The sequence below is a fragment of the Eptesicus fuscus genome, chromosome 17 (assembly GCF_027574615.1).
Source record: "Eptesicus fuscus isolate TK198812 chromosome 17, DD_ASM_mEF_20220401, whole genome shotgun sequence".
NCBI lineage: Eukaryota > Metazoa > Chordata > Mammalia > Chiroptera > Vespertilionidae > Eptesicus > Eptesicus fuscus.
This window is the reverse complement of record NC_072489.1, coordinates 27479761-27768118: the sequence shown is the minus strand read 5'-3', so window position 1 is coordinate 27768118 and position 288358 is coordinate 27479761. Positions and strand designations below refer to the sequence as shown.

General features: G+C 39.7%; 2 protein-coding genes and 2 pseudogenes across 3 annotated transcripts; 3 read left to right on the top strand and 1 right to left on the bottom strand.

Annotated features, from left to right (window-relative positions):
* Window positions 1-4810: 4810 nt before the first annotated feature.
* LOC103289552 (heterogeneous nuclear ribonucleoprotein C-like) lies at window positions 4811-5927 on the top strand (annotated as a pseudogene).
* Window positions 5928-31280: 25353 nt separating this feature from the next.
* Window positions 31281-32991, top strand: LOC103289623 (tigger transposable element-derived protein 1-like; annotated as a pseudogene).
* Window positions 32992-91554: 58563 nt separating this feature from the next.
* Window positions 91555-127935, top strand: PHYHIPL (phytanoyl-CoA 2-hydroxylase interacting protein like). Of its 2 annotated transcripts, none has more exons than XM_008145483.3 (5): window positions 91555-91855; window positions 118455-118651; window positions 120055-120229; window positions 124682-124799; window positions 126854-127935. In XM_008145483.3, the coding sequence occupies exons 1-5, from the start codon at window positions 91750-91752 to the stop codon at window positions 127386-127388; spliced, it is 1131 nt and encodes a 376-aa protein (XP_008143705.1). In that variant the 5' UTR covers window positions 91555-91749; the 3' UTR covers window positions 127389-127935. The 2 variants fall into 2 exon arrangements, with proteins under 2 accessions (XP_008143705.1, XP_054585167.1); XM_054729192.1 differs by lacking the exon at window positions 91555-91855 and adding an exon at window positions 96956-97029.
* Window positions 115940-250439, bottom strand: FAM13C (family with sequence similarity 13 member C). Its single transcript, XM_008145479.3, has 15 exons — window positions 250378-250439; window positions 243854-243910; window positions 238144-238339; window positions 202506-202624; window positions 182538-182601; window positions 166684-166768; window positions 149993-150203; window positions 148582-148720; window positions 143172-143253; window positions 141503-141708; window positions 135535-135630; window positions 134029-134225; window positions 132449-132550; window positions 129235-129426; window positions 115940-115967 (listed from the first exon to the last, which is right to left on the bottom strand). The coding sequence occupies exons 1-14, from the start codon at window positions 250437-250439 to the stop codon at window positions 129303-129305; spliced, it is 1740 nt and encodes a 579-aa protein (XP_008143701.2). The 3' UTR covers window positions 115940-115967; window positions 129235-129302.
* Between the last annotated feature and the right edge of the window lie 37919 nt (window positions 250440-288358).

Sequence of the window (288358 nt, the reverse complement as noted above, 5' to 3'; positions counted from 1 at the left end):
CACTTTGTTCCCTTGTCTACCCCCCAATGAACAGGACAATATGAAAACTTGAAGACTCTGCTTGCCTTGCCTCTGGAGTGGTCCTCGGTGTGGGCAGAAATGAATATTCCACTTGGCAGAAATACCTCATAAATCAATGTGGGCTGGATACAATGAGCTTCTCTGTAAAGATATAAAAAAAAAGTGCAAGGTTTGTCCTCATTTGAGGTAGTATATCTAGATAATTTCCTTTCTTGCAATTGGACTGCAGCCAGACCTTTTTTTTTCCTCAAAACCCAGAGATCCCACAACTTGATGGGATGATCCATCCCATTGGTCATCAGAGGCCTCAATTAATTGTGCAGTCTGCCACATGCAAAAGGAAAGTTGGCAACCTCTTTAAGTAAAGCTGAAACTTAAACATTTTATTTTTCAGAGATACAGGTGCAACACAAAAGGGTATTCCAGTTATATTTTCAGAATCTACAGTGTATAAGCATCATTTCACTGGGCATCCTACCTAATAAAAGAGTAATATGCAAATTGACTGCACCTTTGCTATGCCCAAGCCACGCCCACCAGCCAATCAGGGTGAGCATGCAAATTAACCCAACCAAGATGGCGGTTAATTTGCATATCAAGACAGCGTAGAAAGAAGCCACGAAGCTGTGGAGAAGCAAGCAGGCAGAGAAGGGAGGCAAGCAGGCGGGGCCGGTGAAGAGCACAGCAGGAAGCCCTATTGCAGGAATACACCACCCACAAGGTACCAGTCCATCGGGCCAGGGAGGGGGGGTAGGGTGGGCAGCACCAGACGCCTCCTGTGGGGTCTGAGTCCATCACCGGCCCCGGGAGGGGCAGTGGCCTGCCTAGCCATGCCTGTGGGGCCCTGGGAACATTGCAGCCCCGGGGAGGAGTGGCTGGGCCTGCTTAGCCGCTTCCATGGGGCTCCAGGAACATCGCAGCCCAGGGGAGGCATGGCCAGCTGGCCTAGCCACTCCCATGAGGCCCCGGGAACATCGCTGCCCAGGGAGGCATGGCTGGCTGGCCTAGCCACTCCCGTGGGTTCCCGGGAACATCATAGCCCAGGGGAGGCATGGCCAGCTGGCCTAGCCGTTCCCATGAGGCTCCGGGAACATCGCAGCCCAGGGAAGGCATGGCTGGCAGCCTAGCCACTCCCGTGGGTCCCCGGGAACATTGCTGCCCAGGGAGGCGCGGCTGGGCCCTGGGAACATCACAGTCATGGGGTTGCTGAGACACAGACCGGGCCTCTGGCCACAGATTCACAGATTTACGGAGACCAAGGGCAGGGATCTGCCTCACTGCAGAGAGAGAGAGGTTCTGCAGTGGCCCCCAAACGTGGGTGGGCCAGGCCAGGGATCAAGGGGCATGGAAGGTAGCCCAGGGGGAAGGGCAAGGACCTGCAGCTCTGAGGCAGGGGTTGAGGGGCAGTGCCACCTCAGTGGAGGGGTGCTGCACTGCAGGGTACTGGACTGACTGATGTGATTCAGACAAGCTCCCAGTGCTAACTGGCCTTGCCCAGGCGGCCTTCGCACTTCAGAGGCGATGACTCCTGCTCCCGCCTTGACCCAAAAGCAAGCTCACGCCACCCTGCCCCACGGCAGAGCATACCTTGGCGGTGAGTGCGAAGCCTTCTACCTGCTCCAGAGACCCAGGGGCGGGGGGTTACTGAGTCAAGTTCCACAGCCAACTGGAATTGGCCTCAGTGTCCTGGTCTGTAAAATGGATTAAGCGTGTCCCAGTGCCTTCACTGAGCTTTGATGGCCAATTGAGATACTATATGAGGAAAGTGATGAAGAAGTGAGAAAGAAAAGGAAAGGCGAACAACACAAAAGAAAGAGTGGAAGGAACCTGTAAACCCATTGTCACTTAAATAGGGAATATAGTCAATAGTGTTGTAATGATGGTATGATGCCAGGTGGGTACTGGAAATATCGGGGAACACTTTGTAAAGTATATGATTGTCTAACCACTATTCTGTAACTAATATAAAACCTGAAACCAATACAAAATAATGTTGAATGTAAAGAAATGAAAATTGGAGTGAAATTTTTATAAATTTCCAAGTTTAAATAAAGGCTGTAAAGGAAGGAAGGGGGAGAATGAAAAATAGTGTTTTTCATTTTACCACTTTATTGTCTTTACAGTACATGAAAAAGACAGTTGTCATTATATGGTGCTTTTATACTTTTCTAAGTCATTATCTCATTTTAATTTCAGGGCAACTTAAAGACAAGATAATTATTCCCTCCACTATTCAAAGAAAGGAAATCTTGGTGTCTGGATCCAATGATTCAATTGTCAAGCCCTTATTGTAAAGCAGGGTTAGTAAAATTTTCTGTGAAGGATCATATCTATAACTAATAAAAACCTTGGGGGTGATCAGGCCAGCAGGAGAGAGTAGTTGGGGGCAATCAGGCTGGCAGAGGAGCAGTTAGGGGCCAATCAGGCAGGCAGGTGAGTGGTTAGAAGCCAGTGGTCCCAGATTGTGAGAGGGACATTCGACTTCATGAAGTCGGACATCCACCAAGGGGTCCCAGATTGGAGAGGGTGCAGACTGGGCTGAGGGACACCCTCCCCAGTGCACAAATTTCGTGCACCAGGCCTCTAGTGTAGAATAATTCACTAAGGGTTCTACCATAGCAGCTGGTTCATATTGTGAAATTGAAGTAAAAAAGAATTTCAGAAATAAGAAGGTGCAGTGTAATAGGAACTGGTGGGTGGGATCTGAGGTCCTAAATGTTGTTCTTGAGTATGTCGTGGATCTGATGGTTCCTTAGGAATGCCCTGGCCCCCACCATTAGCATCTGTTTCCAGATGAAACCAGGCTACAATAAGGGTCCAGGGCAAATCCTAAAGGCAAATAATTTCCCCAGTGTCATCTGAGAAGTGTAGAAGGAGATAAGGCAGCAGCATACCATGTTTTGGTGGTCACAGGCAGAGAGCCTTCTTAGCATTATCTGAAGCTCTAGGCAGCCCAAGTGTGTGGTTTGTGAAATGCACCTAATATCCTATCTCCAGGGGAAGCTCTTAGTACCAGTCAACCTTACTGGGAAAGCACTTTGGCCAACTGTCTAAAGTGAGAAAAAACACTGCCTTTGTGAATCTAAACTCTCCAGCTCCAAGAGGGAAATAGAGTCCTAAACCCAGATGTGTTGTCCCCAGTGTTAAACAGTGAGATGTTGGGAAACAGCTATCTCTTGGATCGATTTGTCTCCCCTAATTTTTAATCCAGATGTGTGCTAACACTAAGATCCATCTGGGAAATCTGATTGCAATCCCTCTTCTTCTCATAACTACTCTGCAAATACTGGCAGTGAAGTAAAGCTATGGGGATGGCAAGCCACAGCACTAAGGTGCTTTGAAAAATTGAAACAGGCCACGGATCACCTCTGGTCTGCCACGTGACACCTTATAGGAGAGAAAAGGCCTGGGATGCCTGACTCCACTGAGCTTTCTTACTAGAGTCAGTAGCTGTTTGGAACATTTAATCTCAACCACAAGATTTCTGAGACACAGCAACCTAGAAGCTCTTGATAAAAACACATATTCCTGGTTCCTGCCCTTAATATATGGAATCAGAAATTCTGGGTAGGGAATCTGCATTTTAAACAACTTCCTGGTATGATTCTTATGTACGCCAAAGTTTGAGGACTTCTGAATGCTCACAAGTTTAGGTACTATGTTCCAAGCACTGTTCCACTCAACTGCTTGACCATCATAATATTTTTTAAGTCAGAAAATAGCTCCCAAGTCACTCAGTAGGCTCTCCATTCTGCCAGCTCTTGCCCCTAAATTCCAATCTGCTATTGCTGATTCTCATTCACATGTTATTCCTTGGTTCTTGTCCAACCTTCTTAACTGGTATGCTGGCTCTGCTTTTCATGAACATAAAATCTTAGAATATCAGAGCCAGAAAGGGCTTTAGAGATCACTTCTGACACCCACAATTCATGGAGGTTTGGCTTTGGTGGTCCCATTGAACCTTCTCTTGAGAGAAAATACTATTTAGGGAAAAATCAGTGTGTTCTCAATAAAACACATATTTCTCTAATTTGACAGATAGGTAGTGAAGATCTTGCCTTGTCTTAAAAGGGATATATTGTCCTCTTTTTCTGTGCTTCCATTTGTGAATAGTTCTCCCTGGTGCAGGTTTTACTATCAGCATTATATTCACCATAGGCCAGCATATTGTAGGCTCCTGTCAAATATCTGTTTAATCATGGAAAGAAGAGCAAGAAGGAAAGGAGGAATTCTTCTCTAAAACAGAAATTAGAACTGCTCTTGATCAAGAGCTATCATCAATAGTGGTAAAGATTGCTCGTATTCATTAATATTCATGTTTTCTTTTTTTAAAGGTATATTTTTATTGATTTCAGAGAAGGGAGAGGGAGAGAGAAATAGAAACATCAATGATGAGAATAATTGATCAGCTGCCTCCTACTGGGGATTGAGCCTGCAACCTGGGCATGTGCCCTTGACTGGAATCGAAACCAGGACCCTTCAGTCTGCAGGCCGACACTCTATCCACTGAGGTAACCTGGCTAGGGCTCATGTTCTTTTCTTCATGGGCACAGAGCTATGCTTTTTAGTCTCCTCTGTGGCTAGATGTGTTCATCTAAGTGAGTTTCAGCCAAAGGAATGTGAGTAAAAGTGTGACCACTTCCAGGCTTGGCCCATGAAGACCTCCTACACAGGATTCTTGCTCTTTTTCTCCATCTACCAACTAAATGGAGTCAACTGTAAGGCTCTGAAGCAGTGATTTTCAGTGTGCCGCAAGAATTTTTAAAACACCATTTTGTGAAGAGACAAAGGCTGAGCGGTTGCAGCCGCGTTGCTGACCTCGAGCAGTAGTTGGCTTCTCCACGTAGAACCCGGGAGTAGGAGATTCAGAATCGAATCTCTTCTCTCTTTCCCTCCAGTGAGATTTTTTTGATCTTCAGCTACATTTTGGCTTTGTGAGGAACCGTAATCATCAAAGATAATGGCCAGCAATGTTACCAACGAGACAGATCCTCACTCCATGAACTCCCGTGTATTCATTGGGAATCTCAATATTCTTGTGATGAAGAAATCTGATGTGGAGGCTATCTTCTCAAAGTATGGCAAAATTGTGGGTTGCTCTGTTCATAAGGGCTTTGCCTTCGTTCAATATGTTAATGAGAGAAATGCCTGGGCTGGGGTGGCAGGAGAAGATGGCAGAATGGTTGCTGGACAGGTTTTAGATATTAATCTGGCTGCAGAGCCAAAAGTGAACCGAGGAAAAGCAGGTGTGAAACGATGTGCAGCGGAGATGTACGGGTCAGTACCAGAACACCCTTCTCCGTCCCCTCTACTCAGCTCCTCTTTTGACTTGGACTATGACTTTCAACGGGATTATTACGACAGGATGTACAGTTACCCAGCACGTGTTCCTCCTCCTCCTCCTATTGCTCGGGCTGTAGTGCCTCAAAACGCCAACGTGTATCAGGAAACACATCACGAAGGGGCAAAAAGTGGCTTCAATTCTAAGAGTGGACAGCGAGGATCTCCTTCCAAGTCTGCAAAGTTGAAAGGAGATGACCTTCAGGCCATTAAGAAGGAATTGACCCAGATAAAACAGAAAGTGGATTATCTACTGGAAAGCCTGGAAAAAAGTGGAAAGGAACAGAGCAAACAAGCAGACTTGTCCTTCTCATCCCCAGTAGAGATGAAGAATAAGACAGAAGAGGAGCAGACCACCAGCTCCCTGAAGAAAGATGAGACTAATGTGAAGATGGAGTCCGAGGGGGGTGCAGAGGACTCTGCTGAGGAGGGGGATCTACTGGATGATGATGATAATGAAGATCGGGGGGGATGACCAGCAGGAGTTGATCAACGATGATGAAAAAGAGGCTGAGGAAGGAGAGGATGACAGAGACAGTGCCAATGGCGACGATGACTCTTAAGCACATAGTAAGGTTTAGAAATGTTGTCCCATTATTTCTTTATCTAGGCGCTTGTCTAAGATCAAAATTTTCACCAGATCCTCTCCCTAGTACCTTCAGCACATGCTCACTGTTCTCCCTATCTTGCCCCTCTCATGTTCATTAATTCATATTGCTCTGCGCCTAGTCCCATTTTCACTTCCTTTGATGCTCCTAGTAGTTAAGTCTTACCCTGTAATTTTAATTTTGATACCTCTTTATGACTTAACAATAAAAAGGATGTATGGTTTTTATCAACTGTCTCCAAAATAATCTCTTGTTATGTAGGGAGTACAGTTCTTTTCATTCATATATGAGTTCAGTAGTTGCTTCCCTAACTGCAAAGGCAATCACATTAGTTGAGTAGCACCTGAGAGCAGCTTTGAGTTAGAGGTATGTGTTATACCCCATATAAGAGTGCTATGTGGGGCTGTTCAACACAAATGTAACAATGTATTTTTGTGAATGAGAGTTGGCATGACAAATGCATCCTCTAGGTAAATAATTAGTGTAATAGTCTTAAGATTTGTTTTCTAAAGTTGATACTGTGGGTTATTTTTGTGAACAGCCTGATGTTTGGGACCGTTTTTCCTCAAAATAAACACATCCTTATTAAACCAGGATTTTGGAGGGGGGGAAAAAAAGAATTTTTAAAACATACAATACCTCTGATCTCTTTTCCCTTAGATTGTCAAAAAATAAAAACAAAAACAAATGACAACAGCCAACACAACAATAGCCATCCAGTGTGAATGAATTAAAAGCATACCTACTTTGTCAGATAGGCAAAATATATATTTTGGTGTGCCACAGAATTTTAGTAATTAGTTTATGTGTGCCATGAGATGAAAATCGTTTTTCTAAAGTAAGGTTGATCAACAAGACTGAAGGGTCTTTGGTCTCTATGTGGAACCAAAGCTTCACAGGTCTTCCCTGGACTATGATATGAGCAAGAAACTTCTGTTGCTTCTGCACCCATTGAAATTTTGCTCGTTTGTTGCATCATTTAGCTCATTCAACTAATCATGCCTGGAAACAATGATCCTTATTCTCACAGCATTTGCCACTTGCTATGAAATTTCATTAGTGAGGGGTCATTGAAATCATGTTTCTCTGAGTCTTAAGTTTCCAGGTTCCAGGGAGTCTGTACTTAACAGGTCTATGTTCATCAGCCAAAAAGCCTATTATTTTCCTATCTTTCAACGTGTATTTATAGGTGAATAATTCAAGCGAGGATCTGGACTAAATAGAGGAAAGTAATACTTAGGACAAGTTTCACCATTACCAAAGTGATCCAGGATCAGGGCCAACTTCATGAGCACGTGCTTAAATGTTTACCTGTTGCCACCTTGAAATTCTTAACAATTTGTGAACAAGGGTCCTTACCATTTCATTTTGCACTGAGCCCCCCAAATCACTTAACCAGTCCTGTTCCTCATACTTAAGGGAAACAAGGAGTTGCCCTTTGGCCCATCTTGGAATTCTACCTCCTGGATGAATGAAGACTTTTTGAACTATAGAAGTGTGGGCTTCAAGACTAGATCTGGCCAGGAGTTGTCTATGTACACAACCTCATCTATCTGCTCTGCAACATGGACTCCTCTTTAAACTCTGACCTTGCCTTTATTTCTGGAGGGTGCATGGGTGGTGGAGGTGATGACATAGTTCAGTGCAACTTCCCAGCAAGAAAATAGAAGCCCTCCTTTATAAAAACTGGGCATAAGTTACACCACCATTTTAAGGGCTTTTTGTTTCTTGATTTGCCTTGATATAACTTTGTCATCATCTTTAAAGTTTGAATTATCTCCTATCCTTGTAATGCTCCTGGTTTCTGATTCCTGGCCTAGAGACTAACCTGATTTCTCATTACTGATTAGCAGCTCAAGTACCTGCTTCTTCAGATATTTCAGATTCTCCTCTCTGCGGCAATGTACTTATCCATCTTCAGCTAGCTTCTTATAGATGTTCCACTGAACCTTCTAACCTGCCTTTCATTCAGGTCCTAATATATGCCTTCCAGTTCTGTTTTGACTTTCAGTCCTTGATATAGGTTTTTTGACTCAAGTCCCACCTCAGTTCTGCCATTACTACTAGAGGTATCCCTCCCTTTTTAAATGGCCTTAACTAGTGGTGCTGCTGAATGTTTAACAACCAGCTCTTTGGGGAGATGGGTGATAAAAGCCTGATTGGTAGTATTTAATGATTACTATGGTGTAAATACTCCCACCATGGCCAATTTCAAGCTACTAATGTGGTGTCATTGAACTCAGAGTTAGGAAGAGATGTGTGCATTTGATCGGACGTTCACAAGCTTTGTGAGGCACCTCCAGCACACCACTGGCTTAAAATTTAAATCTGCCTTTTTTCTGAAGAGCAATTATAAGTCACCCAGGTGCCCAAGTCAAAATCATCTTGTCGTCCAAAGTTCCCTTGAGGATGAACAAGTCATTTTACATAAGGGAAAATAAGGATTATACAAAGATATTAAATTTGATGGAGGGGTGAAAGTTTAACTTCTCTTTCTCCTCATCCTTATATTAATTGCTCACTAAATCATATATATCTTATTTCCTTAATATCTGATAAATTCACACCATCTTCTCCGTTTCTTCTAACACTGCCATTTTTGGCTACATTATTTTTCACCTGGGTTGCACAGTTGGCACTTTTGACTCTAGTCTTGTGTCCTTTCTAATCTCTTCTCTATATTACTTTCTAAAATGCACTGTGATCATATTATAACCTGAGTTAAAATCCTCTAATAGTATTTCATTGCCTATAGAAAAAAAATCATACATGGTATTCTGTGAACTGGTTCAAATTCACATCTTCATTCTCCATCTCTTAACTTATGCTCCAGCTAGGCTGAAAGATTAAAGTTCCCCCATAATGTACTTACCTTCTCATTTGTGAGTCTTTACATATAGTACTCCTCTCCTGAAATGTTCTTTCCCTGCTTTTTAAAAATTGCTAACTCTCATCAATTTCAGGTAGTCCTTTATATACTGCATCCTCCAAAAAGTTTCCATGACATCCTTCAGGATAGTTTTACTTTATTTTTTTAATGTTTTCATTTATTTCAGAGAAAGGAAGGGAGACGGGGAGAGGGATAGAAACATCAATGATGAGAAAAAATCATTGATTGAATGCTTCCTGCATGCCCCCAACTGGGGATGGATCCTGAAACCCGGGCATATGCCCTGACTGGGAATTGAACCCTGACCTCCTGGTTCATGGGTTGACGCTCAACCACTAAGCAACACCAGCTGGGCAGTCTAGTTTTATTTTTTGTTCTTTCTCTGATCTCATAGTACCTTGCTATCTACACTAATAAGGACATATGTTTATCAGGGTCTCATAGAAAACAGATGCCATATATCAGCTGCGCAGTTTGACAAGAGTTTAATAAAACAAAAGTATAAGCAGAGTTTGGAGGAAGCAACAAATGTGCTAGCGGCATCAGAAAGTGTTATCACTCTAAGTCTGATAAAGGATAGGGAAGGGTCAGTTACCACAACTTTGAGGGAGAAAACTTGATGAAGGTACTTCACCCTATGAAGGCTGTGTGTAGAAATAGCCATAGCAACTCCACATGGAGGGAGCTCAGGAAATACCCCAACCTCACACCCTTCATGCCCTCCAATCTATTGCCAATGACTATATTGGCTAAATCCAACCAAAGGCAAAGAACAAGTAGAGGAAGATGTAATTTGTATGTATAATTTATAAAGGTCAGCTTTCTAGTTCATAGAAACAGGTTGATAGAAGTTTATATCCAGAGATACAAACATAAGTTATCTAGCACAGCCAATGCCCACTTACTGAACACTGACTTTACTTGATAAATGGTATTTACAGTTCATAAAAGTGCCCTTCATTATATAGACAGTTGTCTCCGTTTTACAAGTGACAAACAGGTTCAGCTGGTTAGGCTAGCCAACAGGTAGCAGGGTAAGGATTCAAATGCAGTTCTGTCTGGGTCTAAAGGCTGTTTTTCCACTTTCCCATACTTCCATTGTTGTAATATTTTGCCTCATCCACTAGACTAAGGTCTATTTGACTATAAAGTTAGCCATAAGGTCTATTTGACTATAAAGTTTGACTATAAAGTTTATATCACCAGTGCCTTCCACAATGGCTTGCCCATAGGAGAGAATAGATATTTGTGGAGTTGATTAACAAAATTCCCAGAATGATTTAATAGTTTAAGTGAGTGGGGAATGGGGAGTGGGAACATGCCAGGGGATGTTAGTGAATTATATCTGGCACGAAGGCACCTCTTTGTAATTGTCCTTTATAAATAATTGCCCTCCTCTTAGCATCATAGGGAGGAAGGAAGTTTATCTGATTCCTTAACCATAATGGTGTATAACAAAAACTGACAATAAGTGAGTTCTTTTTATGCTGATCATTTCCACCTTCCCCCTGACTTGGCTAAGAGCTGTGGTTAACAAACAATGGATTTGCTCTCCCCAGTCCTTCCTCTATGACTTTTCTTCTGAGCTGCCATGTCCCTAATGGTTCACTTAACTTGGCTTTTCCTTTCACTTAACTTGGCTTTTATATATCTGTCTGTCACTGACTCTCTACCAGCTAGGATGGCTGGGCATTTAAAAAAAACACTTTCAAAGGAAGCTGCCTGCCCTGAATGTGTGATGCTAGAGAGTGGGTTTTGGTAAGTCCTTAAGAACAGTTGTTTATGTTCCTTCAACAGTCGGCAAGTAATAAATAGTTGTTTGAAAGTGAAGGGTGAAGTGGTATTTCATCACGCTGTTCTCTGTGGTTCTTGTGATGGCTCAAATCGTAAAACAGTCTGTTTCAACCTTCATAGGGAAAGCTCATCAGCTTAGCACTACTGAGTGGGCAGAGAGACTCGCTTTCCTACTCAGTGCCCAGAACACTACTCAATCCCAGCCCAGCTGGAACTCTGTGGGTAGGACCTTTGAAACTCTGAGGCTGATTGAAGCTTGTGAGCCAACAAAAGAGTCAAAGGGCCTTTGTACTTCGGCAAGGAAATGTTCCAGTGCTTTTGCACTTTCCTAATGAAGGCTGGCCCAGCAGCCCTGATGTCCCTGGCGCACAGAGGGGGGGTGTAAGAAATAAAGACAACTTGACTCTTTGGGGTCACTCCTCTCTTCCCAGGGACTTTCATGGCAGGCCTCCCAGCTGTTGAGGGGTTTGCTCCTCATTCGGACTTCACAGCTTTGGATCTGAGTGGGGGGAAAAAGAGCTATCTTGTGTATGCTGAATTTCACCAAACATACCCATGTGTGAACTTTCACTCATGTCTTGTCTCATTTCCATTAATCCCCACCTAGCTTCATTCATTTAGGTCACCTGACCAACGTGTAGGGATTTCAGTTTGCCGTCCTGAATTTAATTTGTAAATTACAGGCCTATGAAGGTATCAATTATTTGCTGCTGTTGCTATTGCTGGATTAAGTTAAAGTACTCCACAGTATGGATTCAGATCTTAACCCAGCACCACATAGTGCCTCCAAGTGGGGTGAGTAAAGAGAGTCTTTCCTCCTGACATAACTCTAGAAAATGTGAGATTTTAGAAAGCTGAGGACCCAAATTCCAAATTCCATTGTGACCTGGTGTATTATATAGCTGGATATGGAAATTGAGGAAGTAGAATTGCAAACAGCATGCCTGAAAGGAGCTTTAGAATTTGATCCCCAATCCTTGATTTTATAAATAAGCTATGTGAGACCCAGAGTGATTATTGGATGTGAGTTACTGTGTAGGATGATAATGGTGTCCTACTGCTCATCAATCAGAAATCTTCAACTTTGTAGAACCCATTAGATTAATTATGATATAGCATCTGAACTTACAATGAAAGAATACAATGTAAAAGATGGTTCCAATACAACTTAGAAACATTTGGCCTTAATCAAATTCCAATTTTAGACCTATTCCTACCTAAAGTTTCCTATAATTTCTTACATTGGAAGACTCAGAGTTATTTTTATGCAGAGAAAATTGGACTCAAGTAAAAGTTATTTTCATCACTTCATCTAATTATAAAGCTGAGCACAGAACTATGACTATTCAAACATATTGCAATATAACAAAGAGAGTGAAATAACAATGAAGGATGGTTTTGAGTAGCTGTCAGGGTAAGAAAAGGTGGGAGACATGACTCTCATGATTGGAGAGGAAAGTAAGGAAGCAGTAATTTCTTTTCAGAATGTTTACACACTCTGTTTTGTATTTAAAGGTTTTATGCTAAATACGATAGTGATTATTCCTTAGTAGCATGTAGCTTTTCCCAGCAATAAAGGGTGTTTTTACTGCAACTGATTTCAAGTGCTATGGTCTCCCATTGAGAAAAAGGGATAGACTTATGGCCTGGCCAGGGAATGTGAATTTGAACTAACATTGTCTAGATTTGGGATAACACAAAACCACATCAACATTAAAGAGAGAAAATTTAGGCAAAAACAATACCTTGAGTTTAAAAGTGAAGCAAAAGAGAACTTAGCATGAGGCAGAAGAGCTCTTAAGTCAGTCAACTATTTTGAATTCTTTAAAAAAGCAAAGAACCCTATTTGGCCTAGAATAAAAACTTGTAACTTCCTCTCAACTTTCAATTACCTCTGGGGAGATTAACTACATTAACTTATCTAGTTTCCTTCTAATACACTGCTGCTGAGAAACAGTTGGTGTACAAGTCCAAGAAATCCGGAATTAATTTCAAACCATGTATGCAGTTCACAGAACCAAATCATAATCTCTCTAAACCTCAACTTCCTTATCTGTTAAATAGTATAAATAATAGCAATTTTTAGGGTAGGCCTGAGAGGTAAGTGCAAAAAGATAAACCTCAATAGTTTTTAATTTCTGATGAACAGATTGTTGTCTAAGACACAGCACTGTCAGTATATTTCCATTGTCTCTGGAAGTGACTGGAAGTTATTCTCTTATTCATTTAGTTATTCTTGCTGCCCAGAAACCAAACAATTTAGAAAAAAAAAGTATTCCTACTCAAGGTGAGAGTTGGTATTGGTCCAAGATATATTACCTCCCAGAAAATGGAAGAGGTTGAAAAGAGGTGGAGAGAGTCATTTTCAGGCTCCTGTGAGCTAAAAATGTATTGTGCTTGCAGTCTGGCAAATTCCCAGAGCAGGCACATATATCAATATATTGTAATGCCAACATAAATGCCAGTGTGTGAGGAGTGAAAGGAATCATTTCAAGAGCATGGACTTTTTTTTTTTTTTAAATTGATTTCAGAGAAGAAGGGAGAGATAGAGAGAGATAGAAACATCAATGATGAGAGAGAATCATTGGTCGTCTGCCTCCTGCACACCCACCATTGGGGATTGAGCCCACAACCTGAGCATGTGCCCTTGACTGGAATCGAACCTGGGACCCTTCAGTCTGCAGGCTGTTGCTCTATCCACTGAGCAAAACCAGCTATGGCTGGACATTTTATTTTGCTTTAAATTCTTATCTTCTATATATTCAACACACACATAGTGTTTAGGTGCTTTATATATGCCATTTCACTTTATTCTCACCATTATTCTATGGAAAAATATTATTCTCATCCTGTACTTGAGGGAACTAACAGAGAGGTTAACCTGGATGAGTAAGGTGTATATTGTAAAGCAGAAGTAGGAAGGACAGTTAGGACTCTTTTGCAGTAATCTAATTGAAAGGAATTTTTGGTCAGTGAGAATAGAGAGAAGTAAACCTTTTGAACAGATTTTATGATGTTGTTTTTGCCCCAATGGCTTATTACAGAAATCAATTACAGTTGACCTTTGAACAACACAGGGGCTAGGGCACTGACCTCTGAGTAGTGGAATATCCACGTATAACTTTTGATTCCTACAAAACATAACTACCAAGAGCCTACTGTTGAATGGAAGCTTTACCAAAAACAGTCGATTAACACATATTTTGTATGTTATCTGTATTATATACTGTGTTCTTACAATAAACTAAGCTAGAGAAAAGAAAATGTTATTGAGAATTATAAGGAAAATAAAATACATTTACAGGATTTATTGAGAAAAATCCATGTATAAGTGGACTCATGTAATTCAATCCCATGTAGTTCAAGAGTCATCTGTAATTCAGTTGTAGCAGCTAAGTGTTCAAACATGTTCTTATGACTCTTCTGGATCATATCTTATACTTTCTCTTTAATAAATGTGATTTATAAATAAATTAAATGCACTTGAATTTAGAGACAATGTCCAAATCCCCATCTAGTCTCTATTTTAAAGATCTTTAGATAGTAAGGTTGAGAAATCTCCCTTGTGAAGTGTTCACAGTCCTGATGGCCAGGATCTACTTTCGGGAATCTGACCAATAAAACTGAGCCTATGGTGGCCCTGAAATAATTCCTGTATTCTCAATAATTTACCCTTTATCATGAACCTATCAAATGAAAATAGCCAATATAGTTTTGTTTTATTTAGCTGTTACTTTTACATTGCCTCTTCCTTCTCCATGATGAACCATATGTACACACAGCTATAAATAAAAAATACCTTTACAAATATTTTTATGAACTGCACTTTGGATAAATACATGACTTATCTGTGACCAGATAAGTTGTATGTTTGGTGACTGAAAACATTTTCTCCACTAACCTGATGCTAAAGTCTTATATTTTATCATCAGAGAAACTTTTCATATCAAAATACTAATTACTTTAGATCAGGGTTTCTCAAACTTGACAGTCGAATTAACATTTTGGAACAGATAATTATTTGCTGTGGGGAGCTGTCCTGTGCACTGTAGGATGTCTAGCAATATCTCTGGTCTCTCCCCACTAACTGCCACTGGCAATGCCCTCTCCCTTTTTCACAAATTGTGATAATCAAAATGTCTCTAGACATTTTGTCAAATGAGGAGGCAAAATAGCCTCCAATTGAGAATCACAGCCCCCGAGACAAGATTATATTACTCTACTTCCAGTCATAGACAAAATGATTTTGTTTGCTTTTCCACATGGACAATTTATAAGAATAAGCCTCAATAGAATTTTGTCATCATCATTATTAAAATAAATTTATCATTTTTAAAGAAAATAATATATGTTCATTGCAGATAAAAGCAGAAAATAATATTTAATCACTCTTATTCCATATTTCAGGGACAACTTATATTGTTATTTATGTATTAACCCTTTGCACTCGCTTGCTTTTTTCTCGATTCCTTTATTCTACTCGGGATTTAATTTTTTAAATACCCCAGATTTTACAAAGCACGGCAGTAGAATAAAAAACTGGAGTTTCTTTTCATACAAACTTATTTATTTGGATTTTTTTATATTTCAAATTATTGATACATTCAAAGAGTAATTTTAATCTTGACATCCGAGTGCAAAAGGTTAACCTTGATCACACTCTTTAAAATGAGATTACACTGTACATACTGCTTAGTAACCTAATTATCTTTAAATTGATAATATAGAAAAAATAATTATCTATTTATAGCATAATTTTAAATAGAATAGCATACCATCATATGGTTTTATGACTTTACAGTTGTGAGTCATTCACTCATTTAATAAACATAGTACACTAAGTGCTAGGGATAAAACAGTGAAGAAGACAAATGGGCAAGAAACTGCTCTCATGAAGTTGGAAAGACCAACAAAGAAAATAAATGCAGCAAGAAAGAATAGGCAATGGCCTAAAATCCTCTAGAAAGACAGGTCTTGGCAGCCAGGGGAGGTTGCTCAAGATAGATGAGGATAGAAAAATAAAGAGTACCTAGCGTTGAAGACAAGCTGTTGTCCCATTGAGCTATGTTTCCCTCCACACATTTATCATTAAATGCTTAATAAATGATTGAAGAATTTAAATTTGTACATTAACTTGAACATCCTCAATCATTTCTCCTCCTTGTTGGTAAACTGTTATTCTTTCTCTCTCTCCAATTCCCAAAGATGTGAGGCAAATGTTTGACGTCTTATGGTTGTGTTCTTAATAGGTATGGAAACTCTGACCCTAGTGGAAGCACTCAATATGTAAAAATGATTTTTTTAAAATTATTAGAACTCAAATAGATATGATTTTCTAGACTAAAAGCCTTTTTTTTTTACAGTGTTTCTTCTAAGTGTAACAATAGCCCTATCCCTCCTGATTCATATAAATATCCCTACCAGGATAGTCATTTTTCCTTTTGCCAGCTTGTCCCTTGATAGAAGGAACTTTGGAAGAAAAGTCTGATGGGACTTTTGCCATTCCCCCTGCAGAACCCAGAGGTGTGGGAATGGTAAATAAAACTTTCCTGAGTAGGTCACTAGAAGTGATGGGAAACAGGTTATCTGTGCCTTTCCTATTTCTATTTCTTGGTACCTGGACCCATGTATTTTACCAATTGAAGATACAGCACTGTATAATAGTCATTTAGAGCAGGGGTGGGGAACGTTCAGACTGTGAGCCATATAAGGCATGCAAAATCATTTGTTCTGGCCTTGCCGAGGCATTGGGGGTGAGCTAATTAAATGTTTGATCAAATATAGCAGGATAATTTTTAAGTTGACAATTTTGTATGGCCCGCAAATCCTATATAATAAAAGGGTAATATGCAAATCAACCGAACGGTGGAAAGACCGGTTGCTATGATGCATATTGACCACCAGGGGGCAGATGCTCAACACAGGAGCTGCCCCCTGGTGGTCAGTGTGCCCCACAGGAGCTGGGCTCATGGCTGGTGAGTGCAGCAGTGGTGGCAGGAGCCTCTCATGCCTTTGTTGCAGCACTAAGGATGTCCCACAGGGGGAGCAGGCCTAAGCCATTAGTTGGACATCCCCCAAGAGCTCCTGGACTGCGAGAGGGTGCATGCTGGGCTGAGGGACTCCTCCCACCCCCGAGTGCATGAATCTCGTGCACCGGGCCTCTAGTAATGTTATAAATATCAAAATGGTCCTTGGCAGAAAAAAGGTTCACCACCCCTGATTAAGAGTATATACTGAGTTATACTTATCCTTGTTGGGTATCATTTCCAAGCTGGTACCATAACAGCTATTCATCACTCTTTCAGGCTGGCAGCTTCACAGGTGGTACAGTATGAGACAGGACTAGTAATGTGCCTACTGCTGCACTTCCTTTGCTTTAAAATAGTCCCTTGCTCTGTGCAATGTTATGTGGTCAATAGATCAAACAATCTTAAGCCTCTAGACAGTGGTGCTGATTGAGGAACTAAAGACAAGAAATACTCATACCAAGAAAAATAGTCAACTCTCATCAAAATGAAAAATATTACTCATATTCAACATTGTACTGTAGATTCCAATCAATGCAATATGACAAGACAAAGAAATAAAGGCATTTAAATTAAGATGGAAGAAATAAAACTACTTGCAGAAGACATTCTTATCTATGTAAAAAATGCTAAAGAATCTACAAAAACCCCTATGAGAAACAAGAAGTAAATTTTAAAGGCCATAGAATGTGTATATAAACATTTACAAATTAAATACAAATTATAATAAAAATTAACAGCATTGTTTTATTTTATTTTTAATATATTTTTATTGATTTCAGGGAGGAAGGGAGAGAAAGAGAGAAATAGAAACATCAATGATGAGAGAGAATCATTGATGCCCTACTGGGGATTGAGCCCACAACCTAGGCATATGCCCTGAACGAGAATCGAACTGTGACCTCCTAGTTCATAGGTTGACACTCAACCACTGAGCAACACTGGCTGGACAACAGCATCATTTTAGTGTAATGAGTTCTTTTCTCGGTTTTAACATAAATATGAGATCCACTATAACAATCTACATTGTTTTGGATGAGCATGCTTAACATGATCTTATTTCATGGAATAACTCAAAATTATTCTTCCACTCTTTCTATTTCAACTATTTTTACAGTCTTTTAAAATCAATTTGTATTTTAATTGGCTTGAATGCTTCACTTTATTTGTTAGCTCTTGATAAGTAAGCACAAGTAAAAGTGATAAAACTTGGACTTCACACAATCATAATTACAACTACCAATATAAACTTTAACACTGAACTATTGTGGCAAGATTCAGTTATACGGTATCACCAAAATCATATAGGAAAATAATTTTTAAGTATTTTTACAAAAATTATATAGGGATCCTCCATAATAGTACATCTGTGGACTATAATGAGATTTATGGAACCCAGTTCTGAGAAACATTGGTGAACACCACTCATTTGGCAGTAAGCCCTATAAAGTCTAGTATGTCTTGTATTGTGTCCTATACATTAAGGCTAAGAATTTTTCAAGCTTTTATAATACAGAGAGTATACTCAGTGAGGGTTTAGATCTTTACTAACACAAAGTGGGTACTCATCTGATACTTATGGATTAAATTATACCCAAACTCCTCTTCAGTGGACAGAACGCCTTTGAGGTATATAAAATTCCAAGCTTCAAATTTTCTTTCTGCTTGTAGAAATGAGGACATTTCATATGTGCCATCTAGTTTAAGGAGATAATCAAATTAATATTTCTTAAATACAGTACAATGCACTGAATGTTTTTGTCTCACTGGAATACAAGTTTTATCTCCTTAGATCCTAGGTAGCCCTATAGAGAAGATTGTTGTTATTCCCACTAAACAATACTTAGGAAAGCACAAAGCCCTGAGGCAAAGAGAGGGTCAACAATTTGCCTAACATCTCCTGTTTACTAAGCATCAGAGCTGAGGTTTAAACTCAGGCAGATTTGATTTTTAACCAGAGTACTAGACCCCCATGATCTATGCTCAGTGATTCCTGAAAACTTCTTGGATATCCTTGATCACATTTGCCTCCTGAGTTCTACAGTTTGCCTTCCAGCTGATTAAGTTGCTTGGAATGCTGGTTATACTAAAAGAAGAAATCTCATCTTTGGTACATGAAAATCCATAAGGAAAAGATTTTATTTCTCAATGGAGGTTTAGTAGGTTTATTTAAATTCTGGAGTTTTATGCATCTATTTTTTAATGATTTGATTGGGCAGCTGTGGCATACTACTAATGTGCTAGGAGCACTAACATACTTATGTTAGGAACCTGGCATTTTTAGTAAAGAAAGAGATGATTCTGATTTTTTAAATAATCAAAACTTATCACTCCCCATTAAAATACCCATCTGGATATAATTAAATAGTGCACTGTGTGAATATGTTGGTGGTTGCATTGCTGAGGGGAATTCGCTTTAATGGAGAGAACAATAGATTTGGAGTCAGGAATTCTGGTTTCTTTCTTTCTGGCTTCTGTCACTTACTATCTTCTCACTCTATGTTTTTCTTTTAGCAAAAGAAAAGAATATCTCTTCTGCTACCTCACTGGGTTTGTGATTAATACTAAGTCATTTAGAAATCACTGAAGAATGCAGAAGAATCATTCAAAAAGCATAAATCACTGAAGAATGCAGAAGATTCTTTTGTTTTATTATAATAGTACAGAATTTAAACATTGGTCGTGTGTGTGTGTGTGTGTGTGTGTGTGTGTTTACAACTTTTAAGATCATACAATAACTAACACTCTTTCTCACTTGTGACTCCTTGATTGGATCAAAGATGGGGAGCATGGCATTGTAAAGCTCTAATTTGGAGTCTAGTATTCCTGTATCATTTTCCTCAGCCATAGATGCTCTCTATCATGCAATTAGAGTTTGCCTTTATTTGCAAACTTCCCCTTCCCTTTTGATTTCCTTCAGGTTTCAGAAGTTGAAATATTCATGCATGTTTGCAGGAATTCATAGTTGTTATTGATTCTATACTGGGCTGAGGATTACAAAACAGTCTGCATGAGAGAGAAATAATATCCATAGAGCTTGCAATTAGCCAGCTGTGGTGGGGGCTGAGGGGGGTGGGAGACACCCGTTTCTCTTAGGGGAAACTCCATCTGGATTAAATAATAGCAGTGTGCAGGTCCCCGAGTCTGGCCCCAGTTTGGAAGTATAGTAACTCTGCACAGAGTTTACATTTAATAAATGTATTTGTGGCCATTCTTATTTCATGGCCAAATATTTGGATATTTGGGATTAGGAGTGTATACTTAAAAAATGTCAACTGTTCATTAAGCAGCTCTCAGTAGGAGGTGTAGAAAGATTTTGTTTTTCTACTTATATTAGACACTCAGCACCGGTCTTGCTCCTTTGGGAAGTCAGAGGAAAACAGACCAAAGGAAAACAAACAAATAAAAAACAAGTGTAAAAAACCAGCACATGAGCACTGAAAAACCAGAAGTATCAATTATTTTTCCCCCCTAAGCCCACTCTTCCAGGAAACAATCTGATTTAGTAGCTGGAAAGCATATTTTCATTAGTTTTCTTTCCCAGCATCAAACTTTAATTTTATATTTGAAAATTAAAAAAAAAAAGATTTTAAAAAATTATTACAAAGATGATATGTATTCTCTGTAGAAAAGCTTTATATCTATTGAGAAACAAAAATAAAATGAAATGGGTAAAAAAGCAATCAACTTGGTCAACTCATGGGGTTAATTACTATCCTTGCTGAATCAATGAAAATTCAATCAGGTAAGTGATGTGACTGCCCTTCAAAAGGGTCCAGTTGAATACAGAATAGTAAGAGCTAGCCCTCACTGAGAGCTTACTGTGTGCCAGACACTATTCTGACCCCTGTGCCAGTGCTCTCTCAACAATCCCAGGGAGGTACTTTTACCCCCGTTATAGAGATTAAAAAACAACAAGCAAACAAACAAAAAAACAAAATAAAACAAAAACTAGATTCTACAGGCCAGTGACTAATCAGATCAGCATCAACATGTGTTTATCAAGCCCTGCTTTGAGAACTATAAAACAGATATGAGAAAGATAATGTCTCAATTTTTAAGAAGCGTACAACCTTGCTGTATCAAAGTTTATTCTCTTCACCAAAGGGTTTCTGGAAAGTACATAATGCACTGTTTAAAGCAGACCCTTCCCAGTTATTCCACTCTATGGGGACTCAAGTCTTTCATTACCTTTGAACTATTTTACAACACTGTAAATTATAGATAACTAGTAGCAGTACAAAAGAATTCTTATCTATAGATATGCAAATAAATATGTCCAGTGGAAGTTCAAAGACTTCCCTCCTCCATTGTAGAAGCAGCCAGTTTTGTGTCCATTTGCAAATTCATTTAGACATTCCTGATCTACAATCATGTCTGCTCTTTGGATACTCCTTTGAACTGGTTATAACATTACCAGTTCTCTCATTATTTAATGAGTTGAATAAAATCGCTAACATGTATTCATTTTATGTTTGTTAAAAAATTATCCTATAGCATGACCCTAGGTTCTGGAGTCAGCCAGGCATAGATCCCAATCCTAGTTTGGCTATTTACCAGCTGTGTAATATCAGGTAAATCTTAGCTTCTCTATTAATAGTACCTTCCTCATTGAATTTTTGTGAGATTATGTGACATGATATTTCTATTCTGAAACTTAGAAGCACTCAACACTTTTTTACCTTTTTTTTTTTTTTTTTAAGAACCAGCAGAAACAATGTATGGAGTGGCTAATACGTAACAGCAATAAAGTGGTCCCATTCAATCAACAGCCAAGAAGTACAATCAATGTGACTTTTTTTTTTTTTACACCTCTAAAGTTCCCGATTTAAGTCTTATGACTCAACTACCTATAGTAGGTCAAAATATTTTTCAAAGCCATGTAAATGAAACAGACTCATGACTTTCAAATTCCAGTTAGGCATATTTAATATGCAAAGGTTAATCAGTGAGTAATCTTTGCAATCATGTTTGTACAGGAAGACACCCATAATAGTCAATTTCACACATTTTCTCTCTAAATATGTTTTCCTGAATTTCTTCCTTTCAAATGCAATTCTTATCTAGTGCACATTAACTATGAATTCTTTTTTAGTGGATTAAGTACACAGGCTGTCCTCAAAAGATTAGTAATCCTTAACCTTAATTCCAGCTAAATCATGAATATTATTAATTCATCCTACAATTACACTTTGCCTTTTACATTTTAAAATATTTTTAAAAGCCCCTTTTTCTGAAATTGGAATAAATCATTAAATACTTTTTTAAGTGGTGAAGAGCCAGTTGACAAAACTGAACATATTCCTGTATGATATTACATGCCATTTATGAAAACAGCCATTAATTCCATTTTAAAGTCCCTTTCAAAATCCTTCAGAGATTAAGAAGATCTCTGGATTTTAGAAGCTTTATTACCAATCTTCTTAACTTCTGGAACAAACTTATTCCACCCACCCCTTTTTAATATTCCCCACGGACCTAGTCATTTCTATACTTACATATATACAAGTAGTATTTCCTACATAAGAAATATGAGAGTCTCAATAAGTTCTCGGTAAAAGTAACTTTGGGATATTGTATACAATATCCCTCTCAGAGGTTCATGAAATTAGATTGCTCAAGATTCTGAAAAGGCCTAGAGCAAAGAAACCTGTTTCATTTTTTTAAAATCCAGTGCCTTTTTGGAGTCTTCCTAGGTCACTCAGAAGGGACAAACTTCCCCATAAGTAGCTGGGCAAAGCTCTAGTGGCCAGAACCCCTGTCTAGCAGCCTGCAGCCTCCTTTTATTTATTTATTTTCAGGTAGCATTGAAATTAGTCCTTGTGCTGATCTTGGTAAGAACCAGTATAATGTCATCTCCACTCATTTCAACACGGTTTCTTTGCTATTGGACTGCAAGTTTTATGTAGAAAAAAACTACCATTGAAATTAATGTACATTTTTGTCTCCTTTCAGGAGTATCTTTTTTTTACAGGGAGTTTGAGAGATCTGGACTTTCATTTCTGAGAATCATACCTTTGCTACACTTTAGTCAAAAGAAACTCATTAACTTTCCCTAGTGGAAAAGTTAGAGGCATGACATACTTATTAGAAGCCAAAGTTTTATTCTAACAGAGGACCCTGTACATCATATGCTGTTTGACTTAAGATCCTTTTTTGGGGGGTCTGACTGAACACTGACCCCAATTACTGGCATTTTTGAGTGCTTCAGTGCTGGTGTTTCAGAATACAAACCAATAATATAGCCCTGCAGAGAAGCTTTATGATATGATCTCCCCCAGTGAGTCTGCAGCTCATTTTCTCTTTTTCATGGTCACTGAATTGATTTTTCCTTGTTGGTTGTACATGGCATTCAATTATAGTGAATTGCCAGAAACAGATGACAATCAGCTATCAGAGAAACTTTAGAGCTTGAGGAGAAAATCCACATCTTTAAACCTTCTTCGTTAAAAACATCCCAACCTTTGGCTTTCTCATCAGGAGAACTTGCCAACATATTTAGGTTGTTCTATCAAGTAGTTTTGACTTTACCTTTTATGAGAACACTAGAGGCCCGGTGCACGAAATTCGTGCACGGAGGGGGTTTGTCCCTCAGCCCAGCCTGTACCCTCTCCAATCTGGGACCCCTCAAGGGATGTCTGACTGCCCGTTTAGGCCCGATCCCTGGGGTCGGGCCTAAACGGGCAGTCGGACATCCCTCTCACAATCCAGGACTGCTGGCTCCCAACTGCTTGCCTGCCTGCCTTCCTGATTGCCCCTAACCGCTTCTGCCTGCCAGCCTGATCACCCCCTAACCACTCTGCTACCAGCCTGTTTGCCCCCAACTTCCCTCTTCTGCCGGCCTGGTCACCCCTAACTGCCCTCTCCTGCAGGGTTGATCACCTCCAACTGCCCTCCCTTGCAGGCTTGGTCCCTCTCAACTGCCCTCCCTTGCAGGCCAGGTGCCTCCCAACTGCCCTCTCCTGCTGGCCATCTTGTGGTGGCCATCCTGTGTCCAAATGGGGGCAGGATCTTTGACCACATGGGGGCAGCTATATTGTGTGTTGCAGTGATGATCAATCTGCATAGTACTCTTTTATTAGATAGGATAGAGGCCTGGTACAGGGGTTGAAGGCCAGCTGGTTTGCCCTGAAGGGTGTCCCTGATCAGGGTGGGGTACCCTGGGGGCGTGGGGCGGCCTGAGCGAGGGGCCTGTAGTGGTTTGCAGGCCGGCCACGCCCCCTGGCAACGCAAGTGGAGGCCCTGGTATCTGGAATTTATTTTCCTTCTACAATTGAAACTTTGTAGCCTGGAGCAGAGCCAAGCCTGGGCTCCCTCCGAGGCCCGAAGCCATTTGTGTTGGGGTTATAATTGAAACTTTGTTTCCTTAAGCAGGTGGGCCCGGCCAGGGTGTGTGGAAAGCTTTGCTTCCCCTGTTGCCGGCGGCAACCCTGGCCTGCTCTCTCAAGCTCCATTCTGCCGCCATTTGTTTGAATTTGTTTACCTTCTATAATTGAAACTTTATAGCTTGAGTGGAGGCTTAGGCCTACAACAGCTGGCAGAAAGCTTGCCTTCCTCTGTTACCTAGGAAACCTTGCTCTCTGTGGCTGTAGCCATCTTGGTTTGGGTTAATTTGCATACTCGCTCTGATTGGATGGTGGGCGTGGCTTGTGGGTGTGTCGGAGGTATGGTCAATTTGCATATTTGTCTATTATTAGATTAGATATCAGTTGCCAATATTAAGGGTAATGTATAAATTGGTTTAATTTTCTATTTAGGGATACCTCTAAAATATAAATGGAGTAATTGCTTTTATCAGAGGTCCTTTGAAATTTATCTTAAAATCACACCCTTAAAAATGAGTTAGCCTTCACCAAAAACAACAACAACATAATAATAACACAAAAAGAAGCATGGGCCCTGGTTACAGGATCCAACACAAGGGAATGGCTAAGGTTATCCTCTTCCATTCCCCTGCATTGGATCCTGTAATCTTCTAGAAAACCAGTTCAAACTGAAAGAGGAGCCCCAAATTAACTCTAGAAAGAAAGTTGCTAGAAAAAATGGAAATGAAAAATTACCTGACCATTTCTATTCGTGAGCAATTGAAATGCTGACTGCCAAAGGATATAGAAAGATGTAAGTGTAAATAGGGAAAAAGCCAAATCAATTCTTTTAAAAGTTGCAATGAATAACTCTTGGGAAAAAAAAAACAACAAAAAACTATGTTCAGTGACAGAAATGAAATTATGTGCATTACCTGACCCACTAGTGAGTTAGATTTACATCTGCACTAATAAAAGAGAAACATGCAAATTAACCATCACTCTGCTACACCCACCAGCCAATCAGGAGTGAGTATGCAAATTAACCCAACAAAAATGGTGGCAGCCATGGAGCTGGAGTGAGCAGGAGGCTTGGGTTGCCCTCGGCAAGGCAATGGAGGAAGCTAAGCTTCCAGCCGCCCTGGCCGGCTCTGGCCTCCACTCAAGGCTACAAAGTTTCAATTATAGAAGAAAAGCAAATCCCAGATACTTGCTTCCAGCCGGCCCTGGGCTCCGCTCAAGGAGGCGCTGGAAAAAAAAAAAAGCAAAAAAGGAAGGGCTGGGCCCTAACTGGTTTGGCTCAGTGGATAGAGCATCGGCCTGTGGACTCAAGGGTCCCAGGTTCGATTCCGGTCAAGGGCATGTACCTTGGTTGCGGGTACATCCCCAGTAGGTGGTGTGCAAGAGGCAGCTGATCGATATTTATCTCTCATCGATGTTTCTAACTCTCTATCCCCCTCCCTTCCTCTCTGTAAAAAATCAATAAATTATATTTAAAAAAAAAAAAAAAGGAAGGGCTGGGAGCTTGGGTCGCTAGGGGGCATGGCCAGCCTGAAAACAGCCATCAGCTCCTCACCCAGGCTGGCCACACCTCCATAGGGTGAGGGTTCCTGCTGGGGGGCTTGACTAGTCTGCAAACAGCCATCAGCCCCTCACCCAGGCTGGCCAGTTACCCCAGTGGGGACCCCCACCCTGAAGGGGGTGTGGGCAGCCTGAAAATCGCCCTCAGCCCTTCACCCAGGCTGGCCAGGCAACCCAGTGGAACCCCCACCCTGATCTGGGACACCCTTCAGGGCACCAGGCCCTCACCCATGCACCAGGCCTCTATCTATACTAATAAAAGGGTAATATGCTAATTAGACTGGGAGACCTTCCAGGAGAAGGTCTGGACAAAGCCATGGTGGTAGGGCCAAGGTAGAGGCGGTTAGAGGCCAAGAGGGGAGGGCAGTTGTGGGTTATCAGGCTGGTGGGGGGCGGGGCCGTTGGGGGCAAGCAGACCAGCAGGGGAGCCAGTTGGGGGTGAGCAGGCCATCAGTGGGGGTCAGTTGGAGGTGATCAGGACAGCATGGTGGGCAGTTTGGAGTGAGCAGGCCAGCAGGTGGAAGTTGGGGGCGAGCAGGCCAGTGAGGAGGGAAGGTGGGAGCGAGCAGGCCAGCAGAGGGCACAGTTGGGGGTGAGCACACTGGCACGGGGGGCAGCTGGGGGCAAGATCACGGGCATGGGGGCAGTTGGGGGTGATCAGGCTGGTGGGGGGGCACTTGGGGGTGAGCAGGCCGGCAGCAGGGGGCAGTTGGGGTGAGCAGGCCAGCAGGCAGAGTGGTTAGGGGCAAATTAGGCAGGCAGGCAGGCAGGCGAGCGGGTAGGAGCCAGCAGTCCCAGATTGCGAGAGGGATGTCCAACTGCCGGTTTAGGCCCAATCCCTGTAAATCGGCAGTAGGACATTCTTCGAGGGGTCTCAGATTGGAGAGGGTGCAGGCCAGGCTGTGGGACACCCCTCCCCCCAATACGAATTTCGTGCACCCCGCCACTAATAGTTAAATAGATTTAATCCTTGAAAACATGGAGATAAATATATGAAGAACAGATATTTGAAAGTAGTTGCCTTTGGAGAATGTGATTAATGTGGTGGGGAGAAGATGTCTTGCTTAATGTAAGCTACTTAGCACTATTTGACTTCTAAAAAGTATAACATTTAACATTATACCTGTAAAATTTTAATAAAAATAAATTGTAAATACTTAAAAATACAGGTTTGTATTTCTAGCTATTTTTAGCATAAGCACAAGCTTGACATGCCTTTCCCAATATTTTTGTGGAGCAATGCTAAAGGGGAGATGGCTTTGGTGGGATTGATAGAAAGAAGGAAGAGCCTTAGGATTGGGGTCTGTCTGAAAGGCCTCTGGTCAAATCTTGTTAATGACCTCTATGGGCATTGATCCAGCCATAATGAATAAGTTGGGGGAGTTTGATAAACCTCAGAAGATTGAGTTCTGTGTACTCATTTGGGCTGCTGAGTTTCTCCTTACCATTGTTGACTATTGTCCCAAACGTATTTTTCCTTTTAAAAGATCTTCCTCTGGTCTGCTTTGGGCTTGTATTTAAATCCTTGATATATCCTTTCCATGAATATGAAAAGAAGAGACTGAGGACTCAGAATACATGTTGAAAAAATGGTCTAAGATTTACCTTGAACAGAAATGCTCTTCCCTTCTTACTCGTCTTCAGAGCAAAATTTAAAAATAAGTCTGGGTTAATAATTATGGTTTTTTTTATTTGAATAAGTTTCAAAAATCTTACATCAGCTGGCTTTTGTAACATGGCTGATTATATGCAGGACTAAATGTTCTGTCATGCCTTACTCATTCAAACATAGCAAAAATGTTTCTGAGACTAGCACCTGGTCATTTGAATTGAGGTATGTGATTTTCTCCAATTGTAAAAATGTGGAATTCTTTACACTCAGGTTAAGAATTAAGAGAGAAACATATTCTAGTTTGGGCTTAGATTAAGAAGGAACATAGTATGTTTGGGGAAAGGAAACTAACATTAGTTAAGTATCTACTATTTACTGGGCACTTTACAATTCATTCTTTCCTGAATCCCTACCAGAAACCCTGCATTATTCTTATTTTTATAGATGAGATACATAGGTCATACGACTCTTTAAAGGACTTTTAGCCAGTAAGTTGTAAAATTGGAATTTTCAATTATAGTTTACATATTAGTTTTAGATGTATAACTCAGTGATTAGATGTTATTAACCTACTAAGTGATCATCCCAATAAAACTCATATCCATCTGACACCATACATAGTTATTAGAACATTATTGACTATGTTTCCTATGCTGTATTTTACATTGCCATGACTATTTTGTAACTACCAATTTGTAGTTCTTAATCCCTTCACCTTTTCCACACCAACCCCCAAATCTGGAAACTGTCAAAATATTCTCTACAACTATGAGTCTGTTTCTGTTCTGCTTGTTCATTTATTTTGTTTTTTAGGTTCAATTGTTGATAGATAAGTATTTATTGACATTTTATCTTTCTTTTTCTTACTGGTGTGTTGTTGATGAACTCCTTTAGCTTTTTCTTGTTTGGAAAGCTCTTTTCATGTCCTCCAAGGAGTTTGCCAGGCTCTGCCTGTGTTTCCCCTCAGTGGAGAGGCCTAGAAACTCTCTCAAAGTAACAAGTTTTAACAATCACAGGGTTTCCTCATTTGTTTGCCAACTCTTAGAAATCATTGTCCTCCACTGCCTGATATCCCATATCCTGAAAATTGTTTCCTCATTTGATTTTTTTTTATTGTTTCAGCTAAGAGGATAAATTCAATTCCTGTTACATCTTCTTAAACAAAATCAGAAGTCTTCTTCATTTTTTTTTAACCTGAAAATGCTAAATAGAAGTGAGGGTAAGAGCACAGAAACCACTTGGGGAAAAACTTCTACAGCATTTTGGGAAAATAACCCTAATGAGTCAGATTAAACAAATGTTTGTTTCAATATATTAATAAAAGAAGTTACTATAAGCTTTTAATCCATTTTTCAAAAAGTTTTAAGAGTGTCTTCAAGAAACATATAATTTACAATCATACTTTTTAAGTTCCTTCTCAATGTCATTATCTACATATATAAAAGCCTAATATGCAAAGTGTCCCCTCTGGAGTTCAACCGACTGGGAGTTTGATTGCTCGCTATGACGTATGCTGACCACCAAGGGGTGGTGTGGAAGGAAGGCAGGCCCCGGCCAGCAGCCAGAAGCCAAGGAAGGAAGGCCCTGGCCAGCAGCTGCTAGGGACCGTACCCGTGCATGAATTTTTGTGCACTGGGACCCTAGTTTTTATATATTCTCAATGCAAAATATCATTTCAGTCATAAAACTGTGCAGTTTTAAATATGTGACTATTTCTCTGCCTCAATGTGGCTGTGCTGATTTATTTACTATGCATTTGATAACTTGTATCCAAGGACACTGCACAAGGCAATCAGGTTTTGAATGCTTGTATATGATACCCAAGTCTCATCTGTGCAGTATGGCGCAAGTGGTCATTACTTCTGATGAATTTTAAATAGAATAATCATTTTGATTGCTCTATAACACAACTCAAAACATTTTCCCCATCATCCAGACCCCAACAAATATCAAATTTCTGCCATTTTACTGAAAAATGTCCAGGGTTTTACATAGTATTGCCAGGTCAATGTGACCCATTTTTCTTTGTCTATGGCCATTAAATGGAAAGGGAAAATAGAGTACTAGAGAATAAAGTTAAGGTGATTAAAATAAAACCTCAAATTTCAGAGTTGACTCTCACACTTACTCTTTTTTTACATTTTACTCTTGTTTTCCCATCTCTTTTGTGTGTTTTTTTTATTTTTATTTTTTAGCTTTTAAAAGTTATTTGTTGTGCATCAAATTCTTTTGGAAAGGAATGGGCAATAATGCATTTCGTACATGTAACCAGCAATCTAATTGGTTATGGTACGTGGCTGATCTGCTCGGAGGGCAAACACTTCACATCTTCAGTAAGTAGAGAATCAGCTAAAGTCTGATGTGATGCTAGAACTGGAAAGACCTTAGCAATTGTCTGGTCCAGGGATGGCAAGCAGCTATCACGAGGGGCATTAGTCCTCTATTCCAAACATACAGTTAATTTATTACAAAACACTTCCATTGCATCAAGTTTTAGTTCAACTATCTCAACTCAATACCAAAGGCAGCCACTACCAATCACTCAAAGTAGGACTGTAAGATCAATCCTATTTGCAATTCAGCATCTAGTCCATTCCCTTATTTTTGCAGATATGGGAACTAATTAGTGGCAGGGCTCAAATTGGGGCCAGGCTCCTAAAAGAGTACAGTCATTCCAGAATGTTTCCATAGCCCTAGAGAACCAAACATTTTTGTGTGAATACATGTTGATAAAGCAGATGTCATGACAGAGCTGACTTGGAAATAAAGATTAAGAGACTTTCAACCTGTTCGGCTTATTGTCAGACTAAGCCCAGGTAGGAAATGGAAACTTTTACCCAAAGAACAAAAATATTTTCCACTGATTTAGAAACTAATCCTGTTTGTCAAGCAACCCCAGAGGTCAATGGGGAAAAAAGGAGACATATGTAAGATTTTCAACAATAAAGATTTTTTTTTAAATAACAGCAGGAGATTTTTGTTTGTTTGTTTGTTTTTTGTTTTTGCCTATTCAGCTTATATAGAGCCAGAGAAGAAGAATATCCTATAAAGTAATTTCAGAGTCATTAGAAGTCTCTACCTACTTCAAAACCCATCTCCCATATCAGTTTCTGATAGTGTAAAGTTCCTTTACTAAATATATAGCCAGCTTATCAGTACCCACTGAATGATTATACTAAAAAATAAATTCCTATAGAAATAAAGAAATCTTGATTAAGGTGTCAACAAGTATCAACAGATGATTTTGTAGTAAAGAGAGGAGGAAAAAAGAAAGCACATAGCAAGAGAAAGGATGTGGAAAAAGGAGTCTGGGGGCAACAACTGGTATTTTATTTTTAACAATATTGAGGATAAGTGAGAATTAATTGAGTTGCTCAAGGTCTTTCAGGTGAAATCAAATTTTGACCCTAAATCCCCTGACCTAATTTACATTACACTCTACTGCACTTCACCCATCTCTGGTCATTCCTCAGAGGCCCTGTCCAAAACCAAAAATTACCTAATAAAGTTCTAGAGAATTGCTGATGTGACCACCCTGCATCACGTAATTCTGTCAGTGCCATTTTTCCAACAGCATTATGTTTCTGTGTCACATTGTTGTAATTCTCACAATATTTCAAACGTTTTCACTATTATATTTGTTATGGAGATCTATGATTCATGATCTTTGATGTTATTACTATAATTGTTTTAGAGTGCCATGAACTACATCCATATGACATCAAAGTTAATCAATAAATATGTGTGTTCTAACTGCTCCACTGCTGGTTGTTCCTCCATCTGTCTCCCTCTCCTTAGGCCTCCCTATTCCCTGAGAAACTGGAATATTAACATTAGGCCAATTGCCTGGCTGGTGTGGCTCAGTATTTGAGCTTCAACCCATGAACCAAGAGGCCTCTGGTTCGATTTCCAATTCCCAGTCAGGGCATATGCCTGGGTTGCAGGCTTGATCCCTAGTATGGGGTGTGCAGGAGGCAGCCAATCAATGATGTTTCTTTCTCATTGATGTTTCTATCTCTCTATCCCTCTCCCTTCCTCTCTCTGTCTAAAAATCAATAAAAACATACTTTAAAAAATTAGGCCAATTAAAAACCCTCTATAATCTCTAAGTGTTCAAGTGAAAGGAAGAGTCTCACATCTCTTTAAAACAAAAGCTAGAAATGATTAAGCTTAGTGAGGAAGGCATGTCAGAAGGTGAGACAGCCTGAAAACTAGGTTTCTTATACCAAACAGTTAGCCAAGTTGTAAATGCAAATAAAAGTTCTTGAGGAAATTAAAAGTACTACTCCAGTGAACACATGAATGATAAGAAAGCAAAACAGCCTTATTGCTGATATGGAGTGATTTTTAGTGGCCTGGATAGAAGATCACATCAACTACAATATTCCTTTGAGTCAAAGCCTAATTCAGAGCAAGACCCTAACTCTCCTTAATTCTCTGAAGACTGAGAGAGGTGAGGAAGCTGAAGAAGAAAAGTTGGAAGCTAGCAGAGATCAGTTTGTGAGGTTAAGGAAAGAAGCCATCTCCATAGCATAAAAGTGCAAGGTGAAGCAAGTGCTGATAGAAAATTTGCAGCAAGTTACCCAGATCTAGCCAGAATAACTAATGAAGGTGGCGACACTAAACAACAGATTTTCAATGTAGACAAAAAAAAAAGCCTTACATAAGAAGAAGATGCCATCTATGACTTTCATAGCTAGAGAGAAGTCAATTCCTGGCTTCAAAGGACAGGCTAATTCTCTTGTTGGAGGTTAATGCAGTTGGTGACTTTAAGTTGAAGCCAATGCTCATTTGCCATTCTGAAAATCCTAGGGCTCTTTGGAATTATGCTAAGTCTACCCTGGCTGTGCTCTATAAATGGAACAACACAGCCTGTATGACAGCACACCTGTTTACAACAAGGTTTACTGAATATTTTAAGCCCACTGTTAAGACCTACTGCTCAGAACAAAAACAAAACACCAAAAGTGGATTCCTTTCAAAATATTGACAACATACCTGGTCACCCCAGAGCTCTGTTGGAGATATACAATGAGATTAATGTTTTCATGCCTGTTAACACAACATCCATTCTGCAGCCCATGGATCAAGGAGCAATTCCCACTTTCAAGTCTTATTATTTAAGAAATACATTTCATAAGGCTATAGTTGTCATTGACAGTGATTCTTCTGATGGATCTGGGCAAAGAACTGAAAACCTCCAGAAAGAATTCACCCATTCTAGTTGTCATCAAGAACATTAATGATTCATGGGAAGAGGACAAAATATCAACATTAACAGGAGTTTGGATAAAGTTGATTTCAATCCTCATGGATGACTTTGAAACTTCAGTGGAGAAAGTAACTGCAAATTTGGTAGAAATAGCAAGAGAACTATATTTAGTAGTGGATCCTGAAGATGTGACTTACTTGCTGCAATCTCATGATAAAACTATCATGGATGAGCAGTTGTTCTTTACAGAGGAGCAAAGAAAGTGGTTTCTTGAGATGGGATTTACTCCTGGTAAAGATGCTGTGAAAACAGTTGAAATGACAACAAAGGATTTAGAAAATTAAATGAACTTAGCTGATAAAGTAGCTGCAGGGTCTGAGAGGACTGACTCCAATTTTACAGCAAGTTCTACTGTGAATAAAATGCTATCAAACAGCATTGCATGATACAGAGAAATTGTTTGTGAAAGGAAGAGTCAATTGATGTGTCAAACTTCAATGTTGTCATATTTTAAGAAATTGCCACAGCCACCAACCTTCAGCAACCACCCTGATCAGTCAGTAGCAAGACCCTCCACCAGCAAAAAAGTTAATGACTTGTTGAAGTTTCAGATGATGATTAGTGGGTGGGGTTTTTTTTGTTGTTGTTTTTTACCAATAAAACATTTTTAATTACAGTATGTACATTGCTTTTTAGACATAATGATGCCGCACATTTAACCGACTACAGTGCAGTGTAAACATAACTCTTATATGCACTGGGAAACAAAAAAAAAATGTGACTTGCTTTACTACAATATTCCCTTTATTACAGTAGTCTGGAACCAAACCCACAATATTTCTGAGGTATGCCTGTATACTTACTGCTTCTCATATGTATTAACCTAACTTAGTTCTCATAAAAAAACTGAAAAATAAATCATTTTTATTTTGTTCACTTTATGCATAAGAAAAATGAGTCTTACAGAAAGTAAGCAATTTGCCTAGGGACTTTTGGCTAGAAAGTGACAGAGAAGAGATTTAAAGCAAAGTCTATCTGATTGCTAGTCAAAGTTCTAATCACTACACTAATGTACTCCTAGTTTTGCTAGAACCTAATAGAAATATCTTAGCCTTGCTTTGTATGTTCCTAAGAATTAAGAATACAATTATGGAACAATCCTACATAATAAAAAGGCCAGCAACCATAATCGCGTAACGACCAGAGTGACTGACTGACCAGTCGCTATGGGGCGCACTGACCACCTCTCGGTCCCTTCCCCCAGCCCACAGACTCTGATCACTGGATGGCAAACAGGTAACCATGGGGAACCGGGGTGGGTGTCGGCGGCGGGGCAGGACTGGGACTGGCGGTGGGTGGAATGGCCGACCTCTTGGACCCTCCCCCTGGCCTGGTCTGCAGGCTCCGATAGATTGCCAGATTGCAAACAAGGAACTGGTGTGGCTGTCAGCCGCAGGGCTGGTGAACTGGCAGAAGATGGCCCTGATTGCAGGCTAGGCCTAGGGACCCTACCCGTGCATGATTTTGTGCGCTGGGCCTCTACTATATTATAATTCTAAGGAGTCTATATTATTTCTCCACTTTTGTTAAAAATCACCAAAAAATTTAAAAGGCCATCTGATGTAAGATTGTGAGACACCTAACTGTAGAACTAATGTCCTTGATTAAAATTATGACTTTTTATACTTAAAAATTCTCTGCTCAATGATACAGTTTAATATTAAATATATTTGTTACAAATCTCAATCTCATATCTGTTTACACACATATCTATTCACACACACAAGTATAGTTCCAAAAATAGCCCAAAGGTCTCCTCACGGAATTGCTGGGAGCCTCTTTCTGGCTAATTGAATGGGCAGAGTTCAGCCTGGGAGCTTTCAAAGGCTGAGGACAACATGCACCTAAATGTTTCATTGAGGCTAAAGTCTTTGGAATACGAGTGGTGGTTTTCTCTAAATGGAAATTCTCAGCAGGTCAGTTGTTAGAAGCCAGAGGAAGTTGGAAGAACCTAAGTGAAATGAAAAGCAGTATTTGGAAATGAGGAGCTGGAACCTGGGACTCTACTGTTACAAGAATTAGTGTTCTTTTCACTTGTCTGAAGGAAAGGTCAACAATTTCTTAATCTGAGTAATTATCAATAAAGGAAAGCTTTTGAGAAATGTGCCCATTTCTCTGCCCTCATGACATAATCACTTTCCACAGGCTCTAGCTTCAAATCATCACATTGGAGATTAGGATTTCAAAATTTGAACTTTAGGGGGATACAATATTCAGTCTATAGCAGTCCCTAAGCCTTCTAGCACTGCATTGTCTGGGAAGGCAAGAGAGAATATCCATCAAAGGTTTAGGCAGAGGACATGTCTGTTCCTCTGTTCTGGGCAGTGCTCTGAGGAGGATGAAGTCACATGGGATAGGGAGTGAGGTTACCACCCGATAAGGTGTTACTGAGTAACTCTGAAAATTGGTAAGGGCTATTCTTGTGTCTGGGAGTAATATTAAAACCCTAAATCTCTACTTTCACAGAAATATAAACAGATAAGTTGAATGATCCAAGTCTCTGTTAATTAAAATAACTTAATATTAATATCTTGATCATTTGTCCCAAGATACTAATGCTGATATAAGACTTCAAGTTCCTTGCAAGATTATTCAAAACAGTGATGGAAAATGCATGGAATTAGATAATGGTGATAATGAATATACCACAAGTATACACTTTAAAATAATTAAAATGGTGAATTTTACATAAGTGAATTTTATCTTGAAAAAAAGTTCCCTCAAAATATTTTCAGAATTCCTAAAACTATATTTCACAAATGCCTACAAAACCAGTCCAAGACTCCTACTCACTTCTGGCTCCTACTACATGCCACTGCTTTTAAATTTTTTTTTAAAAAAGTATATATATAGTAAAATATTTTAAACATGCAGAAAAATGCACAGAATACAATATCCACAATTCAAAATCATATCACCACCAAGAATCAACAAATATTAACAATTTGCCATATTCAGACTTTCACGAGATTTTTTTCATTATAAATGAAATGTAACACACAGTTAAAGACTTTTTCCATCTCATTTGTCTCTCTCTCCAAGGACAACTCTTCAGAAGCTGTTTTGCTTCCTTTCTGTTAACACATTTAACAATATTTATCACTCATATTTTTTCATATATTGTACACAATATTATTTCACAAGTTTAAATGATAAATAAATGATATCTTATAGTACACAAAATTTTATTCCATACTGTTTTCAAGATTTTTATTGAAACATGTAAATGTGTTTAATTCACTTTAACTACTGTGTACTATTCTATCATATGTGTATACTACAATTATTTCTCCATCCCTTATTGATGGACATGTAGAGTGTTTCCTGATATTTGTTGTTTCAAACAAGATAGCACTCATCATCATTGTTCATATCACCATATACATATTTCTATGAGTTTCTCAAATATATATATATATGAAATAAAATTTATATATTACCAAACTCCTCTCCAAAGAGGTTGCTATTTTCTCACATCCCCCCCCTACATTTGCACTCATTTTGTTTCCCACATGGATAAGAAATAGCATACATTTCATTAATTATTAGTGAGTTCAGCCATTTTTTTTCTTAAGGTCTTTAGCCATTTGTGTTTCTTGATCTGCAAATTTATAGTTCATAACTTTTGCCAGTTTTCTGTCTGTTGTTTGTCTCTCTTATGAATTTGTGAAAGTTCTTTATATAGCCTGAATTCCACTTCTCTATTAATTATACATCTCTAAGTTTGAAATTATAATAAAAAGATTAAATGTACATAATCAAGTTTATCAATCTCTATCGTTTCAACCTTTGCATCTGTTTGAAATTCTTTCCTACTTTGTCACAAAGACACTATTCTATATTTTATTAAGAACTTTACTTTTTTGCTTTTAACATTTAGGCATTTGTTCCTCGCGCTATTTTTTTTTTTTTTTTGGCAATTGACATAGTGTTTTTCTCATGTAAATAGACAATTTTCAGAGCAAGTGTTACAAAATAGTGCATATTTTTTTCAATTTAACATGTCATTTTTCACATACACCAAGTTCTGTTTCTGCATTCTTTTTCTGCTTCATGTATCTATTCATTTATCCTGAAGTCAGTACTACATTATCTTAAGTACTATAGCTTTATTATAAATAGGTTTTGATATCTGAAAGAGAAAGTCCTCAGTCATGGGTTGGATTCCCAAGGGAGAAGAAAACCCTGAGACAGACATGAGCATGCATGGAGGTTCATTGAGGATTCCTCTTGGGATTAAAATATGTGGAAGAGAAAAGAAGGACGTGGAAGTGGGCAGACGGAGAAGTTGAGCTGTGATGCAGTCCCTGTGAAGGTCAAAGCCAACCTCACTGGGACCTCTGGAGCTGAGATCACCTTTCAGAATTGTCCCAAAAGGGGATTAAGGGCTGGGCCTTAAACCCCAACACTGATCAGTAAACTACTCTGGACAAGGGACATGGTCTTGGGTTGGATGGCAATCCCAAGGCAGTTGACAACTAAGTGTCTATCAGCAGCCCTCTCAGCATATGGGGGCATTGATTCCTTCTTTCCCAGAGAGGGATCTGTATGGCACATCATATCCTCCCATTTTTTTCTAATTCAAAATTATTTCAACCATTCTTGGTTCTTCACTGTCAATATAAATTTTACAATCTTCTCATAAAATTACGCAAAAATAAAACAACACCTGTTGGGGTATGTTTGGAATTCAGAATGCTTAAATTATTTGTGAGGAGATGACATTTATAATACCGAGTTCCCCATTCAATGACACATAATCTTTCTATTTATTTGTCTTCTTTTATACCCTACAAGAGTATTTTATAATATTTTTATAATGGTCTTATGTATCATTTATTAAATGTATTCCTAAGTATATCAATGTTTTTGTTGCTATTTCAAATGTGATTGTTTTTATTACATTTTAAAAACTGTTTGAAGTGGTGCATAAGAATTCAACTAATTCTTCTATCTTGAACTCAAAGCCTGGCAACCTGAATAACCCGTTATTATTTCTGTTTGTCTGTAAATGTTCCCTGGGAATTTTTATGTAGAAAAAATACCATCAGTGCTATTTCTTTTTTCTTAGATAGCTATTGAAAGGAATTTGAGAGATAAAATAGGCAGGTTTAGGGAATAAAGAAGGAACGCAATGTGAAGGACAGAGGGATCTCTAGCCTGAGTAATTAAAGCAATTATAAGGTAGATCAAAAGCAGTCCTGACCTGAGCAGCTTGGAGATGCCAAAATGCTTATCTTACTTGTACAAAGGATAGAGGAACATTTAAAGATAAGGGGAGAGAAACATGGAGGCACCATGTGGGCTTTGGCCTTTGAAACTGATACTATGCAACAAAATAACCCATGAGGAGAGCATGGGGGTCCTAAATTAATGAAAGGTTCAATTAGAAATGGTCAGGTTCAAACAAAAAACTGCAGCATATATAAACCAGAGACAAAGGGACACGAGGCAGGATTTTTTTAATTTATTTTTTCCATGAGAGAGAGAGAGAGAGGGAGAAAGCAGGCTTTTCCCATTTGGGGGTCCCTCCCCAGGAGGTCTCCTTTGGTGACACCTCTGCCCAGATGAAGTTTGTATATGCTTCCAATAAACTTCTACATTTTTATTAAAGAACTCCAATAGTCCATGAATTTACTCTTCATCTTCGTTGGACAAGAACCCACGAGAAGTCTGTACCCCAAACCCAGCGTTTCACTATGACTATCAAGTGCAACTCTGAATGAATGCAGTAATACTTGTCATTCTTATTCTGTTCTTGACTTTAAAGAGAATGCTAAGTAACCTTAATGAGGTTAAGTTCCCCTTAAATCCTAACTTCTTTCCTAAAATGATTTTTAAAATCAATGTACTAAACATTTTAGAGATATTAGTAAGTTAATACTGATGATGCATGTACTATTATCTAATTTTACCAATGATAAAATTGAAGTAATTAACTTGTCCAAGATCACACAGCTAGTAAATGGTAGAGCTGGGATTTGAACACAGATGTCTGTTTTCAGAGTACATGTTCTTAAATGGGACACTTACTGCCTCTCTCGAGTTCTCTAGCAAGCTCACCCAACTTCCTTGACATTATTTCATAGTACTTTATTTCTACCTTAATGTTCTTCCCCAACTTTCTTTTTTACCCAGAGTCCCACACCAATGATAAGATGCCTTGCCACTTCCATATTCAATTTGATAGAAGGGGCAACCATTTTGACATCCTACCTTTGAGATTTGTGAAAGAATCTGTTCCAGCTCTCAGCTTTTGACAGGGGCAAGGATACATTTATGGCCTTTGCCTGGGTACTAAAACCCAGCTTCCCAGCCATTAGGATTATATTGGGGAAAAATACCTCACTGGTCAGTAGTTATAGCACTAGCTTATGTTTACTATCCTGTTTTCATGTGTTTTTCTTTTCATTTTTAACTTGTAATATTTTTCTCTTTTATTGCATTTCACATACTTTTTTGTTTTATCCAGAATTTCTATGTATTTGAAACCATGGAGCTGAGAGGGTCTCTCTCAGTGTCATCTCAGTCTCAATGCTACTGGAATTCCCACTGCCTTTTTTTTTCATTAAAATATATATATTCTTTTTGTTAATACTCATCCAATTATATTTTTCCACTGATTTTTAGGGAGAATGGAAGAAAGGGAAAGACAGAGAGAAATATCGATGTGACAGAAACACATCAACCGATTGCCTCCTGCACAAGCCCAGACCAGGGAGGAGCCTGCAACCTAAGTACATACCCTTGACTAGAATTGAACCTGGGACCCTTCGGTCTGCAGACTGGCGCTCTAACCACTGTGCAAAACTGGCTAGGGCTTAAATATATTTTTTTATTGTTAATAGTATTACAGATATCTCCCATTTCCTCCCTCCTCCCAGTCCCTACTTACCTTTCCCAGGTCTTTACTACCCTAATGTCCAAATTCATGGGCTCAGCATATCCTATATAATAAAAAGCCAATATGCAAATAGACCAAATGGAGGAATGACCAGTCGCTATGACATGCACTGACCACCAGGGGGCAGACACTCAACGCAGTAGTCAGTGTGATGGGACACTCAACGCAGTAGTCAGTAGTCAGTGTGGGAAGCTGGGCTCAAGGCTGATGAGCGCAGCAGCAGTGGCAGGAGCCTCTCCTGCCTCCGCTGCAGTGCTAAGCCATCAGTCAGACATCCCCCCAGGGGTCCCAGACTGCGAGAGGATGCATGCAGGGCTGAGCACCCCAAGTGCATGAATTTCGTGCACCGGTCCTCTAGTAAATATATATGTTCTTTGGTTTATCTCTTCTCTTCCCTCACTGCTTCTTTAGTCTCTTCTAAGCTCTTAGTATTTCCTGGGGCTCTACCTCCAGTCACTTTGTTAACCTGGCTCAATCACTCCCATTTACTTAATGATACTCAGTTTTGCAGTTACTTGTGAAGCCAGAGGGAGATTCTCTCCTCTGTGTGACACTGAGGTGCTGGTAGAAGGACAAAGCAGATCTCTAGGCTTAAATATGGCTCTTTCAGGGTGTTCCTCATTGGAGTAGGCTTCAGCTACTACTCTGTACTCCATCCCACTGCTCCTCTCTTTGCAGATTTTTTCTATCTAATGATGAATTGGATATTAGTGGTACTGTCATCTCTTCCACCCATGCTTCTGCTGGCACCTGACCCTCCCACATCCAGAAGACTCAATAGATGCTAATAGGTACTTGAACAGGAACAGGGGTGAGATGGAGAGGGCTGCCACTTCACTTTGCATTGTGGACTTGTCCAATTTCATCTCTGGCCCACCAAGGTCTGCTACATACTAAAAACAAAACTAACATGCGGTGTGAATTTTAATATAAGAGAATAAGTTAAAACTTTTCTTTCCTATGAAGCTGCTTTCTTTGCAGCAATGAGATTTCCCATCAGTTCTTCCTTCATAAAAAGAAGTAGGATGACTACAAAAATGCTGATTCTAGGTCCCACCTTTATAAGTCTTTAAGTCAGCATTTCAAGACAGAAATGGTAAGCCTAAATAAGGTGTGAATATCCACAATTAAGGAGTTTATCTGAGTGGGGACCAGTTCTACTGATTTGGTAAAGACAAACTTCTTCAATACTTATTTATTTATAATTTGCATTCCTTAAACTCACCTATTTTTTGAGGAGTATATGGTTCTGAGTTTTAATACCAGCCTAGATTCATGTAGCCATGATCACAAGCAGGACAGTTCTATCACTCCCCAATTTCCCTTGTGCTGCCTCTTGCAGTCATACCCTTCCCTGAACTATAATCCCCCAGCAACCACTGATCTGTTTGTGTGTGTTTTTTGTCACTATAGTTTTGCCTTTTCCAGAATGTCATATAAAACAATCATATAAATGTCATATAAAACAGTATGTAATTTTTTGAGGCTAGTTTGTTTCACTTAGCGGATTGCATCTGAAATCCATTCATGGGTCAATAGCTTGCTCCTGTTTAATGCTGAGTAATATTTCATTGTATGGGTTTACTATAGTTTATTTAGCATTCACCTGTTGAAGGAAGTTTGTTTTTCTGTGTGTGTATAAATGTAAAGGTTCATTTATCCAGGGAAAATCCAGGAGTGGGATTGCTGGGTCATGTAGTAAGTGTATGTTTAACTTCAAAAGAAACTGTCAAACCATAATCTAGAGTAGCTATGCAAAAACACTATATGAAAGTTCCTGTGATTCCACATTTTTTTTTTTGCCAGAAGTATTAATATTTGTGGGTTTTTTTGTTATTATTTTTAAAACTTAGACATTACATAATAGGCATATAGCAGTATAGATAGCAAATAAGCACACAAAAGGATGCTGAACATAGTTAATCATTAAGAAAATGCAAATGAAGCTCTTTAAAAATGTTATGAAAGGGGTATTAGGTTTCATAATAAAGAGATAAAAAATATTTCCTTCTGGGAGGTATACAGTGCAGCAATGTTAGCAATAAGACTCTCAGTTAGATATAGCCTATGGGTGGAGGAAGAAAAAAAAAGAGTCTCAATAAAGATTCTGGAAGAATGCCTGGTCCCAAAATAAGAAAAGTCCACAGTGTCCTAAAAGTGCAGCGGGTATCTCTAATCTGTTGGAAATTGGTTGTAGAATTGATTTTCTAATAATGGATTTTTGACAGTTGTTTTTTTTAATAAAAGGTATTACATTTGCAGTTGAAAAGTGCAATTCTTCAGTGCTGTCTGTAAACTCAATGGTCCCTTCAGTACGGAAACAATGTATTATAACAGATAGAGGGAAACTAAGTTATTGGACATCAGTTCCACCAATGGATTTCATAAACTTGAGACCCTTCAGTGGTTTGTATAGTGCTAGAAACTTGAGGTGAAATTATAGCCATAGATTTAAACTCCTGCTAGAAGCCCTTGCCCCTTATAAGTTATCTTCTCTAGAAAGTTCCAAGAGCCTCTGTTCCCTTGGCCTTCTCTAGTTTCCCCTCAGCACGATGGAATTCTGGACCTTTCTTTCCTACTTCCTTCTTCCTAAGACTTGAAGGACTCCCAAGTCCACGCCTCCTGGTCTGTTGCGTCTCAACTTGCCTCCTACTCTCATCAAAACTCAGCCCCAGGCTTCTAGCCAGAGACATCTCACTCTTTTAGCCAGGCAGGCTTCTCAGGGTTGCAGGGGCATTTTCTCTGTGGTTCCTCCGAAGGCTCCCACAAAGTCCTCCAATTTTGCCTTCCTACACTGATGATCTCTTCTCTCTTTTTTTTTTTTTTTGTCAGCTCAAATGACATGTTTCTCTATTCTGAGCTTTGGCCTCACTGTTCACTAAACTCCACAACATATTTGAGTCTTGAGTTACCTTTCTTTTATTTCAGATCAGAGGCCCGGTGCATGAAATTCATGCATGGGGGGGGTGTCCCCCTCAGCCCAGCCTGCACCCTCTTCAATCTGGGACCCCTTGGGGGATGTCCGACTGCTGGTTTAGGCCCAATCCTGGGGTTCAGGCCTAAACCAACAGTCAGACATCCCTCTCACAATTCGGGACCACTGGCTCCTAATTGCTTGCCTGCCTGCCTGGTTGGCCCTAACTGCACCCCTGCTGGCCTGGGCACCCCCAACTGCCTCCCTGCCACCGGCCTGGTCACCCCTTACTGCCCCCGCTGGTCTGGTCACCCCCAACTGCCCCCCCCCCCCGCCAGCCTGGTCACCCCCAACTTCCCCCACAGCTGGCCTGGTCACCCCTCACTGCCCTGCTCTGCCGGCCTGGACGCCCCCAACTGCCCCCCCTGCAGGCCTGGTCGCTCCACGCAGCCTGCTGCTCGGCCGTTTGGTTGCCCCTCACTAACCCCCCTGCTGGCTTGGTCGCCCCACGCAGCCTGTTCGGTTGTCCGTTCGGTTGCAATGGTCGCTTAGGCATATGTATATATATATATATATATATATATATATATATATATGTATATATATATATATATACACACATATATATATGTATATGTATATGTAGTACATGTTATGTATAGATTGCAGTTAAGTTTCCAATTAATTTCTTTCTAACCTATTTGAACCTTCTCATCAGCTCTATGACCACCTTGGTGCCCATACACACTGTCGATTAATTATTTAAAGTTATTTAAGTCCAATCCTAAATCAAGGTCCCACTGTTGAATGAATGATTAGCGCTTTAAGAATGCTTATGTTTTTCATTTGCTTTGTTATAGGGCCATTTCTATGGTACACTATATCAGGAAGGTACTTTGGAGTCAATTATTTTGATCTATTCATTCTGGAAATAAGAGATAATATTCTTTGAGAGGAAGTATGGCCTGAGAGAATTTATGACAAGAGCTTGGCACTTCAGGCACAAATCCTAGTCCTTATTCTATTTTGACCCATGATAAACCCTCAAGAAAGCCATTTAGAAGCATACTTGTCTGTTAAGTGAGGATAAACCACCTCACAGGTTTCAGATGAGGAAAACATTGCTAAATCACTTTCCTAATGCATAGTGTTCTGCAGCTCATCCATTGCCAAGGACCTGAGCCAAGAAGTAGGAAAATGGCTCTCCAGATATCATCACATATCCCTCCCTCATAGATGAGTCAATTCTTTTGGGCAACAGAACTCAAGCACAGAACCTAGAACAAATTTTTCCTAAATCACAAATGAGTCAATACTTTCAAGCAACTATAACTTGGTGTGTGCAGACAGACACAGATTTTCAGATGAGTTTAATCTAATTTTTAGTGAGATGGAAGGTTCCTTTTCCTTTTGTGTGTGTGTGTTTAAGTCTTCTAAGTGGAATTTATTTAATGGCCTACAAATGTTGAACTTGAGGTCTAAAAACATAAAAGGCTATATTTACATGGAAAATTACATTGGAGGTAAATTGGGTTAGGTCCACAGAATTAATCATCAGTGAAAAATGTCTACTTCTATCAACTTGGCCTCTCCCCTCAATCATGTTTGTGGAAGCACCTAACTTTTTCTAACTTGTACTTGAGTATATGCAATAAGTTCAATCTCTGCTTGCCTCCAGGGTTTTCTTGGTATGTGCCACTGGAACTACAAAGGATTCCAACTGTATCTGTTTATCTCCTCTGGGCACAGCTGAGGCTCTGCTGGAGGTTGATCATTAAGCCCCAGGATCAGACTGCACCTGTTTTAATGTCATTGCTATAGTAGTCACTGACTTGGCAGGTCAGGAAATAACCTCTTTGGTGGTAATCTGCCATGGAAATCCCATATCAAAGCAGAATCCTCACTTTGTTGAGCACTGGTCTCCAGGACACTCTCTCACCTCCCTCAAATGCCTTTAGCAAGTTGCTATGTGTCCCTCTGCCAGCCATCATCCCTTTCATCTTAATAATCTTAATAATAAGTTTTAATAATGCTTCCAACTCTCTAGTCTAAATATAATCCATAATTTAAAGTTAAAAAATACTCAACACTGCTTCAGATCATAACCTCAGACTCTTGTACATGAGGAAGTGTCATTCTTGTTGAGATGGAAGACATGAGTAAAATCAGAGAGGCAAAGGAAGAGTTGAGAGAGTGGAATACAACTGTCTAAAGGACCAACAATGAAAGAGAGTCTAGTTCTTTTAAGGAGCTGAAAGACATGCAACATAGCAGGGTAAAGATGAGGGAGTAGAATCAAGAGTTTAAAGAGGTAGATAGTGCAGGGAATTGGGAACCTTGGAAGCCACATTAAGGTATTTGGACTTTATTTCAAAGCTATTGAAGGATTTCAGCAGGGTTGTAACAAGATAAAATTTTTGATTTTGGGATCATCAATCTGACTCACATGCAGAATAGAGATTTGAGGGGGATAAAATATGTAGTCAAGGGACCTGTAGGTGTATGTTGTAGAAATCTGGAAAAGACGTGATGTTGGCCAGAAGAGAAATGGACAAATTGAGGAGGATTTCAGGAGAGAGAATTGGCAAGTTTGGGTGATAAGTAGAATCACAGGATGAAAGGAGAAGAATTTGATAAGACTGCTTCCCAAATATGTAGGTTTAGGCAACTGGATGGTGGAGAAAAGTGGTTAATTTTATTTTAGAGAAGTTTGAGGCACTGTCAGGAATCCAAGTAGACATTTAAATAGCTATGTCTGCCCATTATAGAAGAAAGATTTAGGTTAGAAATGTAGATCCAGAATTTCTCTGTAAATAGATAATATTTGAAACTAGGGGAGCAGATGAGATTACTAATGGAAGGAAGGAGAGGGAGTAAAGGAGAGAGGGAGAGAAGAAAAGAAAGAGGGAAGGAGGGGGAGAGAGAAAGGAGACAGAGGAGGAGGAGGAAGAGGAAGAGGAGGAGGAGGAGGGAAAAGTGGATGAGGAAGAGAAAGAAAAAAAAGAGAAGGGGAAGGAAGAGGAGGAGGAAGAGGAGGAGGAAGAGGAGGAGGAGGAGGAGGAGGAGGAGGAGGAGGAGGAGGAGGAGGAGGAGGAGGAGGAGGAGGATGCTTATATCTTAGCCTCAGGCAGGAGCTTCTGAGCTACTACTTTGTTAGGGTGCACAACCCAATGGAAGCTGGAGTTGAAAGGAAATGAGTCAAGGATGAAAGAAGGTCAAATAGGAGTTTGCTTTACCCAGCAGGCTCCTGCTTAGTATCAATGGGACTACTTTTCCAGAGACCTTAGCTCAGCACTGTATGGGAGAGGGATCAAAAGGGAAGAAGAATATATAAATCATGGCTCCTATTTCCCATGAATTGGTTTGCCCAGTGACGTTAACTTTCATGCATTTCCTTCATTTCTGGGTTGCTCCTTGGATAGGTGACCAGTAAGATCTTCATGATATCTTATGAGTCATTAGCCATAAGAAAGCCTCAAATTAGAAGACAAGAGGCACATAATAGGCATAAGGCAAGGCACTGCAGGTTGGACCCATGTTCAGTAGGGCAGCAACTGGTAAAGTCCACCCAAGGTTGGTTACTATAGCTGTGGCAGGGCTGAAAAAAAGTAGGCAAGAACTTCAGACAAAGGTGAAGCCAAGAAGGCTTAAGTTGGTTCATAAAAATTGTCTATTCACTCTAGAACAGAAATGCAGCCAACACTAATACTTAGGGGATAGGCAGAGGAAACAAAGTGGTAAAGGAGAGTGAAATGACTGAAATGAACTGTTCGAAAGGTGGAGTGTGGGAGGGGTTGAAGGTGGGGAGTGGCAAGTAAATAGATACTAGTAGGTATGCTACATTCCAGCAAAATGAATGATTCTGCAAGTCCTTCCCTCTTTGTACCATTGCTAATGACATTCCCTCCTTTTAAAGCATTTTCCCCCCTCAATCTCACTGCTGTCCAGTCTAACCTTGTAATTTTTCCCATCTGGCAGGTAATGAATTACTTTTGCACTAAAAAGTATTTTATTCATCTTTATCCATCTAAACCAGAGGTCATTTCCCTGCCTCAGCCCACTTATGGCCCTTACAATATCTTCCTTTTTGGTCCTAGCCTGTTTGGCTCAGTGGATAGAGCATCGGCCTACAGACTGAAGGGTCCCAGGTTCGATTCCAGTCAAGGGCACATGGTTGGGTTTTGAGCTCGATCCCCAGTGGGGGGTGTGCAGGAGGCAGCCAATCTCCTCTCCCTCTTTCTCCCTTCCTCTCTGAAATCAATAATAATATATATATATATATATCCTGGTTATCTTCTTCCTTGCTTTGTCAGTCATAAAGGACCTAGGATACTTGCTGATTGTAAATGATCTAAAGGATAAAATCATTATTGAAAAGCTATACTCAGAGGTGAATAATGTAGTTAATATTTCAAAGAACTGAACTTAAAAATGAAAATTCTCAGAAGCCCAGATTCTGAGTATTTTCTGGGCCAGGAAATGAGAATCAACTGGGCTTCATCCCTTCATCTTCCTCTAAGTCATTTCTATCTTTCTTCTTTTGCTTCCTGCTCTACACTTTCCCCACATACTTAGTTATTTCCCATCATTCTTTTTCTTCATTCTTCTTGACTATCTCTTATTCTCTTCATTTCCTTTTCAGCCCATCTGTCATTTCTCCTTCCCCCTTACGCTCCCCCTTTTTAAAGGTTATTAAACACGTTATTATGTATAAGGCACTTAAAAAGAATCAAATTACTTTACCTCAAAGAAAAGAAAATCTAATTAGGTAAACGGAACACACACATCTTAATACAATCCTTCAGTCTGGAATGTGCCTTCCTATTCTTACTATTTTTGCTTCTCCTTCTCACTTGCATTACTACCCTTATTCTTTTTGTTTTTTTTAAATCCTCACTCAAGGTTATGTTTTTATTGCTTTTTAGAGAGAGAGGGAGGGAAAGAGAGAGAGAGAAAAAAAAATTGATGTGAGAGAGAAACACCAACTGTTTGCCTCCCATATGAGCCCTGACTGGGGATCAAACCTGAAACCTAGGTATATGACCTGACTGGGAATCAAACTCACAACCTTTTTGTGTATAGGAGGACATTCCAACCAACTGAACTACCTGGCCAAGGCACCACCTTATGCTTGCATGAAATACCTAACAACAGCAGCTCGTTTTCAACTAGTCATTGAAGTATAGTATAGCTTTGGGTTTGTGACTTTAGGCTTTCATCCACAAGCAGGCCTTCGTAGAAGACCAGCTGTACCACTTGCCAGTTGGTTAACTGTGGACCAATTAATTAGGCCTCAGAATCCTCATCAGAAAAGTGAAAATAATAATAGTGTTTCTTTCTTAGCATTATGGTTAGACTTAGAGATAATGTTTGTAAAGCACATGGAGTATCTGATACAGAGATACTGCTATGGTAATAATAATCATCATAATATATTAAGTATTATTGAATCACATTCTGCATTTTATGTTTAAAAACTGGATGTGAAATTAACCCTTTATAGCTATTGAAAATAATACACATGTAAACGAAGTTGCTTATATATCAAATGGCTTTTGATAGGGATAACAGTATGTAGAAGGGTTACCTCACTCTGTGGGAACCAGCATAGAAGCATTTTGCCTGAACATTAAGTGAGAGGCAAGATTCCATCTTTCATCCCCTAACCTCACACCTTCCCCTTCCAATGACTAGATAAAGTATGCCTTCTCAAGTGAAAAGTAATAATGTTTTCTTTATGTTTAAATTTAGTTCCATGCTTTAAAGTTCTTACTCTATCCAGGGAAATGGGATGCTTTCTATTAAGGAATGGGGGATGTCCAGCCTGTGGGGCATATAAGGCTGGAGAAATCATTTGGTCTGGCCCTGTCAAGGCATTAGGGGTGAGTTAATTAAATGTTTGACCAAATGTAGCAGGCTAATATTTAACTTGATAATTTTGTAAGGCATCCCAGACTGGAGAGGGTGCAGGCCAGGCTGAGGGACACCCCCTACCCCCCATGCACGAATTTTGTGCACCAGGCCATTAGTGATGATATAAATATACAAATGGCCCTTGGCAGAAAAATGGTTCCCCACTCCTGTTAAGAAGATCCCATGAAAGGGTCAGGCTAATGTGTGTGTGTGTGTGTGTGTGTGTGTGTGTGTGTGTGTGTGTGTTTTCCAGAATTGTGATTTTGGTATGCTGTTGGCACTGACAGTCCCTATGGTTACACACACTGTTAGCTAGAGCACTTCCTGCAAGCAAGCAGAGGAGTAGGGACCAGAATGGAGGAGGCAGCAGGCAAATGCTCAGCAAGCAATCTTGTTAGGGGAAAGTAATGGGGTAGGAATGATAGATTGAAAAGAATGGCTTGTGAAACAGAGGCAAGCAAAGGCAGGAGAAATAATAACCAGTCTGAAAAGGACTCTGGATATAAAGGAAAAAAAAGAAAGAAAGAAAAAAAGAATTTACAGCAGAAGAACATAGGGATAAAAAGATAGTAATTATTACTAGAAAGACAGATCACAATGAACTTCTCTTTAAGTTCCTAAATTATTATGTGGAGAAGAAAGAATATTTATTTTGTTAATTTAAAGAATTTAGAATTATTTTATAGCTTCAAATAGTTTTTGCATTAAACTTCAGAAGTCAAAGTTATTTGATGATACCAATTCTTCCCCCCTCCCCCCACCCCAGATCCAGAGAAATGGTTCTTCAGCTTTTTGGAATCAAGAGATACTTTTATAAAAATACTAGAGGCCTGGTGCATGGATTTGTGCACTGGTGGGGTCCCTTGGCCTGACCTGTGGACATCCCCTGAGGGGTCCCGGATTGTGAGAGGGCGGTTCTCAGGTGACGCACCCCAGAATCAGACTCCCTCCTCTCTTAGTTCCTGATGCATCACCCGAGAACCACAGCTGCCAAGTCACCACAGCTTGACAGCTCCTGAGTTAAGCGTCTTCCCCATGGTGGTCATTGTGTGTCATAGCTACTGGTCAGACAAAGGGTTGGATGGTAACTTAGGCTTTTATATATTCAGATAGCATGCATAATTCTATTAATGCAGGGACATGCTAAAGCCTTAATTCTATTAAGTCATGGGCTCCAATATTCTCTGATAAAATGACTGACATAAAATCTTTTACCCTCATTTAAGTAATGCCTTAATTAAATGAAATCATATTTTCAGAAAAGAATCATGAGATTCTCAAATGGTAAAAAATGAGGAAGACAGAAAGTTATTATGTGGTCCTAAATTCTAAGAAAATATTAAAACCTTCACCCTGCTTATGTTACAATACAAATTAAATATAACATTAACAAAGCTGTCAGATTGATTTGACACCCTCCGCTTATGTGTTTTCTCTAAGGGCCAGAATTATGTAAAAGAAAGTAAAAATTGTACATTTCAGCTGATTTACTTTAGTAGTTTGCTTGTCCTGTCAGAGGCAAGGGGTCTTCAGAAATAAAAAAAGGAAGGGGGCCAAAGAGGGACGGTGAACTGTGGAGAGATTTACAAACCTATTCTGTACGGGGAAACGAATGATGAATGCACAAGATCAGAGAATTAAAATCAGGAAATGGCCAAAACATACAATTGACATGATATAAGGGCTCTGTAGAGCATAAATATTAAGACTCAAAAGTGAAATTTAAGAAACTATCAACTGCTAAATGTGATGTAGAATCCTAGGTTGGAACCTAGAAAAAAAATAGTTCATCAGTGGAAAAGCTGGGGAAATTTGAATAATGTCTATGGTTTACTGGCAGGTATTATAATAATGTTAATTTCTTAATTTCCATAAATACTATGGTTCTGTATAAGATTGAGATTGGGGGGAGCTGAGTACTATCTTTGTAACACTTTCATAAATCTAAAATTATTCCAAAATAAAAAAGTTAAAACAATTTTTAAAGAATCCTGAATAGAGAAAATAAAACACCTTGAAAATATCAAATGTGATTTTAGAAACCTAAGTGCTGAGCCATCCTACTTTGAAAGAAAGATTCTACCCAGATTCTCAGTAAATCTACCCTCTTATTTCAACATCCATACTTTCAGTCCTGCTTTTTATTTACCTTGGTCCCTCTGACTAGGCTTCTTTTCATTCACGAGGAAAGGAAAATGCCATTTGACCATGCTTAGCCTGTCATATTCTTTAATTAGCTCTTCCATTTCCTGGAGCAAAAGGATTCCTCTTTAGCCTTTCCCATAGACAAAAGTAACCCAGCAATTAATCATTTCCATACTGCTCAAATTTGCTTGAAAATTCAGATCCTCTTAAGATCCTATCTAATTCATACTCAGTTTAATTAGGTGGGAAAATATCTATTGTGTTCTATTAAGTGGATGCCTTGGCGTGTGAGCAATAAGGGAAGAAAATACTGTTTTTCCAATGTTTAAGCAATATTGGCTGGCTTAATAAAAACAGATCCGCTGAACATTTTTTATGTAATCCAATACAACAAATGTTAATTGAGAGCCTTTTATGAGCCATGTGCTGTGCTAAATGATGGAAAAAGAAGGTTAAGATTAAATCCCTCACTGTAAAAAGATTCCATTTCTGGAAGGACACAAACAGGGAAAGAGGTAATTTCAGTGCATTAAGTGGTATTAGAGAAGTATGTATAGGGTCTTATAGGATTGTATGAGAAAGGCATTGGGACTACGGCCAAATGCATATTTAATCATTCTTTTGCCCAATGTTTACCACCTATAAAACAGACTAAAATGGTGTCTTTCCCATGGCTTAAAAAACCCAAACCAGATGCTTTTCCCCTTCACACAAAGGATCTTTAGATTGTCCTACTCTAGACACAATACATCTATGCCATGACATTTTCTATGAAACACACTTGCATTTTGTTTAACACGCTGTTTTCCCAATGGCTCTATTTATCATCTGCTCTATGTTTCTCTAATGAACAAAAAGTGTGAGGCGACAAAATAAACTTCAGTGTAACAATGAAAAGGCAACCATGCATCATCGATTTAGCAGGGGTAAAAAAGGAACAAATGAAAAGAGCATAGAGACTCAGTTGCTTCTGAATACCAGGAAAAGGCATCTGTGTTTCTGAATAAGTTAATAGCACCAACTGTGCCAACTAGTTGGAATCACTGAGAAAAAAGTCATAGACAAAGCTAGCCAGGATTTTAATTCCAAAATAAACCCAACAACTATTCAGCTGTAATGAGGTATTTCAACAGTATTCAGTCAAGCAAGAAGCCAACAAAGCAGCTATAAGATTTCACATGTCCACACACAGTAATTTCTCTTACCACCACCACAAATTCAACAAAGAGAAATATACCAACATCTAGAACTGCTCATGCACCCAAAGTATGTTGTTACGGCCACTCGGCTCCCATAACAAAATAGCACAGACTAGGAGGCTTAAACAGAAATTTATTTCTCACAGTTACAGAGGCTGGGAAGTCCAAGATCAAAGTACCAGCAAGGGGGGTTTCGTTCTGAGGCCTCTTATCTTGGCTTGCAGGTGACTGCCATCTTACTGTGTGCTCATATGGCCCCTTCTTTGTGAATTGGGGTGGGGAGGCAGCCTCTCTGGTATTTCTTCTTATAATGACACTAATCCTATCAGATCAGGGCCTTACCCTTATAAACTCATTTAACTTTAATTATTTCCTTATAGACTCATCTCCAAATAGACACACACTGGAGGTTAGGGTTTCAACATGTGAATTTTGGGGGCACAAACGTTCAGTCCATAACAACTCACACACAAAAAAGAGAGGTGGACTGGGGAGTGAAGAATGCAAACCATCAGTTGAAAACTATAAAATTACAGGTTAAAAAGCTAGTCCATGGAAACACATCTTCTAAAAGCAATGTCAACTACAGGAGCGTTTTTAGAGATGTCAGAGCCTTAGGCATACCTTTCCTAATTGTCAGGATGAATGAAATGTCCTTGGAAACTATCATATCCCCCATGATAGGAAGTAATGTAGTGGTTGGATTAGGGCTAGAAAAAAAGGTGATGGATGAAAACATGGTACCTAGTAGGTGAATAATATTCTGCAGGAAAGTATATTTAAAAAATTGAGAAACAGTAACTTTCTAAACTTGTATTGAATTAAAATAATATGTTGGTGAAAGTAGCTCTGAAAGTATGTTTAAATGTTTTGGAAGCATCGGAAGAGAAACTGTGTGTGTGTGTGTGTGTGTGTGTGTGTGTGTGTGTGTGTGTGTGTGTGTTCCCCAGTTCTATCCTCAATGTGTCGAGTGCCGTCAGGTAGAACATTTTACCTTCTCTGTCTAATTCTCCATATTTATTCTATAGAATATTACTGCCAAATATTTTCTCATAACTTATATTAAGACAGAGTAACTTTTTTTTAATTTGGGGAAAGGGATTCTTAGCACACCCACAAACAAATACAGCTCATACATTTGAACAGTGCACTGAGCATCACTAATCATTAGATTCCTCAATTATAAAACAAGGACATTAAAATAAAATCTGATCTAAGATTCCTGTGAATTTTAAGACTATGTTTTTATATGATCTAACTTACAAGTGTAAAAACATGACAGGAGATCTTTATTCTTAGATAAAACTTTACACCTATTTTCTTATGATTTTACTTAAAAATACCATTTTTCCTTTGTGTATATTATAGGCTTTATAAATCATTTCCTCTAATTTTATATTTTTTCTCACTATAACCTGTAAGAAGGAATTCAATTTCCATTTTTCAAACAAGGTAATAGTCCAGAGAGGTGAAATGAGTTGCTAAAAGTTATATAACTAGTAAATGGCAGAGATTCAATTCATCCCTTTGACTCTAAATCCAGTATGCTTTCTACTCTCCCTGTTTGTAATAAATTTTACTTTTTAGGCAACATAAATAACATTTTCAAGTGGAAAATGAAAAATTATTCCTCAGTCAACTATATTATTGCATAAATATTCCATTTATTAAATACTTACCATGTACTTGTGCTGGGCTTTGCGGATATATGAATTAAATCAGAGCCCTTGCAGGATCCTTCTCAACAAAGCAAATATGAATCTAGAGACATGTTTGTAAAATTGAAGTTTCCACCAGTTTAATATTCTCCACTTACCCATCTCACTAATTTTTAGTCTTCCTAAATTCTACCCCTTCCATATGCTATATAAGATATCATCTTTGACATTATTTAGTATACAAATGTGCCTTGACTTAAAGATATGGCAAGAGGTAAATACAGAAGGAGGGGGTAGTCTTACACACTTATTTTCTTTGTGGGTGCTTCTTGGCTCTTAAACCTGGGAACTGGCTGCTTTGTGCTATTAGACTAATGTAAAATGATGGAGGATAAATATAAACTCTTTGTTGCATTGGCAGCTATTCAAATAAGAGTTCTAATGATGGTGGAAATTATAAGAATTGGGATGAAATGGGGCAGTTTCACAAATAAGAATAATTTACTAAAGGAAATTCCATACATTACACTGTCTTGAGGTGATAGAAAGATCTACTGATCTTTGCATGTTAGAGCCCTCAAGGTTGAACATGCAGTATGCTAGTATAATTACTATACAGGATTTCTGTTGTCTAAGCTACCAGCAGCTGGGAAAATTTAGAAAGGCAGATCTTAAATGATATTTCTCTATATTATTAATAGACAACTGAAAACATAGGGACTTTGAGAAAACAGCTTGGTAGTTAAGAGCTCTAATAATAGACACAAAGATATTCTGAATGATGGGCTGAGAGTGGAGTTGGATTTGGAAGTGGAGGACTTGTTAAATTGTAGAGAAAGTTAACAAGCTGAGGTGTATGGACACTCTCTAGGGTCTGGACTAGGCTGTGGCTGTAGGGTTGACAGGAAGGGATAGCCTAGACCTGAGATAGAGGTCACCAATGAGGCTATATAACTGGGAATTCTCATATCTCCTCAATTAATAACTCATTAACATTTACTGAGATGGGCACATTCTGTTCAAATATCTCCACATATCCAAAAGAAGCTTTCCAGGAGCACTTCAGGTAAGACAATTACATTCTTATGTCAAATTGGCAAAAGAAGTCAGAGGAATGGTTGCTTGGGAGTCTTGAGGTCAAGGAATATTTCTAAAAAAGTATTTCACTTCTGGCCCAAGGGATCCTTAACATTAAAATGAACTACTTGGTTTCATTTGTACATAAAGATCACATTTACATTGCTGAACCAGAGCTGAGAAGCATTTCTGTCAAATAATTCTTAGGCATGAAAGAAAATATATGAAAAGTGCCTTCATTGAAAGGTAAGGGTTACTTTATTAGTATTCATTCTTTGTAATCATTGATTCACGGCAAAACTAGAAAGAAAAAATGAGGCAAGGGAAAAGAAACTGCTAGTGGCTATTGTGTTTGTTTTACAACACTGTACACATACTACACATCTGTAACTATCCTATTTAATAAAAGAGTAATATGCAAATTAACTGTCACTCCGCAATAAAAATGGTGGCGCCCATAGTGGCCGGGGCAGGATGCTGGCGGCAGCACCCCAGCAACGCAAGCCCAGCATCCACTCCTCAGCCGTGCGGAGGGTGGGGTGGAGCCTCTGGCCAGAGGCCGGGGCGAGGGACGCTGGCGTTGTTGCAGGCTGGGCTGAGGGACCCCTGTCCTGTGCACAAATATCGTGCACTGGGCCTCTAGTCTAAATATATAAAAGCCTAAGCGACCGTTACAAACAGTCGACCAAATGACCAGTCAACTGGTCACTATGACACACACTGACCACCAGGGGGCAGATGCTCAATACAGGAACTTCGCCCTGATGGTCAGTGTGCTCCCACAGCCAACTTCCCATGGCTGGACAACCTCCTGCAGTCCCTCCCCCCAGCTGGCCAACCTCCTGCAGTCCCTTCCCCTGGCCGCCCAGGTGGTCAGTGTGCTCCCACAGCCAACCTCCCATGGCCGGCCTACCTCCTGCAGTCCCTCCCCCCAGCCAGCCAACCTCCCATGGTCTCTCCCCTTGGCCAGCCAGCCCCGATCAGGACTGGGCGAGACAGCCCCAATCGGCCCTGATCGCCAGCCAGGCTGAGGGACCCCACCCATGCATGAATTCGTGCACCAGGCCTCTAGTACCTACATAACAAAGACCTTATGTAATTTTTAGCCAGGTTATATAGTCTTATGTTTACCATGGAAAGATCTATATTCTTTTCCTAAGGCTATGAAATGCTATTTTATGCCTTGAAGGAAGCAAGTAATGAATAGGCTAGAAATAAAATTTAATTTTCTTAGAATTCATAATTGATGATTTGTTGGATGTCCTCAAACTTCTTTGATAAAAGAAACAGTCTGATTAAGGTAACTCCACCCACATACTAAAAGACATTTGTTTCCTCTCTAAAGAAACATTTAAATTTTTTTCTAGTGTGATTAGCATAAATATAAATGATCCTTTTTTAATTTCAGTATATTTATAATTAAACTTTTTGGTTATTAATTGGATTTAGCAGAAACTTAAGATTTTTTTGTGCTTATTTGGATTTGTTTTACTGTTTGGACTTACATTTGAAAATATCAAAAGCAATATGTATTTTGATTTTGCTCTTTACTATATGTACTTTACTTTGTAAATGTTGAGCTCTTACTTTAAAACTTGGTAAAATAACCAAGAGTGATATTAATATTTAATTAAGCCATTCTTAGGGAAAGATCCTAAGAATTAGTTACGTAAATTCTGGAGTAGTCCCTGGAGATAATAAACTAAACTGTTAATGCCATGACCCAGGAAATCTAGCCAAACCTGTGAAGGTGAGCTGTGACCATAGCTTAGTCAGATATTACTAGGTGTACCAGTTAATAATGCAGATTTTTTTCAATAGATGGAGTTGCACATATGTTGATATATATGCAATTTGATATGTATGCTATTTTGTTGTATTGACCGCAAGCTTCAAAACTTCGTATGTCAAATTTGCTGAAGGTGTTAACATCATAGATATTTTTACGCTTAAAAATGTCAAATGTCGTGCCAAAAAAAGAGCATTTGCGGGAAGTTTTAATTCATTACTTTATTTTGAAGAAAAAGTTATCATATACTTTGGGAAGCTTATGGTGAACATGCTCCATCTCAAGATACTTGTGAACGCTGGTTTAAATGCTTTAAAAGTGATGATTTCGATGTGAAAGACAAAGAACGTTCAGGTCAACCAAAAAAGTTTGAAGACCAACAATTACAAGCATTATTGGATGAAGATGCGTGTCAAACTCAAAAACAACTTGCAGAAAGACTAAACGTTGCTCAGCAAACAATTTCTGATCGTTTACAAGCAATGGGAAAGATTTTAAAGGAAGGAATATGGGTGCCACATCAACTAAATGAAAGACAAATGGAAAACCGAAAAGTCATCAGTAAAATGTTGCTTCAACGGCACCAAAGAAAGTCTTTTTTGCATCGAATTGTGACTGGCAATGAAAAGTGGATTTATTTTGAGAATCCCAAATGCACAAAATCATGGGTTGATCCAGGTAAACCATTAACATCAACTGCAAGGCCAAATCGCTTTGGAAAGACAATGCTCTGCATTTGGTGGGATCAGGAAGGTGTGGTGTATTATGAGCTTCTAAAACCAGGTGAAACCGTTAATACTGATCGCTACTGACAACAAATAATCAATTTGAACCATGCTTTGATCGTGAAACGACCAGAATGTGCCAGAAGACATGGCAAAGTAATTTTGCTTCATGATAACACACCATCACACACTTCAAAACCAGTTAAAGACATGTTAAAAGATCTTGCCTGTGAAGTATTAATCTACCCGCTATATTCACCAGACCTAACTCCTTACCACTTGTTCCGATCGATGGCACATGTACTTTCTGAGCAGCACTTAAAAACATACGAAAAAGTGGAAAATTGGGTCTCTGAATGGTTTGCTTCAAAACAAGAAAAGTTCTATTGGGACGGTATCCACAAATTACATGAAAGATGAGGGAAATGTGTATCTAGCAGTGGTCATTACTTTGAATAAAGCACTTTTGATATTTCTCTTGAAATTACTGTGTTTTCTTTGCTTACAAAATCTGCCATTAACCGGTACACCTAGTAACTGTGGAAGGGTGAATAGGCTCTAGCGTTTATAGGATACTAGAGGCCCGATGCACGAAATTCGTGCAAGCGGCTCAGCCCTCGTAGCCCCAGCTGCCTCGGCTGGCCCTCATAGCCCCTCACAACCTCGGCCGGCCCTCGCAGCCCCGGCTTCATCCAGAAGGTTGTCTGGATGGCTGTTCTGCTGTTCAGTCTAATTAGCACATTAGCTCTTTACTATATAGGATTTTCTAGGCATGAAAAGCAAAATCATGGGTGAATCTCATCTAATTTTTTAGTTCAACTAATGGAACTTGGGTCTTTCAGTGTTAAAAATAAGAAAGTCCTAAGCAAACCAGGTGGAGTTAGAAGCCCCACCAATTGTCCTTCCCTTTTCTCCTACCTGGAAAATGAATATAATATACAGAGGTATAACTTTCATTTTGAGACTATATGGACAAAAGCTTTATGCCGATAGAAGTACAAAGAGATAGGGAAAAACCTATCCTCCTAATGCCCTATCTGAGCTGCTATATCAGTTTTGAATTGCTCTACATTTCATATTAGATAAGAAAACTTACCTGGTTTTGTTCAAATCACTGTAGTAGTATTTCCTGCTAAATGCAGCCAAATGCATTTTGAACTCATGGACACATCCAGTTGAATACAGAGATTCAGAGATGCTTTTTAGAAAATATAATGACTAAGCTGAGTCATGATCAATATATAAAAATTAACAAGGTAAAAAAAAAAGGCTTTTAGCTTGAAGTAAAGCCACAGCATACACTTCATGGTCTAACTAAATTCCAATAGGAAACCAGTGGTCTCTCTGACATGAAGACCAGAGGACAAAGTCCAGGACAGCCACAGGTATTTGTGTGAGGGAGGAGGAGTACATAATTCAACAAAAGAGAAAGCCAGAAAACATTAAAGTCAGCCACAGGAAAATGGCCTAAAAGCACAGGGAAGCAATGATTGAATGACTACTCACTCCTCCTCAGAAACAATGGAGACTAGAAGATAGTGTAACAAAACTTTTAAAGTGCTGAAAGAAAAAAAAACCCACTAACCCAAATGCTATACTAAGTGAAAATATCCTTCAAAAAAAAAAGGTAAAATAAAGACATTTTCAGATAAGAGAAGATAATTCACTGTCAGAAGATCTACAAGAAATTCTCAAGGAAGCTCTCAGAGTGATGAAAAATGGTATTAGATGGCAGCTCAGAACTTGAAGAAATAGAATCTAAAATTGTAAATATATTGGTAAATATAAAAGACTATATCTTCTCTTATTTATTAAAATAACAGTGTTTTAAAAATATTATACCATTGTGTTGTAGGGCTTAATTCTGTACATGTAATAGTCAGAGAAAGATAAATATCACATGATCTCACTCATTTGTGGAATATAATGAACAACATAAACTGATGAACAAAAACAGATACAGAGACAAAGAAGCACCGATCAGACTGTCAAACCTCAGAGGGAGGGCAGGGAAGGGTGGGGAGGAGGGGGAGAGATCAACCAAAGGACTATAAGCATAACCAATGGACACAGACACTAGGGGAGTGAGGGCATGTGCAGGTAGGGATGGGGGGATAAGGACACATATATAATACCTTAATCAATAAAGAAAAAGTAATAAAAAGAATGACTACAGTATAAAGCATAGAGAGTTGCAATAAATGGGTCTCTACACGTACAAGGTTTTTACATTTTATATTAAACTAGGGGCCTGGTGCATGAAGATTTGTGCACGGGGGTGGGTCCCTCAGCCCAACCTGCACCCTCTCCAATCCAGGAGTTTTTGTCTATCTTTGCAATCATATGAGCGAATTGTCTGAGACACCAACCGAGTTTGGTTTGGTGCTCACAGAATAATAGAGTTCTATTTTTTTTTTCTTTGCTCCATTGGTGGAGATTTCCTAGAAGTTAAAGGATATCTTCCCTTTAATTTTTCCTCAACAGTGTGACTTTACTTATGTCTCTCACCTTTGCTTTCCCTCCATCCCCCACCCACAACAGTAATTTGCTCCAGGCTCACTTTGCTCTAGTGTCTAGCAGATCCCACAACGCATCTGCCACCAGAACTACGATTCCCAGCATTCCTGGTGCTCCCCATGCTTTTAGTTTCCACTTAAGGTCCAGGGGCTGCACAAATGAAAAGGACTGCAAATTCCAGCCACCCCAACTCTGGGGAACCCAGAGTGCATCATTTCAACTCTTTGTATTTTAGTTTCCCGTTTATTCTTATCAATGTTCATCTAGGCTCCGAGCCGGGGATGACAGGACCGAACACTCCAGTGGCGTCCCCGGGACCCCGGCCACTCGGCACTGGTGCTCGCACGCTGGCCACAGGCTCGAAGTGGGTGGGATCCCGGGTACGCCTGCCCTGCCACCAGCTGCTCGGCGCCTGCAAGCGTGCGCACTGCCCACGGGCTCACCATCTTTGTTGGGTTAATTTGCATACTCACTCCTGATTGGCTGTGGGCATCACAAAGGTATGGTCAATTTACATATTTGTCTATTATTAGTATAGAGATAATGCTAACTCTAAGCATGTTGTTGTGTACTGTGTCTATTTAGAGATATAGCTAAATATCAATAGATACACTAAAATGGAATTCTTAAAAATCCAAAAGAAAATAGGGGGAACAAAGAGAAACAGAATGGGGGGGGGGAGCAAAAGTCAAATAAAATATGAAATCTAAATCGAACCATATAAACAATTATAATAAACTAGAGGTCTGGTGCACGGAATTCATGCATTTGCAGGGGGAGATCCTCAGCCTGGCCTGTGCAGTGCACGAAATTCATGCATTTGGAAGGGTGGTCCGCAGCTTGGTCTGTGCCCTCTCGCAGTCTGGGACCCCTCAGGGATGTCCACCTGCCGACTTAGGCCCGATCCCTATTGGGCCTAAGCTGGCAGACAGACATCCCTCTTGCAGTCTGGGGCTCTCAGTCCTGGACCCCTCACTCCTTACCATCCACTGCACTCGCCAGCCTTGAGCCCAGCTTCTGGCTGAGCAGCGCACTGTGGGAGCGCACTGACCACCAGGGGGCATCTCCTGCATTGAGCGTCTGCCCCCTGGTGGTTAATGCGCATCATAGTGACCGGTCATTCCGTCGTTCAGTTGATTTGCATATTAGGGTTTTATTATATAGGATGTTAGTCAACTAAACGCTCCAATTAAAAATCAGAGATAATCATAAAGGATTGACCAAAAAAGACCCAAATATATGCTACCTATAAGAATAATCTTTAAAATACAGATACAAATAGGTTGAAAGTAAATTGATAGAAAAGATATATTATGCAAAAAATAAATATAAGAAAGTGGGGAACTCAATAACAGATAAAATAAGACTCAAGACAACCAGAGATAAAAAGGAACATTTCATAAAGATAAAGTTTAACTCATAAGAGAGAAATAACAGTCATAAATATGTATATGCCTAATAATCTGGTTTCAAAATATAGGAAACAAAAATTGAAAGATTTAAAGGAAGATGTAGACAATTTCATTATCATAGTTTGAGATATCAACACCTATGTCTCAGCATTTGATAGATGATATAGGCAAAATTCAGTAAAGACAAATGATGTGACTGGCACTATACACGATCTGGTCTTAAATGATATTCCCAATAACTACAGAAAACACATTATTTTCAAGGGTACATGGCATGTTCACCAACAAAGGACATTATTCATAAAAAGTATGTTTTCTTACCACAGTGCAACTAAAAAAAAAAAATCTAAGGATTTTCTAAATAGAGATCAGAAATGGACTGAAAAGATAGTAGTATTGAAATGTATGATTAAACACTGTCACATAGAATTATTATTTATCAAAATAATATAAAACAAAAGAATTATTTTAAAAGCCCAAACTTCAAGTTTGGGATAATAACCAAAGCCTGCAAAGGATATCTAAGTTTGAAGGCTTTAAAATTAAAAGTGGAAGGAAAAGAAACAAACTATTAAACAGATTAAATAGCACTTAGGATAAAAATAAACATTTCTAGGACAGGTCAACAGTGGCCATTTCATTCAGAAACCCTTGCAGGGTGTCTATATTGAGTAAAAGGAGTTTTACAACTCTGGTTCCTGTTCAATTTGGGGAACCCGGAGTGCATGAATTCAACTCTTTGTATTTTTGTTTCCTGTTTATTCTTATCCAACTTGGCCACGGCTCTTAGGAGAATTAACGAATTAACAATCTGAAACCATTTGGGGTTATTTGAGAAGATGGTGTTCATTTAGGTTTAATGTCCTTAGAGTAGAAGTGCTACTGGATGTTTAGTGGTTATACTGTAAGCTTTTCTTCCAGAGCAGAAGTTTGTGAATACAATTCTTATCTGATCACAGTCCCTTCTATTTGGTGGTGCATAAAGCTAACATTTATTTTGAGAAGTCTAAAAGAGGAAACCCTAAGGATTAAAGACTTGGACTTTAATTATCTCCTGGCTTACAGACTCAGTTATATTTTTGTAGCTGGGCAAGTGGTAGTTAAATTATCATGTCTAGAATGGGTTCCATCCTACCCTGGCCCTATCTCTTCAAGAATCCTTGTTAGCTAGTCCTTGACCAAAGGCTAGAGAGCATAGAATCCTGATCCAATAAATGATGACATTATAGAGACACACAGTGCTGTGCATAGAAATAAAGCCAAGTTTCCGTTTCTCCCTCGGAAAACTTATTTAATTACAAAAATGTAAGAGTGTTTCGAAAATGCTTATTGATTCCTTAATGTACAACCATATTTGGGTGAAATATATTTATAAGACAGATTTAAGCAAGTTAACTATGCAGTTTGTCTAAAAACTTGTAATCAGAATTACCTGACTAGATCAATTCTTTTTTTTCAATGTTTTCATAGTACCATGTTCCTTGAATTTGTTGCAGATTTACAGTTGCTTTTATGATTATTTTAATAATATTTTTATCCTCTACCAGACCATAAGTTATATCTTTTTGCCCTTTCTCTATAATAGAAGGGCAGATAATATGTTTGTTTTGTGAACTATATTTCTAGCACTTAGGATAGTGACTGGCATGCAGTGTACATTCAGTAACTATTTTTCATAGAAAAATAATGATCAAGTTACAATCTTTCAACCCCATCCATATTTCTTCATCCATATAATATAGATAATAAAATACCATTAGCTGGTATTAAAAAGATTAGATAACATATATTAACGTTCCTTATAAACAGCAAATTGCTTTGCAAATCTTATATTTTACTAGTGGCCCGGTGCAAGAAATTCGTGTATATTAAAAGGGAATTAATTAGAGGAAATATTTTAATATTGCTATTTTCCCTTTCTCTATAATAGAAGTGTCAGAGATGAAAGAAAATTAGTAAATGTATATGAAAATCTCCCTCCTGTCAGACTCCAGGGCGTGCTGCGGGACCCAGAGTCAAGTCCCCGCCCACCCGCATGCGCCTCAAAATCGTGCAAGACCCAGACCCAGCTGGCCCCACCTCTGCCAAGCCCTGCAGGGTGGCGGGCGCAGCCTCAGATCCCCCAACCCCGGTGCCGAGGTAGGGGGGGGGGGGCCGCAGCCTCAGGTTCTCTGGCCCCAGTGTGAGGGTGCAAGGGCATGACAACCATTTGCATATTAGCTCTTTATGATATAGGATTGCTTTTATGATCCTTAGTCCCCATACCCTTCTGTCTTACCAAGAGTTTTTATCATTTCATTCCTTTCTCTACCTCCTCTCTTCTTCCTTTGTCATGTCCTCCTCTCTGTATCTCTTTTCACTTACTCTAAAGTAATAATTCCTAAAAACATGAACATATTTATGAGTAAAAAATTAAGTTAACAAAGGACACTAGAACTTGATACATAGAAATATTAATTATAAAATAGAATTACCAATATAATTATTAAATATCTTTTACATTTTTTTCTCTGTCTTAAGGCTATAACTCCTTGCAATGTACATACAAATTACTGAGTTTTATAGATATTTGAAAGATTTATTTTCTGTGTGACTAAGCTACCAACTTGATATCTAATTAGTCTTATTTGTTTTTAATTTTTAAGAGAAACTTGTTTTTCAGATTACTTTTATCAAGGTTGATTATACACACACACACACACACACACACACAGTTTACATGGTTATCTTTTTAAAACAACTTTGAGATATTCACATACCATATAATTCACCTATTTAAAGTGTACAATACAATGCATCTTAGTGTATTCAGTGTTGTCCAACCACCACCATAATCTAAGTTTACCTAGAAGAGAAATATACATCTTTAAAAAGTACCTTTTATTATCTCTAATAAAAGGGTAATATGCTAATTAGACCAGACATCTTCTGGACGTCCTTCCTGACAAAGCCAGGCCCAGGACAAGCTGCCCACCCCATGGTCCCAGGCGCCAGCAGCTGCAGCTGTGACCCGGGAGAGTGACAAGCTGCCGGCCCTGCGGTCCCAGGTGCCAGTGCCTGTGGCTGTGGCCCGGGAGAGGCCGAAGTCGCCTGCCCCTGGTCCCCTGTGGCTGCAGCCAGCCCGGGGAAGTCGGCCCGGGTCCTGAGTGCCTGCGGCTGGCCAGAGGGACGGAAGCCCGGGTCCCGGGTGCCTGCAGCTGGCCTTAGGAGGGAATCCTGGGTCCTGGGTGTGGGGCGGAGGTGGTAAGGGGTGATTAGGCAGGCAGAGGTGGTTAGGGGCGATCAGGCAGGCAGGCAGAGGGGTCAGGGCTGATCAGGCAGGCAGGCAGGCAGGCGAGTGGTTAGGAGCCAGCGGTACCAGATTGCAAGAGGCACATCCGACTGCCAATAGTCGGACATCCCCCAAGGGGTCTCAGATTGGAGAGGGTGCAGGCCGGACTGAGGGACCCCAACTCCCGTGCATGAATTTCATGCACCGGGCCTCTAGTTATTAAAGAAAGTAGTAGTGATGCTATCATTTGTCATGCTTTACAAGATCTAATACTAAGGAAAAAATATCTTACGGAAGTTGTCCCCTCTTTTTCTTATTTAGTAGGTGTCCACATCTACCTCAACTCAGATTTTTGACACAATTTAGCTTTCTACCCACAGCCCAGAAACACTTTTCATGGATAAAATCATTTGTATATCTTCCTCCTGATTGACCCAAAGTATCAAAGGGTACTTACTAAAATATGTAGACAAAATGAAGAATCACATTGTGGAAAAGGTATGTGGTTGAAAAATCAAAGATCTGGGTTCACACCATAATTCTGCAACTCAGTAACAATGTTACCAAGAATAAATTACTTAACTCTGTGCCTGAGTTCCTTCTCTATAAAAAGAAGACAAATTAACAACACAGACCTTGTTAATCTTGTAAGGTTAAATTTAAATGTCTTGGGTAGTATGGACATTTTAATGATGTTGATTCTACCAATCCATGAGCACGGTATGTTCTTCCATCTGTTTATGTCTTCCTCTATCTCTTTTTTCAGTGTCCTGTAAATGTTATAAAGAGTATAGCAGGATGCTTCACAACATATGTTCTATGTACCTATGAAAAATGTTAGTCATAATTATTTTAATTGTATAATTTCAGTTTAAGAGTAAGTAATATTAAGATTTTGTGAAAGGAGTTTAGTAACTACATTGAATTCTTAATCTCCAGGCTATATAATTTATTATCACCAATTCAAGAGAGGTTTAGAACTGGCATGGTAGTGGGTTGTAACACTGGTTGCCTTGACAAGTTATTGTGGGAAAGTTGTAAATATTCTGCTTTCAATGATTTGGTTTTCTTCCTTTCACATACCATTAATAAAAAAACTTGGAAGATTTGAGGGGACTGATGAGAAGGTGTCCTTAAAAATGACTATAGATAAGACTCAAGGAATTTGGCTCCTGCCCAGTGTTTCCTATTAGTTAAATGTAAATACCTCTATTCAGCTTTCTCCATTGTGACTTAAATCTCTTCTAGTAATAGCATCTTCTATGCCTATTATCCTTAGGAGAAAAAAAAATTAATTTTACTTGGTTAAGTTCCTATTAGCAGCATAATAGGTCCAGGTATTCAATCACTCAATCTAAGTCAGTTGGTCATGACCTAGCCGCATTTGTTTCAAATTATAATTATGTTTGCCAAGTTAAGTTTATTCATAAATCTTCCCAGGTGTCCAAAGGTCTACATGATGCTCATGTAAATTTGTTAAGAATTAAAATGCAAATTTAAGCTTAGCATCCTTTTAGATTTTATTTTCATTTATTTCAGATAACATTGTGCATTGCAGAACTGGCAATAAGCCAAAGTATCTTCCATAATCCTTATAAAATCATTATGTTTTACAAATTTGCTCTCTAGCTGGACTTCCTTGTTTGATAATGGAATAAAAAAATTTTAAATAAAATTTATTCTATAACAATAAACTTTTCAGAGACCTTATCATCATTATCCTATATAATAAAGAGGTAATATGCAAATTGACCATCACTCCAACACACAAGATGGCCACCCCCATGTGGTCAAAGAGGGCCACCCCTATGTGGACACAAGATGGCCGCCACAAGATGGCCGGCAGGGGAGGGCAGTTGTGGGCGATCAGGCCAGCAGGGTAGGGCAGTTAGGGGTAACCAGGCCAGCAAAGGAGGGCAGTTGGTGGCAACCAGGCCTGCAGGGGAGGACAATTGGGGGGGACCACCCTGCAGGGGAGGGCAGTTGGGGGCAATTGGACCAGCAGGGGAGCAGTTAGGCATTGATCAGGCTGGCAGGGGAGTGTTAGGGGGTGATCAAGCTGGCAGGGAAGTGGTTAGGGGGTGATCAGGTTGGCAGGCAGGCAGGCAGGCAAGCAGCTTGGAGCCAGCAGTCCCCAATCTCCCACTGGTGGGATCGGGCCTCAATGGGCAGTTGGACATCCCTCGAGGGGTCCCAGATTGGAGAGGGTGCAGGCTGGGCTGAGGGACACACACACAACACCGTGCACGAATTATGTGCACCAGGCCTCTAATTGTTTTCATAATAAAAAAATGTAAAACAATCTGTAATGCCTTGTAACTGGTCCATTGACAGAATTATTGTTTATCTCTTAAAATAAAATTCCTCATGTAAGATAATAACATTTGGCAAAGTCAAAATGCATAATAGGTTTTTTGAGGTATAATCAAAATTTTATTCATTTTGACATGTATATGTAGCCCATGAAACCATCAATACAATCAAAATAATAATTGTTTCCAATAGTTTTCTCATGCTCCTCCCTTCCACTCCTCTCCCACTCTCCCACTGCTGCCTCATCCCTTGGCCATCACTGATTTGCTTTCTGTCCCTGTAAATTTGATTATAAATGTATTATAACAATAAAATTAAAAAGTACTCTTTTTTGTCTATTTTCTGTTACTCCATATAATTATTTTGAAATTCACCCACATTATTATATATCACAATTTCTTTATCTTTTAGTCTATTCGTAAATATTTGGGTTATTTTCAGTTTAGACTATTGCAAATAATGTTGCTGTGAACATTTGTCATAGGTCTTTGTATGGTCACATCCTTTTGTTTCCCTTAGGAGGAGTAGAGTGACTGAATCATATGGTATGTGAATGCTTAACTTAAAAAACAACAACCAGCTGTTTTTCAAAATGCTTGTACCATTTTACATTCCTAGTGGCAGTGTATCAGAGTTCTAGTACATCCACATACTTTTTAAAAAAATTAGTTTGTTTTGCCGAAACCAGTTTGGCTCAGTGGATAGAGTGTCGGCCTGCGGACTGAAAGGTCCCAGGTTCCATTCCAGTCAAGGGCATGTTCCTTGGTTGTGGGCACATCCCCAGTAGGGGGTGTGCAAGAGGCAGCTGATCGATGTCTCTCTCTCACCCATGTTTCTAGCTCTCTATCCCTCTCTCTTCCTCTCTGTAAAAAATCAATAAAATATATATATTTTTTTAATTAGTTTTTTTTTTTTTTTAATTTTAGCCATTCTCACAGTGGTTTGAATTTGCATTTCCCTAATTCATAATGTTGAGCATCTTTTTAAGTGCTTATTTGACATCTGTATATCATTACTATGTTTTTTGTTTCCTCAGTATTGAGTTTTGCGAGTTATTTATATGTGCTGGATACAAGTTGTGCATTTTAAGTATTTTCCCCCAGTCTGTGGCTTTCTTTTCATTTGCCTAAGAGTGCCTTTTGAAGAACTGCTGTTTTTTCATTTTGATAAAGCTCAATTTTTATGGATTGTATCTTTGGTGTCATGTTGAAGAAATATTTGCCTAACATGAGATCACAAAGATTTTCTTTTAAAAGTTTTATAGTTTTAGGAAAACCAAGATGGCGGCACAGGTAAACACCTAAACTGCTGCCTCACACAACAGTTTCAAAACTACAACACAAAAGACAAAACGGACATCATCCAGAACCACAGGAAAGCTAGCTGAGTGGAAATTCTACAACTAGAAAAAAAGAGAAAAGCACACGGAGAATCAGAGGAGCTGCAAAAGGCTGAGGTACGGAGACACACGTGCGGAGAGGACGGGCGGCTGAGTGCCTGGCTGGCTTTCTCTAGCGGGAGGGAGACGGAAGCTCCCGACTGCACTGAACCCCAGTTCTGACTGCACTGAACCCCAGTTCCGGGCGAGACCCTGGGGACTCAGGCTCATACGGGGGGAATCTGGACTGTCAGGAAAAGAGAAAAGCACACGGAAACTCAGGGGAGCCGCGAAAGGCAGAGGTCTGGAGGCACGTGCGCATGTGTGCAGAGAGGACTGACTGCTGAGTGTGCTGCTGACTTTCTCTAGCAGGAGGGAGACGGAAGCTCCCGACTGTGCTAAACTCCAGTTCCGGGCGAGAATCTGGGAATCCAGATTCATTGGGGGAGAAACTGGACTGTCTAGCAGTGGGTGAAACTTGAGGGCAGCTTTCTCTCAGAGGTGCTTGCAGCGATTACCAAGAGACACTGAGACCCAGGGGCCTCATAGGGCAGGGCTGATGGGAAGCCAAGGCGGTCTGCTCAGCCCTGAGACTCCGCCCCATCCAAGCTGAGCACAGAGGCTTCTGCAATTTTGCAAGTCTTGTCTCATAAGGCTGTCTCCAGCACAGAAGTTCTCCTGGTGTAGACACAGCTGATCCTCACAGCCAATTGGCCTGGAGGTCAATTCCTCCCAGTGATACCAATAACAATCAAGACTTAACTACAACAAGGCTGTACACACAGTCCACAAAGGGGTGCACCAAGAGTGTCCACCTCAGGTAACTGGGGAGGCTGAGCCACTGGGCCATATAGGACACCTAGCACACAAAGCTACTCTGCCAACTCAGGGAAACAGCAAAAATGAGGAGACAAAGAAACAGATCACAAATGAAAGAAATGGAGGAAAGCAAACAACTGGATATAGAGTTCAAAACCATGGTTATAAGATTTTTCAAGAATTTTCTAGAAAAGGCTGATAAATTTAGCGAGATCCTCGATGATATGAAAAAGGACCTACTAGAAATTAAACATACACTGACTGAAATAAAAAATATTATACAGAGACTCAACAGCAGACTAGAGGAATGCAAGAATCAAGTCAAAGATTTGAAATACAAAGAAGCAAAATGCACTCAACTGGAAAAGAAAAAGAAAAAGAATCCAAAAATTTGAAGATAGTGTAAGGACCCTCTGGGACAACTTCAAGAGTACCAACATCAGAATTATGGGGGTGCCAGAAGAAGAGCGAGAGCAAGATACTGAAAACCTATTTGAAGAAATAGTCACTGACAGTGGGGAGACTGGGCTGCTGTTCCCAAAGCCATTGGATGTCCCTTTTCCAAGAGCAAAAGGTCTAGGCTACAGGGATGGCGAGATTGGCTCCTGTGAGTCAGGCTCTGGTTGGGGCCTGGGCCCTGGGATTGGGAAAAGGGGATGGGGCAGACTTTGTAAGCATATGCTAGGTGTCTGATAGTCCTGTAGAATTTAGTAAAGAAACCTTATACAGTTTTTAATTTTTATATAAACTAACTCAGACCCAAGTTACAAGGTTGGAATTTTGGTTGTTGGTGTTTTTTTTTTGTTTAAGTACCCCGCCTGTATAATTGCATCAGAATTCCCTCCTCCTCCCTCCCCTGTGTTTGTATTTTGGGTTGGTTTACACTTGCACATATTCAATTTTCAGTTTTTCCCCTTTACAGTCTTCTCCCCTCACCTCCAGGACCCACCCCCTTTTAAAAAAAATAAATCACTGACAAGTGTGAAAAAAAAAGAAAAGAAATAATGACTGAAAACTTCCCCCACCTGGTGAAAGAAATAGACTTACAAGTCTAGGAAGTGCACAGAACCCCAAACAAAAGGAATCCAAAGAGAACCACACCAAGACACATCATAATTAAGATGCCAAGAGCAAAAGACAAAGAGAGAATATTAAAAGCAGCAAGAGAAAAACAGTTAATTACCTACAAGGGAGCACCCATACGGTTGTCAGCTGATTTCTCAACAGAAACTATGCAGGCCAGATGGGAGTGGTAAGAAATATTCAAAGTGAAGAATAGCAAGAACCTACAATCAAGATTACTCTACCCAGCAAGGCTATCATTCAGAATTGAAGGTCAGATAAAGAGCTTCACAGATAAGAAAAAGCTAAAGGAGTTCTTCAACACCAAACCAGTATTATATGAAATGCTGAAAGGTATTCTTTAAGAAGAGGAAGAAGAAAAAGGTAAAGATAAAAATTATGAACAACAAATACATATCTATCAAGTGAATCTAAAAATCAAGTGAATTAAAAATCTGATAAAGAGAATAAACTGGCCAAAACCGGTTTGGCTCAGTGGATAGAGCATCGGTCTGTGGACTGAAAGGTCCCAGGTTCGATTCCAGTCAAGGGCATGTACCTTGGTTGCGGGCACATCCCCAGTAGGGGGTGTGCAGGAGGCGGCTGGTCGATGTTTCTCTCTCATCGATGTTTCTGGCTCTCTATCCCTCTCTCTTCCTCTCTGTGAAAAATCAATAAAATATATTTAAAAAAAAAAAAAAAAAAAAAAAAAGAGAATAAACTGGTGAATATAATAAAATCAGGGACATAGAAAGGGAGTGGACTGACAATTCTCAGGGGGAAAGGGGTGTGGTGGGTGCGGGAAGAGACTGGACAAAAATCATACACCTATGGACGAGGACAGTGCGAGGGAGATAAGGGCAGAGGGTGGGTGGGAACCAGGTGGAAGGGCGGTATGGGGGGGTGGGGGGGGAAGAGGAACAATTGTAATAATCTGAACAATAAATATTTATTAAATTAAAAAAATAAAATAAAAAGTTTTATAGTTTTAGGTCTTACATTTAAATTTACAACCCTTTTTAAATTTTTATCGAATTTAGAGAGGGAGGGAGGGAGGAAGAGAAAAAAAACAACATTGACTTGTTGTTCCACTTATTTATGCATTCATTGGTTGCTTCTCGTATGTGTCCTGACTGGAGATTGAATCCACAATTTTGGCATACTGGAAAGATAGTCTAACCAACTCAGCTACCTTGGCAGGACCTGACTTAATTTTTGTATATAGTGCAAGGTACAGATTGAAGTTCCTTTGGAGGAATGGATATAAACTTGTAATTGTCCAGTTCCATTTGTTAAAAAGACTTTCTCCACTGAATTACCTTTGAACCATTATCTAAAAGCAGTTTTCCCAATGCATGTGTCTCACTTTCTGTTGGAAAAATGAGACAGTTGCTTCCAGTCAATCTTTTAGCTCATACATTTTCTGATTTCCCACTTGGTCCTCTTATCCCTAGGTAAACACAGAAGTTTATTTTGATTGCTGTCCCTTATCATGATACAACAATGGATATTTTTCCTGGCTGGGAGTGAGAAGAATGAGGAAGCAGCAGCAATTTATTTATTGTGGACTCTAATTCTGTCCCCTTTTAGTACTGTTTGTTATTTTATTTTATTATTTGTCTGTATGCAACAATTTGGTGATTCTTGCCCTTATGTGTATGATTATAGCTAGATGCATCATCCTGTCAGTGAGATATGGACTGAGCCTTCAAAAGCCCTTTTGCACACAGATGACATCTCTTCAGAAAAATCAGACTGATATGGCAGGAAGGCACACATTTCACACACTCTTTTACATGTCTGCTTCCTGAACCAGCCATGTAGGTAAGTCCTCCCAGACAGGACAGGACAAACACATGCACAGAATTAAAAGTCTGCAGACAGAGAAATAGGAAAGGAGTTGCAAAAAATAAAAGGCATAGATAGGAAGAGGGCAAAATAGGAATGTGCCTATTCCTAGAGCATGTGGTTCTATAGATTGTCTCCTAGAGAATCAGCAATCCCTGACATCATATTAACATAGTCAACCTTTCACAAGACAATAACAAGATCATGGGTTATTGTAAGACACCACTCAGAGTACTCCTGTGGGTATGTGCACATGTGTGCACACACACACCAGAGTTTCTGAAACAACCCTTTAGCTTTAACTCACAAGAAAGCTGTTGAGTCACCTAATATTAAAATTGTAATAATGACATTAAATTGATAGTTAGCTGTTGTTGTTTTTTCAGGGCCTTTGCCATATCCCTATACAGTATTCATATTTGAAAAAGATTTCTCCCTACATTTAAATGCCTAGTTGATGAAGAATAAAGAAATAATTAGAGAACTCTACAAGTGAAACAAATTAAATAATTTATTTAATTCTGATTATGTCTCCGAAATGTCTGGTAGAAGAGAAGAGCCTCCATATAAATAATATAACTACCACCTCCTAAGTCATCCACATGTGCACATGAGTCATACTGGCTGTACTTATAAATCAACCCCCAAATCATTGACTAAGTCTAGTTTTCCTTATCTATGTTTTTCATCATCCAGGTATTTTTGCTCCTTATCACAAAAAGTTGAGAGTTGGTATCAGAATAAAAAATCTTGTATTATCATTACAAAACAATAATGATAATGAGTTGGCCTACTATTTTCATACCTAACCTTGGTCAGGTGATAGTTATATGATTGGAATAACAATGTATGAGATTTGTGTTTAGTACAACTTAGTTCAAAAGTGTCTATAATTTCCTCCTATGGAAACATATCACCCAGGAAGCCAGATATACTCAAGATAAGCTAATGATCATAATCTCTAAATAAGAAGAGAATAAAAACAAATTTTAGTTGCAGCTAATGGGTTTCTTAATAGCCTAGAACAAAAGTAAATAGTACATTTGCCATTGTCATTAAGTATTTCATGAAACACCACTAAATTGTCCTTTGCTTTATGTTTTGGTTACATATAAAACCTCAAATCAAATTATTCTCACCCATAATTACTTTTCAGTCACTAGATAGTAGAGAAATGTGAAAGAATAAGGACAACTCCATTGGGATCTTGTATACTTAATTATACAATAAGTATTAAAGAAGGATTCACAGTTCTTTAATTATATTTTTAAATATTAGCATTATACGCCTTAGGACAAGTCAATTGTCTCTTTTGGGTCACCCCAAGGGCTTTGTCTACATATGGCCAAACAACCACCTGCTCACACCAGGATGTCATTTAGTTGGCTCTCTTAAACGATCCAAGTAGGTCACTGCACAACTGATTTGTAGGCAGCACATTCAGATAGATTAAGTATATTGGCCAGTTCCATTATGCTTGCCCATCTTCCAACTACAACAGCTTATGTAATGTGTGAGTAATTAAAACTTGAGGAATAGTTTGGGACACACTTGCTCCAAGTTTAAATTTTTCTATAGAATGAATATATGAACTATCTTAGATATTATTAACTAAACAGAGTCTTGACTGAAAGTGTTTAAGAAATGACAGGCCCACCTTCCTGTTGTTTTTGGGGTAGAAAACCATCCTTTGTACGTAAAGAGAAAATAGCTATAAATACGTACATTATACCTACCATGTACCAGGTAATTATCCGCATGTTTACATTCATTACATTTATTATTGCACAACTATAAGAAATGGATTCAATTATTATCCTCATTTTATAGAGATGAAAACTAAATCAGAGAGAGGTTATGTAACTTGTCAAAGTCTCACAGTAGTAATTGGCTGAGATGTAATTGGGATTCCAGGAGTATGACTTCAGAGCCTGTGCCCTGAACCATTAGGCAACAATGCCCATCCTTTCTTTTGACTCCTTCTTATAGTTTTCCTCCTGGAAAGTTTAAACTTCCCTCTGATTTCCAAAGAGACTTTTCACCATAGTTATCCTTTTATCAATGTGGCCTCTTGCACATAGGTTGGGGTGGGGGATAGACTAGAAAATAGTTGAGTTGAAAAGAAATGAGCTCAGTGATCAAAAACAATTTTATGAATTAATGTAAAGAGATAAATTCAGAGTAGGAATAACAAAAGTTTTGGTAAGTCAAAAATGGAAGTTGATGATTAGTTTCTCCAAACAAGAGGAAACATTATCTTTCTGGATTTGAAAGAAAATAAAATGGGGCAATATAATGACCTATCTGAAATGGCACAGAAGGCCTAATTAAGCAATGTGGATCTCTAATAATGCCAACTGCTGGCAAATCATGTTTTAAATATATTTCTGAAATGCTACAAATGGCAATTCAAGTGATAGTATTAAGGCAAGGATCAGCATTGTGGTAGTCTGATGTGCTGATATCAGTGATGTGCTGATAAAGGTTTAACAGCCAGCTAGGAGGGAGGAGAAGGTGCCTGATATGTAGGGTTAACTGATATCTGTGGAATAAATGCTCCCACTTCAACCAATTTCAACCTGCAACTCGATGTTACTGAAAACAAAATTTAGAGGAGATGTGTAACAGCTTTCTGTTCTTTGGTGATTCCTCAATATAAATAAAATAAATGTCAATAACCTCAAGAACATAGATAGTAGTAAATATGTAGCAAAATGATGTGTTTTCATAATTCTTATATATATTTGCATGTTTATATAATTTAATTTTTGTTGTTAATTAAATTTATTGGGGTGATACTGGTTAATAAAATTATATAGGTATCAAGAGTACAATTCTATGATACATCGTCTGTATATTGTATTGTGTGTTCCAAGTCTTCCTTCCATCCTCACCCCTCTTTCCCTCTTGTGAGCTGATATGAACTACAATACTCTGCCACCAAAAAATGTTTAAATTACTTTGTAGGCTATACTGTCAAAAAACAAAAGTCCAAATTTCTCAGGCCTGATATAAAGTAACTAAATATATGACATATAACCCTTCTACTTGAGTTCTAAATCCATCTGTGTTCCCCTTAGTCTTCCAGTTTTCCTACTCAAACCTCCAAGTCACTAAAACTATGTTCTAGGTTTCTTCTGGTTCCCTCAATCCTGCTATATAAATCTGTCTCTGAGGAGAACAGTTGGTAAGTTTCACGTATCTTGACAAGTTTACTGATACATTTTAGGTGCTTAAGCCAGGAAGGGAGCACACATTCCAAATGACAATTCAATTTTAGGCCCATAGATTCATACCATACTCCACATTTCATTAAGTAGTTACATACTACCCTATTTTTCTCTTCCTCCAAGAAGTGGTAACTTGATTCCAAACACCTGTTATTGACCATGTTCCCCCAACCCCCACCACCCTTGTCTCTGAAGCAAGGAATATCAAGCCATCTTCAGAATGTATGAATTCACTATACTAAATTTCTACTCCTTTCTATCTTGTGGCAGGTTCTGCCCCATGTTAACCTCTTTGGAACTGGTTTTGATTGCCTTCTATCTCCTTGAATCTTTTTTCTTTCTGACTTGCTGATTTTTTTCCAACAATCTGAGCAGCTTTATCCTGACTCATAAACCAGAGTCATGCATTCCTCAAGTCCCTCAGTTTCCTCCTTAGCAAGAAAGCTAGTTTGCATGAATATGCTAGAGAGGAAGGCAGAAGCGTCATATCCTTGCTAGCAATTTAAACAGACCCCCTAAATTTATGCTAATGGGTCACAAGTTGAAATTTTCTCCTGAGAAACTGTTAGAGTAGTGATTTGATAGGCCTGTTTTCTGGAGATTGAAGGGACTCCTACAAACACTGCCTTAATCTGGCTTAGCCACTTTGCTCCCCTCTCAAATAATCTGTGCTAAAAAATAAATATTATAACTAATTTTACCAGAATATCAACCTCATTTTTCCTTAATAAACAAATAGCTATGTTACATGATACTTACCATTTAATGAATATCAATTATGTACCAGGTACTTTATTTCATTTATCAAATTCTAGTATAGATAGTTCTTACACTAGAGCCCAATGCACGAAATTCGTGCAAGAGTAGGCTTTCCTTCCCCTGGCTGCCGGCACCAGCTTCCCTCTGGCACTCAGGACCTGGGCTTCGCTCTGACCATCGGCAAGCACCCGGGACCCAGGCTTCCCTCCAGGCCCAGCTTCATCTAGAAGGACATCCGGAATGACGTCCAGAAGGATGTCCAGTCTAATTAGCATATTACCCTTTTATTATTATAGATGCTGTACATGAAAACTTTATAATTCTAAGTGCTTTCCAATATTAAAATGATAGAGCTAGGAATCAACCCCAGGCAGTCAGATTCTAGACATGTGCCCTTAATCCCTTAACTGCTCCATATCTATAATAATTCATCATAAAGAAAATAAAACTTTATTTTCCAATAGCATCAACATAAGTAGTTTTTAACTTTTTCATTCTGCTTTTTGTGCCAAAGTCACAACCTTCCACTTGAGATATAAATCCATCAGTATTTATGCATACTGATATAAACATATGTATCTACATATATAAAAGCCTAAGCGACCAGCTGACCAGCCGACTGGCTGACCAGCTGGTAGTTCTGATGTGCAATGACCACCAGAGGGCAGACACTCAACGCACAGGCATGGAAACATGGAACAGATTGATGAATCTCAGAGGGAAGGGGTTGGGGAAAGGGCAGGAAGAAATTAACCAAAGATTTTTATATGCATACTAGAGGCCTGGTGCATGAAATTCATGCACGGGGGCGGGGGGGGGGGGGGGATGGTGGGGGTGTCCCTCAGGCCAGCCTGCACCCTCTCCAATCTGGGACCCCTCGAGATATGTCCGACTGCCACCAGGATCGGGCCTAAACGGGCAGTCGGACATCCCTTTCACAATCCAGGACTGCTGGCTCCCAACTGCTCGCATGCCTGCCTTCCTGATTGCCCCTAACCGCTTCTGCCTTCCAGCCTGATCACCCCCTAACCACTCCCCTGCCAGCCTGATTGATGCCTAACTGCTCCCCTGCCAGCCTGTTTGCCCCTAACTGCCCTCCCCTGCAGGCCTGGTCCCCCCCAACTGCTCTCCCCTTCAGGCCTGGGTCGCTTTCAACTGCCCTTTTCTGCAGGCCCGGTCACCCCCAACTTCCCTCCCCTGCTGGCCTGGTCACTCCTAACTGCCCTCCCCTGCAGGCTTGATTGCCCCTAACTGCCCTCCCCTGCTGGCCATCTTGTGCCAGCCATCTTGTGTCCACATGGGGGCAGGATCTTTGACCACATGGGGACAGCCATCTTGTGTGTTGGAGTGATGGTCAATCTGCATATTACTCTTTTATTAGATAGGATAGAGGCCTGGTGCATGGGTGGGGGCCAGCTGGTTTGCCCTGAAGGGTATCCCGGATCAGGGTGGGGGTTCCCTTGGGGTGTGGGGCGGCCTGGGTGAAGGGCCTGTGATGGTTTGCAGGCTGGCCACGTCCCCTGGCGACCCAAGCAGAGGCCCTGGTATCTGGGATTTATTTATCTTCTACAATTGAAACTTTGTAGCCTGGAGTGGAGCCAAGCCTCCTGCTTGTTCCGTGGCCAGCAGCCATTTCTTTTGGTGTTTGTGTTCTTCTATAATTGAAACTTTGTAGCCTGGAGCGGAGGCCTAGGCCAGCCAGGGCTGCAGAAGCTTTGCTTTCTCCATTGCAGGGGGCAACCCTTGCCTCCTGCTCTATCCAGCTCAGTGGCTGCGGCCATTTCTGTTTGGATTTGTTTACCTTCGATAATTGAAACTTTGTAGCCTTGAGTGGAGGCTTAGGCCGGCAACGGCAGGCGGAAAGCTTGGCTTCCTTTGTTACCGGGGAAACCCAAGCCTCCCTCCTGCTCTCTGTGGCTATAGCCATCTTGGTTGGGTTTATTTGCATATTTGCTCCTGATTGGCTGGTGGGTGTGGCTGGTGGGCATGGCTTGTGGGTTTAGTGGAATTTGCATATTACTCTTTTATTAGGTAGGACTAGAGGCCTGGTGCACATCCCTGGGCCTGGCCTGCGGGGATCCAGCCGAAACTGGCCTGGTGCATGGATTCATGCACCGGTGGGGTCCCTTGGCCTGGCCAGCAGGGATCAGGCCAAAGCCAGCTCTCTGACATCCCCAAGGGGTCCCAGATTGCGAGAGGGTGCAGGCCAGGCCGAGGGACCCCACTGGTGCACGAATCCATGCACCGGGCCTCTAGTATACAAATATAATTACATTATAAATATATATACATTTATATATTTAACTTTCACAATAATCCTGCAGGGCTAGTTTTTCACCCTTTAAAAATAAGAAAACTTAGGCAGAGAGAGGTTAAATAAATTTCTTAGGGCAATCCACCTATAAGTGGTAAATTTCAGATCCAAACCTAAGCTTCACTGATCTCTTTTCACAAAGCACACTGCCTCCTGTGTAAATTTTCATCATCCTAATTAAAGCTTGACAAATAATAGTATCATTGTATCAGTTATCTATTGACAAAATAATCCTACATAACAAACCACCACAAAACCTCAATGAACACCTTTTTAAAAATATATATATTTTTATTGATTTCAGGGAAGAAGGGAGAGGAAGACAGAAACATCAATGATGAGAGAGAATCATTGATGGCTGCCTCCTATAATCCCCCTACTGGGGATTGAGCCCACACCCCAGGCATGTGCCCTTGACTAGAATCGAACCAGGACCCTTCAGTCCACAGGCCAACACTCTATCTACTGAGCCAAAGCAGCTAGGGCTGAACACATTTTAAAAATGTATTTATTTCACATTTCCATGTGGCTCTACTTGGGCTGAGCTTGCTCATGCATCTGTACTTAGCAGTAAGTCAGGTAATCCTGACTAGACTCACTCACATATCTTGGGATTGATTGTCAAATGATTTAGGATAGTATTTGTTGCAATGACAAAAAAATTAGGCTCTGCCAGCCTGAAAATGTTCTGAAGGCAATGGTAGAAATCCAACAGAATGGGGAAAATATGAAGGTCTTTTTCAAGCTTTTACTTGTGTCATGTAAAACAACCCACTGTCAAAGAAAGTCACTTGGCTGGGTCCAGATTCTCAGTGATAGGATACTACTAGTATAAGGTTGCATGGTAAAGGGTGTTGATATATGAGGGGTGAAGCATTGGGGCCATAATAAAACCATTCTCCTGCAGGCATTATCACTGGGGCTCAGTGAACAAGTCATAGCACTATTCGTTTAGTTGTATGTGAGAACTGATCACTAAACTTTCAGGAATTTTGCGAGCTAGTTGTTAAACCATGGCTAGCTTCAAACAAGTCCATAGTGAGAGTATTTCTATTACAAAAACTAGTCAAACACTGTAAAATCAGGGCTATCTCTAGTCCGTTTATCAGCACACTGCTGTATGTATCTCAGAACTTTCAATCTAATGTTTCTCCTATATATCAAATGACTATGTCAAGTTACTTTTCTATTATGCATCAAAGAAACAGTAAAGACATTATGATTAGGTTGTTATTTTGTTTTCCTTATTTACCTTTTATGTCTTCAAAGAGCCTAAAATTAATCGTTCTGAAGATAGATGGCTCATCATTTCTTGAACAGGTACCTAAGAACATTAATTAGAATCAAAGAAATTACTTATGAGTCTAATATTCCAATTTTCTATTTTTAAGGGTATTTTAATTCTCATTCATTTTGTGTTTTCAGTAAATCTGCTTATAGATAACCCCAGGGGCAGCATCAGGTTACAGAATCGATGAATTTTTGTCTGTAGACAGTTGAAGCTATAATTTATGTTGACCTAGAATCATAGATCATATATGGAGTTCCTTCTATCACTGAAAGGATTTGAGCATAGCTGTGTCTTTTTTCATAAAAATAAAATAAAATTTCATTCTATTTCAAATATTAACAAGTGTTTCACAAACTGTGATTGATGAAACTGGGGATGCAGGAAATGTGAATCTTTCTAATCTTTTAGTCATTTTCCAAGTCTCTAGTATCTTCATCACCATCACCATTAAAAAAGAAGAACAGGAAAAAAATAAAATAGTTGCCTTGTTTCATGAAATTATATAATACTGGAAAGTGTTGAAAATGACCTGTATTTGTGTTTTTCTTTCCTCAGAAAAGGTAAAGAAAAAGAAAAAAAGGGCAAGAAAAGTGTGAAGTGATTCTTCCTTTTGTGAAAATCGTAACAATGGTAGTAAATTTTGAAATTGTACCCAGTATTTCTTTCTCATTAAGAAATGAAAACACTGAATTTGAGCACATATACATATCTTCTCTCTCTCTCTCCATATAGTATATAATTTCTTTTTTGTTGTTGTTGTTATAAAATGTAAAAAGCTTAAGCCAAAGTGTCTTAGTTCAAATACAAGCTACAAGCTCTGTGACTTTGAGAAAGTATTTAACTTTTCTGTGTTTATTTTCCCCATCTACAAAATGTGGATAAAAATAGTTTCTATCTCATAGGGTTGTTATAAGTATTAAAATAATTAATATATGTAAGGTACATAGAACTGCCTATAAATTATTTAAAAATGCTGACTGCCATTTTTACATGAATCCCAAACCATTTTCATCCAAGTAAGTTTTTAAAAACTAAATCAGTTAACTCAGAAAGTATAATAGCATTAGTTGTAATTATTTCAGATATTGCTTTATTTCTCAAGGACTTGTGTGCTACATTCATATAGTTTAGGAATGTGCAGACACAGTCTGAGGAGGGCATCAGCAGCACAGGCTCACGATAAAGAAAAGGACCTCCCACTTCAGGATATTGACATATATGGAAGTGTATATAATACAGACCTTATGAAATCATGTGATATCTGTATCACTTATAATTCCATAATCTCTGAAATTATCCTTATCTCAGATATCTTTTAAAAAGGAAAAAAACTTGTATGTATTAGAAATATTTATCTGTATTTTTATCTTTTAATAACTCTAACTTCACATTTCACACTGGGGTGAAGGTTAAAGTGAGAATTATCTCTTGATGGTATATGCCTAGCAAAAGCCCAGGAGACATATGGAAAAAGAGAAGAATATATGGTCCTGATATTGAAATATGAATTACTATAAAAGATGACTTTACAATTTTATAATGTACTAAGGTGAGAATCAAAAATGGTTTTATATTATGCAAGCGTGGAGCTTAATTATACAGAATAGATAATTGGAAATCTCATGTGTACAAAGACATGCATCTCTCAACAAAAACATAGAGGTAAAAATTGAAAAGTTATATTCTATAAAATGACTTTATTATGCAGTACTTATAGGACAGCAAAATAGGTATAAACTAGTAATGCTATTTATAAATCTGGGAAATTATGTGCTGTTATAATATTAGATAGCATCAATAAAACAGGTCCAGTTTGTTTTTCTAGGCTTTATCTGAATATATATATACAGTTATATAATATATGTTTATATCTTGGTACAGCATATAATTTATTTTTATGTTTATATTTTAATTATGAGAAATATAACTCATATTTATAGATTAAATAGCCTCAGACAATTTCAATATAATAGTCATAAAATATATTATAAGAAAACAATACTGAATAATTTTAATTTAAAAACTAAAACTTATGGTATGATAGCTCCTCATTCAAAATTAACCAGAGTTAAGTCAATATTTAGAAGCTTAGGTTTTCAAATAGCACTGAGAGACCAACCTGAGTGATCTTTACAGACAAAATCAGAAAACAAAGAATACTTTAAATATTAGCCTTTATAATAGTAGGGAGGTGTTTTATAGTATACACAAGTACTTCCAGCATATTACATGAGATTAAAGTTGTCTATAGAACTGGTCTTATTATTCATCGGCCTCTACGCACAAAGCACTCATCCTCTCTGCTCATTAAAAGGACCCAACCTAAAAGAGAATATCAGGTATGTTAACACTGGGCCATTTAATCAAACAACCTTTTTTTACTGAAATATCTATCAAAAAAAGGGGGGGGAAATGCTTTTAGGGGTAAGGTAAATGCTTTTGTGGATCCCTCCACAGGTTAAAAACAGTCACTCAGCAGCACTTTGAGTACAATGTAGGGCCTACAGAAGCAATCAATCGAATGGCACTTTAGTCTATGTATTTAACAGCACTCAGAACAAGTGTTATTTTCACATGGATTTCCCCGAGCTGAAATGAATTTACCCCTTCTTTGTGCTTACAGAGCACACGATTTCTTCTCTCCTGCAACATTTGCCATATGTTGCCTTATTCTAAGCTCTACTTTTTGCGTAAAAAGGTAAAGTATCAATCTTACAAATATCTTCATAAAATAAATTTTTTTCTATTTTCCCCTCCTCTACATACCCTTCTTCTAAATCAGTAATTTTCAACTGTTATGCCGCAAGAATTTTTAAAACATGCAATACCTGATTATTTAGCTGGGACACTGACCTCATTTCCCTTACATTATCCAAAAAAAAAAAAAAGACAATACAACAATAGTCGTTCAGTGTGAATGCATCAAAATTATACCTATTTCTTTTGTCAAACTGGCAGAAAATACATTTTTGGTGTGCTGCATAATTTTAGTAATTAGTTTATGTGTGCCATGAGATGAAAAAGGTTGAAAATTACTGTTCTCAATTAATACTGCAAAGCACATGCTTGCCACACAAAATGCTAAGTGGTAAATCAATTGATATCATTATTTAAAAAACCAATAACATGGAAAAGGAAAGAAGAGTGAACTAGGATAAAGGCACAATGTCATATTTTATATATTTTTAGTCTGTACGCTGGCATGCTAGAAAACTACCAGTGTTTCTTTCTTTCTGACCAAAACAATGTTGGTAGTATATACTATGCCATGAAAAGTAAATTATTTGTGTGAATTTGAGGTCTACTCAATGGCAGTATACTGCTATCTTTTCATGGGTAAATTCAATCACAGAATAAAGTCTTATACTTCTCTGCTCCTAGTACCACATGGGAAGTATTAAACATCTTTAAGTTGCATTAATGAAACCAATGGAATTTACATTTGTTGAAAAACCTCCCCTTAAAGAAGTCAGGCCACTACCATAAAAAAAGAAAAGAAAAGGTTTTAACTAACTGACAGCTTTAGCTGTCTTTTTATTTTTTTTTTTTTAGTCTGGAGAGTTGAGGAACAGAGAGCAGACAGTTCTAGTCAAGAGGTCATGGATGAAAATTAAAAGCTTTAAATTATTTTATAATTCAGCTGTATAAACAATGCTATAAGTTTACTCTTTCAATCATTTATAAGTTATCCTATATAATAAAAGCCTAAAATGCAAATCCAAAATGACTGGTCACTACGACGTGCACTGACCACGAGGGGGCTGATGCTCAATGCAGGAGCTGCCCCCAGCCCGCAGGCCCCAGGCCAGCCAAGGTGGGTGCCAGTGGGGGCCCCGTGATCACCCCACCAGTCGCCTCCCACAGATCAGCCCTGGGATTAATGGCCAGGCCTAGGGACCCTACCCATGCACAAATTTCATGCACCGGGCCTCTAGTGTATTATAATAAAAGGCTAATATGCAAATTGCCCCCTCAACTGGGAATTCAACCAGGAGTTCAACCGGGAGTTCGACCAGGGGATGTGGCTGGCTGGTCAACTGCCCATGGCCCCTCCCCCTGGCCAGCCCTGCCCGATCAGACCTGATCGGGTTGGGCCAGCCGCACCCCATCCATGCACAAATTCGTTGCACCGGGCCTCTAGTTATCTCAATAAAGGCCCTGAAACCTTAGGAGTGAAACAAAAAAGATAAGAGCTTTGAAAAAGAAATTAATATATCCAAATTAAGTCTGCATGTGAAGTGACGGGAAAAAAAATCAATCATAGGTTTTGACCCATGAGTATTTTGCTGCTCATCCATAGGAAGGTGAGACCATTAAGTATCACGTGTTCCATTTACTACTACAGATTTGCATTCTCTTGTGAAGATATGGGACACAGTCATTAAGAGCTGTGCTTTAAGAAACTCTAGCATGGTTTCAATAAGACACTCAAAAAAAGTACTTTAAAAGTATTAAACAAATTAGATGCTTGGTTTGTTCACATGACACCAGACAAATTACTTAGACTAACTACATACTGATATATTTCCTAAAGTAAAGAGTTGTTTGGGGTCACATATAAAGACATCCTTAAGAGAAATAAGAAATAGAGAAACTAATGACAGCCTATAATGGTCCCATTGCTATCATGCTACAAAAAAAGAAAAAGATCCAGAGAGAATGATTGATTCATGGATGTAAGAATGTGACATAATATAAAACAGAAAACAGGCAATGGAATGTAGTGTGTGGCAATAATGAAATTAAATGTGCCTTAGTCTGTCTTGGAAAGCTAAATTTTGCCAGGAGATGGCTTAGAATTTAACTGGTTCCTTGGAATAGTAGCAACTTGTCTGTAAGCTTACAGTATATATAGTGTCTCTATAAACTTAGTCTATCTCTGGCTATGTTTGATTAAGGGCCATTTACTCCTCAGTTTTGTGATATATTAAATAGTCAAACTACTCTTTTAGATGAGAAAGATTCTTATGGAGGAAAAAATAATAGTAAATGCAGTACCACATAAGAGACTAAAGAAGTAATCTCCCTTATCATCATAGCAGCACCAACTAAATCCTTATAAGACTGTCAGGCTTGCTATGTGAATATCTGAAATAAGACGTCTTTATTGCAACTGTCAACACCTTCCACACCATGGAAGATTAGCCCAGGGTCTGTCCCACAAAATGTGTGAATCTACAGATACTTTGTCGTTATATGACACTTATTATAAACAGAAAATCTTATCATCAAGATTCATGACATATCCTGATTTAAAGGTCTCAAGGACCATAGCGTAATCACATAAAATGTAACTTCACTGCAGTAATTATTTCATTTTTATATATTATGCATAATTAGCTTTAATATAATCTATGAATTGTAAAAATAAGACCTGCAGTCATTTCCTTCAGCTTAGACATACAAAACTTTAAGAAGGTTGTCATGAGAAATAATAAAAGAAAGTTACTATAAAGGACTTTACCAATATGAATAGGCATACACTGTCAAAAATTATCAAAGAACATTATTTAATATGAATGAACTGGCAATTTATGTAAAAGTACTTATTTGTAAATAAACAGTTAAAATGAGTTGCTTTAGTGTAATCAGATCTCACCATTATATTGTGTTTAGTTATGGGCATTATATTCTAAAAGGAAAGTGTACAATTTTAGAGCATACTCACAGGAAAATAATATGCTCTATCCTTTAAGGTAAGCTATAGTATTTGAGAAGATTTATACTGGAGAAAAGATGAATCAAGAAGAGACAATGTTTTGAATCATGTATATGGCTGTCATGTGAAGAATTTTTTCTGTGTCTCCAAGATAAGGGAATAAAATAAAGAAAATAAAAAGATAAGTGGGGAAACATTGACAGTAGGAGGAAGTTTTTTATTTTATACTAGAGGCCTGATGCATGAAGATTCGTGCAAGAATGGGCCTTCCTTCCCCTGGCTGCTGGTACTGCCTTCGCTCTGGCCAGAGCTGCCTTTTTGCTCTGGCCCGGAGCCGCCTTTCTGCTTTCCCATGCTGCCCAGAGGCCTGGAGTGGCTGGGGTGGTACAGAACACCTGCGTCCTGCCCCACCCCTGGCCACTCGGCACCTGCGTATGCAAATTAACCCATCTTTGTTGGGTTAATTTGCATACTCACTCCTGATTGGCTGGTGGGCGACATGAAGGTACAATTAGCATGGTTACTCTTTTATTAGTTAGATGATGTTGACTCTGGAGCTCTCTGTGAATAGAATAGGCTATCTACAAACTGATATATTTCCTGAAGTAAAGAGTTGTTTGGGATCACATATAAAGGCATCCTTAAGAGAAATAAGAGAGAAATAGAGAAACTGACTAATGACACCCTATAATGGTCCCATTGCTATCATGCTACAAAAAAAGAAAGAAAAAGATCTAGAGAGAATGATTGATTCATGGATGTAAGAATGTGACATAATAGAAAACAGAAAACAGGCAATGGAATGTAGTGTGTGGCAAGAATGAAATTAAATGTGCTAGACATATTCACATACAACTTAACTACTGTGGAGAAGTTTCAAACATAGGAAAGGCAGTGGTTAAAAAAACCTATCTTCCAATCGTTAAAGCACTTAACACTTATATAAATACTTGAGGCCTGCTGCACAAATTCGTGCACCATTGGGGTACCTTGGCCTGGCCTGCAGGATCGGGCTGAAACTGGCTCTCCAACATTCCCCGAGGGGTCCCGGATTGCGAGAGGGCACTGGCCAGGCTGAGGGACCCCACCAGTGCACATTTGGGGCCAGGGAGAGACACTGGAGGTTGGGCAGCCAAGGAGGGACCATGGGAGTGCTCCAGGGCATGTCTGGCCCATCTCGCTCAGTCCTGATCAGCCAGACCCCAGCAGCAAGCTAACCTACTGATCAGAGCATATGCCCCCTGGTGGTCAGTGCCCATCATAGCGACTGGTCAACCAGTCGACTGTCTGCCTCATGGTGGTCAGTGCATGTCTTAGCGAGTGGTTGAGCCGCCTTAGCATGTCATTGGCATATTATGCTTTGATTGGTTGAACAGCCAAATGGACACTTAGCATATTAGGCTTTTATTATATAGGATTATATAATGAACATGAATACATATTTAGAACAATAAATAGTCTAATTTATGTGTCCTAATGATGGGGACATTATTATGAAGAGATGAAGAGATGAAGGTGATGGTTATCTGTCTCCATGGCACTCACTATTGCCACTTTCTAGTTGAATCCCCTCCTATGAATAGCTACTGTGCTAATTTTTATGATCCCATCTCCTCTGGATAAAATTAGTTAACCAGAAGCAGTTCAATTTCTCTGTATTCTAGAGTAACAGCAATAACTTAGGGTAGAGAGAGATGTTGTCATGGACAATGCCTCTCTTGTATCATCACAGAAAACCTAATGGCCACTCAATAATGCACATTGATTTCATCCATACCTACTTATCTATATACACACATACATACATATAAATATACTAGAGGCCTGGTGCACGAAATTCATGCACTGGGGGGGTGTCCCTCAGACCAGCCTGCACCCTCTCCAATCTGGGACCCCTTGGGGGATGTGCGACTGCCTGTGGGATCGGGCCTAAACAGGCAGTCACACATCCCTGTCACAATCTGGGACTGCTGGCTCCCAACCACTCGCCTGCCTGCCAGCCTGATCACCCCCTAACCACTCCCCTGCCAGCTTGATCGGCGCCTAACTGCTCCCCTGCTGGCCCGATTGCCCCCAACTGCCCTCCCCTACCGGTCCGGTGGCCCCCAACTGCCCTCCTCTGCAGGCCTGGTCACCCCAAACTGCCCTCCTCTGCAGGCCTGGTCGCCCCAAACTGCCCTCCCCTGCAGGCCTGGTCCCCCCCAACTGCCCTCTCCTGCTGGCCCGGTCGCTCCCAACTGCCCTCCCCTGCAGGCTTGGTCGCCCCTAACTGCCCTCCCCTGTTGGCCTGATTGCCACAACTACCCTCCCCTGTCGGCCATCTTGTGGTGGCCATCTTTGACCACATGGGGGTGGCCATCTTGTGTGAGGGCATGAGGGTCAATTTGCATATTACCTCTTTATTATATAGGATATACATACCTGCATACATATAGTACATATATAGCATTGAATCATCATTAGTAGATGTTATTGACTGAATAATCTCTTTAATAAGCCTCTATCCACCCTGAAGTTTTTCTCATTATGGATCTTGGAACAGGCCCAGTTTGGATGAAGTCAGGAAAGTTAAATTCCAATTAAATGCATTCCACTGTCCTAGTATATAAATACCTTATAATAATTACTTGTCTGAACTATAATTCCTAAACTCCTGTCTTCCTCCATTCCATTCAGCCTATGAGACATGGGCAGATTAATCTTCCCATAACACTGCAAGTAACATATACCTGCCTAAAAAGCTTTAGTAGCTTACCATTAACCATAGAACAAAAATAGTAGCCATTGTAATTTATTGATTACAATGTGTTTTAAGATTTGATTTTAGTACAGTATAGACTTTAAAAGTGAGGTAGAAAGATTGTGTACCTGAAAACTTCAATAATCTGGTCAAAATATTGAGAACCTAAATGTGTTATTTACCAGTATAATTTCAGGGGGGTAAATTACACATTCAAGAAACATTGAAAATTTTAAATTGTTTTGAGGCTAGTTTGATTTACAGAGGAAAAGAGAAAACCAAGTTGGGTGATACTAAGGGACTAAGAGGATACTGCCACTGCTGCCAGTTACTATAATGAGGGAAATTAGAAAAGGCAATCAATTTTGGGGAGGAATAGATTAGTTATAAATGGTTATGGGAATGTAAATTGTTCATTAATTGAAATAGGACAATGACTTTGTTTATAGTTGGGGACTTGAGATAGGGATTTGACCATAATGGTGAGAATTTAAACATTAAGAAGACGTTAAAATTCATGGGAATACATGCATTATGAGAGAAAAATGGCTTTAAACAGGGAAGAACATAATGTCAGAGGTTGAACTTTAAATAATACTTGCACTCAAGAGGGCAGCTTAGAAGCTAGAGTTGGTAAACATTAAGCACACATGTAGGAAGAGATACAGCAGAGTTCAGTGCTATAGAAGTTCAGCAGAAATAAACTGTTGTAATATCAAAGAGGATGCAGATGATAAAAGGCCTCTATATTTGGTGATGTGAAAAATCTCATCAAATCTAAAGATGACATTTGAAGGGTAAGAAACAAAGTGGTGAAGATAGATGACAAGTTGTATGAGGATTAAAAGGAAATGGAGGTAATGAATAACTTTTATAGCACACCATAATTTATAATGGGCACTTTACATACCTTAGAACATTAAGAAAATGGATAGAAACTGTTTGGTTCAAGTAAAGTAATTTTTAAAATTAAGGAGATTCGGCAATATTTAAAGACAGAAAAGGAAAAGAAGACTGATGCAGCTGGAGGGGGTAAAAATAGGAAGCTAATTCTATTCTGCAGTACACTGAATGGAGAAAACATATGATGGAAGAAAATGAAGCAAGTTTTCCAGGACCCACTGAGCTAAAAACAAGAACAAATTAGAAATATCACTTTGTCTTCACTTTTTTCCCCAGGAAAGAGAGGTGAGATCATCTTTTGAAATTGAGTGTGGATCAGGGGTTTTCAAAGAGACAAGTCTGCAATAGCCATTCAAATAACAAGCAAGCTGAATTTTGACAGCATGAACTTGTAATGGATCAAGTCATCCTAGGTCTCCACCACCTCCCATCATGTGATGATAAAGAATTAGGAATGTAGGAATCAAATATTGGGGAGAAATTAAATATTGAGTATTTGCTTATGAGCATGGCAAAACTTAACTACTGAGATAAAATCAAAAGCAAACATAATCTGTTGTAATTTTAAAGGGCCCCTATACACTAAACCAGCGATTTTCAACTTATTTTCCCTTAGACTGTCAAAACACACACACACACACACACACACAAAAAAAAAATCAGTGACAACAACCAACACAATAATATCATCTGGTGTGAATGAATCAAAATTATACTTTTTTGTCAGATCAGCAAAAAAATATAATATCTATTTTGGTGTGCTGCAGAACTTTAGTAATCAGACTAGGTTAGGACCTGTGTGTGTTTCCACAATTTCTCATAATACCCATCTATGAGGTAAAAAGATTGAAAATCACTGCACTAAACTATGAAGATATTCTAAATATGGAAGTTCTTTTATGTTAGCTATACAGGTACTAAAATATTTCCAGAAATTTCTAGTGTAAAATTGATCAGATAGGCTTTCTTAATGGCATTCTTAGTGTCCCATAACAACACCCTAACTTTTGAGATGCTTTACAGTTCATACAACATTTTCATATATATTACCTCATTTGGCATTCACAAGTCTCTTGACAATGTCTCGATTTGAAGTCTAACAACTTGCTAAATAATCCTGTATTAAATGTTGGAAGTCAAATATTAACTCTTTCTTATGTGATCTAAATCCCCAGCAAAAAGGTGCTTTGGATTAAATAGGTCTTGTGCCCAGAAAGTCACATTAATGTTTCTCAAAACATTACCCCCTGTTCCCATTACAAAAATAATCTGGCCCAAGAACCTAATCATGTGAACTTGCCATTTAAAGACTTTCAATAATTTCCCATTCCCTTAAAATAAAATCCTTTTAGATGTTTTCATGACTAACCAGACTAGGTTAGGACCCATTTGTGTGCTTCCACAAGTTCTCATAATACCCATCTACTTTTTGTTGTTGTTAGTCCTCACCCACCCGAGGATATTTTTTCCATTGACTTTTTTAGAGAATGTGGAAGGCAGGGTGGAAGGGGGAAGAGAGAGAAACATCAATGTGAGAGTGACACATCGATTGGTTGCTGTCCGCACCTGCCGCAGGGGATCAAACCTGAAACCCAGGTACATGCCCTTGCCCAGAAATCGAACCCGTGACCTTTAGGTGCCTGGGCCCACACTCTAACCACTGAGGAACACCAGCCAGGGCTCATAACACCCATCTTAATTTTGTTTTTTCAATGTCTGCCTGTCGTGATAGACTTGAACTCAAAATTTCCAATATTTAGCATATCTTCCTTGGACATAGCAGGTGATTAATAAATACTTGTTTGTGTTACAGTTTAATTATAAGCAGGAATGAATAGTTTTCAGCTATAAATCAATCAATTGATAACCTAGCTCCCTTTGAGATTTGTAAAATTGATACTAGTATTCTGGAAGATGAACCCACTGTGATTGGGTTGGCCGTATCGATGTCAAGTCCTCCAGAGCCAGGCTTTATAGAACACAGGGAACTCACCAATAAGTGCCATCTTGTCAGATTGCTTGACAAGTAATATTTATCCTCTCCTGGTGGACACCCCTACCTTACAAAACTACAAAAAGGAGATCCCTCTTCACTCAGACCTACGTTCATAACGAGGACACTTCTCTTTAAGAAACCAATTATCTTCCACAGATTTTTTTAACAACTTGCAGGTGTGGCAAGTTTCCTCTCAGGCTTATTGCCTTAAGCTGGTTCTTCTGTTTTATGAGGCTTCCATTAACCATATTTAGTTATGTTACGACTAAATGGATGTGGCTAGAAAAGATGGCATATGGCAATCTATATGTAAATTGTTACTTTACGGGTTAAACATTTTTGAAATTGGAAAAATCAATAAAAGGGAACCTTAATTTCAAACACAAATACACACCACAAAGGGGAGGGAGGTCACTATTATTTTTTTTTTTTTTTTGATCCTGAGATAGCAACACAACTAAAAACTACTCCAAAGAAGCAAATGGTAACAGAGGTCAACACGCTGTGAACTGCAACTCTTTAATTTTTAAAGCATCTGTACCTTCACTAAGTGCCTCGCACACTCTTAACTGTCACTGAAAACAATGGGCAGACGAGTTCAGGGTAACTTGAAGCAGCACCTTTCCTAGTACAAGAGAAGGGAGGGAGGGGGGTCGGTTCTGTCCCTAAACCGTGCCACTCCTCAAATAATCCACTCCTTCCTCACACAGACGAAGCTGTCCAGAAGGGCCAGCGGAACAAGCAAGGTTTGGGCATCGAGCAGCCCGAGACCTTGAGCCGGCGAAGGTAGCCCCGCTGGTTCCAAAGCTCCCGATACAAAGCGTCTAGACTCGCCTTATTTTTCCAACCCTTGACAACCAACCTGCTCGCCCTCACCTCCCCGTGCAGAAACGCCGCAGTGCCAACCTGGGCTCCAACTGACACTGCCAGGAGGGGAAAGGACGCCAGGTCGCCCTCGCCAGGAGCCAGTGCCAGGTGAGCGCGCACGCGGCACCCCGGCCGCCCGCCCGCCGTTCCCGCGCGCTCCGCCGTCCGACGCCTCACTCGCGGGGTTACGGGGCCCGTGGCGCGAGGGCAGGCGGGGGCGCGTGCGCGCGGGAGGACGGGGCGCCTCGCGCCGGCAGGTGGGCGCGTCCTCTCGCGAGCGTGCGCGCGCCGCGCCGCGCCTCCTCCCTCCCGTTCCGGGCACTCCGCATCCCCTCCCCGCCAGGAGCGCGCGCCTCCCGCCCTCGCGCCAGGTCCCTCTTGGTCTGCCGGAGGCGCACACTCCCCGCGGAGCTTCTGCCACCGCCGCCGTCTCGGCCGCCGGTCTCTAGCCCCGTGGCTCCAGCCTCGACCCCTCCGCGCCGCGGTCCTCTCCTCCTTCCTCCGCCACTCCCCTTCCCTTTCCCGCCCTTCGCTCCCACCCGGTCCGCGGAGAGAGCCTGGCTGCGAGGCAGGCGGGCTTGAGAAGGGGGTTAGAAAAATGGAGGTGCCGCGCTTGGATCATGCCCTCAACAGCCCCACCAGCCCCTGTGAGGAGGTGATCAAGAACCTCAGCCTGGAGGCCATTCAGCTGTGCGACCGGGACGGTAAGAGCGGCCGGGACCGTAGGGAGAGGAGCCGAGCCCGCGCGCGCCCGTGCGCCGCGGCCAGTCGGGTTCCGCGGACCCTGCCCACTCGGGCGGCAAGGTCTTTTGTTGTCCCCTCTGTACAAATAATTGCAGGTGGGGGTTCCCCTCAGCCCAGCCGCCCTCCCCTCCCCTCAAACCCCAGAAACAAAAGGACACCAGGGCTGGCGCGTTTGGCACGGGAAGGCGGCGGCGTCCCCGGCCGCGGCGCCCCTCGCTGTCCTCGCCCAACGGCCCCAGCGAGGAGCTGCCCCCGGCGAGCGCGCCGCTCCTGCCCGCAGCTCCCGCCCGGGTCGAACCGCGACTCGGATCTTTGCCGCAGTCCCGATTTCCTGGGTCTCCTGGCACCGAAAGGGAAATGCCCTCTAGAGTCTAGATGTTTCCAGCAACCCCTCCCCCGCCCCCACCCCACTAGTTGGCATTTTCTGCCCAGAAACTTACCGGTTCCTTTTAAAAACCTCCCATCTTCGGCCATCATCCCCCCGTCTCGTCCCCATCCCCAACACACACAATTTAAAGAATTATTTTTATCCTCTCAAAATGGGATTGGGACCACGGGGTTTTTGTGGGGTTTTTGTTTGTTTGTTTGTTTGTTTGTTTTCAGTGAAAGGGCAGAAAATGAGTGAGTTTCAGCACCAAGGACAGCCACATGCTTAGTGGTTTGGGGCTGTCATTCAGAAACTCGAAAAATCTGTCAAGGAATCTTATTAACCAGTGTCACCCCAAAAATTTAATATAAAAATAAAAAGTTCAGACAGGAAAAAAAATCTGTAAAGGAAGTGGACTCACATATGTGCTGGGATTCAGAATAGGTGCCTTGATATTTATACAAATTTATATTTAACATTCTATTGTTAAAGTTGACAGTCTCCTAAAGAAGGAAATTGATTGAACGCAGACAGGTCTGAGCGTTAAAGATAAGCTAGTACCGTGTACAATGTGGGCAGTTCTAGCGCTTCTGTGTTAGCTGGAGTAGTTGAAGAGTCAGTGCTATTTCAGTAATGTGGAATAAAACTTCATTTGTAAAGAAGTCATCTGATTAGTAACCATTGGCCAGATATTTGTGAAAAAGGAAAAACAATTGTGATAAAAAAACAATTTATATTGTCAAGATGACCCTGAACACTTTTGGCTGTAAATTAAATTAATGTTTAACTCTATATAACGTTTAACTGATGATTTAAAAAATGTTTTTAGCTAAGGTTATGTAGAGATACTGATGTGCTCACAATAAGGTTGTAAAATTTATCAGTATGTAATCCAAATAGAGGGCATAGGTCTCGTTTCCAAAGTCATTTACGTGGTAATAACTTGGTTAGGTGTTGCTGTACAGTACAGTTTAGGTCAACTGAACATTGAATTTCTGTTTATTAATAAATTTAGGAAACAGAATAATTGTTCCTTGAAGCCAAAGTCACTTTAAATAATTTCTGAAATAGGTGTAGTATGGATAAATAAATACTCTTGCAAACACTGCTTATAGTATTTCCTTTATCCTTAGACTATTTTGGTCACCATAATAATAGGTGCACATACTTATGGCATCTAAAAGTCATTATTTTGGTATTTCGCATATAAGCTTGCATTATTAGACTGTAAAGGTTATTTTTAATATACCGTATAAGAAGTCATGTGGGTTTTAGTTTATGCTTTTGTGAAATGACTTTTTGTAAAGTTACCATTGTAAATATTTTATTTCATTTTCATTTACTTCAATGATATACCAAAAGCTCATTACTGTAGTAATTGGAAATAGGCAATTCATGGTTGCTCCTCAGAACCCAGTAATTTTAATACTTAAAATTGCCTTTACCATTATGTCTTAGAGATATTAGGGAAAATAATGTTATTTATACTTTTTTATGAACTTAACAATGCTAATAGTGTAGAGTGCAAAAATAATGCTGCATATATTGTGGTCTCTTTTAGAATTGTAGCTATTATATTTTGGTGGTATTTTTTAGTTGTGTCCGTTCACAATATTGATTCTGAAAAATGAGTAAGTTATGTAACATTTAATTTTGAGGTGGGGTGCTGGCACTAGGCAATATCTATGAAAATTACTACTTATTTACAGACTTTTAATTGATCAAATATAAATTAAATAGGGTTTTATTTTATAAAATAGCTTATACCAACAAATCTACCTAACTCCTCTATTAAAAGATGTGTAAAATTTGGAAATAGGTTACTCAGAGATGTTGTTTAAATGCTTACTTTTTTATTTTGTGACTATACATGTCAATTCCAAAAATGTTAAGTTGACTTCATAAGAATAATTTAAAAGAGGTACTATAGTTGTTTTATAGAACAATTTAAAATTGTTGCATTCAATTTGTCAACCAGACCTTATTTTTATAATTTTATACTGAGAAATGCTATTTGCTCCCTTCACTCCCAACCTTCCACTTCTTCTCAGGTCTCACTCATCATTTTACTTCTGTAACTATATAACATAGAAAGATTATGTGGCAGAAGATTGATGTGCTTAAGTACATAGTAAGTGCTGTATTGTCATGATTTTATGATCATAGAAACACATTTGTCTTATTTGCTCTTTACTTTTCTCACTATTTTACTCTATTAATCTGATAATAGGAAAAAATGGGAGCAACATTAATTCCTTGGAAGTGTAATAAAACAGAAAAGAAGAACATATTATTGTTAAATATACATTTCCTTTTACCCTCTCCACTTGTAGATGTCTTAATTTTATGATGTTTTGCATATTACATCAACTAAGAGCTATAGTTGCTGGTAAATGTACTGTATGTCTTATGTTTCCTTGGCTCTCTTTTATATTTTTTGTCTGTCACTTGCCTATTTTCTTATAAGTTAACGTGTACATTATTAGTTACAATTCACAATGTTTCTTTATTTCATAGTTTCTCAAAGTATTTAATAGTCTGTGAAATAGTCATATAATTTTTCAATGAAGTTAGAGGGTTCTTATACACCCACATATTATCTCATTGTGCTTGTATCCTAGGCATGTGATCTTTGGTTCCTAGTTCATGGTCCCTGCCTGGATGTTACTTGTAGTTCAAAACGATGATTCCCGATAGACTTCTATTGGGAAAGCTAGGTAGATGTGCTGTAGATATAGTAGTTTGAATAATCTCTATTCCAAGTAGAAGAGTATTTCTGTTCCTCCTTTCTGCTGTGCTGAAGTATCCTCAAGTTGCATATGTAATGTACTTTAATTGTGGCTTTTAAAAACTGAAGGTGGAAAAAAAGCATTAACTTCTTATATGCACGCATCAATAATATGAGAAACCATCTCCAGTTTGTTTCTTCATATAGATACTTCAGACTCTAATTTACAGATTATAAGATAAAATAGCCCCCTACTCACACATAGAATCTACATTAGTTGTACTTTTCATTGTTTTTATCATGCATATGTATATAGAAGCTTTCTTTTCTTGCTGAAAGGAATGATTTATCCATATGTTGCTTTACATGCATCCTAGCTCCCTGCACTTTTGTGTGACTGATGTGTCATAAGTATAATAGTAAGGGAGAAAATACAAAATTAATTTGTTGTATAGCATTTAAATCTACCCCCAAGGTTTCCTAGCTTTAACAATATTATTTCCATGATCTAGGCATTTTATGACTCTCTAGATATGGTTTATTGAGTTTATGATGCTAGTAGTCAGCAGGGGAACATGCTTTAAAGAAATTGCATATACAGACACTGACAGATTTCCCTGTCTTTGTCTCTAACAATAGTTTTGTGGAGGAAAAGAAAGGTTTCCTCCTTTTTACATAGTTAAAAAAAGATAAATTTCTTTAAATTTGTACATTATCCTATCTATTAAGTTATAAATCATCTGGGACTTCCTTCTTTATGTTTATTGACATGTGAGTTAAACAAATTTTAACTTTGGAAACATAAGGTAACATGGAAATGTTTAGTAGCATGTATAGGTTATCTCTGCTGTATTAGGTAATCCTTGGGGACATTTTCTGAAGCAGACATCTAGGAGGCGTTCCCATAACTGTTACCTTTAATAGTACAGGACTGTGAGGTCTCACTGGCATGCATATAGCATAGTGATAATACCATCTTAGAATCAGAAAGACCTCTACAGAATATTGACTCTTTATAGATATGTTTGTTATCTTAAGCAAATTACTTAACCTTTGTTTAGCCTCAAGCTTTCTCATTTTAAATGGGTATAATAATGTTGATCCTGTAGGATTGTTAAAATAATTAAATGAATTATTACATATCTTTTCTCACAAGTTTTGACACAAAATAAAGAATAATTATTATAAATGGAATATTATTCTCTGCATACATTCTTGAGGTGAACTGCTTTTTATTTTCACTTTTTGCCAATGTTTTGATCTCTGTTTTTTCATTTCAGTTGTGTTTTATTTACTTGGTAAATCCTTCTTATGTCAGTTTAACTTCATGAGTAATAAACGGAAAGGGTAAATCTGATTTTTAAAAGGACAGTTACAGTATTTTATCCTTTGCTTACATTTTCCTATCCCATCAGACATGTCCTTGTCAGCCTTAATCTTGCAAGCTCTTTTCAGCTTCTGCTTCACATCTACTGTTTGCTGCATTTCATGTGCCTTGTGATTTTGATACCTGCTTTGGGTAGGCATTTGCATCAGAACCGTTCTCTGTTCTCGATTTAACAATTTTTTTCCTTATGATTTTTTTCTAAAGATAGATCTGTACTACCATATGTGATCTCTGTATTCATTTCTTTGACCCAGATATGACTGTAGAGATACTGTAAATTTTTATTAGTGACTGAAACAAAACAAAAATAAAATAAAAACGAAAAGAAACAAACTTGAAAAAAGCTCTAAAACCATCAGATTATGTTAAACCAATTCATATTCCTAATAGGGTTTCTGATTCATTCCCAGTGAAGAACAGGAAGTTATTAGAGTAAAAGTCACATCAAAGGATATGTGACCAGACTCCCTCCAGTGGTAGAGTGACTGATGTGTCATGAGTGGTAACACTGGCAACTTCCTTTGTTGCATAGGTAAGCCAGTCAGAAATTCTCTCCATAGAACACTATCTAGAAAACTTCCAAGTCGCTTGGTTTTAGCTGCTGCTATTTCCCCCCCTTTTAGGCCCAATCTTGATTTTTCCTTTAACTTACGTGAGTATAGTTTTCTGATTACTTTTGTATTTTATCCTGGGCTTCAGTAATAACAGCAGCTCCATCAGTTATTACTGTAAGCATAATCCTAGTTTCTGGTTTTCCTTCTCTGCCCTTAGTAGATGCATAATTTAAGTTTTGCCTTATAGTATTTGCTTCTTTCTTGGGTTTGTTTTCCGTTTCTGTTAAATTTCTCTATATGAATCTTTTTATTGTTTACGAATTATTTAAATTCAGTTTTTACTACTCTAAACCATTTCCCTCATTCTGTAACTGATTAAAGTATTTTATTATTACTAGGCATTAGTTAAATTGTCTTATTATCAGGCTATATTTTATTCATACATTTGACAGTAAGGTTAGTATTTGGGGAAGATTTCTAGCAAAAATGTATAGAAGTGTTGAAGAATCTTGACAAAAAACAGGCAACATAGCGTGTTCTCTATATGTAATGACAGTGAGTGGCAATGGTATAAAAGAAAACAAAATAATTACTAAGTCTTTGTGATTGAATTTTCAAGCAAATGGAAACTTATCAGGAGTAACTTTAGAATTTTAAGTCTGGGAAATCAGAAGAATCACTGACTGGAAAGGAAACAAGGAGAAAGAAAATAATATTAAGACCCCATGATGACAGTTTTTTTCATCTCAAATTTTAAGTCTCAGTGAATATGCAAATGTGTCCTAAGCCCTTTTCCAGGGGCACTTCCCTCTCTCACAGAATTCATATTTGCAGAACAATAATATATCCTGCCTTCTCATTATTGTTTCAATGCGAATGCCCGTCAGAGAACCCACTTACATTCTTTTTAGACTTCTTTTACTTAATTCCTGCTCTTCAAAGGCAGTTACTCATAGTCCAATGATAACATTTTTGAGAATCATTACTAGACAAAAACCAACCACTTGATACTTTATAGAAGATTGTGAACTAGAAATTTTTTAGTAATCTCTGTAAAGGTAGTTTTAGAGTCAGGAGAGTTTTCAGAGGGATTTAGCGATAATGTTTATCTTAAGACATTTTGAATCTAACTGTAAGACTCCCTTGGACACCTATTAAACATTTAGCAACTTCTATTGTGTTCTGGGGGAAAGAGTTGTAGAATGAGAAAGAGAATTGTTCACAGAACTATACATTCCACTAGTGAGATCAGAACTTAGGTGTAAAGGGAAGGTTAGGATTTGACTTGAGCTTTAGAATGCCTCACCCCTTGAAGGAAAGGAGTGAACATATGCTGGGGAACCCCAAAGATGAAATAAATCTACATCCCAGGTTTGTTAAAAATGGAAACAAGAGCTCTGCATTTTGAAGTTGCCCAATAGATATAGTTAAGCAAAAAGGATCCTACTCTGAATTGTGGTTAGTTTTGTCTGTGATATTATGACTATTTGGGCCAAGTTTATGGTTCACTTTAAAAGGGCTGCTCTGTGGGGATTATTGTACATATATTACTTGTTGCAGTCGTGTGGCAATTAGTGTAAAAAATCTCTTTATCTCTTTTTTAATGGTCAGTGGGAATGCTGCTATCTAATAATAGTATGAAAGGCTTATAGCTTCCCTAGACATATGCTATTAAAGAAAAGACACAAAATTTTTTTTCAATATACTTACTTTGATTTTCTTGAAAAATAGTGTCTTATCTTCTGTAAGCCTGAATGTTGACGAATGTCTCAAAGTCTTTCCATTTAAAAAGCTAATGATAAATGCAAACAACAATGATAATTTTTGAGCATCTACTGTGTGATATTTTTTTAATGATTGTACACTTGTATTACAAATAATGATACAGAACAGGATCAACAAGTTATAGTCCGTGGGCCAAATCTGAAAACCTGTTGCCAGTTTTTGTAAGTAAAATCTCATTGGAACACAGCCATACCCATTTGCTTACATATCGTCTATGGCTGTTTTCTTGCTACTACAGCAGAGTTGAGTAGCTGTGACAGCAGACCCCATAGCCCACAAACCTCAAAATACTTATTATTTGCTTCTTTACAGAAAAAGTGTGCCAGCTCCTAATGTCTAGGATTGAGAAAATAAATTAATCTCTTTTGATGTGAATAAATATATTGAAAGAAGGGTTTCTGAAGATAAAAAGTACAATTATTTTGCTTTTACATGTTACCAGGGTTTTGATATTATGCATATTGGGCAGAGAGCTGAAGAAAGCTGAAAAGCTTTACCAAGCGATAGGATAGCTCTATGTGGAGTCAGTTAAAGATGGGTAGCCATCTGTGCCATTGTGTCTGATAGGCAGTAAGAGAAACAAGTCCTAATTATAACTCGAAATTGTCTTCATATGATAACTTCAGAAGTAAATATTAGCTATGCATTAGTATTTTCAGGTATAATTACAATTCTAGTAATAGCTATGCTTTAAAGTTCAAAAATAATGATGTGAACTTTCAGAAATATGGATAGTTTTGATGCATATTACAGAAATTTATTTTTTTTCCTTCTAAACCAAATACTCATTGAAAGAGTCAAGCAAGATTTTATCTTTCTATCTTTTATCTCTATTGTAATACTTCTCAATCTATGTTTTTTTATTTCTAATCTATCACTGACTGATTACTTATAAAATATAATTAAAATGAATTATTAGAGAAATGAAATTTAAAAGATCCAAAAAGATTCAATCGATATAAAAGTTCCTATCAAATTCCTAAGAAAGTCTCTAAATGCTTAATCATAACTTTTATATTTATCACCTCACAGACTGGTGAATAGGTTGCATACCATAATTTGAGTACATTAGCTAAATACAGTACCATTCTATTCTTGTTCAATGATTAATAAGTTTTAGGTACTAAGCTTACTCTATTACTATTCTCACTCTATTTCCTTTTGTTATTTTACTTACCTTGTATTTTTACCATGTTTTGTACATGTATTCCAACCTTAGGGTATTAAGAACTTGGGGCGGGGGTGGGGGGGACGGAGAGGGGTGCAAGAATGAATATAACTTGGATCCTGCATTCAAAGGATTTGTTGGCATTTAAGAAGACAATATCCTATATAATAAAGAGCTAATGTGCAAATGGTCATCACACCCCCATGGCATCATGCTGTAATGGCTCAGACACTTAACACTGGGGAGAGAGGAATGGGGACTAGCCAGGCACAAATGAGCTCAAGAGAGGAATGGGACTAGCCAGGCTGGGGCCCGGGAGAGGGACAAGTCGCCTGCCCCACGGTCCCGGGCTCCAGCACCTGCGGCCTGGGGGTTCAAGCTGCCCGCCCACGGTCCCCTGTGGCTGTGGCCAGCCGGGCGAAGCCGGCCCAGATCCTGGGTGCCTGCGACCAGCTGGAGGAGGGAATTCTGGGTCCCGGGTGTGGGGCGAGGCAGAGGCAGATAGGGGCGATCAGGCCAGCAGGGAAGCAGTTAGGGGCGATCAGGCAGGCAGGCAGGCAAGCGGTTAGGAGCCAGTGGTTAGGAGCCAGAGAGGCAGTCGGACACCCCCGAAGGGGTCCTGGATTGGAGAGGGTGCAGGCTGGGCTGAGGGACCCCCCTCCTGTGCACGAATTTCGTGTACCGGGCCTCTAGTACTTAAATAACTATAATATAGTGATAAGTACTATAATAGTGTATAGAAGAGAAAGTGCTTAATTCTGTCTCGAGTTTCACAGAGGAAAAGAACATTTTTTTTCTGGTTGTTAACTTTACTACCAAAGAAAATAGAGACAGACTCATAGATAGAAAGCAGGTAGACAGAGAGGTTGTTGGGATGGGTGATGGGATTGACCAAAAAAGGAAAAATGAGAGAACTCATGGACATGGACAACAGTGTGGTGGTGGTGGTGGAGGTGGAAGAGGGCATAGAGGGGATAAATGGTGTTGGATAAAATAAAATAAAAATGAAGTAAAATAAAATTTGCCAGAAGTGGGATAAGACCATTTCTGGTATAGAGCATATATAAAGGCATAAAATCATGTATATTCCAGAAATCATGGCATTTAGTATTGCTCAAGAAAAGAAGTGGACCATATGGGAAAATCAACTGAAAGGTAATTAGGACTAGCCAGATTATGGCATGCGTTTGGATTTATGTAGTCTGAAATCTCATTAATAGATTTCAAACTTTCTAATTTGTAGAGAGCCTTTAAAAAAACACATTTTGCAGAAGTCTAACAAATAAAAGTAGCATTTTGTTAGTATACTTTTATCCTGTAATTTCAAACTCCTAGCATTCTTCAGATAAAGTCAATCAGGAATAGTGAGAAATTAAAATTGCAGTTATACTTGAAAGTTGCTATTTTATATCAGCCTCAACACCTGCTTTATTTTTGTATTTTATTTTTACTGAATTGTTCCTAAGAAATTCTGGTTCATACAGATAAGTATGTGGCAAATGGTAATGTTTTAAAACTCATTTCACCTTCTCACAATACTCTTCAAATAAACTGATACAGATTTAAAGAGAAACAGTAAGATGTTTTTCAATATATTTTTATTAGTTTCAGAGAGGAAGGGAGAGGGAGAGACATAGGAACATCAATGATGAGAGAGAATCATTGATCAACTGCCTCCTGCACACCCGCTACAGGAAATTGAGCCTGCAACCCTGGGTATGTGCCCTGATGGGGAATCGAACTCTGACCTCTGGTTCATAGGTTGACACTCATAGTAGAGTAGATGTATTTTCATAGTAGAGTCAAAGAGTAAGTGTTCTTTTTGGAGGGAGGTAATAGGATGGCGTCATCAGTGAGTTTAGGTTTTCATTGTGTTTTGTTTTTTTGAGAAAATAATGTGTTTTGTGATATCCTGAGATATTTGTTGATAACATTAAGAAAAAACACATACTTTTTTTTGCTGATTGGTTAAATTTCAGGCAGTGGAATTTATTTTACTTTCATAATGAATCTTAAAATTAATAAGAATCAATTTACCTGCATTCATAAGTTTGGTAACATTGTAACTATATTGTCAAATTGAATTTGTTCAGCATATTAAACATCTGGATAATCAAATTAGTTTGTTCCTCATTTTTTTTGAAAGATATCTATCAAAGGTTTTTTGATTTAATAAGTAAAGTATTTTTTTGTTTCTTTTAAAGTATTTATATCTTGCTTCAGGATGCCCACCTAAGCTTGGTATAAAAAATGAATTTGGAAATTTTCTATTCATAACATTATAATTAGTTTTAAAAATCTTTAATTTAAGCAAGACTGCATGTGATTATCTAAAACTATTTTAAATACCTTTATTATTCAGTCCTTATTAGTAAACAATTATTACTTCATGAAAGCTGGCAACAGCTTTTACAGGAACTACCCCCTGAGATTTTAAAATGTTATTGACTTCCCTTAATATAGTCGTCTTAACACTTCTAACAATTTAGTTGATGATATGTTAAAAACTGATTTAGACATTAAAAATTTCTTCTCTATTGTTTGTCATTTTACCATTCTTGCATTTACCTATTTGAGAAACTTCTACAGATGTAATGGAGAGATCTGCCACATTCATATTCTCATTAAGTTAAATTGAAAAGATTTTACATTATGTCAGCATTTGAATTAATCAAGTATAGGTGATGAGTAATTTTGTATTCTCAGCATTTTCAGACATGTACCAAGGTTTTATTTCAATTTTTGGATAACAGTTTTGTTAATTTAATATATTTATTGCAATGTCAGGCACACCTTTTTCTTAAATCATGGAACTTGTCAGAGACCATATTTGCAAAACTTTGAATGAACTCATATGTAAACCTTAATCAATAAAGAAAATTTAAAAAAACAAAGAAATCTAATGAAAAGTTACCACTTTTTATCAGTACAGTGTAAATTTTACTGATAGATGACTATCAATGAAATTTAGCATTGTATTTTAGCTTTTGTAAGAGCTTCCAGCATATTTATTTCATTTTGAACATAGTTGTGAGTATAGTCAATATTAGCTGAAAAATCAAGTGGTGCTAATTAATAGTAAGACTTTGAGACATCTTGAGTCAAATCAGTCTCAATACATACATGTTAACATTTCTTTAGCATTTCTTATTGTAACTAAGTAAGTTTTATAGATAAATTGCCTATACTGGAAAAAGTAAAACTTTATCCCAGGGCTTGTTAAACACAGATTTTAGGTTCCACCCACAGAGTTTCAGATTCCTTAGATCTGGAGTGGAGTCAGAGGATTTGAATTTTCTAGCAAATTTCCAGATGATGCCAATTTGGTGATTCAGAGACCACGCTTGAAGAAGCACTGCTCTAGGTAGCGTGACCAAATAAATTCTTAGGTAAGAAATAGATATTACAGATTTGGTTTTAATAAATAGTATTCTGATATCCATCTGAGGAATGAACTGGGATAGTGAGCTCAGAAGTTTAACCACTTATAAGGCAATTATAGATACTAGGATTGTTAAGGCAGATAAAAATTGGGAACAGAATTGAACAACATTTCTTAAGTAAAAATTGGTTGATTTTGTGATTAAACTGGAAGTGTGAAATATCAAAAAGTTGTTGTTGTTGATGGCTAAATTTGCTATATTGGGTATATTTTGACACCAGTAAAGAAAGTAGTAATTGTTGGTTGGAGGGAATGTGAAGGAGTGGCATTGATAACAAGATCTTACTAAAGTGTTTTGGGGACAAGTTAGGTTTCACAAATGAAAGAGGCCAGAAATCATGTTAAAAATATCTGTGTCCCATAGGGAGAGAGTTTGAGGATAAAGATGAAAATTTGGTAGTTCTTTTTCAAGCTATTTTGTTGTTGTTGTTGCTCCTATTTTTATCAAGTGTTCTTTATCTTTTAGTCAGTAATTACTTTTGATTAAATAAATTTGACTTCAGTGTCCCCCTTATTTTGACTGGAAAGAGAATTAAGTATATGATTTTCCATGTTTACTGTGGAAATACACTGGAATAATTTTTTTTCTCCTTGGCAACATAATCTGCAGTACATAAAATAAATGCACTGCTAGACCTTAAATTATCAGGGGGGGAAATGACACTGTAGCCAAAAGAAAAACTAAAATCTTCACCAAAGCTATTTCTAAAACTTTCATACTGCACATGTATTTCCAAGATATATATATATTTTTTTACTTTGAACCTACTAATTTAAATGTTTACTAGGATATCTATTTAATACTAGCCTAAACATGACATAATCTTTATTACCCTTAATTTTTGTGTTTTTTTGCAGATTCTTTGTATTTCAAATTTGATAAACCTTTCATTTTAATAAATACAGTTTTGTATAACTTTTTCAAACTATGCTAAGTCTGAGTGTTTGAGATTATTCTTATGTATTTTCTTCTGTTGCAATTCAGTGTACCCAATATTAATTTCCATTGAACTTTTGTTATTTTTAGTGATTTTTTTAAGGGAAACTTAATAACTAAAAAGCAGTGGTTCTGGAGTTGCTGTTTATACTATTTGTTTTGTTAAATGTCCTACTTATTGAAATTATAATGATAAAGTTTACAGTAATAATATTTGACCTTGAAGTTGTAATGTGTTTCAAATACAATCTAGCCATCTCTACTAGAATTTTTATTCTGCACCATATGTTGTGGAAGTATATATTCATCTATATAAATATTTCTAAGAACTTCACTAATATTTCTAAAAACTTATTATGGATCAACATTCACTGAACATTTTCTTCACTGACTTCATAATAATTTGAAGAATGTTTCCCCAGGTTTTTGTTGTTGTTTTTTGCCTGTAGTATTAATACTTTTTACAGTTTAAACTTTCTGATATTCAAAGACTACTTAGTTTCATTATCATGTACTAATATTTTAATGAAAATCTTAAATATATTTCTCTGGATACATGCATGATGCTTTTATTTACCACAAATAATGTGTGTGTGCATGTATGTATTTACTTATTTTTATTGCATTTTAAAATGAATATGTGCTGTCCTTTAATAAAATGTGATATAAAATTTAAACTTACAAGACAAATTAATCAGGGAATACTCATTTTTCCTATAATAGTGTTCTTTGTCATTTCTCTAATGTTTTCATTGTTATGAATTTGACAAAGGCAAAATGGCAGTGAAATGTAATACCAACTAAATTGTCTTAAACAATGGTTTCTTAAATTTTCTCTGACATTTTTATGAGTGGACGTATATACTAAACATTGGAAATGCAAAGATTTAACATTTTTAGCATCATCTCTTTATAGGCATGTGAAAGGTAGCTCCAATATAATAGTGCTGACAAATTTCAAAAGCACTGCTGCATTTGTATTATTTCCTTATGAGTTTGCACATTTCTATCAACATTTCTTTGTTTTCCTTTGAATACCCAGAACTCTTGTGAAATGTCAAAAACATTGTTTTGAAATAAAAAATGACTCCTAAGTAAGCTAAGTGTGATGATGTAAGAAAAAAAAGAAAGGAGAAAAAGGATTTTACCCAAATAGTTTTTGTTAAATTAAAAAGTAGTTTTGTAGCACTGGCTGTGTGGCTAAGTTGGTTAGTGTTGACCCATATACCAAAAAAAGGTTGCAGGTTCAATTCACAACCAGGGTACATATCTAGTTTTTGGGTTCAGTCCCCAGTTGGGGCACGTACCAGCAGCAACCAATAAATGTTTCTCACTGGCATTGATGTTTCCCTCCCTTCCTCTCTCTCTGAAATCAATAGAAACATATCCTTGGGTGAGGATTTTTTAAAAATTTGCAAATTTTTGTTTTGACTAATATTATTATACTAACAATATAAGGTATCATAATTTATTTTGGCAGCAGAATTTACTTTGCTTTTAAAATGAACTTTATTGTCTTGTATTATTAGTAAGGATCTGTAAATGGCTTACTTCCATTAGTCTGTTGTACTTGATTTTTTATGGGGAAATTATATACTTTGCATTTACAATGTAAGGAAATTCAAAAGTGTTATGTAAATGCCTTGAGTATATTTTGTATGAATCCAAGGTCACATAAGATAATTTGGCCATAGAATATAGTAATAAAAGTTCCATTAATATTTATTTTGTCTTATCTAAAATAAGAAAAAATAAGTTTGATTAGTCTTACCTACATAGATTAATACTTGGTACATCAAATAACCATGTATACTGTATGTGTGTGGAGTACCCTTGTATTATTAGAGTATGGAATTGAGAAATGAAAAATATTAGTGTTTAGTAGAATACATACTGATGTAATTTTCTCCATACTGATATACCTATTTTTAAAAATATATATTTTATTGATTTTTTTACGGAGAGGAAGGGAGAAGGGGAGAGAGCTAGAAACATCGATGAGAGAGAAACATCGATCAGCTGCCTCCTGCACACCCCCCACTGGGGATGTGCCCGCAACCAATATACATGCCCCCAACTGGAATCGAACCTGGGACCCCTCAGTCCGCAGGCCAATGCTCTATCTACGAGCCAGACTGGTCAGGGCCTGATATACTTATTTTTTGTGTGTCATATAATCTCCAACTGTGATTGCCTTAAAACCAAGTATTTAAGTAAATTGAATTTAGAGCTGGCCATTTGAATTGCTATATCATAAAATATTAAACCAAGATTATCAAAATAAAGACACATATTTGTATACATTTTAAGTAATACATTTAAAGAATTATGTATTTTATCATTCTGAATTTTTATTTTGTCCATAGTCTATAATGTTCATAATAATTATTTCAGTATATGTGTATATAATTTATGAAGAAATAATTCTATTTATAAGTACACTATAATCCTATCTAACAAAGAGGGAATATGCTAATTGACCCTCATGCTGTCACAAAGATGGTGGCGCCCACAGCCAATAAGGAGGGAATATACTAATTGACTGTCCTGGCCTCAAAGATGGCCGCACCCACAGCCAATAAGGAGGGAATATGCTAATTGACTGCTCCATCCTCAGAGATGGCGGTGCCCACAGCCAATAAGGAGGGAATATGCTAATTGACTGCCCCACCCTCAAAGATGGCGGTGCCCACAGCCACAAGATGGCGGTACCCAGTCCCCTCGGCCCCACCGGGGCAGCAGGCCATGCGCCTGCCTCTGGAGTCCCCTAGCCCCCCAGCCGCCCAGGGCCGGCCCGAGGCACAGGCAAGCCTCGGATGGAGGCTGCCCAGCTGCCCAGGGCCGCCCAAGCTCAGGTAACTAGGGCCAGCCGAGGCTGATGCTGCCGGCAGTGGCAGCAGCAGAGGTGTGATGGGGCATCACCTTCCCCTGATCTCCGGGTCACCTCCCACCCCTGAGGGCTCCCAGACTGTGAGAGGGGGCAGGCTGTGCTGAGGGACCCCCCCCCCTTCCAGTACATGAGTTTTCATGCACCAGGCCTCTTGTCTGAATATATAAAAGGCTAAATGTTCATCCATCTGATCGGTCACTATGATGAGCACTGACCACCAGGGGGCAGACACTCAACACAGGAGCTGCCATGACACACACTGGCCATCTATATATATAAAAGGCTAATGTGCAACGTGTCCCTTTGGGAGTTCAACTGGGAGACCAGGAGTTTGATCGCTCACTATGACATGTGCTGACCACCAGGGGGTGGCACGGAACATGGCGGGCGACCAGTGGCAGAGGCAGGGTGCTGAGAGAGCAAGGGAAGGAGGAGGTGGGGAACAGCATGGTGGCAGTGTGTGGGCAGCAAGGTAAGGAGGAGGTGGGGAGGCGGAAAACCTGATTGGCCCTGATCGCTGGCCAAGCCTAGGGACCCTACCCATACATGAATTTCATGCACTGGGCCTCTAGTTTAAAAATAAACAGCATCACAGACCTGGCGCCAAGAAACCAACAGTCGGCTTCCCCCAAGTGGGACACAGGCCCCATCACCACCTCAGAGTGACACCCCACCAAATCGCAGCTAACGCTGCCAAGACCCCATGGTGCCAAATATGGCCCAGCCCAGCCTGGAAACGGTTGCTGTGGGTGCCGGGTAATGACATCACGTAGCAACGTCCGGCTTCCTCTCCCTAGTAACTATCCTCCTTGGAGTTTCGTCAGCCCAGGAACCCAACTTGCTTTCTAGCCAGGTGCAAACATTGTCAGTTAAACCAAATGTCTGTGAAGTGTTTTCACGTGCCTCATCTTATTTGATCCTCAGAAGTCCTGGAGTAGGTAGATAGGCGACTTGGTGGAATCTTATTTTCTTTTCATTAGCTGGAAAACAGAGATTTAGAAAGTTTAGAAATTTGACCCGACTGAAAAGAAATAAGACCAGTGGACCTTGAAAATGACTTCAGGTTATCTCACTGCACAGAATATAGTCAAACACTGCTACAGTTAAATATTTTACCCTTCATTCTCCCTGCGTGATATACCATAATAATCAGCTTCGTGTTGATCTTTACTGCTGTGTTGCTGACAATTACCTGAAAGAGAAGTTGGGGTGCTTCACTGGGCTGGAAAAGGTTTATCTAAATCAGAAAGCAGGTCTAACTAAGCAAGTTTATTCTATATCTATAAAAGGCTAAGTTGACTCGTGCATGCACGATTCATATAAAGCTCTCACTGGCACCAATCGCACGTGTGTGGTTAAACTGTCATTGTTGATCATAAATTTGATTGGCTCTTCTATTATAGAGAAAGGGTGAATAGTGATATTAAAATATTTCTTCTAATTAATTTCCTTTCAATGTGCATGAATTTGTGCACTGGGACATTAGTCATTTTTATAAAGGAATACAAGATTTTAAAAGTTTTAAGAATGAATTTTTATTATATTTACTCAAATAAACCCACTCAACATTGAAGGGTGGATATTATGATTACATTATATACTGTTTTTCATCAAAATTTTTTCTTCTTTTCTCAAATCAAATCTATTTTTTTTAATTTATCTTTATTGTTGAGAGTATTACAAATGTTCCCCCTCTTTTTCCCCCCATTGTTTGTTATTGAGTTGTATGAGTTCTTTATATATTTTGGATATTAATCCTTTATCAGATATATAATTTGCAAATATTTTAACCCATTCAGCTCGTTGCTTTTTTCATTGTATTGATGATTTCCTTTGATGCACAGAAGCTTCTTAATTTCATGTAGTCCCTCTTGTTTATTTAATTTTGTTTCTTTTACTCTTGGTGTCAAATTTTTAAAAAATAATTGCCAAGACCTATGCCAAGGAGCTTATGACCTATGTTTCTTTCTAGAGTTTTATGGTTTCAGGTCTTACATTCAAGTAATTAATTAATTTTGTGTATGGTGTAAGGTAGGGGGTCCAGTTTCATTTTTTGGCATATTATCCAGTTTCTCAACATCATTCATTAGAGAGACAGCCTTTTTTACTCATTGTATGTTCTTGACTGCTGTGTTATAAATTAATTGACCGTATATGGGTGGGATCTCTGTGTCTTTTTATGCCAATACCTACTGTTTTGATTACTGTAGCTTTGTAATATAGTTTGAAGTCAGGGTACATGCTGCCTCCAGCTTTTTTCTCAAGATTGCTTTGGCTCTTTGGGGTCTTTTGTGGTTTCATGCAAATTTTAGGATTGTTTTACTATTTCTGTGAGAAATATCATTGGAATTTTGATAGGGATTGAATTGAATCTTTAGATTGCTTTGAATAGTATGAACATTTTAATAATAGTAACTATTCCAATCCATGAGCATGAAGTATGTTTCCATTTATTTGATCTTCAATTTTCTTTCATTAGAGTTTTGTAGTTTTTTAATGTACAGATTTTCCCCATCCTTGGTTAAATAAATTTCTACTTATTTCATTCTTTGTGATGCATTTGGAAATGGAATTGCTTTCTTAACTTCTCTTTCTGTTTCTTATAATTTCTTTTTATTAGTGTATAGAAACAACAAATTTCTGCATATTGATTTTGCATCTTGCAAATTTACAGTATTTGTTTATTCAAACAATTTTATGTAGTCTTTAGTATTTTCTTTGTATAATATCATGCCTTCTGCAAATAGTGACAGTTTTACTTCTTTCTTCCAATTTGGGTGCCTTTTGTTTTTCTTCTTGCCTAATTACTCTATTTAGGCCTCCTAATGCTGTGTTGAATAAAAGTGAGGAGGGTAGATAGTCCTTGCCTTGTTCCTGAGAGAATCAGTCAGGGGAGAACTGAAAAGCATCCATTGGATTTGTTATCATGGAGTGTATTGTGACATGACAAGAGGACTTCTGTTGGAGTGGTACAGGCAAAAACTAGATTTGACTGGTTTTAAGAATGCATAGGAGGTGAAGAAATGGAGATAACATAGCACATTTTGGACGATGCTCTCAGAGAAGGATATATAAGAGTGTTTTAAAAATGTATGTGTGTGTGTCTATTTTCTAGATTGTAATATATGCTGCTTGAAAGTATGAACTCTAGTGTCTCATTAACTCATCTTTGGATCTTCTTGCACTTATGCATTCAATAATGATTATTGAACTTAAAAGGTGGGCAAAAGTAGGTTTACAGTTATAATACAAATAAATAATGCAATAATTAATAAATAATAATATAAGAATAAACTGTTTAATGTACCCACAACTGTAAACCTACTTTTGTCAACCCTTGTATGTCAGTTAGCCTTCTAATTATGAGAAAAGTTTGTTTTATTTTGCTATTAAGATTTATTTTGTTTTGCTATTCTTGGAGGAGATTCTAATCCTCAAAATATATATATAGTTACTAGTGGAAAATTCCTTTTGCCTTTTCATAACCTTGAGATAAAAAGTGATATATACTACCCTACCTCTTTAAAAAACACTATCTCCAATATTTATTTTGTAACTGAGACACTTTTTAGTCTTCAGGTATAGAGAATTTGAAGTGATGGGGGAAGTGGTCTATTTTTATTTAGGAAAATAAATTTCAGTGTGCTGATCAACTTTATAATAATGCTCTGAATACAAATAAAGTCTCAGTTTTTAAAAATACATTATGATACAATATCTTCTCTACTGTTTGCAATTATACTTGCTAGTGAAAACAAAATAAAATAATTTGTCAATAGCTATTATGTATGTTTTGAAACTCCACTTTTTTTAATTTCTGGTGCAGAGAAAAATGTACACCTCCCTTCCTAATTTTTCTTCATAAATTACAATTGTGGTATCTGTATTTCAAAGAAATGTTTGCTCTTGAAATATTTTAACTTTTTCTGTGCATACTGATAACTGATTATATTGTCAAGTTTTCTACATTAAAATTTTTTGCATAAAGTTATTGTATTGTGCATAGCAATGAAGGAACAGATGTGGAGAAAATATCTAAATTATGGCACATAAATTATATATTATACTAGTATATCATTATTTAATTTATAGAATAAAATTTAGATAGCTTGAATGTACTTATGATTCATAAAAAAAATGTAAGAAAAATGGAATGTATAATAATGCTTCCTAGTAAATACATTTAATAGCTTTCATCATTCTTACTTTCACTTGAGAAACAGTTCTTTTTAAGCATGCCTACCAGAAAAACAAAGAGATTCAGGTATTGTATCAGCATAAACCTTTCGGAACTTGAACTAAGATAAAATACTTATTCTCTTTCCACTAAGCGTTACCTTATAGTTGACTACTGAAAGAATAATTTTATAATATTTGTATAAATTTCATTGAAATCAGACTCAAAGGTGCCACTGCCAGTTCTGAGTCATCCAAGTCTCCAAGCTAACGATATTTGCTTAAGTAGCTGTCCTTGTTTCTGAATATATTGGGACTCCATATATGAATTTTTTCTTATTATAGGCATGGATCCAAGTGTCTGAAGTTTATACAGTTTGGGGTCCTATTTGGAAAAAAAAAAATACAAAATCTGGGGTACAAATTCAAGTACTAGAAACAAGTACAAGTGAAAGGGCCCGTGGAGCTTAAACTTAGTTTCTGGATAAATTCCTCTCCTGATATATTAAATATCATTCTCCCCATTTTTAGTGTGAATCACTTGAGTACAAATAATTTAGGCAAACTTTCCTAAGGTCAGATAACTAGAAGTGGCAAAGATATGAAAGTCTTGTTTTATTCCAAAGCCCATGCAACATAGACATAGGGTAAAATAGAAGAAATCTGTGGACTATGTAGTACTGACAAAATGTTATAACAGTTCCGAAGGAAACTATCTGGATACCCTGGAGTCATCAGGATAGGCTTTCAGCGATGTGGCTTGAAATCAACTTTGAAGAATAGATTACATTTTTTAGGAACCTTCCAATAGTCATCCTACTAGGTGTAAGATGATTATCTCATTGTGGTTTTGATTTGCATTTCCCTGATGATTTCTAATGTTGAGCACCTTTTTATATACCTGTTGGCCATTTGTATGTCTTCTTTGGAAAAATATGTATTCAAGTCCTTTGCCCATTTTCAGTGGAATTACTCTTTTTTGCTATTGAGTTATGAGTTCCTTATGTATTTTGTATCTTACCCTTTATCAGATATATGGTTTGCAAATACTTTCTCCCAGTCTGTAGGTTGCCTTCTCATTTTGTTGGTGGTTCCTTTGTTGTGTAGAAGGTTCATATTTGGATATAGTCCCACTTGGTTATTTTTGCTTCTGTTGTCTTTGCTTTTGGTGTCTAATTCAAAAAGTCATTGCCAAGACCTATATGTCAAAGAGCTTTTCCATGTGTTTTCTTCTTGGAATTTTAGGATTAATCATAACGTTTAAGTTTAATCCATTTTGAATTGATATTTGTGTATGGTGTAAGACAACAGTTCAGTTTCATTCTTTTGCATATGGGTATCCAGTTTTCCCAGCATTATTTATTGAAGAGACTATCCTTTCTGCATTTGTGTGTTCTTCATAACCTTGTGGAAAATTAATTGACCATATATGCTTGGATTTATTTCTGGGTTCTCTAGTCTGTTTATTTGTCTGTGTGTCTGTTTTACTATAGCTTTCTAATAAAATTTGAAATCAGGAAGTGTGGTGCTTCCCACCCTGTTCTTCTTTCTCAAGATTGCTTTAGCTATTTAGGGTCGTTTATTCCATATGGATTTTAGATTATTTATTTCATTTTTATGAAAAAATGCCATTGGAGCCGAAACCGGTTTGGCTCAGTGGATAGAGCGTCGGTCTGCGGACTGAAGGGTCCCAGGTTCGATTCCGGTCAAGGGCATGTACATTGGTTGCGGGCACATACCTGGTGGGGCGTGTGCAGGAGGCAGCTGGTCGATGTATCTCTCTCATCGATGTTTCTAGCTCTCTATCCCTCTCCCTTCCTCTCTGTAAAAAATCAATAAAATATATTTAAAAAAAAAAACAAAAAAAAAAAATGCCATTGGAATTTTGATAGGGATTATGTTGAATCTGTATGTCATTTTGGGTACTATGGACATTTTAGCAATTTAATTTTTCAAATCCATGAACATGGGATAATTTTCATTTATTTGTGTCTTTAATTTCTTTCATAAGTGTTTTATACTTTTCAGTGTACAGATCTTTCACTTCCTTGGTTAAACTTATTCCAAAGTATTTTATTCTTTTTGATGCTATTGTAAATGAGACTCTTTTTTATTTTATTTTCAGATAGATCATTAATTACTAGTGTAAAGAAATGCAATTGGTCTTTGTATGTTGATTTTTTTAATCCTACAACTTTACCAAATTGATTAGTTCAGATTTTTTGTGTAGTCTTTAGGGATTTCTACATATAGGACCTTGTCATCTGTAAACAATGGTAATTTTACTTCTTTCTGATTTGGATACCTTTTACTTTTTTCTTGTCTGATTGCTCTTCCTATCATGTGGTCCAGCAATCTCTATTTTGGATATATACACAAAGGAAAGGAAATCAGTATCTTGAAGAGATAACTGCATCCCATTTTCACTGCAGCATTATTCACAATAGCCAAGTTATGGACACAACCTAAGTGTCTGTCTATTGATAAATGGATAAATATATATATAAAATATATATATATATTTATATATACACACACACACACACACACTAGTAGCCCGTTTGCATGAAGATTCGTGCAATAGACCTTCATTCACCTGGCTGCCTGCACCAGTTTTCTGCCGGCACCGGGGACCCAGGCCTTGGCTGTGGCCACCGCCTTCTGCCTTCTTTCAGGGTCGGGGCTTGGCCCCGGGCGGTGGCCTTGGGCTCAGCCACACCCAACATCCCTGCTAAGGATCACAGGAGCCGACCCCCAGTGGTTTCCTTCGATCCGTGCAGGCTCCCCTCTGGTGCCCAAGGCTGGGAAAGCCTCGGGCGGCTTTCCCAGCCTTGGGCTCTGCCACACCCCAACGTCCCTGCAACCGTTTCCTGGTGGGCGTGGTTGGTGGGCGTGGCTGGTGGGCGTGGCTTGGGCGTAGCGAAGGTGCGGTCAATTTGCATATTTGTCTGTTATAAGGTAAGATATATATATATGTGTATATATGTACACACACACATATATATATACATACATACACATACACACACACACACACACGTGCAATAGAATATCATTCATCCTTCGAGGAGGAAATCCTGTCATTAACAACAATATGGATTAACCTGGGGGACATTGTGCTCATGCGCTCTCTCCTCTCCCCCTTTCCTCCCTCTTTAAAAATCAATTTAGATAAATAAATAAATAGGTAGTTGGGAATACAGATTATGAAAACAAATGTGATTCAACATTTGCACTTTTGGGAATTTATCCAAATCATAGATAGTACAAAATTTATATAGAATAGTGGTGACTGGAGTGTTATTATGGGAAGAGATTGGAAACAACATGTCCAGTATTAGGACTGACTAATAGAGTAAATCAAATTTAGAATTTGAATTATATGTAGTCATGGAAAAACATTCACAGTATATTAAGAAAAAGACAGGTTACAAAACAGTATGCACAGTATGTTAAGGGAGGATCCAGGGAGACTGCAGGAATGAGAAGAGAGGAGAATGGAGCATCTAAGATTGAACTATTAGAGAATCTGAGTAAAGGGTATGGGAGCTCTTAATAGTATTCTTGCAACTTTTCTATAAGACTGAACTTAAAAGTAGTATCAAGAAATTAAAAGGTGAATTAGGTAGTAAATAAATGAAACAAAAATGGCAAAATATTGATAGTTGTTGAAGATGGGCGATAGGCACATGAGTATTCATTATGTTATATTTTATACTCGGTGTATTCTTACAAACTTCCTTAATAGACTTTTTAAAGGGAGTGAATCTGCTCTGATTTTTTTCATTGATAATATATTTATTAAACACTGTTGCTTTTATGGCACTTAAAATCTGAACATGTTGAAATAAACTAATGGTAAGGTATTTTATGTTCATAGATTAGAAGACAATAGTCAAATGGCTATACCACTCAAATTGAACTATAGGTTCAACTCAATCCCTACCAAAAATTTCACCTGTCTTCTTTGCAGAAATTGACAAGCTGATACTAAATTTTAGGTAGAAATTCAAGGGACCCATAATAGCCAAAATAATCTTGAAAAAGAGCAAAATTGGAGGACATTATACTTTTCAATTTTGAAACATACTTCATTGCCACTACGGTAATCAAGACAGTGTAGTAATTGAATATGGAAAGAGATATAAATCATTGGAACAGAATTGAGAGTGTAGAAAAGTATAGAAATAAACCTTACATTTATATCCAACTGATTTTTTTTACAAGGGTGCCAAGTCAGTTAAATGAGGAAAGAATAAATATCAATAAATAATGCTAGGGCAACTGCATATCCGCATGAAAAAAGAATGAGGCTGGATGTCTATTTCCATCCAAATACAAAAATTAACTAAGAATGGACCAAAACCTAAATGTGAGGGGTAAAACTATAACGTTCATAGAAGAAAATTTAGGTGTAAATATTTGGGGTCTAAGGCAATGGTCTCTTAGGTATGATACCAAAAGTACAAGCAACAAAAGTAGATAGATAATAATACCTGGGGATGAGGATGTGGTGAAATTAGAACCCTCATACACTGCTGGTGGGGATGTAAAATGGTGCAGCCACTTTGGAAAACAGTCTGACACTTCCTCAGCCAATTAAACGTAGAGACACCATATGAACCAGCAATTTTACTCCTAATTATATACCCAAGAGAAATGAAAACATATGTCCACACAAAAACTTACACATGAATGTTCATTGCAACATTATTTATAATAGCCAAAAAGTAGACACAAACCAAATGTTCATCAGCTGGTAAGTAGATAAACAAAAGATGGTGTATCCATACAGTGGAATATTATTCAGCAATAAGAATAAATGAAGTGCTTATGGATGAAACTTGAAAATATGCTAAGTGAAAATATAAGTGAAAGAGGGCAGTCATGAAGAATAGCATATTAGTATATGATCCATTTATATGAAATGTCCAAATAGGCAAATATATAGAGACAATTAGTGATTGCCTGGGGCTGAGGAAAGGGGATAAGTAAGGGTTGGGATATGATGGTTAAGGTGTGGAGTTTCTTTTGGAGTACAGTAAAGTTCAATAATTGTGGAGATAGATGTACAACTCTGAATCTACTAAAAGCCATTTAATTGTATACTTTAAATTAGTTATATGGTATATGGATTATATTTCAATAAAGCTGTTTGGTTTTTTTAAATCTGGTCATTCTTTTGTAAGGCAATTTAAGTTTTGTGAGAGAACAGTCATATATACAAAATATGTCAGTATAATCTGGCAATGTTTCCAGCTTGCATTTCAATAACTGCTGTTAGAAAAACTTTTGAAATGTCCAAAAAGCAATTTTCATATTTTGGACAAATAAGAGTCATTTATTTTTTATTCAGTATTACCAGCATTATAGCCATAGATATTAGAATAAGTTGGCATGTAAAGTAGAAAAATGTAGCTAGAATTTATCCTTAATATGAAGTCTTACTAAGAAAGGGAAGCTGCATTTGGAAGTACACTTGATTGTGCAGATCTAAGATAGTACTGGTTGGTTACTGAATATTAGTGTCATGTGGATCACTGTTGTTTCACCAATTTTATAGACAAAATCATTGTCTTCTGTCGCTTATCTCAAATTTCAGTTAAATATTCATTTTCAGAGTGTAAGGAAGAAGAATGTTACATGTAATTTAGGACTAATTTAAGTTCAGTTCTTTACCTCTTCTGCCCAAGTAAGAAAGCTGCATAGAGAATAATCTGGTGGCTTTGTAAAGAACTATGGTCTATGAGCGGTTAAGTCATGGGTGATTTGGCTATTGATCCTAACTTAATCTAGAATGGCTACTGTGATCTCTGTGGATAAGAAAAATGGGGAACCAGGCCCCCCTGTGGCTCCTAAGAACTGGCTGAAGGGGTTGGGGCCTTTCAAATCTGGGATAATTCAGGTTTTGACACCACATGTTGGCAAAATGCTTGACGCTTCACCAGCCTTACCTAAAGTTCCCAGAAGCCTTTGAGAACTGTCAACAGAGCTACAGGAAAGTCAGCAAAGACTAATGGGCCTCTCAAACAGAAACAGACAACTTTCTTTGCTAAAACAGTGACCAAGAAGACTATTAAAGCAAAATGCTCTGCTCCTGCATCGGATGACACCTATTGAGAAATAGAAACATTCTCTCCCTTCAGTCCTTTAGATTTTGGGAGTTTCGACCTGCCTGAAGAACACCAGATTGCACAGCCCCCACCCCCACCCCTTGAATGGAGTACCTCGAAAACTGAAAAGCTGTTACACCTTGCCCCGCTTCACCTCTAAAGATTCAGGGTGTCATTCCTATATATAAAACAAACTTGGCAAATCTGTTTCCATCATACTTTTAGCCAAAATGATAGCATTTGCTCTAAGTGGAAATGTAGAATGCAGTCATTAAAGTTAACAGATGTCAGATCAGTTCTTCAGGATTTTAATATCAATCAAGATAGCAGTTTTTTCTTTCCTAGCTTTATCTATTGTTTTAGCACTCAAAATTAAATTTATCAAGCTATAACAAATAAAAAGAGTCCTAGAGTAATTCTTGACATAGTAACTTGCAAGGGAATGGTCTTTAATATTACTTGTATATGTAGTATAACTGTTACGTGCTGTTCTGTATATAAATTTCCAAAAGGGAAAAGGAGAAGCAATTTTTATAGACTGCAACTAGCACCTCATAGATTTTTTTAAAGAAACATTTTCTTTTTGACTGGACTCTTCATTATCAACATTTCTGACTTCATCTAGCTTAAAACACCTGATATTTAATTTAGAACAGAATTGTTTAGTCATATAGGAAAAAATGATCTCTTGGGGCTTTTCAGATGGAACCTACCATGTAAGGCTAATCTTTTATAGACTAGAAAGATAGATTACCACTGTTCTTATTTTCATTCTGTGAAAGCAGAAATTGGAAAAGTAAATTGAAAATGTAGAGTTGGTAAGGACTAATTAGTTATGCTTTTTATTGGTAATATAACCTTTTGCTATCATTAACACTCAAATTACTTCATGAGCAAAAAGAAATCTCAAAGTTAGTAATTAGGTAGTTAAATTCAGAAATATGTACACAGCTTGAAAACTGGAAAAATCCATTGGTTGGAAACTAACTATCTGTGCATTGTTCTCTTGCAGGGAACAAATCACAAGACAGTGGCATAGCTGAGATGGAAGAACTTCCAGTACCACATAACATCAAAATAAGCAACATTACATGTGACTCATTCAAGATTTCATGGGAAATGGATTCCAAATCAAAGGACCGTATTACACACTATTTCATTGACCTCAACAAGAAAGAGAACAAGAATTCCAATAAATTTAAACACAAGGTAAAATCCTAATACACCTATATTAGCATCTTAAAAACTTTCTAGCCGAAACCGGTTTGGCTCAGTGGATAGAGCGTCGGCCTGCGGACTGAAAGGTCCCAGGTTCGATTCCGGTCAAGGGCATGTACATTGGTTGCGGGCACATCCCCTGTGAGGGGTGTGCAGGAGGCAGCTGGTCGATGTTTCTCTCTCATCGATGTTTCTAGCTCTCTATTCCTCTCCCTTCCTCTCTGTAAAAAAAATCAATAAAATATATTTAAAAAAAAAAAAAAAAAAAACTTTCTAAGTATGAGGACATTTTGAAAGAAGGAATAATGTCTTATTAATTATATATAATGCATTTAACATTGGGAAAAATAAAAATTACATCTCATTTTAAAAACCTATACCTCTAAGAAATTTTGTAAGAAAATGGAATGCCAAGAATATTGTTAAAATACAATTTTTCTCAAAAAAAGGTAAAATCATGACTCTCACACAGACATAAAAAATGAACATATGTTAAAGATTTTATTTCGCTTATTGATGAGGTGTAACAACCAGTTCAAAGAATAATCCAAAGAAAAGACAATTAGGATATTGAAATAAATGTGTAAGGAGAGACAAAACTTTTGGGTTGGAGGAGGGAGCAAAGCCAGGAGGGGAGGGTTGTGTGTACCCCCAACCCACTTAACAGAATTCATTGGCATGTATTTAGACAAGATAACTGAATTGTTATAGGATATCTACAAATTACAGAGTAGTAAAATATCTTCCACAGAATCAGAAGATAGCCAGAGGGTGTGAGATAGGTGATGTATAGTTTTCCATGACAGCACACATTTTCCCTATGTTAACTGCCAAAAGAGGAATGTGAGAGAGCTTATAAACTTTAGGGTGTTTGTTAAAATACTTTAGGGCTAAAAATTGTTTTATGTAGTCTTTTGTTTTATGGTTTGAGAATGGAAATTATCCTTTAGTTGTTTTAGAAATGTAATACTTATCTACTTAATCTTAATCATATTATCTACTTAACACATATCTTTTCTATTACATATCTCCCTTCATAAGTAGCTACAAAAAGAATAATAATTACCTGGTTTAAAGTATTCTTTCTTATGTTTCAGTAATTTTACTGATGATGGTCTGTTTTTTTATATTGATACTAAGTTTAACTTGACAAATCTTTTGAAAGTACTGTCTTATTTTGCCTGGAAATTTTGCATTTTACTAGATATACAGTTATACATACTAATTATAAATGAGGATTATACTACAGATAATGTGATAGAACAAGAGAAGTCATTGTATTTACTGTGTTCCAATTCTGATTATGCTTCCTTCGCCCCTCCCTTCCTTCCTGCCTCCCTCTCTCCTTCCTCCCTCCCTCCTTCCGTCCCTCCTTCCCTTCTTCCCTTCCCTAGGATGTTCCAACAAAATTAGTGGCAAAAGCTGTTCCTTTGCCAATGACTGTCCGTGGACATTGGTTTCTGAGCCCAAGAACAGAGTATACAGTAGCAGTGCAGACTGCCTCAAAACAAGTTGATGGTGATTATGTTGTGTCTGAATGGAGTGAAATTATAGAATTCTGCACAGCAGGTAAGAGAAGAAAAAATGTTTAATAATTCCTATGAAGCTAATTATAGAAAAATTTATTTTTTGTAATTATAAGGTGATATGTATTGCATAGATCATTGTTGCATTGCCAGTAATATTGTATAACAGAAGAGGCTGTGTTGTATTGATTGGAAGGAGCTAAGATTCTTAATAAAAGCTGGATAATGGTATTAAATGACTTCTTTGCTACGTGCATAATTTGCTTTTTCAAAGTAAAAGCTTTGCAAATAAAAATGGATGAAGTTTGAAAATACACTCAGCATATTTTGTGGAAGAGCATTCTTTTTCTTCCTTTTTATTTCTTTTTTTTCCATGAGTATTTGAAAGGAAGCAGCAGCAAGAAACATCCTTCTCTCATTTAGGGGAAAAGAGGCAGATTTCAATGACTGTACTTAATGAGAAATCTTACTGGATTTTTTTTCACTTGAGTGCTGAAAATCTCCCTCTAAACTAGTATCTTGTGTGTGTGTACATGTACTCCTTTACTTCATTAGAAAATACCTCATGGCTGGCATGGCTCAGGGTTAGAGTGTCAGCCTGCAAACCAAAGGGTCCCTGGTTCGATTCTGGTCAAGGGTATGTGCCTGGGTTGCAGGTTGCCTGCCTGGTTGGGGCGCATGTGGGAGACAACGAATTGATGTGGCTCTCTCACATCGATGTTTCTCTCTCCCCCCTCTCCCCTCTCTTCCACTCTCTAAAATCAGTGGAAAAAATATCTTCCAGTGAGGATTAACACACACAAAAAAAGAAAATACCTTATAGCTATTTGGCATTGAGAGATCTGATATGGAGAGCCCATCCCCCTTTGATCTTGAACTTACCTTAATACTCTATTATATTGGAGATGTTACCAATCACCTCATTCATTCATTTGTTTACTCATTTAATCAAGAAACATTTATTGAGCATTTAAATGTGTTGAAGGGATACATCTGTCATCCTCTCCTTTTGTCTATCAAAATGGTGCTTTGTTTCCTCTCTGTCTAGGTGATTATTTCCTAAAATAATTGTTGAGAGAGACTGAGTGTTTAAAGGAGCTTGTAGAAAAAAATCTTACAAATTGACTCACCTTTTGCAGGTTGCTTAGCAACTTTCCTCAGCTGAGGCTTCTTTCAGATAAATAAGCTATTCCCGCCTCCCAACAACCTAATACTTGCATTATTTTATACTCAGTACTAGAGACCTAGTGCACAAATTCGTGCACCAGTGGGGTCCCTCAGCCTGGCCTGCGGGATCGGGCCAAAACCAGCTTTCCAATATCCCCCAAGGGGTCCCAGATTGCGAGAGGGCACAGGCCAGACCAAGGGACCCAACCGGTGCACGATCAGGGCCAGCGAGGGATGCAGGAGGTTGGCCAGTCGGGGAGGGACCGCAGGAGGGCTCCAGGGCGTGTCCAGCCCTTCTCCCTCAGTCCCAATCAGCTGGACCCTAGCAGCAAGCTAACTTACCAGTCAGAGCGTCTGCCCCCTGGTGGTCAGTGCAAGTTATAGTGACTGGTTGACCAGTTGACTGTCTGCCCCCTAGTGGTCAGTGCACGTCACAGTGACAGGTCAACTGTCTGGGTCAGTGAATATCATAGCAAGTGGTTGAGTGGCCTTAGCATATCATTAGCATACTACGCTTTGATTGGTTGAATGGCTGGCCGGACACTTTGCATATTAGGCTTTTATTACATAGGATGTGCTTAGCTATTGCTTAATCTCAATATCTCCTGTTTTTTTCTTAATCTAAAACAGTATAAAACTTCAGTAGGTATGCTGAATGGATGGAATTTAATTCTGTGTTATTTTGATTTTACCTTTAACCCTTTTTGTTTATTCTATGATAAAGTTGCTAAGTACTGTATTGTGATATTCTTGGTTGCTAAGGATTTCAATGTTTGAGAGCAAGGAAAATTCTCTCTGGTACCAGATTTCTTCCTATCTAAGATGTCATTGATTGTAAGAAAAAAATACTGCCAATTCAACTATGAAAGTGTTTTCTTAGCACATTTGTCACACTCATGTCAAAGATACTAAAATGTTTTTTAAAATACATTTTAGAATAGATGAAATATGGTATTGATCATAGACCAGTAACCAATCAGTAAGGAAATAGCTGAAGATTGCTATATGGTATTAATAGTGAATAAAGAATTCTCATTGACATAACTTTTACCTATATTTGATGTGTCATGTTGAAATTAATATTGACCCTCAATTTCTTTCCTGAATTAAAATTTCTATTTGGAATCTACCTTGTGTTTACTTCTCTTACAGTATTTCTGTCCACTTACTTTAATTGTGCCTTCCCGGGGAGATTTAAGTAAGATATAGTAAGACACCCACACATTCTCTTTGACATTGTTTGAATTCATGCTATTTTCCATAAGACTAAATTGTATCATAGTATTTGTCCATCAAAAAGAGCTATAGCTGAAACCGGTTTGGCTCAGTGGATAGAGCGTCGGTCTGCGGACTGAAGGGTCCCAGGTTCGATTCCGGTCAAGGGCATGTACATTGGTTGCGGGCACACCCCCAGCAGGGGGTGTGCAGGAGGCAGCTGGTCGATGTTTCTCTCTCATCGATGTTTCTAGCTCTCTATCCCTCTCTCTTTCTCTCTGTGGAAAATCAATAAAATATATTTAAAAATAAAAAAGAGCTATAGGCTGGCTGGTGTTGCTCAGTGGTTGAGCATTAACTCCTGCACCAGGAGCTTGCTGGTTTGTTTCCCAGTCAGGGCACATGCCCAGTTGCCAGCTCGATCCCCAGCAGGAGGCATGCAGGAGGCAGCTGATCCATGTTGATGTTTCTATCTCATCGCTGTTTCTATCTCTCTCTCCCTCTCCTTTCATCTCTCACTAAAAGCAATAAAAACGTATAACATGTTTTAAAAAGAGCTATAATTTACCATTTGACATTAGGGAAAGGGGTGAAATAAAAACTTGTCTTCTTTTGTTTAGAGTGATCTCCTTGTTGCTCTTATATTTAACTAAGTCCCATAATTCTTCTAAAGAAGTTATAGGGTAAATAATAAGGAAAATGCCAGCTTTTAAATGTGCCACAAAACTTTTCTCTATTTTGCATCTTTATTTCCCTAAGTAAAATGTAAGAGGAACTTAAACTGTTTAAAGCTTGTTTGTTTATCAAAACAATTCGGAGACTGTTTCACCTATCTAAGCTTTATCTATAACCTCAACTGTAAATTTTGAGGGCTGTTTTGTATAAATTATATTTTAATCTGGACATCTCATTCAACATTTATTGAGCACATACTGTGTGCTATGCACTGTGCAAAATATTGGAAGTAAAACAATACCACAGACTAATCTACTTCTAGCCCAGTCTATGACAGATAAAACCCTGTGTTTACCCCATAAGTCATAGTTGTCTGTATATTTATCTCCTCCTTTAGACTCTGTGTTCTTTGAGAGGAATAATAATACATTTTTATCTTTTAATCTGGTCATCTAATTTTGCATGGTACTTTGTACATCTTATGTTCTAACCTAAATGTTTATTGATCCAGTGAGTAAACAAACCATGAGCAATTCAAGTAGGCTGCTTTTATTTGTAATCTTTGTAGATGAAAACTTCTGCTCACCTTCTGGTACAGGAGTTTAACAATAATCCTCAACTTCAAAACATAAAGTTGGTGAAAAGATCAGATTATTTTGAGAGATGATTTACACTTTCATAGTCTTGTATACTCGAAAACCATCAATTAAAAGCCAACCAGACCTAACCTCTAAAATACGAACCACATAAACATTTGGCAAATCATTAAACTGATAAGCCACAATTTCTGCATCATTAAAATCACCATATTTAATCTACCTTGCCAACCTCATAGATTTAGGGAGTAAATTAAATGAGTATTATTTTGACTCCCTTACATTCTATTTGCTGTTTATTTCAGACTATAAGCTTTTTAAATTTAACTTATCAGCTAATTGAAGAAAAGCTTTCATGGTGCTGATTGACATTACTTGAGTTATGCAGAATCTGTATTCCTTATTAACATTTTGTTTTAGGATCTTTCAAAGCATGAAAAAATGCAAGAGTATTCTAAAAAACAACCATAAACCATAACAAAAATATTTTTGTAGAAAGAAAAATGTGCCACATAAAGACAGTGAATATTTTCATAGTTAAATGTAATTTCCTAAAGGTGACAATGGTAACAGTCTTCAGTTTATGAAGTACACAGTTGACACTTTATGGTAACATTTTTTTCTCTAATCATCATTTATCTCCTCTATGCCCTCTTCAATCTTCACCAACCCTCTGCCCCCCGCCCCCCAATCACCACACTGTTGTCCATGTCCATGAGTTCAGTTTTTTCTTTTTTGTTCACTTCCTCCATTCCCCCAAATAGCCCCCCCCACCAGAACTGTCTGCTTTCTATCTATGAATCTGTAACATATTTTAATAACAGATTTTTTTTTATTTTCAGACTATTCAAAAGTTCATCTAACACAACTTTTGGAGAAGGCTGAAGTGATTGCAGGACGGATGCTAAAATTTTCTGTGTTTTATCGTAACCAGCACAAAGAATACTTTGACTATATTCGGTAAGGATCAAATACATATAATATTAGCTTTATTCAATTATATTCAAAATTCTAGGCTTAGGTTTACCTTGAGTCTAGTTCTGGGAAATAGCAATTTTAGTTTTCTTTTCAAAATAGTTAATTATACTCTGATTTTATTTCCTAGAATAATTAAGTAGAAAAAGTTAGATCATAGAATTTTTTTCCACTTCATTTAGATTCCTTTCCATAATCATTTGCAATACCAATTTCTGTCTATTTGAGTTAAAAGATCTTAACTCTCCAGATTAAGGAGGGTTAATTAAGGAGGGTTGATGATCATTTCATGTACACACTCCTCTAATTCTCAATAACTCAGTGCCTCTGTCTCATATCAACTACTAAATATTCACCTCTTCTGTGGATCTCTTTTAAGACTTTAAAAATGAGAGACTAAAAGAGTGATTATTTCCTGAAATATGGTGAATCAGGTGGGATTTTTAGATTTCTGTCATGAGGACTGTTTCCTTTTTTAAATTTTTGGTTTGAGAGAGAGAGAGAGAGCCACTTATTTATGCATTCATTGGTTGATCTTGTATGAGCCCTGACTGAGGATCAAATCCTCACCTCGGCATATCTGGACTATGCTCTAAACAACTGAGCTACCCGGCCAGGGCTCTTTTGTTTACTTTTGAATTATAGAGTTTGGCCAGTATTTCTAAGATAGCCTATGTTTAGTCTTGGGAGCAGTTTCCAAGAATTCAAAAGAATTTTAAGTGATAGGTAATTTCAATACTTACAATCCTTTTATATTTGTATGAGAAAATTTCAGGAGAGTAAATAAGGCAGATGTGTTTTGTAAAGTGAGACTACGTCTTTTAAAATAAATCCTATATATAGTTCTAAAACTTTTAATTTATAATTAAAAATTATAGTAATCCCTATGTTATTTTTAAAAGCCTTGGTTTCATGTTAAACTCTAAAGGATTCTCAAAATGACAAGATTGTATATGAAAAAGAAATTAGGAAACTTTGTTTCATACTAGCTTAGTTTTTCTTAAATCAAGATCCTAGTTTCAGATTTAGATCAGCTCCAAGTTGTGAAAAGTGAAAAAAATAAAGATCGTAGAGAGAGAAACTCATTTAGGCAGCCTTGTTGTTCAAATGAAGTACTTTGCAATATCAAATATGTTTATATATTTTGATGTCAAAAACCATTTCTGCCTTACATGTTTGAATATCCTATGAAAACCAAGTTTAGTTCATGACTCTTTTAGCTGGTAAACTTTCTACCCTTAAGTCTATATAACTCATGGTGGATGCCATTCACTTAATTTAGAGAGTACAAAATGAGAGATGCAACACAAATTATTATACCAGTCAACTGTTGAATAGAAATGAATATATATATATATATATACTCACCAAGAAAGGTATTTCTTTATATTTGTTAAGCATAAAATTTGGGGGGAAAAAGATCCACTATTGCCATTTTCCTTAATAGAAATACAGCAATAGAAATAAACACATCTTTGGTATTAGGTTTAGATTCCTGGAGTACTGCCAATGTCTATTTTAGATGGCCACTGGATGTCAGTATTCCTCCGATTTTCTCTGTTCTTTGGGCCCTGACCTTCTGTTTTCGAGTTCTTGGATACTCTAAAATTGGCTTCATCTGTTTCCAAAAATTCTTCCAAGAAAAAAAAAAGGCAGAGCGTGGAATATGCAGAGTTATTGTATACGTAGTTATTCCAATATGCTAGTATGAAAAATGTATTTACTAATAAGGAAATTTTTTGTTGGATTTTTCCATGACCGTTATAAATTTATGTAAATTCTTTTTTTTTTTTCTGAGCAGGAAATTTATTATGTTAAAGACCTCCAAGGTTTGCAACAGAACATTCTTACCTATAGTCAAGGCTAGAACTTAGCCAGCTATAGGTAAGGTAAGAAATGCATTTTGCTTGATGTGATATAGGACAAGCATTTGGGCTCTTAATAGACAGTTGACTTTTAGGCCTATATCCATTCAAATTTATAAATCAGGAGCTTTACCACTATTGTCCCAAGCATTGACCATTTCTTTTCTCTTGCAGAGAACATCATGGGAATGCTATGCAGCCCTCTGTCAAGGATAACAGTGGCAGCCATGGCTCTCCTATCAGTGGGAAATTAGAAGGCATCTTCTTCAGCTGCAGCACTGAATTCAATACTGGGAAGCCACCCCAGGATTCACCTTACGGAAGATACAGGTTTGAGATTGCAGCAGAAAAACTTTTTAACCCCAATACTAACTTATACTTTGGGGACTTCTACTGTATGTACACTGCTTATCATTATGTGATTCTTGTTATTGCCCCTGTGGGCTCACCAGGAGATGAATTTTGTAAGCAGCGTCTTCCTCAACTAAATTCCAAGGATAATAAGTTTTTGACCTGCACAGAAGAAGACGGGGTGCTGGTATACCACCATGCCCAGGATGTCATTTTAGAAGTCATTTACACTGACCCTGTGGATCTTTCTCTGGGCACCGTGGCAGAAATCACTGGTCATCAGCTCATGAGTTTGTCTACTGCAAATGCAAAGAAAGATCCCAGCTGCAAAACCTGTAATATCAGTGTTGGACGCTAATGCCCACTTTTCTTACTCTTATTCAGTCCCTTTCTTTCCCTTAGAAGCATTGATCCTCAACTGTCCATTTTCATTACCAGATGTTTTCCACTGAAGCATGCATTTGCCGCTATCACCAAAAGCAAACTTCCACTTTTCAAAATTCATTCAGAGCCGTTTTAGTGTTTCCTGTTCCGTACCCTTCCCACGACTTTCTCTGATGAAATATCCTGTTCTCCTTCTGACACTTTATTATCTAGATGCTGCAATGTTTTTATTTTTCCTTTATGCCAAACTTAACAAAACAGTTATATAGATCGCTTTAGCAAAATACAAAAATAATGGCTTATAAATGGTGTTTAAATATGCATTCATTTTTATCTACTGAAAAAATATTGGGATAACTCCAAACCGCATGAAAAGATGTAATTGCAGCATGAGTTAAATCTTGAAGTCTAGAATTGTCAGCACTTCCAACTTGTTGTTTGACAGTGTTATTTATGTTATTTATATTAGCTAACAGGAAACAACTACTGTGTTTCAACATAATAAATATAATAGAAAAATATTTTATTTGTATTGTATAAAATATTTACAATCATATAGAATATATAGTTACATTTTAATAGCAATTGTACATGTCATGAAACCATTTCCCTTATCAAAGATGTAGTTTGTAAACCTCAAATAGTTGTGTATCTGTCCTGTTACAAGTAGATGACTTTAATTAAATTATGAAGGACATTATTCTGATTCATAAAAGTTACAAAATATCAGGTAAATACAGAGAAAACAATAAGACTCTGAAATAGTCAATATTCTTCCCACCCAAACTATGTGAATTTGTTCAACATCATGCTTAAACATTACAGAAACTAGAAATACAAACATGGTTGGTACAAGAGAAAACAACGACTTTTTACTTATTTTTACAAAAGCAAAACACAAAACAATATAAAGTTGATGAAACTAATAAAATATTTTGGCTTTTTTTCCAAGGTGTCACAGCAAACAATTTTCAAATCTTTCATTTTATAGAGAATGAAGAAAGCTCTTTGACTTGACTTTACAAAGTATAGACCTTGGAACATTAAGAAAAATGCATATTCCCAATGAAAAAATAGTTATATAATCTTAGTTATAGTAAACAAAAAGATTAGCAATCATAGCTATAATCACATTAGATATATACTGCAGACACTTACCTATCCAAAATACCTATTTTCAAATTTCAATACAATATTTTATTTTAATATAAACATCTGTCAGTTATAGACAAAGATAATTCACAAAGTACATGCTATCAGAATGAACTTTGGTAATCAGAAATGTAAAATTTCAATTAACATAAAATAATGTGCTATTTTTATATAGAAATAAAAAATTAGCAGTGACACATTCTATTATATTTTAGGGTATTAAAAGCCTAAGCAGACAAAGGGGACAAGGTAGATTTTTTTTATCACTTAAAAATCTATTAGAAGTTTCAAATAAATTACTTTCTATCTATATTCCTTCCTACCAAAAAAGAAGAGTTTCTTTTCCTCCTCTTATTGAGTTTTTAATAAAATCACACTCTTTTCCATTAGCATAAGCAGTCTTTGGACACTAAATAGACTTCCCTGAACAAGTGGGTGTTGTTTAGATTTGATAAAATATTAGATGTTTTCCGAAAACATTATACTGAACGAGTTTTCTCCTTGGCATAGAGGAAGTTGACTTTATTTTTCTAATTATACTGTTACATATTGTATTTCCCCCCACTTAAATCTTTTCATCATTTATAATTACACTTGCCATCCCTTCTTAAAATCAGCTAATACTACCACTAAAGTGCTTTAGTTTTCAGTATGTCAAGACTACTTACTCAGCAAGAATGGCAGAGGAAAATAAACTTTATCTTGGATGAAAATGATCACAAACATTTCTTGAACCTCAAATAGTTTTGGCCACATCTTGCTTGCTGATTAGGACCTCTAAAAGTCTCAGTTTGGCTTTTATGTGCTTATATTCATAGTATTCATCTGCCATGGGTATCTTATCTTCCTTTTGTGGACTTCTGCAAAACAGAAAATACCATCTATTAGTTCACAATGAATCAAGTCATTACAAATCCTTTCATAATTCTTACTTGAGAAAGTATGGGGTAGCAGTTTCCACTTGGATTTTGCATTACCTTCCCTTTCACCTTCATTCACTCCCTCCTCCATGTATTATTATAGTAACCTTTGAGAACTTGAATGTCATAGGTATTTGGCAAATATCTAGTCCAGTACATAGACATATCAATAGGGCAGGTGAAAGGTCTGAGGGGAAAAAACAGAACAAGGCATTCCTTGTCTAGTCATTCTCCCATTATCCATGCCACAGGTCCATGCCTATACAGAATGTTCCACCTTTATAGTGATAATGGTTAAAAATATCAAGTAAAAACACTACAGAAATCATGGTAACAAAAATACTTTATAAATGTATGGTAATATAAGGGAAAAAAGCTCAATTACTACCTTACAAACATTAAATAAAAGTTTTCTTGAAATTATAATACCTGTTTTTGCAAAAGTATAGTGGAATCACTGAGTTCTTTAAGAAATCTACGAGTGTAAATTTCAGTGGTTCTCTTAGCAAACTATTCTAAGACTAGACATGATAATGCATAGAATTGTATACATATGCATTTTAACTACTATATGTTCTTGCCATGAACTTTGAACAACAATTGGGAAACACATGCAGTTAAAACCATTTGCCTTCCCACAAAAAATGTTGCCAGGACATGTTCCCCAAAGTGCAATAATTGCTTCAGGATCTCAGAAGACTCATGCTTGATAAGATGGCCAATTGCTTTTAAGACATTTTTACCCATTACTTGAAAATACAATGGGTAGAAAACATAAGAAGTCACCACAATTGCTACTGAATATAGAAAACAAATATTCTCCAATATTACTATGACTGAAAATAGGTAAACAGCAAATATTTAATGCTTTACCTATACCCTCTTCTATTTTCCCAGTACTGATAAAGATATATTTATATCTCAACAAATAAAAAAGCTAATCCCCCCTAAAAGGTAGTTATCTACTTGTATTGCACCACTATACTAGAAATTGTTCTGCAATTTCTAGTACAGAACTCAGAATAGTACTCAAATCTATAGACAGGGTTCCTTTTAAATGTAAAAATTATATAACATAATTCCTTTGCCTCCATTCTGTCTTATGGGCCAAATTTATCATGCCTGGGTGTCTAAATGCTGCCTTAATATGTGTACACATATATAAGTGAATAATTATCTATTTTATAGGAAAACATGAATAATCCATTCTGTAACTTTCCCTGGTTCTGTGTACTCCATTTTGGCTAATAAATAAGAGTGCATTGGCCCAAATGAAAAATTTTGCTAGTATTTCCTGAAGCAGTTTTACCATTATATAAAACATGCTTAAAGTGTTAATTAGCATAGTTCCTGGCTCATAACTGTTAATAATGTAAAGTCTACATGATAAATGTCTCATGCATGATAAATATTATAAGAACATTTATATTAGCTTAAAATTTTTAGTAATCCATGTGCATGGTTATGTTACCTTATGGGTAGTTAGGCCTTTCCAATAAAATGTCTTATGAAAACAAGTTTAAGATACATATTTCATAGCCATGCAATAATTTGTATTATATCACCACTTTTGCATTTAGTTAAAATGTATTACCACAAGAGGGCATACAACCTCAGTCAAACAGGATTATCTGAAATGGATTCAGGACTAATAGGTTCAGTAGAATACTGTTATGTGGAACATAACTAACTTCCCTGTATATCAGAATTTATGTCAAGTACCACTGCAGATCCACTAGTCAAGACTACTAGTACAAAAGTTCTCAAACTCTTCATAGTAGATTCATCAGTTCAAATAGGTAAAAATATAAATGTAAAAGTTATGTGGAAATTTTATAAAGGGAAAAATGGAAATTGCAAAAACAAATTATGTTTTATAGTCTAAGTTTAACAGCCATGTAATATTCTCACTAGATTAGTTAGCATCAGCAAAAAAGTAACTTGGACTTGTACCAATCAATTGGAAAGGAAGATTCCAAGCAGAAAACTAGGTTGGTTACATCTGTATTTGCTAAATGCATAAAGTTTTTGACTTAGTGGGTCCAGTTTTAGTGAACAGCCCTGAAGGACTGAAATGGACACGTGGCTTAAGAGGTGAGTAGACTTACACTTTTTCAAGATGCTTTAGAAAATAGCCTCTCTCCATCAGGGCAACCTCATTCTGCTGAAATGAAAGCAGTTCAGGAAAGGCAGATGTGTAGATGGAGAGGACAACCGAGGAGTCAGTGCAGCACTGACACTGACTCCCACCTTTGCCACCTAAATAACTTGGTGACTTTGGGAAAATTATACCCTTTATTATTTAAGACTGATGTCCCCTGTGACAGCTATGTGCAGTCATTTCATCATGGAAGCAGGCTCAGGATAGTTAAGTGATTTGTCACTGTCTCTTCCAGAAGTAGATCAGTAACCCATCTATACACCAAAATTTAGAGGAAATTAATGGAGTACATAATGAGACACTGGGACAACACAGAAAAAGAGAAGACAAATAGAGGATATAGCTAAATATTTTTGAAGGAGCAGAAAGAATCCTGACCAAAATCCTGAAATAAAAGAAGGGCAGATCCTAAAGTTTAAGAGATATATTTAAAGGAAAGGAAGAATTATTTAATAAATTAGAGAATAACTTGTAGAACAAATAAGTTATTTGGGCTGAAAAATCAGATTTTTAAAGCTTTAGGTAAATTCAATAGTTATATTTATTATTTAAAGTTAGGGATTTTTGGAGTTCATCCTTTATTTTTTAAACTTTTATGTCATACTTGATAGTTACAGCCTTCCATAAAACATACCTAATAATGGATTATCAGAATGTTGCATTAGACAAATCCTGGGTCTAAGTCATTATGGGAATTGTTTATATCTTGTATAGAGTCACTGTTCCTCAAAAACTTTTAGTTCATTCTTAACAACAGGTCCCCAGGAAATAGTAACTTAAAATATTCCTCTGCAAACTTACCTTCCTGTTTGTTTAAAAAATTGTTCTTCAAATTCTCTTAAGGCTTTCCGAAGTCTCTTCTTGTCAGCCCTAGTTTCTCGTAGATGGTCAAGAAGTACAGGCCTATATCAAATAAAATATATGTTTGCCATAATTGAGCTCTGGCATAAATGAGAGATCATCATAAGTAGATTTATCTATTTAGCAAAAACATATAATGATAAAGAAATGTTCTGCCTAAAAGCGTATCTTTGAATCAGTATGGCACATGTAGAGCCTGACCATAGGGGAGCACAAAAACGGAGGAAAGTACTTAATGAAAACAATGGCATGGGGAAGGAGAGAGGACAAGGACAAATAGGAGGTAAGCAAACTGAGTCCATTAAAAAAATGGTGAAGGTAAAGGGTATATAAATCGATGAGGAAGAAATGGACATTTTTAAGGAATACTCATCAGTATTTGGTGATAGACTGAAGAGGAAAAGATTTTAAAGAAAATTTTATCCTTAATCTAGAGTATGGAGAGAATAGCAAAACCCTTGGGAATGAAATCAGGACCCCCAAAAGAGCTACATTGCAAATTCCACCCATTTCATTCTAAGACAAGAGAGAAAAGTCATATACCTTAGAGCAGGAAATTTTATCTGGGGAACTTGTGTGTGGTTTCAGAACTCTGAGCTCCCGGAAATTATATATGGGCATTTTCATTAAAAAAATTTCATTGCATTCAAAAAAAGTTTACCACTCCAAATAAGAATAGCTGCTTTAGAACAACTAACCAACCAACCAACCAACCAACAAATAAAGGAAAGGAGGGAGGAAGGAAAAGATGAAAGGAAGGGAAGGAGGAAGAAAGGAAGACTGATTTTCTGCTTCCAAACAGGTCACTCATCTGTGAGCTGAAATTCATGTACCAACTGACTCTACAAGCACACTAAAAATCTCAATTTATACTTTAGTCCTTAATCTCACCTCATATATTTGCAGGGATTATATCCCTATCTTGGAGCATACAGTTACCACATTATAATACACATTAAAGAAAATCTCATAATCTGGCTAGTAATATACAAACCAAAGGAAGGTCAAATGATCAAGAGGAATGCCCTCTACTGAATGATGATAATGACACCATTAATGAAAAACCAAATAGCTCCTGACTGAGGGGCCAATTAGGAGACAAGGGAGGCTCATTTAACTTAAGGTCAAGGGGATTCCCAATCTGAAGAAAACATCTTTTTTAAATGAAGTGGACTAAGATAAAGGTTTTAACAACTATTGACTCAAGATCTCAATTCCTTTTCGTCCAGTATTTTCAAAGGCCAAGAATTAGACTGGTGCCAGGTCCTGAGGAAAAGATGTGCAACTGTAGCCAACTGAACCTAACATTTATGGCATCCTTAGGGAGCCTTGGTTCCTCATGGCATTGTCTTCTCACTTCTCCAGTTAAGACAACCAGATTACACTTGGAAGGCCACTCTCTGTTTGATGGCATTTTTTAAAGTCTAATAGCGCTTCTGAATTTTGTGTGTATATATAAAGTACCACAGACGAGAAGGCGTTAAAAGGTGACCCCATTCATTTTTAGGATTCACACTCACATGGTGGCCTCATGTAAATTGGACATGGAGAGGGCTGGTGGTTTGATTTCTTTCTTTTCATCTGGTAGCAGGACCCTTACAGGTTCAGTCTCAGAATAGGTGAGGTGATCACCACCAGGAAGGTAAGATGCTGGATTTGGCAAAGAAAGCTGTTGGCTTTTTTGTGTACAGTCTTCATCAGAGTCCTCTTCCTCCTGCTTATTGTGGGCAGAGTTAAATGAAGTCACAAAATGCTAAGTGCCTCTTGAGGAAGCAAAAACAGGATGTGGAACCATAGATAATAAACACCATGAAAACAGTAGATAACCCTATGCCTACTGAGAACCAAAAAAGAAATACCAAGAAGAGCTCTTCCTCAGCTGTATCAAAAAATTTACAGAAGTTAATGAGCAAAGAAATACCCATGCTGGGCTAAACTGCTCACCAAGTTCATCTCTGTTTGCTGGGCCAATGAAGGCATAAGCATCCAAGACATGGTACAATCTGGGCTGCATTGCCTAGTCCCTCCCTTTTACCCAGACCTTCTGGGCCCCAGCTTCATAACAGTTATATGGGTCAGGATGGCAAAACACCTCTTGCCATCCAGAAATACCTTAAATCAGATCTTAGTGTGGGCCATAATCAAATACAGAGGATACTCAGAAAATTGACAAATTCAGGAAGAGTTCTATGAAAGCCAAAGCAAAATGAAGTTATTTATTCCTTAAGCTGTTCTGGTAATGCTTATCACAACCAAGAGACTTTTTTGCGAAAAAAAATCTGAAAATCATACCCCATTTTAAATTATATTTACTTAATGAGAAAATTCCAAAGATTATGAATCGTTATTGTCGTCTTTAAAACTGTGGAAGTATAAATGTACTCAAGTATATTTAAATTTATATTTGTTAATATTTCCTTTTATATTGACCAAGTGACTGTTTGAATATTGATGGAGTAGGGTTTGTGGTGCTTTTCTAGTTCTGTATTCCCATAAATCATTCTTTATTAAAAGTAGTCTAACTCAATTTCAGTAGTCATATTTTCTATTGAAATGAATCTACTTATATCTATACAGTGATGGTCAGATGGTACCAAAAACAGATGTTGCATTATATCAATTGTTGCATTATATCAACTGCCAATTATCTTGTTAAGGGAGATAAGTTAACTAACACAGAGAATAGAAAGGCTGTCTAGCTGTGTTGTAAATTAGACAATGCCAAACTGAAATCCATGGTTTGTTCTCCTCACCCAAGCAATGAAAACAAATGTTAAAACTGACTTCAGTATTACAGTTGCCATAGATTCCTGTTTAATAATAGTTTTAATCATCAGCCACCATTATGTAGATAGAGTATGGAGGTGGAGGGAGACCATTCTTCTATTTTTTTAAAATAACGGGCCTTTTTGGCAGCATATACTGCCAAGAAGGCTCCTTTGTAACTTTCATAGTGCTGCCTCCCTAACTAAACATCACTCCAAAGCACAAGTACAGGTCTGGTTAATGCAAGCATCCTGACTCACAATTGTTGGAATCAGGGAAGGTGTTGACAAGATTTGCTTGATAATCCGGCATCGATCATAAAGAGGCTTTACGAGGTTCTTATCTTGCTTAGTTACCTGAAAAAAAAAAAATGAAATTAATTACTGTTCCTTTCTCACACAGGAATTAAATTGATATTTTTAGTAGGCAAAAAAGTTCTGAATCCTCAAAGTAAGGGATTATAAAATATAATGCAACAGTAATTAGAAAAGGGAAGTCATTTATAAGATACTGTATAAAGCACATGCCAATTTTCTCCTAGGAAAAGTTTCTTAAAGGATAGGTCCTAGTTTAGAAAGATGTTTTTAAAGCTTTTTAAAGGAGTCTTCAGTGTGTAAGTGGTAAGGAGTCTGTTCTTTAATTATTTTTTTCATTCTTAAAAAACCAATGGGTGAGTAAGACCTATTGATTTTTCTTCTGAAATATTTTGTATCTGGACCTTTGTGATTATATCCACAAACATTTACCTCACTCAGGTCTTCATCACTATATGCTTAGATTATATACTAGCTTACTGGCTAGCTCTGACATCAAAACTATTTTTGATAAGCAATTAACTTCTCTGAATCCTCAATTTCCTACCTATACAAGGAGGTTAGAATTTCAAAGTTCTTTCCAAATAAAAAATTCCATGTTTTGTTCCACTAATGCATTCTATTACCTCTCTGCTATATGACCCATCTCTCAGCACTATTTTCAACAGGTTACTGGTACATTGTGCATAAAAAGTTTAAATAGCTTCCTATTTACCTATGTATCCACCTTCCTACCTCTTCCATCCAAAGTGACCGGACTTCTCTGCTTGCTTTGCTTTCCTCCCTGTTGTATCTATGTTAATTCACTGCATATCTACCACAACCACCCTTTCATTCTGGACCAATGGTTCTCCTTTGGCATGTAGTGAGAGGGGAATGACAGAAATAGCCCGTAGCATAATCACCCAGGTAACTTTTATTAAAGTACAAGACATAAAAGGGGAGGGAGTAAAGGTCCAAATTTTCAAGGGGGGTGGTTTTTTAGATGCATTAAAAAAACTACTGTATATATGAAACTTTCTTTTTCATAAACTTAATGGTAATCTCACACACACAAAAACCAAAACTGAGACACACAACTTAAAGGAAAAAAAGGCAACTGACCAAATTGGAGATGATATTTACAAACAAAGATTTACTGTCAAAAATATATAAAGAACTCATAAAACTCAACATCAAACAACCCAATTAAAACATGACAGAGGACCTGATCCGAAACTTCTTCCAAGAAGACATATGGCCAATAGATACATGAAAAGATGCTCAAATTCACTAACTATTAGGGAAATGCAAATCAAAATTACAATGATACCACTTCACACCTGTTAGAATGGCTATTATCAATAAGACAAGTAATAAGTTGGAGAGGGTGTGGAGAAAACAGAACCCTCATTCACTGATGGTGGGAATGTAAACTGGTGCAATCCAGCAATCCCTCTTCTGGGTATCTACCTGAAAAACTTGAAAATATTTATTCCCAAAGATATATGTACCATTATGTCCATTTTAGCATTATTCATGGTGGCCAAGACATGGATACAACCCAAAGTGTCCTTCGATAGAAGATTGGATAAAGAAGATATGGTACATATATACAATGGAATACTACTCAGCCATAAGAAAAGATGAAATACTGTCATTTGTGACAACCTGGATGGACCTTGATAATGTTATTCTAAGTGAAATAAGTCAGAAAAAGCTCAGAACCATATAATTTCACTCATATGAGGGATATAAAACTAAAACTCATAGGCACAGACAACAGTATGGTGGTTACCAGAGCAAAGGGGGTGGGAGGGCAGTAGGTACAGGAAGCAAAATATATGGTAACAGAAGATTATTTTACTTTGGTGGGCACACAGGCAATATACAGATCATGTATCATAGAAATCTATACTTGAAACCTATATGATCTTATTAACCAATGAAATCTATATGATCTTATTAACCCTAATAAATTAAGTGTAAAAAACAATGAAATGTGTTAAAGGGGGGGAAAGTGGGATCTAATGAGATACTCAAATGCTAAAGAGCTAATTGAGGAGCCAGAAATAATACTAGCTACTTTGAAAATTTACAGTCCTCCCTTTGATTCTGTTGTAGCTTCTGGACTCCCTCTTAGGACCCACAAGTTAAAGCTCTCCCAGGAGCAATACTGAGGCTTTAGATAGGCCTACATGCTCGTACTGATGCTCTCTATTTAAAGGACCGAACTTTAGCCTACCACAGAGATATTTGGTTTATTTGAAGGGGCTTCTGACATTTATTAAATTGTTCAAAAGATACTTTATTGTAAATAAAATAAATTGCCACTTAAAGATAACATTTGAAGAACTCTTAGATTATTCTTTGATCTTTAGACTCTCGTTGCATGTCCCTGTTTTACTTTGATGCCTCAGTAGGATAAACCAACATCCCAGTTTGCCCAGGATTGAGGTGTTTTGTAGACATGGAATTTTCAGTGTTAAAAGCAGCACAATCCATGGAAACCTGGGGTGATTGGTCACCCCATTCCTCAAAGATCTTAAAATTAACATGTCCAAAACAGACCTCTTGAGTTGTCACTCCCACTCCCAATGAACCCATCACCAACTTGGATGCTTCCTTTTCACTTTCTCCCACCCAGTAATTCAGCCTGTCCTTTGATATTATGTCCCAAATATACTTTGAATATATCTATTTCTTACCATCTCCAAGGTTACCATGTTAATCCAAGCCACCTGTTTTATCCTCCCTTTTCCACTCTTTCCCCCTATGATTTATTCTCCATGCAGCAATCAGTAAGAACTTTTAAATGTAAATCACACCAAGTCACTTTCCTGCTCATAACCACTCAACAGCTTCCCAATACTTTCTATACCTGAAAGGTCCTGTGTGATGGGCCTGGGTCTATCTTTGACTTCATCTCATGCTAGCAGGTGCTCTAGCCCTCAGACTCGAGAATTACAAGTAGACAAAGCTCTTCCTTCAAGGCCTTTATACATGCAGCTCCATCTAGAATGTTCTTTGCTGCTCTCTTAGCTTATTATTAAATGTCACCTATTGCTCTTCCTAACCACTCTTATTAAAGTAGAAAGCATACCTATTATTTCCTATTATGTCATCTGTTTAATTTGCACAGTATGTATCAAAATCTTTTATGACTTTGTTTGAGTTATTTATTTGTTGTTGCATCCAAACTTCCAGAAGAACATGAGCTCCATGAAGGCAGTGAACCCCCCATGACTTCTATATCTTGTTTATTTTTTATATCCAGCATGTATCAAAGTTCACAATACATAGTAGGCACTCAAATCTTTCTGCAATGAATGATTGCCCACAAGTCACCAGGTATCTCCCTTTATTGTCACAATAATTATATGAGTAGGTATTACCTGTATTTTATAGAGGAGGAAGTTGTATCTCAGATAATTAGTTCACTTGCTAAGTATACATGGTTAGAAATGTCTCATTCAAGTGCTGAGTCCTGCTCTAAGTCTACTGTACCAATCCCGACTCATCCCTCAGTGCCTTAGTCAACTGAGTAGAGCATAGGATTAGGACTTTGGTATTGACCAAGCTGCCTTTAAAAGTGTGGTCAGGGTAACTATAAAATATAGGAAATTCCATCAGAGACACTGAAGAAAGGAAACTCAAAAGATGTGTTATCCTCTTACTCACTGGCTAGCATAAACGTCTAGAATCTTTGCAGGAGAGGGGATAAGTTAGCTGAGTGGGTGAAAATCTATTCACTTGTCACAACATATATTGGTAATTTTTTAAGTCTAAAACTATTCCATAAATATAGAGGTAGCCTAGGGCCCATTTCCACTTATAGATCACATGTCCCAATGTAAAGGACTAGTCCACGTGCACATGATAAACCTTTGGGATTTGGCATATGTTACCATCTTATGATGAGAGCAGATAATTTACAATAGAGCAGGTAAAGGCAGCACTCCCAAGAAGACTTCCTTCCAAAATTAAATATGCTAGTTCATTCATCTGTCCATTCACTCAGGGGATATTTATTCAATACCTATGTTTAGACCCTGCAGAATCATGAGCAATAGACAGCCCTTCTACACAAGAAGTTTAAACTACAGTTTAAGAGACAAAAGGGCATAAAGCATGATTAGAGCTGTGATAGGCTAGCTACAACTCTTAATAAATGAAAGGGAACCACACCATGCTTAGAGGTGACATAGGAAGGATCAAAAGGAAGGATCCTTGGCATAAGTGAAGTGTAGCATAGATATGCAAGATGAGGAGGGATTAAGCAGGTAAATGATAACTGCTCTCATTTTCTTTTTTATAAAATACTAGAGGCCCGGTGCACGAAATTCGTGCATGGAGGGGGGTTGTCCCTCAGCCCAGCCTGTACCCTCTCCAATCTGGGATCCCTCTCACAATCCAGGACTGCTGGCTCCCAACTGCTCGCCTGCCTGCCTTCCTGATTGCCCCTAACCACTTCTGCCTGCCAGCCTGATCACCCCCTAACCACTCTGCTGCCAGCCTGTTTGCCCCCAACTTCCCTCCTCTGCCGGCCTGGTCAACCCTAACTGCCCTCTCCTGCAAGGTTGATCACCTCCAACTGCCCTCCCTTGCAGGCCTGGTCTTTCTCAAATGTCCTCCCTTGCAGGCCAGGTGCCTCTCAACTGCCCTCTCCTGCTGGCCATCTTGTGGTGGCCATCTTGTGTCCACATGGGGGCAGGATCTTTGACCACATGGGGACAGCTATATTGTGTGTTGCAGTGATGATCAATCTGCATAGTACTCTTTTATTAGATAGGATAGAGGCCTGGTACAGGGGTGGGGGGCCAGCTGGTTTGCCCTGAAGGGTGTCCCTGATCAGGGTGGGGTTCCCTTGGGGTGTGGGTCGGCCTGAGCGAGGGGCCTGTGGTGGTTTGCAGGCGGGCCATGCCCCCTGGCAACGCAAGTGGAGGCCCTGGTATCTGGAATTTATTTTCCTTCTACAATTGAAACTTTGTAGCCTGGAGCAGAGCCAAGCCTGGGGCTCCCTCTGAGGCCCACAGCCATTTGTGTTGGGGTTATAATTGAAACTTTGTTGCCTTAAGCGGGTGGGCCCGGCCAGGGTTTGCGGAAAGCTTTGCTTCCCCTGTTGCCGGCGGCAACCCTGGCCTGCTCTCTCAAGCTCCATTCTGCTGCTATTTGTTTGAATTTGTTTACCTTCTATAATTGAAACTTTGTAGCTTGAGTGGAGGCTTAGGCCTGGCCAGGGCAGGTGGAAAGCTTGGCTTCCTCTGTTACCTAGGAAACCTTGCTCTCTGTGGCTGTAGCCATCTTGGTTTGGGTTAATTTGCATGCTCGCTCTGATTGGATGGTGGGCGTGGCTTGTGGGTGTGCCAGAGGTATGGTCAATTTGCATATTTGTCTATTATTAGATAGGATAATACATATTTTTTGATTGGACTCCAGGCTCATATATTCAAATACCTAATTGCCAACTCTATTTGGATGTCACACAGATTTCAAAACTAAAGCTGAAGATATCAGACATCTTACCTAACACTCTTCAAAAAACCCTACTTCTCTATTCTTAAATAAAATTCTACCTCATCCCTGCTTTATTATTTTTTAATGGAACATGGAAAATGGGATTGTAATTCTAGTTTTGGGTTTATTTGCTATTTATTGGGGGAAACGGGTGGGGGGTGGGGAGAAAGGGATATGATAGACACTTTTGTCTGCCAGTTGCTTCCCATCAACAGGCAGTGCTATAACCTGGAATCATGTGGCGACACCCACAGGTCATGGCCAATGACGCACTAGGAACTCATCCGACTGAAATTTCAGAGCCATTCTCCCAAAGATGTGTATGTGGTGCCAGGATGCTGACACTTTGGTCAAAACCACGATCCAAGTGGTCAAAACCACTGTGCAGTGTTGGTCCCATGAAGATATGGCGAGGTACCTTAGAATCTTCCTCACAGGGAAGCTGCTCTCTCTTCTCCAAGCAAGTCAGCACGGCATCTGGAGTGTCCTCTCCCGAGGAGCTTGGCTCAGGGCCCACAGCTGCTGGCGTCCCTTCTCTGGGGACCGTGGGTTGCTCACAGGACAGGTTTCTAGGTGGCCCTTTGGGAGCACCTCCTTGTTCCTCCGACAGCTTCAATTTCAGTTCTAAGAGAAATGCCATGAGTTACCATGAGCAAGGTAACTGGCCCTTATGAGAGCACAGAGACTTGGAGGAATTCCCACCCCTTAAGCCAAGTCAGCAGAAATGAAGAATGCTGACGATGGCTTTCCATAGGGCAAGGGCAGTCTTAATACCAGGACTAACAGCATTAGCTCCCAGTGACATGTGAACATAGAGGGACCTCACGGAGGATGGGATCTCATGGAGGTGAAGGATCATGTGTGGGAGCAACTCAGTGGTTTACATGTTAAAGTAGGAGTTCTGAAGGAAGACCAATGGTACCTGGCCCCAAAGTTTTCACCTGTTACCTACTGTAGCAGCTGAAATTCTATACTTGTAGATTCATTTACCTGGGTTTTGAAAATTTTAGCAGTCCTTAAGAGCCCCTGTGGAAATGCAAGTACTTCTGGAAGGCATTACACATGCAAATGTCAGAGGACATGCAAGAGGGATGGGAAAGGGGATGTGCAAGTTGCCAGCCCCCACTTCACAGATGTCATAGTTTGTCTAATGCCAGCTCTTATAATCCAGGAACCACCATTATTGCAATGTGGCTTTATATGAACCTACATAACTTAAAAAGCCACCTGGGACTTATCAGGGAATTACATTTCAGAATATGTTAGGGGACTGGTCGTTTGAGCGAGGCTATTTAAATTGATTTCTCAATTACATAGCGCATTTTCTTTGTTTGATGTTTGCTTTTAGTGAGACACTGGTGTGGTGTTTAAACACTGCATATTTTATAAACCTGCTACATCATTACAGTTTAACACCACTGAATTATCATGCTTTAGTCACCATACTTCTAGAAATGTGGAAACTCTCCCATGTTTCTAAGTACTGAAATGAATGTGGAGAGAGGAAGAAAATAAATTTTTATTGGTAAATAACTACAGTCCTTTAAAATGGATTTTAGACTTAATTAACACTCACACCACCATCTCCAGAGAAAGAAGAACACTGGATTATGAGGCAAGAGAACCGAGTTTTACTCTTAGCTCACCACTTCCCAGCTACATAAACTGTAGACATAAATGCCCTCATCTGTGCAACGTGGTATGTGAAGTAAATGACTGCTGAGACCTCTTCTGGTTCTAACATCCAAGAATCCAATAACCCAGGGAAGTTAATGCTCCACATACTGAAATGTGCCTGGTACTGAAGTGCATCATTACACTTGGGAGTCTCAAGTTCCTCAGTCTACTTATAAGAGATTTATTAAATGGGCCCAAACAATGAAGGAGACCCAGATCCCTTTATTTTCAAAACAGGGCCTCCAATCTAGGTGGGAGACAAGGTTAAAGGGGGCACAGTCGAAAAAGAATTTTAAAAAATGCCCTGGAGTACATTTGTCGTTATTTTAACTGCTTCTTTTCTCAGAAAGCACATTGTCATTATTTTAACTGCTGCTTTTCTCAGGAAAGAGACCCTTGGATGGTTTTACCTTTGAGTTGTTTGCGACCTTTAGCCAAATCATTCATCCATTTCAGGACTTCGGGATTAGAAGTCTTGTCACCATGTGAAGGCTACCAAGGGAGGGGAAAATGGGGATGGGAGGGAGGGAAATAAAGAAAAAGAAAAGCAAAATTTTAAAACAGCTAACCACACAAAGACAGTTCCAGCACAACACATATAAAGATGGGAGATAAATTCAGGCATTAAAAACTCTAGCTCAGTGGTCGGCAAACTCATTAGTCAACAGAGCCAAATATCAACAGTACAACGATTGAAATTTCATTTGAGAGCCAAATTTTTAAAACGTAAACTTCTTCTAATGCCACTTCTTCAAAACAGACTTGCCCAGGCCGTGGTATTTTGTGGAAGAGCCACACTCAAGGGGCCAAAGAGCCGCATGTGGCTTGCGAGCTGCAGTTTGCCAACCATGGCTCTAGCTGATGGGAGTTGCTTCCTCCACACTTTCATTCTTGTCATGGACATTGTTTCTAAACATGCCTGGTTACCCAGCATTTTCCCAGCCTCCTAACCATTCCAATGCCCCTGCAGTCTAACCCTCAGTCCCCTTGTGGGCCACCCCCCTCCACCCCACACACTCGCACATTGCCAGGACTTTTTTTTTTATCGATGTGGATGACTGCACTGATACAAACCAGCGTTACTTACTTGCTTGTGCTCACATCCATGACTTATGATCACAAACCTGCCTGGAGAATACTGAATATTTAGCTCCTATCAGTCATATCCTCCAAGCTGAACAAAGGAGACCCCAGGTTCTCGAAAACCTGACAGTAGTCTGGGAAGTCAGTATGTCAGGGTAACACCCAGACTTCCAATCCTCCCACTGTTTATAGACTCAGTATCAATTGGACTAATGTTAACATTAAGCTTAATCATATGTGTGTGACCTTGAGAAAAGTATTTAGTCTCTCTGTCCCTCAGTTTCAGCCATCAAATGAGACTTATAATAGCATCTCCCTCATAGGGATGATGTGAGGAATAAATTAGTTAATGTATGCAAAAGACTGAAAAGCATCACTAAACACTATAGATGTGTTAGTTAGAATTACAAATATTATTATTATTACTAACAGGGATTGTAGGTAGCAGTGCTACTACCAGACCTTCAAAGAAACACTGAATACATCTTCACCAACAAACAAATACGTAGGGGTATGTTTGTCCTACCAAGTAACTAATCATACTAGGGTGTGGAAATAACAATATATTTTTATTTTAGAATGATATGACTCTGTTAATATAAATCATTCACCTTGATTTCTGAATTTCTTCACAGAGCATAAAAGTGGATTTTCTACAGAAAAGAGAAAGTAGGAGATAAGAGCCAAACATACTTAGCCTCCATCCCCATAGATCAGTAACTTTCTTAAAAGAGTTGAGGCCACCCTGTTAATTGAAATGCAGGCTCAACAAGATTAATAGTTACTTTGAATTGAGGAATATACATAGAAATATAGAGTAATGTTCATGATAACATAATCATAAACATCATAGTAACAGAAACATGTGTATTCTTGTGGCCAAGTCTAGGGGCTCTGCCATGTTTCTTTATGGATCCACTAAATCCATGTAACAGAGTTTATGGTGAGACAGAGGCCTAGGGAGATGACTGTGTTCCTCTCAACTTCAAAGGGGAAAACTGTGCTTGTGTGACAGGACCATCAAATGTATAAGGGATTAATTAGATTAATTGTGAAACATCAGACATGCTTCTAACACTCCTAGAGTGACGTAAAAACCATCCTTTCTAAATCAGGATGGAAAAGATGATTGAAGGAGATTAACAGTGATTATTTTTCCCAGGGAAGTTCAGAAGGGATATTATGGTTTCCAAAAGGGAAGCCCTGGTTTCAGGACCATGGAGAGTGAGATGGGGGCACACTTCCAAAATACAGAACTTAGTTTGTTCCTATCCATGGTTGGCTAGAATGATGCCTTGTGCTACTTCCTTGATATATAGTCCAGTACTTTGGCTTTGAAATGTATATCAAGTCCAGATCCCTTATATGGGCAGTCAATGTACATTTTGTTTCTCTAAATCCTCACAGAATTCTCCACTCTGAAGAATCAGTCTTTGAAACTTGTCTTAAGGCTCCACACATAGTTAATTAATGCCATCTTTTGAAATACTGTTAAAAACAAAATTTTCTGACAAAATATTTTAAAGTTTGAAATTTCTGAAATGAATTTTTTATTTCCCTGCTCTTGGGGGATATTTCAAAAGAGGTTAAATCAAGCTCACAAGGGTAGCAGCTTTCAAATCACATGGGAAGTTTTCATACACAGGTTTTGAATCTTTAAGCCTTCTAATTTTTGAACTGAATAATTCCAGTTTAATAGACCCTCAAAAGCCATACACTCAGATATTACATTGTAGATTTTGTTCAGGGAAATAAAAATGGGGTTCCGGAGTTACATACTGAGGGTACCACTGGCCCAGAATTGTGGTCTGCTAAAGGCAGTTCAGAAGACAGTTTGGAAAGATCTCTAGATTAGGAATGAAAATACCTGAATTGTTGTCTGGCTAGATCAAGTCTTTGCTGTGTGATCCTGGAGAAGTCATTTCCCTTCTCGGCCTCAATTTCTCAATGGTCAAGAAAGAAATAAGACTGCCTGAACTCTTCTCATTCAAACTTCTTTAACTACAGTGAAAGTGGACATCTGGCTAAAACAGCCTTTTCTAGATCTATGTAAATGTAAAATCAGTTGTAGGGAATAAACATGGTTTTGGATAGGAATGTAAGGTGGTTACTCGACAGAGAGGGAAAGATGTACTGTATGTTATACCAGGGCCTCAGACTAGCAAGCACAGAAGCCTGGCAGGAGCTCAGATTCAAAAATTAGCACTGAGTGCTATTAATTCCATGGTCAGGCAGCCAGGAAGGGAAAGCCTTACACACGGCAACCGATTAAAGCCCACTGACATGTCCAATCTCTCAGCACAGCCAGGCACCCTGACAGGAAGGGAGAGGACAAGCCCCGTTTCCTGAGACAATGGCAGGTTCTGATGACCCCACAGACTGACACACACTGAAGCAGGGGTGAGCATGAGGCCTTGCAGCCCTACGGCGCCGGATCCATCCATGTGCCTGTGTGAGTGTTTACCTGTGTGGGCCTGTGTCTGCTCTGGTGCCAAAGCTCCTCTAGTCAAAGGCAGAAGGCGCCAGGAGACATTCTCTTCTAAAACAGGCAGGTGCTATGTGGCCGTTGAGAGAAAGTAATGGTCTGTGACTGCATGTAGAAATGTCTAGCAGAGATCGAATGTGTATGGTTTTCCTTCCATTTCTGCCTGTTCCAACATCACTTACATAGATTCATAAGTGGATACTATCTAGGATCACTGACTCCCTTTGTGCCAAACACTGTAATAAGTGTATGTGTGTACTCCTTCACTTAATACTCATAAACTTCTGAAGTCATTACTGATATTAACTCCACTTTACAGATGGGTAAACTGAGACTCAGAAAGGCAAAGAAACAAGTCCAAAGTTATAAAATGGCTAAGTGTCTGTGCTGGATTCAAATCCTACTCACCAACTGCTGAGTAAGAATCATTAACAGGGCCTGGGAATGGAGCCCCCTACTTGTCACTCAACAGTTTCCAACGTGAGGGCATCACAGATCCAGTAACATTCCAACAACAAACAGGGAAAGTCCGTTTCTCTCAGGAAACCTGGAGCTTTCCAAATGTGGATATTATGAATTTGGCTTCTCCTCCTCCATTGTATAACCTACTCGAACTCAGTCTACCACCCAAGCCTGAGCTGACAGAGCAGAACTACATTAAGCAAGTTATAAGGCCCTTCACTGGGCCGCAGTCGCCTTACCTATACTCGCAATGTGTAGAGCACCCTCCTGCTCTATAAAGGAGAATACATAGCTGTAACTCCCTGGCTTCAAAGAAGGGAATAATTTTTAATACCCCAACTTAAGTTGTCCTGAAAGTCAATCAGATTTTTTCTCCATTTCGCAAAGCTAAAAACCATTCCTTTAGTAAACTTAAAGCCACTGTAGGAAATACAAGACAGAACAGGAGAGTGGCACATCACCCTCTCTCACCTTCCTTCCCAGAACTTATCCTACACTCACAGAGACCTGCCAATTACCCCTGTACCAAATGCTTAGTGAGCCTTTAAATATTTCAAGATGTATGAGATGTTATTCCCTGTTCTCTTTCATTCTAATAACAAGCTGATCTGGGCCCTCTGCCAAAGACCCCATACCTTTGTGCATTTCCACATGAACATGAGTTTTCTCTATGACATGGTCACCATTAAAGAGAATAAATAAAACTAGCATTGCCCAGGCCAGTGTGGCTCAGCTGGAGCGTCTCATACACCAAAAGGTCACAGGTTCGATTCTCGGTCAGGGCACATACCTAGGTTGCTGGTTCAATCCCTAGTCAGGTTATGTACAGGAAGCAGCTGATCAATGTTTCACTCTATATATATCTCCCTCTCCCTTCCTCTTTCTTTCTAAAATCAATTTTAAAAAAACACCATATCCTCAGGTGAGGATTTAAAAAATAAAACTAGCATTGGCTACCAAGACATGTACCTCTGAGTCTACTGTTTCTTATGTAAGAAAACAATGATTGGACGAGGAGAAATAAACCAAAGATCTTATATACATAGATCATGGACACGAACAATAGGGTGGTGAAGACCTAGAGGTGTTGGTAGGGGCTGGGCAGAGGGAGTACAAGTGGAGAGGGGGAGAGGTAGGAGACATCTGTAATACTGTCAACAATAAAATAAAAATAATTAAGCTTTTTTTAAAAAAAAATGAATTCTACACTGCAGCACCAGCAGGCAGCCAGTGTCTCTCTGACGGAAAAGGACAGATCAGGGTGTTCTTATGAGTGGCCTGAACAGATGTCACTTGAGAGGCCCTCATCCATCAACCAGGAAGTACTCTCATGTCAAAGAAAACTCTCTCTCCCGCATTCTGTTCCACAATTAGAGATTCTGTCCTTTAGGTCATTAATAGGTTCTTATCAAAATGCAAATGGGAAAGGGTTAAAGGAAAAATAAAAACATAATTCAAAAACTTTTCAAATTTTAATTCCTAGGAACACTAGTGATAGTAAGGTTCCTTGAGGGGAAACGGGGGGTGGGGGAGGGAGAATCAGTAATTAAATTATTTTGAAAATAGCATTGTAATTAATTACTAGGAGCTATCTTAGTAGATATCAACTGACGATAGCATGTGAAAACAAGACAGACCCAAGATGGGAACTCAATTTAGGATGGGTCCTGGGTTGGCCAATGAAAAGAGAGCTGTCCCTCATACAAAATGGTACCGAACAGGAAAGACAGAAAAGCCAACGCATCTCTTCACATAATCCATGCTCTTATTTTAAACCCTATACTCCTTACCCGGTATTTCTTTTCTTGTTCAAATTTCTCTTCAAATTTCCGAATTTTCCTCTTGAGGCTCTGGATGTGCTTGGTGAGCTGGGCAACGGTCTGGGGCTCCTTGCCACCACTACAGCTGCACCGAGAAGAACTTCGGGGCCTGCAGTGATCACAGGGAGGGAAAGAATAATCAAAACCAACGGTCTTCCAGTAAATACCGCTGCTGATCTATAGACCACGCTTCCTGGATTACCACAGAAGTCCAGAGGGCAGTTCATTTTTTGATGAGTCTGCCATCTGCTCATCAATGGAGGCCTCTGATCAGTGTCACCAGGGACTTTAACATACAATCTATATATATAAAAGCCTAATATGCACAGTGTCCCCTCAGGAGTTCGACTGACCGGGAATTCGATTGCTCGCTATGACGTGCACTGACCACCAGGGGGTGACGCGGAATGAAGGAAGGCCCTGGCCAGCAGCCAGCAGCTGCTAGGGACCCTCTCCGTGCACGAATTTCGTGCACTGGGCCTCTAGTGTCAGAATATTAGCCCAGGAAATGCATTTCATAAAGCTTGGAGGAGACCGATCTAAAATTAAGAAGAGACAGCCCTATTGTAGGATTATCTTCAACAGAGTGCATGAGCCACACCTACCAACATTTCCAGGGAAGATTTAGGTGAGTAGTTAACGTTTCTTGACATAACAGAGCCTTTGTGAATCGGATGAAAGGAATGGGCCCCCTCTTCAGAAAATGCATCCAACCTCTCACATGCCACACATTTTATAGTAACAGTAATTCACTAACTCCCTCAAGTCTATCAATATACAGCCCATAAGCCCATGTTTGAATAAATTCATGAATAGCAACAGAAGTTATTAAGGAGATACTAGAGATTTTCTGCAGGTATTTTAGCCAAGGGAATCTCACTTTAGCTCTGAATCAAAATTATTTGTGGAACTTAAGTAAAATGGAAAGAACACATAGTTCCACCCTTTTTCTTGGGGGTGGGGCAGCTATTTTAAGCTCCCACTTAAGGAGGAATTGGGGTGGACAACTAAACATTGCTACAGTCCATCCACGGAAGCCACTGGTGGACGTGGAAAGAATACTGAACTCATGAAGAATGATATTCCTGATATTTGCACATATATATACGTACCTAGGACTCTAGTCATTTCACCAAATATGTTCAAATGTGCAAGCCCTGGGGTGGCCTGTATATCATGACCATCTCCTCCTGAGATAATAAGGCCTGAAACAGTATTCCCAGCTGGAAAGTACAGATATTTGCCATTTATTGTTCAGGTCTCACAGTTGTATTTGGTAGGCACGTTTGCACTATTTCAGACACACTTCATTTGGATTTGTAAATGTAGTATTTAAAAAACTGCATGAAATGAAGACAAGAACAAAACAAGGTTTGCTCACATCATAAACTGCTGAGCGCTGGGTGGAGAAGGGGCTGATTCAGGGTCTAAGTTGAATCTCTGGCTTTGGCTGAAGATGGAGCATCGCGGTGACAGCAGCGGGTTGTCACCATCAGTGATGTGATAGAGCAGCCGGCTGGTCCCCATAGGTTGGAGGTCTTCCGGTGCACTGTCTGCTCCATTCTGCCCGTCTTTGTGGACTGGCGCAGGGTCTGAGGAAACAAGATAAGTCATCAAGACTCAGAAGGGAGAGAAGGCTTGACACTGTCATATTCCTAAATAAGGATCAACAGTCATTCTCTCTTGCCTCTTTGTTATTTCTTCCTTCTGGGGATATGAAGGCTTTCAAAACACTGTCATGTTTGTTCTCACAGAACCATGATAAAAAAACAATTGTGAACAAAGCCATCAGCAACAACAAAATTGAAACACAAATTGTTTCAGTATGAGTAATAGAATCAGCATAGCCCAAAACTACAAAAATCTTCTATTTCATATTATCTATAATAATAAAAGCATAATATGCTAATTAGACCAGATGACCTTCTGGACGAAGCCGGGGCTGTGAGGGAAGCCCGGGTCCTGGGTGCAGGAGGGAAGCCTGGGTCTTGGGTGCCAGAGGGAAGCTGGTGCCAGCAGCTATGGGAAGGAAGGCCTACTCTTGCACGAATTTCATGCATCGGGCCTCTAGTTTGTATTATGTTGCAGGATGAATTACAAAATATTTAGTGAAAGAAAAAAAAAAACCAATAAAATGAAGCTGGAACAAAAGATGATAGATTAGAAGGAAGAAAAGAGGTAACACAATTGCCAGTGAAGGAAGAGAGAGGAGAAAACAAAAAAAGGAAGAGAGGAGTCCCCAGACAGAAACGTATTTAGCAGTCATTAAAATAATGGAGAACTCTGCTTATCAACATGGAATAATGTTCAAAATATGCTACATGAAAAACACAGATTTCAAAACAAAACAGGAATTATGTGTGTGTGTACACACACACACACACACACACACACACACACACACACGCATTAGGTCCTTGAGTTACGTTGGAGATCAGTTCCTATGGCACAACGTAACGCAATTTTCACCATAAGTCGGAACCTACCTATATAAGCACCTACGTCACTCACATGGAGCATATACACAGCAGTAATGAAGTGAAACAGTAAAAAAAAAAAAATTAAAAGAAAGATAACAATTCCTGACCTTTACTTGTGGTAAATAAATAATAAAAAACATAAAGCACATATGTACATACATCGAAATGACGATACTTTTTTTTAAATAAATAAATGGGAGATGGCGGTGTAACCATGAAACAACAAACGTCAAGTCCAACGTAACCAAGGACTGCCTGTATATATCACAGATTTGGGTGTAGAAATAAATGCACTGAAAGATCAAAGAAGCTACACAGCACCTACAAAGCATGGTGAAATTCGAATGATTCTGTTTCTTCTCCAAAATTTTAGGAAACATTTCATTTTGGACAAAAACAAAACACAAGAACAAAACCTTCTCCAATCACTCTTCATGCTTAGACAGCCCTGTGCCTGAATTCTCACTGTAATTATTCATTCCCTTTTAAAATGAGCTCATTAGCTCCCCACCCCAGGGTCGGTCTAGATGTGGGCAACCCATGTTATAGAAGTCAGGGCAAGCAAAACGAGGAACATTAGGACATGAGTCTCTCCCTCGCAGGGCTCCGTACAGTTCTTCAGGAAGCAACCAAAACCAGCTTTGTCAGTTATACCCAGCAAACAAGTCAGGACAACCAGAGGCTTTCTCTTACTCCTACTACCCCAAAGAAAGAGGAAAACACAGATTATCTGGGTGAAAAAGCAGAATCTGAAAATACTGACAATCCACTTTTCCAAAATAAACACTGATCACAATTTGGTACTAGGTGAATCTTAATCAGGTTTAGAATGACTTGTGTTCTGTAGAGCCAGAAATGCAATTTGCTTTGTGTCAGCATCAAAGTCTGATTAGGTTCTTGTGTGTTTTCAGTTGGTGTCTTCCTGTTGGACTGTAGACCATGAGGGTGACTGACATCTCCTAGTGTGCCTTTGAAGCTCACTGACAGCACTTCCGTCAGTGGCTGAGGCTAGTCAGAACTGGACAGGATGAAGGCTGGGGAAGAGTTGGAGTAGATGGATGCCAGGGCCCAGACCCACAGGCAAGATGTGTGCTGCTGTGACTGACACAACTCACCACAGGCAACACCCTTGCTAAGAATAATTTACCCCAAAACAGTGTGATTCTGGCAGGAGCCCTGAAGAATTACTAATCAATAAATCACAGCATACACTAACAATCACCTTCAAAACCCAGCAGGAGGCATCAGGGTTCCTTTCCCAAATCCTTTTCTTAAGACAACAGGCTTAAACCATCTAAAAAGAAATGCATTTTATTCTATTACCTGTTTCTGGGTAGTATCTTTTGATGATAATGATGGGGAAGAAAATAATCTTTAGCAAGTACCTGGAACTGGCATGTTTTCGATGAAATGGGAAAGGTCTGAGGCCTTCAATCCTTCAGCTCAGCTGTGACCACCCCCTCTTTCCCCATCTTAAAACTCACAAGAGTCTCTTGGTGCTGTTTTCTAACGCCATATGGGGGCACTTGGGTTCCCAGCCATATGACTGAGGTGGAGGCAAGAAAAGTGCTCAGCTTCTGAAACCCCGAGTCCCAAGATGTAACTTCATAGAATCACAGATTACTATGAATGGTTCTTTTTTTAACTGCACGGCAATAGTAGCTGTAAACCTCCAGTTACATGACATCTGCTTCCTTGGGGTATGCAAATAATTTACCAGTGCTGCCTAATTAACATCCTGATCCCCATGCCCCTACCTCACCACGGACAGAAGCAGTGAGCCAGAAAGGTCTCAAAGTGACCAGTTGAAAACCAACAGAGTCAAAAACTCGTCATTTGGAATCAGTTGTTGTGTACAAAGCCATACAATGCTGCACCCAGCGTCCCTGCGACCACATCTTAGGTCTTTGTCCAAACATCCCATTGGAGCTGAGAAGGCTTGATTAAATCTGCTGGAGCATGTTTACGTGTGCGCTTGTGCAGACAGAATCACTGAGCTCCTTGTTCCGGAGAGGCCAGCGTAGATGCAGGGCCAGCCATCACTGCTGCCATCTGGGAACAGAGCCCAGGCCACCACGGAGACTCGTCCCCAACAGGGAGAAGCTGCTGGCAGTATTAACTCGGGTGGCTGCTGATGGTTCCCTGGGGGCACATGACTTTTCCTTCCCAAGGAAGGGACAGCTTTGCCAGGGCCCATGGTGTGATGCAGTGTGGTTTAGAGGGAGGGGTCAGGGAACAGGAGTCACGGTGTGCCTGTACTTGTGGGGTCATCGACCTTGTCCAGCCCTCGTACAGGGCTGTGATAAAAAAGGAGACCTGCTTTGCACCAGTATCTTGCCTATAATTAACAGTACTGTATTGTACATTTTAAAAGTTGTTAAAAATGTAGATCTCATGAATGTGTTCTTACAACAATAAAAAATGCTTTTTCTTCTTTTCTCTGCTTTGTATTTTCTAAAATTTCTGTAACAAAAAGTCAATTTTATAGGGAGGAAAAAACAATAAAAGTTAATATTAAAACTTTTTAAAAGGAAAATAAGCCTTCTTGAGAAAAGAAGTGAGAAACCACCACAGAGGGGGCACAACAGAGGGCAAAGATAGTTTGAATCCCACGTCTACCACTTGTTGAGAGACTTCACAAATAATGGACCTTTTTGAACCTCAATTTTTATACCTGTAAAATTAGGAGAATAATGGTGCCTGCCTCAAAAGACTGAGAATGAAATGAAACTATCTTCCCCAAATTTTTGCTATATCACATAAATCATTTTTTACTATATATATATAGTATATGTGTGTGTATGTATACACACACACACACACATATATATATATATATATATATATATATATATATATATATATATAAATCCTATATAATAAAAGCCTAATATGCAAATCGACCAAACAGCGGAACAACTGGTGAAACAACTGGTGGAACGACCGGTCGCTATGATGTGCACTGACCACCCAAGGGCAGACGCTCAATGCAGGAGCTGCCCCCAGCCTGCAGGCCCCAGGCCAGCCAAGTCGGGTGCCAGCGGGACCCCCCCCATCACCCCGTGGGTGGGGCAGGGCCAGACAGTAAATAGGCAGCGCTGCCCCATGATAGCCCCATCAGTCACCTCCAAGGCAGGTGCCAGCAGAGGGAGGTGACCAGTGGTGGCAGTGGGGGGCAGGGCCGGCGAAGGGGCGGTGCCAGGCTGGCCAAGGCGGGTGCCAGGGGGCCCCTGGATAGTCCTGCCAGTCACACCACAGATTGGCCCTGATCACCGGCCAGGCCTAGGGACCCTACCCAAGCACGATTTTCATGCGCTGGACCTCTAGTCCTATCTAATAAAGAGGGAACATGCTAATTGACCCTCACTCCATCGCAAAGATGGCGGCGCCCACAGCCAATAAGGAGGGAATATGCTAATTGACTGTCACGCCCTCAAAGATGGCAGTGCCCACAGCCACAAGATGAAAGCGCCCAGTCCCCTCAGCCCCACCGGGGCGGCAGGCACGCAGCAAGACCGGGCCCAACCTCAGGTGGCCCAGCTGCTCCGCTCGCCTGCCTCAGGAGTCCCCCAGTCCCCCAACTGCCCAGGGCTAGCCTGAGGCACAGACAAGCCTTGGATGGTGGCTGCCCAGCCACCCAGGGCCCCCAAGGCTCAGGTAACCAGGGCTGGCCGAAGCTTGCACTGCTGGCAGTGGCAGCAGCAGAGGTGTGATGGGGCGTCGCCTTACCCTGATCGCCAGGTCTCCTCCTTCCCCTGAGGGCTCCCAGACTGTGAGAGGGGGCAGGCCGGGCTGAGGGACCCCCCTCCCATGAATTTTCATGCACTGGGCCTCTAGTATATATATAAAAGAAGTACATGTTATATACATAAAAGTTACATATTTATTATGTATTTTATAGATTAATTTCAACCTACAGCTTTTTAAAAATTCAGCTTCATCCTAGGCCACGATGGCCAAGAAATCATGAATTTGATGTGCTAGTTACATTTTTTTTCTACCAATACACATTAAAATAAATTCCTATCAAAACTAATAATGTTCACCCATGCATCCTTTGTATAGCTATGTTTTTGGTGAAACATTGAGATAGGGCATAGAAACTGCTAAAAAAAAAAGTAACTATAAGAATATCATTTTAATAATATCATCAAAGTAAGAAAACTGAATATTACATTCTCTTATTGAACAACTATACCCTATAGGAATCTCTATGGGATTAGTATTTGAAATGAGAGCCAACATGCCCGTCAGCATACTGTCCTTCTATCAGTTCTTATTCATACACCTGGCTGCCTGCACCAGTTTTCTGCCGGCACCGGGGACCCAGGCCTTGGCTGTGGCCACCGCCTTCTACCTTCTTTCAGGGTCCCGGCTTAGCTCTGGGCGGTGGCCTTGGGCTCGGCTGCACCCAGCGTCCCTGCGACCAGATCGCAGGAGCGAGCCGATCCCCCAGGTCGGCTCGCTCCTGCGATCGGAGCAGGCACCCGGCTGGCGCCCAAGGCCCAGAAAGCCCCGGGCGGCTTTCCAGGCCTTGGGCTCCACCCGCACCCCAGCGTCCCTGCAACGGTTTCCTGGTGGGCGTGGTTGATGGGCGTGGCTTGGTTGGTGGGCATGGCTTGGGCGTAGCGAAGGTGTGGTCAATTTGCATATTTGTCTATTATAGGGTAAGAAGATTAGAGGCCCAATGCACAAATTCATGCATTTGGGAGGGGGGGCGTCCCTCAGCCTGGCCTGTGCCCTCTCAGTCCAGGAGCCCTCGGGGGATGTCTGACTGACAGTTTAGGGGAGCGGGCCTAAACTGTCAGTCGGACTTCCTTATCTCTGCCACGGAGGCTGAAGAGGCTCCCCGCCACCGCCGCTGTGCTCGCCAGCCATGAGCCTGGCTCAGGGCTTCTGGCTGAGCAGCGCTCCCCCTGTGGGAGCACACTGACCACCAGGGGGCAGCTCCTGCATTGAACATCTACACCCTGGTCATTAGTGCACATCATAGCAACCAGTTTTTCTGCCATTGAGTCGATTTGCATATTGGCCCTTTATTATATAGGATAAGAATAATGATCGTATATACTATTTATGGAGTGATTCTCTATGTCCTCCAACTTATCATAAGAGTTTTTGCATGTATTTAATTTTCATAACAGCCACATGAGACTGGTAGTAATACGATCTCCATTCTAAATACAATAGGGAAGGTGGTGTGACTGTGTTAAGTTCATTCAGGGAGGGTTTGACTAGTGCCCATGGTAGAAGACTCCACACCTCTAACCCTGGGAGCCAAAGAGTGTGTCTGGCAGCCCACTCACTGAGCCACTGGGAACATAGAGAAGAGAAGTAATTATCATTAGTGTGTGAAGGCCAAGAGACCACTTCTGATCTGGCGGCAACCCCAGGCAGAAGCAGATGCTGTATTACAGCTGTTAAATGAGTTAGTCATACTTAAAAATATCTCTTTCTAATGTAAATTTTTAAAGCCTTTCAAAATTTAAGTAAATCTCTATCTGCAACCACTTGAGATGGATTGTTGAGATCTGAGTAATAAGTTAGTCATTGTCTTGTGGATTTGTTAATTTGTACTCTTGGGTTTGCTCATCATGGTGGGCTCACAGGTAACATTCAGGTACTTTCCAAAATGTCAAACACCAGCCTTTGTTGGTTTTAAAAGCCAAATGAGCCCAAAGCATGACTCTAATGAGGATCCAGCATCAGAGTTCCCAGTCAGCCTCACACCAAGAGCGCCACCAAGACAAAACACAAAATAACCCAAAACATCGGATGGAAACACAAGAGGTTTGGTTTGGGAGATGCTGAATTTGAGTGCCTAAAAGCAGTAGGGGTTAAATACAGGGTCATTAGAGAAAACACAGGTAAGCCTGAAGTCACCCCAATAAGTAACCCTGGGGAAACTGATGAGCTCTTTTTCTCAGAGGCCACAGAGAGAAGTGCCATCTCCAAGGTTAGGATGGACAGATGAAGAGGGGTTCCGGGTTAGTGAGGCTGACCAAGTAGAGTGGTGGGAGGTTGGCACTTCAAGCAGGCTCCTGTGTGCCAGCTTCTGGAGATGGCCCCCAGAAACATCATGGAGCTAGAGGCCTGGGAAGTTTGCCACCCTGAAAGCAGGGCTGGGCTTTACAACAGGCACCCTACAGGTAGATTCCAAGAGGCACTCAGAAACACCTAGATTCAAACCCCAGTTTTGCCATACGTTTACACATTATTCAATCTTTTTCAAACACAGTTTTCCCATCTGTATAATGGGAATTCATTCAACAAATGCTTATTGGCCATCTACTATATGCCAACTCCTGTTTAAGGTGAGAATGACAACAATATCTACCTCATAAATTGTTGGGAGGATTAAAAAAAGGGCATCTCAAGTGCTTAGGACAGTGCCTAAGGGCAGGGGCATAATTAACCCATCAATAAATGTTCATTGTTCTTTTGTACTCAATGGTGGTATCCTTTATATAGTTAGAGAACTCGGGAAGAGAGCCTGCCAGGGGAGGGAAAGATGAGTTCATTTCTGGATGCTTTGAGTTAAGAAGCATTTGGGGTTAACCAGTTGGAGGCGCCCAGTAGGCCCTGGATATGTGTGGGTATGGAGCACAGGAGACAGAGCCTTACTGGGTTCAGGGTCGGAACACACTTCCCCAAAACCCACTTCTAGAGTGGGGTAAGGTTGTGAGCCTCATTTTCATTTTGAAAAAGCCAATGTACTGATTTCAATTAAAATGAACAGGCAAAATAGATTAGGGTACTGGGTTAGTTGAGCAATGAGAAATTCCAAAATCCTTCCTAAAAACCAGAAAATTGAATGGACCAAGAAGCTTTGGCTCAGATTTACTTATTCCTTGCCTCTGCATTTTTGGTTACAATCTTGTAATTAAATTTCCATCAGTAAACACAGATCCAGGTTTTGTTTTTTTGAGTAGTTCTGAAGGTAAGTTTAATCCAATCATTCCTGTTTCCTAGAGAATTATAGGAGGATAATTTTGGAATTTTTTTTTCTTGAGTCACTGCTATTACACCTAACATACAGTTTTTACCAAGTAAACATAACATTTAAATCGCAGAAGTCCATAAATACATAAACCTTGAGGGCATATTGTAACTGATTACTTTCAAAATCTAGTAATAACTTATATACACTTTCATAAAAGACTTTTAAAGTGGTGGTATTTTTTTTTTGTATTTTCATTGCCTCAGTGGTAAAAATAAGGAATAAATAACCTCCAAAGGCCCAAACCAAGGAAAATCACATTGTTATTTGCATAGCATATTGTTTACAATATCATTTGGGAGGTGTCAACAGTTTGAACTCACACGTTTTGCAGAATGATAACGATATTCAATAACTAAGTATCTAGATACAATTCAATAATTAACTATGCTTAAATTTCACACCATAATCAGTTTAGCATAGGAAAATCTAAAAAGGAAAAGGAAGGAGGCAGTAAAGACCCCTGGATGGCATGGAGACAGAGGAAGGCAAAGAGGCCAGGGAGTGGGTGAGGAAGAGCATCAGCCAGAAAGCTGTGGAGGGAGAACAAGGAAGAGAGCAGAGACACCATGGTGGTGGGGGTGGCCGGAAGAAAGGCGAGGCAGGGTGACAAAGCTGAGTGTGCTCTGAGGAAACGTGCAGTGGAACTGACTTCCGGCCTGTAGAAGACGGAGGTCTTCAGCTGTTCGTGACTTCTACCCCAAATCAGAACCGTACTGCGGGCTGCGGAAACATGACTCACGCTGAGGGCAGGTGGGACCACTCCTGTCCCAGCGGGATTGGAAGAAACCCATCCTTTGCATTATTCTGTAGAACATCTCAGGCAGGGGTAATTCATACTTTTAGTGGCAGTTTCTATACCGCACCAAACCAAATGCCCAACTTGGGGAGGAAAAGAAGAAACAATCTTGTAGCAAACCTACCAACCTACTAGATGAATCTTTTCAGTTTCCTCTGACTAGTCAAGACTTATTCCTTTGCCTCTATGCACACTGTCAAAGAATGGCTGAGAAATAAGCAAGGGAAGTGGCCAATGAACAGTGTCTGAACTCTGAAAACATCTTTTTGCTTCCTGTTTCACAAAAGCGGAGCCACATGCTCAGATTACAGAGCTCTGCCTGAGCTGAGTGGCCAGGGAAAGAGTGCGCATCGCCACTGACAGTGCCCGAGACTCGAGACGCCCTCTTGGGGAACAGAAAGCTGGGTGCTGTGATGCTGATCATTGTTCAGCCTAAAGGACTCCCCAGGTCTTCTAGTTGAAACATGCACACTGATCACCTCAGTGGTTCCAACTAATAAAAATGTGCTTTTAAGATAACAAGAGCCATTTTCAAAAGAAAGTTTTCATTTATGAGCTGATGTACTTTGCAGAAGGAAACTTAAATATACAAAACAAATAGGAAGACTACTGAAGGAAATTCCAACTTTCCATGGGGGCTGTATCTACACTAGGCTCCCACACCAGTTAGATGAAAGCAGTAAAAAAAAAAAAAAAATTGAATCCCCACCCCACACAGACAGAGCCACAGAAAAGTAAGATTCTTAGGGAACTGGAAGAGACAGAGAGGTTGTCCACCATGGACCAGCAGGGCGGGGCTGGGGGCATGGCCAGAGGACTGTCAGACACCGAGCATCTAGCCTTGCCATCTGGTCACACCCAGATTATACTCTTCATAAGCGTGGGAAGGAAGAATGACCAGCAAGAAAGGTTTAACCCTTTGCACTCGCTTGCTTTTTTCTCGATTCCTTTATTCTAATGCTAACTGTGTCGAGTCACACTCGACATCCAAGTGCAAAAGGTTAAAATGGCTCTAATATATGGGAAATTATGTGCAGGGAAACTGGGTATGTGAGAATTCTCTGTACTGTCTGCTCAATTTTTAAAAATCATAAAACTGATCTTAAAAATAAAATCTATTAATTTAAAAGAAATGACTATAAGCCTGTTTGTTATGCTTGGGTTGACATGCCACTTGCTCACTGTTGTTATGTCCTGGGCCAGGCAAGCCTTGTCACTCAGAATCCTCCTTTGTAAAGGGTTGTAGTGAGGAAAGTTGAAAAATGTGTGTTACCACAGTCCTTGGCCTGCCTTAAAACCCGAATTAAAAATTTTTTAAATAATCACCTAGAAGTTTCAGCTGTAGAACTGATATTCTCCTTCCCTCCAAGGCAATTACAGAAACAGCCTCAGAGAATTATATTGTCATCTATGAATTTTGAAATCATTTAAAAATACTTTGTTTGGAAAACAAGTGGTTAATATGAAGCTCCCTCTTTCAGAGACTATGAAGCATCAGAGAAAAAAATTATTAACAGGAAAGATCTTTCCAGCCAAGTTATGTCATAGTTTTATCACAGGATAGATTTTATGGTAATACATGTAGTTTCAACTGTAATAGAGGTAATTATTCAGCCATCACCTGTATAGATTACTGCTGTTAGGAATACCTTTTGCTTAAGGGAGACAGTGTAATGTCAATCATATGCAAACTCTGGAGGGGACCTAGGGAATGAAGAGTATTAATAGCGTATAGACACCTTGAAAGTAGTTGGAAATTATGATAGAGTAGATATTTAAAGACAAATGTAAGCAGTATCAACTGGAGGAAAGGCAACCTAAGCTCTGAATATTGCAAAAATGCCCAGCTTTTAAAATAATGAAAGCTGACATTTATTGAGCATTTACCATGGGGGATATGCTAAGAGCCTCATACGCATTTAGCTACATCATTCCCACAACAGTCCTAAGAAGTAGATACTATCCTTTTCCCATTTTAAAGAAAAGGAAACTGAAGCAGAGAGAGATCAAATAACCTGTCCAAGATCACCCAACTTGCACATCAAATTCTGCAAAGATCTGTTTCTGAACAAGGCAGAACCAAAAAATATAATTTACTTGGGCTTTCAAGAAATCTATGGCAGTTTTTCATATCAGACGTTTAAAACCAAAACCAAATGATGATTGGGTTAAATGTTCTGCAATGGATACAAAATCTACTTAACAATATGCAGCAAAGCACAGGGATGAATTAGTATCTTTATGATGAACAGGTCAGTACTAACACTTGCAAATGGATCCTGGAATAATCTTATTTTTACATTTCAGAAATGACATGAAAGAGGAAGTTGAGCCATGAGTTTGAGTCTGCAGATGATGTTGATATTTTTCAAAGAGTCGAATGCTAAGCAACCACAGAAAAAGCCCACAAACCATGAGGAGGCTAACAGTACAGATGACCTTCACTGTGGGCCAGTAGGCAACACAGCTGCAGAAAACAAATCCATCTACTCTTAAAAAATAAGCGCAAAAAAGAATTAAAACAAATAAAAATAGAATAGTAAGCACTAAACTATTAGTCTGATAGGTAATGGGATTTTTTTTTGAGATCTTATGGAATACACAGAAATGACAAGAAGGTCAAGAAAATAGTGAAAATCTCTAGGAAGAGTTTTGAAAACAATACAACAAACATAATTACTTTGTAATTATTTTATAAAACACCCCAAGCCAATATTTTTTTAGGTATTCATTCATTTTTTATGGAGATCATTGTAGTTTCACATAAAGTTGTAAGAAATAAATCCCTTGTAAACTTTGCCCAATTTCCCCCAATAGTAAAAGTATAACACCTGCACCCATATGCACAAATAAGATTCTATTTCACTCCATCTGGAATACACTATGCAGGTCAGGAAGCCCCTGTTCATTGCCTTTCCTCTCAACCCCACAACTTGGCAGCAAGTTGCATTAACTCTTCAAGTTTACTTGCTCATCTTGCATCTGGGGATAATAATGGCACCTGCTCTCAGAATTGTTAGCTAATGCTGATGTTAATTTAAAATCTTTTAAAGTAGTTTCTAAACCTTGAAACTATCGACATTTTGGGCCAGACAGTTCTCTGCTGGAGCAGTGGGGGTGGTGAGGAGGTCCTGTGCCTCGCAGGATGTTCAGTAGCATCCCAGACCTCCACCCACTAGATGCCAATAGCACTCACCCTCCAACTGTGACACCAAAAGTACATGTAAAGATTGTCAAATATCCCCAAGGATGTGGAGAGGAAATCAGCTCTGGTCAATGTTTTGAAAATCACTTCTTTTAAAGGAACCAATTTAGGACATCAAGATGAAATACTACTTTCCACATAGAAGCCATTATTTTAGTTAAAGCAACCAATAGTACACACTGAAAGTACAAAAAGGCTCAAGAAAGATTTAGAAATAATACACACACACACACACACACACACACACACACACCCATAATGAATAAAGTTTCTCAAAGATATTTGGAATTCTGTGCAATTCTGAGGTTAAAGTAATAGAAACCACCTCTTGACTTTCAAAGACTGTCTTGTGGCTGCTGCCAGACCCAATAAAACATCAAACTATGGGGATGATCAGCCTCATCTATTGGGGTGCCTGAGATGCCCCAGTTCCAGAAATGGCACCTGCTCCAAAGCACATTCACGGCACCCTTAGAGGAGCACCATGTTCTAGAAAGTGCTCCTGAATCTCCCTGCACCTAAGATTCACCAGGGGAGCTCTTCAAACCTAGAGATTTTCAGGCCTCATCTTTATATTTTCATTTTGTAGTTTAAGATGGTGAGCTCAGACATTTGTAAGTTTAATATGTACTCCCAAGTAATTGGGAACTTCTGGTCAAGTGGCCAGTGTCTTAAAATGTGAAAGAGAAGGACCTCTTTGACTCTGTTCCACCTCAACTTCAACATTAGGAAGATACCTATGGATCACGCAGGATCCTTTATGGGAATAATTATAGACTCTAAATTGATAGACTACGTTAGTGTTCTCTAATGATCAACATCAGCAACAAGGCTTTTGCCTAAATGAAAAGTTCCACTTGAAAAAAATCAAGATTTTATAATAAAAGAATTAATCAGGTATTTCTAATTATTTCTAGTAATAAGTCTTCAGTTATCTTGTGACAGTTTTTGCTTACAAAATCTGTGCCATCAATCATCTGTGGTCAGACAGAACCAGGGTTACTCTGCTTAGTCATGTGAAACATCAAACAATCCTCATGCATACTTTGAAAGTGACAAGCAGTTAAAAAGACAACCTCATTCCATTTTTCGTTCACAACATCAGAATAGATGCTTACTAATGCCACAGAGGAAACATTTGCTTCAGCTCTAAGAGGCTATTCATTCAGTTAGAGGGATTTTTAGCCCAAGTGTTGTATGTGATTTTCAACCTACAAGTGGGGTGGCTAGCTGTCCTGGATTGCCTGGGACTGAGGATTTCCCAGCATGTAGAACTTTTAGTGCTAAAACAAACAAACAAAAAACAAAATGTCAACAAAGAAGACATTTGGTTACACTAAGGACAGTTCCAAAGATGCCTTGTAGCTGGTTCCCTCTCTATCACTTTTCTTTAAGGGCCTCTACACCCCTCAAATCTGGGTCTGTCCCCATCCCTTGTCCAGGTCCCCATCCCACCAATTTCTGGCCTGTAGACTTGGGTGCCTAAGCACCTTTCTCCTTCTGATGTAAATGGACTAAGCTGACTGGACAGAGACCCTGAGTTATATGTCCTGTGGTCTGTAAGCCTCTTCCCGTTGATGACATGGATGACACTGAGGTGAGGCAGAGGCAAAGAAACCCTGAGAGAACCTGCCCTTCTCTCTCATAATTCAAAACACTGTCAGTTGAAGAGTGCTTCCCAATATTAGGGAGTAATTTTATGAAATGTAAAGAGTCCAGGACTGTCCAGAGATGAGTACTGAGGATCCCATATTTGAAAAGCCTCCCGGTCATCATGATGTGCAGGGAGATTCAGGAACACTATCCAGAACCAGTGCCTCCCAGAGCTGCCAGGACTGTGCTCTGACTGCAAGTGCTGTGTTTAGTTGGATTTCTAGAACAGGGACTATTTCAGGTAATTTACTAAGGGGGACTGACCTTTGCAACCTATAAATCCAATTAAAAGTCAATATTTTGATCTCAAGACATAGAGACTACTATACTTTGCTCAGACCATCATTTCAGATGCCCACTTAAGTCATGCCATAATTAAGTCTAAAGTAAGTTTGAAATCTACTTAAGTAACATCAATTAATATTTATGAATGTTTGTTTTTAATGGTTAATTGATAGTATATTTAGAGCAAGGTATTCCTGTAAATATCACTTGGATTTTGTCTTTGTCACTAATTATTGATATTAACAATTATCAATTGAATATTCATATACACGTAAATCTCAGGGCTAGATGCTAGACTTTTAGAGAAAATTTTAAGTCACTATAATCTTTTATAGACTTATGGCCATCTGTGCTAATTTTATGCAATCAAACTCTCAATCGGAAATTTATATACACATACAAACAACTAAAGTTTCAAAGATCACTCCTGGTATCCATTCACAGCCCCAAATTAAGAAATGCTGATCTACTATGGGAAAAAGTTTTTCTTTTGAAAAAAGGATTATAAAATGTATGGCCTACCTATAAGTGTGTCTTGGAAACCAAAAAAGACCAAACCACCCCATAACTTGAAAGTCTCTTCCAAACTCCTGTCACTCATTTTATATCAAAGCGTTTTACTTTAAAATTAGAGAAAAACAATGTGTCAAAGTATTGCAAGGTCCAATATAGGGGCTGGAGTTTCTTCACTTTCCCCACATCAACGCCCATGCAGTCATGTTAGTTAATGGAGACTCCTTACAAATAAGCTCAACAAAGATGAGAAACATCGGGATGGGCTTTATCTTTGAAAACATGCAAGAGCTGTTGCTGCCTACTGCAGAGAGAGAGAGAGAGGAGAGAGAGAGAGAGAGAGAGAGAGAGAGAGAGAGAGAGAGAGAGAGAGAAAGGAAATCTTTTTCATAGACTCTCTTAGAAGGACTCAGACTTCCCAGATTCACCTATATTTTGGAAAATCCAACATCCAACCCACAAGCCTTATCTGTGAGGAGCCTTCTGCCCGTTTCTCCCATTTGACACTTAACATGGAATATATTGACAGCTTCTTTGTATGAGCAATTCGGATGTAAAGTCAGTATGTATTCCCCTTTGACAAGGAGTGTTAATAAGCTTGTACAAAATCCAGTCCATCTAGAATGAGAAAATGCAAAACTATTCTTGACCTTTTGAAAAAAATAACAAACCTATACACACAAAAAACTCATGATTAAAAATATACATATAATGGGGGGAAGGGGACATCCATAATACTCTCCATAATAAAAATTAAAAATACATATATCCATATCTTATTAAACACTCTTTCCCAGACACTTGTGCACAATATAGAACATCATCAGGTAATTCAAAAGTTAATTTGTATTTGGCATGAGTCTTCTCTAGTTTTGAATGCTGTTTGTTGGGGTTGGTGAAAGAAGAAGGGCATTGTCTAATAATCTGAATAAAATCCCTAATTGGGTTGACACTGGCTCCTGCCCACCTCATTTTACTTGCATCTCATCCAAACACAATGGCCAACAGAGCAGGGGAGCCTCACCAGGCAACAAGGACAGCCAGCTGGCCACCTGCATCCGTGGGGAAAACACTACTTGCTAGCAGGATTATCTTAGGCCTCAGTGTCCTTACTGTACTGAGTAGTTTTATTTCACAGGTCAGTTTGGGAATTTAACATAATAGATACAAAATGCTCAGACCAGTGCCTGGATCATAGAAAGTCTTCAGTAATAACAGTACTACCAATCAATAGCTATTAACCACTGTTACTAATAAACATTCCAAAACTGGAGAAGAGTATTTTGCCTGCTTATACCACATGGGTCTGTTTTAAACAGTAATGTCTTAAATGTACTATCAGTAATGGTACTAAAATAGATCACTTTGTAAATCTCTTCCTGCAATTCCTGGAGATAGGGGTCATCTCATGAAGCAAGCTCACCTATTTCTACTATCAATCCAGACACCAGCATGCAAACCTGACCCATTTGTGTTCTCATTTCTACTCATATAAGTTAGTGTTTCTCTCCTATGTCTTCCTGGGAGTATTAATTTGTCTCCTGCTTGTTAGCCACCCTACCATCCCCTAGATTAAAACTAGAGGAACTAACTTCTCAACACAGAAATTAATGCTAAAGAAACGAGACAGAACAAGACAATATGGGATCAGAATAAGTATACCACTCTCCTCCACTTTCCCTGTGTTGACAGACCATCTTAAGAGGAATATAGAAGGAAACAGCAATGTTGAAATTATCCCATCCCTCAACACCTCAAAAATGTCATGAGTCTCAAAACTCACGAGTTGCAAGCAAGATTATCTAAGTCCAGCAATATAAAATAAGGACTTGTTTGCCACAGGATACCACACAGGAAAATGAAGTCTAGGAGTTGTGATGGGTCCTTTTCCCCTGACCCCCGCCTCCTCATTTCTGTAAGTCTGACTCTCAGCTGAAGAGAAGGTTCTATGTCAGAGCACATCTTAATTCCTCCTGCTCCCTCTCAGCTCCCCTGGGGGTAACCCAAGCACCTCTTCAGCTTTCATGTTGCACCAGGTACAACCAGGTACCTTTCCCACAGTGGTTTAGGATGAAGCAGCAAAAGCTAAACTATTCTGAGAGTACAAATGAGGATCTCCCCCTGCCCAGCCTCTTACCTGCAGCATCAGCCCCTTCGGCAGGCACACTCTGGGTGGACGCTGGGGCTGGGTCCTTGATTCCATGCACCTGAGCAGCTTCTTCCTGGTTTGTCAAAAATGCAGAGCACAGATCAGTTTCGAGGGCTTGGAGCTTCAGCAAGGAATTCTGCCAGCAAAAGCAGAACATCGGGCTAGCTAAGTAGATGGCTAACGCACAACAGTGGGTCTGCAGATCTTGCAAACAGCCTTCTCCAGTGCGTGCCAGGAAGAGGGTTGTGGGCACAGCTGCTTCAGGCAGAGGTGGTTATGCCAGAATCAGCTTGCATTAGTCCTCATGCAGCCTCAGTTTCTGCCTCATTTAAAACCTAACGTACGTGGGTTATCAGGGACACATGGGACTAGTGATTTCGTCAGCAAGAGACGCTGCAGCCAGAAAACCAATCTGAGAAGGTGTCTGCTTCCTGGGTGCTGGAGGCTTTACGTTCTGCAAGTGTTTCATTCATTGTGCTGACATCAGGAGCAGATGACATTGGCCCCTCCCAGGCTACCATTCACAAAAGCCAGCATCCCTACACCGCAAAGACTGCAGCAGACCGCAGTGCACAAAGAGTTACTGCTGCAGAGGCCACCTGGCATCTGGGAGCTGCTTTGGGGCTCCCTTATCTACATTTGTATGTGGGAGTTGTGTGCTTGTGAGTGTGTGTGTGTGTGTGTGTGTGTGTGTGCGCGCGCGCGCACGCGCGTGTGTGTGCGTGTCTCCTGAAGTTACTTCTCTCACTTGGAATGTTTGCAGTGGCCTTTGATCAAGAACAAAATAGGTGGAGTGAGGAAAATGATCTTGGTCATTTAGTGTGGGCCAAGGAGAAGCAATTTATCTTTCATAGCTCCCAGCACAAGCTCTCCCTTGGTTCTTAAAAAGAACAAAGTCATTCAGACTGACGCACATATCCTGCCATGATGCAGATGCCCAGCAAATTAATTCCAACCAGGTGAAAGTGAGTCACGCCTGAGTCCCCAGCAAGGCACTACTCCCCCGCAGCTGGGAAGCTCTGCAGGCCTCAGCAGCTCCTCCACCCACCAGGCTCCTGGCAGGAGCAGCTACCTGGAGTGGAGCCACTGGTCCTTTCTTTACTATGACCCTGCAGCGCGCGCACGCGCGCACACACACACACACACACACACTCCGACTCACACCCCACCATCTACATACCCTATTCCCCACACACCCTCACATCTGCTTCACCTCCATACCCTATTCCTGCACATCCCCATCCCCAGCCTATACATACCTTTACCTCCATCTGCCTACTCAACCAAATATTTTAACCCCCAAATACCTCACATCCACTCCATATACATACTCATTCCTTCTCACAGTCATCCCTTCTGTCCCCTATTCCACACACATACACCTTACCTTACACACACACTACCTACCACACATCCTCATCCCTAACCCCCACTCTCACACCCTATTTCATACACACATCACACATCCTTTCCCCCCATACACACCCTCATATTTTGCATCACATAAACACCTACCCCCAACATCTTCTCACACCCCCAAGCCCTCCCTCCATACAACACCCACTCCCCCCCCCACACACACACACCCTAATTCCTTCTGTGAGTCAATATGAACCTACAGCAGTGTTAAAGGAACATCTTAATCTATTGTCTCTTGGCCATTAAGATTGAGGAACATCTTAATCTATTGTCTCTTGGCCATTTTGAAGGTGGCAGGTGCCTGAGCAAGCTCAGGGCCCCCTCTCTGCATGCTCAGAGATGGGGCGAGACCTGGTACAAACCCCCTCTGTGCTCAGGGGCTGCTGCCTGAAGGCCCACAGCTCGGATAAAGCATCTAACTGAGACCAGGCCATTTTTCACTGATTCCCCCTCCTTTCTGGGATGTTTTCCCAGCAGCTAAGTATGGAAGCAAGAGCCCAAGGTTGCTGACAGGACATACAGCAGAAGCAAGGGCACCAAGTTTCTGGAAAGATTTAGTAACCAAACATCTGGAAGGCAAAAAACAAAACAAAAAACAGTTCCCAGTTAGCTAGCTCCCTACTGGAGGACCTTGGATATCAGAGTGACCTCTAAAAACAGAGCAAAACTATTCAGAAAATTAAGAAATAATGCCATGAGAATGTAAAATGGTGTAGCTGATACAGAAGAAAAAAACCCCACAGTATAGTGGTTCCTCAAAAAATTAAAAATAGAATTATTACATGATCCAGCAATTCCACTGCTGGCTATATACCCAAAAAGTATTAAAAGCAGAGACTCAAACAGAATGTGTACACCCCTATTTATAGCAACATTATTCACAATAGCCAAGAGATATATTATAGACTGAGTTATGTCTCTCCTAAGTTCATATGCTGAAGCTCTAACCCCCAAGTGACTGCATCTGTAGATGGGGCCTTTAAAGAGGGAACTAAGGTAGAATGAGGTCCTAAGGGTTCAGTATGACTGGAGAGAGAGACAGAGACAGAAAGACAGAGAGACAGAGACACCAGGGAAGCACAGGCACAGAAGAAAGGCCATATTAGGGCACAATGACAAGGTAGCATACAGTTTCAGATTGGAAAGAATAATAAAATTCTGGACATAGATGGTGGTGATGGGTACACAACAAGATGAATTACTTAAGACTACTGAACTATATACTTAAAATAGTTAAAATGGGCCTGATGGGTGTTGCTCAGTAGTTGAGCATCAACCTATGAACCAGGTCATAGTTCAATTCCCAGTTGGAGCACATGCCCAGTTTGTGGGCTGGATCCCTAGTAGGGGGCATGCAGGAGGCAGCCAATAGATGATTCTCTCTCATTATTGATGTTTATATGTTTCTCTCCCTTCCTCTAAAAATAAATAAAAATCATATTTTTTAAAAACTTAAAATGGTAAATTTATATATATATGGAAGGAAGGAAGGAAGGAAGGAAGGAAGGAAGGAAGGAAGGAAGGAAGGAAGGAAGGAAGGAAGGAGGGAAGGAAGGAAGGAAGGAAGGAAGGAAGGAAGGAAGGAAGGAAGGAAGGAAGGAAGGAAGGAGAAAGACCAGTCCCTCCCTACAATTAGAGGGAGGATGTGGAACAAACTGAACCAACTGAGCCGCCTCTCATAAGCTCCAGTTGCTCCTGTATACAAAGCAGAAGAGGACATGACCTTCACACAGAGCCAGAGGCCCTGTCAGTTCTCCTACATACTATGCATCTGACTGTGGGAAAGCATCTTGGCTATTCTAAGCCTTATTTCTTCATCTGTAAAAAGATGTAATAACAATAGTGACAACAGCACCTGCTCTAATAATTAAAGGAGGGCAAGCATGGAGAACACTTTGCACAACACCAGCGTTTGTCAAATTCTCAAGTACTGGACACGGTGGTTATTATACATATCTCCAAACCCCAGAAGTGCTGGGCAGAGCCAAGCTCTGCTCCAACTCTAAGGCCTTGACTCATCCCTTTACCTCCTAGGGCCTCACTTTCTGCATCTGTCTAGTAAGGAGCCGAGATTAGATGCCTTCTAAATATCCTTCCAGCTTTAAAGGAGAGAAAGACAAATGTGCACCTATCCTGAAGATGGAGCACAGAATCTGGCATGGAATCAGTGCTTAGGCAGTGTTTGTGGAACTGAATCAACTATTCATGCAACATAAACAAACAGCAAATAATTCACTGTATAGCAGTATGTCAGCTCACATTCAGAAGACTCTAAACTCCCACAGAGAGTAAGAAATAATGTGGAGACCCATGATGGCTAAAAGTAGTAATAGGACTGTTATCACCCATCTTCCTCCTCCCCTCGCCCCCCCTCCCCCATCCCCGTACTCATATGGAAGCAGAAATGAGACTCTAAGCTTCAAAGGAGATGTTTACCTACCTGGTTTATTCCTCTGAGATATTAAATAGTAGTAAGCTTAAAAGAATGGGGCAGGGGAAAAATGTCAACTAGAACAGGAGAGAGAAGATGAGGGTCTCAAGGGACAAGAAGACTCCACATAGAAGGCTAAACATTAACTGCGATAAATTGAGGACAAGACGGCAGAATGGAAGAAACTCTGCAGACCTCCTGTTACTGATGATCTCCTTCACCACACCTATGACCTATGACCTGAGAACAGCCTGATGTTTCTCAGCACACAGACAAAGGGTGGGACTCGAACACTCTGTATGGGATGGGGTCATAAAGGGATACCTCTCCTGATGACCCAGGATCCCAGGACAGGGGCCTTTTCATATGAGCAATCCATGCCACTGTCACATACATGTCCTGCTAATGGGTGAGGAAGTCATGTCATCAGGGCTGAACCACAAAGAGCCACCGGTGAGAAGGCCCATGGGCACTGTGTATCATGCAGGCAAGGGACCTGCCCCCTGCAGGTGTCATACCAGCACACCGCTCCCTGGCTCTGGCAGCTTCCAAAATACAGAGAGCTGCACTAGGCTGTGGAGTATGAAACTGATGTCAGCCCCTTCCTTGTGGGACTTACAGTCTAGTGGGGAGACAGTTGATACACAAGCAAACAAATCAAATGATAAGGACAGTTATTAGTGTCATAGGGCTATGCAGAAAAAAAAAAAAAAACACAACGATAAACCCAGGGAAAGACGAGTAAGCAGCTCCAAGATCATGCCTGACTTAGCGACTTTTCATGCATGAATATGGTTTCCCCTACAGAAAAACAATGGGAAGTAAATCCCTGTGGTCCTGATGCTACCTCATTCTAGCCCTTCTCTTCCTAGGACCTCCACTCCCAGTGAGGCTATCGCCAGCCCATCCCTGGGGGCCAGCCTGCTACTGCTCTTCCAGGTTTAGCGCCAATGTCTCCCTGAGGGGTTTCTAGGATCTGCAGGGAAATTGAGCAAAGGTTGATGGATCCTAGTCTAAAGAGCAACAAGTATCTCTGCTTCTCCAACGTTCCCATCTGGTCACGAAAGAAGCCAGAGGGCAGTCCACATAACCTAGGTGGTTTTCTAAAAGTTACTTTTTCTCTTACATAATGGAAAATATGCTGCTTGTTTTAGAAAATACTCCACTCATTTTCTCTCCTCTACAATTACCAGGTCCCACTTTAATTGGGTTGGAATGGAGAGCACCCACACAGGCTGATGGTTAAATGCTATTTTCGGGTGCCCTGGTCTGCAATTCACCAGTTGCAAAGCAGGGTCAACTATTCCTTTCTATGAAGAGGTTTAGTGGCCCTCTCCCATCCCTGTATCTATCCAAGAACCCTATATAGATTCTCTATGGTGATAGGAAGCAAACTCAAATAGGAAATCTGCTCAAATTTGGGAATACAACTTGGTCCCTGAATATCTTCATGTCTATTTACCACTTTTCTTCCCCGAGTTTTTATGTTTTCTGTGCATACTCCCCCCTCCTCCCCCCCACCCACACATACACACACACACACACACACACTCACACACACACACACACACACACCCTTCCTTTCAACCTCCTCCCTGCCCCCACCTCTCCAGGCCCAATTCAGCTGTCACTGCTTCCCAGTCAAATTTCCATCAAAGTCTAGAGCCAGTGCTGATTACCTTATCTAAACCAATTTCTTTGTTACTGCCTTGTTTATTTCCTCCCTAATGTTCACTATAATAAGTCACTTTTATTTGCCTACTTGTTTATTGGCTCTTTCCAGCTCCAGAAGGGCTGGAACCATGCCTCCACTGTTCACTGCTGGACCCAGCACAATGAGTAGGACAGGAGGCGACCAATAAAGAGACTGCCACTGTGCATCAGTTTGTTTTCCGGACCCTTTAGGCAATACTTGGGAGGCTCTTCTGAATAACCAAATTCAAGACCCCTGCTGCCGTGGTTCGGATATTTAAACACACGTATAAGCCACTGAGGAGTTTGTTAAAGATGTGCACTCCCAGCCAGGAATCACCCCAGGGACTGGGACTCTGTGGTGTGGGGCAGGGTCACTTAGGTGCAGGAAGTCCAAGGTCTGCACTTTGGGAAATATTTCCCTAATCCCTAGGGCCTTGACCCACTCGAAATATTGCCTTGCTTGCCTGCTTAGCTCCACCTTTCCCAGGGATAATAGCTTTTCCCTGACCCTCAGCTCTCTGACATCCTCATTTGCCTCCTGCCTCAATCTCTCCTTAGGAGCTGGAGTTGCTTATGTCCCAGCATGCTTTGCAGCCAGTTTCTAACTGAAGGATGTCACACCTGACTCAGCCCATCCCAGTTTCCTCTGCGTGGGATGGTTCTGTAATACCCAAAGGAGAAACTCAATGTAAAAGAACAAGCTATCACTTCAGGTAGCCTCTGTTGATAAGAAGATTCAGGTCTTAATGTAGTGCTAGCAGCACTTACACAAAAACAATACCACCACAACACACTATAACCAAAAACAAATGATTTCAACCTGGGAAGGAGGATTCCTGTGCTTATCTCTACCTCATCATGCTATCCTCATTCTGTTCGCTCTATTAAATAAGCAGGATGTTTGAGGGAAAATAATAGTTTTGTGAATGCAAAACTATCTAATTCAGGACTCTGAGTTTCTAGATAAGACCTTGATTTTCTAAGAGTAGAATGTGTCCCATTTCAACTCATAGAATGGGCTTTAACATGTTAAGCGCCCAGCCTGTTTTGTCTTCCAGATGGATAGTGTCAGTCACTGGTGACTGACTGGGTGCTTAATGTGTTAATTGTTTCTCTTTGGAGTTTTAATACTTAAATTATCCAAAAGCACAGGTATTAAGATGGACAAACCCCTAACAAATCTTTTTTTTTCCAGAACATCAATTATACCCTATAGACTAAGCGCACTAATCTAGTCTGTGTTGTAGCGCATACAATTATTATTTGTGGCTACTTAAGTTCCAATATTTTTTAGCCCTGAATATTATTTTGCTTAAAAACTACATTTAATAAAATGTTTATACATTACTAGTAGAGGGTCCACTGGGGCTTTGAATCCCAACTCTATCATTGGCTCATTTTGTGTTGATTTGGGGAAAACCATCCAAGTATGCTGGCCTGTAGGCCCTTTATTTTCCCTCATGAGATTACTGTAAGTTCTAAAATTGAATGGATATTAGAAATTAATAACCATCCCACTGGAAAATGAAATAAAATACCTACCTATGCCTCTAAAGATGGCAGGTCACACTGGAAAGCATCAGCCAGTCTCTCAAATACTAGTATTTTTGTTAGAAAGCAAGAAAATTAAGCTTTTCTTTGCCTAAAAATCTGAGTGTTATAGCTCTAAGAAAACCAGCAGTGTCCTAAAAAGGGTAAGAGATACCAACACGAGCAAGGCCAGGCTCTGGGATATGAGCTGATGTGTGTCACTCACTATAAATCCCTGAAAAGCAAGGATAACAAGTTTAATTCTTCTATTGCAGTCCCCACACACCCCACCCCAGCACCAAACCTGTAGTTGGGTACATAGTTGCTTCTCTGTAAATTATGTTGGAAAAAAAATTACTCCTTAGGAAAAAATATTCAAAAAATCAGTTTTTAGGCAAAATTTTGGTCTTATGACCAGCAGAAATATTTTTTAAAAGCTGGCAGGTGTTGGGGGTGCAGAATCCTATATAATAAAAGCCTAGTATGCTAAGTGTCCAGTTGTCTGGTCATCCGCTCAACCAATCAAAGCATAATATGCTAATGATATGCTAAGGTCACTCAACCGCTTGCTATGACATGCACTGACCACCAGGGGGCAGACAGTCAACTGGTCGATCAGTCGCTATGACATGCACTGACCACCAAGGGGCAGATGCTCTGATCAATAGGTTAGCTTGCTGCTGGGGTCCGGCCAATTGGGACTGAGCAGACAGGCCAGACATGCCCTGGAGCCCTCCCATGGTCCCTCCCAAGGTTCCTCCTCAGCTGGCCAAACTCCCGCATCCCTTCCTAGTCTTGATTGTGAACCAGTGGGGTCCCTCAGCCTGGCCTGCACCCTCTCACAATCCGGGACCCCTCAGGGTATGTCAGAGAGCCGGTTTTGACCCAATCCTGCTCAATGCAGGAGCTGCCTCCTGGTGGTCAGTGCGCTCCCACAGGGGGAGCACCGCTCAGCCAGAAGCCGGGCTCATGGCTGGCGAGCACAGTGGCGGTGGTGGGGGCAGAGCCTCTCCCGCCTCCGTGGCAGTGCTAAGGGGGAGCAGGCCTAAGCTGTCAGTCGGACATCCCCCAAGGGTTCCTGGACTGCCAGACGGTGCAGGCTGCCTGAGGGACACCACCACCACCACCACCACCACCCCGCGAGTGCACGAATTTCGTGCACCAGGCCTCTAGTATATTACAAAAGCTGTCAGCTTTCTATTTTGCCAAGTGACAACATGTGGGAAAATAAACAAATAAAAACCCTTCATTTCATTACACACTGACATTTTAAAGAACAATCTCTAAACTAACGAGTTTTTAGTAGACATTAGCTTCATGGAAAAAACACTACGTGGTTCTTTTCTCCTTTAACTACAACACAGGCTGACTCCTGAGATTCACTGATCTAGATACAGCTGCTTCCAGCCTTCCATGAGGGGGGAAGAAAATTAGCAGCATGAAGAAGATTAAATGGAAGAATAGGGTGAAGAAGATTAAATGACAGACTGAGAGACAAGGAAAAGGATTGAGATGCCATACAAGAAAGAGCAGAGGCCAACAGAACAAAAATACAGGGGAGTGCGGGACCTGGGGAAGGCTGGTAGGCAAAGGCAAACACAGGTGGGTCAGCATTGGTTAAATCTTGCCACAACTTCTCTGTCCAGCCCAACACCTTTCAAGTTTCTCCAAGTTAATTCTCAGACAAGAAAAAATATTGGCAGCTACTGGCATGGCTTGTGCCTTTTCTGCCAATACCACTCTAAGGATTCCCTGGACAATGAGACCTACAGACCTGACTCCCCTGGAAATAAGAAGCCAGACTGGATAGGTGCCTCTGAATGATGGACCAGAATAAACCAGGCCTGGAAACAGCTCAGAGTTTATTTGCTGTGCAGTTCATTCAATCGGAAATTAAAACTAGGGTTCACACCATCACCATATTGGCCAAGGGATGTCCTCACGAACAGTGACAAGAAAACTTGGCTTAAACTAAATGAATCATAGGACACCATTTCAGCTTCCAGCTGAGTAAGAAATATTAGTAGGGAAGCAAGGTCACATTATCTCAACTCAGAAAACCACACCAGAAAAAATGCCAAATGGCATCCTGCAGTGGTCCAGCAGACAGGAAAATTACCTTGGATATTTTGTTTCCAGAGACCAGTATTATGCAAGCCCAGCATTCATTCACCCACCTTCTGACAACAGCACTCCCAGAACCAAAATGGGAAGTGTTGTCTATGTCTAGACAATCTAGCCAAACCCCAAGGTCATGGTGACTGGGTCAAAAAAGGGCTACATTCCACAAGCCAGAAAAATGAGACCCATCTATGGAACTTTTCAAAGCTAGAAAGAAGGACTTCCACTGTATAGTAGGCAGGATCCTAACGATATCCCCCAAGATACCTATACCCTGGTATTAAATCAAACATTAGTAGGTGCTGCCATGAAAGGATTTTGCAGAAATAATTGAAGCTCTAACTCAATTGACCAAGGATATAGACATAATTTGGGTGGGCCTGACCCAATCAGGTAAACCCTTTAAAAGCAGAGAGTTCCTTCCAGTTGGTGGAAACTAGACAGCATCTGAGAGATTCAGAGCACAGAAGGATTTAGTGTTGCTGGCCCAAAGGCGAAACGATCCATGTGAGGAAGAATACGGGCAACCTCTAGAAGCTGAGAGATGCCTCCAGCTGATGACCAACAAGGAAGTGGGGATCACACTTCTACAACTTCAAGGAAATACATTCAGGCAACAACCTGAATGGGCTTGGACATGGATTCTTCTCCCAACCTCCAGATAACAGGCCATTGCAGCCAATGCCTTAATTTCAGTCTTGTGTGACCTTGAACAAAGACTCCAATGGAGTCTGCCCAGGTTTATGACCTATATTACTGTGAACTGATAAATGGGTGTTTGTAGCTTCTAAATTTTTTTGGTAATTTCTTACACAGTGATAGAAAAACTAATACACACTGGAATTACCAGCTGTAAGAATAATGTGTCCCTAGAGAGAGGTTGACCTAAAGATAAAGTCCATATAGGGAGGCAGAGTCAAGAGATGGCATCTATACAAGTCTTTAATCCCTGTATCTAGCCATGCATGGAGCCTATTCCAATCCTAACGTTTCAGCTGTGTGAATCAACAGTATCCTGTCATTTATTAAAGCCAGGGTGACTTAACTTTTAGTCACAAGGGGAAAAAATCCCTGATGCAGGGAAAAAAAGAATCCTCAATCAATCCTAAACAAAGGCCCAACCATATAGCCTGGGTTTGCATTTCAATAGAAAAATACAGCTGCCTTGTCTATACAGCATACTCAGGACTATCAAAGGACTAAAAAAGCTCTTGCTGGACCTTTTATTTTCCAAAAAAAAAAAAAATTAAAACAATTTTGAGGGAGAAACACATTCTTTAACCAAATAGCAAGTATCATCTTGAAATGTGATATGGCCTGATGCCAAGATATATACTAAAACCATGCCTGGTAATAAAAAGACAATCAAATCCATCACATGGAGACACACATAGACACATGCATATAGGCTCAAAGGGGGGCACCAGAAATATGTAAATTGGTCTATTTTTAATAAAATTAAATTTTAAAGGATTCTTCATAAACTTTAAAGAGGAATATATTTTTAATATTAAGGCTAATTGTGAGCTATTTTGACCAGCATATTTCAAAAAATAAGGGGTAACAGTAGCATGTGAAGGAAAGTAAATTTTTCATATTGATTTTAGGTAAATAATCTCTTTCATAGCCACCTAAATAAAAACAGATGTCCCCTTCATAGTATAAGAACCATGATGAAAAATTAAAAGGTTTAACTTGTTATTGATGTTAGGTCATTATTGAGCATTTGTTGGTTTAACTGGTTACCAAGGGAAATGGTGTTTCTATGCCAACTTTTCTCTTGAAGGAGCAATGGAATTAGAATTTTCTCCAACTTCAGCAACCATTTCCTTTTCCTACTCCCCACCTCACAGAGTTAGAAAGGTGGTAGCAGGGTGGGAAGGATGGGTTAGCATCACCCTTTTGACCCTCACTGCTAAGTCCATCAATTTCTTTTCCCCTATAAAAGGCAATGTCTTCTTCTCCAATTCCGTGACCTGGATGCATATGATGCAGTGACTTCCATTTAGGTTGGTTTCTTCCTCTCCATCAGTGGCCCTTTCTACATTCAGTTACTTCAACATCAAACTGATAAACATGCTAATATCTGGCCCCATAATTCCTCAGTCCCTTCAATTATAACACCATTTCCACTTAATTATGGCTGGCCATTTCGGCAGGTTGACATAAACTTCCAGGATCTCAAACCTTCTAAGAACAACCTCTATCGATTCTCTCTCTTCCTCTCAACCCTGAAAGTAAACTTGTTCTATCCTCTTAATTATGGTAAAGTTCTAGATTTCTCTAATGATTAAGCATTCCACTTAGAGTCTTTGTTAGTTAGTGAAAACCATACATCTCCATAGTTTGATTCTGGGGGCACACACACACCACCCAAAAGTATTTCCCTCAATTATCCCTTAACACTTAGCTACTTTGAAATCCTCACATTAGAGCTATAAGGCTTATTCTGAGCAAAAGACTGGTGTGGCTTTTGTTCATTTTCCCATTACAAAGTTGAGTATCTGCTTCATTGTGCTTGACATACCTCTCTTAGATAAACTTATTAAGCCATTGCAAACTTTTTAAAAATATTCTTTATAAACTGACTCCTTAGGCCTAGAGAGGATAAACTGTAGATTGGTCTATGTTAGCATAAGATAGTTTCATAGCCAGCAAGCCTCAAAAGGAAAGGAAAGAAGAAATCTATAGAAGGGCAATCAAAACCAAATTTGTCTTTTAGGGCCAGTTGCCTTGTGGCTCACCTTACCTCTAGGATCGTTAAAATTCCAGGTAAAATGTGAATGGAAACAAACTCTTATTCACACAGCAGAAATTTTCTTTATATAAAGGTTAAATGCAGAATACCTTCAAAATATCTATCAGTTAAGAAAATAAAATATATTTCCTGAGCACAGAAGTCATGGACATTTTTTAAGGTGCCCATTTCCTTCTGTAGGATGATGACATAAGAGTGGGGCAAGTACAATGGCAGAACTAGACAGAAGGTCCAAATTGATCCAAAGCTTCAGTCTGTTCCTTAGGAGGGCTCTACTGTTTCAGGCCCTCAATCAGCTTCAATTCTTCACTTAGGATCACATAGGCACTCTCTCTCTCTCTTATAAGACTCATAAGTATGTCAAGCATATGTTGTCACTTTTATAGTACTATTTAGTATTCACTCCCCCAAATTGGCCTCAGTGGCTGCCCTTGAGGAGGCCTTACCCCAGGTAACCATGGGGAAACTCACCTCATTCCATCCCTGATGGAAACCTATGACTAAATTCTATAAGCACTGGAAAAACGGGGGTGGGGGGATCAATAAGTGTGCAAACTGAAAGGACTCCTAGAGTTAACCCAATTCAAAACTTCCTGCACCAATTTTACAAATGAAAAACTAAAAGGAGCTGATAATGGTGCTTTATGAAATGCAGTCTGGAAGATGGAAAAAGTACTCTGAGACAAGATTTCTCAGGATATGGAAGATCCACTAATTTTCTTTATACATCTGTTATTTTTCTTACTTGGAACTGAAACTAGGAATGGGATCTATTATGATGTGGAAAGGGAAAACAATTTTCTTTCATTTTGTCCTTCAATAACTTTTTGATCTATCAAATGCTTATCAATTACATGGACTTGGGGAAATAACTAAAACCAAGGATTAAGGTGGATGAGACATTGACAGATCTCAAGTCTAGAATATTTTTCATTCAGGATCTAGGAGATACCACAAATAAAATCTCCTGATACCTCACAGAGGCAGAGTCTGATAGCTCAGGTCAATGGCAGTTTTTCAGAAACCAACTCCTATAACATAGTCCCAGAGATACCAAAACTCATCAAATAGAGACACAAGTTCTATTAACGTACCCAAGGTCAAAAACTGGGAGCTTGAGACTAGCAGAAGAAACAGGAGACTGGCAGAAATCAAATCTATACACAAGCCAAGTGAAAACAAGAAGTGAGTTTTTTAGTTCCCTGGGAAAATATGGGGGTCACAGACAAAGTCAGATGCTCATATGTAGATATGCCACACCATGTGTCAATGTTACTGGGTATAGGAGACCTTGGGGTTAAGTACCAGCTCTGGAACCAAACTAAGCTGAGCTCTATCTATTGTTCAGAAGGTAGAAGTGAAATACAGAGTGAAATTTTGGGAAAATATAAAGCACACATGTAGGATTTCAAATCATTATTATTTAGGGTCTGGAAAATATTTTGGGACCATGCTTCATGAGAGGCTCAAGAAACTCTTTTGGCTTTAGACTTGCAAGTTGGAGTGGAGAAGGAGAGCAAATATGAAACTGGTGGGTTCCTTTTAGAGAAATGGAAATCAGGGGGTGGGGGTAAAGAAATAAAAGGAATAAAGAACAATGAAGAGAGCTAACATAAAAAATAATTCTACCTTACATTTCCATTTAGAGATGGAAGGAATACTCCGATAAAAAGTCAGCCGTGCAAAGAGACCAAAAAACAGTTAAAGAAAAAAAAAACAAAACAAAACTACAATCAGTAACAACTGATAATAATTGTCAAAAATTGGAAACAACCATATAAGGGGCTACAGCAAGGAGAATAAAAACTAAAAGTACATGCCAAACACATATAATTCTCACAAACATAATACTGAGTAAATGAAACCAGACACAAAAGAGTACACAGAGTCTGTTTCTAAAAAGCTCAAAAATAAACAAAACAAATCTATGTCCGTGGGAAGAGCAGTTATCATGATAGGAGAGTAGTGAATGGAAGGAACTACAAAGGGCTGTCTGGGATGATAATATGTTCTATTTCTTGACCTAAGGACTTGTTACATACTTTGTGAGAATTCATCCAGCTGTGACTTACAGTATACACACTTCTATGTCTTTTCTATTTCCATTAAAAATATTAAAGCAGTGTTTCCCACCTGTATCCTATAGGAGTTGGATGCCTAAAAAAAAATGTTATTATGAATACTTTCATAAAAGCGTGGTTTCCGTAAGTTTGGGAAATGGTGGGAAAGATGAGTTAAATACATTTCTACTGTATAGGAGGTCTCCATCAGTAAGTCTGAACCCATGGTCTGGACCCACTCATGATGCCTTCTACAAGCTTTTCTAAGGTTTCCTCCCGCCCCCAAATTTCAGCCACAACAGAAACTTCATGAAAGGATGAGGGCCTGCACACACAATTTACCCCAATTGGAACAAAGCCACTCTGAGCACACACTCACTGTTATTGATCTGTCTGGATCAGCATCACCCCCTTTTCATGGAAGAGTGCACATTTAAAACATGGCTGCTCCTTTGGCTACATGTCTCCATTTAGCATTCTTGCACCCATGGAATGCCAGAGCAATGAGCTGGCACATACCATGTAATTTGCAAATACAATAGTGAAGCAGTACAGAAAAGCCTATTTTCAAATAGAGCTGTTTGCAATTATCAAGTAACCTCATATGAGTTTCCAGCTCACAAACCAGTTTCTCCCAAATATTGGAAACCTATCACAAGTTGACTCTTACAACCACCTCATTTTTCTAGTCATTTGTGTCAAAGCAAATCATCATTTCTTTACAACCAGCACTTTGCTTGTTCACAGTGGGGCAAAAAGCTGTGTTCACTGATTCAGATCCTTGCCTCTTTTCTCTTAAATTCTTTTCCACTCTTGCTACCATGAATGAGATTGTGAAATTTGAAGGCTGTCTCCAGGCACAAAGAAATAGCAAGCAGTGTTCGGTATTGTTATCTTTAGGAGATTTCCACACCTTTAGTAATTTATTTAACTTGATTCAATCTGGCAGCTGGTTTACCTTTAGCTATTCATTTCAGCCAAGTTCTACAGTTTAAAAATATCACCTAAAGTCAGTTCATTACTTTTTTCCTTTTTGAAAGGGGAAGAGAGATGCATCTTCAAATGACAAATAAAAAATTTGCCTAAAGCCCATCATTTCTCTTCCTGGCATCTGAACATCAAGTCTTTTCATTATTTTTGTTATGATCCTAATCAGATATACCACGCACTGCTCCTTAATTATACAATGAGGACAAGAACAACTAGGCAGTATTACACACCTATGTCATAAGCCAAGGCATTCATAACAGAGATCCCACTTTTATTATATTGATTTCCAACAGAAGAATTAGATTATACATTTCAAAGAAAATCTAGAACAAGCTTATTAACACTGTGATGTCCAGTTTGGTGGGAAACCATTTGGGTTGGAAAAGATGGCTGGCTTCATTGTCTCAAAACATACTAAGGACATGTTGCCAGCACTCATGTTCCATGGATAAATAGCAAGCATGATTATATTTGAGACTGCAAAAGCTGTTAGAATAAAGAGAGAGATGAAATCAAATTAAGAGAAAAATTTTACAAATCTAAGGGTCAGAGCCATGGCTATCCAATCCTGAAGCAAAGTGGAAAAGTGTGTAATGAAATGACTGCTGGACTTGGTTCAGGTCCAAGACATAGTGAGCAGCCTGCAAATAATATTTTAAATGTGTCTGCTCCAGAGCAAGGAAAAACATTACCCAAAGGGCAAAGGAAACAAGTTCGCTTAAGAGCAAAAATACTTAAAAGTTTTTCATCAGAGAGAATTCCTAGGTCTAGGAAAAAGAGTAATAGCTTTCATAACTGGCTAATTCATGTTTCTGCAACCAACAATGATTGCACCTACCTCATTGAAGTCCTGCCGAGTTTCAAAAGCATCCTTTGGCAAAATGGCAGCCCTCTGGTCTATTCTATAAAATACAAAGAAGAATTATTTCAATGTAAAAGAAACCTTTCAACAGGGCACATTTAAAGCTGGCGGCTACAGATCTGACTTTACCCCTGTTAAAAACCTTCAGTGGTACTCCACTGCCCATAGAAAAAATTCCAGACTCCTTATAAATGGTCTGCAACACATTACAGTGTTTGAATCCTGCCAGCCTCCCTGGCTCCACCTCCTATCATGCTCATCCTTGTCCCCTATACTCCAGCCTCTCTGGCCTTCTGTTTCTTTAACACATAATGCTGGTTCCCTGTCCAAACCTTCAATCTTGCTGTCCCAGAAGGCTCTTGCCCCAGATCTTCATAGAGCAGTGGTTCTCAACCTTTCTAATGCCGCGACCCTTTAATACAGTTCCTCATGTTGTGGTGACCCCCAACCATAAAATTATTTTCGTTGCTACTTCATAACTAATTTTGCTACTGTTATGAATCGTAATGTAAATATCCGTGTTTTCCGATGGTCTTAGGCGACCCTGCTAGCGGTTCTCAATCGTAATGTTTCCCATCGGAAAACACGGATATTTACATTACGATTCATAACAGTAGCAAAATTAGTTATGAAGTAGCAACGAAAATAATTTTATGGTTGGGGGTCACCACAACATGAGGAACTGTATTAAAGGGTCGCGGCATTAGAAAGGTTGAGAACCACTGTCATAGAGGGACTCTTCTCAGCATGTAATGTGATCTGATACAGTTATTACAAAATGACACATTTGTTCACTGAAAACAGCTTTTGGAAATTTCGGCCTCTCAACTATCACAATAAATGGTATAGCAATTGCTGTGTAATATGGTGAAGCTGGCTTTTGCCACTACAGAGTTAACAATAAAAGAAAAAGAACTTGAAACAGGCAAATCTACTCTATTGTTTTTGTGGGGTGTTTTTGTTGTTGTTGTTTTTTAGTTTAAAAATAAAAAAACAAACTTCACAACTGGTAGATGCTCAACTCCAACTCATGATTCATCAAATGCTATGGTCCAATGGCATCTATTACATAAGATTCAACTTTTTCTGCAGCAATTTGCAGACTATTATATAATAACCTTAGTAAATGACAGTTATTATCCATATTAAAAAGCCTGCTATCTTAATGAATGAAAGATTTACTCGGTGTTCAGTCATTTATAAAAAGATTTATTTGGGGACATAATTATTTAGAGTTGTTCTGCCTGATGAAAGCATACATGTCCTCCAAATGATTTCTACAAGTCAGGGTTCACATTTAGAAATGCCACGAGCCTCACTTTGAAATAGTCTTAAGAATGCAGAGTTCTTTCAGTCCACGGGCATTGCTAACTGTGCAAACAATTTATTTCTAATGAGAAAAGTAAAGAGATGGTCACACAAAATTGAAAAGGTCATGCTAATGTCTCCCATGTCTGCACAAGCCAGTATACCCCTCCTGAGTGTGGTAGAAGGCTAAGGGTCCCAACTAGGAGCTCAGAGTGAGAGTTCAAGTGAGAAAAGTGAGGACGTAAGGAAGAAGGGCCCCTGGCACATCCATCCTATGCCCATCAAGTCTCTGAGCCACAAACACAGTGATTTCAGGGCTTCAGAAAATACAAAGTAGCCCTTTCCTGAAAAATGGGGGAAACCCTCCTAGGGATAGGGATTAACTTATTCTACCCTGTAACATCTAAAACGCTGCATGGCTCATAATTTCTTTGTAATTTACAGTGGTTCTCAAATTGTGTTTCTATAAATTATGGTAGCAACAGAAAAATGGAAGTGTTGTTCTTTAATGGAAACGATATTTATGTTTTTTTAAATATATTTTTATTGATTTCAGAGAGGAAGGGAGAGGGAGAGAGAGATGGAAACATCAATGATGAGAACCATCAATTGGCTGCCTCCTGCACGCCCACGCGGGTATGAAGCCCGCAACCTGGGCATGTGCCCTCACCAGGAATCGAATGGTGACTTCCTGGTTCATAGGTTGATGCTCGACCACTGAGTCATGCTGGCTGGGCAATATTTATGTTTTCAAGCAGAAGTTTCTCTAGGTCTTTGGTGCCAACAGATGATAAAATAAATGCACAAGTATTGAACATTAATGGGAAAAAGCAGATATACACTTGGTTTAAAAATACAGTATGGTCTGGCCAGAGTGGTTCAGTTAGTTTTGCATCATCCTGTGCAATGAAAGGTTGCCAGTTTGATTCCTGATCAAGGCACACACCTGGATTGCTGGTAACCAGTTGATGTTTTTCTCTCTCAGATCAATGTTTTTTTCTCTCACTCTCTATCTCTATTTCTCTTGCTTCCCCTCTCTAAGCATGTCCTTGGATGAAGATTAAAAATAAATAAAATTAAAATATAATATGTATTGTTGAGATGCACAGAATAGCCTACAAGTAATATATTCACATGATCTTCCAAAAAAACTACTCATAACCTCAAGATCAAGTTTGAGAATTGTGGTCTAAGTATAAAAGGTGCTTTAATTTATTAATCATTGGAGTATCTCCTATGTGCCTGGTACATTGTTGAGGAGATAATTATCGGTAAGCTGCTTTTATGCCTTTAGGAGTCTTACAATTAGTGGAATCTTAAGCAGAGCACAAAACTAACATTCAGCCTTGATGCTATTTCAGTGAACCAGGGATCAGCACATAGGAGCTAGTGTTTGAATGGTGGAGAGCAACTGAGGAGGTAGAGACAGATCAGAGATACATTTCCAAAGATAAAATAATCAAGAGATCTTGGGTATGGATTCAAACTATGAAGTACAAGAAATTGAGTAATCAAAATTATTCCGAAGCCTTGAGCCTGTGTGACAAGAAAAATGACATGTGGCTTTTCTAATGGAAATACAAAAGCATGTAATTTTGGTGAGGAGCAGGCATAAAGACAGGTAATTCATGAGTTTAGATTTAGATATTCAAAGCTTGAGTTGAGGCTAAAATAGGGAATTGAAAATACCTAACCAAGGCTCACCCTAGAATGGGGCGCTCTACAGTGTGTTCAGCAGAGTGAGAGTGGTGACCGTCACAGCGACAAGGCATTATCACAGGTTCTACATCCGTTTTTCCCTATTGTGTGGCCAGAGCGCAGCATCGTGACAGCCACATGGTCTTTGGATGGATGGATAAATGAAGAAACAGAAGAACCAGATCTCAGAATGACTTCTCCATCTACCACTTAGGAGGGATGTGTACCCACGGGCAAGATATTAACATCTCTAAGCCTCAGTTTCCTTATCTATAAAGTGAAGATAATAATAACTACTCATGGGGCAATTCATCATGGGAAGGACAATTCATGAATAACGCTTGTTACTACTGTTAGCTATATTAAAGTAACATGTGCATTCTACAATCATATATAAAATACCATAATAATGATAATAAGTAATTGTACATTTTATTAGTAACAATAATGGAAGCCTATGAATGAATAAGCTGAGATAAAAGCTGGGACTTCCTTCCTCAGGACCACTAACCAGGTTTCTGGAAGTGGCCAGTTATGGGACAGAAGAAAGAAGAGCAATGAAGAAAATGGACACATCACTAAGGAGGTAAAAATCTAAACTCTGAATGCTGAAGAGAGAGAAGTTACGGGAAAGAAGAGTGTCAAGAAGAACCGAACAATTCACCAGCCCTCACCACGCCAGGCTGGGACTGCTAGGCAGTTTACCTATATTATTTTGTTTCATCCTCATGGTAACTACTGGTATATGAAATTAGGCTTATAATACCCCTAATTCTGTGCCAGGTACCACTGAAGGTGTTGGAAATAAAAGAGTGAATAAAAAAAAAGTTTCTGCCCTCATGAAATGTATATTCTTGTAGAAGGACAAAGAACCAAAAAATAAATAAATAAACCAGTGATCTCTGGTGCACCAGATGCTGATATGGGGAAAAAGAAGGAAAGGCAAGGAGAACAGCATGCACAGAAGGCCTGTCCAAGCCCACACTGCTAGAAAATCCCGTGTAGAAATAAGAGATTACGGACTGCAAAAGACAAAGGCCATGGCAGAAGAGGAAACAGAAACAAAAGCTTCTCACTGGAGAAGTTCAGCAATGAAAAGCGAACTGAAACAGTGGCTAGGTATCTCAAATTCCTTTCTTTTAAGATCTTTAAAGATACTGCCTAGGCCATTTACAATTCCGGCTAGAAGCTGGCCTGAACTCAAAACTGGATCACAGTGTTTCAACTCCCTCCAATTCTCTTTCCTCCCTTTGCCCAAAAACGAAAATAGATCAAATACGTCTCTATCACATGCATGCTTCTGGAGAGGGCAATGGTGAATAGGGCAGTCAGAGGTCTCTGCCAACTTCAATACATCTCTGCCCCCAGCCCAAAATCCGGGCAATGGGAAAGGCAGCGTGGACTCCTCAGAGCCCAATTATGGCTCTCGGTGCTGATCAGAATGCAATGCCTTCAAACAACTCCACCATCACCACCATATTGTTACCACCACCATTATCACCCCACCATCCCCATCCCCATCCCCACCCCACTGCTGTCCCACTGTGCCACCACATCACTGCTGCCAGCACCATGATATAATTCAAAATAAAAGCACTTCTCAGCAGAGAAACACAAAACCGAATTGTTTGCTGATATTAAAGAGCTTCTTGCTAGATTCTGTGACTGCAAATTATGGCTAGCAGGTTGAAGTACAACTTTTCTAAAAACCTTTGGTGTTCCCACATTGCTGGAGCCCTAAAGCATGTGCTGAGCCAGCCTGCAGAGTCAGCCTGCAGTGGCCTTCCCTCAGGAGGTGGACTGGAATTCAAAAGAGCACAACGCACAAAGCATGGAGACGTGTTTCTTGGCTAAGAATAATGTCAAACCACAGATGTGATAATTTGTGAAGAAGCAGTATTCAGCATAGGATTTTTGATTTATAGCAACATTTCAACTATCCATAATTAAGTCGGCAGATGAGAGTGTTCCCTAGGTCAGTGAAAGGCTTCCCCAACTGCTCGTGGAAGACAACTGAGTTATCTAACACCTTCCTCTCCCTCAAACCCAAGAGTCAATTTATTACCAAGTCCTTTAATTTCTTATCCCAAATAACCTTTGCATCTGTCCTCTCCCCACTCCCTTAGGCCAAGTCACCATCATCTATCCTCTTGACTGCCTCCCTGGGTCTCCCTACTTCTCCTCTACCCTCCCCACATCATCCCACACAACAACCTTGCCACTGCCTTTATGTACTGCACTTATAATAAAGACTAAAATTCTTAAAGTAGATTATGACATCCTGAAGGATTTAGCATTTGTTCACATCTTCAACCGCAGTTCCCATCAGTCTCCCTCTCTGTGCTCCCGCTACACTGCATTCCTTCAGTTCCGTGGACACACCGTGCCCCTTTCCACCTCAGGCCTTCGTATATGCTCTTCCTGTGCCCTCAATGCTCTCCCCTCTCCCCTTTCCCTCCTAATGAGCCCATCCATCCCTTAGATACCTATCAGACCAACCAGGTCTCCCTTCTATATGTCTTACTGTATTCTGAGCCTCTACATCTGCTGTGTGCCATGTCTTAGTCTCTAATTATGTATTTGTATAATCATTTGATTTGTCTCTTTCTCCTGAGTCTTGCTTAACAGTTATTCTAGGGCTAATCATTGTATCTGGCACACAGTAGGAACTCACATGTGGGCAGCTACCAATTCTGATATATGCCTGAATATGTACAATGATCATGATAAAACTCATGCTCCCTCCTCCAAGTGTAGCATGCCAACAGGACTGACAGGAGGGATGTCTCTCATTCCTACAAGCAGATACATTTCTTCCACAAGGAGACCTGCTGAGGATTACCAAGTGTCTTTCTAACCCACACTTAGAAAACCTGGGCAGAAAGAGTAAGAGGAGAGTATCCAACACACTTTTCAGAGTGCTTCATAGAGAGTCAGGACCTGAAAGCCAAACAGTGAACCACATTGTAAGAGTTCCATGTAATCTACTATATTAAATTGAGCCTCTATATTAGAAAGTCTGTATTAGAAAGCAACACAGGAAACACTAATGTATACCCGGATGACTGTCAGCAGGCTGTATGACTATGGTTTCATGAAACTCTTTTGAAAACAAAAGGTTATATCCCAAGAGGACAACCCTCTGAGCAAAACATTCTTTATGAACAAACAATAGCTCTATATGCAGACACAGACAAGACGCCAATAAATTCCAGTAATATTATTAGTAACAATAACAATCCTCAATGCCAGTAAATATAAAGTTTCTTTCTCTAGGGAGTTTAAGCTGCATTAAAGGCATTCTCTTACTGGTTTTCCCCAAAATTTCTATGCTAAAGGAACGAGATTAAATATTGGGCAGCAAACTTCAAAGATAAAGAAACCAAGGCATAGAGTTCAAAATGACTCTCAAAGAGACCACTAGCAGAAAACAGAACTAGAAGTCAATAAATGTTCATGAACCGACTTTACAACGTAATGCATGTACTTATACAGGTCAATGAACTCCCTTAGAGGGGACATGGATGTCATGGCCAGAGGCAGAACACTGATCCCTAATAACAAGCCTTCCCAGTAGCTAGAGCCCAAGCCCCACCCTCCCCTCCCACGTTATACTTCTCTGAAGATTAGAATCAACCTGTTTTATTAAAAACAGATTCCTAGGCCCCACACTCACTGACTCAGTTTCCAGAGGAGTAGACTGGTAACACATATTTAACAAGCGTCCCAGGAGATTCCTGATTGGGAAATATTATCCCAAAGGTCTATGTGCAACAACCTGGGAAGGGACCAATGACTAAAAGGCACAGGTGAGGGGCTTCTGTGAGGACAGGTAACTGGGTGTTTCTGGCCTGGCCTTTCAGGGGACACATTTCAGAAGCGGAAAGTGCTGTGTCCCTGGGGACACTATGAGAAACTCCAAACACAAAGCAGCCCAGCTGCATTGAAATAAATACCTCTCCTCACCTTGGTGGGCTGGAACAGAGCCCAGAAACAGCCAGAACCACTCCAATGCTAGAGAATGGGTGAGCTAGTGCGTCAGACCACGAGGCCAGCGTCAGAATGGGCAGAGGGAAGGAGGAGGAGGAGGAGGAGACATATGTATAGTTCAAAATTCCCCATGAACCAGGAAGGAAGAGTTTGGGAAGGGATGTCGAGGACAGGGAATTCAGTGGGAGCTGTGATCCTAATAATACTTTTGATCAATAATAATGATAGCAGCACCTGCCCTGCTGAGCAGGAAACAAAGCACTTTGCTCACATCATCTCATTTACCGCATTCATTTAATAAGTGATTATTAGACACCTGCTCCCTGTGCCAGGCAGGGCTGAGCCCAGGAGGCCCAGTGGTCGTAGCAGGTGCTACAGCTCCGCAGACAATTCTGCTCACTCACATTATCCCCCTCAAGCACCTGCCAAGTCTCTTCACTTTCAACCTCAAGGATTTTGTGAGGCAGAGCTGGCTCCCTCCTGGAAGTGTGGGAGAGCTACCTCCCCCAGGGGCAACAGAAGAAGGAATGTATGGATAAACACTGCAGCCCCCAATTTTCAGAGGGATACATCTGAGAACTTTCTACAAAGTCCCTGAGAGAGGCCTCAGAGCACTAATTCCAGTCACTGGAAGTATTCAGTTACACACCTGCTGTCAGCTTTCTCCTCGTGTGTTCCTGCTTCCTGGGGTCACCTCCCTGTACCCAAGGCCTCCTATGAGGCTCTAATTTCTGTAAGAAAGTGAGCAATGTAACTAAGTAGACCTAATCCCTGTCTCTCCAGAGCTTACCATCAGGGACAGAGAAAAAAGTAACACACAAATGAAGAATTAGTTCAGGTGCGGTCACAGTGATAACACAAGTGAATAATTAGCTCAGGTGCAGACGCAGTGAAAGGTATAAGGGTTCACAAGTAATTGGGGGGAGGGGGTTGGCTAATTTGAATGACATGAATATTTGATGAATATTAAAGACTTTTTGCACTGGGCACTGTGATATTACATCTGACACTTGGCCTTCCAACACTTTTAACTTTTAAGTCATAAATCAGGATAGCTCAAACAAACAAGAGAACTTTAAAAAAGCACAGAGGACTTGGGTAGGCATTAATATTAAGCCTAAATGCTATGTGCTCCTCATAAAAGTTTTCTTTCTTTCCCAAAAGGGAAAAGTCATGAGTCATCTATCTTCACCTGTCACATTCCTGCCTCTTTCATTGCCACCATCTCCTCCCACAAGAGGGATGCTTTCGCCTGCGAGATGTCTCCCCACAACACACGATACTTAGAGTGGTCTTTTAAATATGTAATCTGAGCATGCCATTCCCATTTAGAATCTCCAATGGCTTCTCTTTGAACTTAAAATCCGAAATCCACACCCTGGCTACCAAGCCCTATGCAGCCCGGCCACTGCCAACCTTCCTGACACACATTCTCTCCGCAGTGCAGTATACCCAGCCTGACAGACCTTGGTCTGTGTCCTGAACAAGCAGCACCTCTGTGCCTGCTATTCCCAGAGCACATATGTTAGGATTCCTATTATTATTTATTTAGAAGCAAACAACAAGTGCTATACATGCTTCAACACAAAGCTGTCTTTACCAATGTGGTCTTGGCACAAGATCAATAAAACCTGGGTCAGTGTCTATCTGAGGGGCAAGGGAGGATTAATGATCAGAGAGGCAAATCCACAGAATAAAACACTCAAACAAAAGAAGAGGTATCTAGGACAGAAATTCTGGTTTTAAGCATCATCTGACCCTATAAAAGTCACCTTTAATATTTGCTTTCTGATCCCAACTGACCCAAACCATTAAAGCCACAGGTACCACTGAAAATGCCTTGTTTCCTTTAGTTAACAAAAATTAAAAATAAATACATTCTCTCCTAACTCTCTCCCAATATTCCTGTTTACCTCAGATTGAGATAACAGTTCAAAAAAAACAAAGTAAAATTACATCATATGATTATAGATATTTTAACAAATATATTAGGGTCCCATAGCCTGAATAGGATACAATTTTTTTACTTATAATTTCTTAATTTACAAACTTAATAGGAGCTCAATGGGGGAAAATTTTAGAAATCAAAAAGAATCTTTTTTAAATCAGCCACTGTCATCCACCTGAAAGTAACCACCAATAAAATATTGATTTATGTCTCTCCAGTATATGTTTCTGTACATAATTATATAGTAAGCAAAAATAGAATCACACCCCAGCTGGGTGGCTCAGTTGATTGGAACGTCATCTCATGCACCAAAAGGTTGTAGGTTTGATTCATGGTCATGGTACATATGGGGCAGCCAATCGATGTGTTCCCCTCTCCTCCCTTCTCCTTCTGTCCCCTCCACTCCACTCCCCTCCCCTCTTTATTTTTCCTCTCCTCTTCTCCTCTCTCCCTAAAGTCAATAAACATATCCTCAGGTGAGGATTATTTTTAAAAAATGGCATCACATAATACCATAATGTAACTACTTTTTTCCCACGTATAAATAGATCATGAACATGTACCTATGTTAATACTCTGCTAAAACATAGTTTTAGTAATCCATCATGCAGATTGGCATTTCTCAAGGGGGGGTGGTACACCCCCTAGAGATAGATTTAGAAAATTTGGAGACTATCTGGGATTGGCTCAGAGGCTGGGGGTGTCTGCTAGCATTTGGTGGACTAGAGCCAAAGCTGCCAGACCCCTAAGATATGTGGGACAGTCCCACACAACAAGGATTGCTCCACATCCCACATGACTTCCAAGTATCCTCTGGGAATGTTAGAACCAGAGGCACTTTAGCCTCCGCACACTCTGAACCAGAAAACTATGAGGGCTGGTGAATGAAATAGAAATATCTAGAATACACAAATAGAGAGGAGGGAATTGGAATGACTCATCTCAAAGGTTCCATCCTGAGCCACTATCCGATGGTTTCATCACATACAGAAATTCAGACACGATTTTCTACCTAGTTCTCTCAAAAGTTATCAATTATCCATTATATTCCTATCTTCTTCCATGGTCAAATAACTGGAAAATTTATATCCTAAGTTTTTGTTGGTAAACATTTCAATTATAATGCCTAGACAGCTTTTCCCCTTAAGCACAAACCAAGAGAACTATTATGGATGTACTTAAAAATATTTTTAGACAATCGACATGGTGGCAGAGTAGGTGGAAGTTTTACTCACCTGCTCCCAGGACTAAACCAGAATTACAAGTAAATTATAGAACAAACGACATAAATTATCAAAAGAAGACTAGCTGAACAGAAGTCTTATAACAAGGATTTATAGAATAAGTCACATTGAGATTGGTAGGAAGGGTACAGACATGAAATGGGCTGACCCTCCAATGACATGCATCAGTTGAAAATCTGGAGGGATCTCAGTTGCAAAAGTCCCCTCTGAGGAACAAGAGGCCTCAATTCTATGCCATCACCCCAGTCAGGAAGAGGAGCCCGTATAATCTGGCTGTAAAAATCAGCTGAGATTTCATCCACCATGGGCATGGGAGTCTGCTAGAAATACAGGCACCTTCTTTTTTTCCTCTCCCTACTTTTTATTTATTTATTTTTTAACTCTAGAGAGAAAACAGCCCTATTTAGTTAGTTAGTTAGTTAGTTAGAGCAGGTAAGCCATTCTTTGTTTGTTTTTCCCCCTTTGACTTCTCCCCAGCCACCCCACCCCCCAGCACATGCCCTTAAGCGCCGCGCCCCCATCTGTGTCCATTGGTTATGCTCATATGCATGCATACAAGTCCTTTGGTTGATCTCTTACTCCTCATCCCCCACCTTCCCTCACAGGTTGGACAGTCTGCTCGATGCTTCTATGGCTTCACGGGTGAATTTTACTGAACATTCCAAGAACTAACCCTCATCCTTCTCAAACTACTCCAAAACAAGTCAAGAGGAAGAAAGACTCCCAAGCTCATTTTAAGAGTCCAGAGTTACCCTATTTCCAAATATCAGATAAAGACACTACAAAGGAAGAAAATTATAGGCCAGTATCCCTGATAAAGAGGCAAAAATCCTCAACAAAATAGACATTAGCAAATCGAATTCAGCAATGCATTAAAAACATCATATACCATATCAAGTGGAATTTATTCCTGGGATACATGGTTAGTACAATACCTGCAAATCAATTAATGTGATATACCATATACACAAAATGAAAATCATGTGATCATATCAATAGATGCAGAAAAAGCATTTGACAAATCCAGCACACATTTATGAGAAAAACTCTTAGCAAAGTGAAAACAGAGGGAACATACCTCAACATAATAAAAGCCATATATATGACAAACCCATAGCTAACAACATACTCAACAAGGAAACACTAAAAACCATTTACCTTAAGATCAGAAACAAGGCAGTGATGTCTACTTTCACCACACTTATTCAAAACTAGAGGCCCAGTGCATGAATTCATGCACCAGTGTGGTCCCTCGGCCTGGCCTGAGGGATTGGGCCAAAACCAGCTCTCCAACATCCCCTGAGGGGTCCTGGATTGCGAGAGGGTGCAGGCCAAGCCGAGGGTCCCTACTGCTGCACAATTGGGGCTGGGGAGGGATGTGGGAGGTTGGCCAGTTGGGGAGGAACCACAGGAGGGCTCCAGGGTGTGTCTGGCCCATCTAACTCAGGCCAGATCAGCCAGACCCCAGCAGCAAGCTAACCTACCAGTCAGAGCACCTGCCCCCTGGTGGTCAGTGCACGTCATAGTGACTGGTTGACCAGTCAACTGCCGCCTGGTGGTCAGTGCACGTCATAGCAAGTGGTTGAGCGGCCTTAACATATCATTAGCATATTAAGCTTTGACTGGTTGAACAGACTACCGGACACTTAGCATATTAGGCTTTTATTATAGAGGGTAGTACTGAAAGTCCTCACACCTCAGCAATCAGACAAAAAGAAATAAAAGGCATCCAAATTGAAAAGGAAGAAGTAATACTGTCATTATTTGTAGTCACTCTGATGACATAATAATGTATCTATAGAACCCTAAAGATTCCACACACACACACAAAAAAAAACCTGCTAGAATTGATAAGTGAGTTCAGTAAATTAGCAGGAAACAAAATAAATAATCAGAAATGGGTTGCATTTTCATATACCACTAATGAACTATCAGAAAGAGAAACTAAGTAATGCTATTAACATTTTACTCAAAATAATAAATATATATCTAGAAATAAGTTTAACTAAGGAGGTAAATGACCTGTACTCAGAAAATTATAAGACACTGAAGAAATAAATTGAAGAGAGAAATAAACGGAAGCATATATTGTGCTCAAGGATTAAAAAAATTGTCATTCAAATGTCTATATTACCCAAATCAATCTATAGAGTCAATGTAATACCTATCAAAACAACAATGGCGTTTTTCCCAGAAACTAGAACAAACAATTCAAAAATGTATATGGAACCACAAAAAACCCCAAGTAGCCATGGTAATCTTGAATAAGAACAAAGTTGAAGGTATCATGCTACTTGACATCAATTTATACTACAAGACTATAATACTCAAACAGCATGGTACTGGCATAAAAACAGACCTATAAATCAATGGAACAGGACAGAAATCCCAGAAATAAGTCCACAGCTATATGGTCAATTAATATTTGACAAAAGAGGCAAGAACATAAGAATGGTGAAAGACAGTCTATTCAATAAACGGTGCTAGGAAAATTGTAGATACAGGTAAAAAAAAAATTAAACCACATTCTTATATACAAAAATAAACTCAAAATGAATTAAAGACTTAAATGTAAGACTCAAAACCATAAAAATCCTAGAAGAAAACATAGGCAGTAAAATCTCAGACATTGCTCTTAGCAATATTTTTTCTGATATATGTTCTCAGGCAAGGTTAACAAAAAAATTTTTAAATGGGACTACATCAAACCAAGAAGTTTTTGCACAGCAAAAGAAACCATCAACAAAAATAACAAAAAACAACCTACAGAATATGAAAAGATATTCATCAATCATACATTTGGTAAGGTGTAAATATTCCAAATTTAAAAGAACTCATACAACTCAACACCAACAAAAACAAACCATCCAATTAAAAAGTGGGCAGGAGACCTGAATAGACCTGCTCCAAAGAAGACAGACTGATGGCCAATAGACATATAAAAGATGCTCAATGTCACTAGTCATCAGAGAAATGCAAATTTAAAACACAATGAAATGTCCAGTATTGGGCTTGGAAAGAGGAGACAAAGGGGGCTTAAAAAAAAACAAAAGAATTTGTTGCCCAGCTGGCATGGCTCAATGATTGAGCATCGACCTATACACCAGGAGGTCAAGGCTTGGTTCCCAGTCAGGGCACAAGCCCGGGTTGCAGGCTCAATCCCCGGTGTGGGGAGTGTAGGAGGCAGTCGATCAATGATTCTCATCATTGATATTTTCTCAACATTGGTATTTCTCTCTCTCCCTCTCCCTTCCTCTCTGAAATCAATAAAAATATATTTAAAAAATATTTTATGTTAAAGTATTTGTATGGTAAGTCAAAATTGTTCACCTTAGCCATAAAAGAATTTACCAGCCTTGTGATAATTAACCCACTTGTCCATTATTTAGCTCAGATTGCATTCTGGCCCAATTTTATGCTCTGGAGTCTGCTTGAAATAAACAGTGCTTCTAACAGATTCAAACCCTAATGCATCGGGAAGCCCCTTTTCAGACACAATTCTTTTTCATGCCCACATTAAAACAACAACATAAAAATGTACACTACAGTGGGAACAGTGGTTATATCTGAATGGTCAGATTATAAGAAATGTTTGTGTCCTATACTGTATTTTCCAGTATAACCATGTTTAATTTATTTTATTATTGTTTTTTTAAATGAGAGAACGTCTGAGTTTCCCTCTTATCTGTATGCTTAATCATTGTCCAATGAAAGTGCTAAAAACTTATCAAGTGACCAAGGTCAGACTCCAAAAATAAAAAACAAAAAGAGGGTTTCATTTCCAGAATAATCAAGCGTGGGCTCTTTTCCCATCACAGTTTAAGGATTTGGTGTGGGAATCTTTGTGCTCTATATCAGGGAGGGGGAAATGTTTTTATATGTGACTGCAAGAGCTTGTATTGTTAAGCTAAAGTCTTTCCATGTCTAATCCTTTAAACATCTAGAATGTTGAGCATTTCCGGTGTAAGGGCCAGAAAGGGCCTTAGAAATCATCTGGCCCTAACTCCTGTTAGAGGAGGGGACTTGGGGATTTAAGTGAAGCAACCTAGGTCATCTGATAGACATAAGACAAGACCCAGCACTTCTTAATCTGAATGTTCTTCCCATTCGCCAGATTGTTTCTGCACCTTGGAGGTGAAGACAGAATAGGGGGTGACACACGGCCTCGCTACACGGCTCTCTTCCTATGTAGTATACACAAAGCAAGCTATTTTAGGACCCACTCATTACATAGCTGCACATCAGGGAGTCTTAAAACATTGTCAAGACAAGCTATTTTGTTATCTCTACCTCATCCCCTGCTCTCCCCCTCTACCCCCCCCTCACTTCCACCTCCCCCCCCCCAAAAAAAAAAGAAACCTACTAGTAAGAGCACACTAATGAGAAAGATCATGCTGGCAACAGGCAGAGCTCCTGCTCTGGCTCAGTCCAAGAAGGCAGACCGTTTTCCGTGTTATTAAAAATCTCTGGGTGCTCACTCTCTTCCTCATTATTTCTCTTTTTAGCAGAACTCATTAAGCCTCTGCTTATTCTATGAATAACATTTAAATAAGAAACAATTAGCTATTAAAACACACACAAGTCATCTATCTCAAAAACAAAAGATGAAAGAATTTATCCCCCATGGAAAAGTTGCTGCCAACAAAACTTCCTCTTTCCATAGAGCAACAAAGCTTTTCCTTTCATCTGGAATGTCACAAAAATAGTCAAAGCCATCAAAGGCCATTCTTACTGATACCCCCCTCTTCAACCCCGGATAACTGGGGACTTCAAGATGAAGAGGCCAATGAACTTCAATTCAAAATGTGACCGCCGCCTTAATTAGTAGTAACAACGCTATAGAATACTCCTATTTATACAAAGGTTTTAACAACATTAAAGGTTTAATGCTGTTATAAATTTTAATGCAATATTTTAAACACAAGTGAGTTAATCACTCTCAAATGTAAATTTACTTAGCTGGGTAAGAAGTCCCTGACTTCATTAGTTTTCTCTTGTACTCATAAATTCCCCTTTGTCATATCTGAGGGTTCACAGTATTGGCACTGGCTTTAGCTATAAAAATCAATCAAACTGCTACATATTCATTAAGTGGCTGCTCTAAACAGAGTGATGGTGCTTGTCTTGGTTCTATTACAAAGGGAGTGAGGGCTTCAGCAAATGACAGCCACAATGGATGTCAAACTAGAAAATGAGAAGGTTGTATTAAATGATTACTAAGGTTTCACTCTTGTTCTCACTAAATGCCATTCTATCATTTTACATGTTTTGAGAAACTCCAGGTACTGAGGAGCATGCCAGAGGAGTGCAATATGCAGGCTCTCCACTAAGATGCCCTGAAAATCCAAGTTAAAATATACACACACCATCTTGGGAAAGGAGGCATTAAGACAGTATCAGCCATCACCTTATTGGGGGTTAGCTCCAATCAGCTGGAGTCCCCAGGATGAGCAGTTGCTGGGAATATAATGCCTATTGAAGTAGGCATTATAAATCAAATACCTGTAGGAGCTCAGTTAAAGAGCATAAAGGAATGGGGAGATATGGGTGGAAATTGTGAAAAAATAGAGTTCAGTTTCTCAGCTTCAGCTAATTGTTGCTTTGTAGGAATGGAGGCTCTGGGTCATCCCATCTTCAGATTTTTCAAAAGAATGTCAAAGATCTGTAAAACCTGATGTTAAAATACTTTACAAGCCAAATATACAGGTATTTCCACCCTAGATATACCGACAGGACACCAAATTTGAGACCTCTGAGGTGGGGATGAGAAGGGAATGGCAAGTAGGAGGGATGAAAAGAAAGAGGACAGAGGGGGCCACATTGACATGTGAGGATGGCTCTGTTGGAATTCAGAATAGGAAGCAGACTTGGAGGAGGAGAGATTCAGACAGTCGTTCCAAACCTTTTTGGGGATCATGAATACCATAGGAGATTCTGATAAATACTTTTAAGAGTTTTTCCCTGAAAGAGTAAAACAGGAGGTAGCATAATGGTCCCCCAAAGATTTCCATGTCCTCATCCCTTGCCCTCTTCCTACATTACCTTACATGACAAAAGAAGTTTTACAGCTCTGGTCAGTTTTGCCCAGTAGTTAAGAGCATCAATCTACAGACTGAAGGGTCTCGGGTTTGATTTCTAGTCAAGAGCACGTACCTCAGTTGCAGGTTTCCCAGCCCCGGAGGGGCACATGCGGGAAGGCATGTTTCTCTCTCTCTGCCCCTCCCTCTCCCTTCCACTCTCTCTAGAAATCATGGGGGGGGGGGGGGGAAATATCCTCGGGTAAGGACTTTTTTAAAAGTAGTTTTATGGATATGGTTAAGTAAGGACCTCGAGATGGGGAGATTATCATGGATTATCTGAGTCGGCCCAATCACATGAGTCATTAAAATCTGAGAGATACTATGTTTCTAGCTTCTAAAAATGGAGAAGAATCCATGAACCAAAAAATGTAGGCAGCCTTTAGGAACTGGAAAAGGCAAAGAAATGGTCTAATTCTCCCCTAGCGCCTGCAGGAAGAATGCAGGCCGGCTGACCCCTTGAGTTTTCAGTCCAGTGAGACCCATGTTGGATGTCTATCCTATAAAACTGTAATATACATGTGTGTTGTTTTAAGCCGCAGGTTTGTGCTTATTTTGTTACAGTAGCTTCTGAAAACCAATATAGTACACACACACTCTCAAACTTTGGCAAAAATACTCACAGTCCTCCCTGAAGCTCATCCAGTCAGAGATAAAGGCTCCTTGTGCTAGAAAGAGCTTAAAATACAAAGGCTCTAAGAAGGTATGAAGCTATTTCTCCTTGGCAGGCATGGAAAGATCAATGCCCACACCATAGCACAATCGGTTCCAAAATCTCACTTCTACACGAATGGATTCATTTTCTGAAAATGACTCCTTTAAGTCTCACTTTAATGACACGAGACATTTGTCACGCCCCTGACTGCTCCTCCCTACAGAAAGATGTTTCTTCCCTTTCTCAAATTGTTTATTGCTAGTAACATTCACTCCCCATCTTCAAGAAGGTGGCATTTTACACCTGCTGAGATTTAGCCGGGCTTCTTTCCTCACTCTGAGCCAGGCCTAAGTCTTATGTGTCCTGTTACAGTATCATGTTTCTATCAAGATCTTATTGGGCATGATATGTCTGAACCTGACCATATGCTGACGTAAAACGGAAGACGAGGGTTATCAGGAATGTGAGCTACCTGACTCAAAGTTGTTTTTAGCCTCAGATCTCATTTCACCAGTTCATCAAGTTTCACAATCCCTGTCATATTTTGAGATGTTTTTAAGTACCATTAGAATGTCCCCGGGTGATGCCACCATGATTGTGACAAGTAACTGTAGTTTGAAGGTTACCAGCCCAGTTTAAATACCGAATCTACTAGCCCAACAAGGCTCCTGATCTGCAACTTGACCCCAGACCTTGGGATTGCCAAACCTGGGGCACGGAATTCCTGGAATACAGCTAGGCCCTGTGAAAGTACAGCATGGAAGCTAAAGAGGAAAAAGCAGACAAGAGAACAAGGTCTTTAAGGTCCTGTGGACGTTTACTTAGGTATAGAGGAAGAGAGACCAGATCTGTCTCTGCAAGAAGTAGCCAATCTGTTGGAAGACAAGCCAGACTTAATGAGGAAGGCTGCCCGATAACCTTATATCTGGTTCCTTTCCCTGGCATGTGGCGGAGCTCTGTAACCTCCTAAATTTTATACAAAACTATTGTGTGTGTGTGTGCATCTCTTTTTTTCTGAAGAAAGGTGCCACACATCTTTGCGAATCTGAATAAAACTTAATTCCCTACCCTCAAAGTAAGAGTTACGTCCCTCTGTGTTTCCTTATCTGGGGGGTCTTAATTCAATACTCTTAGTCTTACTTCTCATATGTGAATGATACCTATCACTTAATCCTATTAAATATCTGACTTGCCCTCTGTAAGAGTGATAACAGTAATATCACCATTTACCTCCCTCACTGTATATGGAATATAAAGTGTGGGGGTTTTTTCATTAACTTTTGTTGTTGTTATTTATCCTCACCAGAGGATACTTTTTCCTTTTATTTTTAAAGAGAGTGGAAGGGATGGGGAGGGGGAGGGAAGAGCGAGAGAGCGGGGCGGGGTGGGGGGGGAGAGGGGGAAAGAGGGAAAGAGGGAAAGAGAGAAAGAGAGAGAGAGAGAGAAACATGAATGTGAGAGAGAAACATCGATTGGCTGCCTCCCAGACTTGCCATAACCAGGGCAGGGATTGAACCTGCAACCCAGGTATGTGTCCTTGACCAGGAAATCAAACCTTCAACCCTTTGGTGAGCAGGCCAATGCTCTAACCACTTAGCAACACCAGCCAGGGCTAAAGTAATTTTAAGTTTCCTAAAAATCAAGCATATTTGAGAAGGTTAATTGCTAATACTATTTTCCCCCATCAGCTTCTGTGGAATATCCACTCCAAAGGGCTATCATAATTCTATACTAAGTAAAAATTTAGTGGATTTTTTTGCCTTTTATTATTTTTTTAACTTTTTTTGAAATATATATGTAAATATAGTTGGCCTTATTCAGGCTGAGAGAGACAGTCACCAGTCTGGTCGGGGGTGGGGGGAGGGGAAGGCGGGGGGAGACAGGATTACTGCCTAAACTGGTCCTAGTCAGCCCCAAACATCTCTATTGCAATAATGCCTTAAATAGACAGAGAATGTCCTCATCAGTGGAAAAATGACAAGGTTGAGTCTTACCTGGCCTGAGGTCAAGTAAGAATAAACAGACAAGAGATGGCAACTTGTGAAGAGGTTGATGAAAGGTGCCTGTGAATCCAGCTGGATACTGGATCATCTTACTTCGGGGCCCCCTCTAACTCTTTGGGGTTCTATGATTCTAAATTTAGTATGCTGGATATTTAAAAGCACAATCACATTGCACAATCTTCTCTGTTATTGTTGATTCATTTAGACTTTGAAACCTTAGAAAAAAAAATTCTAAAGGTCATGCTCAGAAGCACAGAACTCCCTTTCCACTGAGTCAGGGCTATGATTACACCGTACACAAGATCCTACAAAGACAGCTGACACAACTAGTGGTTGAATTCTTTCTTCTGTTTATTTCCAGAAGAGACGTTCCATAGACAGCTGCAATGCTAGGCTCCCATCAGAATGTGGTGCCAACCTTGCTGTAGACAGCTTTCTACCCACGTCCTTGCCCTCAACCCACGGCTGTCTCCAGCAGGTCTAGCAGAAGTACTGGTGCCTACGGACACCACTCGGATCAGCACAGAAGCCACACCTGCTATGCCATAATTAGACATTTGTCAGTTCAAATTTTGGTTCAGCTTTTTTCACTTGTGCAACATCAGGCCAATACCTTAATGTGCCAGCCTCAGGCTCCTCCTCCGTGAAATGGGGCTATGAGTAAGTGGTGAAGACTATAAGATGTAACATGTGAAAAGCAATCGGCTTGCCATCTATACTGTCATCTCTGTCATCATCACAGAGGCAAGCCGAATCATTGTTTCTCTCCAAGGGCAGGACTAGCTCCACTCCTCTCTGAGCCTTAAGGCTGGTAATCTTCAAACCGAAGGCAGAGAAAGTAGGTTATTTACATTTCTCTTAAACTCAGAATCAGGATACTCCTAGCCCCCCTAAGCAGCTTTTACAGATCATAAGAAATTGCCAACAAAAGTCAGGAAACCTAGGTTCGACTGTGGGGGTGTGGCAAGCATACAGGAAGCAACCCCAGGCACAGGGGAATTTCTGACACCAAAGGGCCCACCTTGGTTGAAGCCACACTGTTTCCTGGCCTCTGAATGTGTGGTTTTGTGGACTCTCATGAGCTGGCGTTCCTGCTCTCCCCCGACACTCCGACGAGCTGGGGGCTGCATGCTCTGTCTCCTGTAGGAAGAAACAGCAGAAGTAGATGAGCTCTCAGCAGCCATCGGTTTCACAGCGTTCCTAGGCTGGTGTAGGTCTCTGGGCAGCGGAGCAGCAATACACAACACATGCTACCAAATTGTAGTGGGGGCAGGGGGTTAGTGAGTGACCTCAAATTTAAAAAGCCTCTTTCTATCAGCAAGTTGCTGCAAGATAACAGAAGAAAAATATAATAAAATAGTCTCCTTTCAAAAGATATAGTCATACCACATTAAAATGACATTTTAAAAGCATATTTAATCAATAAGTCTGAAAATATAATTTATAGAATAGTATTTATAGGATATGATCATTTTTGCAAAAACAAAACATATGTATGAATGTTCACACACACACACACACACACACACACACACACACACACACACACTATTGCCATTAGCTACACTGCATCCAAAGAAATTGCTGCATTGGTCATTCTATTTTGCAATCTACTAATTTAGGAAAGAAACCATAATGCTAAATTCTCTAGAGAATATCATAAAGACACCCAAGCTAATATAAATGTGGATTCAACACAAGGACACACAAACCAAAAAAGAAAAATTTGTATATGTTCAGCAGGTGAACCACTATAGTCTTTGAGCCATGTCCAACCTCTGACAAATTTCCCTTAGGATAAAGTAGCCTCTCTTTACCTAATAAATGAAATAATAAAGCCAAAATCAGTGAGAAATTCAGAATCTGATGGCTATAATATTGCAGTCAAAATATTCAAGTGACACCATGAATCTGGGTCTGACAGTGCAGTATACTATGGGGCACTATAGGCCAAGCTCTATTAGGGTTGTGGGTGAGTCAGTACTCGTGCCAGTATGTCAGGTATCTCAGAAGTCATTTTCTGAAATACTAGAATAATTTGGTGGAGCTATTTTCCAAATATTCATCACAAGCTTCTACAACAAAATTCTATTTGCCTTCCTATAAGAGGGCTAAAACGGGGGCTGTGGGGAGCAGAGCTGAGAAAAAGCAATGAGGTAGGCCTGCCAAGATCCTTTCTTTAATTCCATTTTTCTAAAGCCCTTGCTTCAGGCAAGAGGACATTTCACATGAAAGGGTTCCATTAGTAGACAACTAGCTCCCTAGACTTTGTAGCTGCTGTGAAGAAAATTTCTACAGCTACCCAAATACTGGCCACATTGCCCCAAACAATAGTTTAAGTGAAAGAAGTTCTGCTTGCTACTTGCTAAGTAGAACTCAGTTTCCTTGTCTGTAAAATGGGGATGATGCTCCAAGCTCACAAGGTCGTTGAACAAGACCTTATTCAACCACTTTCAGTGCCTGCCAACTGGAGGCATACAGTCAATGGGAGCTCTTGATGATAATATTCCTTTTATAAAAATCCCCTTGAAGCACAATATTCTGCAACAGTGTTAAGAATGAGTTCAGCAAAAGCAAACCTATTTTTGTGGTGGAATGCTTATTTCAGGTTTCTATACAAATAATGATATATTTTAAATATCACATTTAGAAGCCTCAATACATGAAAGCCTAAAGAAATGACCCTTTTAATCTCTAAAATGTTTTAAGAAAAAATTACCATTTTATTAAAACTTTACCCTTTTAGGGAAGAGTGGGTGTTTTGCTGTTTGTTTGCTTTTGTTTTTCTTTATTTTCAAGAACAATATTTTATCTAATCCTTTGAACCCACAAAGGGTTTAGAAGGGTAAGAGGCCACAAACTCCTGGACTTCTCTGGATTTTACAATTTATTTTAGAGAAAGTGCTGCCTAATCTGCTCAAGGCTGAGATCTCAAAGCAGAGCGGAAACAGAACATTCTCTGGCCTGGGTGGATAAGGGGTGTTTGCGGACAGCTGACAAGTCCCTGATTGAAAAGGAGGAAATAAATGGCATTGTCAGCAATGCCTCTTCTGCCCACCTAGAATTTAAAACTTAGACATGGCATGGAGAGGTGGGGAAGAAGTAGTAAGGAGTTTGGTATAAGTCATCCTGAATACCAATCAATAGAGTAGAATAAGCATGTCAAACTTGTGGGCCGCATGTGGCTCACAATGAATATTTTTGCAGCCCAGCCAATATAACAGTATGTAAGAAACATTTTAATAAAAATTCCATAACTTTTTTACAATATCCTGTTATACATAATTATTAATAACAAACTACAACATTCACTAAAGACTGATTACTAAAATGGTGTTGCATTCATTTCCCTTACGCGCCTTACATGCAGGAGCACCATTTCTATCCACTAAGACCAGCAGCGAATATTTTAGCAGCCAATTGCCACATCATTAGTCTTGGACTGACTTGTTTGGTGTGCACAACAGGAAATATTTCGCTTTCAGAGAACAAGAAAAATACGTTTATTTGTGTTACGCTTATTAATTTGTGCAGTTATTCAGTGTCTGGTAAGTTAGTGTTCAAGAAAAAATATTAATCTTTATTAAAATGTTCTATTACTTTATGTTAATGATTACTCATTTATTTCAGCCCTTTGTATTCAGCATGTCTCTATTGAAATACACCTACATTTCTATGAAAATTAAAGCTTTTGTTTTTTTTTGTGGCCCACATAAACTTAAACCTTGTTTATTTGGCCCATGTTAGCCTTTGAGTTTGACATGCTTAGAGTAGACCCTGATGCAAAAAATAGGCTTAACCATAATGCTGCCCATTCCACTGAAAAAAAATATGAGGTCAGCCTCCTAAGTGCTGATCTCCAAACCTCCCTGAGATCAGAGCCCAAGTTCAGCCCATCTCAGAAAATGCCAAATGGTTTCATCCTTCCAAAGCCCCTATGAGTTTGACAGTTCCTTTGTTCATAAGAAAAAGAATAAATATTTTCAGTGTAGTAAATTGTCTCTTCATGGAATAGTCCTATGTCAACTAATAGCCCCAGCAAAGCTCACCTGGGGGTCAGCCTTCAAATGATTCTAACTTGGAGGCTACAAATCTTCCAGCTGAGGCTCCAGACAGCATGGAACAGAGACAAGACCTCCCTATTGTCCCTAAGAGAATTCCTGATTCACAGAAACCATAGAGGTAATAAATTATTACTTTTTAAAGTTTTTTTTTAACTTTGTTATTTGTTACACAGCTACAGATAACTAAAACACCACTACCTTTCCTGTATTCTAAGATACTATAAATTATAAAAGTGACCTTTAGTTTGATTAAATAACAGCTTTTTGGGAGGGAAATGCCATATTAAATGTCTCCATCAATTTTAAGATGTAGTCAGCTATGAGAAATGTAAAAGATGTGTTCGCATCAAGGAACTACTTAGCATGCCCAACAGAGAGCATGGTACTGTGAGTGACACAAAAAAAGTCTTATCAAGGAAACACACAAGAAAAAGCAACTTCAAGAGTGTAATATGAGAGACTCAGTAACCTCAGAGAAAACAGGGTAGTGAACCACAATCCTTATTTGCCCCAGTTTTTTTTTTAAATAATTGTATGCTTTCCCCCAAAGAAGGAAGGCAAACAGTAAGAGAATACCATAATTATTAAATTAATAGAACAGCAGCCTTCAAGGTGTTGTGTTGCCAGTTACCACTTATTCATAAGGATATAAAAGGAAAAATACAAAATGAGAACCATAATGCTCCACCATATTTATCTGGTTCTATAAGAGAGACTTAGCCAGACACACGAGAAAGCAGGACTCACCCTCTTGGTGAGCTCCCATCTCTATTCCAGTTGGACTCTACCACCTGACCAGTGACAAGGTTAACGAGGACTGCCAAAGAAAGTCCTTATGGTACATAAGGTACTTGTGGATGATTGAGAGTTAACATTCTCCCCACCTCCCACCCCAGGTGACAACATCTGGACAAGATATAAAGAAAAGATCGGATTACCTTTGCCCATTTAAGCTTCATTACACCTTTGTTCGGAATCTGCTGTAACACGCAGCACAGAAATTCTAGAACATTAAAACAGTTTTATCTTGAAATACTTAAGATACTTATACTTAAAAAGAAACCATCTACCACATACCAAGGATGTTCATAGTTAAGGGGGTTATATAGTGAATGACACATTCCTGCCCCAAAAAACCTTTTAAAATCGAGTGTTTTTCAAAGACTAAAGTGTAAGAGGAAAGACTCTAACTTGCTTACTTCTGTGTTAATGCAACAAAGGGGCAGATCCAAGTTGACCAAGGGGAATGAGGAAAGGAGAAGCCAAAACCTTCTCCTCCAGGCTGTCCTCCTGCCACGTGGCCAGGTGCAGTCTGGATGGGCACCTGCTCCCAGCCATCCTCCTCTCCCTTTGACTCAGCTCCCCCCAAGTCCAGCCTCATTGATTTGTTGCTTCTCTGCTGCATGCGGGGACAATCAAATTGACTAAGCTCTGAGATATTTCATGAGAAAACTGTCCATAAAACAAATGTTATTTAGGTTATTTTCTGATTCATATTCGGAGGCTAGGAGAGAAGCTGCCTATGTTGAGAGGCTCAAAACCCCAGCTGAGGTAAGGAAAAATTAACTGCCCCTAAGCAGAAACTGTGAAATACATTTTGTCCTTGTTAGGATTTCAATGAGTTCAGCTGACTCTTGTAGAACCTGAGAGAAACTAGTTTTGATCCAACAGCACGGCCCCTACTTTCAGGCCCTTACAGGTTCCCCATTTCGTACAAAAGCAAGACCCAGAGAAAGAAAATGTTCCATCCTAATCCCAGTCCTTGCTCATCTTCTCTAGCTTGCCCAAGTCATAATGTTACCCTTGGGCCTCAAGGACAAATGCATCCTCTAAATCTTGCTTCCAAAATGTGGTCAACCAAAACATTAACTTTTTTCATCTTCTCGCCTTGAGGTTTTTATCTGTGTCCATTCTATTCCAAAACTGATAAAATGTTTTCTTTAACTGCTGGCTTAAATTTTTAATTAAATGGTTTTATAACTAATCACTCCACTGCTAATAACAATACCTTGTATTTATGAGAGCATGTTCTCCCCAAGAGCTCTAATTACTACATGATTAATACGGCTGCTATCTCCATAGTTTAGAAAATCATAGGTATTCAGCGCTTAGATTAAACAAGGAAAAGTTTTATAAATCTATCTATTCCTAGATCACCCTAGGAATAGATAGGGTGTTTGTTACAGACAAACACTTTTCACCTTAGACCTGCATTTGTCTGTAAAAGTGGCTTCAAGTCCTTTTGAATTTGGGAATTTTAAAGGCCTCTACTCCTGATTAAAAGAGCTTTGGATTATCACATTCACTTAATAATTGGAAGAAAGGAGGAGCTGGATGAGTTGATTGAAATTTCCTTTTAAAATTGTGTGGCCCTAGCTGTTTTGGCTCAGTGGATAGAGCGTCAGCCTGCAGACTGCAGGGTCCCAGGTTTGATTCCGGTCAAGGGCACATACCTGGGTTGTGGGCTCGATCCCCAGTGGGGTGGTGTGCAGGAAGCAGCCAATCAATGATTTCTCTCATCACTGATGTTTCTATCTCTCTCTCTCTTCCTATCCCTCTCTGAAATCAATAAAAAAAATTTAAAAAAATTGTGTCTGAAATATTGTGGGTTCAGTTCTAGACCACTGAAAAAAGCAAGTTGTAACCTTTTTGCTGGTGGATGGTCCTGCCTTCAATTTGCAAAAAAAATAACATCTGTGAAGTGCAATAGAGCTAATAAGAACAATATAAAGAGTAATGCCTGTATTTAAAATATTTTGGCCTTTTATGAAACAGGAGACCGAGAGAACTGTTTCTTCAGACCTATATTTTTTTTTAAAGAATGTCTACCAACCTTAGTCACCATTTCAACACAGAAATAAAATATATCATGGAGGAAGACTAGTATTGGTTCAAAATCCACAAAGCAGGATCTCTTCTGATCCTTCCTTATCTGTGATACAGAGATATCCCCCAGTTTACTACTTACAGTTGTGAGCATTACTAATAGGAAACAGACATTCAAATTATGTTGTCTATCTTATCCACTTCCCAAATCAAATAACATTCACTGACTGCCTGATCAACACCAGCCACTAAACTAGGCACTAAAAAAAAACAACAACCAAACAAAACACCTGTATTTCTTCATCTAAAACTATGAGATGGGTTTCACTCTTTACCAGTTTTCCCCAGTGGTGATAAACAAGTGCAGACAAGACAGGTGACTTACCAAGGCCAAATTGTCTTTTATGCAAGAGATGCCCTCCTGAAGACCCTGCAAAATCTGACTGAGATTTGTGTAATTTAAGACTATTCCCATGACCGAAGAAATTGGGGATTTCTGTTCACTAGCTAAAGAGGAAATGTTTCAATAAAATAAACACAGCTTATTACTCAGTACACCCAAAGGGCTTAGGAATTATGCAAATATTGATAAATTTGGAGGAATTTCAATAATTCAAATAGTTTGCATGTGAATCTTATTACTTTATATTCAATATTTAATTCAAATTACATAACATAGGGAGTCACACTGTATCACTTGAGTGAGCCAGAGAACTCAGATCCTAAGTCCAAACCTTAAAACCCAAATTCAGAGTCCTTTGCACTATGTTTCAACATCCCAAGTTTACTACTGTCAAATAACAAAACTACAAATTTAGTAATGAGTCTGATGCCCCTTATTCAAGGGAATACAATCCATGGATTGGGGGAAGTACAGTGCTCTTCCGAGTGGAGGGATTCTAGGATTTCTAGAGTCTCTCACACCCAGTTTTCCACCTGGAAATATCGGAACAAATGAACTCAAAGAGCTCAGAATGAAAAATAAGTGGAGCTCCATCCAAGAGAAACTTACCGGAGATCCCGGAGGGCGGCCCAAGAGGCAGCGAACCAAAAGGCTCCAAGGGCACCTTCACCTGCATCGAGGAACCATCCCAGAATCCTCAGCAGCTGTCTCTGTGTCCCATCTCAGTGCCAAATGGTCAAATAACAAAACTAAACAATTCAGTGATGAGTTTGATGTCCATTATTCAAGGGAAAACAATCCATGGATTGGGGGTGTTCAGGCCCACACAAGCAGTAAGGCACTCTTCCAGAAGAATGATAGGCAAGAGCGAGTTTTATTTAGAAGTGGTAACATGGAAGCAGGGCATGATTGGCTGGGGGTCAGGGATTTCCTTTTAAAGCTAGCGGGTCCTAGTCTCCAGGGGAAGGTAAACCAGCTAAAGCTGAGCTAGAGGATTGTGATTGGTTAAATTGCCTTGACAGGTGTTTCCAGTAAGTGTGGGCTGACTGGTTTAGATTGGTGATGTGGGCTGGGCCACTGGGGCAGCCTCCATTTGCTGGGTCCCAATATACAAATTAACTTTATCACTATAGAGCTGAGAAGAATCCTATGCAAATCAGCATGAACACAGTTACATTTAACAAAATGTAACAGCTGGGGTGGGTGGTATTCAAGTGTACAATCAACAGAGCACATAATAAAGTATAAAAGAGAGTCATGAGGCATGTGGGTTCTTAATGGTATTTATTTTTTTCCCTTTATAGCATTTGGATAGAAGATACAGAGACTCTGCAATAAGAGAGATTCACAAAGAAAGGAAGGTCTTCCTTTAATGAGCTTGCACAAACTTGGGAATGGAGGCAGGTGGGGAGTGGAAGAATTAACCAGCTGCGAGAGAGGCAAGATTAGCTGCCCTGGGTGTTGTGACTATGCAAAATCTATCTCCCTCTCCCTCACTCCAAGAATTCTCACATTTCTACTTCTGCCCCACTGAGGACTCAGGACTTGTACAAGCCTCCAAGTCTCCCACTCACTCCAATTGTACTGTGTCACTAAGTCTACAGAAGGTCCCAAACAGAACAAAGATTGTAGGAAAGCAGAAGGCAGATTCTGGTCATGATCACTTTGCTCTACTCCCTAAAGCCCTGGTATCCCAAAATGCCATGCCCAGACCTTGAAAAGTGTTTACCCTCAGCTTTGAACCAGCCTGATCCCTCAAGGTGTGTGGAGCTTCTGATGTAACCATTATAACTGGGGATTCTGGAACAGGCCACCCCTTCAGTTCTCTGGATTTCTGACTACCTTCATTCATCACTCAAACATGTGGTCCCTATTGGGTGCTACATTCTATGCTCTTCCTAGTTCCTGCCCTCAGGGAGCTCACACTCTAGTTGTGGCAATGGTGGTGGTGCTACTGGGACTCAGGGAGGAGGGTGTGACACAGGCCAAACACAGGCAGTTACAGTATAGTATGACCAGTGTTACAACAGGAGAAAGCTAAGTGTGAGATGCTCTGGAAACATACAGGAATGATGCCAAACTCAGTTTGTAGGAGAAGTATCCCTGAACTGGGAAGATAATGCTCTACAGTAAATGGTATTTAAGGGGAGATGATTTAAAATATACCAGTACATACATATTTAGTTTATATTAAAAATCACAGAAATTGGCACTTCTGATTCTTAAAATTATAGTAATCTTTTCAAAAGTTGAAATAAGTCACTAGCTTCTGTAATAAGCTTAACAGGACATTTGGCTGAGAAGGGAGTCGAGACTTGACAAGATGCTCTGGGAACATATAGGAATGATGCCAAACTCAGTTCCAAGACAAGCATGTGCAGTGAGAACATGGCATGTTCAAGGAACTCAAATGATGGACTGTGTTTGGGGTTGGAATCAAACATAGCTGGGGATGGTGACCAACAAGGCAGGCCAGGCACAGGGCACAGGGCAGATCATATGAACCCTGAAAGTCTTAAAAAGTGTGGGCTTTATTCCGAAGACTACGGCAAGTCACTGACTATTACAAGGCACGTTTAGATTTGCACTGGAGAAAGATCATCTGGGCCTGTGAGGCAAAGAGATTAGAAGGTGAAGAGGGAAAGTGAAAGGAGAGAGGGTAGTTAGATCATTAGAGCACCCTAATCAAGTGGTGATTGGCATTACAGAGGTGTTACCAGGGAGAAAACTGATTTAAAAGATATTAAAGAGGTAGAAACAATAGGCCTGGTGGTTGACATGATATGGTTGAATTGAGAAAGAGAAGTGAAGATGATGCCAACTCCTTAGCTTGGAAAATGGGATGAATGATATTGCTGCTCCTGAGATGGAGTCAGGAAGAGGAAGAGTGTTCAGGAAGAGTTGGGTATTAGTGCCCATAAGGTATCCAAGTGGACAATGATAGATGAGCTGGGTCCCAGAAGCAGACCAGGGCTGGGAATATTTGAAAATGAGCATGGAAGATGACTAAACTACAAGTGGCATAACACCATTCAGAGAGAGCAGAGAGAGGAAAGAAAATCTGGAAGAGGACGCTTATGTTGTTAAATCAAAAATCAAGCTGGAGCATAGTATATATAGTGAGAGCTCATGCACAGAGGTGATAGAGAAGACCAAATATGTGTGCATAATTGTGTACTTATTTTTTGTAGGACATGTTGTTATAAACTGCTCTATTGCTTGAACTGTTTAACAAGTATGTGTTGCTTGTATAATTTAAAGCAAGAATGCTTCATTTTAAAACATTTAAGAGACAGGCAGATAGGAAGGAGATTACAAAGAAGACCAAGAAAGAGAGATGGGAAACAAATGCAAAGAGAAAGCTTATTGCCTGACCCTACTTATATCTTAATGAATGGGATGCTAAAGGATTTTAACTTAGGGTAAAACAATAAAAGAAACATTAAATATTGTATAAGTGCACTCAACTATATGACTTCTGTCTGAAGATGTTATAGTGTTCTTTAAAATAGGTGCCACTGCCTGGCTGGCGTGGCTCAGTGGTTGAGTGTTGACCTATGAACCAGAAGCTCACAGTTCGATTCCTGGTCAGGGCACATGCCCAGGTTTCAGGCTCCATTCTCAGTGTGGGGCATGCAGGAGGCAGCTGATCAATGACTCTCTCTCATCACTGATGTTTCTATCTCTCTCACCTTCTTCCTTCCTCTCTGAAATCAATAAAAATAAATAAAATAAAATAGGTGCCACTGTTTTTTACAGTCTGCTTATGTTAAATTTTAATAAAGATATATAATATTCTTTATATAAAAAAGTTAAGGGATTAAGCAAAAAAGTCATAGACAACAATATGGTGATTACCAGAGGGAAAGGTGGGTGGGGGAAGGTAGGAGAAGGTAAAGGAGGGGATAAATGGTGATGGAAGGAGACTTAACTTGGGGTGGTAAAAACTCAATACAATATACAGATGATGTATTACAGAATTGTACACCTGAAACCTATACAATTTTATTAACTAATGTCATCCCCAATAAAAATAAAAATTCTAAACAAAAGGAAAAAAAAGATATATAATTTTTAGCAAGGAATAAAAAAACATGACCGCCCAGCTGGCATGGCTCAGTGGTTGACTGTCAATATGTGAACCAGGTCATGATTCGATTCCTGGTCAGGGCATATGCCCAGTTTGTGGGCTCAATTCCCAGTGTGGGGTGTACAGGAGGCAGCCAATTAATGATGTTCTCTCTTTGTTGATGTTTCTCTCTCTCTCTCTCTCTCTCTCTCTCTCTCTCTCTCTCTCTCTCTCCCTCTCCCGTCCTCTCTGAAATCAATAAAAATATACATAAAAATAATGACCAAATGGGATAACTGGAGCAGGGAGTCAACACCTATAAATATGGCAACACAAGCCTAAGCCTTCCTACCAGTGCTTGGTCATACCACAGAGCAGAGGCATGGGGGAAAGGCGAAAGGGCACCTTCATCAAGTCTGTACTCCCTTCTCAGCCAAATGGCCTGTCAAGCTTATTGCAGAAGCTAGTGACTTATTTTGACTTTTAAAAGATTACTGTAATTTTAAAAATCAGAAGTGCTAATTTCTGTGATTTTTAATATAAATTAAATATTTATGTATATTTTTAAATCATCTCACTTTAAATACCATTTATTCTACAGCATTACCTTCTGAGGAAAAAACAGCTTTTATTACCCTTTTCACTAAGAAAGTGAACAGTCTGTTGCTATGGAATGTCTACCATGTTATTTTCTGAAATTATTAAGCTATGTCTGTTATTCTTTGTTTTCAAATATCCCTCAATGTTTCATTTCACAAGCTCCCTTGTTTATTTTATTTAGTTTAGTAAGAATCAAATTATTCTTCTATTCCCAAAGGCAGTCATGAGAAAAATCCAAAATTACCATCACAACAATTATCCTCGTTCCTGGAGCTTCTCCACTAATGTAAAGCACAAGGAGAATTAGAGGTCCTCAAACTCCGGGAAAGCGCCACAACTACTGAGCAGCTGGGCAAAGGGGGCCTCCCAATCCTAGTTATTGACAAACTGTGGTTTCTTGATGGCAACTTATGAAAATATTTACTGAATAGTGTCTACAGTGCCAGGGATAGTTCTAGCTGTGGGACTATTGTGACAAGCAAAGCAGATTATCACTCAGGAAAATAACAAAAATGAAGGAGGAAAAGGAGGAGGAGGAGGAGAAGGAGAAGGAGGAGGAGAGGGAAGGGGAGGGAAGGAGAGGAGGGGAAGAGGAAAGAGAAGGGGAAGGAGAAGAAGAAAATTCAAGGTTTTTGCTAAGTCAACACAGATTCCTCCCCATTTCTGACCTTCTATAATAATAATCTATAATAATAATGGACGATTGAATCTACAAAACTAAGAGCACCATAGGATGCAAAATATATTCTGAGGAGATCCCTTTGCACCCTGACCTCATTCCAGTGCAATTTCCTGATTCCAGGAATGTCTACCTTACTCCCATCTTATTTATATCCTATCTTAGTCAGGTCAGCCTGCTATAACACAAATACCATAAACTGGCTTAAACAATAGAAATTTATTTCTTGCAGTTCTGGTCACTAGAAAATGTAACATCAGGGGCCAGCCAATTCAGTTCCCAGTGAGGACCCTCATCCTGGTTTACAGATACATGCCTTCTTGCCATATGACAGAGAGAGAAAGGAAGCACACTCTCTCTTGGCTCTTCTCATAAGGGCACTAACCCACCTCCCAAAGGCCCCATCTCCAAATCCCATCACATTGGGGATTAGAGTTTCAACATATGAATTTTGGGGGAATGCAAGCATGCATGGATCCTGGGTGGTCCCCCTCAAATCTCATCTCCTCTGATGACTTGAGGCCACAAAGAAACAGCCCTATCTCTCTCTGGAATCTCCTCTCATTCTCTATGTGTTTAATTCTGGACAGTCTTGTTTTGCAGTATACACAGAATGTGTGTGCTTGGCTTAAGTCCCCCAAGTTAAAATGTGAGCACTCTGCCCGACCTGGTTTGGCTCAATGGATAGAGCGACGGCCTGCAGACTGAAGGGTCCCGGGTTCGATTCCGATCAGGGGCACATGCCTGGGTTTCTGGCTCGTTCCCCAGTGGGGGACATTGACATTACTATCTCTCTCTCCCTCTCCCTTCCTCTCTGAAATCAATAAAAATATGTATTTTTTTAAAATGTGAGCACTCCAAGGGAGGATGTCTTTGCATTTTTTTAACTTTCTCAAAGTGCTTCAGCACCTTACAAAATATAGGGTGTCCCAACAAAATGTATACACACACTTTAAATAATTATAAAGGCAGTGTTTATTAAAATACATTTCATTTTCAAAAATTGAACTATCAGCTGTTAAGAGTGTATACATTTTTGGGGGACAGCCTGTATTTATTGATTCATTCCGTCAGTCATAACGTGTCCACTGAGCACCAGCAGCAGTTCCTGGTCCTAAGAAGTAGTCACACACACACACACACACACACACACACACACACACTTCCACAGCATAGAAACTCTAAAGATTGGAACTAATTTAAGGAAAATGCCAGTTTGAATTTCTGGAAATTATTTGGACTGAAAAGCCAGTTTCTCATTGCTTGCATCTCGTTTCTGTAACTGGAATGAAGCTGAGAGAGTTTGGCCTAGGGAAGGGCCTTGAACAGCTGTTTAACTGACTTCATAAGAAATGGCCAAATAGAAACAGCAGCTTGCATTTGTGGTAGGTAAACTTTTCAAATTGCTTCCCCATCCATTAGCATAACTTATCGAGTATGTTTCTTAAATGATGGCATATAAGTACTTGGAAAGAATTGGAGCGGAGCTTTAGTGTTTCTCCTCTCTACATGATTATTATGTCTAACAATTTTTTTTTAATGTATTTTATTGATTTTTTACAGAGAGGAAGGAAGAGGGATAGAGAGCTTAGAAACATCGATGAGAGAGAAACATCGACCAGCTGCCTCCTGCACACCCCCCACCAGGGATGTGCCCGCAACCAACGTACATGCCCTTGACCGGAATCGAACCCGGGACCTTTCAGTCCGCAGACCGACGCTCTATCCACTGAGCCAAACCGGTTTCGGCTATTATGTCTAACAATTTTTTATAGATGGTCATGTAAAATTCAACCCAGACCTTTTCTTACAAATTCTAAATAAATGAAAGCTTTAGGTCTTGCTATGGAACAAGAACTCCATCCAAGTGCTGAACAAAACACAGCATTAGACAAGGGTGTTTCACAGCTTTCAACACTGGGCTGTAAACATGTTCCTGTATTAACAAGGGGCATGTGTCATTCATTCTGTTGAGCCAGTCATAGAGGACTTTAAGAAAGTCTAAGAGTTCTCACAATATGAGGAACAGTCAACATACAGGAAAATCAAATCATTCCAACATTCTCCTTTTAAAGACCGTAGAAGTATCAGATCTCTGCCATCTTCAAAACATATGGTTCTGCTTTTGGTTTTTAGTTTTTCTTTTGAGAGACGTTATAGATGGCAGTGGAAAAAGGAGGGGACATAATAATATCTCAGAAATGCCTAGATAAATCTTGATTTGACAGAAACTTATTTTAAAAAGCATTTTATAACTTGAATTGAAATAATTTGAGGTGGAAATAAAATACTATTTTGAGATAGAACTGCACTATCTCAAATTAAAAATAAATTAACAGCAGTAAGAAAGTAAAGTCTGGCAAGAAAATTATTGTAAGATATTTAAAGAGAATAGGCATACAAAAAAACAGTGGTATCTTGTGAATGCTTGACATTCATTTGTTTTATGGCTTCTCATCTATTTTATTAAAGCCAAGTCTTTAATGTTAGGTGCCTTTGATAATATCCCAGATACTAGACTTTGGAGCATTCCACAAAGGTGCAAATAGTAGCTCCCTCTTAAAAGACCTCCATCAACAATATCAGCACAAACCAGAACCCTCTCCAGAGGCTATGCCCTATCTTATCAAAGGCCACACAAACAACCTCTATGTTTAATTTCCCAATTAACAGTGATTAGGACTGTTTCCCTCTAAGTCTTTTATCAGACTCTTCAGCTACAAGTAAAGCATGTAAAGTTTTTGCTTCAAAGGGGGTCACTATTTATAAAGAATGTTTCCGTCTACACAATAAGACCAAATGACACATGTGGACTGAATTGAATATTCCTAGTAAAGGTAATCCACAAAAATGTTTTTATGTTGACATAGATTTATTAGACCCAAATACTAATTGTAGCACCACTCATGCTGAGGAAGTTTTTAATTTGGAAATCCAAAAATTATCTGTAATATAGAAAGAGCTTACCACCCAGAACATAGGAACTCAAAAGCATTTTGACCTCAACAGATATCTAGCATCTCAGAACAAAATGCCACAGCTCCCTGCTCTAAACTAATTTCTATGGACCTTCAAGATACAGGAAACCTGTATGGGAGACAAGATTTTTTTCCACCAAGTGAATCATGATGAGAATAACTGGAGAAAGCCTATAAGAAATGGTTCTGCACATCAGACAGTTAAAATACTTACCAGCTCTCCATTGCCTGCACTGTGCTTCTGACACTGGGCTCAAGTCCGCAGGGATAGGAAAGGCAGGCACTAGGCCCTGTGCCAGGACATGCAAGCCCACAAGATACATGTGGAATGAAAGCTCCACCTGGACTCATTCTCCATAAAATCACATGGAGGTTCTCCATAAAAATTCGTTGAATAATGAGTTATTAGCATACCATAGTTTCTCAGGACATCAAATTTAAGTGAAAGTTTAGGGGGAAAATATTTTCCTTTAAAATAAATATATTAATAAATTACAGCATTCTAAAGACTTTTTAAGATGACATGCATATACTAGTCAGAATTTTAAGCTTCAAACAATTAAAAACAAACTCTAGCCCAGCCAGTGTTGCTCAGTGGTTGAGCATTGATACATGAACCAGGAGGTGTCCAGTTTGATTACTGGTCAGGGCACATGCCTGGGTTGCGGGCTCCATCCCCAGTAGGAGGCATGCTGGAAGCAGCCGATGGATATTTCTGTCTTTTCGATGTTTCTATATCTCTATCCCCCTCCCTTCCTCACTCTCTCTAAAAAAAAAATCCACAAAAACACATTCAAAAACAAACTCTAATTTAAGCAAAGAATGAATCTACTAGAAAGCTTATAAAATAACCCAAAGATCTGGAGAACCAGGCATTGGGCTATGAGGCCAAACTTATGCTCAGAACTGGTCCAACATGGATACTTATGCCACCACTGAACACTCTGCATCTTATTATTTTACTTTTCAGGAAAAAATTAGATGCTGCTGCTTATCAAACTCTATCACAACATTGCTTGCAAGGAGCACCCTGATGTCAGCAATACTAAGATGCTGGGAATACGTGAATCTTAGGAGGATAGAAAGCCATGATTCTGCAGTGTGCGTCAGTCACACCACACACTCACAATGGGCACCATCACCACAACCACCACACACAGCCCAGGTCTCCTCTCTTTCTGCATCCACTCCCACCCCAGGTTGTGGCCATGTCCTAGCTGAAAGGGAGGCTGAAAAAGTTGGCATTTCAGCTTGTACAGTGGAAACAAAAAGATTCTTCTTTTTTCCCTCTGTGGGAAATTCTCCAAGTACAACAACTGAGTTCAGATGCTAGGCAGCCAAAATAGAATGACAAATATCCCCTGTACAGGAAGATTTCAAAGAAACTCCTTTTTATGGTAAAAGCTGAATTGCCTTTTCAGTTAAGACTAGAAACTTCAAAAAATGTTTGAGAAGCACAAGAGGAAAACTCCCTAGGATGGAATCCAAAGCCCTTACAATCCAGCCCCTGTAAACTGTTTCAGTCTAGTTTCCATCATCTCACCCCCTGCACACCCTACAGTTCAGGGATGACACATTACGTGGCAGCCCTTCAACTGCCATTATCACTCATGTCTTCACTCACCGTGTGTGCCCTCAGAAGACCTGTCCCTACCCCACAATTTTCTCTACTTTAGTTAAAACTCTCAATGCACAACTTGGACCAGAAGTCACCTTTCCTGTGAACTCTTCCATATAGCCCCGTCTTTGTGCTCCCTTAGCATCTATACATATTTCCATCGTTGAAGGGACAGGTGCCCACTCAATATCTGAACAAAGAGCTGAATTTATTGCTTGCTAAGCAAGGGAGAGCTGCACTTGAACAAACGTTCTCCCTAAGCAAAGCAGAATGAGACTATCTCATACAGGGTTTGGAAACTCTTCCAAGTTCAGGGCCTGGGAAACTTCAGAAGCTGGAATCTTCAGGTATTAGCTGACCTATAGGTGCAGAAGAAAAGCTAGAGTGAGAGTGTGGTTGACTGGCTAACTTGCAGAAGTGTGCACACTAGAGTTACGCTGTTGCCTGCTGTCTGGGGACTATTGTCACCGACCCACTATCTTACAGTTGCATGGGTGATTGCCGCATTTGATCAACTTAAACAGGTGCAAAATGGGTTCTGATGGATACTGGTAACCATGGTCACAAAACAGTAAGTCTTTTCCTAGAAGTATAGGAACTTAGCAGTCTCAACATTATGACAATACTAGAGGCCCAGTGCATGAATTCGTGCACAGGTGAGGGGTCCCTTGGCCAGGCCAGCAATCGGGGATAGCCAGCCAGGGGGAGGGACCTCGGGAGGTTGGCTGTGGGAACGCACTGACCACCAGGGGGCAGCTCCTGCACTGAGCGTCTGCCCCCTGGTGGTCAGTGCACATCATAGCAACCAGTCGACTGGTTGTTTGATCAACCAGTCATAATGGTCGCTTAGGCTTTTATATATATATAGATATTAGGATATAATAACCATACTAATTAGTTAACATTCTAATATTTATTGAGCTCTTACTAAGTTCCAGGTATTACAGTAAGTACTTTACAAGGATATCTCATTTAAAACCTGGAACAACATTATGGAAGAGGGGGGGTGCTATTATCGATGATTTTACAAATGTATAGATAGCCTTAGGGGCCTCACTGGGATCCAAGTACAAACAGAATGACAACAGAGGCTGCCTCTTACCCTGCACATGATAAGGTGGTGGTTCCTGTTGCTGTCTCCCGGGTGATAATACACTCACCCCAAGCACACACACCTCTGTCAAAGCGAAGTCAGTGCAGATAACACAGCAATAGACCTGTCTTGCAACTGCCATCTGAAGTTTTACTCTGAGTGTCTGCCATTTTCCTGTCCCCAGGTCCCCACTCAGGACCCCACAGTAGTAAGTGGATCCCACTCGTAACACTCTATACCCACAGGTCTCTGCCCTGCCAATCTGTTTAGGGCCCCACCTCCTCTCACCAGGCTATTGCTCTTTCGGAGCAGGGAGGAGCCAGCCCATGCACAGTCTGACTTCAGGAAGTCCCTTGTATTAGTTTCCTTGGGCTTCTATAACAAACTACCATAACTTGGTGGCCTAAAACAGCAAAGTTTATTCTCTCCCAGTTGTAGAGGCCATGAGTCCAAAATCAAGATGGTAGCAGGGCCACACTCTCTCCAACGGTTCTAGGGAAGAATCTTGCTTGCCTTTTCCAGGTCTAGAAGGTTCCTGGCGTTCCTTGGCTGTGGCAGCAAAACTCCAATCTCTGCCTGTGACTTCATATGCCTTTCTTCACTGTGTGTCACTCTGTGTCCTCTCTTCTTCTTACAAGGATTTGGGTCATTGGCTTTTGGGTCTACCCTATATGCAGGATGATCTCATATGAATTCTTACCTCAATAATACCTACAATGACCCTATTTCCAAATAAGGTCACACTTTCCACTGACAAGAGGGGAAATAGAGGCCCCATCTGGCACACTCAGTCCAGCATCACTGATGAAACTGAGCCTGGCTTGGCAAATCAAGCAAAAATTGATAGACAGCTTTGCCCAGGAAGGGATCATTAGTGAAACTCACAGTTTAGGAAGTGAAAGAAAAGGCCAGGTTGGTGTGTGTGGGCCGGGCCATATTTGAAATAGAATGTAGGTCCTAAAATCACTAAAACTAAAAAAGATGATATTAAAATCATTCATTTTGAAATAAGGAGACAGATGATCATTTGTATGTGTGTTAAGACACACTCCTTAGTCTTGTTTGCAATGGAAAAAACTTCTAAAGAATACAACATTAAAAGGCTCTGAGTTAAATCATATTTAACAATTGGCTCACAAGTAAGAAGAAGCCAAAATAAACTAACTTCAAAAGTACCCATAGTCAACAACAACAAAAAAGTGTTCAGAGTTATGGCATTGCAATCAGACACTGTAATAAATTCTAGAGTGTCATTTCATAAATTGTAACCAAATAATGAAAATGTCATAGACAGGAAAATAAAATAATGCTAAAGTACAGTTGCAGCTGCTGCATTTTCTGATTTTTAAAAACCTTTAAAAATGACCTTTGTGGGAGAGAAACCAAGATGGTGGAATAGGTAAACAACTGAACTTATTGCTTTGCACAACCACTTCAAAACTACAACTAAAAGACAAAACGGACACAATCCAGAACCACAGGAAGGCTGGCTGAGTGGAAATTCTACAACTAGAAGGAAAGAGAAAAGCACACTGAGACTCAGAGGAGCTGCGGAAGTAAAGTGCAGAGGTACAGAGGAACGCACATGCGGAAAGGGCTGGCAACTGAGTACGCGGCTGGCTTTCTCAGTCAGGAGGGAGACACAAGCTCCCGACTGCTCTGAACTCCAGTTCTGGGCAAAACTCTGGGGACCCAGACTCATACGGGGAGAAACTGGACTGTCTGGCAGTGGGCAGAACTCGAGGGCGGCTTTCTCTCAGATGTGCTTGCAGGGATTACCACAGGACACTGAGACCCCGGGGGCCTCTTAGGGCAGGGCTGACGGGAAGCCATTGCTGTTTGCTCCGCTCTGAGACCCCGCCCCACCCAAGCTGTGCGCAGAGGCTTTTGCATATGAATGGCCTGGTCCTTTGAAATCTAAACTTACCTAACAAACTGCAGCTGAGTCAGAGAGACCAAGAACATCCAAAAGAAGGCCCAAGGCCCCACAGCAGCTTGCATTGCTTCACAACTGGGCCTCATCTGGGCACCTCCAAAACCCAAACAAAGAAGAGGAATCTGCAGATCTCTCTGTAGCTCCTGCTGGGTGGCCTCAGGCAGAGGCTAAATTAGCACCTCCTTGGAGATCAAAGAGCCAGTGTACCCAGTGGTCAGAGTGGGACCATAGAGATTACAACTCCTCAGATCCATATGGAACACACTCAGGGGGCAGACACAGTGAGCACCAAAGCCTCACTGAAGCAAGTCTTGCCTCATAAGGGTGTCTCCAGCACAGAAGTTCTCCCATCATAGACACAGCTGATCCTCACAGCTAATTGGCCTGGAGGTCAATTCCTCCAGTGATACCAACAACAATCAAGGCTTAACTACAACAAGGCTGTGCACACAGCCCACAAACGGGGTGCACCAAGAGTGTCCACCTCAAGTAACTGGGGAGGCTGAGCTACTGGGCCCTATAGGACACCTAGCACACAAAGCCACTCTATCAACACAGGGAAGCAGCCAAAATGCAGAGACAAAGAAACAGGTCAGAAATGAAAAAAATGGAGGATATAGAGTTCAAAACCACGGTTATAAGGTTTTTCAAGAATTTTCTAGAAACCACTGATAAATTTAGTGAGACCCTCAAAGATATGAAAAAGGACCAACTAGAAATTAAGCAAACACTGACTGAAATAAAGAATAAAATACAGAGATCCAACAGCAGACTAGAGGATCGCAAGAATCAAGTCAAAGATTTGAAATACAAAGAAGCCAAAAACACCCAACCAGAAAAGCAAAAAGCAAAAGAATCCAAAAATATGAATATAGTGTAAGGAGCCTCTGGGACAACTTCAAGCGTAACAACATCAGAATTATGGGGGTGCCAGAAGAAGAGAGAGAGCAAGATATTGAAAACCTATTTGAAGAATAATGACAGAAAACTTCCCCCCACCTGGTGAAAGAAATAGACTTACAAGTCCAGGAAGCACACAGAACCCCAGACAAAAGGAATCCAAAGAGGACCACACCAAGACACATCATAATTAAAATGCCAAGAGCAAAAGACAAAGAGAGAATATTAAAAGCAGCAAGAGAAAGCCGAAACCGGTTTGGCTCAGTGGATAGAGAGTCGGCCTGGGGACTCAAGGGTCCCGTGTTCGATTCCGGTTAAGGGCATGTACCTTGGTTGCGGGCACATACAAGGGAGTACCCATACGATTGTCAGCTAATTTCTCAACAGAAACTATGCAGGCCAGAGGGAGTGGCAAGAAATATTCAAAGTGATGAATAGCAAGAACCTACAACCAAGATTACTCTACCCAGCAAAGCTATCATTCAGAATTGAAGGTCAGATAAAAGAGCTTCACAGATAAGAAAAAGCTAAAGGAGTTCATCACCGCAAAACCAGTATTATATGAAATGCTGAAAGGTATTCTTTAAGAAGAGGAAGAAGAAGAAAAAGGTAAAGATAAAAATTAGGAACAACAAATACATATCTATCAACAAGTGAATATAAAAATCACGTGAATAAAAAATCTGATGAACAGAATAAACTGGTGAATATAATAGAATCAGGGGCATAGAAAGGAGGGAGTGGACTGACAATTCTTGGGGGGAAAGGGGTGTGGGGGGTTTGGGAAGAGACTGTACAAAATCATACACCTATGGATGAGGACCATTGGGTGGGGGGGGGGGGGTAAGGGCATGGGGTGGGGTGGGAACCGGCTGGAGGGGAGCTATGGGGGGAATAAAGAGGAACAATTGTAATAATTTGAACAATAAAGATATTTTTTTTAAAAATGACCTTTGCGAAGGTTTTCATTATTTTGTGATTAGGATTTTATATCCACTGCCAAGAGATTAGATCACTGCCCAGAGATTAGATCCCTGCCTTTTCCAGTGTGAACTCCCTGCTTCCAGCTTATCCTGATGCCCACTTTAAGCACACAGCAGTCTCTGCATTGAATTGTTTACCTGTTGGGGGACTGTGTACCTGGGCCTCTCACTTGTCACTAAGTCCTGGAGACCAAAGACCCCATCTGCTACAACAGAGCTCACCATACTCCTGCCCTATATGTGGCCCAGGGATGGCTCTCACTTCCATACCCTGATTGCTCCAGAGTCTTCAGCACATTAAGAACCAATACCCTGAGTTCCCATGCTGTTTTTAACATAAGGTAGAAGTGCGATCATTAGAAATTTAATTTATTCTTTCTCTCTATTTCTATCTGATGTTTCACATCAGGTAGAAAAGGTTACAACTGTCAAAGTTTTTAAAAGTAACCAGCAAAAAATATATATAAAATTTTTCAAAGAGCCTTAAATTATGAGTATTAGCCTACTTTTTATTTAGAGCTGAATTAATTCAGTTTTTTTTTATCAATCCTTTTGTCTTGGAGAGTGATACCTGGGTCTTCAGAGGGCCAGCTCTCCAGGTTTCAAAATCAAATGTCAGTTTCAATACAGCAGAGTGGACAACAGTAAGAGAGAAACCGACAGAGGGACCAGGTGGGAGGGAATGATGCCCTCAGGTGGATCAATAAGCATAACATGCAATCATTTCCCCCTGGTGATTTTTTAATCTTATAGATCATACCTTCAGTACAGTCAGTGTTTTCTAGAATAAAACACACTAAAAGACAGCCACTTACCCCCACCACACTGGCAGATCGATTGAGAGCTATATACCTTAACAGTATCCCTTTCCTTATTCAATATTAGTTACAGCTGAAAAGCCTAAAAATCTAAGGTTGGGTGACCCTTCCTTGTGGAAATTTCACTGTCACACAGCAACATCAGGAAGCCAAGCAATCGTAACGCTGTAATTCAGTGTGTTAAGGAACACTGTAAAGAAGTGGAGCTGAACATCTTTGTTCCTTCAGGAAAGCCCCTAATTGTGACTACCATTTATTAAGTAGTAAAGTAGTAGGGGGGGCTCAGCTACTTAAAAAAAAAAAAGATTATTACAAAACCTAGCACTGGGCTTTGTTGTCTGGGAAGGCAACATTCCATCATGACTTAAAGACGAGCAGTTACCTGGAGTCAAGTGCATAATGAAATAATACTTCAAATAGTAAAGCCATCCTTGCATGTGACACTAGCGTAAGCCTAGAGCAATAATTTTCAAGGCAGCAATCCTGTGTGTCAGCTTATCTCCACTAGGATTAATGCTCAAAACACAAGGCTATTGTTCTGTCTGTGTCTTGTATACGTTATGTTGTTTTTGATCATCTGAACAGAGAAACAGGTTCATCAAAATCAGCCTTTCTATTGAACTGATGACGGCCCCCTTCATGGCAAGTAGGGTCTACTGGGATAAATGGTTTGCAAACTTTGAGGGCAGATTTTCAAAAGTTTTTATAGTTCCATTCCATTTTTAAGGCTTTGTCATCCCAAGAGAATGGGCTGCTTTTCCAGGGTGTTTCATGCTATTGAACACTAAAGATGTAAAATAAATACTGCAATAAGCCTTCTAGACCTAGAGAAGCTGCTTCTCTTCCTATGCCTTCTGTAATGATCCTAGAAGAATCAAACTTAAAAAAAAAATCCCAGGGCTCTCAGGCTACGTGGGTACAACCTCTACCTTCGAGGAGAAGGTGAGGGAAGGTAAATGTTCATGCCATTCATTCTTGATATGGTCGCCAGATTTAGTAAACAAAAACACATGATGTCCAGTTAAAAACGCATTTCAGTTAAGCAAGGAATAATTTGTGCTTGCACAACACTCCCACCATTCCTGTTCAAAGCAATATCTACATGGGACATATTTATACTACAAAATTACTCGTTGTTTATCTGAAATTTAAATTTAACTGCGCATCAGTATACTTTATCTGGGCAGCTACATCTCTTGCAAAAAATTGGAGCCTAAAATTGCAGGTTTGAGGTTGATATGTTATGTCTCAGTCCCAAAGTAATATTTAATCATGTTTGAAAAAGTTTAGATTGGCAATCCTTAGTTACCCAAAATGTCAGTTCATTCTGTTTCTGCTATCCAGACTTCCCAAACAGCTTCCCTTCCAAGCTCCAAAACAGGCTGTCTAAGTCCCTGCTAAGCTGTTTTCTTTGCCTAAAGAACACCTTACTCTTGGATAAATATCACCAAGTACATGCGGATGTGAATTTGCATATCTGTGTATATGCAGAACCCAGCTCCCATATCTGAAAATATCCAATTTGACAAATCCACTTTCTACTGAAGTATTATTTTTTTTTATCAACTTAAAAAAATGTCTCTTAATCATAGCCTCACAGGTTTAGCTAGCATAACCCAAAGTCACTACAATCAAGCAAGTGTAAGACCATAGTTATTCCTAAATAAAATAACATAATTAAAGCACTCTGAAGTTTCATTTGGCAATGGAAATGAAATCAATAGCTAACCCTATTTCTTCTCTTCCTGATAATAATGAAGCAGGGGTTTAACTGAAGGAATGTTTACATTAAACTCCAATTACTGTTCAAAACAATAATGTAATGGTATGTTTATATACTGGTGATACTTAATTAGCCTAATTGATTTCCTTTTTTCTTCTTTAAGTCCTTCACATTAATAACATTAATACTTCAGTATTGTGAAGGGCTAGAAGAGAAAAAAATCAATTTACTTATTGAGTTAGGTTAAATGCTGGTTTGAGTAGGAGATGTGTAAGTCATTAGTGCTGTTGGCCAGTATTTCATTCTTCCCCTTAGGACACCTTGTAGAAGTATACTTCCTGGTCCCTTGTGTAATGGAGTTATAGTTATGGGGGAAGCACATGACCAGCTCTGGCCAATGAGTAGAGGATGAAAATACTGTGTGTTGCTTCAGGACTGAAGCTTCTAATGATTAGTGCAAACACCGCCAGAGCTCTTTTCTCTCTCTAACTCAGAAAACAGCTGCATTCAAGATTGTGACTGCTAGATTAGCGTGGTTTCTTAATTGCCCAGCGCGAACCAACACTTCCTGGTGACCAATGATGGATATGTGACATCATAAAATGTACTCAATTTAAACTACTAAGTTTGGGGTTACTGCAGCAGTTATGGCTTAACTCGGGGACATTCAATTATTGAGATTTAAGTGTATATCTAGCCAGATGGATCTATAATGTGTCCTAGGCATTATTTTTAGCTCCCTGAAAATTTTTAAGGTTACATCATTTTCACTTTTAATTCTCATCAAACTCTGAAGTAGATACAAATTATTATCTCCACTTCATAGATAAGAAAACTGACCTTTACAGAGCTTGGAGTTAGATGCTTGGAGTCATACAGAAAGTAAGGGGATCAGAAGGAATTTGAACCCATATCTATCTGGACCCACAGACCATGCTTTTCACCACTTCACTTTACCTCCATTCAACTATTAGCTCTGGGATTTATTAAAGAAAACTTCTGCATAGTAGAGCGAGCAAGTCTTGGAACCCCAAGGGACAGCAGGTACTAATAGGGACAAAGTTGTCCCAGGGATGTTACTATTCTCTCCATGCATTATTAAGTCTAGACTATGGGCTAAATTCATAAGGTTATATAGTTAGAAACTGCCTTTGGAACTATGCAGGGAAAATAGGTAATTGTTTAAATCAGGATTTATTAATCTATGCAAAAGATGCAGAGAAAGAGGAAAAACAAGACAATTTCAGGAGCCATCCTATATGGAGGCCATCTACATCTCTCTCAAATATTCTAGTCTGCCTGTAAGTAGAGATCGGTCCTTGCCAGCTTCCACTGGTTCTCACAAGAACCAATAACATTGATATCTTCTTGTCCATTTTTTTTAGAGAATTTTTTCTGTAACTCCCATTGTAGGCGGAATATCAACTGGATAATGTATCCCCAAGTATTACAATGCCAAAGTTTCAAATTTCCTATTACTTGTAAACTTGTCTCAAACCAATTAGGGTTGTTTTGAACCCAAAATCCCTCAGAGTGACTATTTTTTTTTCTAACTTTTGAGATTTACTGCCCAGGCAAATGACTTATATTACTTTATTTCAAGATTCTGTCAGGCCATTATGTAAGCTGAATGTTTGTTTATTTTTTTTAAGTAATAAAGTGATGTTATAGACATTCCATGTTCCTTCCTAAAATATCTTTCTTCATCAATTTACTCATTTAAGAATAGGTTGGTTGTTAATTCCATGAGAGGCTTCAGAATCTAATATATCATGAGAAATCAATAAACTTAAATATTAACTCAGATGACCTCATTTTCAAGGACCATAAATTTCTCAGAGCTCTGTCCCCTTGACTCTCAACCATTTTACTCTTGGAGGAGTAAAGAGAAACTTGGAAAACAAACCCAGAGGACCACCTTTCTTCCTGACCAGTAACAAGTCTTCCAAAAAATCCAGACCTAAACAGGAATTGAAGTAAAATCTCTACACTAGAGCTGCAAAAATCAGGCGAGAGAAATAATGCAACACACACTGATGTGTCAAAAACAATTACCTAACTAAGACCAATTGTTAAGAGTCACAGTGACTTCATGCTCTTGACACTGCAAGAAGCAAGCCCTTAAAGGCATATTCAGAACTTGAAAGTCTTCCTCTCACTGACAAGAAAGTGAAATTCTATTTGAAGTTCACTTCAGCTTTACAATGCTCTCAATTTCAAAGTCCTTCAGCTGTCCTGATTTTCTTGCTTTTACCATTTGCACTTGTTCAGTATTTCAGTAATATATTCAGAAAAAAATGTACAAAAAGTAGGTCTGTAGTTGGAAAAAAAACCTTAGGTCCTTTTGGGGTGGGGGGAGGCGGAATTACCCAGAATTAACTATTGTCTTTCTTCTACTTCAGAGTCTAACTCAGTAAGAATAAATACTGTTCTTTATATGAATAGGAACCTTCTAAAAACAGAATTATCATAAACACTTCATAGTTAGGTTATTTTGCCTGAAACGTGTTTAAAAGGTTTTTATTTCTGCAGAAAAATAAAAATGTAAATTTCACAATCAGACCTGAATTCCTTTCTAGCCTCTTAACACGTCCACTGGAGCCAGTGGAAGAAACCTAATGCTGATGTACACCAGACTGAACAGCTGGTCTCTCCAAGGACCTGGGTTAGCAGCATGATCACAGCACACAACTCCCTGCAGAAAAGCTCTCTATATAGCCTCCTACTTTTTGTCTTCTGCTAAAATAGCCACCAGAAGGGAGGACAGAAGGAAGAAACATAGCCTGATGCCAGCTGCTAGGCAGTGAAGATGCTAAGAGTTGATCTGCCAATGCTAACTCTAAACATCCTCTAGACAGTTAGGAGGTCCAGTGCAGGACGCTGGTTCTGTTAGTCAAGTCAGTCATCCCCAAATCAGGTTGTTAGGGATCAATACTACAACAATACAGTCACAAATTATTACAACATATATAATCTATTACTTTTTTTTAAGCGGAATTTGTTATTTTACTCGGTAGAGGAATATCAATAAATAAGGATTTTTTAAATGTAATAGTGAGTTCCTACATTTTTCAATTTTGCAATCAGAAAAGTGTGAATACAAAAATTAATGTGAGGCAAGCAGTTCTGGGAAAAGGTAGTAGTTGTACCAAGAACAAGACTAATCAAGAGTGGTGGTCATACACATTAAACAGAAAGTATGTGTGCTTATTCTCCAAGATGAAGAATTATCCAAATATTCTAAAGCAGAGAGAGGAAACCGCTATAGCTCACTGTTAATCATAATGAGATATGATAAAGGACACATACATTTTTATTATATTAGTTTTAGGTGAGCTACATAATGATTCAATATGTGTATATATTGTAAAATGATCACCACAATAGTTCTAGATAACAACCATCACCACTCACAGTTACAAATTTTTTTCTTGTGAAAAGAACGTTTAAGATCTACTCTTTTGGCAACTTTCAAATATACAATATAGTATTATCAATTCCATAGGCACCATGCTGTATGGTACATCCTCATTTCTTATTTTATATCTGAAAGTTCATACCTTTCAACCATCTTCACCCAATTCACCCACCCCGTATACATTGTGCAATTTTTCACAAAATATTACAACATATATAATCTATTCTTTTCAATCAGTTCTCTTCCCTAGAAAAAGTGTTTTCTGCCCAATAAGACATTCCACACAATAACAAACTGTTATCACTGGATTCTGCTTTGATAAGGAGTTTCTGTTTAGTACAAATTCCCAAGTCTTGTTTTAACTTCATATTCACCATATCAATGAACTCTAGTATTAGCATCAATAAAACCTGACTTTTCAGGAGACAGGTCATTAAATGGCCCTTATCCAAGTCATTTTTTGCAAAGCCTGTTGTCTCAAGAAGAGGGGGATAAATCAGCAGAAAGGAAAACTGCAACTGCTCCTGTTAAAATAAACATACTCCTTATTCCAAACCAGTTAACTTCTTTGAGGACATTCTTGCATTGTCTTTTTGGTTCCTAGACTTTTATTGGAACAGCAAATTAAAAGCCCTCCTCTTTTAAATCATTCATAGTGGGTACAAAACTGAAATTAGTCATCCATATGTGCAGGCAAAGATTCTGCTACTTTCCTTATGGTTCCTGCTCAGAGATGTGGGCAAGATCAAAATAATAATAATAACAGTAAACCCTGGAAAGTTTTCTCAGTGGTTAGAGTATCACCAGCCAGCACACCAAAGGGTTGTGGGTTGGATTCACGGTTAAGGTCATGTACCTGGTTTGCAGGTTGGATTCACGGTCAAGGTCATGTACCTGGTTTGCAGGTTTGATCCCCGGCCCTGGTAGAGGCCAGTGTGGGAGGCAACCAAATTGATGTGTTTCTCTCACATCTATGTTTCCCTCTCTCTTTCTCTCTCTTACTCCTTCTCTCTCTTCTCACCCTCCTCCATCCTTCCCTTCCACTCTCTAAAAATCAATAGAAAAATATCCCTGGGTGAGGATTAACAGCAAAAAATTGCTCAAGGTGTGATGTGAATCTGACCCTCCAGAAGTGAAATTTCTGATTCTAACTTTGGGCTGATCAGAAAACTAAGAAAGATAGAAACTTCAATGATTACTCTCTGCCCCTTCTCATTTGCTCCTATTCCCCATTCCCAGCCTGGTTAGGATCAGACTGAAGCTCCAGTCTGGGGTTCCGAACACAATTATGTGACAAGAGAAACCAGAAATGGCAATAGCTAAACTCTCACCATGATGCCCTTTAGCTTCAGAGAGGGTTATTTTAAGTTTATAAAGATTGTGCCCATAGATTTTACACAGGTGCTGTGGGGAATGCTAATCTCATAACAAACCAGCTAGAACTGTCTCAGTGGTGTCAAGAAGTGTCAGGCAGGACCTGTAGCATAAGCTAAAGTTCCCCCCAAAAACCCAACTTCACAAACAGAACCACTCTATCACAGTGTGTGGTAAACCTACTTCATGTGACATTTACCCTGTGATCAAAACTCATGAAATAGATCTATCCATTTCTACATTTGTTCCAGTCTTTGTGGAGCTTTCATGCCTATCTATATTAGGCAAAAACCCCGTAGCATTATCAGTGATAATTGGGATTATTATCTAAAATGTTGACTTGGCCAGAGCCTCACTTCTTTCATTTGAATCTAGCATCATTCAGGCCAGTGGTTTTCAATCAGGGATGTACATCAGACTTACCTACAGAGTTTAATAAAAATGCAGATGTCTAGGACCTACACCAGACTTAATCTTTTTACTTATTAGTTGTTTGCATATTCTCTTAGGATTATTATGTTATATCTCAAGATTTTTCATCTGTAAAAATTATATTTATCCATTTTGGTAAAATCTGAAATAAATTTCCTGATTCCTTTTAAAACAGGCTTATTCATAGCCCTTTGAGACATTTAATTTGAGGGGAATGACATTATTATCTGGCTTTGCACGTCACATTGTGCATTATTCTTATTATGATCGCTCATCAGGCTTTCACATTTGAAAATTATTAGCAGTAAATTAACCACAACCACATTCAGTGCCTTCCATCTATGCATGTCTGTTTTCCGCAGATGCCTGACTGAAGTTTCTACCATCCGTCTCAGGCCAGAATTTGTGACTTCAACCAAGAAGAATACTCTCAAGAGTCCCAAAGTAAAGGCCCAGATATTTAACCGATGTTTCAAAGAACAGACTCTGGGCACAGGCATTTGATGACACCAATGGGCTGAGTCAGGATTTACAGAACTTGAGTCATGAAGCAGATGGCTTCATGCTACTGCTAAACCAAGATCCAGCTGAACAAGAATTAATAACATAGGATAGAAAAGACTGAGAAGGAAAATTTACTGTGGTTATCTGTTGGGAATGTTGTTTTAATGCTCCATTTACTGAACTTATAAGAAAGACCTTTCTCTTTGTACTTCAACTATCTGTAACCCATAAAGTAGATTCTTATATTAACTATATTTTATTTTCTACTAGAGGCCCGGTGCACAAAAATTCATACACTTGGGGGGGTTCCCTCAGCCCAGCCTGCCCCCTCTCACAGTCCAGGAGCCCTCAGGGGATGTCCTACTGATAGCTTAGGCCCGCTCCCCATGGGAAGTGGGCCTAAGCTGCAGTCTGGCCTCCCTCTGCAGGAGGTGACCAGCCGATCAGGGGAAGGTGCTGCCATCACCCCGCTGCTGCTGCCACTGCCGGCCGCCGTGGCTGTGAGGCCTGAGCCCCATACCTCGCAGCCGCTGGGGCTCACGGCTGCCTGAGCCCATGGCTACCTGAGCCCTAGGCCTCTGCAAAAGGGGGTGTGGCACTGTACTGGCCCACGGCGCCAGCCCGCCTCTCCAGCACGGCGCCGCCCGCCCGTGCCACCAGCCCTAGGCCCTCGCAGCCGCTGTGGCTTTGTCTGGATGGACAACCAGAAGACGTCCTAATTAGCATATTACCCTTTTATTAGTATAGATATTCTGGATGCTCTGGCATCTGGAGCCAAGCTGACTCACGGACTGGGAAGAGACTGCCTCTCCCAGGACTGGTTGATTCTCAGTGCTAGGAAGCATAGCAGATGACTTGCCCAGGAGCTGGCCTTTCAAATACAAACTAGTGGCCGGGTGCATGAATTTGTGCACAATGAAAGGAAATTAATTAGAAATATTTTAATATCACTATTCGCCATTTCTCTATAATATAAGTGTCAACCAAATTCACGATCGACAATGACAGATCGAAACACACACGTGATTGGCGCCAGTGAAAGCTTTATATGTACCGCACATGAGTGAGTCAACTTAGCCTTTTATAGATATAAAATAAACTTGCTGAATTAGATCTGCTTTCTGATTTACCTAAACTTTTTCCAGCCCAGTGAAGCACCCTAACTTCTCTTCCAGGTAATTGTCAGCAACACAGCAGTAAGTACCAACATGAAGCACATTATTATTGTAGATCACGCAGGGAGAACAAAGGGTAAAATATTTAACTTCAGCAATATTTGACTGCGCAGTGAGAAAACCTGAAGTCATTTTCAAGGTCCACCATTTCTTACTTCTTTTCAGTTGGGTCAAGTTTCTAAGCTTTCTAAATCTCCATTTTCCAGCTAATGAAAACAGGATTCCACCGAGTCTTCTACCTACCTACTCCAGGACTTCTGTGAGGATCAAATGAGATGAGGCACGGGAAAACGCTTCACAGACATTTGGTTACAGTGTGAAATGTTTCCACCTGTGTTCCTGGGCTGAAGAAACTCCAAGGAGGCTTGTCGCTAGGGAGAGGACATGATGTCATTACCCAGAGCCCACAGTGACTGTTTCTGGGCTTGGCTGGGCTGTGGGCTGCATTTTGCACCATGGGGTCTTGGCAGCATTGGCTGAGATTTGGTGGGGTGTCGCTCTGGGGTGGTGGCTGGGCCTGTGTCCCACTTGGGGAAAGCCAAGTGTTGGTTTGTCGGTGCTAGGTCCAAGGTGCCAGCCAGTGTGCATCATTGCAGCTCCTGCATCGAGCGTCTGCCCCCTGGTGGTCAGTGCTTGTCATAGCAACCAGACAGATGGTAGGAGGGACACTTAGCATATTAGCCTTTTTAAAAAAATATATTTTATTGATTTTTTTACAGAGAGGAAGGGAGAGGGAGAGAGAGGTAGAAACATCGATGAGAGAGAAACATCGATCAGCTGCCTCCTGCACACCCCCCACTGGGGATGTGCCCACAACCAAGGTACATGCCCTTGACCGGAATCGAACCTGGTACCCTTGAGTCCGCAGGCCAATGCTCTATCCACTGAGCCAAACCTGTTAGGGCAGCATATTAGCCTTTTATATATATAGATTCACCAACCCAGAGCTCATACTCAGAACCACTTTCTTTTTCTGGCTCATACACTCCAGGGGGCAATACTCCTCTGCCTTCATCATCCCAGAGCCAGGTACCAGACAACTGGAGATACCCCTGTACCTCAGAGTCCACAGAATTATTCAAACTAGCCAATCACCCTGCTTGCCTTGCCAATGGAGACCACAATAAAGGCTCCGGTTCTTGCTTCCCTCTCCCCTCTCCTGTCTCCTGCCCAACCCTGGTGCTTCCCTGTGTGGTCCTACATGGCATAGCATGCCCCCACTCCTCCTGAGAACTGATAGTGGGAATCTTTTCAAATGGTAGTCATCTTCTGATCCGTCAGCCTCACCACACCTGAATAATAATAAAACCTATATTTTAAAACCATTCTATTTATGTAAACTAAAATGAACACTTTAAAAATGGTATCTGTATCACACTGACCCCCAGAGTTCAGAAATTCATATGGAGTGAACTTCCTTTTCACAGGAATAGGGTTATTTGCATATATTCAATAATTGTTTTCCTTTTTACCAGAGTAACTGGAAAAAATGTGATTATTGAGAATGATACTTAACAAGCCTTTTTCTTTTTATCCCACCTGAGGATATGTTTGTTGATTTTAGAGAGGAGCTAATGTGGCTTTTACTTATGGAGCCCATGCCTGCAAAGTTCTCCTAGGATAACTGGCTTACTATCTAGCTTACAGTTCAGTTGAGCTTGCAGGCCAGGAACTGAAGGTTATTTGGGGGATCCCAAGAGGAGAATTCACCCAGATATATAGGTACTGCAGGTGAAATATGGTGGAGTTTCTTGAACTTGGTTTCCTTTGCCTTGGGATAGCAAGTAATAGAGGCAGTAGAAGTGCAATCTGAGATTCCTTATGAAAACTTACAGAGAGATAAGTTAATTTTGTAATTATTCAATACTATATGGCTCTAGATTTTACAAAGCATACTTAAGAAGACTTACATGGTAAATTAACACTCTTGCTATGTCTATGTAAATAATCAGGTCAAACCTAATGAGATTAGCCTTATTTTGTGATCAAGAATATCTTATTATGATCACAAGGGAGAAGGCAGGGGACAGAGGGAGAATGTAAGGAAAAATTATAAATGACTGAAATTTAGTGGCTGTCCTGGCTAGCTCATCCATCTGGATAATCTGCTTTTGTTCGTCTATAACGAGGCTATTTTGCAAGGTTATAGAGATAGAAGTAAACCCGTAAATAATGATAGCAATGCAAATAATTCCTCTCCACAGAAGTGCAAATTGTGTCCAAGAGAAAGTAATTGATTATCACCCTATGGATATGGCAAGTTTTGCCAATTTTAAATCCATTTTTAAATTTATTTTAGCATTTCTTGTGAGACAATTATGTAATACTTTGCATCTCTTTTTTAAAATATGTTTGTATTAATTTTTAGAGAGAGAGGAAGGGAGAGGGAGAGGGAGAGGGAGAGCAAGAGAAAAACATTGATTGGCTGCCTCCTTGCATGCCCCCTACTGGGGATGGAGTCTGCAACACAGGCATGTGCCCTGACCGGGGAATCAAACCAGTGGTGCATGGGCTGCTGCTCAACCATCTGAGCCACACCAGCCAGGGCCTTTGCATCTCTTTTGAACTGGTTGTAACATCATATTGATTTCCTCTCTAAGTAATGATTTAAATAAAATCTATGACATGTCTGTATGTGATATCTGTATGAGTCTTGATTATATCCTCTTTTAAAATGTAACTTTTCACCACTGAATAAAGATATGCTTACATTTTATTTTAAAAAATGATACCAATCACATATATACCTCCCTTAGCAGTTTTGAGTCATTCAACAGATTATACTGACTACTGAGAGCTGGAGATCCAAAGACAGACAAGGACTGAGTCATTGACCTCACAGAGCTTATGTCCTAGAGCTATTATTCACTCAAAGGACACTTATCTAGCATTAGTGACCAACATCACAAAGCTTTAGGCAGAGGAAAAACACACTTACAAAATCCTCTCTAAGTAATCCTTTCTAAATAAGTAATTACTGCTTAGCAACACAATATATCACCAAAGGGAGAAAAAAAATCTAGAGGGAAATCACAGGTTTTATATAAAAATTATAGTGTGAGTAACATGAGATAGGTAAATCTCTAGACTCACAATTGGAAGATCTGGGTACCTTTGTTAGAAATACTGTGCTTTTATAGAAAATACATTCTGCTCAAGTTATTCCAAATCTGATTAAGCACATGTAATTCCTCTCAGCCTTAGTTTTTTTCTTTGTACAAGATAATAATACCAATTCCATGGGATTGTAGTAAAACATGGTACATGCCTGGAACATAGTAAATGCTCAAATAAGTGTTAGTTGATTTTATTAATATTATTTACATAAACTCAGTACTCAACATATGTTAATTATCTTTCCCCAAAGAAAACAGGAAGAATTGGTCATGTTTCAAATTTTCCCCAGAGATGGAACACTTAAAATTATATTATCGTAGTTCCTTTAGTCATTGGGGGGGGAGGGGGAGGAGAGGGGGCAGATCTCATTGTGAAGATAGAGATGTTAGGACTGAACTGAAAATTTTACCTTAAGTCCAGGATTCCGATGTTGTAATATAAGTGATGTTGTATTACACAAGCACAGCTCTCTCCTGAAATCTTCCCGTATAACCAACAAATTGGGAATGCCCCATTAGTACCTTATTGCAAGGGATGACTGTGCAATTTCTGAGGCCAGACTATAGGATGACATAAGAAAGGGGGCACTTCTAAAACAGATGGCTGGTCACCAAAGGCCAACAATGTCACAGGTGATTCTTAGCAGGAGGTTCAAAGACAAAGCTTCCCTATAACCAGACTCTGGAGGAAACTCTTTGGATACCTATATCCTCCCAGCACCGTATTCCTCCTAATCAAACAAGTGCTGGGTGCATTCAGTAACAGGCAAGGTCTCAAGTTTACTTAAATGGTATGTCACACTCATCTCTTTCTGCAACTCAACTCAGTTTAAGATAATCACAACTTGTTTCATGAATGCAGAAGGTATTTCATCTCACTGCAAAATTAACAGACAAAATAAGAAGTCATAATACCAAGGAAGAAATAAGATAAAAATCACAGGCCAAATAAGAAAAGTACAAGTTCAAACGAACTGCCAAGCCAAAGTTGTTCTAACAGGAAGGTCACCTGGTGCCCATTTACTAACAGGACTAGATTTAAAGTCATAATCAACCTATTATACTTAGAGCCTCGCACATTATTTTGAAGGTTAACAGCTAAGGCAAAGTTAACCTTAATGGAGCATCTATGTCCCAAAAACTGTGTTAGGTACATTACAAGTAAAATCTCTATGTTGGAACCATTAACCTCCTAGTAAGATTAATGTAGATTATATTTGTATAATCCCTTTTGAACGCCTCATAAATTATTTGAGGATTTTTTTAAGATTTAAAAAAATCACATTCTTTGCTATACCCCTCTACAACTAGAAAAATCTAATTTTCTAGATAGAGATGTTAGAACTGAACTGGAAACACACACACACACACACACACACACACACACACACACACATATATATATATAAAATGTAAATTTATTACCCAAATCAAGTTGGAAAGATGCTTCATTCATTCATTCAAATACTTATTGACCTTGAAGAACCAGACACCACATGCACACACAAACAGGCACATACACACTTGAGTGTTTATTCAAGGCTGCTAAACTGCAACCTAAGGAGAATAGCTCCAGGTAAACATGGGAGTTTTGATTTCTTGAGAAGAATCTCCAAGTTTGGGACAAGAAATACATGCCCTAGAAAAAAAAAGACAGTAAGATATCCTCCTCTACCCTTCCCCCCAAAGAGTAAGGCAGCTTCTCTAAGTCAATGTCACAGTCCAGTATTTAAGAATATAAATTTGAATGGGCACTAAATTATTAGCCTGCCCAGAACACTCCACTACTAACCAAGGAGAGCACTCATATGTTTAAGGCGGTGATATGCACAATAAGAAGTCATGCTGATCACCTCCTGCCCAAGAATGAGCTCAAAACCATTTGCCAGAATTGTGCCCTCACTGGAGAAGCGCCCATCCTGGCAAAGGCCTGAGGAGTAGACACACTACCTGACTTTCTCCATGGCTCCTCCCATTCTCTGCTTTGAAGATGGACTTGGGCTTCCTGGACTTGAAGTTGCCCATGCTGGGTCGCAGCACGCCGTCCACCAGCACAGTCTGCTCTACATGCTGTGGCTCCCGGGAGGGCGCAGGCTCCTCTAGGAGAGCCCCGGCGTCGGGGTAATTTTCTTTATTGTCTTCATCTCTAAAACAGGAAAGACCCAATTTAGGAAGCGCCACAAAAAATAATAAATTGCTGCAGGAAAGAGGGGCTGGCCATACTCATTGCCGCCCTATTTATATGGACCTAGCAGCATTTTGGTGTCCACCTAGCCAGTTTCACAGGAATAAAGTTTAAGAAATGTGTATTTCACTCTTTGGATTACTCCGCATTCCCTTCTAACCTTTGTTAATGAATACATACTTTTTAACTTTGTACATACTATCATGATTTCTTTAAATCTTTCGCTTCAAGATGCTTTCGTGCATATAATATTTTTCTCTTGTAATAATAATGTATTCAGGTTAGATAATATCATCCCAATTTTATAGATTAAGACTCTAAAACTCAGAGATTAAATAAAGTGCCAAAGGGCTAATTCACCCAGACCTGGAGTGGTCAGGTAGGCCTCCAATCTCCCATCCACGTGTTCTTGGTTCAGGCATGATGCTTGCTCCTCACTGACAAGTCTAACCATCTCCCTACAACTTTCAGATACATCTAGAAATTTAAAAGGGCCTATTTTAATAGGATACATGCTACCCAGTTAAAATATAAGACAAGGATCAAATTTTGCCCAGCCAAGCCATCTGAGCAACAACTTCAAGGCAAAGTCAAAGATCCCATTGCCTGGCTTCTATCCGTTGGAATTACTGGAGAAGATCAAATGGGCTAGTTTTTCCTTTGTAGATTCAGTGCTGGGGTGGCACTTTTAATTTTCACTCACCAATCAAATTCAATATAATATCATCCCACAGTTTCAATTTCCTCAAAAACAGTGACATAATAACACTCTTATTTGAAATCACATCCCTCGTAAATCTAGGTGCATTTTGTTTTCTTATTTTTCTAAAAATTCAGCAAATACCCTGGACAAAACCAAATGGGGCATCTTTTTATATGATCACTATCATCACCCTTAACCCACTGGCAATCATTTGTGTACTAGATTAGGAGTGGCCACGTGGTGTTTCCCTCCTGCTCCCTGATCAGAAGCACCTATAGAAGAGATTTTGGCAACATCAGCTAGGCAGTAATTCCTTGTGACTCAAGGGCACATAAAGCCAAGAGACAAGACCAGCAAAGGAAGGGTTTCTATGTCCACTGCTCAAAATGTCATTTCACAAATAAAAGGGATTAAATTTGCTAACTTTACTGGGAGGCTGACTTTTTCCTGTTAGTTTCTGGGGAAAGATCAGAGCAAACATCAGGATAGGAGGTCTGGAGCATGACCAGGAAGCAGGTGGGCAAGGTGTGGAAATAAAACTGTGTGAACAGTTACGCTAAAGTCTCAGGACAAGCTTAGTGCTATCCCGTGAAGGAGAACCAAACAAATAAAATAATTTTTCAATATTTCATTGGAACCTAGGTACTCTTGATGGGGAATATAAGACTTTTTTTTTTTTTTTAATCTGTGCCAGTAACCTAATATACATTCTTGATAGCCTATAATTAAGTCACTGCCCCTTTCTTAACAATCTGGTCTATCAAGAACTGTTTTCCCAATTACTCCCAATTTACAAAGGGGCCATAAACAAAGACTGTAACAGCTTAGCTGGAGGGGAGGTCACTGACACCACCCAGACCAGGCATTTAGATACAATCTCACATCCCCATGCTAACTGACTCCGGAGGGGCTGTGGAAGCCCACCACAAAAGCCTGGCAGTTAGGAAGCAGGTAGCAAACAAAGAAACAGAAGGGTATAAAAGGAAAGCTTCCCCCATATTCACTCACTCAGGGATTTGGAGACCTGACCCTCTGAGTCACTGTTCTAGTAAGTCTGAAAAGAAATGGGTTTATGCTGGATCTCCGAGTACTCACTGTGTATTTTTTTCAGTTGCCTGGTAAATTCTGTAACACTCTAACTTAATTCATTCTGGAAAGCTGTTTGAGAAGCAATTTGTCCAAAAAACAAATCATTTTTTCCCATTAGAAATTATGTAAATTGAATTAATTCATTCCAGACCCCCCAAATGATTCCATTTTAACCTTTCTTATATACTGTTTAATCTATCAACAAACACTTCTTTTCTTAAATTTATCGAACCACTCCCTACCAGCCTTAAAGGAATCACTTTCAGCACTCATTCCAGGGGTGTCTTTCAGAAAGTCATTATGTGGCCTCTTTGCTGTCACTGGCTAACTGCTTTTCATTTATCTGAATCAAAAACAGTTTACCTACTCCTTCATTTGCTGGTGATTGTTTCTTTCACAACATTAGCACTCTTGATGGCCTCTTTATGTTTTAAAATTGTGCTAATCATCCATTTCACTAGCAACAAAAGCAAAGAAACAAAAATATTCACAGCACAATTTCCTGAGATGTTAGCAGTAAACTGACTCATACTGGTGCATTCTCTTGTTTGTGGCCTGAGAGATGCTTTTTGTCATGCTGATCTATCAGCATGAAAGGGTTGTAAGTTGGAAAACCAAAACTTGTTCAACAATTGAGACATTTTTTTCCATGAACAACTTTGTGGAGAACCAAATTGTTTGAGATTGGAGACATTCAAGAACCCAGGTTTGACTATAGCTGGGGGGGAAAAAAATTAATGCCAGTGAGACTAGTTAATATTTTCCCTTTAAATCACTCATAACTAAAAAAAAAAAAAATTTTAAGTCACTAATGGGTTTGGAAACCAGTATCAAAACATGATTTGGAACTACACTGGTTCACTTGAAATGCATTTTTCTCTGAGACAGGGCAAATGCGTGACCCTAACATATGCCACTCTGGCATGTTGATTATTTCAAACTGAAGACAATCAAGGCCCAACAGACTCCAAAAGACCTTTTTACCTTCCCCTTAACTGCCTACAAGAATTTATATCGAGGGACTGTACCAGGAGCGAGCTAATACCAAAGATAACTTTTTCTATCAGAAAGACTTACCTGCATGGCCTAGCACGTATCTGTTTACTAAAGATCTGCTCTTCTCATCTTCTTGGGAATCATCTTCCTCCAATCTGAGGCCCCTGAAACCTATCCTCTTCTCCTTAGCTGAGCTTAGTATATAAGCTTCAATTACCTAACTGCCAAAGAATCTCATATCTTTGGGATTCCCATATGTACAAAATTCATTTTTTTCTCCTGTTAATGTCATGCCAATTTAATTATTAGACCAGCCAAAGACCCTAGAAGGGAAGAAGTGAAATGTGTTTCTCCCCGACATCTCACTAGAAACAAATAATAATCATCCCCACACTCTACACTCCTAGATGAGAAACAAAATGAAGGACAGCTGCCTTTATGGTAACTTAAACGTTCCTCATTCAAGGAGGATTCTGGAACACTCAAGAATAAGAAAAAAATGGCTTTTCAGATCTAAATTGATCTTTTAATAGATTCCTTCCTAAAATAATACCAGAACTTTGTTTTTATATTTTCAAGGTGCCCAAAATTTATTAATCTCATTTTCCCCCTTGACTTGAAAATCAAGGAAGGTGGGTTAAGGGAGCGAAGAGCATTTTTCTTTCCTTACACACGTATAAAGCCTAAATACAAAAGTCATCTTTAGAAATATATTTATTTTTTGTTTTTTGTTTTTGTTGTGTTAATCCTCACAGCCCAGGATATTTTTTTCCCATTGATTTTAAGAGAGAGTGTAAGGGAGGGAGGAAGTGGGGGAAAGAGGGGAAGAGAGAAACATTGATGTGAGAGAGACATAGCGATTGGTTGCCTCCTACACGCACCCCTACTGGGATCGAACCTGCAACCCAGTTATGTGCCCTTGACCGGGAATGGAACCTGCTATCCTTTGGTTCTTGGACCAATGCTCTAACCACTGAGAAACACTGCCCAGGGATAGAAATATATTTCTAACCTATTACTGGTTCCTCACAATCCAAAAAAAAAAAAAACACACCAGAAAAGTACAGATTGTGTAATTTATGCCACTACTTAATGGGATCACTCATAACTTAGAATGACCATGATATTCTAAAAAGAACAAGAGTCTTAAGGATCTCCCCACCCCCCCCCCACTCTTATTAGTTGAAGCCTGTGCCACCCCACTTCACTTCCCTGACCCTCATCCATAAGAAGGATGTCCCTCTATCTTACAGAGATAATACAGTCTCTGTAAAATGCCTACCATAAAAGCTGGCTCAAGGCCACAACCCAATAAATGGGAGCTATTGTTACAAGATTTATAAGTGATTATTTGCAAAGAAAAAACTGAGGCCTCTTCTTTGTCTTCCCATACCTCCAGGATAAATTCCAAACCCCTTAGCAAGGTACACAAACCCTTTGAAATTGGGCCTTTGTTTATATCTGGAGCTTCATTTCTTATCACTCCTGGCCTCCTCACTCCCCACCCAGCTCTAATGATTCCAGCCATCCAGAAGTGTTTGTTGTTCCTTTAACTTGGACAGTTTTCTCTAGACTCTGTTGGTTTTCTGATAACTTGCTCCCCCTGCTTGATGGCATCATCTTTTTCTTGGCTTTATATACCACACACACACCAAAAAAAAAAAAAAAAAAAATCATGTGCCATTTGTAATTTTCTTCAGGAATCCCAGAAACCTCTCTGGGCTACTTGGTCTTTCTAAGTGAATCCTGTTTACCTCTGTTAAAATAGGACTTAAAGTGGCATCTCTATATTCTTGCCTATCTCCTCCAATGGACTGGAGCAGGGATTGATTTGTCTTTCTCTATCCGATACATATCTTGAATGGTTTCTGGAACACAAAACAGGCCTTCAACAAATGTCTGTTATCCAAGTGGACTTCACAGTCAGAAAGACTAAGTCCACATTCTGCCTCGTAGTGACTATGCTATCTTGGATGAGCTTTATTTCTCTGTGCCTCAGTTTCTCCATCTATAGTATGAGAAGGAAAATATCAGCTGCCTTTCAGCTGTTCAGGTTACGTAATAAAATGTATGTGAAAGTGCTTGAACCACTTTCATGCTTTTGTCATTAGACCATGAACACCTTGATAACCAACACTGTAACTCAGATACCCAATGAACCTTTGGTGAATAAATCTACTTAAGGTTTATGATGGGAACATTGAGATGAGTGAATCAATGTTGAATTCCACAGTCATTGATTGAGAATTCCCCATATAAAAGGCACTGTCTTGGATACTAAGGGAGGGGTATTCAAAAGTGGATACGATAAAACTTCCTTCAAAAGCTAATAATCTATTAGAAGAAGGAAGACACAAGAATAAATTATTAGAATTCAAAGAGGAGACTACAGACACCAGGCCCAGATGGTTTCTGTCCTTCCTAATTAAGAACTAAGAAATGGCCGAAACCGGTTTGGCTCAGTGGATAGAGCGTCGGTCTGCGGACTGAAAGGTCCCAGGTTCGATTCCGGTCAAGGGCATGTACATTGGTTGCGGGCACATCCCCAGTAGGAGGTGTGCAAGAGGCAGCTGGTCGATGTTTCTCTCTCATCGATGTTTCTAGCTCTCTATCCCTCTCTCTTCCTCTCTGTAAAAAATCAATAAAATATATTTAAAAAAAAAGAACTAAGAAATGGTGGGTCATACCTGAGACTGGAGCAATCAGTCTGGTCTTCATGTAGAGAGACTGTGTCTTCCTCACACCTGGGAGAAGAAACAAAACCACATTAGATCCAACTGTCTGCTGCAGTAGAAGCAGCAATAGCAATATTAGCTGCAGTAGAAGCTAATATCTTAAGATTAGCACGGTAAACTAAAAAATAGAATAATCCTCAGCACTCTCTCCCAAACAGCTCAGATTCCCAACATGTCTACCAGGGAATAATATTAATTATGTCATTTCATGTGAGTTTAAAAGCTCAGAACCAGAGGGAAGCTCCCCCCCCCCCCCCCCCCCCCCCCCCGCCACTATTCTGCTTCACCTAAGATAACAAGATCTTAGCAAGGACTTAAGGGTTCACAGCTCTTGAGAGGATACCTGACATTAAGACTGATGTCAAAGAGACTCTACTACATGCCTTTTTGCCTTTCCTCTGACTAAGACAGTCCCAAAATACTTCTACAATCCCTTCCTTTTTATAAAACTTCTGTAGTAACCTTGTGGAAAAGTCTTGGCTATTCCATATTGAAAAACCTACAGTGTTCCACACTGCCCAAGGGAATCTGGAGTAGACCCATTCTCTGTCACTAGTGTAGGAGGGAGGCTTTGTTCCTGTTCTCAGCCATTCCCACCCCACCTCAACTCCATCACACGCCAGCCTGAAATGCTTTTTCCATCGTCAGCTCCTACTCATCCTTTACTGCCCAAGTCAAGTCTCACGAACTCTGAACCTTCCCAGCCAAGTTCATTCACATGCCACGTTCCTACTTTAACCTTAATAAGTAAACGTTTACTCTTCATTATGAGGTTTTGGTAAACAACTATATCTTGCCTCATACTGCTGTGTAGTTCTTTTGTACCTCCGAGATCTCTTTAATTCTAGGAGAAGAAATAACCATAATTTCTCTTTCTAGATAAGCTGCCACAGTGTTGACAGTGCTACCCCAGAGTAGACCCTCAATGAGTGCTTGAATCCAGTCACTGACATTGGCCCCTCAGCTACTCTGATCCCTGAAATAACTTAGCAAGCATGTGTTGAGCATTTATTGACTTCCAGGTACTACATTAGGCATTGGACCTGTGCTTCTCAAACTCTTTAAATTCAGGACTGACCAGTTTGTTTTCTACTTCCAATCCACTGTGGATAGGTACTTTTGTAAAAATGTCACAGGAATGTCAAATTCCTATAAACATTATTAAATGCTTATCTCCCTACTGTTCTTGTGTCAGACAAGTTACAACAAGTTACAGACAATTTGGAACCCACACTTTGAGTAGCACTACTTCTAAAGGACACAAAGTTGAAAAAGACCTGGGCCCTGCTTGAGATATTCATTATGTAATGAGTATGCAAAAATATAATATGGTATTTATACTATATAAAATCATTTAAAATTTTTAAAGATTCTTTACCAGCAATGGTTTATAATTTTACCCTTAGAACAAATTGCTAAAGTGTCATCCTCTTTCCTTATTATCCCTTTTAAATTATGGTTTTGTACAGAATTAAACAAAGGCCACCTACAAAGAGACTCTACCCTCTCTACCTGCTGAAATATTCTGCTCCTACTGGCAGTTAAAAAAAAGTCAGCTGATTTAACAAAATGCTCTTAATTAAATGAACTAAGTGTCCCTGCTTTCTCTTGTTTTTGACTGTCAATAACCCACTCTGTCCATCTCATAGAAAACAACAGTTAAATTCCTAAGTATTGCCGTGTTCTTCTCCATCATCTAAGCTCTGTAATGCAAATAAAAATGTTTCCCAATTAAAATTACCTAGCTAAGTAGAAAAATCAATGAAGAACAGAAATGTAGAATTGTTGCTTCCAAAGAATTAGGGTTCAACCACAGGTTCAACCCTAGAGCTCAACAATATCTATTGTTTGGGAACTTGGCAAGAACTTATTCCCCCCCCCCCCCATTAGATGTGTTAACCTTTCTTCTCAAAGTACAATTAGTTAAAAATGGAAATTCAGCACCAGCACATACAAAGTTGTAGCTGCTTTCTGAGGTATGAGGCCAGACCTAATTAGCTGATCCCATTCTAAGGCCTACTGAACCACTTCAGTTGCCACTCAAGTAAACACAATTCCTTGCTCACAGCAATGCAACAGATCTCCCTACTGACTTATATGGCACACATACACAAACTCTTGTAGTTCAGTTGGGTTTTCATTTGCTTTGATGAAGACTGTCAAGTTCTACTTAATTAATATCTCCTTTCTTTTTTTTTTCCATTTTCTTTTCTTTTTTTCTTTTTTTAATATATTTTATTGATTTTTTACAGAGAGGAAGGGAGAGGGATAGAGAGCTAGAAACATCGATGAGAGAGAAACATCGACCAGCTGCCTCCTGCACACCCCCCACCGGGGATGTGCCCACAACCAAGGTACATGCCCTTGACCGGAATCGAACCCAGGACCTTTCAGTCCGCAGGCCAATGCTCTATCCACTGAGCCAAACTGGTTTCGTCTAATATCTCCTTTCTGATTGTTCTACTGGTTCCTTGCCCAGCAGCCACTGCAATGTACAATACTAACCCGATTATAAAACTGGGTTCTATGGTGGGAACTCAGATCCAGATATCCCCACTCCTGGAAGAAAGTCAATTCTGACCAAGTGCCTAACTGGTCTTGGGCCTGGCACTCTCTTTTACATTAGAGCCCAATACAGGAATTTAAAGATCAATCTCTTTAATGATGTCCTTCTTCAATATTCACAATAGGTATCTCCTTGTATAATGTTTTTAAAACTGTAAGTTGTGAATTAGGGGGTCTTAAAATTACATAGCAGCTACCAGCGGTTTGCTGTTATTGTTAGAGAAACAGAATAGAAAATGTCACTATAGTAAGAGTTATGTGTTTTTTCATGAAACTTGTTTAAATAAATCTTGTATATATGTGGGTGCTGGATTGCAATACAAAATGTTTTTCCTACTGTTGTTTGTAGTAAAAAAAAATAAAATAAAAGTGAGCAACACTTCTATTAAACAACTTCCTTTGAGACATCAACTAGATTTTAAGTCCCAGAGTTCTTGATTTGTGGTTGCCTAGACAATACGTGGATAATAATTTGTCCTTCCCATTATTTCTTTGTGAAATGCCCAGGGTCGTTACCTTTTTCTCTGTTCAGACTTTTACTCCCTTTATCAACCTCAAACAAGAAAAAGCATATGGTTCTTCGCAGCTCACTTTCCCTTTTACATTATCTCAATGAAGCCTGACAATGCTGTGCGATAAAAATTACCTTCACACAAGAGGCTAAGGAATTGCCCAGGGTTCCAGTGTGGACAGTAATGACTGCTCCACTCCTCTGAGCCCACCAAATCCTCTCTTCAGCCTACATTCCCAGAGACTCACAAGAGAGGGAGAACAACCTGTTACTTAGAATAATGGTGGTGAAAGAAGTGCCCCTAAAAGGTTCTCTTGTTTGACTTGTGGTAAATAAGAAGAGAGGCCTCAGGTTGGTTATTAGATAAAATGTAGTCTAGTCATGCCAGGAAGGGGACTGTCACTCACCTTGAAGTACCTGAAGGCAAAGTTGCAGAGGTACAGCCTGAAATCCTGTGGGATTTCTCAGTGTGTCCCCAGCACCACTTTCATTAAGCACCACCTGGAGTGCCTAGTTGAAATAGCAGGCTCTGGTCTCACCCCCACCCCAACCCCACACCCCCCCCTCAGATCAACTCTCTGAGGGTGGGGCCCAGGAATGTGTATTTTAAAAGCAGATTGCCCTTCCCTCTCCCTAACTAGTATGCTTCTAAAAAGTTTAACAAAGACCTAATGGTTTACAACCCCAGACCAGCTCCGAGCTGACTCCAACACAATCACCCATTCTAGGTTTCCACTTTGAGATAAATCCTGGGAAGTTGGATTTTTCACAAGCCCCAACCTCCTTCCACAGTTGCTATGGATGATTAGTTGGTTCAGAAAAGCACTGTTTCAGATTATAACTAATTCATTGATAACTAAATCAGAATTCAATGCTGGCCAAGCTTCATTTCAAATAGCAGGTCCGCCAGGACAACCTAAGAAATGACCATGGAAAAATAACAGATGAAAGAGCACTGCAGATACCAAGAGAAGGCCAAGGCCATTCTGATCTTGGAAGATTGGGTAGAAAAAGAAAGTGACTTGGTCCACAGCTGCACAGACGAAGCCAGGCCTGGGAAAAACTGAGAAGAGAATAAAATCTGTCTTTGAGTCCCTCCCAATTCACCTTCCCTTGGACTCTTATAGCCCCCCCTCTCCCAAAAGGCCAAGCAGAACCCTAGTAGGTAAGACTATCTGATAACATAATTTATATTCAAGTAATAATGACAACTTGAAACTACCTCCCAGGGGCACAGACTTCTTAATTTCCATTTTAATAAGTGTCATCACCAGAGGCCTTAAACCAAAAGAAATCATCTGTAGGTGGAATTTCAGGCACTAAAGAAAATACATGAGTGTGGGTAGGAAGAAGCAGGAGTGGGGTGGGGACAGGAGGAAGAGGAATTTGTCTTGTAGCCAAAACAACATATAAGAAAGGCAAGCACCTCCTCTATGGATGCCAAGGCCATACCCCAACATTTCCTGGGCACCTGCTATGTCTATGTCTCAGGACAGTGCATCCTGGCCCTGCTGGCTTTGGGGTCTTGCCCAAAGAACCAAGGAAAGTGGTTTGTACTACTGAGGAGAGGAGAAAACATTATATTAAACAACCACTAGTTTTAAACGACCCTAGTCCATGCTGTGTTGCACCTATGAAGCTTTTGGTATGTTTTAAATATGCTCCTTAGATTTTTAGATCAGCCAGATGGCATTCTAATTGTCACTCAGTGCTTTTTAAAAATAAACCACTATTTCTTTTCTGAAAACAACAACAGAATCTTATGCAATCAGAATTCCTTGGGGAGTGGCCAAAGACAAGGTACCAGTCTTTCCCCAGCATTTAACTATAAAACCTTTACACACACACACTCACAAAAAAATTGTCCATGTGACATTTGGAACTAAGTGTCCCCATTTTGAAGCTGTTAGGCCTGTGGCTGACTCTGGGGATGTGGCCACACAGGGCTTAGGAGAATCAGGCCCAGAAAGCACCTGGTGCTTGTAAACAGCAGAGGGAGGAGAGCAGTACCTGTGCACCTGAACCAGGAAGTCCCCACCTCATCACTGGCCAGCAGACTTTGGCAGGCATCTTCCCCCACTTCCAGGCTTTTAGAAAGTGCAAAGTTGCACATGATTACCAAGCAATCTCATTAACAAGTTATAAGTTACAATGAGTACATTATATTGCATCTTCTAAATAAAGCCAACCCAGGGTTGGGGGCGATGTTTTTAAAAATAACTCCACTTAAGTGAGCCCAAAGCATGACACTAAGAGAGTAGCAATTCCAGAGAAACAAAAGAATGAGGGAAATAAGAGGGCCTCGGAAGTCCTGTTGAATCTTACCTTCCATCTCCAAGTTACGACAGTAGTAAGACTTGATACTCACAAAATATCTATTCCCACATTTATCTGCCTGTTAGGGAACTTCAGCAAACAGCTCCCAAGTTACTGGGCTTTCTCTATTAAACTGCAGCATTTTCTTGTTGTAGTTGAGTATAACACCTTATACACCCCTTTTTCCTAAAAAGCTGTGACAGTGACTCCTACCAAAAAGTCCCAGAAGTAAATATCATGAGTTAGCCTAGATAAAAATTGTTAAAGTATAAATATTCTTACATATATGTATATATGTAAATTACAAATAAATTACATGTGGTGTTAGCATAATATGCTCTTAATTCTTAACATATATGTACAGTATTAGGCAAACATATTCAGGAAGAGATGACAAAAACTTACATCATGAACTATAAATAATTAATAAAAAAATACTGTGTCTGCTGACCTTGAGTAAAATATTACACTCCTTCATTCCATGTTTAAATGGTTTTAGCCCTCCCAATGAACACTCTAACTGTAGGACAAAATGACTCTTTCCTCCTATAGCCAGATCTTTGAGGTCAGAAGACAAAAATGACAAAGGGCCTGCAAGAAAAGTTTACTGTGTCTTAAGAATCTGTAGACAAGAGAGGTTAGGATAAGTTTAGCCTGTTTATCACATGCTGGAATTCAACTCAAGTCATTTTACATCCGTCTTCTATTTGCTGTAAATACATACAGTGTATTCCATGAAAACTGACACCAATGTTGGCAAAATACAACAGAGCTTCCTTTATGACATGTCAAATAGATTTTTTTTTTTTAATCTGAGCTCCAAGAACACATAGCTTGGTGCATTGAGCTCCAGCAAGCATCAGCTTGTTTTAATATCTCTCCCGCAGCTGCTAAAAGGCTGATTTCAACCTGTATAAGATTTCTGGGCCCCATCGGTCGGCAAGTCTCCTGGTCTTTCCAGCCCCAGATTATAGGAAACAACGCATCTAATAGGAAGAGTGGCTGGGGACAGTAGAGGGTACGTTCATGATAGTTGCTTCCAGAGAAAGGCATGCAAGTCTTGTTTTAGGAAAGAATCACTTACTCTGTTACAGCGGAGCTGCTGAAGGAATTATCCTGAAGGCTGAAACAGAAACAAGAAAACATCAGCCAAGTCCAGCGGGGGAGCCGCCTCCCTGGTCGCTCTCCGGGAGTTAGAGCACACACACAAACATGGCATTGCAAGGCAAATCTCAGGGCTCGCCCGGCACGCCAGCTCTACCTTGGGCTGCTGTCTGCACATGCTCGTAACGACACCCCCAGCAGGGGCCCAGCCTCACTGCGAACCACAAAGCCCGGCAGCCCCCGAGGCTGCGGGCACAGCGCTGGGCGGGGCGGGGTGCGCGGTGGAGCGGGACTCCGGGCCCCCGGGATCCCCGCAGGGAGCACCTGGAGCGTTAGAGCGCGACCCCAACCTCGGCAGCCCCGCGCCGCGTTTAATCCAAGCCTCTCGGTGCCAGCCACCCCCGGAGCTGGCAATAGGAAAGCCCAACTGTTTCTGCCGAGTGCTGAAACCCGCGGGGGACTTGCTTTCTTGCAGACGGCTCTTACCAGTTTTACAGAGCTACCCCCTCTGGAGATGGAAGCTCGCAGAGATTCATCCATCGTTCAGAAAAAGCCGGGAGGGAACGAGAGGGGGGAGGGGACGAGAAGGAGGAGGGGAGATGGCTGCTGTTTTTGTTTTACTAGTAGTGTGTGTGTGTGTGTGTGTGTGTGTGTGTGTGTGTGTGTGTGTGTGTGTGTTGTGTGTGTTGTTTTATCTGTATTGCCCAGGAAAAAGAAGGAGGAGGGCTCCCCGCATCACACCCGATCTGTCTGCACTCTGTTATTTCAGTCCTTGGGAGGAAGCACCTAGCCCCGGAGGACAGAGCTGTGAATGAGCCCACGAAGGGCGAGCGGAGAATTCATTCCAGGCATTAGCGGGTGACGGAGAGGGACCGTGCCGGAGGTGGGGCTTCCCACGCCCAGAGCAGCCCTCGGAGCTCCGCTCCCAAGCACCTTCACAAAAGATGAAAAATAGCACCCACAAAAGCTATCCCCTTTAAACAAAAGCAGCCCAGTTTAATGAAAGGAAGGCTGTGAGCTCCCACTCGCTTCCCCCTGGGGATGTTTGTCCTGCCCGCTTTCCTTTGTTCATTTCTCCTGCCAGCTTGACCTTGATGGGGAATGAACAGTCATCTGTGAAAGACGCTTATTTCAAATTAGGGAGGCCCCTTCCCCCACTTTTTAAACTCTCCGCTCCCAGGCCCAGTTGAGATGGTGGTTTTTAGTCCAAACTGTATAGGCAGATGAGTTTTAATTTATAACAACAACAAATACCATCAAATTTTTACTTTCGGAGACTTAGAAAATTACCCCAAACTTGGTAATAAGGGCAAAAGCATGAATTTTCAGTATCACACTGAGATGTTGTTTCAGAGGCCCACCCCAAGGACCCCTTAATTCTCTAGAAAATGCACTTGTGTTTGACTTTGCTATTCACGGTAGGTTAGATCCCAAACACTGTGGAGTTACCTGTTCACTTGCACTTTTTGTCCAATCCGTAGGGAGGAAAAGAACCTCGATGGTATGGTTTTATTGCCGTGTACACCTTTAACCAATTTTGCATCTAACCTAACAATCTGATACTAACATTCTTTCCAAATACTGGTAAATATTCAGATCCTCAAAATGCTCCTGGAACCAAGGGCATCACCATCTTACAGGTTCTCTCATTAATACATAAGTAGATCTCTGATGTGTGCCTACATTTGTATGAGAGTCGTGTTCTCAGCTGTTTCAACTTATACTTTGAAAAATCAAAATTGAGTTTTCAAAGAAAAGCAGGTTTAATTTAAGGTCCTTTGCAATTTTACTTTTCTCTCTTGGAATCTTTTTAAAAGGAGCTGACTAAAAACCTAAATGGTCTTAGACCTGAACTCTATTAACGAAATAAGTTTAGAAACATTCATCCCTTGAATGATTAAAAATACTATCGACAGCCGCCAGCCTCATATGAGCTAGGTTCAAGAATGTATGTGTATTCATTATTTAGCCATAACCAAGGTCGATTCTTTCTATTTTATTGAAGCTGATAAAAGGTAAGTCTATATTCAGTTTTCTTGGCTTTAAAGATTCAAAGGTAGCCAGTTTTCAGACATTCTTTTTACTAGTTGCCTATGGTACTGATTCCAAGTGTCCTAATGCAGAGAAAGATCATACTTTTCTCATTTAAGCATTTTCAGTGGCCCATCTGGAATGGAAAACGGCTTTTAACTTTGAAACAGGACTTAGACAAGTATATAAAATAATGTGATCCCTTTGAATATAGCATGAAATAACAACTACATAAAATAAATGCAGCCCTAGCCTGCCAGGGAGCTCAGTTGGTTAGAGTGTTGTCCCCATATGCCAAGGTTGCAGATTTGATCTCTGATCAGGGCACATGCAAGAAGCAAGCAATGAATGCATCAATAAGTGGAACAACAAATCTTTCTCTCATTCTCTCTCTCTCTCTCTCTCTCTCTCTCTCTCTCTCTCATTAATCAATAAAAAATAAAATAATAGCTTGGCCAGTGTCGCTCAGTGGTTTGGTGTCAGCCTATTAACCAGGAGGTCACAGTTTGATTCCCGGTCAGGGCACATGCCTGGGTTGCGGGCTCCATCCCCAGTTGGGGGCATGCAGGAGGGAGCTGATCAATAATTCTCTCTCATCATGTTTCTCTCTCCCTGTGCTGTCCTCTCTGAAATCAAGATCAATATATTAAAAAATAAAATAAAATAATAAATGCAGTATTCAATAATGCCCATAGAAAAGAAATAAGAATTCTCAGCAGCTCATGGCTGGTATAAAACAAAAGTAGAGTTTAGGTAGTATTCATATTCAATGAAAATAATTTGTTGATATAGCTCATTACCTTTTTTTAAAAAAAAGTCCCAGGAAAACAGTTATTTGGCAATATGCAAAAAATAATCAACCATTTAATTTTATTTCTCCATTATCTCTTCCAACATTATTTGTTTTCATATTAAATCAGGTTTAGACATTATTTTTATAGTGTCCAAGGCCTTCTTTTATTTTGTTTTTATAATTTGAACTATTCAACTTGGAACAGAACTGATGAATGAATAATCATACAACATCTGGCTATTTTAAAGACCCTGTATGACTAAACAGCAGTTCAAGGTGAGTTCAAAAAGAGAAGCAGAGAAACCAATATTGGAGTTCTGGAAGAAGTAAGTTCTAGACCAGTGTTTCCCAAAGTGTCTTCAGTAAAAATTTCTAGTCTCCCATATGACCCAAGAAAAGGAAAGGAAAAAAGAGTTACATGGTCAGAAATAAGTTTTTGAAAGGATGTATCTTATAAATTCGCACTGCACATTAGGCAACAAAGAAATGTATTTCATTGTTTTTTCATAAATATTTCTCAAACTCATTGAAGACCAAACATTTTGTTAAATATGTTAACATTACGGTGAACTAGGAATTTTGAGAAAAGGGTTCCTAAGTATATCAGAGAAAAAATGCAAAACAGATTAACTGGTATAATTATTCATTGAACAAATGAATGAAAAGATGATGCCATATGCTTGTCACTAGTCAATAGCTATAAATAAGACAGACACAGTCCTGTCGTCATGTTTTAGAGTAATTGTGCATTGTATGTATATATGTGTGCAAATATATAATACATAATCTGTATATATTACATATAACCCTATTTTGAAATTGTAAGTAGAATTAGGGGAAAATGAAAGCAATAGATTTAAATATGGTTAATTCACTTACATGTTAAATGTTATAATGTTTTACTTTATCAGTACTCCTAAAACCAAACTAAATTTCAGATTTAATAAGAATAGCCTCTTTATCGTAATTGAAAACTTTTTTATTCTAATGTATTGAATTGCCTTATGCAAAATCTAAACCAATGACATAGTGGTCAAGAAGGAAATTTATAGGGTTGCCAGGGCTTAAGACCCACCACTTGTTAGTAGTTTGAATTCTGATAACCACTCCATGCCCAAGTTTTCTCTTCTGTTAAGTGGAGATAATAATAACCTATGTCATGGCCTTAGCTGGTTTGGCTCAGTGTATAGAGTGTTGGCCTGTGGACTCAAAGGTTTGATTCCTGCCAAGGGCACATGCCCAGGTTATGGGCTTGGTCCCCAGTAGGGGGCGTGCAGGAGGCAGCCAGTCAATGATTCCCTCTCATCATTGATGTTTCTATCTCTCTCTTCCTCTCCCTTCCTCTCTGAAATCAATAAAAATATATTTTAAAAAATAAGTAAATAAATAATAACCTATGTCATGGATTCTAATGAAGAGTAAATTACATGACTGAAAACAACAACAAAAGGTCAGTAAATGCTATTATCATCACTTTCATTGTTATAACAGTAAACTAGAGGCCCGGTGCACAAAATTCTTGTACAGGTAGTGTCTCTAAGCCTGGCCAGTGATCAAGGCTGATGGGGGCCTTCTGGCTGCCAGCCAGGGCCTCCCTTCTGGCTGCCAGCCAGGGCCTCCCTTCCCCGCTGCCAGCCAGGGCCTTCCTTCGTTCCACCCCCTGGTGGTCAGAGCACATCATAGTGAGCGATCGAACTCCTGGTCTCCCAGTTGAACTCCCAAGGGGACAATGTGCATATTAGGCTTTTATATCCTATCTTATATAATAAAAGCCTAATGTGCTAAGTGTCTGGTCGACCGGTCATCCATTCAACCAATCAAAGCATAATATGCTAATGATATGCTAATGCAGCTCAACTGCTCGCTATAATGTGCACTGACCACTAGGGGGCAGACGCTCAATGCAGGAGCTGCCCCCTGGTGGTCAATGCACTCTCACAGGGGGAGGCCTGCTCAACCAGAAGCCAGGCTCACAGCTGGCAAGCACAGTGGCAATGGCAGGAGCCTCTCCCGCCTTTGTGGCAGCGCTAAGGATGTCTGACTAACAGCTTAGGCCCATGGGGAACAGGCCTAAGTCATCAGTTAGACATTCCCTGAGGGCTCCCAGACTGCAAGAGGACACGGGCTGGGCTGAGGGACCCCCCCCCACCCCCCGCTGAGTGCATGAATTTTGTGCACTGGGCCTCTAGTATATAGATAAGAAGACATAAACATAAAGTTGGAAACAGGATGAACAAACTGCTGTGCTTGGCTAATACACTTACAGATGATATTTTCTTTCTATTTCCCATAATGGTTTAGTATTTACATAAATAACAATAAAAAAAAAAAAAACTTTACTTAATGTAGATGGGCTGTTCTTAAAATAAAATGAGCTCTACCCAGAATGGCTTTGTGCTCATTTTACAACTCTTTGATTTAAAATACACATCCCTGGAGGAACATTCAATTCTGAGAAATCACTTTCTACAAGATGCTGTGGCAAGGAGCCAGAATCTTTACAATGCCAGGAAGTCAACAGAGGCCTGCTCTACTGGCCTGGACACAGTGACTTGTACCTTCCTGGCAGGACCCTTGAGAATGAGCAGGCTTCCCTGTGGAAAGAGAGAACTTTTGCCTAGAAATATAATTTTCCATAAAGAAAACTATCCCCAACTCTGCCTTCCAATCCTTCCCCTCACTAGCTCCAATACCTGACTCCATAACTAGAGAGGCCTCATTATTGGAGTGGTCAATATTGAGCTCCTGAAGACTCAAAGATGCCCAGGGAAGCTAAGATGTGATGGCGTACTGTTTATGATATTGGTCTCCAATCATGCATCCTTCCCTAAAAGCAAACCCACTTTTGTCTGACAATCTCTTTGAAACATCTGACAATAAAATGCAGATACAATGTAAATTGAGTGAAATTTTAATTTTTGTAAAAAACGCAGGATTTCATGAAGTCAATGGGAGTGATGTTGGAGACCAGCTTGAATCACATTCAAAACCAGTGACAAGTAGGTTTTGGTGATAACAAACAAAGAATAAAAAACTGACAAGGATAGTGATATGTCACTTCTGGTAAAGGGAATGAATTAAATATCAAAGGATTAAAAGTGGACCTTGGAAAAAATTTATGAAGCCCTTAATTTCATTTGTTGTTAATCCTCACCTGAGGATATTTTTTTCTATTGATTTTTAGGGAGAGTAAAGGGAGAGCAGGGGCGGCGGGGAGGGGAGGGAGGGAGGGAGGAGAAGAAAGAGAGAGAGAGAGAGAGAAAGAGGAAAGAGAGAGAGAGAGGGGGAGGGAGGAGAGGAGAGAGAGAGGAGAGAGGAGAGAGAGAGAGAGAGAGAGAGAGAGAGAGAGAGAGAGAGAGAGAAAGAGAGAGAAACATCCATGTGAGGAAGATACATCCATTGGTTGCCTCATGCACGCACCCCGACTGGACTGGGAATCAACCTGCAACCCAGGTACATGTGTTGCAGAATTTACCAGGTGACCAGAAAACACACAACAGGTACTCAGAAGATTTAGGAAAAACCCTTTATTTGCAGATGTATGAGTACGGTGACTCAGGGGAGTTGGTTTCCAAAGCCTGAGTACCAAATGCGGAGGGTCTCTCCCATTTATCCCCTTGGTTTCTTTGTCTCCCCAAATATAGAACAGGCTTCCAGACTTTTTGTGGGCTTTGCAGTCCCTCTGTGGGTTGGGATGGGGGAAGTGAGATTACACCCAAAGGCCTGGCATGGGTGGTGCCAGTGACCTCCCCTCTGGCTAAGCTGTTAAATTCTTGGTTTATGGCCTCTGTAAACTGGGAGTATTTATGAAAACAGATTATTGCCTAAGGAAGGGGCAGTGACTTAATTATAGGCTAATAAGAATGTGCATTAGGATACTGGTTACTGGCACAGATTCAGATTGCTAGACCCCAATTGTCTTATATTCCCTTTCACATGCCTTTGATGGGGAATCCAACACATGAATGACCCTTTGATGCATGGGCCAACACTCTAACCACTGAGTATACCAGCCATGGTTGATGCCCCTAATTTTTAAATGTTACCTTTTTATAATGATGCAGTGAGTAGCCAATGTAAGATGCAAGTTATCATTTTTAGCTAAATTTTTTTAAGAAAAATTATACATATATCCCTTGCAATGAGCATGATTTATTCTTTATTATATCTAAGAATTAACACGTTATTACAAATATATCCATAATATAAATTAGGAACATTTTTATAATGTCCTTACTACTTACCATGATCTACCAGGTCCTATGTGTTCTGGCCCTAGAGACAACTCTGAACTTATCTCCAGCCACACTGGTCTCCCTGCTGTTGTTACAACAGGTGAACCTGATCCATCCCTAGCACTTGGTCTTCCCTTTGCTGGGAACACCACCCCCAGGCCTGCTCACATGTGCTTCCTCTGGGAAAACTTTCCTGCCTACACTCCCTAAATTAGCAGTTCCCATCACTTTATTCTACTTGATTTTCTTTGTGGAACCTGTCACTACCTGATATTTAATAGTTGTTTGTCTATTTGTGTTACAATGGCCTCTCCCAATAGAATGGGTGCTCTTTGAGGCCTGTATCCTCAGGGCTGAAATATTCAGTAAATATTTGTGGAATGAAATGAATGAGTGAAGATTTAATTCCATGTTTTCAAGGTGAAGTTCTATTCCTCTCTTATTTTTTCTATTTATTTCAAAACACTAGCTCCTGTTTTAAGTGGTTCACTTTAGGTGGGCTTTTTCCAAGACAGCTTATCTTCAGGTAATGAGGCTTATCTGTATTAGACACGCCTTCCTTTGCTTTGCAAGGGTAACAAACAAATATGCTGTTATGCTAACATGGTTGATAGTTCTGGCTGCCTAGAACATTGTCTCTGAGGTGTGGTCCAGTCTAGTCAGAAAGAGCACTGGGATTAACTGGTTAGCAATGTTTGCTATGGCACTGAAATAGGAATTTTAGGGGAATGTAGGCAGGTTTAGGGAATTTTTAGAATTGGGGGTTCATGGAAAAAAACATAGGGCTTCAGACTAGAAGTTACATTTCCATAAGACAAGAGCGCTGGGAGAAGGTATATTTCCATAACACAAGGGAGCAGCAGCAGTTACATTTACATAAGACAAGGGAACTGGGAGTAGTGAAAACATCCAGAAGGAATAGGAGGACAATGAGGGAGGAAGGCCTCAGGAGTGACTATAGTAACCAATTCAAAAGGGGATATTGACCAATCAGAAGGGATATCAGGACACAGGGACTTGCAGCCTTTATAAACCATGGAAACAGAAAGTCAGTGGGACTCTTTTCCCCCTCCCCAGTTGGGAGTCTGTACTTGTTCTTCAATGAATCTCCACCTTTGCTATACCATCTTCAGTCTGTGGATTCATTCTTTGACTCCGGTGGACAAAGAATCCAGGAACCATCCTGACCAGGGGAACACCGCGTGTTCCAGTCCAAAATCACGTCTCAGCACAGGATGGGGGCATGGAAGCAGAATTATTGACCTGGAGTACCCTATTTAGACAAACATTTTCTTGGGGAAAACGCCACATTTCATTGTCAACATTACAGTTTGAATTAATTTTCAGATAACCAAATACATCTTCCTATTGATGTGATTCTTAGGAACATCAGGAGTTATCTGGTCTAATTCTCTTTTAATACCTAAACTTGTGCCATGAGAAGCCCTAACTGCCTATTAAAACCTTCAAAGATCAGAAATTCACACCTCACAGATTCGTTTATTGGACTCTACTAATTCTTGGGGGGAAAAAAATCCACTTGAGCCCGCCGCTGCCTCTTCTTACTCCACTGGTGGCTGAATGTTCCTAAGAATTACCTAACTGGCCCTAGCCGGTTTGGCTCAGTGGGTAGAGCGTCGACCTGTGGACTAAAGGGTCCCAGGTTCGATTCCGGTCAAAGGCACATGCCCAGATTGTGGGCTTGATCCCCAGTGGGGAGCGTGCAGGAGGCAGCTAATCAATGATTCTCTCTCACCACTAATGTTTCTATCTCTCTACCTCTTTTTTTCCTCTCTGAAATTAATTAAAAAAATGTATTTTAAAAAAGAATAATCTAACTCATCTTCTGGTGTCCTGGCCTAATAGTCCATTCTTGTACTAGATGTCACACGGCATGACTTAGAAGCCTTTCAGCATCCTTCTTGATCATGTAGTACTGGGTAAAGTGTGATAAGTCCTCTTAAAGTGCAGCTGCCACACTATTGCTTCAGGTGTGCTTTGTTCAGTGAAAAGTGAAACAGGATTTGTACCTCCTTTTTTAAACATTATATATACTCTTGGAGGTGACCCAAGATCATTGTGAGTGGTTTTGGCAACTAGAGCACACTGGAGATTCAGATTGTTGGAGTCAACTGCTGTTTCAAGATCCACATCTGTGCCATCCAGCAGGAGAGCAATTGATTTATTAACCCTAAGTCCCAGCTTCGCATATAGTCAATGAAATTCTATATTCTCTTATCTGACATTTTATGCTATTAAATCCAACTTTTCGGACCTTTTATAATATATATTTTAACAAAAATTATGTTGGCTGTCATATCTAATTTCGTAGAATAGGTGCTCTGTGGATACAGTCCTTCTCAAAACTTGAAGCAAACAATATATATACATTTATTCAATTCACAAGTTATTTATATCATAAAAGGCCTGTGGGCGGATGGATGGGGTGTACTCGGGTGGGCGGGGCTGTGAGCACTGTGAGGCGCATGTGGGTGGGCGGGGACTTGACGCTGTGTCCCTGCGGGGCGCTGACAGGGACTTGACCAGGAGGTGCATCAGGGGAGTCCCGCTGCACTGGCCCTACGGGGCAGGACTCTGAGACTTGGGGGAGTCCGCAGTGCCCGCTCCCCAGGGGCCATGGGGCAAAGAGGGCACAGGGGATGGGTGCCAGGCGGGCGGGGGTAGGGAGCGCAGCGTGGGTCCCCAGGTGGTGAGCAGAGGTGCTCCCGCCATGGGGAGAGGGGCGGGGGGAAGGGTGTGAGCTGGGAGAGGAATTGAGGCAGAAGGTAAAAGCTGTTACTAAGGGAAAGAGCCAAACGGTCCAGAGCAGCCAATGGCTCAGACACTCAACACTGGGGAGAGAGGAATGGGGACCAGCCAGGCACAGATGAGCTCGCAAGGCCTGCAGTGGCAGCAGTGGTTGTGCAGCAAAACAAACCTGAGCAGCAGCAGCTTGGGGAGGGGGTGGGCGGGGCTGCATGATTTTGTGTGCTGGGCTTCTAGTTTGCTTATATAATCAGGGAAGTGTATTAATTAACTAAAGGCCCAGTGCATGAAATTCATGCGCTGGGGGTGGGGTCCCTCAGCCCAGCCTGCACCCTCTTGCAGTCTGGGACCCCTCACTCCTTATCACTGGCCTGCTCACTGCTCCTTACCATTTGGCTCACTGTGTCTGCCCCCTTGTGGAGAGGGACCGTGGGAGGGCTCCAGGGCATGTCCGTCCCATCTCACTCAGTCCCAATCGGCCAGACCCCAGCAGCAAGCTAACATACTGGTCGGAGCATCTGCCCCCTGGTGGTCAGTGCACATCATAATTACTGGTTGACCTGTCGACTGTCTGCCCCCTGGTGGTCAGTGCACATCATTGCGAGTGGTTGAGTGGCCTTAGCATATTATTAGCATATTACGCTTTAATTGGTTGAACAGCCAACAGGATGACTAAACACTTAGCATATTAGGCTTTTATTATATAGGATTATTTAATATAGTAAAACTTAGACTACTTGAAATTATTTTACTTTAGCAGTGGGAAGAGAAGAAATGAGAACAAAGGTTTGGGCAAATATTTGGGGTGGGTCTAGGGAGAGAGGTAGCAAATTGAGAAACCCAGGGTTACGAGGTAGCAGTATAAAGGCACAAATCAATTAAAGGTGGGAGTGACATTTCTATCCTATTCAGCACCTTCTCCTGCCAGCAAAGGTACAGAAGGTCTAGTCAAACACAAATTGCAATTAAATGAGTCATCCAGTTGAAGAAGAACAGCCTCACACATAAGCAGGAAGCAGCCAAGATACCTGGGCCTCTTCTGTTCTATGAAGAGTAAAGGGTATTTTTCTCCCCATAATTCAAAGATTATTTTAAGTGTTTGTTCTTCCTCCTGTGGTTTCATTTACTACTTCTCTGTTTTTAAATCTTGATAGCATTCACTTTACAAATGCTGTCAGAGCTTTGGCCGATGAAAATCGGTCTGCATTTCAACTGGTAATCACCTTACATAAATGCCTTTGCTGACAACATGATATTCTGCATCTCTTTAAAATTCTCTACCCATGGACATTGTTCTTGTTACTTACTGTCTTGATGACTTAAAACAACCATTTTATTTTGCAAGTTAGGAATTCTGGAAAAGTTCATCTCTGATCCATGTGGCAGCAGCTGGGTCAGGTGGGACTAAAGGACCACCTTCCAAGCTATGGCATCTTCAGTCACATAGCCAATAACTCAATGCTCCTGACCTCTCTCTCCACCTAGCATCTCATCATTCAGGGCCTCTCCACGTGGCTTGAACCTCTCAGAGCATAGTGATCTCAGGGTAATATCTTCTTACATGGCAGCTGACTTCCAAGAGACCAAGGCAGAAGCTTCCAGTTCACTTAAGGTTTGGCTTAGGTGGCATAACATTAGTTCTGCCATACTTTATTGGTCAAAACAGATACAAGTCAGCTCCAATTCAAGGGCAGGATAATAGACCCACTTCTTAATGGGAGGGGTATCAAAAAAATGTGTGATCCTCTTTACTCTGCCACAGATATTTACATTGATGCATCTAGGAATAATTATTGTTAGTTTCCTTATCCTTAGAGTCACAATAGAAGATAGTAATACTTTTCATTTCAATGGAGCATTAATCTATACTTCTGGTTTACCTATATGTGTATGTGTATATATTATATACAATTATAAGTTATATACATGTGTGTGTATATATAGAAGATACAGCTTAAGAAGAGAGGGAGGCAAACTTTGGCCAGTGTTATTCAATGGTTAGAGTGTCAACCCTTGCATGGAAGGGTCATGGGATTGATTCCTGCAACATACCTTGGTTGCAGGTTCCATCCTGGCCCCAACTGGGGCTCATGTGGGAGGCAACCAATGTCTCTCTCATATTAATGTTTCTCTCCCCCCCTGCCTCCCCCCCCCCCCCCACTCCTTTTCACTCTCTCTAAAGAAGCAATGGAAAAAATATCCTTGGGTGAGGATTAAAAAAAGGAGAGGCAAGATTTCTGGTAGTCTCTAGGAACAAAAAGTCTGGCTATTTAATTTAACTAATTCAAGCAACAGTCTTCAACACTTGTTTCAACACCCTCACATGACATGATTAACTGTGAGGTGTGTTGCAACTTGCAAGTCATTTGTCAAATATTGACATTTGTGAATAGTTCAATTTCTAAACGATTTGAGCCATTCCAAGTTTTTTCCTACAACAGCATCATTCTCTCACATGCATTCCTAAACGCAATCTCCAGTGGAGACTAAGGGGTGGAGTTGCTGCAGCATTTTCCCTGGGAACTGCTCATCACCCTGGCACACTGATGGGAAAATTCCACACCCCAGCCACCATCCATCCTGTATGACTTGGAGGAGAGAAAAAGAAAAAGAAAAATGAAGAACTCCTAGCTTAGAGCATGTTGCTAATGAAGCCAGTACTAGTTAGCTAGATGAAAGCTGGGTAAAATCCAAATATGAAGCACTTTTGAAGTTTGTTTTGTTCAGTCTCAATAGAGAAAAATCTTAAGGTGCTGTCCTCCCTTTTCTCTTCTGCCTTGAGCTTCTCTCTCCTGCCTTTCTCTCTTCTTCCCCCAGCCCTTCCCCAGTGGGCTCACAAATGAAGGCTAACAAACCTTAGTAAAATATTTATCAGCCACCAATCATACTGAAAAAATAACTCAAAAGTCATCCGTTGCTAAGCTTGGACAAGGAATACTGTTTACTGAGACTGAAAAGATCAGATGTATTTATAGTTCCAAAAGCATAATGCCTCACTCTGCAACTATTTCTAGTTACTAAGTGCATATTAGTATAAAATTTTCCCTTATCACCTCCTTGAGACGATGACTTAGCTCCATTTTCGATGGACCTTGTGAGCTGTCATGTGTAGGTGGTTTACACACATCCAGAGAGAGCCGAATGCCCTTGGCTCTGGGACAGTCAGGGCTGCTGTGATTCTATATTTGGTGTCAATCCCTCGATGTGAGATTCAACTCCTATCATTGCTGGGCCTGCTGTCTCTGAGCTTGACTTTGCCCAGAAATGACTAACGTCTTACTGGTCCTCGAGAAATCATTAAAAAGTAATGGATGACATTGTAACTTTCAACCAACAGGACATGAATTACTACTACAAAACTCATCAAAAATGGTCAATTTAGAGAGAGAAAAAAATAGAATATCCAGAATCAGTTTTCAAAGAAAGATAAATTATAAAATGTATATCACCCATTAGATCTTTTAATCTAACAACTAAAGTGCTGAAAGCTCTAAAGCCTAGAGAGCAGAATAATACAAGAAAAAGTACAGATGGGGAATTCTGGGGCCTGGAAGCTGCCTCAGTTCTACCATTAACACATTTGACCTTGTGTGGTGGGTGGCCTTAAAATTCTGTATTTGGGGTAAATGTAGAAATAAAGTTGCATGGCCTATTTTTATAAGAAAAGAGTAGAGGGGACAAAAGATGGAGGGTGGAAAGGAGGGAGAGAAGGGAAAGCAAAAGAAAGAAAAAAGAGAAAAACTATATATAGGGGAAAAACATAGAAGTTAAAACTCTATCTTGGCAGTGATCACATCAACATAATAAATGACTAATTAAAATGGTAAAGAACTGGCCAATGGTTAAGAATTTGAGTTAACGGAATTACAACACTAATAAACATAGATTGGCTCATTTTATAGAAAGTTGACTTATGGGTTCTACTTATGGATTTCTAAAAAGTCCCAATCACCCAATCAGAAAACTGCTTTCCATTTTTGGAAATAGAATGGGACTGTCTCATACTGTTTGCCTCAGTTTTCCACTGAAAGTGACTTGGATTTCTGCTACATTATGAGTAAATTGGCTTCTGTGGGCTAGCCTGGCTACCTATGACTCTACCATTCATGAAGTTTATCTGGGAGGAAGTCAAAGGGACTAAAATGACATTTCCCTCCCACCCAACCCCCATTATAATCACTGAAGGTCTGGGAGTAGAAGTAGAGGAAAACTACTAGGTCAGGGAGAAGGCTCAGAAGAACACTAAAGATCATCAAAGGAAATGAGGAAAGAAATGACAGGCAAAACATCTGTGGATATTAAGAGCTAATGGGGGTGTCTGGATTTCTAGTCAGGCCCCAGGATTCTCCCAACTGCATGGCTCCTACAGTATTTCACACCCTAAGGATCCCCTTTGTCTTACCTGTTTGCTATCTACCCTCTTTCTACTCATGAGAAATAACACAGTGGAGGAAGGCTCACTTCACACTCTCCAAGCTCTAGAATGACCACCACCACAGTGGATCATCTGCTCATAAGAACAGTGTTACAGCCTGAGGTCTGGCTGGTACCACTGAGTGGGCAGGAATGCTTTGTTATGCTGTAGATTGTCAAGAATTGGGTTGGGAATTTTATGTTCACACTCCTCAAATTGAGGGAGATTATGCCACAGGGCTATAGGAAGCTGGTACCAGACCACATTTTCCAGTCTCCTTATCACAGTGTCTTGAGCTCTCATCACTCACTCAGCAGCTCCTGTCCTTGGCCTCTAGCCCAGGCTAGGATTTAAGTCAAGGATTTTAGCTTTTTTTTTCTTTTTTCTAACTTTTCCAACATACACAAAAGTAGAGAGGCTAATATAATAAAAGCCTATGCCTATTACCCAGCTTCACCAATTATCAGTATTCAGCCGTGTGTGTGTGTGTGTGTGTGTGTGTGTGTGTGTGTGTGTGTGTGTGTATTTTTTTTTTTTGCCAAACACTGACTCCCCCCAAATATCATCAAAATGGCCTTTTGGTCCTAGCCAGTTTGGCTCGGTGGATAGAGCATCAGCCTGCGGACTGAAGGGTCCCAGGTTTGATTCCGGTCAAAGGCACATGCCAGGGATGCGAGCTCAATCCCCAGTTGAGGGGAGGGGGGTGGTGTGTGTGCAGGAGGCAGCCAATCAATGATTGTCTCTCATCATTGATACTTCTATCTCTCTCCCTCTTCCTTCCTCTCTGAAATCAATAAAAAATATATTTTTAAAAATGGCCTTTTGATAAGACAAAGCTAAGTTTATTCTTACCTGATAGGGGAGAATACTACCTTGCCAGAATCTTAAGTAAAGATGGCAAAGTTGGGATGTTTATGAAATTGTGGAGTCTGGTTTAAGGTGGGTCACTGGGTGGGAAGGGAGTATGATTAGGAATAAGTAAGGGTAATGATAATAATAATTTATATCATTTATATAATAATTTATCATCCATTGCTATAGCAAGATGAAGACTTTGAGGTGAAGGGTCCAAAGAGTCTTGGGGGCATAAACAGTGACCTGATGCTATCTGTTGAGGAGTTGAATAGTTTGAAGTTCATTTTGATGGGCTTTAACGGAAGTTCCTGAAACAATAAATGTATTTGCCACTTTTACTCCCTGGGCAAGGGTATCCTGGAGTAGTGAAAACAAATTGTTGAAGGCAGTGGAGAAATATTGTTATGCTGGTAAAGAGGCTGGGTAGTAAAGTCATATTAATACACACAGTAAGTTCTGTGGGTGTATATCTTTTGAGTCATCTAGCCTCTGCTCACTTTTTTAAAAAATAAATCTTCATTGTTCAGATTATTACAATTGTTCCTCTTTTCCCCCCCATAGCTCCCCTCTATCTGGGTTCCCACCCCAGCCTCTGCCCTTACCTACCCCCCCACACTGTCCTCATCCATAGGTGTATGATTTTTGTTCAGTATCTTCCCGCACCCCCACCCCCCTTACCCCTGAGAATTGTCAGTCCACTCCCTTTCTATGCCCCTGATTCTATTATATTCACCAGTTTATTCTGTTCATCAGATTTTTTATTCACTAGATTTTTAGATTCACTTGTTGATAGATATGTATTTGTTGTTTTTTTTAATGAATCTTTATTGTTCAGATTACAATTGTTTCTCCTTTTTCCCCACATATCTCCCCACCACCCAGTTCCCACCCCCCTCTGCCCTTACCCCCCCCCCCCGCTGTCCTTATCCATAGGTGTATGATTTTTGTCCAGTCTCTTCCCATACTCCCCACAGACACCCCTTTCCCCCTGAGAATTATCAATCCACTCCCATTCTATGCCTGATTTTATTAAGTTCACCAGTTTATTCTGTTCCTCAGATTTTTAATTCACTTGACTTTTAGATTCACTTGTTGATAGATATGTATTTGTTGTTCATAATTTTTATCTTTCTTCTTCTTTTTCCTCTTTTTAAAGAATACCTTTCAGCATTTCATATAATGCTGGGTTGGTGTTGATGAACTCCTTTAGCTTTTTCTTATCTGTGAAGCTCTTTATCTGCCCTTCAATTCTGAATGATAACTTTGCTGGGTAGAGTAGTCTTGGTTGTAGGTTCCTGCTATTCATCACTTTGAATATTTCTTGCCACTCCCGTCTGGCCTGCATGGTTTCTGTTGAGAAATTAGCTGATAATCGTATGGGAGCTCCCTTGTAGGTAACTAACTGTTTTTCTCTTGCTGCTTGTAAGATTCTCTCTTTGTCTTTTGCTCTTGGCATTTTAATTATGATGTGTCTTGGTGTGGTCCTCTTTGGATTCCTTTTGTTTGGGGTTCTGTGCGCTTCCTGGACTTGTAAGTCTATTTCTTTCATCAGGTGGGGGAAGTTTGCATTCATTATTTCTTCAAATAGGTTTTCAGTATCTTGCTCTCTCTCTTCTTCTGGTACCCCCATAATTCTGATGTTGGTTCGCTTGAAGTTGTCCCAGAGGCTTCTTACACTATCTTCAACTTTCTGAATTCTCTTCTCTTCATGCTTCTCTGGAGGAGTGTCCTTGGCCTCTTTGTATTTCAAATCTTTGAGTTGATTCTTGCAATCCTCTAGACTGCTTTTGGGTCTCTGTATAATATTTTTTATCTCAGTCAGTGTATGTTTAATTTCTAGTTGGTCCTCATGGAATTTATCGGCCTTTTCCATGAAATTCTTGAAAAACCTTATAACCGTGGTTTTGAACTCTATGTCCAGTCGCTTGTTCTCCTCCATTTCTTTGGTTTGTGATCTGTTTCCTTGCCTTCTCATATTCTCTGCTTCCCTAAGTTGGTAGGGTAGTTTTGTGTACTAGGTGTCCTATTGGTTCAACGGGTCAGCCTCCCAGTTACTTGAGGTGGACATTCTTGGTGTACCCTTGTGTACTGTGTGTCCCCCAGCAGGAGCTACAGCAAGGGCTAGTTTTCTCCTCCTTTGCTTGGACGGTTTTGGAGCAGTCTGACTGGAGCTGCAGTTAGTTTGGTTGGTCTGTTCCAGAACAGGCCATTTATATGCAAAAGCTGCTGTGTGGAGCCTGGGCGGGTTTGTAGAATGTGCGGGGCGGGGTCTCAGGGCTGGGCGGCGTCTCAGGGCATCACTAGGCTGGGGCGTGGCCAACGGCGATGGCTGCCGTCAGCTGTCTCTGCCTTTCCACGTTTCCAAGTCCCTGCGCCCCGCGCTCCAGCGCAGTAAACAATGATTGCTGGGAGCACCTCTGCAAAAAAAGTCACTCTCACTTTCCGACCCGATGGCCGAGAGTCCAGCTTCTCCCCGTAGGTGCCTGGGTCCCCCGAGTGTCCACAGAAACTGGCTTTCAGAGTGATCAGGAGCTTGTTTCCCTGCGGGTTGAAGAAAAGCCGCGCACCCAGCCGCCCGCCGCCAGCCCGATTCGTGTGCCTCCGTACCTCAGCTTTTCAGCGATTGTGTTCCTTTCTCTTCTTAGTTGTCAGTCTTCCACTCAGCCAGCTTTCCCGTGGTTCTGGGTGGTAGACGTTTTTGTCTTTTAGTTGTATTTTTGAAATTGTTGTGTGAGGCAGCAGATTAATTGTTTAACTATGCCGCCATCTTGGTTCCTCCCCTGTTGTTCATAATTTTTATCTTTACCTTTTTCTTCTTCTTCCTCTTCTTAAAGGATACCTTTCAGCATTTCATATAATACTGGTTTGGCGGTGATGAACTCCTTTAGCTTTTTCTTATCTGTGAAGCTCTTTATTTGACCTTCAATTCTGAATGATAGCTTTGCTGGGTAGAGTAATCTTGGTTGTAGGTTCTTGCTATTCATCACTTTGAGTAGTTCTTGCCACTCCCATCTGGCCTGCATAGTTTTGGTTGAGAAATCAGCTGACAGTCGTATGGGTGCTCCCTTGTAAGTAACTAACTGTTTTTCTCTTGCTGCTTTTAATATTCTCTCTTTGTCTTTTGCTCTTGGCATTTTAATTATGATGTGTCTTTGTGTGGTCCTCTTTGAATTCCTTCTGTTTGGGGTTCTCTGCGCTTCCTGGACTTGTAAGTCTATTTCTTTCACCAGGTGGGGGAAGTTTTCTGTCATTATTTCTTCAATAGGTTTTCAGTATCTTGCTCTCTCTCTTCTTCTGGCACCCCCATAATTCAGATGTTGGTATGCTTGAAGTTGTCCCAGAGGCTCCTTACACTATCTTCATATTTTTGGATTCTTTTTGCTTTTTGCTTTTCTGGTTGGGTGTTTTCTGCTTCTTTGTATTTCAGATCTTTGACTTGATTCTTGCGATCCTCTAGTCTGCTGTTGGATCTCTCTATATTATTTTTTATTTCAGTCAGTGTATGCTTAATTTCTAGTTGGTCCTTTTTCATATCCTCAAGGGTCTCGATAAATTTATCAGCCTTTTCTAGAAAATTCTTGAAAAACCTTATAACCTTGGTTTTGAACTCTATGTCCAGTCATTTGCTTTCCTCCATTTCTTTCATTTGTGACCTGTTTCTTTGTCTCTGCATTTTGGCTGCTTCCCTGAGTTGATAGAGTGGCTTTGTGTGCTAGGTGTCCTATAGGGCCCAGTGGCTCAGCCTCCCCAGTTACCTGAGGTGGACACTCTTGGTGCACCCGTTTGTGGGCTGTGTGCACAGCCTTGTTGTAGTTAAGCCTTGATTGTTGTTGGTATCACTGGAGGAATTGACCTCCAGGCCAATTGGCTGTGAGGATCAGCTGTGTCTACTATGGGAGAACTTCTGTGCTGGAGACACCCTTATAAGGCAAGACTTGCTTCAGTGGGGCTTTGGTGCTCCCTGAGTCTGCCCCCTGAGTGTGTCCCTTGTGGCTGAGGAGTTGTAATCTCTATGGTCCCACTCTGACCACTGGGTACACTGGCTCTTTGATCTCCAAGGAAGTGCTAATTTAGCCTCTGCCTGAGGCCACCCAGCAGGAGCTACAGAGAGATCTGCAGATTCCTCTCCTTTGTTTGGGTTTTGGAGGTGCCCAGATGAGGCCCAGCTGTGAAGCAATGCAAGCTGCTGCGGAGCCTTGGGCCTTCTTTTGAATGTTCTGGATCTCACTGGCTCAGCTGCAGTTTGTTAGGTAAGTTTAGAATTCAAAGGACCAGGCCATTCATATGCAAAAGCCTCTGTGCTCAGCTGGGATGGGGCGGAGTCTCATGGTGGAGCAAACAGCTATGGCTTCGTGGGGTGGGATCACAGGGCAGGGCAAACAGCAATGGCTTCCTATCAACCCTGCCCTAAGAGGCCCCTGTTTCTCAGTGTCCCGTGGTAATCACTGCAAGCACCTCTGAGAGAAAGCTGCCCTCAAGTTTTGCCCCCTGCCAGAACCCATATGAGTCTGGGTTCCCAGAGTCTCGCCTGGAACTGGAGCTCAGAGCAGTTGGGAGCTTTTGTCTCCCTCCTAATGGAGAAAGCCCACTGCGTACTCAGTTGCCAGCCCTCTCTGCGCGCGTGCCTCCGTACCTCTGCCTTCCACAGCTCCTGTAGGTCTCAGTGTGCTTTTCTCTTTCCCTCTAGTTGTAGAATTTCCACTCAGCCAGCCTTCCTGTGATTCTGGATGATGTCCGTTTTGTCTTTTAGTTGTAGTTTTGAAATTTACCTATGCCGCCATCTTGGTTTCTCCTCCCCTGCTCACTTTTATTATTGTTATTTGCTAGAGTATTTTAAATTATTGCTTACGTTTTAAAGTTGCCAAATGGTATCCAGCTCACATACTCAGGCTGTAATTATGTAAAGTCTCTAATCAACAAAACCCTCATATACACACAATTTAAAATAAATCAGTTGTTCTGTTTTTAGCTTTACCAGGAAAGCCAAGGAAATAACTTTCATGCTAAGCATTCACTGTCACACTCTGGAATAAAAAATGTCCAGCACGATTCAAAATCTCAAAGAGCTTTAAACAGCAACAACAGCCAGTTTAAACCACGATAACAGAAGAGAGAATTGGCATTCAATGTGGGCTTTGTGGGGAAAGTGCTGGGTGAAGTCAGCTCCTTTTTAGTAAATTAAGCAATTCTTCTAAAGGAAAAAACTGCCTGAAGAAAATGTATCGTGACTTTGTACATCTATTCCTTTATTGTCTTAGTGAAAACATAGGTATAGTTAGGCTACAAACATAATCGAACACGTTTTAAATGCAGGGCAAGAAGGTGCTGTGCAGAAGGAAGAAACTACCTCTGGGTTTCTGAGAAAAGCCTGCCTTGGTGGAAAAATCCCCACCTTTGGAGCCAGATCTGGATGGAAATCTTGAAGAAACTGCTTAACATCTAATACCTTAATGTTTTTAAATTTTAAATTTTACTATAAACAATCTTGCAAGCTTTTAAGGCTGGAATCTAGAATTTATTGGGTTTTTAAAAATATATTTTTTTATTGATTTCAGAGAGGAAGAGAGAGGGAGAGATAGAAATATCAATCATGAGAGGGAATCATTGATTCTCTGCCTCCTGCATGCCCCTTAATGGGGATTGAACCCACAACCCAGGCATGTGCCCAATCAGGAATCGAACCGTGACCTCTTGGTTCATAGGTGGACACTCAACCTCTGAGCTACACTGGCTGGGCTAGAATTTATTGTTTGTTTTAGTTATAGTTTCTGCCTTTGAGGAGACTATTAAAGGCCAAGAGTAGGAGGGAAGCCCAGGAGGTTCTGTTGAGCTCCTAGGGCCCCAATGCCATAGTTTGACTGTATTCTGTGCATCTGTCAAGACTTCTGAGTAGAATCCTGGTCTGACTAGAGCCATGCTTCAAGAGTATGAATGTGACAGCTAGTGTCACCCTTAGATTCAGGCAAGAAGAGGCTCTGTGCTGGGCCCATGCTTTAGTACTGTTAGTGAACACATGATGACATGTGGGTCCTTGGGGACCTGGCACTCAGCAATGACTGAATATGAGCAACAGTTAACATAAACATTCACTCCTGCCTCTGATACCCCTCCAAGCTCAGGACAGCACTCCTCCACATCTCTTGCCTAGTATTCTCAAAAAGAAAAGTAACTGTGTCTATATACCCTGGTAGTTTGCGTGTTTTTCCATAGACATTATTCCAGAGTACTGGGAGGACTTGAATGACAGGATAGCTTAAGTAGGAGAAAAGATGCATTAGTTAACTTGTCAATCCTTCCTCCCAAATGTACTAGACTTGCATAACAAAGTACGTATTTCTCAGTAGTGCTGAGCAATCATTTTTGCCTCTCTTCTTTCTTAGTTGTAATTCTAGAGACACTCACTACTAAGGTATTGGCAGCTAAGGAATATTTTACAGTATGAAACAATTTATGTAACTTAAATATGTATCAGGCTGAACCATATAACATTGTCCTTTTTTTGGTAGATTAACCTGCATGATTCAGACACACACACATACACACACCCCTATATCTAAAGACATACATGCTTGAGACATGATAGCAATTCTTTCTTTTACTGTATGAATATAAAATTATTTTAAAATAGGGTGAAATTAAGAACTAAGTCTTATAGATTTATATAATGAAATTATACTATTTTGTAATACTTATTATGATCATATTTTATCATATGCAATCCTAATCCTATGTTTGGACATGATATGCAAATCTGTGACTTTGATATGCTATGTAAAGTTTATAATTATTTCCAAATCAAAATAATTGCTTTTAGCATTTTTTATAATCCCACTTGCTATTGTTTTAGGAGAATGAAATTTCTCTGAAATGAAATTAATTAAAACTATCTTAGGCCCGGCCAGTGGGACTCAGTTGTTGAGCATCGACCTATGAACCAGGAGGTCACAGTTTGATTCCCTCTCAGGGCACATGCCCGGGTTGCAGGCTCAATACTCAGTGTGGGTGTGCAGGAGGCAGCCAATCAATGATCCTCTCTCATCACTGATTTGTCTATGTTTCTCTCCCTCTTCCTTCCTCTCCGAAATCAATAAAAAATGTATTTTTTTAAACTATCTTAAACCCTCAATGACTAAAAATGACTAAGGCATTGCTGAGAATAGACCACAAATTATTTGCAAATCTTGATTATAACAATATAAGCATTTATTTTGCTGAAGACAACTTTTATGAAATAAACATAAAATAATTTATAATTTATGCACGTCTTAATTTCACTCCTCTTCCAAACATCACTAGCTCATTCAAAGAGCAACAATATGTGCAAAAATAATTAAGTTCAATCATCTTTGGCATTTTGCCAGATTTAATTCTATTAAAACTATAAGTTAAAGGATATTCTTGACTAGTTATTATGAAGATATATTTGCTACAGTACAAAGACAGAATGAATTTTACTTGTTTGTTAACTTGCTTTATTAATTTTAAATATCTGTATTCTTGCTCCAGTTTCCTCTGATGTTAGAAACAGGCCTGTTTCCAACAATATCTTTACTCATTAATCACAGTTAATCACTGGCACTCATGATGTTTCAAGTAGACTGAAGAGAATAAATATTTAAAGGTGATTAGGCAATAGAAGAGACCCTTACAAGAGTCTTTAATTGAAAAACCCAGAGGCCAGGAAGGTATAAGTCAGTGAAGCAGATGGGGAGGAGATAACATGGGGGGTGATGACTGTGATGAACTTGACAGAGTTTATGCTCTGTCTGGAGAAGACACCTATTGCTCAGCTGCAGCCCCTTGTTGCCAGCAGAGAATCTGAGTCAAAGATTACCAGATTTTATGCTTTTTTTTTAAGTTAGGAATATGAAAATTTTTAATGTAAAATTTCAGTTGGAAATTATTTTTTAATTGCACAGATCAAACAAAATGTTTCTATGGGCTGGATTTAACTAATGAACTACTTACCATTTTGCAACAAGGACATGAACTAAGAATTGCCTTGTGCTCTTTTGCTATTTCTGATTTGTTTTCCTCACTGCTGAGTATGTTTTCTCGCCTCCTCCTCCTCCTCTTCCTCTTCTTCCCTCCTTTCGCCTCCTCCTCCTCCTCCTGGCCCCTTTCTTCCTCTCCCTCTCCTGCCCTTCCTTCCCCTCCCTCTCCCGTCAGTCTCTTTATTTGACTTTCTTCGTTTTTCTGTTCCCAATGTGAAATATGGCTGCCACACACATTTCAGTTACAATTAGAAATTAACTGGCTAAGGAGAGAAAAGGCTCTGGGCACCACCTATGTATGAAGAGGGAGAGGACTTAGAGGATGATAGCAAATTGACTGATCCATGATTAAACTGCTTTGAGAAGGAATATTTAGAATAAAAAAAAATCATAGGAATATTTTGCACCCAAATGACCAAATATTTTCTACTTCTCAAGTTTACTACTTTATACCAAAGTTACCAAACCTATCAACGTCATATACTCTTGCACTAGAATAACAAAAGCCAATTTGGAATAATAATAATACTTATTATTCATATATGTATGTAATAGAAGGCAAAATTTAATTATAATTATTGCATATACTCAGACCTGATGATCATTATCTGAGAAGATATACTCTCTGTGTCCATACCTGGCAGAGTTGAGTACATTTAAGGCTAGATACTCTGTGCAAACACATTTACTCCCACACAAAGGCAATAGGATAAAAAGCATATGAGGCAGAGAAACAAAAGTACTAAGAGAATCAGCACAAAGAACCCAGCAAAAGAACTGGCAAGCTAAATGCCATTGGTCTTACAGGGCAGCCGCAAAAGACTGAACAGGATAGGAAAATTGCATTTTGCTTAATGTTCCAACAATTGACCTTTCCAGATCTATTTCCCCAATTTCTTCTCTGATACTTCATTTCATTGTACATTTATTTGCTCTAAGCAGCTATTTATAGGAGATAAGGCATTGCTAGAAGAGGACAGTGGGGGAAAAGGGGGTACATATATAATACTTTCAACAATAAAGATTTAAAATAAAATGCCAAATAATATTTAAGACAGCAATATTTAAACATAAAATATGCAATTTATGGAATTACTCATCAGAAATTACAGTGACATGTTGAAATGTCCTGCTTTAAATTAAAACGTATGTGGAAAATAGGGTATCACTGTCTCCTTAAACTTCTCCAGTAAATCATTTTTCAGTCTTCCTTATCCCCTTCAGTAAATCAGGAGGTATTCCCATATATCTGATATAAATTCATCTTGCTGCAAGTTTACAAAGATTTCTTATGTATGTCCTTTCATCGATAATCACACACCATTGGTGAGTGTGTTCTAAGATTTATATAATCAGCAAATTTTATAGCTATGAAGTCCTCAGACATCTAACCCCCATGGTTTATAGATGAGGAGCCCAAGATCCAAAGACATAAATTGACTTACCCAGGGTCAAAAAGCTAATAACTGGCAGAGCCTGGGCTTGAATTCAGAACTCCTTAGCTTTAATACTTTCCTACTCTTTCACAGAATTTTCTAGTAAGACGGATAGTCCCTTGTGATGATTAATTTTATGTGTCAACTTGACTGGGCCACAGGATGCCCTGATATTTGTCCAAACATTATTCCAATTATTTTTGAGAGGATGTTTTTGGATGAGATTAATATTCAAATTGGTGGACTTTAACATTAGATTAAATTAGCATTTTAATCAGTAGTGTAAGCAGAGGCCCTCCATAATGTGGGTGGGCCTCATTAAATCAGTTGAAGGCCTAAATAAAACAAAAAGTCAGATCCTCTCACAGGTAAGAGAGAATTTCCTATCCAACTTCCTTCAGACTTTATCTACAACATGAGCCCTGTCTGCCTGATTCCTGCTCCACCAGCACACTTGCAGATTTTGAATCAGCTTCCATGATCACGTGAGCCAATTCCTTATAATAAATCCCTTTACATTTATATGTAATATATACAGATATCACATGTGTATTTATCTGTGTATTTCTTATTGGTTCTGTTTCTATGGAAAACCCTGACTAAACCAACCCTCTTCCCCTAAATGTTTCTGAATAGGTCTATTTTCCTAAAAAATAGTCATTTTCATGGTTTATCTTCTTTCTTTTTCTAAATTTTTACATGGCAAAACGGACAGTAGGATGTTGTTTCACAGTGACCCTTACAAGCCAACTCTAATTGGCTGACTTCCCCCTGCTTATGAGGCAACAGTCACCTACTGGACACATCGCGGCTGCCACTTTCACTAAAGGCCCCAAGATGGAAGGTGTGAGTTAAATTCTCAGGCCTCCATGGCCCTCATCTCCTTCATGCCAAATCACCCTGGCCCTTCAGGACACAAATGCCACACAGTGGCTTCCTAAGCTGCTAAGGGGACTAAAATGCACTGTCCAGAAGTGTGGGGGAGTGAAATCCCTCCAGAGCAAAACTGACCTGTGGGAAATGGGGCACAGGAGGGAGCCAGACAGATCCATCTGCCCTCCTTTTCCACTTCCATGGACAACGTGGAGGTGCATGTCCTCGCAGCCCTTCTAGAGAGCCCTCATGCTAAGTCAGCATGCCTCCTGAATGACCTGCCGTTTCTCTTTGTGGCTCACTGGGACATGGTAGCCAGCATGGAAATGTGTCGCATCACACATCTTCACATCTTTCTTTCTTTTTTTGTGTGTGTGTGCAGTTTGTGTGGGTGTTTTTTTTGTTTGTTGTGTTGGTTTTTTTTTGCTCCCTACTGAGGTTTGAGCCTGCAACCCGGGCATGTGCCGTGACTGGGAATTGAACCAGCAGCCTTTCAGTGCCCCAACCAACTAAGCCACACCAGCCAGGGCTTCACATCATTCTTTTTTACTTACTTCCCTTCTTCCTCACCCTTGCCACCCCAGGCTTATAGCTCCCAAATAAAATTTCAGTACTCTAACCCTTGCCTTAGGCTCTGTTTTCTTTCTTTTTTATATTGAAGAAAAAGTATTTACTTTATCATTTTAAATTGCAACAAACTTACTTCTAGAGAATAATTCTCTCTATCCTGCTTAGGTTGCCATGTTAGCTCTAAGCTTTTAAATCTTTGTGGCTTTATATATAAAATATGAACCACTCAAACTACAAATTTTCAATTAGCCTACCACCCCCTCCTCTGGGGATTCCAAAATCTGATGATGCTCAAGTCCCTTACATAAAATGATGTAGTATTTGCATATAACCTATGCACATCCTCTCCTATACTTTAAGTCATCTCTAGATTACTAATACAATATATATACTATGTAAATATTTGTTAGATGGTATTGTTTAGGAAATAATGAGCAGAAAAAATGTCTGTGCATGTTCAATATAAACAATTACCATAGGTCTAAATATGTAATGCATATCAGCAACAACATAAACATTGTTTTTTAAAAATATTTTTATGTGCTGTTGCTTAAATTCTCAGATGTGGAACATGTGGGTATGAAAGGCCAACTCTATTGCATATTAAATCTGCAGTATCTAAAGATTTTTCAGTGTTTTGAGCAGCAATGCCACCATTTATCATGGGATACCAAACATAGGAAGCTGGGTAGCTGACCATCGTGGGACAGTTTGAGATCCCTTTAACCAAAACAATATGTGATGTATCTCCTTCTCTTAAAGTGACAAGTTGAGGATTATAGTTGGTTAAGTCCCAGCTAACCAAAGTTTTCCTATTATGGGTTGAATGTTGGTGTCCCACCCATCCCAAATTCATATGTTGAAGCCTGACCACCCAATGTGATGGTATTTGGAGGTGAGGCCTTTGGAGGTAACTAGGTTTGGAAGAGGTCATGAGGGTGGGGACTTTGTGATGGGATTAATACCCTTATAAGAAGAGAACAGAGAGCTTGCCCTTTCTCTCTCCACCATGTAAAGATAGAGAGAAGATGGTTGTCTCCAAGCCAGGAAAATGGAATCTGCCAGCATCTTAATCTTGGACTTCCCAGCCTCCAGTATGGTGAGAAATAAATGTTGTTTAAGCCACCTAGTCTATGATATCTTGTTATAGCAGCCCAAGTAGACTAATACAGGCATAACTCACTGTATTGCTCTTCCCGTTATTGCGCTTCACAGATAATGTGTTTTCATCAACACTGAGGCAGGACCCTCCACCAATTAAAAGATAACAATTTGCTGAAGGCTTAGATGATGGTTTAGCATTTTTTTTTTAGCAATAAAGTATTTTTTCATTAAGGCAGGTACATTGTTTTTTAGACATAATGCTAATGCACACTTAATAGACTATAGTATAGTATAAACATAACATTTACATGCAACAGAACACCAAAAAATTATGTGACTCACTTTATTGTGATATTCGCTTTTTTGCAGTAGTCTGGAACTGAACCCGAAATATCTCCAAGGTATGCTTGTACATCAACACTGATAACTTACATGGATTCAACCTTGTCCCTGTTTCTCTCTAAACCACTCTACAAAAGCAGTCAGAATCAGTGGCGTGAGAGCAAGAAAAGAAAATGATCAACAAAATGTTCAGAGTAAAGTTGAAATGCAATAATTCTGTCTCAAATCTTCTCTAGACACAAACCATTAGAGAAATAAACTTCCTCTGAAACTCAGAATTGCTGATGTTGACCTTGGCCTCTCCAGATACCTTAGGACGTCAGAGCTGAAGGCCCTGGACTGAATCCCATGGAAACAGAATTTAATAGCTTCATCCAAAGTCATAGTTAGGGCATATTCTGGTCAGCAAAAGGAACAAAATATCACCTGCAGCTCCTTAGTTATATTTGCTCCAAGACTTCATTTAAATTTGTTTAGTTTATTATGCAAAGGAAAAAAATAATCTAAAATCCAAGCTTTTCATAAAGCCAGGGATCACAGAAGTCAAACCATAGATCCAGCCACTTACATCACCAATAATAGAGATTCTATAATTAGAGATTAGCCAGCTGCAATCATTTCCGATGTTCAGACAGCTGGATCAAGCTGATTTCATCTCTGTTGTGTCAAACTAGAATGTCCTACTTTTTCCTTTTAAAAAGCAATCAGCAAAAAATTGTGTGACTCAGAAACACAGAGAATCTTTCCCCTACAAAAATCTGTAACAAAGTATTTTTTTTGTACCTATACATTTTTTTTCTAGTTTCACACATCTCTGAGCTAAAGCACTTTTATTGCCATGTAGCTGCTGGGTCAGATGCCTAAAAAAATATTTCATCTAGATTTCAAATTGATGGTATAGGAATGGTTGCTCTAAACTAAGTCCCAGTTCCACACACAAAAAAATCACTTGGCTTATTTTGTCATCACCAGACAATTGAAAAACCTTGAGATTAATAACCACGGCAAGAGCAGTGACAATGATGACATTAATACTTTCATTATTAATGAAAAAGTAAGCCTTCTGGGCCAGATGCTCCTTCCTCCTAATTCTAACCCATTGGGAGCTCCCACCCCATCTGCACTCTGTGCTTCAAAATCCTTTCTTCCATTAACAACTGGACCTGCTGATGCTATTTTCGTCACTGTTCTCACCATTTTCTGGCTTGTGAAATGGGCTTTACACTTTAATGTAGATGACAAAGTAAGAACGTAGCAAAAAAGCATCGCTCAATGTTGTTTGCTTCCAAGATTGCATCAAAACACCAAAGAGCTTCCACAATTTAACAATTTCCCTATTTCACAGTTGTTAGAATCAGGGTTTCTAAGAATAGCCAACACCATTCTAAGGATATCCAGAAATATTCATAAGAAATACAGGGTGGGGAGCAATAGTAGGTTTACAGTTGTTCATATAGAAAATAATATAATAATTAACAAATAGCAATACAAGAATAAACTGTGTTTCCCATTCTCACAAATGTAAACCTATATTTTGTCCCACCCTCTACTGTTTCCTTTCTTATTAAACTGTCAATAAAATATTCACTAGTTGACCACCTCCAAAAATAAAGCACAGAATAAAGAAATATACCCCATGACATAGATATTAGAAGAAAAAGAATTAGCCTAACCCAAATTATTTAAACAGTTGACAAAATAAATGTGAGAACACAGGTTCTATTGGATGGCCTACTATTTTTAAAGACTCTTTCACAAGAGCAAATGTTCAAATTATGTACATAATATGGCTTTATGCTCCCTCTTCCACCAGTAAGATATCTCATGTTGCTGCTAAGACTGTATCCAGGACCTGATTCAAATGATACTGAATTAGATATTAGAGTAAGAAGCATGTTCCTTATCATATAGGCTAGTGCTTTCCAAACTTTGTCAAAGCCAGGAGTTCTATTTATTGGCTTTTTTCCATAAATCTCATATTTTGAAAGGTTTGTCAATTAAACAACTTACTTATTAAAAAATACAATTTTCCCATTTTATTTATTTACTAGAGGCCTGGTGCACGAAATTCGTGCATGGAGGGGGGGGGTGTCCCTCAGCCCAGCCTGCACCCTCTCCAATCTGGGACATCCCTCTCACAATCCAGGACTGCTGGCTCCCAACTGCTCGCCTGCCTGCCTTCCTGATTGCCCCTAAATCACTTCTGCCTGCCAGCCTGATCACCCCCTAACCACTCCCATGCCTGATTGATGTCTAACTGCTCCCCCTGCCAGCCTGTTTTCCCCTAACTTCCCTCCTCTGCCAGCCTGGTCACCCTAACTGCCATCCCCTGCAGGGTTGATTGCCTCCAACTGCCCTCCCTTGCAGGCCTGGTGCCTCCCAACTGCCCTCCTCCTGCTGGCCATCTTGTGGTGGCCATCTTGTGTCCACATGGGGGCAGGATCTTTGACCACATGGGGGCAGCCATATTGTGTGTTGGATTGATGGTCAATCTGCATATTACTCTTTTATTAGATAGGAGGATAGAGGCCTGGTGCACGGGTGGGGGCCAGCTGGTTTGCCCTGAAGGGTGTCCTGGATCAGGGTGGGGCTCCCTTGGGGCGTCAGCCTGGGCGAGGGGCCTGTGGTGGTTTGCAGGCCAGCCACGGCCCTGGCGACCCAAGCAGAGGCCCTGGTATCTGGAATTTATTTACCTTCTACAATTGAAACTTTGTAGTCTGGAGCAGAGCCAAGCCTCCTGCTGGATCCGTGGCTGCCTCTTGGATTTGTTTACCTTCTATAATTGAAACTTTGTATCCTTGAGTGGAAGCCTGGGCCCACCAGAGTGTGTGGAAAGCTTGGCTTCTTCTGTTGCTGGGGAAACTCAATGGTAGCCATCTTGGCTGGGGTTAATTTGCATACTCACCCTGATTGGCTGGTGGGCATGGCTTGGCTGGTGGGTGTGGCTTATGTGGCGGAGTGATGGCTAATTTGCATATTACCCTTTTATTAGAGAGGATTATTTTGTTGTTGTTGTTAATCCTCACCCCAGGATATTTTCTCCATTGATTTTTAGAGAGAGTAGAAGAGAGGGGGACAGACAGAGAGAGAGAAACCTTAATGTAAGAGAGATACATCAGTTGGTTGATGCACCCTGACAGGGGCCCAGATTGAGCATAAAACAGAGGCACGTGCCCTTGACTGGATTCCAACCTTCAACCCTTAAGTCTGTGGGTCGACACTCTAACCACTGTATCAAACTGGCCAAGGCTCCCATTTTTATTAATCAAAAACACATTTATTGTCACTCAAGGGAGGAGACAAGGTAGCTCTATTTAAATGACCTGGACTAAGAATGGGAAAGAGTTCAGTGAGTTGCTTGCTGGGCAGACAAAAACACATTCACCACATATCCCAGACTTCCCTTATTTCCTATAAAATCCCTGCTCTGCTCTAGGCTCACCCACTATTCCCTCTTTCTTCTCCAAGCATGCCGTATCGTTGTTCCCTCAGTAAGGTGTTTGTACTGTGGATATAAGGTCGTGCTTACTCCCCTTTCCCACACTGTGTGCATTTTAAGATCAATTCTGTTGCCTTACTTACATCTTATCCCTAGAGTTGTGCACAGTACCTGACACAGTATGGTACTCCTAATATTTTATTGACTAAGTAAACAAGTAAATGAATGAATGAGTAAATGTACACTATAAAAATTCACTGCTGTTGCTTAAAAAGATAAATGTTCCACAAGACTCTAAACCAGGCCTGAAAGTGGGCAAGATCTAAGAGATGAGCTATATACTGCAACACTCGAACATCGTGCCCTAATGGAACAGAGTATTGGATTTGTGGCTTTTGTAGCTAAGAGTATTCTGATATTTGTTTTCAGGTTCTCCTCTTACAATTTTCCACTTTAAAAATATCTTTTACTTCTGAGCCAACCATGATACAGTACTTAATAGGCCACATTTTGCTTTTTATGCCCATTATTCCATTTGATTATTATTGATTCTCTTTTATAAGTCTAGAAATGAAGGCTCCTTTGCCCAAGGTCTCTGAGTTGATAAACACAAGATGGAGTTTAACCTTATGTCTGCCTTGTCCACAAACCACAAAATATACTTTATGCACCAACTACTTCATTATTATTGCTATCTGGTCATATAACTGGGCAAAGCAAGAGGATACAGTGCAAGAAATGGTCCACAGAAAACTGCACAGTAACTCATACACCCAGATGAGAAATGGTGCCACCAGCACTGGTTACTCTAGGATGACTTCCATAAACAAAATGCATGTATAGTGTAAGCTTGATTATCTGAGGGAAAAGTACAAATACACACATGGAACTAAAAATACAACAAAAGGTTAAGCACAATACAGTTACAGATCATTTTAACATTAACTTTATTGTTCAGAATTTCCTGTTTTCCCTATTTTTGGAACAAATGTTTTATCTATATAATCAGAACATGTTATTTGAATAAAAATAAGATATATATTTGAATAAATGAATAGCTCTATGAAAAAACTCAATATCTAAGAATTTAGCACAGAAGCTCACCTGCTTGTCTTAGCGATCTAATCAGAAACAAATAAGAAAAACACAAGCCAGGCCAATGTCCTTCACCTTTAGCTACCACCAACAGATGACACTAGTTCTTGCTGGTCTCTTTGGACTTAAAAACAAATGGATTTACACATAATCTTCAGAATTAACCAGTTTGTAAGTAGAGTCTACAAATATGATAAAAGAAGTGCCACAAATAAATGGGAAGTTCTTTTTAAGAGTACTGACTTTTAACAAAATAAACTGTTGAATGGAGTGGATCCAGAGACATGGAAGCATGGAACAGAGTGTGGAATCTCAGAGGGAAGGCTGGGGAGGGTGGGTGGGTTGGAGGTAATCAACCAAGGACCATGTATGCATATATGCATAAGCCATGGACACAGACAATGGGGCAGTGAGGGCCTGGGATGAGGGGTGGGGACAGGCTGGAGGGGGGGTCAATGAGGAGAAAAAGGAGGGGACATATGTAATACTTTCAACAATAAGAAATTATTTTTTAAAAAGTACTGACTTTTGCCGAAACCGGTTTGGCTCAGTGGATAGAGCGTCGGCCTGCGGACTCAAGGGTCCCAGGTTCGATTCCGGTCAAGGGCATGTACCTTGGTTGCGGGCACATCCCCAGTAGGGAGTGTGCAGGAGGCAGCTGATCGATGTTTCTCTCTCATCGATGTTTCTAACTCTCTATCCCTCTCTCTTCCTCTCTGTAAAAATTCAATAAAATATATTTAAAAAAAAAAAAAGTACTGACTTTTATGAACAAAAACACTACCATAGCATTATTTATAAGAGCAAAAAAATCTGAGTTTACCTAAATATCTAAAAATGGGATAATGATGAAATATATAAAAGACAATCTAGATTATATATCATTACATGCCCATTAGCTGTATTTATAAAATATTTCAATGACTTTGGGAAATTATCAAGATGTGATGTTATTTTTAAAAGCCAGGATGCAGAATTATATATATACATAAGCTCAATAAAAATATACAGAAAAGAAATTTACAGCTGACAGTGTTTCTGCATAGGAGAAAAATGGGGTATATTTCATTTTGTATGAATATTTTTCTATATTTTATAATTTCTTTATTGAACATTTATCAGAAGGAAAAAATTAAATTCATCTCCCTCTATCTCTCTGTCTCTGTCTCTGTCTCTGTCTCTCTCTCTCTCTCTCTCTCTCTCACACACACACACACACACACACACACACACACACAAACTCTTAAGGGGGAAATCCAAAATTTGAATAAAAATAGATTTAAAATAGAAGCAGACAACATGCTAATGACCAAATAAACCCTTGGATGAGCCAAATCAAATGATTTCGCTATAAACAGTCAAATCCTTGGCTGACCTTGGTTTTTATCTGCACAAAGGACCCAGAATCCTGGGGTTAGAGATAGATGTCAGATACAAGATCTCCATCATCCAGGCCAATCAAACTGCTGACTTCATGTCTTTTTACCCACGACCTAGTGCTTTTGTCAAGGTACAGATTTCTCCAAGCAGCAATATTCAGAGCTCTAGTTTAGCATGAACAAAAGTTAAACAAGTTACCTTGAAATCCCTGTCAAAAATAAGAATGGAATTGTTGAATCACATTTTTGATTTATGAATTATGGTTCCTAATTTATGAATGCGAGGTTCATAGCACACGCGTTATCGTTATGTACTTTCCAAATGTACATACTTTTTGCAAATACTCAGAGCTTTTCTAAGTAGCAGAGCCTGACTTGAACTGTCAGGATTTTAATTCAATTCTATGCTCCTTTCACTAGAGCATGATGTTATCCCTCAAAAATAGTCCTATTGCCTCCAACTAGAAATATATTTACCTCATTCATCTTTAGAAAGAGGACATTGTCATGAACAACTTCCCTAAGATCCTTGAGATAATTATAACAGTGTTGTAGAGTTATTGATGCTTCTACTATCATGCATCAATATGGGAGGCTGAAGCACAATAGCACAATTTTATGAAAGCAGTTTTATTGGAAGATGAATGGATTGCATATCCATCAGATACTTTGTTTGTTCTATCAAATGTTTGAGTCTTGAATGGCATTAAACTTGGAAATCATGCTCCCTGTATTAGGCAGGACTTAGAGTTGAAAGTGACACAGACCCAATTTATCTGGTTTAAGGTAAAAGGAATTAATAACTTCACCATGGAATTATCAGAAGAAAAGAAGTGCAGGTGGGCTTCAGAAACAACCGGAACCAAGGCCTTGACCACAATCAGTACTCCCTTCCTCTCTTATCTTTGCTTCTTAGAATATTAACTTCATTCTCTCAAACCAGCTTCTTTCCCTCAGCCTAAATCCTGACCCTTGGCAACTACCAAATCAGAAAGATCACACCTATGATCTCATTTAACCTTAATTACTTCCTTAGAGGCTTCATCCTCAAATACAGCCACACTGGAGGTTAGGATTTCAACATATAAATTTGGGGGAGTGGGCAAAAATGTTCAGTCCATAACAGGGAGGGGCAGGAATTTTGTAATGAAGCGAGTTGCTACTTCCAGAATAAGGGAACAAGGCTTGACAAAGCAATAGTGCTTGCTGTTAAGACCTGGGCTGAAGTTCTTCGAGGTAAATGTGGAAATGGATATTTTAACAACCAAACCAAATGGAGCAGGGCTCATTGTCTCTTATGAAAAATGTAGAGACTGACAAACATATGTCATTCAGCTTCTGAGCTGAGAAAGGATCTTTACACTAGCCAAGCAGCCACTCAAAAGGTTGTATTGCTTCTTTAGAATACACAAAAAAAGGTAGTGAAGCCCCCAAATTCCACACTACAGATTATAGCCAACATCGTGTTAGCCTGGAACACATTTAAGACATCAGATACCTACCTGTACAATTAAAATTATATCTTTCAGAAAAACCTGAGAATATTTAAATTATGCATTCTGACATATCCTCCAAAATAAACCAGTTGCAAAATATAATATAACATAACTAAAGAGTTAAAACTTGCCATATTGAAGTATTGGCTAGAAAACAGTTAAATGCTAGAGTAAATCTCATCCTCCCAAAACTATATCTTTGGTATTAAAATATTTGAACTGAATCCCTTCTTTTCCTGGGCAGTAATTACAAAGCCAGGTTGGTTATTTATTAGGAGCACAGCTGGTTCATGATGATAAAATCATGACTCTGCATATCAAAGAACATTTATCTTTCTACACTCTTGGAGGAGACATGTGTCTCTATCACAGGCAAAAGTAGTTTCAGGACTAAGTCAAGCTTTGAATTAAAAGGAACAATGGACAGAATTCTCCTGAAGTGAAAATTGCTATGTGATTAATCAAAATAACAATCAATCCTGACATGTACAGTCACATTAACTTTACATGTATCCAAATAAAGGGGGGGAAAGTATTTATTTAAGCTAATCAACAGAGCCCATACATAACTGGTATCTGTGCATAGACTCAGAAGCAGGAGAAAAAGTGGGTAAAAACATTAAACCTGCTTCCATAATTCTCATCCAGGTGGTGATGAGTAAAACAGCATTCATTTGCTCTTTGATTAGAATCCTGCCCCCCCCCCGCAACCCCCAAACTTGCAATCACGAAAGAACATATTTTAGATAAACTGTGTAATAAGGTAATAAATCTTTCATTTTTGCAGAATAAAGGATGTCCTTTCAAAACGTGAAATATACTATTACTTTACAGCTTGAGCAATATATTGTGTTCTTTGTAAGGAAAAGAAATGTACATTTGGCCCCTAATGTTGACTCTTGGGTGTGAGTCATGAACCAGCCCACTCTGCACACATATTTTAATTACATTATATAAACTACTACAGCCTCCCCCCCTCAATCCCTCGCAGTGCTTTTGGTGATGAAAGAAGCACTTCCATTTTGCATCTGTGAGGGTGTGTGTGTGTGTTGTGTGTGAGTGTGTGTATGTGTGTGATTTACAGCACAGCTTCCTCCAAATAAATTCTTAAAATCATTTCACCGAATCTTCATTCCTTATATCCTTTGCTATCTTTTATCTAGATGAAGAATCCAAAAATCATGACCAATTCTTGAATATTTTCTTAGAAAATTTGCATATTGGTGGTTGGTTATCTAGCCCATTTTTTTCTGCTTTTACCACTTCTGGATATCTCAGTGTGAGTTTCCAAGTTAGCATTCTGCCACAAGGACATTAACACAATTGCCAATATGGGCACTGAGTTCCCCTGCATATCCTTGGTTAATCAGGATATCATACGGATAATCCAGACTGTGATTATTGGGGGCTTATTTAATACTAGAGGCCTGCTGCACGAAATTTGTGCAGGGTAGGGTCCCTGGGCCTGGCCTCCTCCTTCCCTTGCTCCCTCAGGGCCCCTCCGCCACTGCCGCTGGTCACCTGCCATGTTCCACACCGCCCCCTGGTGGTCAGCGCACGTCATAGCGAGAGATTGAACTCCCACTCTCCTGGTTGAACTCTTGAGTGGACAATTTGCATATTAGCCTTTTATATATGTACTAGAGGCCTGGTGCACGAAATTCGTGCATGGAGGGGGGGTTGTCCCTCAGCCAGCCTGTACCCTCTCCAATATGGGACCCCTCAAGGGATGTCCGACTGCCCGTTTAGGCCCGATCCTAGATCGGGGAGTCGGACATCCCTCTCACAATCCAGGACTGCTGGCTCCCAACTGCTTGCCTGCCTGCCTTCCTGATTGCCCCTAACCGCTTCTGCCTGCCAGCCTGATCACCCCCTAACCACTCTGCTGCCAGCCTGTTTGCCCCCAACTTCCCTCCTCTGCCGGCCTGGTCACCCCTAACTGCCCTCTCCTGCAGAGTTGATCACCTCCAACTGCCCTCCCTTGCAGGCCTGGTCCTTCTCAACTGCCCTCCCTTGCAGGCCAGGTGCCTCCCAACTGCCCTCTCCTACTGGCCATCTTGTGGTGGCCATCTTGTGTCGACTTGGGGGCAGGATCTTTGACCACATGGGGGCAGCTATATTGTGTGTTGCAGTGATGAGCAATCTGCATATTACTCTTTTATTAGATAGGATAGAGGCCTGGTGCACGGGTGGGGGCTAGCTGCTTTGCCCTGAAGGGTGTCCCGGATCAGGTGGGGGTTCCCTTGGGGCGTGGGGTGGCCTGAGCAAGGGGCCTGTGGTGGTTTGCAGGCCGGCCACACCCCCTGGCAACCCAAGTGGAGGCCCTGGTATCTGGAATTTATTTTCCTTCTACAATTGAAACTTTGTAGCCTGGAGCAGAGCCAAGCCTGGGGCTCCCTCCAAGGCCTGCAGCCATTTGTGTTGGGGTTATAATTGAAACTCTGTTGCCTTAAGTGGGTGGGCCCGGCCAGCATGTGCGAAAAGCTTTGCTTCCCCTGTTGCCAGCGGCAACCCTGGCCTGCTCTCTCAAGCTCCATTCTGCCACCATTTGTTTGAATTTGTTTACCTTCTATAATTGAAACTTTGTAGCTTGAGTGGAGGCTTAGGCCTGGCAAGGGCAGGTGGAAAGCTTGGCTTCCTCTGTTACCTAGGAAACCTTGTTCTCTGTGGCTGTAGCCATCTTGGTTTGGGTTAATTTGCATGCTTGCTCTGATTGGATGGTGGGCGTGGCTTGTGGGTGTGTCGGAGGTATGGTCAATTTGCATATTTATCTATTTATTAGGTAGGATAGATTATTTTTTATTTTGTTGAAATAAATACAAAGTTTTTTAAAATTCTCATACAAAATATATGGACTGTCTAGATTATGTGTCCAGACATAGTTTGAGAAACACTGGAACAGACCATATTCTGGGTCTAGTAAAATGAGACATTGCCATTGTATTGGTAAAAGTGAATTCACTGGCAAGACATCTTCCATGGTATTTTATTTGGAGTGTAAGATTTTCTGTTTGTCTGCTAGTTTGGTTAACTAATCAGTGAAAGAGCTGGTTAGTAAGTAGTATCAGATTCTCAAAGTTTGGAGTACTGAGTTTGATTTCTGAGACAGAAACTAAACACCTTCTGCCAAGTAGCCCCC

Excerpts from the sequence above, each read along its gene's own strand:
- PHYHIPL (XM_008145483.3), top strand. The coding sequence starts at position 91,750 with ATGGAGGTGCCGCGCTTGGATCATGCCCTCAACAGCCCCACCAGCCCC. Across the intron at positions 91,856-118,454 it reads TCAGCTGTGCGACCGGGACG|GGAACAAATCACAAGACAGT; the intron begins GTAAGAGCGGCC and ends GTTCTCTTGCAG. Across the intron at positions 118,652-120,054 it reads CCAATAAATTTAAACACAAG|GATGTTCCAACAAAATTAGT; the intron begins GTAAAATCCTAA and ends TCCCTTCCCTAG.
- FAM13C (XM_008145479.3), bottom strand. The coding sequence starts at position 250,439 with ATGTTTTCTTGTTTCTGTTTCAGCCTTCAGGATAATTCCTTCAGCAGC. Across the intron at positions 202,625-238,143 it reads GGAGCCATGGAGAAAGTCAG|GAGACAGAGCATGCAGCCCC; the intron begins GTAGTGTGTCTA and ends TTCTTCCTACAG. Across the intron at positions 141,709-143,171 it reads AGGTCGCAAACAACTCAAAG|AACTGAAATTGAAGCTGTCG; the intron begins GTAAAACCATCC and ends CATTTCTCTTAG.